The sequence below is a fragment of the Phasianus colchicus genome, chromosome 15 (assembly GCF_987193195.1).
Source record: "Phasianus colchicus chromosome 15, bPhaCol1.hap1.1, whole genome shotgun sequence".
Classification (NCBI taxonomy): domain Eukaryota; kingdom Metazoa; phylum Chordata; class Aves; order Galliformes; family Phasianidae; genus Phasianus; species Phasianus colchicus.
The window spans coordinates 7839470-8104523 of record NC_143450.1 but is presented as its reverse complement, the minus strand read 5'-3'; the positions used below and the strand labels follow the sequence as shown (position 1 = coordinate 8104523).

Sequence of the window (265054 nt, the reverse complement as noted above, 5' to 3'; positions counted from 1 at the left end):
TCCATTAAGCTGTGGTTCTTCTCCCTCTGGATATTGTTTGCTGCATCTCAACCCGTTTCTCCCTTTTCGCTATTGACACCTAGGAGACCCTATCCTCCAGCCCCTGTCCTCTCCCATTACTGGCATTTTCACTTCTCCAATGCAAAATGGTTCTCTACTGTTATAAATACCTTTCTTTCTTCTCACCAGAGACATTCAGAAGACACAGCATTACAAAGACTAAGAGCACAGAACCTGGTGCTTACTAGCAAAACCGGGCTGCTAGCATGGTATTTTCTACTTACACTGCTGTTTATTGCTCTGTGTGTTGTTCTGTATCTGAGAAAAACTGAGGGTTAGTAGGAAGCCTCTAACACACCTAAAACACTCAAAATGGTTTAAATTTTTTTTCAGACCCATAATTAGTGTACAAGTTGCTTTAGGACATAAATAAATAGGATTTTACATACATATTCTATATAAAAATCAACCCTTTGAAAGGACAGGTAATAGCAGGACAAGGGGAAATGGTTTTAAGTTGAAGGAGGGAAGATCTAGGTTAGATGTCATGGGCACAGCTGCCTAGAGAGACTGTGGATGCTCAGTCCCTGGAGGTGCTCAAGGCCAGGTTGGATGGGGCCCTGGGCAGCCTGGTGTAGTATTAAATGGGGAGGTTGGTGGCCCTTTCTTGGGGGGGCTGAGAGGGGTTGAAGCTTTAGGATCCTTGAGGTCCCTTCCAACCTGGACCATTCTGTGACTCTGTGAAAATTATAAATGCATACACACACAAGTGTCTATATAAAAGACCCAAATAATATTCTTTCACTAACCCAACTAGAACTACTCAAAGTCAGACAAGAGCCACAGCAGTTTGCATATACATCAGGAGGGATGTTCTTAAATGGTATTAAAATTTCCATAAGTGCAGGAGCATGGCCAAACCTACAGAACAAATACACGATTACACTCCCATTGCATTTCCTTCATTCTGCCAGAATCAGGTTACTGACATATTTCACATACTTGGCAAAACAAGAACAAATATTTACTGAGGCTATTTGTTTTGAAAATACGCCATACAAAAAATGTCTTTTTGGAAGCTATGGCATTTGAGAAAGATTTCCAAATAATTATTCACAGCTTTTCTGATTTGCTGTGGCCTTAATTAAAATGCTTGTTTTCCTAGCAGAGAATAGGTTTTCCAGAATTTATTCCCTGCACCATAAGAGGTGATGTTTCCTTACAGCTCTCAAATTTGAAGTTGTAAAGCAAAGTTATTAATCTACAAATGTTAATTGATCAATTTTTACAGTAACCGCATAGAAACAGAGCTGTGTCTGCTCCACAGAAGAAAACACGGTAACCTTGGCTCCAGAGAAGAACAGCAAGACCACAATTTTTTAAAGAGGAAATCGATACAATAGCAAATAGGAGTGCAAATATGCACTTTCACTAGAATATAATGATTAGAAGAGGTTTGGGGTTTTTTATTTTTTAGAATCCATAGTCTTCTGTGAGCAGAACCCTAGCTTTAACTCTCACGTAAAGAAAGTACCTTAAGCTGAACACTGACAAAAACCTGAAGTTCCTAAATTCCGCTAGCCTCTACAAGAGATGCTTTGTAAATTTGCCGTGCAAATACTGATGAATATCACCCCAAATCCACTGCAGCTCCATGGTGTAGGGCCATTGCACATAGTAGGTAATAGAGCCCAGCAGGGAAAGTTGTCTCTGACAACAACACAGACACAACACATTCTCACATTTGTACAATCTAAACTGAGCCTTGTAGTACTTGAGAGAAGGAGGATGTTACCATGGTTCTTACTCACGTTAGGAACTTACCAGAATTAAGCACTGCATAAATAAATCAGCTTCAATAATAACTTACCTGTTTATTCACTCTTAACCTATGTATCCATGTGATTTGCTTTGAGTAAGAAGATACTTAAGGCTGAAATTTTCAGTGAAACAATAGCTAGTTATCTACAGAAAATCAGAAATGTTTGACATGTCATTGCTACAGGACTTGAGCATATGCCTAAGTGTTTTGCTGGAGCAGGGCCCAAATATGAACAAAATCTTGTTAACCCTCTGATCTGTCTTGGCTGAACGTCACTGGAGTGCCTTCAGAGCATTTACTTTGCATTCTGGCATGAGGTAAAGACTGATGCTAATTTTAGCCTTACTTCTGACTTTCCTGGGGTTTTGTAGGGTTGAGTCAGAATCGCAAGGCTATTTCAGGATAGGTGATTTGTAGCAGCATTCAGCTATATTCTGATATTACATAGAAGGAAATATTTAGTGCAGAACTACTGTACTTATGTGGTGACTGGTAATCCTATTTATAAAAAGTTAAATCGCATCAAACACAAACCATGAATTTGTCTTAGGCTACAGATAAGAAAAGGGCTTCTGGGGCAGCAGTTCAAGTCCAGTGCAAGTGGAAGAGAGAGGGACTCCTTACCCAACTAATGCAGACCAACATCCATCTACACATTTTTGCTCTCAAAACAATTGTTCTCAAGAGCACAAGCTATGCTTTATGCGAGTTAAAGTCTAGGAGCAAAACTACAAATCAATTCTTGTTGCTAGACCTGTTTTTTTATACAAGGCAAACAATCTTCTATCTTTGTTTCCTGCCATCAATGTTTTTTTTTTTTTTTTTTTTTGTTTCTTTGTTTGTTTTTTTTTTTTGCTTTTCATTACCCTTCACAAACTGGGGAAAAATATCATGTAAGTCCCAAGGTCTTAACCATTGTATCTGAAACTAAAACCATGTTGCACTCGGACAGGTGCTCACCTGACTAGTCCTTTAATTAAAGCATTTTTCACAAGGTGTCGTAAGTGCAGGAGAAAAATAAGGCACAAGGATTTAATTTTATACAAGTTTTTCATTGAATTGCAAATATATACAATCAGTGTAGGAAAGGGTTTGAACCAACCAGGCTTCATTCTTGCATGTTCTGAATACCTCAGAGTAGTCTGATACCCAAGAAGAGACCATCAGAATTATATTGCTTTTATTGTTTAGAAATATTCCATGAAACAGTGTAGCACAGTGTCATTTCAGAAGAACATCTAATGCCTCAGGAAGCACAGAGGTTTATCATAGCATGCATCTTAATTAGTACTTACATAAGCAAGAACTACAGGATTGTTCCTGTAAGCCTTTAAGCCAGAAAATCTCTATTTCCTTCTGAAATATTGGCTGTGGAAGAAGGTACAGCAAAACATCAGCACAGTTCATGCATTGGACAGTTTTTCCCAGTTCTTAGAGCAAGACATCAGCATTTTATCATTAAATAATATCTTTTCAAGAAGAAAGCAAAAAAAAAAAAAAAGATTTCTTCAGTAACTCACTGCTATTCTTCTAAATTTTTAAGATGTTAATTTCAATGTTATAGCCAGAGTATAATTTCCAAACAACTCTTACATGGTTTAAAATATTTTTCACAACATTTCACACGATGGTGAGACACTGGAACAGGTTGCCTAGCAAGGTTGAGAATGTCTTTTCCCCAGAAGCATTCAAGCCATGACTTTGGGCAACGCGGTCTAGAGGGAAGTGTCCCTGGCTCTAGTGGGAGGGGAAAGGAGGGAGGTGGTGAAACTACATGATCTTCAGGGTCCCTTCCAATCCAAACCATTCTATAATTTTGCAGTATTTCCATTAAATCCACTGGGTATCTCAGATTTTTTTTTTCCAAAGACAATCTGAACTACAGCTATTCATGACAACTATTGTTGCAGTGCCATTTTTAATGCCTCATTTTTATGAGCACTGGAGCAAATGAGTAAAATCTTACATATATTATTGGTGCTGGGACAAACAAAGACTTCTGTGCTACCTAATCCAATAGAACTGGTAGCAGTTTTTTGTTTTTCTTTTTATCTACTCTGAGCCTCAGTTTGTCAGATGAGCACTGCCACAGTTAGCATAACAAAATATGTACTTCAGAATTTGTTAATCCGAATTGCACCTTTTCTACTTCAGATTTGCATTTGAACAAACTCATAGCATCTCAACTGTTTATCTGCAGAATTTCTGTAATTACCACTTAATCTTGTGGAATATGTTTTTTTTTAAAAAGTGACATCCTAGTTCTTGTTATCTCAGAGATAAAATTGTGGAACTCTGTGATTAATCATGGTTTAATAGGGGGAAATCATATTCTCAGCAAAAAAAAAAAAGAACAAGATTTTCTATGACTTTCGTGGAGCTGGAGAGTGAGGGAACATTGCTTATTAGTCTGAATGCTTATGGAAACAGATAAGAAAGGCACTATGAAAGAGTCAAGTTACATCATTTAATCAAATTATTAGAAACAAAAAAATATTTTGTAGTATACACACTGTATTTGATTTCATGCAGTGGAATCATACATTTACACAGAAAGATGTGACATAAGCATGCTAGAGGGAGCAGTTTATCTCTACTGTTCAATGGAGAAGGTAAACTCCTGAAAGACCTTTATGTACTCAACTAAGTAATCTAAACTAACTTCAGGAAAGTGTGTCTCTTAGGTCAGGACTCTCTGCCCTCTGCCAAATAGGGTTTACCTAACAAAGATCGCCTGCAATGCAGTATCTTTCTAGAATGAGCACAAAAAGACTCAGTTTAAATGCCCTTCATAGGACCCTGGCCAGTAGAGTAAGCCATAGATCTTGGTCAGGGCAATATTTTCTGCACTCTCTGCTGCCACAGCTAGATTGATGCTAATAGCTGAGCTGCCATGCTATGCCACTCTGGGATCTGCAACGTACATCTGTGTATTGCAAATCTTTTTACCTCAAACTGCTTTGTAACAAAACAATCCTTTGGAACCATGTCTGTCTTACCCTGTCTCTCCCTCCTCATTGCTCTCAATGATCCCAGACACCTGGATCAAGGATATTCAGAACTAACAAGTCTATTTTGACATTGTTTTTTGTAATAAATTATAATAATATAAGATATTGCTAATAAATATTTCTGTATGACACTTCTGGAACTGAATTTACCGGACTCAAAAGTTAATTTTCTCATCAAAATGGGATATCAACGCAGTATTTCACCCCAAAAAGAGAAGTTAAAGTCCTTTTGGACTCCACTTGCAATTTTCTTCTCCAGTACCCAAATACACACTGGAAATTCAACACCACCACCACTGAGCACTCTTGTGAAGTAGTGACAAATAAGATCTGCAATGGAAATGGCAGGGAAAATTAAAAAGACAGAATGTAATTACTTGCATTGGAATATGGCCAAGATGTTCAAATTAGCAACAGGACAGTGAGAAAAACATCTTGTAACAAAAATCTGAAACCAAATAACACCTGGAATGCTATTTTTTTCCAGGCAGATGCAATCTCAGAAGCTGGAGGATGGTAGCAGCAGCCAGAAAGCTAAACAAGACTGTGATCATAACATCAGGTGAGTTGCAAGAACATGCACAGGATATACTTGAAGAATGTGGCAGACCACGTCAAAGCATCCCTCAGGAGCAAAGTGGAAGAAAGTCAGCTTCTAGGCAAAAGGATTGGAACTCACTGGAACGTGGCTGATGGACTCTGCTCCAACAAACACAGGAAAAGAACTAAGCAAAATTGTCAAGTACATGACAATTTGAGCAGAGGTTGTACGTGCGTGTGCATGTTAGGTTCTATGTATTCCAGGGGAGAACAGTCACAGAAATTTGCTTGTTGTGTTGGCACATCCTCTTACTGAAACTCATTAGCACGACTGAAACAGCAGTTTACCTTCCTCCTCCCCACTCCCAATGTTAGCATTGCTGACGGTAGCTTGGAGACCCTAAAGTATGCATAATGTTTCACAGAGGTGGATCCTGCGAAAGGAGAACAGAAGCACAGCCTACAATAGAAGTCCTCAAATCAGAACGTGGTGATTTTGAGAGCTCTGGAAAATTCTGTAGGGGAAGGAGAGAGCAAAGAACACAGGCTATTAGAAAAGAGAGAAAACTGTCGAGCAGTTGCAACAGGAATCACAGTTGGCAGTTCTAAACAATCTCAATTGAAATTATTTCTGTGAATTTTGGGGGTAGGAATGTTGAGGATCCCTATATTAAACTGTGTATAATCACTCCAGCTGTTACAAACTTACTTTTTGGTGTTAACAGGTTATTTCTTCCATCTGTAGACAAGCAACTCCAGAATGAGTAAACAGCTACAAAACGTGCTCTGCTGCTTCTCAGAAAAGTAAGGAAAGTGCAGTAAAACTTTGAAGGGGCTTTGAATATCAGAAAAAAAATGAAGTTCATAATATTTCTGAGTTACGAGAACCTAAAGAAGTACAGAGGACCATAACAAAATATGCTTAAAAATAACCTTAAGGAATAGTGCTGCTCAGAAGTTAAAGGTAGCATGAAAACATCCCACTAGTAAACTATGCAAAAAAACCAACTTTGTGAGCATTTTCCTGATTTGCAATCAACAGGACAAGAAAAGTATTTTGTCATCTAGATAAGACAGCCTGGTTATACCCAAAAGAAATAACATATTCCTTATGAGGTACATGAAGAGTACAGATAACCCAGCAAACTGGTTTCAAGTGATTACAGTCCATATGTTTTCCTAATGCCTGGTCATATACCATATCATTGCTGTTATAGAGCCAACTGAACTCTTTATATCTCTGACTGAGGGCCAAAAACTGCAGCCAGATTCCCTTTGCAAATGGATTGTACTGGGCAAGAGCACCACAAGGTACAGAGCAAGGCAGACAGTCTCCATGAACAGGAAAGCAAGAGCTGCCTGCCAGCTACCTAATTGTGGACTTGGTGTCTGCTGGGAAGCCAGCTGCCTTCCCAGCCTTCCAGATGGAAGTGAGAATGTAAAAGAAAGCAGACAATGAAAAGTACTTGGAAATCAAATAAACACCACATACACTACAATTGTGATCTTCTTTGACTAGCCCTCTTTTAGAAAATTCATGAAGTGCTTTTCATATTTCTGCACATGGTAAAATAAATTAAGTGAGAGTATTCAAGAAAGTGGTGACACAGGAACTGAATAATCTCTTACATTTGGAGCAGCTGTCTTCAGTATCCAAGTACACAAGCACGTTTAGCAGCTCAAGGCAGAGAGTTCAGAGGTTCCTTCTCAGTTATCACAGTTTAGAGCTGTACATGGATCTTGCCTAAAACCTTCAGGTTGCAATCTGTAAAAAATAGGTTATATTTCTTCTACTACTTCCACTCAAGGCAGTAATGCTGAGACTTCCAGTTCTAATCAAGTGGAAGAAGAGAGAGGAGCTTTTTGGAGAAGCAGCAGTATGACCCCAGTATGAACAAGGAAATTTCTTGCTCATACAACACTGAGATGATGCCTGAGATAAGAACAAGCTTATCTGAACAAGCTTTCTTACGCAGAATATAGATTTTATGGATTAGATAGATTTTATTAGAATTAGATAGATTTTATGTTTTGCGGTGATGCAAAAGATTAACTACTAGCCCACAGAAGAATGAAAGTCCTCAGAAAGTCGCCATGAACTTCGCAAAAATCACACATTAATTCTCCTTAAGTATTTGCCTAACATACACGGTAGCAAAATTTAAGTTGGCTCCCTGGAATTATAATTATTCTGTAGCCTGATCAACATGGACAGTCTTGAAAAATAAATTGTACTACCTTCCTATAGCTGATTTGTGGAGCCTATCCACAGATACAGATTTCTGCTGGTAAAGTGAACTTTGAACCAGGTTCACAGCCAACACAAATAATTTAAATGTTGTTGTTCAGAGATGGTGCAAATTAATGGAGCTCAGCTGACCTTATTTTGATGTGATAGCCTCCACCACTAGAGATTTGCTTTTAGAAATTAAACTCAAAAAGTCACATTCCAAATACTTTCACATCCTCTTATGAATGCTATGACTGTAGAAATGCATGTTCTTTGGCCTTTCAAATGTAATTATTAGTCAGGAAAATGCTCAGCAAATCCCTACCTCTCACCATCCCTCTCCTTTTCTGGGTCTGTTTTGCAGAATTTTTTCTCCCCATTTTGTGTTCCAGAATTAATATTCTTCTGGTACTGTTGCTGCAACTGAATTTAATTAGATTTTTCCACTAGGTACATTTACTATGAAAATTAATCCTTTTCTTTTTTCCCCCCTTTTGCCTAGTTTTGTACATGATTCATTTCTTAAAATTATCAGGATCTATACCAAAGAGCTTTCCCTTCACTTTTAAGTGGGGATCTGACCTCACAAATTTATACAAGGAGCTTCACAAAAGCAAACAAATAGTTAAAGCAAGCCAATTAATGTTTCATAAATAACTTCTTAGCCAAAAAAACAAGATTTGCTCTGAGTAGCAATAGATGAAAAGAAAAGCTATACTTTTAAGGATGCCCACTCAATGATAAAAGACTAAACAGGCAGTCTTGTGGCTAAATTAAATGGTAGATTGACAAATCTCTTCCAAGACTATGACTGTGTCATTAATGGGCAGATGCCAAACCCAAGCCCACAAAGATTCATAGACTTGAAAATTTCAATGAACAGCTACTGGTTAGATAGCTTAGAACTCTCCGTTTATATTGTAGGAGTTAGTCTCACTTGTCAACATACATGCAGCTGTCCCTGGACCATATGAAAACCTTGTGTTCATTCTCCCTTCTTTTTCTCCAGTACTTATAGTTCATCTTAGCATTAGAGAAACTCCTTTGTTTCTCCATCCAAGCTCATATTTACCAGGAAATCAGTTTTGGCATCTAACACTTGCACAGCATCCTTGCTTTCTGTTTTTATCATATCTATGACCTTAGAAAATCTCCTGTAGCGTTTCCACCTGACGCTGTTGTAGCTAAATGCCAGATATCTCCAGGTATAACAGATGGCAGAGGAACTGTCTGTATTTTCAGTTCAGAGTCAATCTTTTCAACAGGTTATGACAGTTTATGCCATTATCTTTCTTCTTTATGCTTTTCCTGACTTTTCTTTTAAGCTGCATTCCACATTAAGTGTGGGCAGTTGGAATGGGGAAGATGTTTGGTGGTGAAAGGTTAATTACAGTTTTGAGCTGGGGGCAGATACGAAGTAGTTCATATTACCAGAAAAGAGAAGATCTATTACTTTAAGCATCTTTGTAAAAGGATCTATAAAGATGGCTGTTCATCATAATTTCTGGCCTTAAAAGCCTTCTGTCATTTCAGAGTGTAGCAGAGAGTGGATGGGGCAGAAATCCAAGTTCTATTTAGTATCGCTATTGCTTTTTAATGATCTCTTCAGCGTCTCAAATGATCATTTAATATCTTCTGTCATCATTTTTTTTCAGAGTCCCACACAATCCTCAGCGTTACTGTCTGTTTTCACAGCTCTTAGCTCTCTAGCATTGCAAGGTGTCAGCAAGCTTTTACTCTTGCCTAAACTGGCTAGGATAATAGTCATATCCATCATAGCTTAGATTCAGTGACAATTCATTGTGCTCATCCTAAACATCCTTATGCATTTCATTATTTGCAAGTCCATCAAGTCTGCTTTCCCCCTGCTCAGTTCGAATTTGTCCAGCTATATTTCCTTATATTTGGAATATCATGCATGGCATATTCCAGCTCAGTTACATCAGTACCTGAGAAATGTAACCACATCTTATTTGTGCCTTTCCATTACAATCAACTCACTTGAAAATATCCATTATTAGTTTTAATGTCTGGTATATTTTATTTTCTTTCTTTTCCTTTCCTTTGGCGGTACTGAAGAAATAGAAGTTATTTACATTTTATTCTTTTGTCAGAGTTTATATTGTCTCCCTAATACCTTGTCATCTTGAACTCACTCCTAGACTCTCAATAAAATTTTGCTATTTTATCTTGATCAGATTTTGCTTCTTTATCTTCATTAAATGCATCCATTCATGCTTTCAAATGTCTCTTTTACAGCTAGTTTTAGCATTAACATTCAATTTATCATAATTTTATTTGGCTAGAAACACCTTGAATGTAGTTTTGGTAATAACCTATATTTCTTATAAGTTTATTTGAAATAATAATCAGCGTACCTGCCCTTTTCTTCTGTTATTCCTTCTCATTCAAAGGACGGGTGCTCTTTAGAAAGCAGTAAGTTGTTTTCTTTCCAAAACAGAGTCCCAAGAATTTCTAGTGCCTAGTTAGATTTATTTTATAAATAAGCTTATGGGGAGTTTTGCAAATTCTACTGAAGTAAAAACTGACTTACAGGAAATGGTGATTTATTCCACCATTTATACTCTAAAAAAGCAAAGCATGCACTACCATTGGAAAAACAAAAACTGTTTCCTGCAAAAATAAATTTCAAGCCCCAATATATAAGACTATGAGGACTAAACAACTAATACTCAATTCAGTAGCATTCAAAATACATGAATCTATGTAACACAATGTGTACATAGATATCTCCATTAAACACTGCCAGTATAAAAATCTGAAAAATGTGAAGTTCAAACATTCCTTTGAGCTTTCCTGAAGGTGTATTGTTTGTGTGCCTGGCAGGCGACAGAACACCACACAGTCCCAGACTGCTGACTCTGTTAGTTTGAGGGAAGCATGCATTGTTCTGCATCTTTTTAGAGTTAACTTTTTCTTTCCAAACACGTTTTTCAGATTTAGAGTTAAGAGAGAAGAAAAACAACTGTACATGGATGCGTGTTCAGACTGAAGTAAATATGTGGCTATTTATTTACATTGGCATTGAGACAGGCTTCCTCAAGATACAAAAAGGTCAACACCAAACACCTGATTTTAGGCAACTTTAGAACCTCAGAAAGCATCATCATAGATAAAATAAGTGTTGACAATGCTCATTTTTCAAGTGAACAGAATAATCCAACGTTACTTTTCCTTAAGTAGTTTTGGCATAAACTACATAGAGTCATACAAACCTTAAGGTTGGAATAGACCTCTAAAACAATCAAGTACAACTACCAGTCCATCCCCACCATGACCACTAACCATACCTCTCAGTGACATATCTCCATGTTTTTTAGACACCTCCAAGAACGGTGACTTTACCACCTCCCCAACCTGTCTGTGCCAGTGCATTACAACTCTTTCTGAAAAGAATTGTTTTCCTAATATCCAACCTGAATCTCCTCAGCACAACTTAAGGCCATTACTTCTTATCCTATCACCGTTACCTAGGAGAAGAGACAAACTCCCATCTTACTACAACCTCCTTTCATGTTGTTATATAGCGATACCTCCCAGTATGTTCAGCCACTCCCCATAACACTTGTGTTTCAAACTCTTCACAGCTTCACTGCCCTCTGGGCATGCTCCAGGGTCTCAATGGCTTTGTTATAGTGAGGGACCCAAAACTGAACACAGTACTGGAGTTGCAACCTCACCACTGCTGAGTAGAGAGGGATGGTCACCTCCCTGGTCCTGCTGATTACACTATTTCTGATACAAGCCAGGATGCTGCTGACCATCTTGGCCACCTGAGTACACTGATAGCTCACATTCAGCTGACTGTTGATTAATGCCCCCAGGTCCTCCAGAAAGCTTTCCAGCCACTCTGCCCCAGCCCAGTAGCATAGCATGGGATTGTTGTGACTCAAGTACAGGATCTGGCACACGGTCTTGTTGAAGCTTGTACAATTGATCCAACTTGTCTATGTCCCTCTAAAGAGACTTCCTGTTCTCAGGCAGAACAACACTTCCTCCAAATTTGCTGTCATCTGAACAGTTATTGAATGTGCGCTCAATCTCATCATCCTGACCATCAGTGAAGACGTCAAACAGGGCTGGCCCTAATGCTGACCCCTGAAGAGCACTACCCATGACCAGCTATGTAGGAAAATAAATAACAATAGAAGAAAAGCCTCAAGCCTACCACTGTCTTCTTCAAGAAGGAGGAATCAAGTCTAACATCCCCCTCTCCTCCACCCCCAAATTCAGCAGTTGCCTGAATTTATCAGTTATTTCCAGGAAGCCTTATTCACAATGACTTTCTCCCTTCTCTCTCACTACAGGTGGGCAGAGGAGTTGACATTATAGCATAGGATGGCAATGCTAGAACCAAGAAATTAGATGATAACGAGGCTCAGAGCCACAATTTCTTAACTATTTAATTTTCTGAGGGTTTGGATTAAAACATGGGGTAGGAGTGAGGAAGGTGATTGAAAAGAGACCTTTTAGGAAGAGTCAGACAACACAGCAGGAAAAGCAGCAAGGTCAGCAGTATAGAGATTTCCAGGATCCTTTGTGTGCTCTGAATGGGAAGCTTATCAAATAGAGCATAAAGCTGCTCTGACAAGATAACAAAATCAGTGGCAACAGAAAAAAAATCTGTTAACTGAAACTTACACAAGGTATTTTCCTTTTTTGCTACATTATGAATACCCAAGCACACTTAAGTGACACATGGCACATCTCCTGATGAATGGCTGGAAGTTTAAATGGTTGGTCTCTGAGCATACAAAAAAAAAGTTCAACAAGTTGTTTACAAAAACCTAAAACTTTTCAAATTGTGAGATAATGACAGGCAATTCATTATAAGTTAAAGATATCAAAATAGTTTTCAGGAACTTATATGATAATCATTTATCTCATGTCATTATTAGCTCTATCTGCGACTCTCAGGTTTTCAGTACTTTTTATTTCTAATTCTGCCTAAGAAACAGCAAAAGAAATTTTTTTGTTCCACCTGCTCAGGATAAATAATGTTCAATAATTTTACTCCCTTGAAATAGGGCTTGTATGAAGACTAGGTTGGTTTATTGTTGTCCAGGGTTTTTAACCATGCTTAGCTTCATATAATAGAACTTCCACCATCTTCTGCTAGCACTGGATAAGGACAGGCTTGAGAATCCAGATTAGGAAAAAAGCATTATCTGTTAGGTTCTGTACATTAGCATTGATCTCCAGAAATAGGTAATGACCAATACTGCCAGATATATTTATCTTGCCGTAAATAATTCCGAAATCACTAAGGTCTCTTGGGGGGTTCTCCAAGAATTTTACAGAATTAAAAAAAGAATCTCGCCTGCATTCATTTGATTTTTGAAGTGAGAAGATAAAAGATAAAACCTTCAATAAGTCCAAACATGGTATCTGCTGTGAAAGAGAATATATGTAACAGCCAAAGGTATTGTTACTTCCAGCTTTTGTTAACATATGACCTAAAAACTGAGGAGTGACTAAGAACAGGCACACAAAGTAGAAGGTCCCTCTACTTTAGTAAGTTTTCTCCAATAGTAACAGTAAATGAAAACACAAAAAAATTAAGGACAGAGTAGGCATGAGTATTTCCAACAGTTTCCAGCTATTTTCTGCACTCTCTCTATTCTACTGCCTCATTTCTCCACCTCATCGCCCCCAATACTGCATGGATCTCTCTCCCTTCAGTATATCCAGTCCCTACATCAAGGTTAATTTAAACTGCAGCATCCACAACATCCTGTCATGGTTTTATGTTTTTTTGGTTTTCAGTATTCCACATCAAAACATCATGTACTGGAATTAAAGTGTTAATGCTCTAATTCTACGTACCTATCCCTATACATTACAGAAGTCATGGGATCTGACCCTTCCGGGTGGGGCGGTCTCTTACTGCCTGGCAGTGGGTGCTGGAGGTGCTTTCCCAGCCATTCCGAGCTTTTCAGGTTTATTCGGTCTCAGGAGCTCTCCTATCTTATTTGATTTATTAGTCTCAATTTCAATTAGATTGCATTCCGATATCATAGTTAGTAGAATAAGTTTAGCTCCATAATTGTTGCCGCTCTTTTTTTTCCTTCCTTCCTTCCCATTTTGTGGGGCTGGGGGGGGGGGGGGGGGGGTAGGAGGGGCAGGGGCCTACTGCCCCGTCACGGGCATAAATTGATCTAGTTAACTCCATGACACATCCATGGCAAGGAATTCCATGAGCCAGTTACTCATTGTCAAAGTGTTTGATTTTAAACTCAGTTCCTTTCAAATCCCTTATAATTCTTGCATCCCTAATTTCTCTTAAAATTTTTGAACACCTCAGTCCATTCTTTTCCAGTTTGAAGTACTGCACCTTACTCAGCTCTTCCACATACAAATGCCTGCCACGACATTCCATTCAACAGCAGTCCTAAGCAAGGGCTATGTGGACTGCACTGCTAAATAACTGCTTCAGCTCCTCTCCATCATGCCCATATACAAATGATTGTGAGAACTACAAGGCAACTGGTTACATCCCTGCTCCCAACCAATGGAAAAATAAAGCAAAAAAAATCCCCAAACCAAAAAGTTTAATTTAAGTCGACAGTAAATCTCAGGTGCCATTTTTAAAGATGCTTATCTGCTAACCACTGTTTCCATTACCCACACACAAGCATTACTCTCACTCTACCAGATTTAAAAAAGAAATTCATATACTAACTTGCTGTTTGAGAATTTGTGCTTTTCCTCAGTTACACCAAAGATTTGTTTATTTATCTGCTAATGCTATGAAGCTGTTCTAGCCAGCTCTTGTTATGCTGACAAGAAAGCACGTTTCATCCATTACTTTCCCTTCAAACCTCCTAAAGAGAAAATTAGGGATTGCAATTGATTGCAATTTATTAATCAGACAGACTGTTACATTTAAGCCATAACTTTGAAGATGGAAAAAAAGTTGTAGAATATCCAGCCTGGTTTCCTGAAGATTCATTCCAGACCATTCTCGTATTTTATAATCTATTATGTATTTTCCAAGGTTTTAAATAAATCATGAGAAAGCATTAAATAATATAGCTATAACACATAGCAAGCTTATTTCATATGAGAAAACAGATAGCATTTTATCCACTTAAAAATTACCACTGATTTTCTGGCTCATTAGGTCCTTGTAACCTCCAATACCAACCTATGTCGCTTAGAACTGAAAATTATCCTACATAAAATTCATGCCTGACCATTATTTCAGTCTCCCACAGCAAGTTTGAGTAAAACATTCCAGTTGTTGTTCTTCAAGTAAATGCTTTTGTGAAATTACTTAGCATCTGGCCATACACAATTTCCTAGAGGAAATACACATTTGCAAACAAATATGAATACATCCTACACTAACGTATATAAATTTATATTTATATATGTATATTTAATTCTTTTTCCTCCAGTTGATGAGTGTAGTTGCATTGCCAAAGAGTTTTCAGGATATTTTAAAGGATTACCATGGGAATAAATTACATCGTCTTCATATCTGTGGCATACAATACATATGATTCAATAAACCTCCAAACCTGAGACTATAGCAAAACAAAACAGGATCCTTCACTTACAGGGTGTATGGACTTGCCACATCCAATTTCAGAAAGGGTACAGAAATAATAAAATAAAACCAAAAAGATTTCTTTTTATCTCTGAAAGTTAACTGGCAATCATATAATGGAAACACAGTGACAACAAGATGATTTCAAGAGGCATTTCCAAAGCAATTATTTGATTTTACCTCATCCAAACTTTGTTTTTTCAACTTTTCATTTCGTTTTTCTTGCTTGATACCAGGGAGGAGTGGAAGTTTTTCACCTGTGCTAAAAATCACAGAGCTGTCAAGTGTTCTACCACCTTTATTTGATGATTTGCCTCAATATTAATTCTCTACTTTAAACTCTATCGAACCAAGATGACAACTAAAAGCACTGCTGCTTCTCTTCCTCTCATAAGGAAACACTTCTCAAGATCAAGGGATAATATGTACTGAATGGTTATCTGTTACATTGTAGAGTTACATTCTTCTCTTCAAGGTACATATCAAAGTGGTGCAACAGATTATGACAGGACCAGGTTATGTTAGTAAGAATTTGCTCTATAAAACAGTGTTATTTGTGCTCTTCATGTCTCTTGTAGCTTCCATAGAAATAAATAGAATTTAAATAGAGCTTTTCTAAGGATTGACAGCTTTGTGACAAGGCACAGATGCAGAAGAGAAGGTCAACTACAGATGAGAACACACTCAGGATGGTCATTTTCATTTTTCTATTCTTCTGCTTATTTCATGAGACTGTTGAAATTTGGAGTTTATTCATTCCTGTAAAAGTATTCTGCATCCTCTATAGAAATGAGTATCATCTGGAACTTTTGTTGTCGGTACAGTTGCTGCAAGAAACCTTGTTTAAATTTCTTGTTAAAAAATACACTTCAGATGGAAAGAGTATGCATAACAGTCATGTACAAATGCTCTCAAATTAGGTGAGGGGCATATCATCATGAGGTAAGATTGCCATTCCCTTGTAATATTCCTTTAATAGCATGAGATGGATTTCAAAGATCTAAGCAATAATCCTAGCTTGAAATTGGAAAAAAAAATAAATTTAATTTGGAAGAAAGAATGTGTCAGTAAGATCTTATTTACAGGAAAAACATTGACAAATTTTTCCAACTCTAGAAAAATAATGATGTTGGACTGGTATTCACAGCAACTGAAATGCAAATTTTGCCTGCCTGCCAGCATCTTTGCCATGAAGAGTTAGACAAGTCAGTAATTTAAATGCAGGAGCCTAGCCCCAGGGAAGCAGTGCCAGTAGTAGCAATTACTTTTAAAACTAAAAAGTAAAATAAAATTCTTAGAGTCTGCATTAGTGAGGTGTCTATGCCTGGAATATTCTATGAAGGACTAGGAGCCAAAACTGATTAGTACTCCTCGTTCAGCTAACCTTAAGTGTGCTAGCCTGACAAACGTGAGCCATTCATTGAGAAAAATCTATAACCCCTCACTTCCTAGGAGCATCTTGGACAGACTGTATTTCAGCAGCAACACCGATCTACGTTCCTTCTCTTGCCCATGCAAAAACAACTGCATTAACAGTACAGTTAAATTCTTCCAGTTCTGTCCTAATGGGCCCAAAAAGCAGTTTATACCCTACTCATGAGGAACTTTCCTTTAGAATTTGTAAACTCATTAGGCTATTTTTTGTTTAATACATTGCAGAGTGGGAAGACATTTTTTTTCACTCATTCTCCTATAGGTTACCACAATGCCAATTACGTTTAAAGGCAACAAATTTGTACAACTTAACAGTTCCTTACACAAGACTGTCCAGATTATCCTTCAGAACTGATATAAAACAGTGCTATGGAAAAAGCTCAGTTTTAAAAACACTTGTTCTTCAACTCTGGCTTATTTCAAAATTGAAGCAAAGGAGTAAAAACGAAAGCAAGGAAAACATGCAACTGAGAAACTCAAGAACTGTCATCAGCACAGAGAAGAAATTGTTACCACGTACACACTAGATTTTATCTGGTTTCCTTCCCTATCTCTCATAGCAAATGACAGTAATTACTGCACAGTATAGATTTTGGACACAGTACAAAACAACTGGAGGGAAGAGAAGAAAGACTAGAAGCTTAAATCTAGCAAATAATTCAATATCTTTAGTAGAATTTTGACATTTAATAGGATCAGGTTCATTCAAATGGATGAATTAGCAACAACTCGAAATCAAGGTGTTGTGATGACAAGGGAATATATTAATTTTATGAAGAATTCAAACAAGCTCTAGTGACCTCCCAAGAAAAACCTCACTGGTGTAACCTGGCAGAACTATTTATATAATGACATCAGACCATATGAAAACACTTAAAATGAGGCTTGATTGTTTAATCTCATTGAAATCTCCCAACATAACTCCATGGATACCTGTGTGGAACAAATAGTACTGAACCTGGTGAATAGAATCAACTCATGGTAGATTCCTTTGATGTTAGCATACATTTATGCTGTTTTGTAAAAATTCTTGTCAGTATGATGAGTCATATTTTTGCTGTTCTGTATTAACATGAAGAAATTCATAATCATTAATCATGTGGAATGCTTTGGACTTGGCTCCTTCCAGAGCTACAAGATCAAAAATCAACCTTTTCACTACATCTCAGCTGGAATTTACAAGTACCCACTGAACAACAACAAAACAAACAACAAAACCCCCACCAACCTAGCAAGAAAAGCATTATAAGTAGTTGTGTGATTCGTAAACTTATCTGTGCTTGCAGGGTTGGGTTATCTAATGAAACAGTGTTTAAATAGAGATTTGGCTGCTAACATGCAGTGACAATCTTTAATTTCCCTCCGTTCCCCAAATTTCTCATTCAAAACATTGTTTAGCTTTGCAATGCTGAGAATTTGAAAGTATTCACATATCTTGTTTATTCCCCATTTTCTGTACAATTCCTGCAACTTTTCACAATGCATTATCACCACATGGTTATTTCTTCTTGTTTTCTTTCCTATTTTTTCCTGTGTCAAACAGTTTCTTTTATATATGAAAGCAACAAATTGAAAGAAATCTTCGGTTCTGAATACGCTCTGAATATTTTCTGCACATTCAGATCTCTGCAGACTATACAAAATCTATTTATCTAGGAACACTGAATTCTGATTTGCGTTAGGATAAGCAAGTATAAACAAAAGGGATAGAACATAACCCATCACAGGAGTTCTTACCTCCCTTTCACTGCAAGATAACAATGCTATTTTACAATGGAACACACTACATTTTCTTTGTACATCACCTGAAGTACAAAAACCTAGTTTAGGATTCTCTGCTTCATGGCAATGTGGCTTAAATGTGGAAAAAATTAGGTTAAATACTGCACAAACCATAAGCACCACAGGCACTTACCAAATGACTATGGCAGGTTTAAAACCAACAGAAGCCTCTTGTACAGGGAGATTCTCCAGTACAGACACAAGTGCAGATTGTAGCAACACTGCACGCCTACCACAGCTTCCTTGCAAACTTTGGCTTTGAGGCCAAACTGCTTATTCCAAAGTTGGATTTCAGTCTGCACTCCCTCTACTCTCAACTCAACAGCCCAACTGCATATTCCAAAGGTTAAAGCGTGCAGACAAAAACATGATGCACGCACTAAAATCCAACTGATTTTCTTGGTAAATCGCCATTGTGATGGTGACAGTTAACACCTCCTTTATCTTCCCTCCCAACCTGGAACCCCTGAGCACCAGTAACCAACAGAGATCAGGCAATTTGTTCTCTACAGACATCCTTTTCCACCAGTAGCTTCACAATGTAGCAAGCACTTTGGAAACAGCAGCTCTTGTGGAGCATACTTGTCCTGTTTTTGTGCTTCATGTCATGTCTACATCAAAGAGATTGTTAAACACGCAGATCAGAGATCAGGCACTGTGCAACAACACAGTTAACTCAGTCAAGCAAAACACCAAAGACCAGCAGTGCCAAAGAAGGATAACTTGTTCGTCACATCAGGACAAAAAAATCACCAAATGCCATACTAAATGTTGCAGATGGTGAATCTATTAAAATGTATTGCTTGCTATCCAGCCAATTCCTTCCGCCCTGGGTGTAAATTGATATGATAATCAAACACTATAAACAAAATTACAGTGCCCTGAAATACTTCATAATATATTAAAATCCCCAATTAAATACCATATAATAGCTACTGCTTTACAATTTTTTTTTTAAGTTACTTGTTTTACTGTTAGAAATTACCTGACATTTTAGCTAGATAGCTTGAAAACAAAACAAGCACTCCCCCCCACAAAAAAAAAAAAAAAAAAAAAAAAAAGAAAAGAAAAAAAGGCATAAGTACTTTTTCTTTTCTTTCTTTCTTTTTTTAACAGCACGGAAATGGAAACACAAGCAGATCTGCTAATTTTTATTTTTTAATTTTGTACAATGCAAACTCAGACGTTTCCTTCATAGCACTTAATTTAATTTGGTTGAAATCTTGCAAATGCAGTCAGTGATTGTGGACTACCTGTGACCACCCAGCTGATAACACTGCTTGGAGTGCTGAGCAGTTCAGTAGGATATCAACCATGACAGCTACTAGCTTCTCTGTAATCCTTCCTCCTCAAACAAGTTTTGTGTAGAGAAAGAATAAAAGCTCCAATCAAAACATGTACATCACACTTGAAAAACTTCCGCCCTTTCCAAATTCCTATTACATTGATGTTTTAAGTATAGAACAATGACTGATAGATGTGGAATGTGTAAGTGAAGTTAAACCTGAAATATTTGTAGTAGTAAACATCATTTGGACTGATTCATATAGTGAACTCTCCTTTCTACAGTGGAAAATAATTCTAGTCATCAGAATTTAGAACATATTGATAGACTACAAAATGTGCTCTTGAAACCATTCTCTATAACATTGTGAAGGAATAATGTTTAACTGCTAAAAGAAGAAATAAAGTTCTCTTCTCCTTATTCTGGCCTATGTAAACCATCAGAAACACTGAAGCAATTTTTGATGTTAGCTTACTATTTCCAATTTCTGTCTCACCTACATAGCACCTATGTATATTCTGACCCTAACCTACACATACTAGGAAGGAGTGGAAGGGAAGAAACAATGATAATTGAACAGTGAAAAGGAGTTAAAAAGAGTTAAAAAGACTACTGGCAATCAGTTAATACATATAAAATCTATGAATCAAGGTAATAATTATGACAAAACAAAGGCTTTCTACCCATGCCAAAAGCCACTAACAAAACTCAGAATTCCTAGTTTACTCAGTTTCCTTTCCATTTATGTATTCCCCGCTGTCTCCTCCTTTCTTGAAGAAACAAGAGCAAGGCAAAAAGGACCATGACATCCACTACATCCTGTGCTGCAGGAACTTTTCAGTGTCTGATGAGCTGGAGAAATCCAAGATAGAGCAGATGAAAGTTTTATGTTCTAATACTGTTTAAATAATATCCTTACACTGCGTAACTCCTCATCTAAGCACCTGCTGACAAAGTTCAAAGTTGGAATAAATTGCTAACAGCCACAATGCCCGAAAGAACATAAACTAACAAAATAAAACAAGTAACAAAAACCCACAAACCCAGAAGCTGGCACTAGTGATTTTGACGACTATGGACTCTGCTCTCTGACAGCTATTTAAGATAATCAACATTTCTGAGCTTTATTAATGAAGCATTACAATTTATATTATAAACTCAAACAAGCTGCATTTCTCCCTTTTTCACTCCTAACAAACATGGAGAGTATAACGCCTAATAGGAAAGATAAGGCATTCAGCAACTTACAGTAAAATCCTGTTTGCTTATCAAGGAAAAACAGTCCTGGAGAACTGGCTTGCATATCCTGTTTATTGCTTACTTTTTTTTTTTTTTTTAAAGCTGCCATTCAAAATTTCAGCCATAACAGGGAGCTATATGAAGAGGTGTTTCTCTGTTTGCTTCTTTAAGCTGGTAACTAGCACAATTAAATATTTTCCACTTGCCTCTGGCTCTAGGGACTGAATTCTTTGGGCATTATTTTTATAAATCTATAAGGCTACATGGTCATCCTAGAAGAAAACAAACTAAGACAGTAAGGAAGATTTCACCTTAGACAGTATTAATAAGAAAACTTTCTAGCCCTGAAGTTCTTGATTTAGTATTTCTCAAATGGAACACGTTATCTGAAAGTCAGATAAACCTCAGTAAAAAAAACTTCAACAAAACACAACCAACCATCAGTTTAGGTAAAAGTGGTCTCTTTCCGTATGGTTCCAAGACAACTCTTCATCCAACACTTTTGCACAGCCAAGTTTCAAAGAGGTTCAGTCTCCCCCTCTCTTGATACCATTTACAAGATGTTTGATGTTGGGTAGAAAAATTCATCGAACCACCAAGGTTGGAAAGACCCCCAAGATCACTCAGTCCAACCATCCACCTATCACCAATATTTCCTCCCTAAACTACATCCTCAGTACAACATGTAAATTTTATTGAACACCTCCAAGGATAGTAACTCCACCAGCTCCCTGGTGGTGTTCCAGCCTGTCCCAGCACCTAACCAGCCACGGAGACTTGTCAAAGATCAGTACTTTTGACCCATGTCTCCCGCATTCAGCTTCTAAAAAGACTACACAAGTTTAACTACTGAATTTCAAGCAGACAAAAATATTCTTTTCAGTCTGCTTGCATAGCCTCAGGCTTCATTGCCATCTCTGTTTGTGTGAAAGCCAGTACTCAGTCAGTCAGTCTTCACTCTGATTAGGTTACTGCTTAGAATATTACTTCTGAGTAGAAAGAATTAGTGTTTGTCTTAGGAGACATGATTTTCAGGTCCCATATGAAAACAGCAGCCTGAAAAGTAACTTATCCAGACTAGAGTAGTAGAAGGTCAGTTTATCTCGTCATTTAACCAGGGTACTTCAACACACTGGAAAACTAAGAAAACAAACAAACCAATTCACAAAAAAAACGTGCTCTTCAGAGGACACTGTCACTTTTTTCTCTTACACCATTTGCATCCCTTATTGAACTACTTATCCAGATAATAACAGTATCAGTAACAGATAAGAGAATCTCAAAACTTCCTTTCCAGACAGGCTGAAAATGGTCAGTAGTTTCACTCAAATGAAGACTGTCATCCATTTCTTATGAACTAATTAAAGGCTCATTATGCTCTGTGTATTGCTGAGTGACACCAAATCAGGTATCTGTTGTAAGGCAAAATTGAAAAAACCAAAACCATTTACTAGAGTGTTGGAGATCAGTGCTGTCTAATAAAGGATTTGTGGCTATGTGGAATTGGAAGAGTTATGACATATTCTGAAGCTATTTTCGTCCCATTATCTCAAGTCAGAAGGAATAAAATAAAGTGATTAAAAGATTAGTTTAGAAATCCAATTTGTAATAAACACAGCTGGCAATCCCCATTTTCTCTCTCTCTCAAATGTTTCAGGTTGGGTTCATTCTTTTTCTCCAAAAAAACCCAAATGCACAGTTACCCTTCATTTTTGAACCCGGTGTCCAGCAGCTTATTCCTTTTAAGACAACAAACTGAATGCACTATTTCAGGAGTTTTCTCTTAGGGCAATTGCCCTTTTAATTACAGACAGGTGATGAACTCTCAGTTTCCTGGGAATGATTATGATAAACAACATAAGCCTCTTAATTATTCACTTGATTTCATCACTAACTGCTGGTTCCACACAGGACCACTCAAAAAAAAAACCCCAAAAACACCAAACAAACAAAAAATAGAAACAAAAAACAGCATTTCATCCAAATGCTCCCTGAACTCTGGCAGCTTGGTACTCTGACCACTACCCTGAGCTGCCTGTCCCATGCCCACTGCCCTTTGGTGCAAAGCCTTCTCCTGTCCTCCACCTGACACAGCTCCATGCCATTCCCTCGGGCCCTGTCACTGTCACAGAGAGCAGAGCTCACTGGTGCCCTCCGCTCCCTGTGAGGAGCTGTAAGATGTCTTGAGGCTTCCACTCAGCCTGCTCTGCGCTGAGCAAACCCAAGGACTTCAGCTGCTCTTCATATGTCTTGCCCTTTAGACCCATCACCATCTCTGTAGCCCCCCTTTGGATGCTTTCTAACACTTTACATCTTCCTGATATTACACTCCCTGAAGCTGCACCCAGTTGCATCAGGCAGAACAGAGTGGGACAATCCCTTTTTAGACCCGGCAGCAGTGCAGGACCTGAGGCAGCCCAGAGAACACTGCTGGCTCAGTGGAGGACTGCTCTGGAATAGCTGAATACGGGTATTAATTGCGTAGAGGACATGAAGGTGATGAATAATTCCAGAATTCCATGGCTTTGTAGACCACAAGTAGATAAGAAATGTAGGACAAGAACACGTAAGTCAAAATTTAACTTTCACAGTGCATTTCAAAGCATAAGGAATATTCTTTCACAGCAAGTAGATTAATAATGTTTTTAATCTGTGTTATATTTTCTTCACTGATAGCCTTGCATGCTCTTTAGCACAGAATTGATTCTCTGTTCTGGCCTTTGTTATTCAGTCACCTGAATATATTATCTTAGGAGAACAGGTAGTCATCATAGCTGAAAGGGTAAAGCTTGTATGCTTGGCATGCCTAAACACACCCCTTGTGAGTAGTGATCTCAAGCACATGCAACTTCGAAGCACTTTTTCCATGGGATAACTAGATTGTCTCAAAACTATCATTACAATGGACTTCACAATCTACTAGTAATCACTGTTTATCTATTGAAGTTTATATATCAAAGAAACAGGGATATCTAAATGAGGCTTGAGTGATTTTTTACTTTGGTTTGGATGTTTCCATACCTGTGGATTGTTTCATGTCAGCAGAACTTTTCACCATTAATTCCCAAGTTCTTTGAAGACTAATACATCATGCCTGATACTATATCAGTTCTTTAGCAAATTACTTTGTTTTCTCCCTTCAAAGTGATCGTAATCTTATGCATTAATAGAATCCATTTTAGACATCACTTTCCTAAATACTGTTTTAATCATATTCTTATCAACTGTAATCTCCTATGAATTACCATGTGTAAACATAACAATTAGCAAAGGCTGTGCATAATGCCCAGGTATTTTGGCTGCTTAAATTTGTTTCTCAGCAATTAACTCCAAACACTTGAGTTAAAATGAAGATATTCACTCTCCAATAACAATTCAATACTTGGAAGAGAATTTTGACTCCAAAAATTTGCTCCTCAACTAATTAAACTCGATATTTGAGCTTTACCAACTAGATTTACAGAATGAGTACAGAGAACATCCATCTATCAGATACTTGTCATGCTGCTCTGTGACCTCTGCAGCCAGACCATTCTGTATGGAACAACATGAGATGGCTCACAAGATCTGACAGCTCACTGACATATTGATGGGGAAGATTCACTCTCCCTGACCCTTTTAGCCATATCTGCTCCCAGCCATGCAGTCCTGCCTCATCCTTGCTTGGTCATATCTTTCAACTGAGCTGATTCAGCTCATTAACCCAGAAGAAAGTTCTCTAATTTGTTTCACTGGCTTAGTAAGCCATTTCAGATCACAGCAAGGTCCAGTGAGTACCTGAACTGATGAAACAGAGCACTCTAGGTTTTGAAAAATACCACAGTTACAATAATCTCAATCAAACAAGTACCAGAAGAGGAGAAAATAAGAAGTATTACAAAAAGCTTATTTTTCTTACTAAATTGTGACAGATTTGTCAATTGAATAAGGAAGATAAAAATCAACTGTTTTTTAATTTGGCATACACATATTCCATTTTGTTCAGTGATGTAACTGGATAACTAAAAAAAAAAATTGCTACAACTTACAGCAACAATCTGGCAAATTGCATAAAAGGATCATTATAATCATTTTGTGGAGGGACCTATGTAATAGCATTTTAGAAAAAAATATACATTCTCTACAGTACTTATTGTTAAGGAATGTATTCCAAGGGTAATCTGGCCAAAGCAGAAACTTTTTCTATATTTCTGAATTGCACAAGTGTACATACTTATCTTGATAGGATCAGCTTCAAGTTAATATACAGTAACATCCAGGCAGCAGAATCAAATCACAGCCAAAGCATAGACAAAGACATTACTACAAAGGTAAAACACTGCAGACCTTTTTCCTACACCCACAGGTGGAAACTTCAGCTGAATTTAACTTCAAAGTTTTAGAGAGCATAATAAATAATAAATAAATCATGATTCATGAAACTTCTACACTATTTGTTGGACAAACCCCTTGAAACAGCCTAATAGCCAACACAATCTGAATTAAGCCACCAATCTGAAGAACAGTTCATCTAGAAACATAGTTCTCTACCGTACAACTCCAAACTCTCACAGAAGTTCATCACTACATCCAGAGAGAAAGTTTTTTTTTTTTTTTTTTTTTTACTACTCTTACAAAACCCATAGTTAAAATGCGGTCCTTCTTAGCTTCTGAGGGGTGACAAGAACTTTGACAGGAATGGAAGCAAACTTAATCAAATGCATCTTGAAATTATGGTTCTCTCTCTGCCTGACAGATTCAAATGAGGAGAAACTCAGTCCATCAAACCATGCAGCCCTTTCCTCTACAGGTGAGTTTAGTCAGACATGATCCTAACAGTATATTTCAGAATGTTATTTAGGTTGCACATTGCACACTTAGAGAGAATAGGGCCAGCAGCAAATACAACTTGGTAAGTTGTTTCTGTCACCTAGACTAAATTATTTGGACAGGAAAGGCCTTTCAGTGTTAGTCCTCAGCATCAAAGATGCTAAAACACGTCACAGAAGTCCTTGCTGTAAAGTCTGTGCTATGAAGCCATATCACTGTACAGTTATCGTTTAGCTTTGATATTCCTGTCATGGATCATTAGCCAGGTGCTAAGGAGACAAATGACAGCATTTGCCACTTGATAGCTTGCACTGCTTTAATACAAAGATCTTATTTTATTAAACTACAAATAGTTCTACATTCTTGATGCACATTCTGCTTGTTTATGGCAATTCTGCAAAGACATTAAAGAAAGAAAAGTTTTAGTGGAGAAAGAATTACTTTCTTCCGTTCAATTATCTCCCAAGTTTAAAACCTTAATGGCCATTTATTTGCTGAATTAGCAGTTCCCAGGTGCAGCTTACTTTCATGTAACATCATATTTTCCTTTTCATTATACTAATTTGTTGCTTTCAGAAGAACATTATAGTCAATCATTTTAAGTAATAGCCACTGCCAATTTTCAGTGGCTACACCCAAGTGGTTTATGTCAAAGCACTGTATGACAGCACGCGAGTCAATGCTAAAGTCTTGTCATTGCACAGCCATAGCAAACAAGTGGAGTTAAACAGGTTTAAGAGCAAAAACTAGACTGGCTTTTAATGACCCAATGGAGCTGTGTGCACTTCCATGGGCATTATACAGTCACATTACCTTACAAGGAAATTGGGAAAATCACTAGAAAATATGGAAATTTTGCCTAAACTACTTGAAAAGCTGCACAACTGCAGAGAGCTCATCTGAACTGCTTAGGTGTGATTTACTCATGTAGATACCTCAGATCATCACAGCTTTTAGTTGTACTTTCGCTTTATATAAATTGCCTATATTTTTCTAGGAGAGAAACATCTTTCTTCTCTACAGCTGAATAAGGCAAAGTTTAAGGAACAACAAACCAAAGCCCGAATGTTTTATTATGATTAAAGTAGAGAGCAGCTAGCCAGATTAAACCAAAACATTTTTAAGCAATTAATGTAATTGATTACTCAGAAGCAGGAGACAGTAAATAATTACTCAACAGGTTCCAAAGGTGAACATAATTAGAATAATTAACTATGTCAGGCAATAAATTATTCTGCACAGTACTGGTCCAATGAAATAAAGTTTATAAAATAGTTTTTTAAAAACTGCATTTGCAACTGGGCAAAATGAATACAACATATGAAAACGTGTTCATTGAGCGATACAAATATTTGAAAAATATCTTTCCCAGAGATTACAAAGTAATTTGAGGTGCAAGTTGTTAGGGTACAGAAGAAAGACTTAATACCGAGGACATTGCTGTTAAACTTGATATCGTATGCACTTGAAAAGTTTCCTCACAAACCAGCTGATCTACCTATTCCAAGAAGGAATCTGGCCTATACTTCTCTCCCTCCTAAACCAAGTAGATTAAAAAAAAAAAACAACGATTTTGTTCTTCTACCAGAATTTCTATAGCTGCTGATGCTTAAAATACACACAGAACTAATTTGCATAAACCCAACCAACTTTTTTCTATCCATTTCCTAGACCCTATTCCTTTTCCTCTCTATGGAGCATGCAACAGATACAAAGAGCGTAATAAGAGTATTTGATAGAGCAAATCCTCAGCTAAAAGATGCTGTTTTTCAACAGTCACCACCAGTAGCTATGCATTTTCACCAGCAACACCAGTGGAGATGACATAGTGCCACTATCACCACTGCTGAAATGCACCACCCACTGTCTCACTGTGCTCACACCCATTGTTTCACCTCCATCAGCATCTACCAAGTGTCACTGAATGCCCGTGGGTGCCACTTTTTCTGAATGGAGGAATTCACTTCCATACCTTTCCTTTATACACACTTCCATGTCAGACACCATTGTATCAGACTATCCCTCTGCTGCCATCCATCGCACACCAACAAAAGAAAGTTCAACCTCCACTGCCATCCCATTAACATCCAACTCTGACATCACTGGCCAACATAATAAAGTAGAAGGCATTACTTTCAGATCACCCCAAGAATGTATAGAGACAAGGTGTTACACAGCATGTCCCTCCATTGATTTTTGGATCATGAGTAATTACTGTTATCAGGCTTTTCATTCAAGATGATCCAAGAGCCTCTGATAAGATTATTATTATCAGCCAGAACCAATCTGATAATTTGTCCGCTGGATCATTGCATATAAACAACAGAAGCCTTTTGCTGCTATCTTTCCATTCAGAGTTGAGTTCTAGAATAATTTCTCCAAACAACTGGAAAACTTATTAGCTACTAATGCACTTCAGGCAGCATCAGGTTAGTACTTTTTCAGGAACTTAAGATAATGGAATTTGGATATCCATTAGTTATGGATACTACAAGAATGGCACATGGAAAAGCTAGAGAGAATTCAGAGGGAAAGAAGTACAGGGCAGGATTATGTTTTGCTTCCAGAAGATTAAAAGGTGCAAGAAATTACATTCATATGTATACACTCAAACACCCACATAAGTTTTACGTGTGTGTAAGTGACAACTAAGTATGAATAATATATCAGACAGCATACCTTTCAGCAGCTAACTTCCAAATAGGAATGGGTGACTTACTGTGATACACAATGCATAACTAGAAACAGTACTGTAAGATCATGATGAAGAAAACGCAAGCAATGTATAAAGAAAAATGGCCAGTCAAATGTGTTAGTTCCCAGGAAAATCAACATAACTAACTATCAAAAAGTTCAAGGAGATTTTTAAGGAGACTCGGTCAGACTTTTCAGTGGTACCCAGCAACAGAATAAGAGACAACAGATACAGACTGTAACATGAGAATTTCCATTTGAATATGAGGAAAAATGTCTTTACTGCTCCAGTGCTCTGTCGTGCTCAGAGAGGCCAAAGCCTCCTTCTCTAAAGTTACTAAAAAAAACCAAACCCACCTTGATGAAATCCAGGTCAGAAACCAAACCATTTCCAACTTTCCAAAACTCAACTTGCTTAAAAATTCTAAACTTCTACCCACATCAGGACAAAAACCTCACCACTATGAAAATTAAAACATTTTTAACCAAGAGATAAAGTTTGGTTTCAAAAGTTATTTAAACAATCATTCTTCCAGAGTCCAGATACAGGAATAATCCACACAGAGATATCTTGCAGGTATTTAGCAAACTTAGAGAGGTGGCAGGAGACAGCAAGTTGGTGTGTTTTGAACTTACACTGTTGAATTTAATATTTTATCCTCTTTGAGGGCATTGGCAAGAGACATTAATTATACAGCTACCAGAAGATGCAAGAGGAGGCTAACATGGGATCTTATGGAAATACTTGCTGATTCCAATAGAGTAACATTAATCCACTAATGCAGTGACTACACAGCAATGTATTTCACAGCAATACTGGACTAAACTTATAACAGCACTAACTCTAGTACCAAAGATAGATAACCAAAATCAGTTGTCATTTTCCTGGAATTTCTTAAACCACTAGCCTCACCTTTCACACCAGAAGAACATATGCATGCATATAGATAAATACATACACAATTAATAACAAATTCCCTCCATTGTGACCAGGAGGATTTACAGGCATTTTCTGATAAGTTTTGGAGCAAAAGTAGTTTTGCTTTTAGGTTTGAAAAAGCTCAAGCTAGTATCAGTTCTTCCTGGTACTCCTGGAAGACAAACAGCGTACTTAAGATTTGTCGGAGAAGTCTCGTGCTCCTGATTGTGCAGTATGCACTACTCTTTTTCCAATGCATATATTTTAATTAGTAGGGTATGTTGTTGAACTATAGAGACAAGGAGCAGATACAGACAAAACTCATAAGAGAGTAATTTTGTTGTGCAAAATACAGATGTAGAAGAGAAGATCACTGACCATCTTGTAAAGAATGAGGATGACCCTAAAAATAGGGTCACAGAGCTGGCCTAAATGGTAACCTCTGAACAAAGAACTAGATTAAAAAATGTCAGAAATTCTACTGAATGAATAATCTGCCTTTTTCTCAAAGTCTGATAAAGCGTGATTAAACACCTAATACCAAAAACATATATTGAGAGTGAATATCTACCTAGTTGTTCAAAATAATTAAACGATACCTCTTGAGAAATTTTAAGTATATGCAACAGATTGCTTTAATTTGAAAATAGAATTTTTAGGTCATTTTGTCTGTTTTGAAGACATCATTAATCAAGTCTTAGGAAAGACACCCTTCTATTTTTCCTCCATGTTCTCGAGTACTTTGTCAATCATATTAATGGTTAGCTGGGACTCATTCTACATGCCACCTATAGACATATTAGTGTTTACTATTTCATGACATACCACTTATTTTGTGCTACTCTAATGTAAGAATACCAAGTTGGCATGCAGCAAAACATGTCACGCTTCAGCTCTCATCATGTTTCCACTGAACAATAATGTACTCATCTTTAAAGAATTGGCTTCTGCCTGATTCCTGATGGAACCTGCTGAAGTTACTTAAATGCCAAGCCTCACGACGGGTATTGAATTTGACAATCTAATTTTCAGATCAACCGGTAAGTTTCTCTAAACTTTCTTGAATTGCAATGACCTTGAACGTCAATCAGACAAACATGCTGCAAAGCTTGCCATAATCTCATCCCAATTTGAGTTTGCATAACTGGATGCCCACTCAAAATGGAGAGTATGCTTTTCTCCTAAAAATTTTTTTCACATAGCGCTTATGTATACACAAATTCATCTTTAAACAGTACTGCAATGAACAGAGGCTAAAAAAAGGTCTGGTGCAATCAAACGAAAACATATTGGTTGTCATGGTGAATAAAGCCATATTATAAGCCAAACACATTTAGTTTTATTAAAGCTCTGACTCGGGTATCCATGAAAGTCTTTTCTCATTCGGAACAAAAACAAGTAGAACACAAAAATGGACTTGGACATCATATCAAAGTACTTATAAAGTAATGTATATAGCTTCTAACTTAACATTATATTTATCACAACAGTAAAATAAACTCAGATGTTACCAATAAATACTGCTGGATTGGTAAATTAACTAAATGTAAATACAGCATGTAAGACTCCTATATGCTAGACAACAGCTATCAAGCTTGGAGCCATAGTATCTTGCCATTCAACTTGTCAGTGGACAGCATCAAATGAACCATTTGTCCGACAGACCTTTTGAAGCAACACTATTAAGAAGTGGACAGCATATTTTTTTCAATGACCTGAACTACATATTGATTTGCAGAGGATAATTTACTTGATGGCAAGCAAAACACACAACAAAACTGCATTCCATAAGCCCATAGAGACGCTAAAGCAGTTTTATGCACTCTTTGTTCTGCCAAGGTGATTCTTAACGCAATTCTCTCTATTTTACCTTTTAGTTCAGGATGCCTAATCATAAAAATATTTCTCACAATGCTAAATGCCAAGCTAATTTTTAAAGTACTTCACTGCTACAAAAATAGCTTATGTTCTGCCGTTTTGGTTCAACTTCATGCCTATATGGTCAAGAATACCAATACCATAAATTTCTTTTCTTTATTTTCCTCCAACTGCCACTGACAGATAGGAGTGTTTCAGAGGCAGAATGGCCCAATACAAAATACTTAAGTAAATCTTTATATAAGTAGTATGTGCAATATACAACCATCAGTTCCCAGTATGTGACATCCATAATCTTGTTGCTGTTTTTTTATACTGCAGCAAGGACTTGACTGTGCATTACATTAAATCACTGGAGTTCACATTTGGATAGTTTCTGTAACTATGGAGGATGCTCTACATTCTGATGAAAAGCAATACCATGGAAGTTACTGAATAGTAGTCTGTGTTTTCAGTCAAGGCTTAGGGGCAAAGTAGGAAATAATTACAAATAAATGACTGGAACCAAGAATCTGTAGAAGAAATGAAAATCTGAACCACCTTGTTTGATTATCTAGATAAGTTAATTTTCAGTCATCTTGTAGCAGGGCATTACAGTCAGAAAACAAAATCATCCAATTCCATTTCTCATCATCAATTTTCCTATTTACAGTCATGGCAAAATGTGAGTTGTCTTTTGGTAATGCCGCCCACAGCCCCGTATTTTTTTCCTCTCTGATCTCAGTGTTACAGCTCACTTTCATAATGATGATTGATAGCAAGGCTTTGCTTTTTCCCCAGCTCTTAATCCCTTTGGATTTAAAAAGCATGTGTGAAAGCATGGCGCACCACTAGCTGGGAACAAAGATGCAAAACAGACTGTTAGCAAACGCACAGGTGCCGCTCCAGTGGAAGCTGCACTGCAAATTCACAACAGGAACTTCACGGGTTGAAGCCACTTTTGACAGCAGAGCCAGATATGTAAAGCAGTCAGATGATCAAACAAAAAGGAGCAGGTAACTAATACTGCAGCAGACTTTTTTTTTTTTTTTTTTGATGAAGAGTGTATCACAAAATTAATCGCAACACAAAAAAAGAAGCAGGAATTACTTCTAAATCCAAGATCAACACCATAAGCCTCCCTCCCATCTTTTCAGTTGAAACTCAGTGACATTAAAGGCTTTCAAGTAAACTCTAATACTCTTTCTTTTGAGGAAAAGATAGATCCCATTCCTATCCCACACCTTTAAAAGAGAGGACCACTCCCAGAACAGCCTGGGATGTTTTTTTTTTTTTGTTTTGTTTTTTAAACAAATATTTTCTGGACACAAAGAAGAAATGAAATATTGTATTCTATATGATATTTACTGAGATCCTTTATATATATATATATATATATTTGAACATATATATATATTTGAACATATATATATATTTGAACATATATATATATTTGAACATATATATATATTTGAACATATATATATATTTGAACATATATATATATTTGAACATATATATATTTGAACATATATATATTTGAACATATATATATTTGAACATATATATATTTGAACATATATATATTTGAACATATATATATTTGAACATATATATATTTGAACATATATATATTTGAACATATATATATTTGAACTGCTAAAATTTTAAGAACGGCTTCAGTTTATTTTAACTTAAAACCTAAGGAAAAACAAAACCAATAACAGAAATAACAAAAAAAGACCCAAACTCTTTTAACATAGGCACATGAAGTTAACAAATCACTAAGATTTGACTAATATTCCGGATGGTTGCCAGGTAGTGTAGACTGCAGCTCACCACTGTCTTACTGGTTTCTGAACCACTGAGAGCAGAGAATGAAAAAGATCATATTCCACAATAAAAGCATATTTGACAGACACAAGTGGGTTGTAAAAATCAAGTGACAGCATGACATTTTCATGGTGGCTTTTGATCTTACATCTTTCTCAGCTCTTTGCAAACAAGTTGCTGAACAAAGAATGCAAATACTCTGCATTTCTGAGCTGTGCTAGAATAGTTCACCAAATCCTCAGATAACCTGCTTACAACGAGCAAAGGCTGTTATACACAGGTAAAAAGAAAAAAATTGCAATATAACTTGAGTCTGCCTGCTGATTTGTTACTATTCTGTTGCTACTTTAATTTCTTTTGATAGAAGGAGTGAAAGAGCAGATTCATTCTTAATATTTAAATACATGTCTGTATATTTGCATGTTATTCACTTAAGAACTATTTCAAATAATAAAGCAACAACAGAGCAATTAAAGGTGCTAAAGGAAAGGGCAGAAATTATATCAGACTAAAGCTGTCAAAATCATTGAGCTCGGTTAGGGTTTGCTCTTTAAGAAAAAATTCAAAATCACAGCTATTCATTCACATTACACTAAATGCCAAAATTTTTTTTTTTTCCTGGTCATAAGGTTAATCACTGTTTCTTGCAGGGTGAAGTTTTGACTCTATCTCATTTTCTTTCTTTTTTTTTTTTCTTTTTTTTTTTTTTAAACAAGAGTATAGCATTTAAGGCATTCATTTTATCATTAAATACTTAAAATTTAGTCTGCTAAGTTTAATATCTCCTGTTAATTATTAGCTGGTTCAGAAACATTCATATGTATGGGAACATAAATTTCTGCCCCCTTTAGCAAGCCGTGTTTCTGTCTAAGTTTTTCCTCAGCTCTGGTGAGGGAATGATCTGAGTTCTGGCTGTTTCTGAGAAATGACCATCTTTCAGTCCTATAAACCTACAGTCAGATGAGAAGACATCACTTAGCAGCTAAAAGGCAGAGATTATTGAAACAGCTTAGTCTGGCCACCGTTATTCATACCTCAGAAAATACAGTACTGACAGGTTAAAAACTAATGCACAACCTTGAAAACAAATGAGTATTAACAGATATCTACAGAGCACTTTTTAGCAATCAGTTGATGTTTTTCAGTCCCATTACACATTAATCTATCTTAAATTCCAGTAAAGACACTGAAACTTTAACAGCTTCTGCTTAGAACTATGGCGTTTTGTTACTAGTAGAATTCTGTTCTTTGTACAAGCAGCCTTCGATCTCTGTGTATACAGTGCACTTAAAGAAGAAATTAAAAAAGATAACAGGGTTAGTCACCCTGAAAGCAAAGACTACATATGACAAAATTCAAATTGCACAGCACTAGCTTATCAGGTAACTAACAATTCTCCACTGCAAGATCACCTGCTGTTTGTCTAAATTCTGCCCAAAACTATGTTTCTTTACCAGAAACAAACCATAACTCTAACCATAGGATAATTACAACCTCTGCCAGTTTTTAACTCACTGAGTTAACTGCTAGCAATAACTGAATAGCATCTTCAAGAACTGACTCCATGCAATAGAAATACAATGCAAAACAAACCAGTCTGAAAAATTTGAGACATCTAGGGGAAAGAGGGGTGCAAAAGGAACAGGGGTCCACATTCAGTCAGTCACTCAGGCTCTGAATAACTTATACAGAATTCCTACTTTGCCCAAAGCAATGAGGAAACTTCCAAACAGGAAGTATCACAGCTTCTGCAATTCTTCTAAGCATGAATCTGAATGAACATAATCCTTTCCTCTGCAGATAAACCACAGAATATGTAAGATACAGTCTTCAAAACACAATAAAAATTAAGACTGATATTTGTTCATCTTGAACTCATTCGGGTGAACTGTTTCGATTTTCCCCGCAAAGCATGCTCTCTTTTTTTTATTCAGTTCATTACGCATTTTCTAAAGCTTACATTGTTTAAGACTTGGGGCATTCATTTCATGCTCAAGGACAAAGAGAATGAACTTCTATTCTTAGGGAATCACACAGCTAGAAGGAAGGTTGAAATACTCTGGTCCTCAAGAATCTAGCATACGACCTAGAGCAAAAATATCTTAAAAAGATATTGTATGTCCACTTACCAAATGAAAACAGTTGATGTTAGGAATCAGACTGAAATTCAAAGATATAAATCTTCATTGAAATGGAAAAAAGAAAAAACTAATGTTGCCTTCAAGCAGGTAAATGATTCCAGTACATATGCAGATGCATAAAAATAGTTAAGTTTCATTGACATTTTCTCACTTCAAACAAGATAGGATAGGCAGCACCCTTACAAAGCATAGTCACCGAGGGTTGAATTTCAATAGTTTTGTGAAGTAACATCACAGTCATAACTGGAGAAACTCTTGAGATCTTACAGTAACATAACTTTTTTGTCAGTCAGTGAATAGAGTCAATTTATTTTCAGAAGATATTACTTAAGATCTTAGTTCTGTTGTTTTGGTCTTAACTTCCCATCTCACACCAGTGCACAATAACTTGCCTGCTGGGTTATTAACATAGACAGAAAACTACTAGGAGCAAGTACACGCCCTAGGACCATGTGGCACAAGACATAACATACTAGTCTTGTTCTTGTCCTGCCAAAACTAAACTCAGGTGCAGATCAAAAAAGTATGGATAACAGGCCTTGCTACATGATACACAGCTGACCCAAGAGTCTGATGATGTTAATCAGCTCCAGCTGACACCTAAGAAGACTGCCTAGTGGAAAACAAGGGAGTTGACAGTAGAACAAGCCTCTTGATGGAGCTATAGAAGCTTTCCTTGAAAGGCTTATCTTCAAGACTTGGCAGTATTCATCCTTCTTCTGGATCACTGCAGTAGCTCAACTGAGCATATACTATATCTCTATATACTTTCAATTTTCCCCTAAAAATAGAACTGTCCAAACAGACGCTGTAAGTCTGCACTATAATTCATTTAAGTGTTGCAAAGGAATGGTACTTCAAAGCTTCGTGAATAACAAACCATGCAAATAAGCTAAAACTGAGACTTCCTTCAGCAGTAAGACAGCAAGGACCTCCCTAGTCTACTATCAAGGCCTATAGGAGCAGACGCAAGTAATAAAAAAAGAAATAAGAATAGTACAGACCTACTTCTTAGCATAGTTCAAACATGGGCTAAAAATAAGTATTTGCCCTTTGCTATGAAACACAGTTCAGTTATTAAAATAAATATGAAAACAAGTTACATTTAGCTATTTCTGATACAGATACATCGTTCTCATGATAACTGATGCCTTCAGTACCATAAGATCTAAGGCTTGGAGGTAGTGAATGGTAACACAACTAATATAATTAAAGGACATATAGCAAAGAAGACAAGAACAGCACCTTCCAGTAAGATACAAGCCCTATGAAGCAGGTAAAAATAAAGGAAAAATTACTTACCCCTTTTAAAAACAGCTCAAGAGGAGCACAACCCCCATCCAGAGAAATACCGATCTCTCAGCTGCTAACCTTTAAATGAGGGCAAGGAAGGGTGGAGCTTCCAGTTGGTCAGGTGCATTGCTGGCACCTGAGCTCCCTGGGTTAGCCATACCTTCTCACCTGGTGCTTAACTATTAATTCAGGCTGTGACCCAGCAATTCCACTGCATGGGGCCTATCATTTTATGAGTTTTTCTTTCTAACAAAATGGGGGAAAAAAAAGAAAAAGAAAAGCTCAGTTTGTTCTAAGTATAAGAAGCAGGGAAGTACAATAAGCATATAAGATTCAAGAACCCACTTCCCTTCAAGTATTCATGCCTCCACTTGCAGTTTGAACAAAACATTCAAGTTAGGAAAATAATTCCTAAGATAACCAAACAAAAAAAGATATTCCCTAGGACATAACATGGTATGAACCAACAATTTATGGTAACAAAGATGCTATGAACAGTGTACCATGAATATAGCCCAGGGGAAAAAAAATTGTTTTCAAGAGCACACACCAGAATTTCTCAGAAAACTTTCCCTGAGTTGCCTTACCTCTCCAGCAGTATCAAGTATCTTCTGGGAAGACAAATCTCAGCCTGTGTGTAGATGTCATTAATCAAGACTTCACGGTACTCAAGTTTTTCTTAGTTACTTATCAAATAGATTTTTTTTCTTTAAAATACAATGCAATCTTCATCATTTTCCTTCTTTTCTGCTCTTTCTGTAGCTTTTTTTTTTCTCTGTTTAAATTTTTTGAAGAGTCCAGGACCCTCCCCCCTCCCACTAGTTGCTCAAGAACACACCTGATTGTTCAGGTGTGTGAAAATCAGTGCAATTTAGGCTAGAGTAGCCGCTGTTATTCCAGTAGCAATTATTCACTTTTGCAATAAAATAAGTGACTCACAAACTAGGAAAGACATCTCTCCAGTTTTCCAAACCAAAGGATCAAGGAAAGACTTCAGTTTAAGTACTGCTCTTCACTTACTTTCTGAGCACTCAGTTTAACAACCTGCCTGAATGAAACCTTTAGGTATGACAGGCAATGAAAAGTTAAAGCCAAGCATACATTTATCCTTCATAATAAATGACATGAAAAATTGTTTTTCTCTTTGTCCTCATTATAAACAGTTGGAAAAATAAACAACTCAAAATAAAAACAAAGCAAAAAAGTCTTTCCATGAGCACTCTCTGACAGACAGTGGAAATAGCCCAGTGTCTGAACTCTGTCTTATCAGAAGCCATATTGATGGTACAGTGTGAAATAGAGGGGTGTCACTGAGCTGCATTTTTTGAATATACTAGTAGCTATGTTGAGGATATTATTTCTGGAGTTCTTTCATATGTAACTTTTCTCCCTTTAATGCAAATGAAATAAGAAAATCTCTAGAGAAACATTATAATAAGAGATATATTCCAAATAAAGCCAAGTAAAACATCTAATTCCAAGTGGACTGTGTATAAAAATTAGTCCAAATTCACTCTGCGCTCCGTATACAGCATTCTGTTCAAAGATGTACGGCCTGAAAACATGCCAAATATAAGTAATTCAGAGCTTGGAGACAAAACATAGCATATTTCAGATTTGTTTTTCTTGTTTGTTATGTTCTCAAATGTCAGTGTAAGGACAGTTTGATAGAGATCTTGAAATCTGGTCAATTATTTGTCTATCACATCATGGAAATCATTCCAGAAAGATACATTCTGATACACGTCTGATTCCAAAATCAGACAGTATGCAAAATCTGACCTGGTTTTGTTAAATGTTTATTCATATCTTATAAATGCTTGACTCATGACAAGAAATCTTATACATGCTTTTTAAAATTGGTATTCTTTTAAGTGTTTCTATCTTAATGTTATTTCAAATTGGCAATAGGTTAAATTCTTCAATCTATAAATACGCATTCATGTTACAGAATTTCAATTGAAACGAACATTCTAAATCAATAAAACAACAAATACATTTATAATGAATCAAAATAATTTAAAATTGCCATGAGTGTGAAAATAGAATAATTAATTTCTTACCTAACAAAAATGAAGGAAGTTTCTATAAAATACAGTGAATAAAAAGTGAAAAGCTTTAGGAAAAAAAAAACAAACATTGTGCTAACTCAGAGAAAATACCGGGTTACAGTACTCTTATGAACTGTATTATTTGGCTGCAACTTTTCCATCATCAAGAAAAACAAAGCAAAAAAAAGACTAGCATGAATTTTAGACGCTTTTTGCCTAATCAAGCAATGCGAAGTCTGTTTTTCCCTTTTAGACGGAAGACTTCCCTAGTCTGGCAACAATCAGGCTGAGATAAGTGAAAATCTCTGTCCTTATTTTGAGCCAAATAAGTAATTAATTGAATTGGATCTACAGTGCCCACTGTACCTGATCCGTACTGAGTTCAAGAGCGCATTCTGTCATTGATTTGTCCAGCTATTTATATACTAACATATGTTTAACAGGTAACGTCTTCACTATGCTGTCCTCTGAGCTATGCAGCTACTCTGTGTTTAGCTCAAATCAAACTATCATCACTTGGAAGTGCTGTAGCTCACATTCCCCAAAGCACTTGGCATGTATAATCAGAACCAAATTTTCAATAGAAGTAAGCATGCTGTGAGAGAGAGGTAGTGTTGTAAAACTGCTCCCACATGTAGTCCAGCTGGGAGATGCTGGATCTCAATTCATATTCCATGTTTGATATCTAAATGGAAACTCATTTCCTTTGAAGAGTTGTTCCCAACTGGGAAATTAAGATGTCGAAAACAAAACCTAGGGCTGTCTTGAAAATCTGGTCTAACCTTTTCTTGTAGAAAGGCTTTGACTTCTTTTGTTTCTCTACTATAAAAGACACAGCCAAACCATGTTTTCAGTTCTTTGTAAGTAGGAAGAGATTAGCAATCATTAGAATTATCTGTTTCCTCCAAAAGCTAAGAGTCCCCTGAATCTATGAAAGACTTGGAAACTGAAGTTTGATGAATATATCCTTTGGTGAAATTGCCTCATTCACACTCTTTTACCTTCATCCAATTCCAATCCCCTGTTTAGGCAGTAAAGCTGCACGTAGAGCACACTGATGAACAAGAGCAGGAGAAATAACCTGTTGCCATGGTTCTGGCTGAAATAATTTTTTTCATAACAGCTTTTACAATGCCATGTTTTAGACTGTTGATGAAAATAGTAGTAGCACAGATATTGTATTTTTTGCTGAGAAATGCTCACATAGAGCCAAGGATGTTTCTGCTTCTCTTGCTGCCCCATCAAAGAGGAGAATGGTGGTACACAAGATGCTGTCCAGGACAGCTGACCCAGGGTGACCAAAGGGATAGTGTTTACCATATGATACCATGCTCAACAATGAAAGCTGGGGGAAAGAATGAGGAAAATAGGATGTCACAAGTGATGGCATTTGTTTTCCCAAGAAACTACCACAAGTATTGAGCTCTGCTCTCCTGCAGATGAACACTTGCCTCTGATGGAAAATAGTGAATAAGTTCCTTGTTTGGGTTTTTTTGCACAAGGATTTCACATATGCATATAATTACTAACCTATCACAAAAGTTACTGTATAAAATAAATGAAAAAAAAGGTGTTTTCTGTCATCAAAATGATTTGAGTAGACTCAAGTGGGGAAGGAAGGCAGAAGAGAAATTCCATTGTTGACAACAGGAAGTTGCTTTTTCTGCCCAGCTTCTGTATCTTCTCTCCAGTAGCAAAAAGTAATAGAAAAAATAGAAAGTAAGACCAATTACATCCTATTTTGCAAAGTTAGAAATAAGGAAGAAAAGTAAAGAAATACCTGGAGAGATAATTTGATTTTTCATAACAAAGTAGAAAAATTCATTGCGGCAAAACATAAAAGCCTAGTTAGCACAATACAGCAGTGTTTCCATCCATTATAAACAAAAGATAGGAAACAGAAGCTGTTATTAGTAAGAGAGTTAGAAACTAAAATTATAGACTCACAGTGGAAAAAAAAAGTTACTGGTTATTGCTTACATATAATTATTGAGCTCTTTCTCAAGAAAGGTCAGTATGGTTGGCAACATCAGCAGTTCCAGAGGGACTTACTGTCCTCAGCAGACTGATTAAGAATGAAAGAAATAGAAGAGCAGTTAACACATTCTTGTCCATCTTTTCCACACCTCAAAATTCAGAAATCAGTACATACTGAAAATAATCTAGAATGATAAGAACATTTTTTTTTATCAAATAGATTGTCGGGAGAGAGTGATCAGTGACCTGCTCTGACACGCTTTAAACATTTTATATCATTTTAGGTAGTGTGTCCTAAAAAATTTTGGATTTTTCTACTAGGTCTCAGGTTCTTGGCACCTTCATCTCCATCAAATTCCGTGTTCTTACTTTTTTTTCTCTATTTCTCTATTATTGTCTACTCTTAGTTTATTCTATGATTATTTCTAATTTAAAAATGAGCTGCTAGTTCATTAAAAAAAGAAGGAAAACATTATTGTTGTTTGGACTTGAAAAGTCCACTCTGTTAGAGTGAGGGAAATGGAATGGGGTTCTCTAATTTACAACGATGTTATCAGTGACACAAGGCAGCTATGCTTAACCTTAAAAAAAAAAAAAAAAAAAAAGCTGGGTTTTGCCCACCAGTAAGATTAGAGCGGGATTCATCGAATTAACTATAAATAATGAACAAACAAATTTTGATCTGAAACAATGCAGCAGGAAAGAATTTGATTATAAATTTACAGAGCTATTTGCAGTACATTTTAGTAGTGGCAATGTTTGTCCCAGCTGTTAAGCTCTGAAAGCCCATTTCCCAGACTAATGCTGAATGTATTATTTGCATATACAGTACATCTTAATCAATGTCAAATTCAAAACCAGCCTCCTGAATATATTTTGTACTTTATATTCTAGTGGGCTTTAAATCTTTGTTTAAAGGCTTCTGTCTGTTCTTTTTATTTGGAATTTAATTTAGTCATGGAAGGTTAATTAGTTTTCAGATTTATAATTAGAGCAGTGAGTCAGCTCTTCCTCACTACTCTTCCTGTCTTGTGGTATAGCCAGTTTTATACTAGAGTATCAAAAGAAGAGAATGCAAGTCATAATTTTATGTAAATATAGCTTTGGAGGAAATGGAGATGGAAATCTTTTCAGTTCTTATCTGCACAAGAATTCTACTCTACAAGATTTCATTAATAGGACAAGGAAGAGAGAGATCCATGTTGAAATGTTACATCTCATTTATGGGGAACGCGGACGCTGTGCTTTTTAACCAAAAGATGGGAAAGATTGATTATATGAACAGCTACATGTTCCACAAGAATACATCGATTTAATCGGCATTTGATAAAGCATCATCAGAGCTTTCCTTCAACATCAGCATTTTTATGTAACTGATAATGATGTATTTCAAGAACCTTATTTTTCAGGAAATCTTTTTGTAATTTAGATAGAAAGTAAGTTAGTCTAATGTGACAACTGTTACTGCAATTGAAATCCAAGATTTAGTCAGAGACATCTACCTAGCAACTCTAAAAGAGCAAAATCCTCACCTATGTTTATTTACTATAGCTTGGTTTGTGTAAAAACAGGTCATCTGTGTGGCCTAATCATTAACAGAGAATGAATTCCTTTGGCTACCTGTGCAACACATCAAAAGACATACATTCCTCATCCAGAATAGGCTTGTAAGTAAAATTATGGCAGTAACAAAAAAATTCCTCATCAAATGCAATGTTATGGAAGCAAAGGAGACTATTTGTGTGAAGACAGTTCAGTTAAACTCTGCATGGGGAAGAAGTCTTTGGTTATGTTATTGTTGTTAAAGGAACATCTGGGAATGCCCAAAGTAAAAAGACAGAAAATTCAAACTTAGGAAAATTTGACACACTTCAACCATTTTGTGCATTATATATGTCTTCATATTAATAATACTGTATTGAATTTTTATAATATCCTGTAATAATCTTTCTACCACATCAGTATCCTGATGAAGCAAATTTGCAGTAAAGATACTAATTACCAAGCTGATCACCATAAATGCCTTCAGCTAGTAAGAAATAAAGGTGTCTAATTTAATTCTAAGCTAATACCCAAGGACAGATCAATTATGAAGATATCTTGTTCTCTCCATAAATGGTAGTGGGAGCCAATAATAGATGCCTAATTTTTGGATGTCTAAGAGGCACATCCAGAAAAATCAAATATGTTTTAAAGAATTACCTAGGAACTGAATTTTAGCTAGTTTTAATTTATAAAGGCTAAGTGTCAAACTCCAAAGCTACATATACAGTCTTGGAGGTTATGCTATCTCAGTCTGTTCAGAATTCCTATTCTTTCCTCTACTCCTTTAACTTGAAAATACCGAGTCATTCATACAAAGGATTTGTTGAAAAGAGCAACAAACAAGGCATTGCCAGCTGGCTTTCAGATATCACATAATATTTCTGTAGATAACTCAGGAAAAAATGACATACACATACGAAAATACATTAGAAAAATATAAGACCAACCAAAAAAAGATTTTTCTGAGTTTACTAGCACAAATCCAGACAAGAAGAAAGGCCTTATGGGATTAATGTGTAAGAAGAGATACCTTTAGAATGTGTGCACTTTCATGCAATATTTCTAAAGAATTTAATAATTGTATGCACATTCTGAACAAACACATAGATAATTATTTCAGAATTGGTACTATAGATCAAGCAGAAAATGGACAGAAGATCTATCCTAAACAATTTGCCTAACCGAATTGGACATAAATACTCTAAGATTGTCCAAAATCAGAGCAAAAATGTGACAACTGAAGTCACTACTGTTGCACAAAGGTGACTGTAACACCATTGGACCCACAAAAAACATGCAGATAAAATTTCCTCATGTTATATTTCCTCATTCAGTGAAACAGTGTTGAAAATGCTGTGCCTTGCAACAACTTACACAGTGCTTGCTGACAATATTCTGTTTTAAGATAACGGAGAACATCACAAAACTTGATCCAAGCCTTCATGACATTATTGGCTGAACCTTTGTTCACAGAAGTGTGTATTCCACTTACTTTATTAGTGGTAAAAATTGTATTTTTGTATCACAGTGGTGAGCAGAGAGAAAGCCTCAAAACTTCTGTAGCAAAATTTCTGCATTCCTTTAAAATTTAACTTCCTCTAATTGCCTCAAGCTACTCCATCTTACCTCTTAACTAAATTGTTTGATCCACGGATTTAGTAGAATAGTCACTAGAAATAAATGCCCTAGGCCATTTTCAAGACCTATATAGTACATAAAAGCTGTTGGGAAGAGGAAAAAAGATTTTCAGGCCTATAATTTGTTTCATTTTTTTGCCTTTTTTTTTCTTCTTGTTTTTTTTTCTTTTTGCACATTAGTTTCACTGAAATCTGTATTTATTCACTAAGCTAAAGTGTTACCTGGGGACAAATACAACTGTTTAGGACTCTGTGAAATAAATTGCGACTTTGTGGAGAAAATCTGCACATCAGTATCAGATTTTTCAGAAAGAATAATGATTTTCCTTGGCAATCAAACCCAGTATTTTATATCACACTGAGAACGTCTTTTTTTCAGTGACTTTTTCCAGCCTGCATTGTCTCATCCATACCAACAGGTTTAAAATTACTAGCAGTGCAGTACGTGTGTGCTTTAGGGCCCAGAAGCATTTTTCTATCCCATATTACTTACAGAAAGAATTATTACTAGAAAGAGAATAGAAGAACAGAAAGAACTGTTGAAACTGTGGGCCTGTTTAAGAAGTGCACTGGTAACACCGTCTGCTAAGGTTAACAACTCACAGTGTATGTTCACTACAGAGGAAATACATTATCACAGAATCACAGAATCACAGAATTGCCAGGGTTGGAAGGGACCTCAAGGATCATGAAACTCCAACCCCCCTGCCATATGCAGGGCCACCAACCATCCCAGCTAATGCTAGACCAGGCTGCCCAGGGCCCCATCCAATCTGGCCTTGAACACCTCCAGGGACGGGGCATCCACAGCCTCTCTGGGCAGCCTGTTCCAGTACCTCACCACTCTCTCTGTAAAGAATTTCCCCCTGACGTCCAACCTAAATCTCCCTTCCCTCAACTTAAAACCATTTCCCCTTGTCCTGCTGTCACTCACCCTTTCAAAGAGTTGATTCCCCTCCTCTTTGTAGGCTCCCTTATCCTGATTAATCACTCAGACACGATTACAAACATTGAAGATACTCGTGTAGAGGGAAGTTACAGTCACACAGGGACAATGTTTAACATTGACAAGTTCTAAATCTAAATGCAGTTTTGAACAGTATTCAAATGAAAGGCTCTAAAGTCACAAGGCAGTTGACATAAGATTTGAGATGCTGATGTCAAAAGCAGTGCTGTGTTCTGCTCCAGAATACCTCAAGTTTGACTGATGCTCTTGCTTCTTCTGTCTGTTCGAGTGGGAGAAGAAAGAAGCATGTTTGAAATAGAGACCAGCAGACAATATTCACATTACTAATCCAGGCAAGTAACTCAGGTGCACGTCAACACTTTTCTAAAGGACAGTTCAAGTAACCTATTTTACAAATCAACCATTCTCCCAACTCCAGTTTCCTCTAATGTTAGCACCAAAGTGAGGTACTTAACAGGGGCAATCTGGGTTCCCAGCAGTTCCCGAGCAAAAAGGCCCTTTCTTTTACGTTTCTGCACTGTAATTGATACTCTAATATTTTCCCATTTTCCCCATTTAGAACACTAACTTACCATTTAATATTTTTGTGCTAATAATTAATAGAAATCCCTAACAATAATGTGATGTTAATTGGCAGTAAGCATTTTTAGTTTACTCTTCTGCATTTGGCTGCATTGTAACTTGTTTCAACCACTTATCCTAAATCTTAAAATGTACTGTAAATGTACTGTTTATAGATCTGCATGCACTTGAAGGTCTTGAAAAGTCAAACACGTGTTCTAATTCTGCAACTGGCAAGTATTCAGGGATCTGAATATCTGCTAGTCGGTAGAACATACACTCAAGGGCCTACAGGGAAAATTCCTTAGCCTGTCACAATATCAAACACATTTCCAACTCTCCCTTTGCAGGCGCACCTTATATTATAACAGCGGTTTCCAGGTCAGACAGATTTCAAGCCAATTTTGAAAGACAAAAAGAGAGAAACTCTGTGCAAAATTGTGGCTACCCTGACTCCCATGAACCCTGCTAAGGCTCAGTGAAAAGCAGACTGCAGACAGGATGTGTTGCTGACTATTGAAGTAGCTGTAATGAGGTGTCACTTAGAGCAGGTTAGCAAGCTCAGGCTTGTAGGCAAGGGAACAAAGCAAGTCACTGAGATAGCAAGTAATCTGGGTTATTCATTTTTCTCTCTTTTATGCTAATTTATTCTAGTCTCGTGCTTTGTATATATGACTTATGTTTTATTTTATATCTTGACAAATACATTTGCTTTTGGAATAATTTAGAAATTTCCCCACGTTAATTTTTTAATTGAGGAAGATACAGCCTGATGAATCTGTCTTTTCCAAGATTTATAAAATTTTATTTTGAATGACATTTGCATTTAAACTGTACTTCGAGGCCTGAATCTGGACCACTACAGTTCCACTGCCCTTGACTGATTTCATCTCACTACTATGGCATTGCTTATAGTTCTGGTTATCACACATTTCAAACTACCAGCTGATGTTTCTCATATACTACTCTATACTTAGCAAATAATCACTTTTTTTTTTTTCATCCAGCCTACACATGCAATATCCTCCTGGAAAGATAATGGTCAGTTTTAAAGGTTCTGACAATAGGATTTCTATGAGAACATTTCAGGTTTTATTTCCATGTCATTGATCCTTATACAGATGATCGTTTTTTTTTTTGTCTCCATGTACCCTTCAAAATTTTCCAGCTATCATCTGTCCTCAGACTCCTAATAGCTGTATTTCTCCCTCATGATCTTCACTTCGCTTAGAACCCTTTTAGTGCCATTTTCTGTCCATCTGTCTTTGTTACTCTGCACTTGTGCTCTTTTTGAATGTCTTCACCACCAGACCAGAAAACTGACAGCATCTTTTCTTAATCAGTCCCTAATGATTTTAAAACTATATCTCAAGCCTCTACTGATACGTTCAAACAATGTTGCTGATTTTCTCTCAACCTCTCTGTGAAACTGAGTCAAGAAGCAGCTTCACATTCTCAGACATTTGCTTCTGGTCTCATCAACTGACATGTGTGCAAGTCATGAACTCATTCCTCTCCTACAGTCAGAACAATCTGAGAGAGGGGGGTCCACTTCGGAATCTGAAGAGATGTGGTTGACACAGTCCAGTGTGCCTGTGGGCTGTGACAGGACCAGCTGTTTCGAGTGATTTGCTCACCTTGCCCATAGCTACTACTTTCTGAAGCAGAGTTGGCTGATTTTTTTTTCAGTTCAAATTGTCTAAAATGACAAGAGACGGCCATTGTAGCCTGAAAGAGAGGTTTTTGTAGGGTAACTCTGAGTATGAAATGCTCTGGCTTTTAGGAAGGAAGGTGTGTGAGAACCATGAGCTGCCTTCAGTAACATCTGAGGAAACCCTGGACAGCAGGAACCAAAGTAGGCAGCAAATTCAGCAGTTCTAGAAAGACACTTGAGCCTATTCTGTCAACTGTGCCCACATTCCCATAAAGGAATTTAATTGACTTGCTTCAGAAGTGGACAAATTACACTGTGAGTAGAGGCATTTTTACAGCATGTTTTTCAAAGCACTCAGGGGTAAGCAAAAGATCTTCTCATTATCACTAAGCAAAATTTGAGGAACAACAAACGAGTGTATCAAACTGGCAGCTTGTTGCTGAGAAATGACCACTTCAAGGATGCAATTTCTCTACTATTGTAAGGCTAACATCTCCCCTTCAGAAGCCGGATGATAATAGATCATCAAATAATGTGTTATAATGTACATAAGGTGGAAGGAAATATCTTCATAAAGATGGTGATTGCTTTTGGTGTTCAGAGATGTTTTTTTTCCTGTGGATTTTGAAGTAGAATTTGTTTAAATTATTTGATAATAGCATGGTTTGAACATTAAATATCATTAAAGTATTCACGGTACAAAAGGATTCATGCTATTTAGAGTTTTAATAAATGATATTATTCGCCATAAATATTCTACTAGAGGCAACAAAACCATTACCTTCAAATTTGTTTAGCTTAATATCACTCCTGTTTACTGCACACCTCACAACAGACAAGAAATCCTCCTGCTAGAAGCACTTGAATTTACAAAACAATTGTATACAGCCTAAATCATGTAATCAACCCTCTTATTATTGTTTCACCTTTAGCACTTTTTGGATCTGACATCTAAATGAATTTTAAGTAGTGTTTATAATTCCATGGTTTATTCATTGTTTTTTAAATGAAAGTAAGTTGTATATTGACCAATTCAATGACAGCTTGTAGGTGAAAATATGCAGGCATGTCAACATATACCCATGCATGCACAGCAAATGTGGCTCAGCAAGAAAAAAAAATACAGAAAATACAAAATCTCTAATGGAATACTTTGAGCATTAAGCTTTTAGTCACATTACCTAGCCAGCCTGTAAGTACGATAAATTTGCCCTGTGCTACTTCTAAGAAATGATGAATGAGCTGATCCTTTCCTAATCAGTTTGTGAAACTGACAACATCAATAGTACTCCTGCTTTCATCTCTGAGCAAACAAGAACTGAAGTTATATACTTCTTTTCTGTAACCGAAGTTACAAAACTACACCAGTATATGAACTGCAATCTTCAGAAGTGATTGTGTTCAAAAATTTCAGGAGTCAGATATGCTAAGTATCTCTTGTCTACCACAGCCTGAATACAGATTTGAAGCTTTGGTTTCAATATCAGGCCTAGGATTTTTGTTTTGGTTATATCACAAAATAGGTTCTGAGATGGAGAGCTCTTAGAGTCATGGGAAGAAGTAGCTCACTGCCTACAAATGGCAAACATCTGGTTGCACTACGAAACATTTGGTTATCTTTTATATTACAAAAAATACAATCAATGGCTTAATTGTAATCCCAGTTCTTTGTAGCTGTTGTAAAGCCCATGCAGCCCTTCTTTCACCTAAGAAGTTAACTCAGCAGATATTCTGTAACTGCTATGTTGAAATTAATCTCCTCTAATTTTGTTTCCTTCACTAGGAAAAGCCTCTGCAGTATCTCTAAGATATTTCTATTTTTATTTTTGTTTGAGAAAGACTTTTAATCTCTCCTTCATATTTAGTTTTCCTTCGTAAATGTTTGTATAATGATTTCCCTTTCAAAATACAAGTGTAAATTGTAATAAAAGAAAATAAATAGCATTTTAGTCCAAAGAAGTTTCCAGCATTGATAATTTTTCTTTAATATTCTGAGTTTTGTTTGACGTATCCTACTATTATTACAATCTCCAAAACAGCCTTCTTTTGCTGTGTCTTTTTCTTTTTTTCCCCTCAGAATTATTAGCATAGCTGGAACAAATGGGGAGGTAAACTACAGGGGCAGCGCAGTGAATTCTCAGGAGTTTGTAAACATGAGGAATCAGAAATAACTACTGTAAAAGTATGCATTCAATTCCTGCATGTATTTCAGGAAAAATAACATGAAATTTTGCTTGTTTTGATTAACTGAAAGCATTTGCCTTGTTATAGGTGATCTTCCCTGCATCACTTCCAGCCAGAGGAACTAACCTGTGCTGCTGAGTGGCTGTGGCTTGGTTCCAGTTGCCCTTGGTAACATAGAAGAGAAGGTCTTTTTCCCACATTCACACCAAGGCTTTCTCCACCTCTACATTTTGCAGCAAGGATCAAGATAGCTGAAAGTTTGGACAAAATCTTATTTTGAATGTGAAGGCAAACTGATTTGCTGTTCTCAAATCCTTCTCTGCATTTCCTCTTTTTTGCAAATAACCGCTGAAGTAGCATATCCTAAGAGGATTCTGCCTATGACATTCAGGCATCCTGACATTTGAAAAAGGACCTCTACTAAAGATACGCCAAAGCAACACAGCCTCTCACTGGAACAGTACAATCTGGTCACTTGCTTATTTATCCTTCCCTAGAAGCAGTGAAATAAAAATAACCCTAATCCGAGGAGAGGAAAAATATTGATTGTTTATAAAGATATGATTATTTCCTCTTTAACTATTTCTTCCTGCCAAGCACTTAATCTGCTCAGAATTCTACTAAGCATGGCTTTTTGCAGTCTGGGTTTCACATCACAGAGCAGGGTAGGGATAGAAACATGAGACACAGTCCAGCAGGACATGTTAGTTTTCAAGAACCCAAGGGTTGTTATATCATGTATTTGAAAGAAATTTCAAATATTTCAGCAGAAATATGGTAACTGAATGGATCATAGATGCTCAAACCAAAGACCCTTTAGAAAAAAAATGTATAGTTGAAAAAATGCCATTCCTTTCTAGAGCTCCCTTTACAATGTTGTTTTCCAACAGATGTACACGGAGTTCTATGAAGCAATGCTTAAATCTCCTGAAAATCACACTGTCTTCATTTGAAAACACTAATTCCACCAAGTATACACTCCAGTGATGTGGTGAAAGTGAATACAGCTCTATAAAATAACTCCTCATTAAGATCAGAAAGAGAAAGTGGGGAAAAAATGTAGTTTTATTTAAGAAGCCTATCATCTCCACTTAATTTAAATTTAGAATTTAGTAAAAAAGATAGACAAAGACCATTCGCATTTCTGCATCATATTCATTTTCTAAAACAATGTAAGAATGAATTTAATGATATCTGAAGATAAAAGTTTTGGACCATTTGAAATATTGGGATTCCAAAATATAAAATAAAATCACCACCGCTTAGTACAAAGATTTACAGTAGCTTTAAATTCTGTGCAAGTACATCCTTATCAGCTATGCTAGATTTCAGAATCTAGTGCTGTCATTTTACAAAGGAATAAAGCATAATCTTTTTTTCCCGCTATGAATCATCAGTTTTCATTAAAAAAAAAAAAAAAGAAGAAAGGCAGGGATGCAGTGTTGGAACCAGCAAAGAGTTTAAGGCATAGAGAGGAAGGGGGGCCGTGAGGATGGGGAGGAGAATGCTTCAAACATCTGAAAGTATCTTTGATCTCTGCTGTGAATTGATCCTGCGATTTTGGATCTCATAAGATCATTAAAAGATCTTTGGATCTTTTTTTCACTTCATTAGACCTGTATCAAACCTTTAAAGCCATGTCAGATAATTAATTCCCTACACTGCAGTTAGTAAAGATAATGATATTTTTACCTTAACTACTTTATTTTTTAGCTGAAATAAGATTGGATCACTAGCTAAATTACTGTATAAAGCAGATAGACATACATTTATGGTAGGTGTTTTACTATTTTGTTTAAAGTGACCTTTGTTTCTCATGCCAAATCTCTATAGCTGGTACTCAGTACTTTCTGCATGAAATCACACCCTCCTGCCTTGAAAAGATTCAAAGTAAAGTGGCAAAAACACGCACAGAGCCTGCTTGATCTTGTATGTGAAAATTATGTGAAACTTAGGTGGAACGGAGGCTGAATAAATGTTGTTTTTTTTTTAGTCATGGGAATTATTAATAAAATGTACTTATAAGCTTTAACAGTGTTCTCTTAATTGTATGTTACTAAATGCAACTTATTTGTAAAGTAGTTAAGAGGCTTACTGTAGTCTTTTAGTGAACATTTAAAACTAAGCAGCTCATTTGAAGTACTTAATTTTGTTATGATAAAAAAAAATGGGAAGAAAAAGTATATTTTCTGCTCTCCAGTGTTTCTAATATTTCTGACTGTTGCATGCTGAGCTAACTTTATATTTCTCTAGATAAAACTCTATTCCAAATTTGTTACTTGGCTCTTATAATATCTTGGACTCAAAGTATTTTAATACTTGTTATTTTTAAATTAACACTTACTCTGCTCTAATTCATTCTGCTTATTTCCCCTAAATTAGTATCAGTTGTGTAAATCCATGCAAATTAGTACTGGAATATATTCAGAGTTTGCAGAGAGGTAGGATGGTGCATCATCTGAGAAAAGAAAGAAATATGCTTGACCCAATATTCACAAGGAGAAGATTAAACAAGAAAAACTGTTCAATGTTACCAAATAGCCTAGAGACACTTTCATATTAAAATATTCACAACTGTATTTTCAAAGCAAGTTACTTATGTATTAAATGAATAACTGAATCCTTTACAGGGGCACATAGTGTCCAGAGTGCACCATAATCTTGTTCTCCAGGTGCACAGGTTAATAGTACCTCAACAGAAGTGTTTTCAAGAATAAAATACCTCTCTATTAGACAATAGGCTCATGTTTTTTTCTTTATGCTCACAGATGTCAGAGCACAAAGTGCATTTTCTCCTTGCAGCACACTGGGATGTACATACACATCCCAAAGCTCAGTCAGAAACCATTCAGAGGACTACTAATTTCAGTGGGAACGACTCTTAAATTCCTCATTCTGTTAAAACAAACAACTCATCTCTGTGTGAGTTTGCACTGAATGGGGACACACACCTCATGCTGTGATTAAATGCTAGGTTTACACAAACATGGGCAGGAGGAACAAAAATCTAAGTAGGTCACTGAACCAATTAGCTTATGTGCCATGATACTTGGGACAGAGATACTTGTGATAATGGTAAATTAACTCCTGGAGCAATCTTGGCAATGTCAGTGTTGCAATTTATTTTATTTTATTAACATTAAGGGACTGATATTCATGATGTAAAATTTTCAAAAGCTTGTTGGTTTCTAAGCAGTTTTAATTACTGCACTTTACAGTACTGTTCAGGTTCCCATAGCATTCTAATCGTGGCAGTGCAGGCCAGGAAACCTAGCTGGCTGTATACACTATGGCCCTTGCATCTGCACAGTGCTGTATCTGATACCTGATATTTGCCTCAGGTACTTTAAATACATTCGTGCAATACAGTCCCATTTTCAGTATAACTTAAGAGCAGCAGACAAAGATACACAAAATTCCTGTGTGCTCAAGGCAGTTCTCCATCATTTTGGTAGTTTGGTGCTGTTCTCTATTTAATTTTACAAAAAAAAAACCAAAAAAAAACCCCAAAAAACAGATTAAACACTATCAAAATGGAAACATTGAATAAGGTTCCAAAAATGTATGTTTTTAGTCCATAATTTCATATTTTCCTGGCAGATGAAATAAACATTATGTTTACAAAATTTGCAGAATAGTACTTTCCCCCCAATTAGGAAAATATTCTCAGAACTCATACTGTTCTTGTCAGAAGTCTGGAAGGAAAAGGACACTGTTCAGAAGAGCAAGATGAATTTGCTACAGATAGCAAGAACTTTAAGCTACATAGGTCACTCCAAAAGTAATGCCTGGCATTAATTTTACTTTTACTGTGGCATTAGGGAAGAAAACTCCTAAGAGATGATTAGTGCATGAGCGCTGCTTATTAACTTACAGATACGTCTTTAAATGGACACCACCATCCTTCCCTAGACTTAATCCCAGGACTTTTGGGGTAAAGTCACAAGAGATACACAGACATAAGGGCCACTTTTGAGGTAATTGCAGAAACCTGGCCGGAATGATTCACAAACATCTTATGATTCTGCATATTTTTGTAGCATTGCCATGACAACCTGATGTGATATAACAGATGCAGGGGATATAAAAGTCACAGAGATCTGACTAAAAAGATGTTGAGACTTTTTTTAAAGAGAAAAAAAGACAGTGAAAAATAAAATATAACTGCGTAAAAAGGAAAACCAGAATTTTTCATGTAGAAATGGCATTCTCACTCTCAGCGCTATTGTTAAATTAGAAATATTACATTAGGTAATGACCTAAAAAAATGAAAAGCATTTGTGGTTTTTTTGTTTGTTTTGTTTTGCTTTTTACCTATCTCATAACAGAATTTCTAAGGAAGTACATGCTTTAGAAGTCACGATGAATACTGCAAGTGCTGCTCTGTCACTCCATGTACACTGGAGTACAAGAAATAAATAGAACAAATTCTACAGATCCAGAGGCTTCAACAGGAAAAAAAAATCTTTACAGTGCAAGGTGAGAGAATTATCTTACCTCCTTGGTGCCATGGCATACAACAGAAGGACCCAAAATGGTACAAAAGACAAATGAATATGTTATTTTGAAAGAAATAATCTTGATCCGCTACCAGTGAGTGCTAATGAGCATGGAATAGGTAAATCCATAATAATGATCTTTTGATCATAATAATGATAATTAAAAGGAGACAAGATATTCACCTGTAATGTGGCAAGCATCCAAAAGAAAAGGCATACAATGCAGTTTATATAGCTATGGTTTCCTTCATTACCAACATACCTACGGAAGAGGGGACAGATGCTGAGAGAGTCTTAGGCTCCTATTAAATTAATTGCCATTGGCAACGTAGATTTAAAATCAATGAAAACGTGGGGATGAGTATGGGAATGTCTCATCTTCATAGTATTATAACTGGTTGATATGAATGGACATGAGCTTATGTAAATGCTGTTAAAAATGTACGTACCACAAGCCACCTTCCATCATCTCTCCTGCCACACCAAAGAAACACCAAAAACCCTCAAATCTCACAAATTAACAGTGTAACATAATTTTGCTTGCTGGTTTGGAAGCATGGCATCATTTCCACTTACACCTTGAGTAACTTTAAAATTATTAAAAAAAAAAACTCTAAAGGAAATGAGAATACAACTATAAACATTTGACAGAGAGACATTTTAAAACTTAGATACGTATGCAAAAGAACAACCCTCAAACACCCTTCTTCCCCCCCCCAGCAAAAGCAATGCTGCCTGACACGCATTCTTTATTACTGAAAGAGCTGGGAATTTTTGCAGAACCTGGCAAAAAATGTTTACAATTTTAGAAAACATCAGTTTTAATCCATTGAAAGCCTTGAACTGTTCATGAACAAAATGAACCTTACTTTCATGCATGTTTCCTTAAGCTATAATCCATGAATGATGTGATATTACAAATTGTGGCTTGGCATTAAAGGGGAAAAAATAAAGTCCTTCAGTCTTTCACAGTAAGTCCTGAGCCATATGTGATAAAGAATACATGGTCGAAGTTGAAATAGCAACATTTAAAGACATGTAACCTTTGAGTTAGACATTAAAACACTCTTTAAACTCTCTTCACTCAGCTGGTCATTGCCAGGAAACATGTACTCCTCATCAGCCAAAAATCCACTGGCTAAGTACCATTTTGTCTTAATGAAATAACAAGTATGGAGAAGGCTCTAACCTGAGACTTCATTATCAGCACTTCCATTTCTGTAGGGGAAATGCAGCCAGATAGAAACTGATTAAAAAAATAACAATATTAGTAACTGTTACACCACAGGTTTTAAATTCTGTGGGTTTTTTGTTGGGAGTTTTTGGTTTGTTTGGTTTTTTTTATTGTTTCTATTTTGCCTTATGCACAATCAAAAAGAAAAGTATTTTGGTAATTTATTTTGCAATAATTCTATTAAAAATATTTTTAGTTATGGATAACAAATCACAACAGCAATTTAAACAAACAACTCCTCCTTTATTTCTACTGAGGAATCCTCCTGTCTGCAGGGTTTACATTCCCTTAAGATTATGAGGACTAAAGCTTAAAATTATTCATTCATTGGAGCTTCAGTTGAATAATTTTCTATTTTTCTTACTTGAACTCCTAATTAGATAAATTAAATAAAGGATTGTGATGAATTTATTCTATATTCTTGGCAGTTTTGCATTTGCATCTCAGACAGAAATTTACTAATTTTCCAGAGCACTGAGCCTTGGTTCTGAGACAGGACTGGAAAAGAAACATTTAATGCTTGCATATTGATAATGCTCACCTATTTAAGGAAACTATGATGTAGCACTTCTGAGAGTTTTGCATTTCATTCTTACTTGTAACCTTGTTTTATGGTCAGTACGCTGCCTTTATAAAGGGTAGTCACTGGATGCTTATTGATTTCAGCAATTGCTCTTCACTATACATAACATCCACAGGAGAAATAAAAAAGTAAATAAAATAAATGTGTGGTATCTCTTGAAACCTTACTTTCCCTGCCTAAGCTTACAATCACCTTGCTTTTTCCCATTTCTAACAATGCCCCTTTTGATCAAAAAGAATAAAGAAAACTGCATAATAAAAATGTTAATATGATGTTAGCATAATTTTCACTTGTTCATTGAAAATATATTACAGTCTGGGTGTATAAACACAGGACAGATGATCAAACTGTGCTGCCTCTTTCACTTTATTGAAATCTCATACAGAAGCTGCAAAGTTTGAAATATTTGAATCTAAAAAGTGCAGATGGATATTTACCTATCTACAGATTTAGCAACAAAAGCAGCTCAAGACTAAGTCAGAGTTTATTTCTCAACATTGATATGGATGCCAATTGAGTAATAACTACTTGAACTAAACAATTAAAAGCATATTTGAAATGAAAGCTTATTGCTGTTTTCTGACCACCATTACAAGGAGTCAACCATCACTCTCCTCAGAGTCATAAAATATGGGTATCTGTTTCTGAACATTAATCCATCCTGTCCATTTTAGAACAACTTCTCCTATTTGTGCTTGATCCAGAGGATTAATTCCAGACCTAGCTTCTAAACTTCCGTAACGATTCCCTACTTTTAAACTTCACTTTTTATGAAATGTTGTCTAAGCATCTTTTCTTTCCCTTATTTTTTCACAGGAATTTATTTTGAAAGCAGATGCTACAGTAAGGTATGAGATTAAGCACATAGAACACCTTTTTTAATATCTAAATTGTCATCTTCTGAGGTTTTGTCTGTTTCATTTTGAATTCAGGCAGCCTCCAGGTAGCCACTTTGTGTATGAAAGAAGCACAGAAAGTACTACTGAATTCGATTCCAATTTCTCTAATCCTTCAGTTTCTTTTATTTCCTTATGTAAAATACTCAAGCTTATTTTCAAATAAACTTTTGGACTTTGATCTGATCAGAGCAATTACTTCATAGCTACTGTCCCTTCTAACCCCACATAATTCTGCAGTACTTTTGTAGCTGGGTACAATTGAAATTATAAACCAGCATTCATTTAGGTCAGAAGACAAAAACAGTACAGAAGGGGAGACAGGACCTTCCATTGCCTAGAGAGCACAAAGCACATTTCTGTTATTTTTCCAGTGAGAAGAGTGGTAGCTAAAGCACTTTGGCCCTCACAGCTATCCTACAGTTCCATGCTGTAATGACAGAACTATAAGGCAGATCCTGCTTCTATATTAATCACATAGCAGACAGGTAAAGTTGACTTTCCTTTTCAATGATATATTTTGTTTATATGGCAAGATTTTAGCAGCAGGGAGGCTACAGGATGGCCTCTGTCAGAAGAGGCCAGAAGCTGCCACGTATTAGATAAGAGCCAGTTGCAGCCAGCTGGTGGAGCTTAGCTACCTACTGGTGTTAAGAAACCACAAATGATCAGTGGTTTAGAAATAAGTAGTACAGTGTCAAAATGTGTTCAAGTGGCAGGATTACACGATGCTGAAAGCACTCCTCTCTGCTAGAGAGTTATCTGGGAGATTGCGGAGCTCCCTCAGGAGACAATCCCTCTCCTTTCCCAGATGGCTCCATCCATACTCTGTTATGCCTTCAGGCTGCACTGAATTAAATGCCAACATGTTATGCATGAGTTTGCTCAAGGAATTACTCTGCTGTTCATCAGTAATGGTTAATTGACCAAGAAATATCATGTCCATGTCAAAAATGCTCAAATTAAAAATACTGTACAAGAAAAGTTTTATGTAATAAAATACTGCTAAGACAGCTCTTTCTTCTGATTTATAAGGTTAGTTCATTTTTGTTGTGGAACAATCCTAATTGCTTTAAAAAAATAATTTGAAAATTCTTCAATATCATCACTAAAAGGACTATGGATATACAGAATTTGATTTCTGAGAGATTTTTTTTTTTTTTTATCAATCTATTTTTATTAGTAACAATATTACCATGTTATTACATAAACTGATGGGAGTCTTTTGCTTTGGCAGAAGGAGGATGTGATGAATCCCACTGAGTTTACGGAAGCTTTCAGGCTCACAGAGGAAGCCAAAAATGTCTTAAAGATCTGCCTACTGCTTTTGCACTCTTGGAGGATGGGTGTTTTATCATTTAACTGTTTTCTTTACTCATTTCAGAGCAGACACGCACACACACACTGCATTTTCCTGTTCCCATCTTTCCTGATAGAGGACAAACACTTTGCTCTTCCTGGCTTTCTGCCTTCCAAATCCAACCAGACTAATTGGAATCAGCATTTTGGAAGGCCTGTGGAGGGCTGTGTGCTCAGCAATGCTCCATACAGCAGCTTTACGGCAGGACTGAAAGTCCTCCTGACAGTGCCTTCACATACCTTTTCCGTTTTTGAATTCCAGCTAGGAGAAAAAATAACTAATCCAGAGTACTTCTTATATATCGTGGTTTTGGATTATGGTACAAGATTTCAGTTCTGACAATTCAACAACAGTTTATTTGATTTCCCAAAACATTATATGCTCAACATTCTCTTTCATTCGTAACGTACTACTGCAGGAAACTTACAGATTCTTGTATCACTTATATATATTTAAAGAGGAAAAGGTGGGAAGCACCTCTAGCTGCCAGTGCACACAGACAAGTACAGGCAAATGTACATATCCAGTAGCAGACATTTTTATATTCTGAACTATCCACAGTCATGAAATTTTTCCATACACTACAATGTTCCTGGAACTGCATTAATGAATTACTGGCTTTTGTGCTCTTATCACTGTATGTCTATTAGCTTCATTAATTCTGACATTGTCTCACTGTATTGTAGCTACACAGATTTGGCATCAGCTTTTCACTGTATCTTCTGCAGAACTGTGTCAATCCAAGTCTTGTCAGTATTACATAGATCAAAGCAAAGTAGCTTTAACAGGTAGATCAAAGCAAAACAGCAGAGCATATTCTGGACAAGTATTCCAGTGCTTTCAATAATGGTTGTGAAGATTTTCATGCAGACATAGGCAACTGTATTTACATTAAGGCAATTTATTTCTTCCAGGGGTCTCAGAAGAATTCTTACTTTATGAGCTCTGGTCTTGTGTTCAACCAAGAATGAATTGGATGAATATAAATGGAATGAAGCCTTTTCCCAGATTGCATGATATATTCTGTATCTAATGAACAAAGTAGCAGACCTATCAGCTGGATATTTCACTAGTACACTCTTTTTGTTATCATCTCATAAAATCATTTTTATAATAAATGAACTTATTATTATATGGTTGTGAATATGTTAAAGTAAAATGCATTCTCTACATGATCTGTGCTCAGTATCCCTCAATTCCTGTCACTTTAATTTTCAACACAATTATAATGACAATTCATAAACCTTCATTCTGAAGTGTCTGACTACACAGGTTTTTGAAGCAAAGAGCAATCAAGATTTTACCTAGAACTTCTAGAGTGCTATCAGAAGATGAAATGTTTACTACCGTCCTCACATAAGAATATACTGATTTTCATTGTTTCTACAGCAGTACATTTCCAGTCCCAGAAATCCCAAGAAGCTCATGCTTACTACTGTTTATTTTCTGTGCTTGACACCACAGGATAAATGGAAAGCCTTATTGGATGGATACCCATTCCCCCTGGCATAACATTCATTTAATGATGTTCACAATTATCTTTAAAGCAAAGATACTGGCTTATTATGAGCTATCATTTAGCCTGTGGTGCCATGCATCTCACAAGAAATTGCCAAAATTGATACAGACTGCAGTGAAAGCAAGCTGTGTAAATTAGATGTGTAGGGAGTTGCATAAAAATCACAGTGCATGTTAGGAATTAAGATGGGCACACTCAGTCTTCTGTATAGTAAATATCAGTATGCAGTCACACGGTAAAAGAGGAATATAAGGTTTTCACATGGATGTGTCCATGGCAACTGACAGATTATTTTCACTTGTCTTCAAAGATGTTTCCAGAATGAAGGGTTCCATTAAGCCTCACAAATAAAAATCACCCTCAGAAAGACAACAATGATAAACTTACATTCCCATATTTTCCATGAGAGCTAAACATTATTTTTATTTGTTCTGTACAAATCTTCCATTTGCTGTTTTTATTTTAAGAAATTTAAAAAGAACATATATATATATATTTCAATCCTTACCTTTTTTCGTAAGCTTTCTGACATCTTAAGCAGATTTCTTTGCTGATCAGTCTCTCTCTGTATTCCCTGTAGGCTCTCTGCATATTCCTAGTGTTCTCCTCTTGAGTGCCATCCGTCCAGTGGCTTTGAGGCCATTTCCTGCAAGAAAAAGAAATGTTTGATTTTTAATTCATAACAAAACAAAAAACAAAACAAAAAACAAAACAAAAAAACCCACCAACTAACCAAACAACCAAAACAACCCCACAAGCCTCATCCATACTGAAGAACTTGAGCTGAATTCACAGCTGAATTCACTGACAAGTACACTAAATTTCTCAAAGCTTTCCTTTCTGAAATAATAATGACAAAAATAATTATTAACCTATTTATATTATATTTATATGAACTTAAACTGAATTAAATCAGGGTCAATCAATCCAGAATTCTTTCCTCTGATCAGTTCTTCTCAGTAAGTTCTCTTTACCATTCAGTCTGAAAAATCATACAGACTGCTCTTGATTCAGTAACAAGAAAAATGTCTGTCACCAAGCATAGCCAGAAATTCATGGACCTATCCAATACTAATGGTATTTTTTCTTTGAGAAATAAAGAGAAAAATGAAATGTTGTGCTCTGAGCTATTTTTTATTTCTAATAATATTAAATCTATCCTCACTGTCTGGTTCTGGAATTTTATATCAGTATCCCAAAATACTGCCTATTGTCTATCTCAAAATCAGATTCTACAGCAAGATCCAGCTTTCAGACTCAGTCACACCTCATTGTATTTAGCACAAACTGAAATGGTAGAATTAAACATTCATGAATAGAACATAAAAAGCAGCATGCCAATTGTTCCCCTTCCCTTCCCTTTCTTGTTCTTTTTGGTCAATCTAGCTCATTCATAGTTAAATAGATAAAACATATTATGACATCTTAGACTGGTGTGTACCAGTTGTGTTTTCTGAATCATATACTAGAAGCAAAACATTCAACAATAATTGGTAGTCTCCAGAGAAGGAATGGGGAATCTCCCATTTACGTCAGTGATGCCATTCACTATGTTTAAGCAAACACTTATAAAAACCAAAATTTTTTCATTTGAAATTCAGTTTGAGTAAAACAAAATTCAATAGGCAAAAAAAAAAAAAAAAAAAAAAAGAAAAAAAAAGGACCTAAGGAAATATTCAAACATACACAGAGTCAGGGAAACCACTAAAAAAGCAAAGATCTGTGGCAAGATAAGATAAACATTTATCTATCTGTTCGTATGGGAGGAAGGATTACAGCTTACACCAACTTTTTCGTACCTATTGTTTAAGCACCACTTCACTCTCTGAAAATCAATCTAAAACAACCTGTTTTGTAGTTTGTCTCCTCTGCCTTATTTATAAATTAATTTGTCTGTTGGTAATTTTAACTATTTTCCATTGTATTGTCAGTATTGTACAACTCCTCTCTGCGTACCCAAGCAGGATCTAGTTAACTATTTTTACTTAATTGTAAGAACACAAATAAAGCTTAACTTTTTTTCTTAATTACACTCTGATCAGCAAATCATAACTAGTTAGACACCCTGCTGAGATTAGAGGTATGAAGCCAAACCCCAAAATCTTTTTTGTTCCCGTATTACAATATCTATAAATCTATATCAGAACACTTTATTGTTAAAGAAATAAGATTATGTTAACAAGTTACGTAAGAGTAAATACTTTATGCAGTTCTATGTTGTCTTCCCAAAGGAAAAAATTTGTCTTTCAGAAAGTACAAGAAACAACCAGAATTCTGTTGCTTAGATTACAAATTAGATCTGACCTCGAATTAACCATTCACTGAAACAAGACCTTCAGTGCTATCTGTTTTTCAGCCTGATGATAGAGATCCACCCATAGCTTGAATTACTCATTTCTTGTCTGTTCAGTTTCAAAGTACATTTAGAACTAACTGCTTAAAAACTGAGCAAATATTGAAATCCTGCTGATGTTTGGCTCACCTGTGATTAGACACATATTCAAAAAGAGAATGGGTTTCATATTTCTGTACTGACTTTACTCAGAATGGTACGAAGGGATATATCCTTCACTTCAGTACCATAGATGGCAAATCATAGATCATAGAATCTTGGAATGACCTGTATTCAAAGGGACATTAAAGCCCATTCAGTTCTAATCACCCTGTATTTGATGCCCTTCATAGATCAGGATGCCCAGGGCCCCATCCAAACAGGCCTTGAACACCTCCAGGGTTGAGGCATCCACAGCTTCTCTGGACAGCCTTCACCAGTGCCTCATCACCCACTGAGTAAAGAATGTCTTCGTAACATCTAACCTAAATTTTCCCTCTTTTAGTTTAAAATCATTCCCCCTTGTCATATCTCTATCAAATCATGTAAGAAAAAATCAGTAAAGATGAATCATAGTGTGAACATTTCAATGTGGACTAATATAACAGAAAGAAAGGAATCATAATTCACCTGGCTTAGGCTGTTGAAGATGACTCCTAGTCTCATGTAGAAGATCAGTGGGTCCTTCTTATGACTTGCCTGGACATGGACAGGTGTTTTATGCACGTTCCTAGCATGAGGTGTCCTGTTTCCACAGTTAGTTTCTGGGAAATAAAATAAAATGCATGTTAATGAATTGATATATCAGTATCATCAGTATTCACTGTGAATAATCATGAGTTGCATTCCAAAGTCTCCTGAGAATTGACTAAAGTATACTGTTCATTTGATTTTGTGTTTTGATTTCTGAGTCAGAGTCACGGATCACATTTTTAAAGGATCACTAGCAACTATGGTAGTTCATAAAGCTCTTTCTTTTCATTTAATTCTATTTATTTTTAGAAAGCTGTTACTCCTGAATAGCCAACAGGATTCATAAATCAGTTTTAAAGTAAACGATGTATTACTAGTCATTACACAAAACTGATAGCATTAAAATCAACCACATCACTAAAGTAAGAATTTGGCCTTGAAATAATACTTGTGTGGCTTCGTGGAGCAACAAAGAGGGAGACAGACAGAGACATGTGCTAAAGCTTGATCCTGCTGTGTGAAGGCAGGGAGCTCAGAAATATGTCTTGGGATTTTCCTGTGAATATTATGCTTGTAAAATGTTAGATTATCAAAATCTAACTGCCCCCAAATCAGTCATCACATTCCCTTGAGATAACAATTCATGACATAGTGACAATCACAGGTAAAGCACAGAGCAGAACTTTCATTTTTCTCTTCTGACTCTCCAGAATATGTAATTCAAAGCTAATTGAAGAACATGAAGACCTAGTGGATAAGGTCTTCCTTTGGAAGATCTTTTGCCATTATTCTTTAAGAGCTAGACCAATTGCCTTGAGTCAGTGAGGCTTTCTTCTACTTTTATTTTGCCAGCATCACACCTGCATTCTACAGCTGAGAATTTGAATCAGTTTTGTTGCTGCTGCATCCAGCACTGGTAACTATAACCTCAGTTTTTATATGATCTCTCTCACTTTGTTTCATCTGGCCTGTATTATGCAGTTTCTTTCATTCTAACATTTTCATTTATCCATCCTATCAGTTGCCTACTTAAAAGGTTACTTCAGATAACCACTTCACATTTCTGTTCCCAAAATCTGTTCTGACTGCAGGCCTGTGTCTAGGGTTACTGTAATGTACCATTCTAAGGCAAGCTGGACTGTGCAGAGGAACAAGCAGTTCCTGGCTAGGTAGATCAGTCAATAAGTGATACTCTGTTTAATTGGTTTTACTCATACTTAAGTGGTACTAGTCAAACCAACAAGGCATTTATCTTCTAATTATTCAATATAGATGTACGAGAAATAGTAAAAATATCTGTCTTTTTCAGGCTATGTGGCAGATTGAAAAAACTTCTGAAGTTTCAAGCGTTTGTCAATTTTTCCATTGAAAACTATGGAAATATTATCATAAATATGGATGAGTTAATAAGATTTATTTTTAATTTCACCAATTAACAAACTCGAAAACACCAAGTGATTTATTTAAAATCAAACCAAAAAGGTGTTTTGTTTTTTTTAGTTTTCTGAATTTTGATGCATTTGAAAAGTAAGAAAAAGTTCAACATACATGTTATTTCCAGGATATCCTGAACACCACTTTTCACTGACATCAGATCCATTTGGAAAGGAGGTGATTTTGTTCTTGGAATGTTAATTGCATTTAAAAATATTTTTGCATAGCATTTTCATAAAGAAGAAATGATCATTCACTAAGAAGTTATTTACATATGCATTTTCAAATGTTTTCTTTAAATAAATGATACTATAAATTCTGATTCTGAACTCCTTAACATTACGCACCTTTGCAAAACTCTCCTCAGAAAAATCAGTGCTGAATTATGGGAAGGAAATCTGATCTATATTAGATATGGAGGTTGGCAGCCCTGCCTGTGGCACTGGGTTGGAACTTGATGATCCTTGAGGTCCCTTCCAAACCAAGCCATTCTGTAATTCTATGAAACAAAGTTTCAGAAGAATAAATGAGACTGTAAATAAATGAGTAGAAGTACACAAGAGAAATTGTAACAACTCAAAAGTTTCATAAAATTCTCATTGTGTAGAAATGGAAAATTTCATGAAAAATTTAAGGCATAATTTTTTAGTTGCTTTTGTTTTTGTTTTATTTGCAAAGACCGTATATGGCTGTGAATTTTTAGGGAGGCAACATCTCTTACACAGCACAGTGATCTTCCTGATAGATTTTGATCGGATGATCTACTGAGAAATGCAAAAAGCTGCGGCATCTTTAACTCGGTAAGTATTCTATTTTTAAATACTGCTGTTTTGCTAAAGTGTTTAATTAAACTGAGGAGGTAATTCAACTTTTACTGACTCGAATATCCTCCAAGCTTTTAATTTTGTACAGCTAGAGGTCAGGCCTACTCAAAGGCACCCCATCACCTCATGGGATTCTAAATTCAGCTTTTTTTGGTTAGCCCTTCTTAAGATACAATGCCAATCTCAATGATGAATGATGAAAGTTCCTAGATGACACCATTCTTTAAAATCTGAAAAACACAGCAAAAGAGAGCACTTGAATAAAATGCATAAGGTTATTGGAAGTAATCTACTACAAATAAATACAAGTTTTCTGTTTTTCAACAGGCAATTTCCTCAAAACAGCTATTTGATCACAACTAAAGAAAAATCAATGTCATGCTTCTGACAGAAAGGCAAATATTGTGTAAGAAGCAAAGTAATTACTTCCTCCATGTGACACTTGTAAGATCTCCACTGGCAGACTGTGTCCAACATAAGAAACAGAGGGATCAAGTGGAGAAAATCCTAGGAATGAAATAATAAAAAGTAACCTGCAAGCACAAGATATGAAAAAGCTTTGAAGGCACTGGGTTTGATTAATCTGGGAAGGACAGTTTACAGTATGAAACTTTATGTACACTGAAAATATATGAAAAGAAGGAAGGAAAGAGAAGCTAGGTTTTTTGTTTGTTTGTTTTTGTTTGTTTTGTTTTGCCAACAAACAATGTGATGAGAAACAAAGGTCTGGACAGGGAAGAGAGCTGAGATTGAAAAGCACTGAAGCGGATTGCCCAGATAGGCTATGAAATGATCACCTCCAACAAACCTGTTTGACTTTTTAAAGTAAAACTGAGGAAATGAAGGACAGTTCTCCTTGGTATTAAGTGAAACAAAAATAACAGTAAAAGTGACGCTGTTCTAGTAAGTTATGGCAGTTGAAGATGATGCCAGTGTGTGTGTAGGTGTTATTCCACACAGAAAAATAGGACACCAGCTTCACACGTTGCCATTGTGACTTCAGAGCTTTGCAGTCTCCACCTGGTAATTCTAGAGAACATTTATTAAAAAAAAATAAAGCAACTGTATACATTTATAGCCAGGATGCAAAATACAGAATATTTTTGTTGATATTTAACAGAATGGCCAAGTTGGAAGACAGTGACTAAATGACTATATTTATGTGGTTTTCCACTGGTCTTTTTGATTGACTTTATCCCATGTGATATCCTTTAGGACCCTTTGTTTTGTGCAAAGCAAAAGTACACCAATGCAATTACTACCTTTTTTCCTATAGACATAGTATTAGCAAAGAGCTAGAGAACATATAAAGATGACATTTATAAACAAATAAATAAATAAATAATCATTTTAAATTATTTAATGTCATATATTGGATTATATTTATTTTTTTTTACAATATCTTAATGACATCTTCATGAACTACACATTTTATTTCTGCCCTATGAAACAACTCTTTACAAGTTACAGCAAGTGATTCTTACATACTCAGCTCACAAGACAAAGAATGTTCTTCAGTAAAACTTGGTTTTCCAAGTTACTGAATCTTGTTGTCCCCAAAGAGAGGAGAAAGGATCAGAACAGCTGCATTTGTCTCTCTGGGAAGTTACTTTGTTTTTAATAGATTATTAATAACGATTAAGATTACATGGAAGTACAATACTTTCTTACTGATGGGAATTTAAAAGGATTCTCTTAATCAAATTAGAGTAGTGTATGTTTCTGACTACTACAGTTCTGCAGTTGTTACATGCTTCAATATCAGTGAATCTCAAGGTGTTAGAACTGTTTATTTGGCAGAGATAAAGGAATACTATAAAGGTAACAAATAGGGATATACAGGAGAGTTGTGAACCATGTAGCTTCATTTCCAGGCCCTCATTACATGACGTGCATAGTTATAGAAAGGTCTGTATTAATTCATTTCTTGCAGCACAATTTGTATGCGGTGTCTGCAGTGCTGAGTTCTACAAGAGAGAATGGTGATTTCACAGGAAAAGCGAAAACTTCAAATCAAATGGGCAAGAAAGGACTGAAGAGCAAAGTGAAATAGAGAAAGTGTGAACAGCTTCTGGAACAGAACACTGTTTTGAAGATGGAAAAAGGTAACAATATCTGAATAGGTTAAAAAAAAGAAATAATATAGTGAGAAAAGATTGAGAGATAACTGAGAAAGCTATCTATTTGCAAAGGCTGCTTAGAAGTGAGGTCACAGCACTTATTAGACATGTACCTAGTATGACTCACATGAAGCTCCCTCAGCTGTCTTCCAGCTCCACCTTGAAGCTGTTTTGTTGCTGTTCTATCATTAATTCAATTCATAGTGCATTTAAATTTTAGCCAGTTCCCTTTAAAGTAGTCATCAGCCTCTATTAGTTCTGACTCATGTAGCACAACCTTATAAGACTAAGAGTTGGTTGTCTGAACTCTCCTTTGCTCCCAGCTAGGAAAATATTACTGTACAAACTAAACACTGAAAGTAAGTCAGGGATAATAGCTGATAGTGCTAGCATAGACCTGCTAATGAACAAGGATGAATAACAAGCATGTTTTAATGGTAGACAGTAAAACTCACTGGAGTTAAGTTTATAATGTTTTCTTTTTCATTAACTTACACCATTGAGACAGCTTTGTCAGCAACCCAAATAGGACAAATAATGAGATGTAATGAAGTACATATTATTTCTAGAACTGTAAGACAGGACAAGAAAAACAAATAAAAAGGTTACCTGTGGGCTGCCACATACACTTCCATTCCCAGACATGTGCTAAACTCCCTAGAATTGGCCTCTTGACTGCACTCAGGCCAAGTCAATCTTTTTAAGAAAAACCATAAAGAATGTGGCTTTGGTAGTGACTGTTCTACCTAACAACAAAGAAAAGGCTCACAATTTTAGGCTTTTGATGATTGGCAGGCAATAAACAATATCTTGTTCTAACATACAGCATCCTTGAGCATATTCCAGAAAATTGGAAAAAAACACTTTTGTTCTAAGGTCACTGAAGTGATGGGATTTGTCATTTTTGACCTGCCATCAGTATAGGTCAAGTTACTGTAGAATAGGTTGGTACTTAGCTCTGGGCTTCTTCTAATCTGTAACTATTCTGAACTGAAAAAGAAGCCAATAACTATTTTCCCTGTTACTTGGAAAAAGTGGGTATGATACAAAAAGAAAAAAAAATCACCTTAAAATGATTTTTGGGAACAGAAAATTTGATTCAAAGTGACAATTCTAACAACATTTTCCAATTTATTTTGAGCTTTCTTCAGACTGTAATAAAACAAAGTAGAAAGAAGAAAAAATATTTGAGCAAATGAGAGACAAGCTGTTAAACAAAAAGGCATAAAGTAGAGATTGCAGCACACAGGCAAAGCTAATGAAAAGATATTTTAGCTACATTTAGCATTTAATATCTCTAATAGGTTTTATTTTTTGTGACTGAAAAAAAACCATTGTTAAAGTTGTTGCTATCCAGTTTATAGCTAAAGTACTGACATCTGGAAGATGACCTGCAGTTTCAGATGCAAAAATACAGATGACATGCCAGCATTTTGAAAGCTTGCCCTTACTCTGTCAAATGACAATATAATTTCAGCTAACTATTGGACAAGATTTATATAATGTACATGAATAAAACAGAACAAGACAGGATTCAAAAAAGAACAGAGACAGAGAGTTAAGGATAAACTGAAAACAAGTCATAAACTGAAAACATCCTGATCCAGAACTTCTTCATGATAAGAAAAAGAATGGAATGTTACCTTTTTTATACTGCAAATCACATACATGTAAGACATTCCTTGGAATGTAAATCTGCTCAGTAGCCATCAAGTCAAAACAATTTGTTTTCTTTAAGGAGAAACTATTTTACCTGGGTAGGATAAAATTTTTGTTACGAGACTACGTAAGTACACTCAATTTAACATCCTTCTACAAGTCAAGGTGAATGCCCAAAGGTAAAAAAAAAAATAAAAATAAAGTGTATGTTGTTTTCAATCTGTAGATGTATTTTCATAGAAAGACATGGTGTTTTCAATTGTATGTATCCAGTAGAAGGAAGAGCTAAGCCTTCCAGGAATAGAAAATTCTTGGCTCCATTAGTCAGTGTGAGCTTTTCAGCTTCTATATATTTATTACTTTCATATATGATCAAAATGATTTATTACCCAATCTCCATATTTTATTATTTTGCCTTGCACATCTTTCACTCAAGTGACTGACTATAATTCCCTGCAGTCATTCCAATAATAAAAGAAGTCTGTTAATATGATTTCCTCCATAGATCATTTAATATTCATCACACCTGTATAACATAAATGATTGAAGTTAGATGAGTAAAAGAAAGAATCTTACAGCTCTGCTCAGAACTGAAAGTTTGAAGTGTTCTTTAACAGTGCTTTATTGTATCTTCGTTATGCCAACTGACCCACTTCAGTACTGATCACCCATTAGATAACAAGCTTTTAGTCAAATTCAAGAGCAAGAATTCAGTACTGAATATTGGCTGCTCATAGTGTGTTATCTTTGTGTAGGACTGATTTTATAGAAGTAACTATATACGAGTGGGGAAAAAAACCTATTCAGTCATGTCGAAACAGCAGAATGAACTCCTACTTCCACTGAATTGAATGAAGAAAAGATTTTGTCTTTGACTTTACATTTTCAAGATTAACCTCTTAGCACATATTTGAACTATTAGACCTGATGCAATTCTGGATCTGTTTTACGTACACAAAAACCTTCCAAATTATTTGAAAAGATATGGCTATGTCATGAATCCATCTTATAAGAAAGAAAATATTTACTGATAGGTTATTATTGGACTCAATGTTCCTTTTTGGATTTAATTATAAATACAGTCATAAAATGTATAGAAAAGAGGGGAAAAAAAATTAAAATAATGTGCAGGAAAAGTTGTTGCAAATATAAAATTGGAAGGTTGAATCTTTAAGTTCAGGAACATTGTCTGAAATAACAAAATATGTTGGTGAACATCAATATAAATATTACCAGAGAATGTTTTTCTTTTAGTGGTGACTACCATCTTGGTGGCTTTCTAGTAAGAGGACAAATCCTAGTGGTGGTTTTATACACATATCCATAAAAATGAAGATAAAACAACGCACATAGTCCAAGAATTCTTGGGCATAACTCTTGCTTTTTTATTCACAGATGTCTATTTTTGAAAATGAGCAGTATCAAAAGTTCCTGTATTTCCTCTTCACAGATGCTATCTCAAGATAGTAATGAAATGTTTCTTTCATTTTTTATATAAAATATTTTTCTGGCTTCTGTCTTTTTTTTTTTTTTTTCCTGTGTATAAACCATTTTGATAAGCTGTATTTCAGAATACATCTGTGATTATATGCATTATAAGCATATATAGAATGCTTCAAGTCTAAATATTAGTTTCTTACATGACATCTCAGTCATGTACAACTTCTGGAACAATACAGTAAAAAACTGACATTGCCTCTTTAAATTATTATGTTTCAGATATGATATATGCTTACTCTTTGACCAAATGTATCAGGGACAATAAGGATTACCGTTTTGTATTTTACACAGCCATAAAGGAGGCATAATCCTGAGTTAGAGAAGCTACATATATAAACTCAGGTCATATATTTGCCAAACCTATTTCTGATCAGTAATATTTTGAGAACACTGTTTCCATCATGACTACTTAAAATGATACTTCATTGTCTTGGTAATTTTCCTCTTGCAATAAAATGGGTTAATAAGGACAACTGGAAAGACAAGCGTATAGATTGAAACAGTAAATGTCAACATGATTTAAGCCTCGTAAACCATCATAAGTGGTCTTTAAAATCCTGATAAAGAAAAATGGAACAAAACACACTAAGTGTGCATGGGAGCTATGAAATGAACTTAAGCCTTATGAAACCCTGTTCAATACTTAACTACAAAACGTATGTTGATAACTAACATGGTGCTTGCTTTAAAAAGGAGCCTAACCTTTTATATGCCTATTATTTGTTCTTAAAGATAGATATGGGCAAAGATTCAGATAATACGACTGCTTTGAGTCAGAAACAGTTATATGCTATCTTGACTACCATTGCATTTGTACTAAATCAGCATGCTGGAGGACCCATGGCTGTATTCAAATGCCTTTCAACTTTTGGAGAATGCTGATTTTAAAAGCTGAAATGAAATGGACAATTTCATCAGATAGCTGGGAAGAATAGGGAAAATCCTAGCAGTTCTGGCTTTGAAGCTACATCTGAAGTGGAAAATTTTCATTTTACATTAGCCAGAAAATCACGTAGCACTGCATGTTCTTATCTTTCTCAGAGTGTTTGAAATAATTGAATGTTTGAATATTTTTGAACCATTTAGGAGAATAAAAAGAAGGCAAATCACCTCACTTTTTGTTCAATATCTTGTTCTGTATTTTTATTAGACTCAAGAACAGAATTCTGCATAAAAAGCCATCTAGCTATTTTACTACTACAAAAAAATACTCCCCTCACTGAAGTGGCTTCTTGCATTTGACATGCTGTGTGCCAAGGTTGTTGTTCAGCTATGAATTGAGCCAGTTTTCATGTACACATCTCTCAAAGCACTCATATCTCACTGTTTGTCTGCTTCAGAGGAACTACCAGGAAAAAATAGAATCTATAATAAGGAGTAAATCATTATTCACTTTGAAAAGTGATTGGCAGTGACAGCTACTTATCATCCTTAAGGAGTTTTCAAGAGCTTAAGTCAATGGAAATGAACTTTTTCTTGGGCCATACACGTCCTCCTAAAGCAGTTGTAATTGTATAGTTTTCTCCATGTCTGAAATCTTTAGAAATTAAGAAATAGCACCTGGCTTTGTGATTTTTTTTTTTTTTTTTTTTTAAATCAAAGGATCATAGACAACAAAACTTCTTATGAAGAGTAAAGCTGAGGCCAAGAACTACATTCAAATTTGTGAAAACCAGCTGTAAAATTAAAGATGATAAATGAATATGCAGTTTTATAAACATCTACTAAATATATTTGAATTATCTGGAAAACTAGAAAAAGCCATAATTCTATGTAGATACATATGGATTTTTTATTAGACAATAAGAAGGATGCATAATATTGGTATCATTTGAATTATATTTTAAAATAGCATCCAAGTAAAAGGTATAATCTTGACAGAAAAAAAATCTAGGTTTTGCCATAGATGAAGAAAAGAAGGGGGAAAAATGTCTTGCTTCAGAGTTCTCATGCATGAAAATTACTTTGTAGTAGAGGTCGTTCACTGGAACAAATTTGCATTTCTAAACAAATTTTTGTTGCATTTCCAATTAGGTTACATCATCACAACTTAGGCCTCAGTGCTCCATTGTCAACAGGTTTTTTTTCTAAGAGAAGATAGCTTACTTCAGCTTTTAGAAGGATGTGTTTGAATTACAATAGATTTATTTTCATTTTTTCAAAATAGATTTCAAAGTAACTTTTTCAATGTTTTAAAATACATATTTTTCTGTTTTTTTTAGTTGACTGTCAGAAAATGTTGAGGGGAACAATTGATTTTATCAAATCTTGAGAAACAACAACAAAACCCTAAACAAACTCCTGTTAACATAGATCAGAAAAGGGAAGTGATTTTTGGTTTGGGAACAAAAACATCCCTTTAATTATTTGCTGCACTCTTTAAAGTACTACTTTAATTTGGAGTACATTGGACAACAAAAATAGCATGTCATTGTTAATAAGTTTGAAGCCAGTGGTTGAATTAACAGAAAGTAAAATAACAGTGAAATAGAATAATGGTAAAAACAGGTGGATGGTGACATGGAAAAATGATCAATGTAAACCCATCTGTTTTACATGATATTGAGATTGGCAGGCTAATAGTAAATTCTATGAGGGATTTTGGGTAACAAAACATTGAGTGATTAAGCAAGAACAATTTCAGTTATAAACAGTAGCATCCTCTTTCTCATAGGTTAATGCCTGGAAAAACTACCAAATGCTAGTTTCAGTAGGTCTGTTAGGAATCAGGGGTACTTATGTATAACCTAAGGAATAAACACACTGCCTGAAATAGCTGGTCTTTCTAACTTTCTCCTAACTTTCAGTGTTATGTAGCCTTCACTCCTAATAACGGAATTGTCTTCCTCTAGGATGACCCCAGCTTTCCTTGGTTAACTTAAATCCTCTGCTTTTATTTTAAAGTTATGGTCTAAGCACCCAATACAGAAAATTTTAAGAATAAATCTATAATTTGTTAGGAACCTTAAAAAACATTACTCTAGTATTGTAACTGATCCTCAAGTGAGTCTATTCATGTTCAAATATACTCTTAACATCCTCATAATCAACAATGATGAGAAGAAAAACATACCTTCTAATATTCAACAGGATAACGAAGCTGCAATGGCTGAATGTCCTGTCTTTCAAGACAGATCAAGACTGGTGTAAGGAGAGATGTTGGCCATTTATTTGTATTTTATTGAAATACTAGTATGCCTGAACTGTTACTGAACCCCATTATATAAAGGGTTGCATGAGTAATGTTCCATTTGCTGTACCAAATTAACACAGCAAAGTGCTGAATGTGATATTTCCAGTGAACTGATTAACAGTATCTGATGAACTTTCTTAACCTCCCTGAGCAACTGAAGTTATCATTTATGTAGTAAGACCTGTAAAACAAACTGGAAGTAACTCTTATTTTGTAACTAATGGCAAATTACATGACACTTCTGCCAAAAAAAGCTTCCCAAGCTGCCATACCAGCTGGAAATACTTCTGTTTAGTATAAGAAATGCAACACTGATGAGCTTTTATAGACATGACTAATTCAGTTTAGCATCAATGTAAATTAATGTATTGGTACAGCCAATAGTAAAGCCATCAAATGAATGAAACAGGGCTGGAATTGTCAACATTTCTCCCCTAGCATGTATTTAAGAAGATAATTACAGCTACATGGGTCTCCAGTCAGTGGCAGAGACAGTCATACATTACATTCAAATGTGCCTGAGATTTTTTTGGGAAGGACTTGAGCAAAACAATCTGTCTTACCCGCTGAACAGTACTGTGTGCATGCAAATGAAATCTAGTTTAGTTAACATGACAAGAGGGATAACACTGCAATTAGACAAAGAATGCACCCTATCAGGCAAAAGCCTGTCCAAACAGATGGCCTTTCCAATACACTTGAAGGTCAACAGAATCTGAATTTGCCTATGCATTTTTGTCAGTAATCACAGTACTTTACAGTCTTTTTCTACTGCATCTACAGGATGCAAAAAACCCCAAACAAACAACAACAACAACAAAACCTGTGCATTTCTTGTCAATTAAAAGGTAGAGCCCATAAACCAGTTGACAAAGAAAACTAAAAAAGAAATCTGTTGCTCTTTTGTTAAAGAAATTTTGGTAGCCCTAACTGGGAGAAGGCTAATAGGGAGAGTTAGCTTTGCTGAGGGCTACTGAGATTTTGGCTGTAATCACAAAAATAAGACAAATTTAGAAACTATGGGGAGAAAGTTTCCTCAAATATTCTTCCATAGGACTCACTCAGAGAAAATGGGACCTTTAAAGTACAGAAAATTTAAGAACTGAGGAAATCTGACTTAATCATCGAAGGCTGTTTTAATTTATTTTTTTATTTGTGTATGCATGTATGGTTAATCAATTAATTAATTATTTTTGCTTTTGGAGTTCAGGTTCTGTTTTTTTTTCAGTAAATGCATCTCGTGCACATAGTTCAGTGAAATGTACAAAATGGACTTTTATGGGAAGTATTGATGTTTTAGTATTGACTGTACATATGGATCATCTAGTAAACAAAGTAGGATATTCATATTTAAGGCTATTTACATAGAGAGAGATGGAAGACGGAATGTAAAATACTGAATCTTAACCTTTGGTTAGACTGTATGGGATCTTTTAATGAAATAAATATGGATGATATACTTTAAGAGATTTCACATGAAGAAGTTCTATAAGCAAAAACTGTCAAGTGTATATGAGGCACTGAATATTTAACACCAAATAACTCTACCTTAATATAGTTTCAGTAATCAAAGCAAAATGCTGTATTTTAATGCACTGCTACAAATCTTACACAGCACTATTAAAATCAGTGACATTAAATCTATTATGGAAATTGTAAATAAAAGCAGAATTTAAGTTTTCTGCAGTCAATTTCTCCAAGGCTAAGAAAATAAAGAAGCGCAGAGTTCGATTCGAATTATTGTGTCTTATTTTTCCTCATTTCTCCCTTGAATTTATATTTTAATATTCTGTATCATCACTCAGTTTCCTTCTTCTGCTTTATTTTCTTTACCATTCTCCCCAAATTACAGAAAACTGCATTTGAATAAAAAGCAACTACAGAATGTGATAGGTAACACAAGCCTGTTGTCTTCAGTGAAGCTTTCTTATGCTTCTTATCCTGTTCTTCTCGATTACTGTCTTTACATTCAACCTATCATTCTCTTCTCTCCTTTTTCCACATTAATTTCTATAATCAATTCCTTTGTTTCAAAATAAAATTTAAAAAAGAAAAAAAAAAAAAGCCCCTCAAACCACTAAAAGGCAACCCATCTTTTTGTGATAAATCAACATCACCTAAGACATAACAAAAGTTAGAAGAAAACACTGATCAACCACAAATAATCCCTCAAGGAAATCTCTTAGCCTGTTAATCTAACCCATCCTTACGGTGTGGTCTGAAGAACATAAAACAAATTGCTTTCTATTTCTTAGTTATCTGAAAAGATAACTCTCAACATCCTGTTTTTTTCTCAACATTCTGCTTCTCTTTTTGCCATAGGAAGTTTTTGGAAATACCAAGCTTAACTTGGACACGTGTAAGGATACACTCCCACAGCCACTACCTCCCTATCATGCCTGATGAAAAATAATTGGATAATGTTGAAACATTTATGACAATAAGGCTCTTCTAGTTTTCCCAAGTTGCACAGTACTGTTCACTATACAAAACATTTTCATTATTAGATCCTTTTTCCTCATTTCTCCTAGTTCTTTTTTTGAGCAAGTGGATGAATATCATCACCTTGCTTTGTAGCACCATGTTTTGAGATTCAATTTACTGCAGTAACCCGCAGCAGTATCTCTACACTCCATTTCTTTGTAAAGAAACACTAGAGGGATTTATGTTTTAAAATAATTATGCATCTCCACATGACCACTCCAAGCTAGGGTAAGGATTGATATTCTTTAAAAGAACAAATGAAAAACTGAACTGTACCTTGCAACACAAGCTTTCGATCAAATAAAAAGCCAAATTTTTCATTAAAAAAAAAAAGGATTTGACTGTACAGAAAACACTTTTATAGCAGTGTACAGAGACAGACGAAAGTCTCAGCCCATAAACAGTATTAGCATTTTTAAGGAATTAGTAAGTGCTGGAAAAAGATGAACCATCTCAATAAAGTACATGTAGACTTCCAAACTCTTTAGACAAAGAAGGGACAAAAAAGCCATTTTTTCTTTTCATGTTCTTTTGCAAGAAAATGATTTTATCTCGAGAAAAAAAAAAAAAAAAAAAAAAAAAAGGAAGATCTTTTTCTCAAAGTGTTAAGTAAGAATACAAAGGCAGATACAAATGAGAGTTTGTACAGTACAGGAGTTTAGCACTAAAGTCTCAAAGGCTTATATCCTGGATGTGTGCTGCAAATGTACATATATACATATATATGATCTGAAAAAAATGGCTTAATACTAAACTGTCTGTGCTAACCAGTTCACAACAATCAAAAATAAAACTTACCACAAAGATCTGCAGAAAAATCTCACAATAGAACATGACTTGATAATAAAATTGCAGGTGATATCCAATATGAATACAAATTAATGCACATAAGGGGAAAAGTCCCAAGTATATATTTATAGGTACAGCTTCTAAAATACTAAAGTCAAAAATAAAACCTGGAGTCTATGAAAATATAAGCTTTTTCCTCCATAGTAGTAAAGGTGAAGTTCAGAACTTCAATGAAATGCATAAAAGGACTCAGAGCAAAATAGAAAGTATTTTTAGGTGGTTTCTCAAATCAACCTCAATTTTAAAATCAATCAAACTAAAAATTAACATAAAAATAAATTGTAAATACCAGGGTGGCATGGAGGCATAGAAAAGCTTGCATAAAATGACACACTTGGAGGCTGTATAGTGGAAGAGCTAGAAATTACTCTGGTTAGGGAAAAACAAACAAACTAAACTGGTTACAATCAATCGTAATAAATTGAATCATTTTGTTTATCAGAATCACCATATGGTCAAACAAGCATTTATGTCAAAACAAGTGATAAGACAGCACAGGGACTGGGATTAAATAACTGGGAGGATAGAGCAATCACACTTTTCAGGGACAATGATGTCTTAAAATGTCTATAAAACAACAGACTAAGTAGATCACAACACTTCACCTCAGAGAAAAAGCAAAAGAAGGGATATAAAGATGACAAAACAAACATTTTTATAACTCAGTTCCTACTTGTAATTTTTCCAACAACTTAAGTGAATGAAGTTTTGTTTCGGATCATTTTCAGAATCTCTTGGGTATCAATTTACTATTACCTGCAAATCCCTTCTGTACAACACGGGTGATTCTTTAGACATGTTATAGACATTTTACCTATAGTAATTAAAATGCCTTAGGCTACCAAACAATGTATCAAACAGAAAAAATGTTTACATACAATTGTTCAAGTCAAAGAGTTTTCCTAAAGGAAGTGTGGGGTTTTTCTGGGGAGCTCGGGGGGAAAGGAGTTGGGGTTTTTTCTGTTTTTGTTGTATTTAATTTCATGAGCTCTCTGAGAGAAAAAATGTTTTGAAGCTTTTGGTAAATGTTTGCATCTTTTGATCTACTTGTACTTCCACTGCTTTCATGACTTCCAAAATCGTGGACAGTAAAAGGAGAAATGGCAGTTGAGAAGTGAATGAAATAATAGGACTGAATACCCTGAATTTTGTGACAGATGCTATCTGTAAAATTCTTTCAAACTGAGATACAGACAGCTTTCATTTATGTCTCCTCTATGCATAGCTAACTTACAGGTAAAGCTCCATATGTAACATATTTGGAAGAATGCAGTATTAAAGCCTGAACATATACATAATGACTGTTCAAAACTTGGAAATCACTAACTGATTCTGCCTTTCATTTATTACTGTAGTTTGTTAAGTTACAACTGATACTAGAACAAAAAGAATGGAGCAGTTTTTAATATCATCCTCAGCCTAGAATAGAGCAAACCCCAAAATTCCAGTTTTCCCAATATCATTATGTCCCCAAAAGCTCAAAAGAGAAACACATCTTCTAGCAGATGCATAAAGTAGAAAGCAATCCATGATGAGTAATAATTATGGAACACTGATACTCACAAAAGCTGAAAATTGAAGAGAGTTATGAATTTACATCTGAGTTTTGAACTGAATTTTCCCTGTAGTGTTTCAAGGACACTTCTTGAGAGAAAATAAACTCATGGCCCATTTACAAGATAGAATGTAAACTTGAGGCCCTCAGAGAAAATAAAATAATGCTTACTTTTCTTCAGTTGTTGGCTGTTTTTGTTTTTTTCAATCTTGCCAAATGCATTCAAAAATTGTTTCAAGTAAAAAATGTTAATAACTGAGCTTCTTCAGCCAATGAGAAATTATGTAACAACTCTGGGAAACCCATGTAGCAAAAAAGTTTCAGAGTTGAAGGAGAGTTAAATTTGAATCATCAGAGAAATCTTTAAATAAAATTAGTGAGAGGAAGGCTATCAAGCATTCCAAAGGGCTATTTTTCTTTGGTATGAATCATACTGGAAAAGAAACTCAAACAAGGCCTAACAAAATGAGATGAATTAGGCCACCATCTTGATGAAGAAAGACTCCAGGTGGCTGATTTTGATGCACCTGTGTACTGCTAATTTCATCTATGCAGAAAATGAAGAGGGTGAGCCTATGCACACTACATGTCAGAATGAGTTCATAATAGTTCCATTGTATATTGAGGTTATATTAGCAGGAAGGATTTGTCGTGCAATTACAGAATGGCTCAGTACAAACAAATAATTCTGTTGTTTTTAGATTTGTCTGAACCTGATATAGTTCAGACATCAAGAGGCAGGGACTAGTTCATACTGAGAAATACTAGGATCAGCACGGAGGAGATCCAAAAGTAGAATGGCATGTGCAAAGCTATTACAAAAGAACAGGCTGACAGTAGTAGAATTATTTATTTCAGACTTAGAAGTCTTGAAATCCAGCATATCTGATTGACTTTCTCACCAATTGTCTTGTCCCACTCACTGGGTTTTGAGGGACATGAATCCTTTTCTATTTCCTGAGTCACACCTGCCCTAGTCAGCAATGGGTCACTACTGCAATGGAGACATCCAAGATTCACATTAATTTATTGAGAGCTTTCTTAACAACTAGCAACAACTACTTAGAGGTAAAATTGGCTAACTGGCTAATTACGATTGATAAGCGTTACAGGTAAGACAATTTTAGGCAATGTCTACTACAAAAAGTAAAAGGATAAAAGAAGATAAACAGAAAAGATAGAAAACTGAGAAAGAGAGACAGACAGATAGCAAAACAAAGCAGCTCACCATTCCTTGATCCAGCGATGTCTTGGAATCAGGTGAGGATCTTCAGTAGTGATTGGTCATTGGAGGTGGTGTTGTTCAGCTGATGACTACTGACAAAGACAGTACGAAAGTCCAAAGTGGGGGAATCAGCTCTTCCTGGAGTGACAGCTTCTGACTCTGGGGTCTCAGCAAGAACTCCTTTCTTCCCAACTTCCAGGCCTTGAGTCAGCTGATTAGAGGAAGCAGGAGACGCCAACTAGTATCCCGCCTTCAGAGGATACAACAGTATCATCTACCAGTCTGGAGTTATTTGCTCCCAGGCCAAGTCTTCAGCCCATTAACACTCCTGAGCACTCCCTTTCAAGGGAAAACAACTCCAAAGAAATGCTTTCAAATATAAAACTGTCCACAAAGTGATGCTGGTAGTCTCATATTGATTTGAGAATGTCCTTAACAGTCTCAGACACTAAGAGTCTGAGTTAGAACATCCCTAAACACACACATACAAATGTCGGATACGTCTTCCACATCCAGGGAGCGATCTACCTGAATACTTCCAGCTAAAAATTGCACTACAATGATTAAATTTCATCACGATGCAGTGTCACACTTTCAGCTCTGATAGACGAAAGGAGGGAAGGAAGGATACAGTAATACCATTGCAGAGAACTGAGCAATAGAATCAATATTCTCTTGTCATTTTAGGTGATCAGTTTTCTGCTTTCTGCAAGTTATTGAGATGCACCATATTTATTCTCCCTTCAGCTGGGAGTTTATTTCACTCCCTGATAAAAGGATAGTTCATAACAGAACATGTTATGATCGCACACATCATCTGGGCCCCCTCACTTTTTATTTCTTTTTTAACAGTTAATCATAGAATCTGCCCTTTCCTCTTATGGCCCTCCCTGCCACTCCCTCTAAAAGAAATGCCCAGACCTGAAATCAGACTCAAAAAAGCGCAGAATATATTTCCTTGCAGCAATTTGTTCCAGTTTTTTAGCCTCATTAGTCAGCCAGATTTCCAGATACCAATACTGTCTGCAGCACTAGCATTTTTACATATACAGAGCCTCATTCATATTTATATTTATATTTTTGTATAGCATTTCATATATATTCATAGAATCATTGCCTCATAGAATGGCTTGGGTTGCAAGGGACTTTAAAGGTCATTTAATTCCAATCCCCCTGCCATGGGCAGGGTTGCTCAGTGCCCCATCTAACCTGGCCTTGAATGCCTCCAGAGACAGGGCACCCTCAGCTTCTCTGCACAACCTGTGCCAGTGTCTGACCACTCTTTCAGGTAAAAACTTTCTCAACATATCTAATTTAAATCTCCCTTCTTTTAATTTAAAATCACTTCCCCTTGTCCTATCACTATTAGACTGCGTAAAAAGTTGATTTCCCCCCTGCATATTAGCTCACCTCAAGTACTGGAAGGTCATAGAGATGTCTTCTCAGAGCTTACTCTTCTCCAGACTGAACAGGTCCATCTCCCTCAACTTCTCTTCACAGCAGAGCTGCTCAGGTCCTACGATCATCTTTGTGGCCCTCCTCTGAACCTGCTCCAACAGCTCGTATTTCCTGTGAAGGGAACCCAAGCCTAGTCCTGCAGAGGGGGCAATTCTCTCTCTCTCCCTGCTGCCACTCCCAGGGCTGTTTGCCTTCTGGGCTTAAAGTGCTCCCTGCTGCCTTGCATAAAGCTTTTCATCCACCAGAACCAAGTCCTCCACATGGCTGCTCTCAACGAATTCTTTTTCCAGGTCTGTACACACATCTGGGATTTACCCAACTCAAGTGCTATACCTTGCACTTGGCCTTTTTGAATCTCATTAGGTTCTTGCAGGTCCACTTTTCAAGCTTTTCTAAGTCCCTGTGGATGGCATCCCTTCCTTCTATTGCATTAACTGCACTACTCAGTGTCATCAGCAAACTTGCTGAGGGTCCACTCAATCCTACTATCCAGGTCATTGATAAAGATGTTGAAGAGCACTGGAGCACTAGGAGGACATCACACGACTGGCCTCCACCTGGTTGAGGAGTTGCTGACAACAATACACTGGCTGTGACCATCCAACTAATTATTTATTCACCAAATAGTTCACCCAGCAAATCCATATTTTTCCAGTTTAGAGATAAGAATATGATGTGGAATCATATCAAAGGCCTTGCAAAAGTCCAGGTAAGTCAATTGGTCTTCTTTAGTCTATTGATGCCATCACTCCATCATAGAAGGCTACTATATTAGTTAGGCACAATCTGCCTTCGGTGAATATGTATTACATACATATATTATAATAACATATGAATTAAAGCAATATGCATACACAGTACATATTAAATATATATCTATGCAAACCTCTGGATTGTGGGGACAGTATGAACTACCGGTTGAACATTTACAATCCTCATCTATACCTAAAAGTATTTTATTGGTCTTATTACATCGTACATTCTTTTCTTCTTCAAATGTTGTCATGATTTATTCTCACTTAGAAGGAAGTAAAGCCCCTTTGGGACATTTTCTTCTGAACTCATTGCATATTCCAAAATGTCAATGGTTGAATCTATTATGGTGTAGTCTGCATACTTTAATCAAGCCAGAAGGTTTTAATTAAACTGCTAAAGGCATCCCATTAACAGTTATTTTCTTTTATAAGGACTCTCGGAAATTAACCAAACAATAAAATAAAAAAGGTAAAGCATGCAATTCATTAGAAGGAAAGGGGAAGGCATTCCTTGATTTCTTAAACACAGTCAAATCTGAACATTATCACTATGGAACAATATAATTTATTTTCTTTCATGGCAATGAAGAGAAAATCATATGCTCGATCCTGTTAATTGTAACAAGTTTGCACACCATGACTGTACTAACAATAGCAAGACCTTTAAATGAATTTATCTTCCCTATCCATTTCCACTTTTTCTATCTTCTGGCATTTAGTACAGAGAGTGGGTAGCCTCATGCAGTTGGGAACTGTGCATCTGAACAAATACAGCTGTAAGAACAGCATGTGTCTTGCCCTATTTAAGCTCACCTTGAACAATGTCAAGGCAGGGGATTTTAGTTTGCGAAATGGAGCATCAAATATATGGCCTCCTCAGATCTGTGCTTTTGGAAAGAAAGGGACCATTATAAAATGATCACATTTTGTTGTCCTTTTAAACAGATTAAAGAAAAAAAAAAAAAAAAAAAGCAGAAAGACTCAGCTATCATCTACCAAGTCAGATTTTGTCCTCATTTTGGAAATATAGCATAATTTTCCATACAAATTTATTTTAGATCTAAATGTTCTAGCAATGTTACTTCAGTCATGATTTCAGAGGTAGTTGAATAATATTATTTATTATTTCATTAAATATAAAGCATATATGAAATTAATGAATGATCTTCTTTTGCTTGTATGTATTTTTAGGCCAGATTTTATAATTTGTAAATGTGTTTTCTGTAAGAATGAGCTCATTAACTCCAGGATTCCTGATTTCTTTCTCCACTTATTCTCTTTAATATTTGCTTGGATACATTCTATTTCTCTTTTTGGTCTGAAGGCACTATTTATGTAGCATTGCTGCTACAAGCTTTTCCTCATTCTTTCTATATCATAGATAGCAGCACTGTAAAAGTAAGAAAAACAATCTATATGCAATCAGTAATGGCTGTAAAGTTACAGTTGAAAGATACAAGTAGGACTTACATCACACAAACAGGATAATAAACAATTTGGCTGAAGTTGCACTTAATATCAGATAAGCTCTATTTACAGGAGTGTTTGAACATGAAAATAAATACATTACATTTAAAAAGTAAAACCACCCCAAAATAGATGAGATGCATAAGTACAGCTTCAAATATGGACTGGAATTTCTAATACATCAATTAGATGAAATTTAAGCTTCCATATCCAAAGACAACATTTCAAATACGTCCTTGCATTACATGGACCATGGATTCAAGGTAGCATAAAAACTAAGGAGGGAATATTGCCACCCTCCCACAAAATTTCTGCTTCTCTAAATGACGAGATACAATTCAGTCATGAAAAGATGAAGTGTCATGTACATCAGTGCATGTGTCAAAAACTAAACATTCCACTGCTTTACTCTTCTAAAAGTCTTGAGCCAGTATGCTTTACTATTTATTTCCTCACAAGTTAAATAAATAAATAAATATAATAAAAAACGTCTCAGAAATTGTTTTCTTTTTCAAAATGGCCAGAAAAACATTTAAGGTGGTGAAGGTGCGTTTTTGTTTTTTTTTGTTTGTTTGTTTTTTTGTTGTTGTTGTTTTTGTTTTTTTTTCCTTTTTGTTTTCTTTTGTTTGTTGTGGTGGTGGTGGTGGTGTTTTTTTTTGTTTGTTTGTTTGTTTTTGTTTTGTTTTGTTTTTGCAAAAGCTGCTGAAGCTGTGACCCAGGTTTCATTCCCTTTACTATTTAAATCGACATTCAAATCTATGTATCCACTCCCTAAGAAAAACTGAGAATGCAAGGATAGACTTCCTCTATAGGCAGTGGCATTTTGCATATAAAAATCGTAAGATTAGTTGTTAGGGTAGCAGGGAATGAAGGTTACTCCTAGTCTATGAATTACAGCAGTTGATGAGGAAGATGGGGTCCTGGGTTGAACTCCAGAAAAAAAAAAAATAAAAGTAATACAAATAATAGAATAAATAAGTATAAAGAGGTAATAAAAATAATAGAAAATATGAAGGTAAAAAATGAAGGAACAGGGATCTTTTGTTAAACGTTGTATATCTCTACACTTTTTCTTTCCCTTTAAATGGAACCATTTCTCAAGTTTAAGTTGACAACAGGAAGACACACAGTACATGGGAGCAGAGCAAGTGCTTATGTAACAACATATTTACAGCTGTTTCTATCTGGAACACAGGTGTCCCCTTTTGATATTTTCTGGCTAGACAGACAGCATAATTATTTTTTGGAGTTCATCCACAACTATTTCATAAAGAGAATTGCGCACCTTCAGTGTCACTAATTACAGTAATCATCTTCCTCCATAACAAGCCAAAAGCTTGTATGAGAGCAACTAATTTTGCTTTTACTCCTGACTCAGAGTTGTCACTATACTGTCCAACACTCTTTTCCTTTGAAATTGTCTACATGTTTAATTTGATATAATGCAGACCAAGTAGCAAGATCTTTTTTAAGATGTGGCTAGGTTTCATGATGTATTTGTTCAACAAACTGTGAAACAGAAGAAAGAACTATATTTTCAGCTGTTCCTCTGGTTGTCAGGTATGTTGTAATATCATGTTTACAAAGAATCCATCTTTTGCTTTAAAAGTAGCTCAGGAAGATTCCTTTATCAGGAAGAATGTTAAAATAAGCCCTCAATATCATTTCAGTTCTAATTAATGGAAAGGGACTAAAAATGTCAGCTATGCCAGAAATGAATTTTCATATTTATCAAAAAAGGTACTAATATATTTCTAATTAAATTACAATAGGTAATTTTGGGAACCAAAGAAAAGGGAGAAAAAGGGAACTAAACCATAGGAGATATAAAAATTAAATAATGAGACAATTACATTTGACATCTGAATTCAAAATATAGAAGTGTGTCAAATGCCAGATACTATCCAGAAAATTTAAAATAATAGTAATAATTAAAAAGATAACAATTATTCTTCACACAATTTACCAAAATTTTCAGAACAGAGACATTTTTTCTGTCTTGTAGAAATCACATCCAAAGTCAATTTAAACTAATTCTGTTCTATGCTTTACCAATTCTATTTTGTGATTTTAAAATTACTTAAACCTATGCAAACAAGAAATTTCCAAATAGCATTGAAATATATTTTTGGCTATCACTAATTAGTTAGATGCACAGCATAATAATTTCACTTAGACATGTAAATATCAGTGCAAAAGTCTGAGCAAGTCACTCCCAATCCCTTTAGTAACTACAGAATAAACATTTTGAATGACTGTAATTAGAGCAGACAAATTGACACTCTCTCTATCCCCCGAACACTTCACAAATAAAGAAATTATGTTTCAAAACTACAAGTGATTGTCTTCACATTATGCCATTAAGCAGTGCTCTTTTTACAGTCCAAATTAAGAGAGTTCAGTTGAAGTGACATTTTGTTGCACCAGAGTGCGAGGTCCCCGTATCTTTTCTATATTTTTCACTGATGATACCAAAAGTCATAATGTTAAACTTACTGGCTTGTAATGGAACTTCAGTTGTTGTTCTCCATTCTCTTCGTAGCCTTAACGTTCTTAATGTTCTTGAGGATTAGGATAACCTTGAAATAAATTAATTAATTTTAAAAAGCAGAGGTAGTTTATTGTGAACAGTCTAACCACAGAAGGTATTATTTTGATAGGAGAATAGCCCTGGAACTGGCAAATGCATATTAGGTAGGCAATAACGTACAGCATGTTTAAGAACTCCTTGTATATTAGGGAAGTACTGAGGAGATGATTTCTTATCTTGTATGGCATCTTTGATATATATTTTGCAAGCACCAAAACACTGTTTTAGAGAAGAATTGCTGCTCACCAATCCTCCCCCTGCTAACACATACATATATGCATATATATGTATATATACACACACATTTGTAAAAAATGATTAATAGCAAGCAGAATCAATTCAAATAAAGTATTTTACACATTTTACAGCATGTATGCTTATGGGATGAATTTTAAGACAATCAGTCCAAAGTACATTTCAGAACAAATCACTGCCACTGTAGTTAGAACAGGACAGGATATTTATAAGGTAATTCTTCTACTTATTAGGAAGGTAATTATGAGAACAATATTAATAGAGGTAAGTAGTTTCAAACACATTCAGAAAACAACCTCCCATTAATTTTACAAAATTACAGAACTAAAAAAAGAAAAGGTGAGCAGATTGCAGTTGAACAGCTTAGGTTTTGCTTAGGGAATACCCCTTTTTCTCTCTCATAATCCTCTGACAGCATTTTGGAACCTTCAGATTGCAGCATGACAATATTAGATGTTCTGTTCATGTAACTACTGTACAAGTGGTTTTCTGGCTCATTTAAAGTAACGTTGTACAAGTAGGAATTAACACAGAGTAACCAATATTGTCATATTTTTAATTACTCAAATATCTGATTTTTTTTTTTTTTTTTTTTTTTGTCATTAGCAGACTGTTTCATTGCAGACAATTATCTTGTCAGCATGTTATGTATGATAGCCTCTGTCCTGACAAATGCCACTTTATGAAATGAAACAATATTCTCTAAAAGTCTTGGAGCTGTCATTGGTTTATCTGTTGCAAAAACTGGCAAATAACTTCCACACAGCAGTTTTTTCTTTAAACTTTTTTACATCTAAAAAGTTATCTGTTCTCCCTTGCTCATTTGGAGAGGTGTGTTGCTGCACAAAGTTTACAAGATAAAGTACTGCATTATTTTCTCTCATCTTCAGTGAGATATTTAACAAAGTGAACAAAATTTGAAAGGTAGATGATTTGGAAAAATATATTTCAAATAGCATATGAATAAACATGGAGAGTAATTAAAGCCAAACATACTAAGAAGTTTTGTCAGAACTAAAATGTTTCATTCAGGTGATAAGAAAATTCCACAGAAGCAACATAGTTCTTCTGTATTTGCATTTCTATGACTGGCAGCAATTACTTTTCATAGTGACATTCAAATATCTCAACCATATTTGTTAACTGAAATTCATGACACTAGCCCTTCAAATCCAGGAAGGGACTGAACCTGATCATTTCATAAGTAGAGGAAACAAATGGTGGATCTGGTGTTCCAAAACTGAATTGTAATTTCTTCAGTATTTTGCCTGAGCTCACAAGAGACATATCTGTCACAATTAAAAAAAAAAGTTTTCCAACAGCTTATAGAAAAAGTTCTTCTTCTTGTGTAATTATCCCACATACTTGTATTTGCAAGTCACTGTTTTATCCTTTATTATCCATGGAAACTGCCATACTCAAATCCACAGTTAAGCTACTGATGTTTTTTTCAGAAACTAAGAAAGAAACCTTTGATCTTTGGAATAGCAAAATCTTTGCTTTACTGACCAAAGATTTTATTCCTACTTCCTTAGGTACACCAATTCAGAAATATTTTTATATCTCTTCCCGTGTTGGTCAAATATCAGCTTTTCTGAATACTTTTGATTAAAGTTGTGTTTTGAAACCAAGCTTAGCTCTCCAATCAGAGTAAATCCTAACTTCTTTCCTTTAATTTTCCACTTCGTATTTGACTAGGGTTTACATAGACATTTGTCTCTTCAAATATGCACATTTTTTTCTCTGGCTAAAGTTAATGCTGCCTTGTATAGTTCATGAGGATACTGTTCTCATACGACTCCATGAGCTTTTATATTTTTATGTCAGTGGTAAGGACGTTTTCTAGTGTTACATAAATCAATAGTTTAGAGACTTCATTGCCAACAGTTGCTACAAGGAACTAAATACACAAACAATTTCAATGCATAACATACCAAAGCAGGAATTTTTCTCTCTTCTATTCTCTAATACCATTCACTACGAAAATCTTTACAGTCCAGATTTTCAAATACAAGTACACAGAATCTTTTCTTTCCTCTTAAAATAAAAATCACTTTTCCACACTTCATGAAATATTTTGGCTACAATATATGTAGTAACCTGGAGGATCTGAGACTGGAAGCCTTTTCTGTAGTTGGCTGAATAGTAAAATATTCTCTGAAACTGAAGGACTATGAAGTGCATAACATCTCAATTATGCATTCTCTCTCTGAAGCTTTATCTGTCATGATGCTGTCTGGCTTTTAGCTTTATTGCTGTTTGTTTCCCTGGACTGTTTGAGGTGAAGGTGTATGCATGTGTTTTACTTTTGATCCTTGGATCAATGGTGAAAGGGGGGGTGCAAAATCCTGGAAATTACTGCTGAAAACAAGCAAAGAAAAAAAGCTTTTTAAGTTGGCTACTTAATTCCTTGCTGTGCTGAGGTAAAAGTGCTCATACTTTTGTTAAATGATTTTTGGGTAGGTGAGCAGTTTCATAAGCAGTTTTCTTCATTCCAGTCAAGCAGCATATTTCCTTACTCTAATCTCTATAAGAAAAGATAGGTTGAATAATTTGTGGCTATTAGTATTTGTATTGCCTTCACAGTCAGAGCACCCACACTATCTAGCTCATTACTGAAAATTACTTTCAGTATGAAAGGTGTTATTATAGTATCAAATACTCCTCTAGTCTGCTTTTCAAATTCTTGATTAAAACAGTATTTTGGGCTAACAGATTCTCCATTAACAAATCATATATATGCTTTACTCTGAATAATTCTAAATAATTTGTTACAGGAAGAAAGTTTAAGGCTGCCTAGAATACCATCATTGCTTTTAATGAGAAGTTTACTGCAACATTGGATTCAGTGTTACTAAATATTATATTTAGTCAACTACTTTCAGAGATAAAAGCTTCTAAACTTCTGTGGTGAAATGGAACATATGACCATGGCTCACATTGTACACGTACTCTTAGTACATAGATTCAAAAATTTTTCATGCAGATAAGGTTAATTATTATTTCTTTTAGATTGCCATTAAAACACATGCAGACCTTGCAGTAGACATTGTATACGCTTATGTTTTCAAGAGTATGGACAAGAACAAGAAGTCTTGCTCTTACATTTTGGAATCTAATCAGATTCACAGCCTTAATGTAGGGGTCTCCAGAGAGTGAGACACAAAGACTTTCCTAGAAGAAATTAAGAAGTTCTGGGCACAGAAATCCAAGGCATGTTTAAGCATTAATTTGTTTGGTGCTGCAGTGGTGTCCCCTCACCTGCACTGGCCTTGTGCCTGGCTGACAGGACATCCTAACCTGCCCTCTTTGCAATACCTCAGCCACAGAAGATCCTCCTTCATTGACAACACAGAAACTTTTATTTAGCAGGTAAAATTAAATTGCCAATACACCTCAGGCACTGGGATTGCTTTTTACTGCTTACGTTATGTTTAAGAATGGATATTATCCGCACCAGAAAGGCCCACGACCTGGGATACAGAGGCATAAACACATTAAATCTGCTTCAGAAGTGCTTAACAACTGAGACAGGAATGAGTAGGCAGAGCTAAATGCAGCTTCAGAAGTGATATAAGAAATTAGGTCAGAATTATTTCCTATCAGGATGCCAATTCTTTAAGTAACTAAAAAATGCATGTAAAGTGCTGTTTCAACATACATCTCTGATGTCCTTATACACGGAAAGGTTTCTTTCTACTATTCATACAGTCGATTTCCAAATCAAAACAAAGGTAGATTTTAAAAATCAAGCATGAGTTTTAAGGACATTCCTTTCCTTCTTAAATAACAAGTCACTGGTTTCCAAAGTAAAAACTACCAAACCCACATCCCAATGAGCAAAATGACTTCATAACCAGGAGATTGCTGCTGTAGGCTGGATTAATGGTGGAGAGATTATGAAATTTTGTCTGCACTGGTAAATGTCAGATATCTCAGGAGTTGATCTGGAGAGAAGAAATTAAAAATCAGACATGCACGTGCCTTAACTTGGTTGAATAATCTAAGAAAATAGTGCAATTTGGAGGAATATATCTAAGACATTATCATTTTCATATGAAAAAGATTCTACCAAAACCTGAAAATTTGTAATAACTTATAGCATCTCTTAAAATTCCCAAATCAATCCTTAAATATCTTGGATGACATTTATATTTAATGACTCAATATAAACATTTTACAACCTCTAGAGAACTGCACATGTTATTATTTCATCTATGGCAAAGAGATCAATTTGGTTCACCATTAACCAAGTAGTTTACAGACAAGTGCAGAAAATTAAGCACTTACTATATTTTATAATATAAATTAACACTTATATTATTAAATGCTTAATACATGCTTACTTACATGCTTAATAAAACATCAATGTGATACCACAAAGGAAAAAGATATGTTAACAGTGGGACACACAGAACTTGTTAATCTTGCAGGTAACCATGCAAATCAGCTACAATGACCGGCCATATATTTTCTGTTAGAGTATAGGATTATCTTTGTGCAAGTCAACAGTCAGTACTGTGGCTAATAAAATCACTTTGCTACGCAGTTTACTCCTCGACCACTCTCAGGAATAAACCTCTGTAACCTGAAAGAGAGGTAACATTCTAACTCAATTCTAATTGAGTCATTTCCTGCGTTGACCTTGCAGCCCTTGCCATTCTTATTTGCTGTTGTGATCCCATCTTACATTTTATATCAGACAGATAAATCTGTAATCCCATGGTACAGGCAGCCCAGTATCACATACTACAAGAGTAAATGGTATATACCAGTAGCCTGCACTACTAGTTTAAGGTGATAATGAAAAAAATATGAAAAGAAATTGTATGAGATCTATTTCAGGTTAAATGCTTACTTCTAAGTAATCATTCAAAATCCAATCATATTAAATTTTCATACTTATTCAGTGATCTCCAACCTCTTAAAACTTCAAAATATTTGAAGAGCGTAAAGTCATACTGATCTGTCTTTTGGTCCACAGATATGATGAGGGTATAAGAAACAAAATAATTGTCAGGTATCTGTATCAACCCAATACGAACAGACTGTGCACACAGTGAACAATTGAAGAGCACACTAAACAAATGGAACTAGGCATAGATTTGTATCACTATGGACTTTTGGGACTTCAGAAATTCACACAGTATATTGCAACAAAATCACTCTTTAAGATGTTTATAGCTCAAAGGGAAAGAGGGCATTGAACGGAAAAAAAACAGTACAACATCTGTAACTATTACATGTTCATTTAGGCTGTAGGGAACCTGCTCTGAGGTTTTTCATCTGCTAAATCGAAGGTAAGAACTCTGACTACAGACTTCCTTCCAGAGGAACTACAATGGCTGTGGGTAGAGAAATCCTTTGCTTTGCCCAGAATAAGTCTTTTGTTTAATCCTAACTTATTTTTATGACAAGAAAAAGGATCTTTTTTAGGAAAAATTGTATTCAACTGGAAAGTTTCTTTTTTACTTAACTGGCATTGCACAATAAGAAGAAATCAGAAAAGTCCTAGTCATTTCTTGGAAAATGTTTTTCTTCACTCTTTTGTTTCACCTTAAAGCTTTACCACTATAATTAAGCCATTTGTTTCCAAGATAAAGTTCTTCTTGAAATTAGTATAGCATTTGCATTTCTATTAATTATTCTGATTACAGGTTATCTTGAAAACGCAGTGCTTAAATTACAATATTTATTTTTTTCCTACTGTTTATTTTGAATGCATATGGTCTTCTCCTTACAGATATCTGGAACTTTTAGTAAGTAACATTTAAACATCTTTGTTTTTTAACCTTTGATTTTCAATTCAATTTAGAATCCAACATTTGCTCATGTCTCTGACTCAGCATTCAGAATCCATTTGTTCAATGCTGATACACTGTTTATTTTAAGGCTCATCCTGGGGAGGAAAAAAAGGGTTTCTGACTACTTTATAGAATCACAGAATCACAGAATCGCTCAGGTTGGAAAAGACCTTAAAGATCACCAAGACCAACCACGACCTAATGATACTATCCTAACAACCCTCCGCTAAATCATTTCCCTGAGCAGGAGCACAGGAAACAAAAATTATAAAAACATTACCTGTAGTTAAATGCTTGCCACCTTCTGACCATCAGTTGAAAACTGATAGCTCTCAGGATCAAACACAAGCAAATGCAGGTGGCAAGGCATATACTACTTACCTTATAGCCTTCCTCAGGTTAGAATAGCAACAGAGGTAAGTACATAAGCAACAATTAAAAAAAAAAATTGTGTATATCTTCTAACATATTAAGTTGCTAAGTTTGCAAGAATCAGTTGCATGAGAAAAGTTGACTGAAATTTCAGTGAAGTTAACTGTCATGATTTCAGACGATGCTGTCTTGGTGGTATCCTCACCATCCCTCTACTACAGAGAATGTTTTCTCCCTTCAAAGTGAGAAGGACAGAGCGTACACTCTTCCTGGGGTCTTTGAATTCAACCCATATTTACCCTCAATATCAATCAAGTGTCCCGAATTTGGATCACTGAATTTTCCTAGTTTTGTTTGGAAATGTCACTTCAGACATAATGGACAACAGTGTAAGAGGAGGAACTTGAGTTGCTTTTTATATTTATCTGTTCTTGTGAAAGATAGACACTCGTTTCTTTTAAAATAAGCTAAGGTATCACATTACAACATTTTCCTATTAACAGAGTTCAAAGTATACACAATGCATGTCTTGCAGACTGCATTTCACAAAACATTTATATTTCAAAATCTGAGCAGAGAACAAAGCCTAATGAGACCGCTGCCTAGAAATGTGGTAACAGATCAAGAAACACTTGATTACTCAATTCAGAATTCAAGACACATTATAGGCAATAAAGGAATTCAAGAATGTAATGGAAACTGAAGAAAATAAAATAGGTTTATTAGTTCTCTGCATTGGAACAGTAAGTACAGAAATGCAAGAAAGACACAAACACCTAACAACTTTTGTTTAGATAAGAACATTATCTCCTGTTTTTTCTTAATATGTTCTTCATGTTATTTAATAATGTAGACCCTGAATATCCAGTGTGAGTCTAGAAGAGCAATTTCTAAAAAATGGAGTCTTTACTTGATTTGTCCGAATCAGATGACTATACTGATTTTAAATTCTTCTAAATTTAGAACTTAATTTCATTCCATTTTTGCTTCTTTCTCTCAGTGAGTTGTGGCAGGTTTTGAAGGATTGAAGAAGCCATCATTTCCTAGCTTCTGGACATGTGCTCTGTGAGAATGTAAGTTCTCATTCCTAATACAATTGAAATCAAGTCTTATCAACCAGGATGGTATGTAAACAAATTTCTTTTCCTGGCCCCTTCTTGCTCATTGGCTATTTACTCGAAACTATTAGTTTTGCAAAAAAAAGCTTGGTGAATCTTGTGTACTAATAGTACATATTGTTTGTTTCCTGTGGGTTAAACTCTGGATTTAGTTGTTATTTCTTCAACTAAGTAATGTGGCAGTGAAAAAGTTCTGTAGTTTTGTTATGGCCAACAAGGATTACATAGTTTTCTCTTAAATTTATGACTTCACGAGAGAGAATTCCTCTGTGCAACAGAATGTGCTCTATTAGTATCCTCACTGATTTTCATTCTTTTGTTTTTCTTCTTCTCTGTAAAGGAAAAACCTTCTGAAAATGTATTGAATCTTTATGACCAGGTATGGTCAAAAGCTCCTAAAAGGAAATACTCATAATTGCTAATTTACTTGGCATGCTGCATTTAAAATAAATGCATTAAATATAGGACAAGTTCTGTACTTTATTGAACTGCAGGGCCACCCGTCTTAGGAAAATAAATTATACTTGCTCTTCCTGCAATAATACTAAACTACTGGTGTAATAAAATACCCCAGTTTAAAATATCTCAGTTTAATGTACAGAAACAGACAAGATAATTATTAATAAGTGTAAACAAACTGGGCTTATATATACCTCTCTCTAAATCTGTTTTTTTCCCTTTAGATTTAAAGACTGTGTCATTTCTCAGTATAAAACAGCTTTGTGTTCACTGGAGTAATTTTTTCCTTTATTGTCAGTTTAAGTGAGATCTTAGTGCTCCACAAATCCTCCTAAGTCTCCAGGTGAACATTATCATAACTGCCAAAAGCTTTTCCTGTGATTTTAGAAGCAGCAATAATATCACTAGCAAATCAAAAGTAATCTGAGAAATTCTTCTCAATGATCTGTTCTTCCTTGAAGATTTTGGACAAAAGGTGAAATTGTAACTGGGACAGCATCTTCCTATCCAATAAATCACTTTAATTTGCAATCTTAACTTCTCTTGTTGAGTTTAAAATTTGAGATTCTAGTCAGAATCTAGTTCAGCTGAATTGTTTCATTTTACTTGGCTCAATCTAATGTCGTCTATACACAGAATCTTAAAGAGGTTTATAGTTGAACAAAGGCAATGAAAATGGAGCACTGTAATAAATTGAGTACACTTACCCTCAAACGAACAGGTGATTTTTGAAGATTGACCAGTTGGAAGAATGTGAATAATAATTGGACACATAAATTATTAAAAGATGAAGATTTGAGGAAAAAGAAGAAAAAAATAGGAAAAAAAAAAAAAGACATTGAAAACACACAGCTCAGCTATACTAACTGGTCATCATTTACTCTTCATAGTGGTACTGGAAAGTAAGTAACAAAATGCTAGGTAAAAAAAACGGTAATGTATGCACTTTTTCAATCTATGCACATTTTTGGATTTTTTTTTCTCAATAGAATTTATAAGAATGCAGTAGAAGCAAAGCTGAGTGATCAAAATTGTAACTTCTATAGAACTGACATACACAATTCACTCTACTATTGGTATCCTATCATGCAACAGAGTCATCAAACTCTTAGAAATTTTTTCAAGACAGAAACTCAATCAGGAAAAAAAAGAAAAAGTAAGAAATTTCAACAACTATGGAAGAAAAATGACTCCTATTTTTAAGATCCAAAGGTAAATACTAAAATAACATAAGATAATAAGAACATCCACAGGAAAAAATGTATGGAAACACAATTTGGAAACTGGGCTATGAATGGAGAAAAAAAAATGGGAGAAAGAAATGAGATCCTATAATATATTCAGAGAGTGAAAGATTCCTCTCAGTATTCTGAGAAAGATCAGAAGATCAGAGAGGAGTGATCTGTAATTTCTATAATGGATTCTGCAATCAGTAAATAAAGATTAGCAAAGGATCTAAATATGTACTTCTATGTGACACTCACTAAAAATTAATTCATTCTCCTATTGCTATTCATATTTGATAAATTACTTCCAAATGCTTTTATGTATTATTAAAACCTTCTAGGAGATTGTAGGCTAGACTAGAAGTCACTGGTAATTCCTTTCTTACCGGTATCCAGGAATAAGCCAAAGCTTATTAAGAGTCTCAGGATTTGGCCCTTCATTTTTTAAAAAAATAACTCATCAGGGAGACAATTTTGAATCAAAGTCCCAGCTCTATGCTGCTCTAAGGCTTCTAAATATTAACTTGAATTTTGCCACCGGACTCACTATAATTGTTTCTAAATTCTTAATATAGTATTGGATATTAGTTGAATCTTTAACAGCTCAGTTTTTTGCTTCACCTTATCATGTAAGAAAAAATACAAGACCCAGCAAGATGTGGTAACATGGAGATATCTGACTTGCACATGGAATGAGTGTACTAGCTAACAACACTGCTGTCATTTTCTACATCCTTTACCACAATGTCTGAATTTACTAGTCACCTACTTTAACTTTGAAATATGAGTTTCTGCTAAAGAGAAATAAACCTCTGATATCTCAGCCAAGTGAAATATTGTGCTCTCTTAGTCAAAACTGAAGACCTCGAAAAAAACCACTATTTGATTTTTCTGAGAGGAAAGGTCTTACCCACACACGATGAAAGAAATGAAACTATATAAAGAAAATGTTTTATTGTTTAAAGACTTGCTGAAATAGTTATTCCTGGATATTGTATTTATTACCACATCGACTTTTATTTGTTTATTTAATGAAATGCATCTTAACCAAATCTGTTTCCAGTGGTTCTATTGATTTTTCTCTTTTAAAAAGATTAGCAGTAAGTGCAGTAAACATAAGTGTTTGTACTGGAAGCACTTATATTCATTATAGTGAGCAACACTAAGAGATATAAGTGTGAAATATAATGCAGACAGCTCAAAGAATGAAACATAGGGAAGTCTTCTAGAAAATACACTAAATAGAAACCAAAGGTAACTCACGTGCCCATCAATCCTTGGATGCATTACAAACTACATAGAACGTAACAAACATAACTCAGTAGAAAAGAGCCAGTAAAAATAGTGACATGAAATTCCAATGCCAAATAAATGTATAATTTATACTTCAGAAATAATCTTACTGAGATATTATGCACTAAAACAATTGCTGTTGCTAGAAACTGTCTCTATTATTACTTGGATCCTCAACATAAAAGCTCCATTCATAAATTATTGTTTGAGCAATTCTTGAATGAATGTACTTTGAAGTGGATTAATTTGTCAGAAAGAAAACATGGAATTAACAAGCTAATACTATTTAAAGAACATAAGTTAGCACTATTTGAAAGCAGTCATCCCTCATATACACAGAAGGGCATTTCTTCATTATAGATTCCATTTTGAATCAAGAAAAGATCAGGAACTGAAAGAAGGAAAACAGCTGTGATTTTAACTGCTCCTTGGATTTTGAAATTACACTATTTAAAAATTAAGCCATAACATTCTATAATACAAGAACTGCACCAAAATAAAAAAATGGAACAAAGATTCTGCTAGGAAATTATGTCAAAATCCTTATTCAATTATCAAGTAGCTCTAACTTTTAAAAGAAGAGGAAAAGGGAAATGATTTTGCTTCCAATGGGTTGTAAGTGAGCATGATCACAAGCCATTATTACCATTAATGCATGTCTAAAAAGAAATTGTATAAGCATATTTTAACCTTACAGTAACCATGGTTCAAGTAAATGATGAAAAACATTCTAGGAAAGATTTTCCTTTAAATTCCTTCTTGTTTTCAGAGATTACAAAAGGTTACCTTCCTTGAACAATATCCCTAAAGCACCTATAAAATGTTTCTTTTAATCACAGCATTTCCTATAACTGCCTCTTAGAGTTCACAAGTGTTAAAAAAAAAGTGGGAAAAGTGTTAAAAAAAAGGGGGGGGTGGGAAAGAAGAAGGAGAAAGAGAAGAAAAAGAAAAGGGAAAAGGATAAAAAAGGAAAAGAACAAAGGGAAGGTTTTCCCCTTCCCCCTGTTGTTCCATTGAAATATTTACATATATGCAAATGTTTGCACTGCGACCTTCACTGTGATCTCCATAACCCAGACAGCAGCATCATGTTAGAAAGCATATAAGAATGCCTGAAGAAAGAGTTGCAGAAAATATTTAATGGTCACCATTTGCTGCAGGCTAGCACTTGCTGTAGCCTCGGAGTAGTCACAAAGTTAATGTGAACAAACAAAACTATTGAAAAAAATGATATGTTTTTTGTAGGTAGTTCACTAGTTGTTTATTATACTTGGCATTTAGAAACACTTTGACAATATATTAGAATGCCCAGAACAAAAAAAGGCTAAGGCTGGCAAAATAGTCTTTTCTTACAGAACAGTAAGTGTCAGGGATACCAGCACACTGCAGATCTGAATAAATGTTTACTACCTATTTACTAAAGAGAAAAGCTCTTCAGTCTCCTGATTTTAACTACAGTAAGGGGAAAATAAACAAAAGGTATTTGCATATTATAAAATTCTAGATGCAAATTCTGGACAAGCCTTTGCAAACTTGAAGAATTTTTAGCTGATTTTAGGATTTTTGGATGTGAAAGCTGATTAAGTCTGATTACTGTTATAAAATATTTGCAGAAATTGTGATTTTCCATATTTTCTTCTGTGTTTTTAACTGTGCAGCTTGAATGGGTTGCATCACGAAAATGCAGCCACTAATGTGAAAACTGAGACATTTTCTCTCAGTATCTTTTAAAAAACATATTAAAAGAGCTAAACCAAGAAGCAAGAAGTAAAAACCTGTACTTCTTCACCTTATATACACCAGGTTAGTCTACTGCCTCCAGTGTGGATACCTCTATGTTCAAGAGCTGGCTTGCTGTGACTCCAAATAACCCAGAAAGATCACAAGTTACAGCTGTAAGTGCTCAGACATGATAAAGTGAAGACTGGGTAAGTGACTGTATGAAACTCTTATTCCAGTAGAAATAGCAACGTCATAATTCCTACAAGAAAACATAAGACATTTGTTATTGCATTAAATAAACAAAACCAAAGACTTAAAATCTCCTTAACAATTTTTCTTTCTGGCTTCAGTAAAAATTTTGGTTCTAAGTCCCGAAATCTCTGATTATTTTTTTTTTAAATCAGATGCAATCAAAGAATAAAAATGTTATAGATTATGTATGAATTATTATAGCTTCATTATCCCACTATAACTTCAAAAAAATGGGATTTAATATGTAAAGACATTTTCGGCAGTCTCCTTTCAGTACCTCATCATTTGAGAACAAAATTGATTTAATGGGATCAATGAAAGAGAGTTTCCAATTAGGGAGGAGGGAGTCATTGAAAAGTGGGCTGGTGAAATTTAGACTCTTCTGAAATAACAGCGTTCAGCAAACAATGTTACGTTTAAATCCAATATGAAATAAAAGAAACAGATGGATGTAGTAATTGAGGTCAATATGCATATAGAAGCGGTACAACATTTTGGCAAATGTGTAAAATTTTCAACTGTTCTGGCTGCAGAGAAATGATAGAAAGCAAGGTCCATCCCCAGTAATGAATCATCCACAGCCACAAAAATTTCCATCGGTAGTTAGTTGCACCTCTAAATATTAGGAAAACATTGAAACATGTCTCAGATATTCCCTGAAAAACAAAAGAAAATTTCTAAATTACCTCATGAAGAGGTAATATGGAATGTGATGTTCTAAAACATGGGTTTGACTCTGAATGTAGCTACAGACCTCTGAATCAGCTGATTATAGTAAGGAGCCACAGGTTCCACCTTTTGGCTGTTTCTGCTTTCCGGTTGCATCCACCTTTTGGATGTTTCCATCATCAGAACTGCCATGTCTGGTAAAGCACACTCTATCTCAGCATCCACCAAAATACTGGGGGCAGATGAAGGGACTAAAAAAAAGAACACAATCCTCCAGAAACATAATTATTAATCACTCCATGGCAGAAGCTTGAGATACCCAGGGCCTTAAGGTGTCTCTGCCCCATATTTCCTTAAAATAAATACACAGTCTGTCTTGAGTAATGGTCTCTGAAGGAACATGATAAACCAGAATAAAACAGTTCTTCAAAAAATGCTCTCTTAAGGTTAGCTGTGTGAGACAGACCTTGGGAAAGCCAATCTGCCCATTTCCCTGTATCCTTATAGAGCAGCTCCTTTCCCCTAGGTTTTCAAGACACATAGAGATAAATCCATCTCAAACATTTGCTGGTCCCTCTCACTTTGGTGGCTTGACTGTGTGTTAAATCCCTCCTGCCACCAAAACTCTCCTGTCAGCTCCCTTGCACAATTCTCTTACAGTTTGTTTTGTTGGTTTTTTTTTTTAGCCCTGAAAATTACTAGATTTTGTTGGCTTTGTTGTTTTTTTTGTCAGTGGGATTTTGCTTCTTGGCAATTTTTTAACGACATAAAATAAGTCATGTGGAAGGAAATCAAACAGATTAAATTATAGACTAATTATATAAATAAAACTCCATTTAATAACAAAAGCAAAAAGGAAACATAAATGACTTTAAATCAAATCTGTCAGTCTTTCACTACAAGTGCCACTTGACTCTGTGATATTTTACCACCATATTTGATTCCTTAACTGTGCTTGCAATTATCTTTCCCAAGAGGCAGCACATAGTTTCCCTGTTCTCAGCAAAACTAGCTAAATCAGTGCTCTTGTAGCATATCCAATGCAAAAAATGCTTATCTACTTGGGCTGTTCCAAAAGCAATGTCACCTATTTTATTATGTTTGCGTTATGGCAGTAGAGATTGAACCCTCTCAACAACATTCCATTCCATTCCACAGCATTTTGTTGCTGTGCAACAGATGGCAGCAGACAAAATTGTACCTGACGTGGAAGTGTGTATGAAGCAAAGGTATGGAACTACAGGAAATATTGCACCCATGGACATTCATTGATGCTCGCTAATAGCTTATGGAGACCAAACAGTGGATGTGAACACAGTGAGGCAGCGAGTGACACTGGGTCACCTACACTGCTACAGATTTTTACAAGTGCAGCATGCAGGCTCTTGTTCATCATTGGTAAAAAAGCATAGCTACTGGTGGTGACAATATTGAAAAACATGGTTTTGTAACTGAGAATTTGCTCTATCAAATAGTATTATTGTGTTCTTTGTATCTATTTTAGTTTCCATGGAAATAAATAGGAGGCTTTCCTTTTGGAGCAACCTACATTTAAGAAGGGAAGAATTTGAAAAAGAAGAGAGTTTAAAATGAATTCTGGCCTTTGTTCAGGATTTGCTCCCCAGCCAAACAACCATTTTTTTAATACTCTGTTAAAGGCTTCCTACTGCTGCCTATGCTTGGACCACCTGTTCCCATAATGCAGTCAGATCAGCAGGTTTTGGCACAGCAGGAAATAGTTCATAAAAATACTAGTTCAACATCAAGCATTCAGGGTGAGCATTCTAAATCATGTGATCCAAATGCTATTTCATTTGCATGAAAAAAAATCCCAACCGAATAATTATAACTAGGAAGGAAAAGAGGAAAATTTTTGATTAAATTTGTATGTGAAGCTGGTAAAAGTGAGGGAAAAGGTAGTTGAAAGAAGAGTCTGAAGTGAAAATAAATATTGGGTGGGGATGAGGTGAGAGGAATATGGATCATAATTTGGGGAGTTAAGGCGTATGAATGATTTTGAATAAAGAGAGATAAGAGGCAACTTGTTGATTGATAGATAAGAATAGAAAGAACATGTGATAAATGAATGAATGTGATAAATCCCTATGAAGCAAGGGATCAATGGCTAGCAGGTTGAATGGGCAGGTTACTTAGATTAATAATTCCTGAGTGTCAGTTTTTAAAGTGCATTGAATTATAAATTTCAAATCAATTCTTGCATCTAGCCTCTGATAAAACTTTGTTATCTGTAACTATATATTGATATCTGGAAGAAAATATCTTAAAAGACAGCAACAAATCTTTTATATTTAGCTCATAAGAAACTATTCTAGGTGCAGAGTTGGAGATTTCTGGCCCTTCTTAAACTTCTTATGTCTCTAAACATTATACATTAGGCAGTAAGAAAGTATTGTCATTGCAGTAGTCAAGGACAAAGACGATCTTCCTCTTTTTGGAAGGAAGAGCTCTTAATTCACTCCAGCCATAGCAGCAGGCTTGGACCTCTGTCACTTAGCCTTTTCATGAATTTCTTGGCACTGTGATACAGGGACGTTATCCCACAAAAACACCATACTGTAAGTGAATTCCAACCTTTTAAATAAACGATATAAAATCCCAACCATTTCTTCCACAAAATCTGAAAATATAACGTATTTTCATGTACTTTCACAATTTGAAATAGAATGTAAACCTTATCAGGTCTGAGTCCACTGCATTCTTTCTGGTAAATTGAGAGGCCCTTCAGGGTGGAGGCAGATTTTTCTGGGAAAAAAAAAAAAAAGTGATACACAAAACATTGTGGCTGGAGATGATCTGGACCTCTTCTAGTCCAAGCCTTGTTAAAACAAGTTCCCTACAGTAAGTCATTAGAGGAAGGCGTCCAGGCAGATATGAATACCTCCAGAGAAGAAGACACCAAAATCTCTCCAGGAAGCTTATTCCAGTGCTCTGTCACCCTCAAAGACATTTTTCCTCATGTTCACGTGGAAGTTCTGGTGTTCCAGTTTCTGCCCTTTGCCACTTGTCCTGTTGCTGGGCATCATTGAAAAGAGCCTGCCCCATCCACCTTACTCCTGCACTTTAGATATCCAGAGGCATTGATAAGATCCCTTCTCAGCCTCCTCCAGGCTGAACAGTCCCAGGTCTCTCAGCCTTTCCTCAGAGAGGAGATGCTCCAGGCCCCTCATCATCTCTATGGCCCTTTGTTGGACTCTCTCTGTCTTTCTTGATCTGAGGAGTCTAGAACTGGACAGACTACTCTAGATGTGGCCTCACCAGGGCAGAGTAGAAACGGAGGATAACATCCCTCATTTAATGCGCCCCAGCTCTATTAAAATGATAACTATTAGATGCAACTGCTTAAAATGCAAGCACACACAAAAGCTGCAGACATTTGATTTAGATGGGCTCTGTGCATGAATACAAACAAACTTTATTTATATAAATTCAATTCCTACATTATAGGGCATCTACTGTATTTTTAAAAGAAACAGATGACTTTATTTGGAGTCTCAATTTGCTTTTTTCTAATTATAACATTTACCTGCCTACAAACAGTTTTCTTTGAGAAATCTTAATGCATCACAGAAATACAAACACATTAGTATGTCTACAGAGGATGCATTGAAAGGAAGCCTTCTGAAGGACTTACAAATTTTCTAACCACTTACTTAACTAAGAGGAATATTTGCTAGCTAAGAAAACATTACTTCTGCAGCTTGAAGAGGGTTTGAGAAATGGTATAAAAAGGCAGTTCTTTGTATGAAGCATTTCACAAAAGTAGAAATAAGTGAAAGGGTAATAAGTGAAATAAGATTAAAACTTTTAATGAGCCAGTTTGTTTCTGGCACTGCTGATACAGATTCAGAGCCAGTAAAGCCCCCAAATCCCCTCAGTCATTCACTTCAGTTCTGTGCTTGGAGACTTACAATTATGTCCGTTACAACTGGGAATGCACAGAGCTGGCTCCAATCCATACTGCTGAGCAGTTTCATAATACACATAATTGTTTCTTCATATTCTTTAAAAGGTTTCATAGATCAAATGTTTCATTATGCATGGTGACCTGCAATCCAGTAGATAAGCAGGAGTCTGTACAAATGTAAAAAAAAATCTTACTCGAGTCAAAGCAGAAATTTAAGTTTTCAGAAAAGATGTAAGTATACCTACATGACATGAACATGAATAATCTATGGAAACACACCTCCTTCAATGCATACCTTCCATTGGGATTTGGCTCACATTTCCTTTTTGAATTTCACCATAAACATGAAGTAGATATAAGAGATCACTTCTTAAAGACAAATTTTTGAAAGAAATTTTGATTTCCTTAGTACCTGAAAATCAAATGAAAAATGACTCATCTCTTTCTTTGTCTTGCAGGATTGTGCCTTACCACTCAATAAACCTCAGCACATAGAAGCAGGTAGAAATTATTCACAATTTCTATTGAGAAAACATATTAAATTGCACTGCTTGTTAACCCATAGAACCTGTTATTTTCAATTCCCTTCTAAGAACAAGGATTAAATTAGTTTTCAGAGAGCAGCATCTACTGTGTTATTTTCATTTCTTGATCAAAACAGAATAGCAATGACACTGCATTCTTTGATTGATGCTCAACTGAATCCTAATCATTTTGTTTGCACCACTGCAGAGGAGTTAGAACAATGCAACTTCATTAACTTTGGTTCTGATCCTTCTATTAATATCAAACAAGTGCAAATTTCCTACACTTTTTGACATCATCAAGCTGGCAAATGTCTCTTCCAGTTTCTGGAGCAAACCAAAGTGTTAGCATGGCTTTCCTGAATGGTAAATATCATCACTGAGTATGTAACAACTGAGAATGTTGCCTCTAGCATCTGCCCACATGCTGCAGGACTATTTGGCACATCGACATTTTTTCTGCTACCAGGAAAATTGTAATTTTCTGAATTTAACCCTTTCTTCAGCAAGAACAAGAATATTACCATATCTGCTTCTGTTTAACAAGGACAAACTCACTTATGCTACCCACACCCTGAGTCTTTGAAATCTTCAAGCATGATATAGTAGCAAAGGAAGAAATTCTGTCAAATTTCGTGTGGTTACTGTTGCTTTGGAAACCACTTCCTTAGTAACTACAATACATTCTTAGCACGTCTTGATACCAATTTCTCTCTGGCTCTGAGAGACTCAAGCCTGCAGTATGTTGTGAAGACAGAAAAAGAAAAACAAACAAACAAACAAGCAAAACAATAACAAAATCAACCTGAAGTAAAAGGAAGGGAACAAGTTAAAGATTTGTGGTTGCTTAAGTTTCAGACATGTCTAAGTGAAAAATAACATAACTGAAAATACAAGTGGAAGTTGTTTTTAACATTGTATGGGGAGAAACCATTGATACACGTCATTAAGTGTGTCTTGAATTATAAGCACAAATGTGAGGTTGGAGAAAGGTGTTGTGTGGCTCTGGAGTACTGCCACTGCGTCTGGCACAAAGGTAGATGTCACAGCCATTTTCTATCCGCTGCCTGTTCCACTCTTTCTCGAGACATTTCTTGCTGAATCCACACCATGTTGTAGAATGCAGATTCAGAAAGCTTCTATCAAAAATAACTTATTCGTATCTTAAAAATGATTTCTAAGTAAATTAATTACAAAATGAAAAGATTGTAAACCAGAGAATCCTTTTACACCTGTGTCTGGATCGGTGAAGGAAGCATGACAGGAAGCTGAGAAATTCTCTGTCTCGGCAAATATGGAAAAATAAATAAAGATATCAAACAAATAATTCAAATCACCCCTGCTATCGCTGTAACGAAGCATTCTTTTTATGTGACTGTACATAGATGCACAAACACATGAACACCCACACTCCTGCCGTATTAAGTCCTTTTGTTACTTTTTGCAGATAAAATAATTAACTGGCTGAAGTTCTTTTTTTCTCCTAAGGACAACATCATCCAAAACCATTAATAGTGTAATTTTAACACCTTTAGTTCAAGCATGCCTTCCACCCACACTCCAGATGGCACTGGATATATGTAAACCATGGCTTTTCCAGGAATTCAGTAACTTACCAAGTCGATGGGAACACTGCTACTAAACTGCAGCAATATACTCATCTCCTTCCTCATTCTGTTCCCTGGATTAAACATGAGGACAGATTAACAAAACCAAAAACTGAATATCAGACTTCAAAGCCTGTTCTTGGGAAATATAACAGTTCATACAGTATCTGCTGTGTGACGCAGTGGGGAAAGGGCTGGAGGATTGTTTGTCTTATTCTGATTACTAAAAAAGAGATGATGGAGAAATACAGTACATCTGTGCAACAGTAATGAGAAGGATAATAATTCCTTCTGTAATAGCTAGTTTCTAACGATGCCTTCATTTAGCAAAATAAATAAGAATGTCCAGAAGAGTTGAGTTGATAGTGTATTGGGCTACTCTTCTCAGGTACTTGAAATGTTTTCTTCAGTATATGTTTATAGCACTTTGAGTATGAAAAATGACAGTGGGAAATGCCAAGTCTTTTGCATTGCTGAGATAGCACTTGAAATGCTTTGGCACTATGCCTCTCTATCCCTGTGGATGTATAATTACTCAGTCCAAAACCACCAAGTAGCCATCAGTATCAAAATTATTCAACTATGGATGTCATGAAAGCTCTTGAATGCGAAGCAGAAATAAATCTTCTAATGGATAATTACTGCTACCAAACTATTCTTTGAGAAAAAGCATAAAGTTGCATATATGAAGAAGAGTCATAGAAGAGGGACCAAATTGAGACTGTATCATGGAATTCTCTACACGCTGATATTTAACCTTTCCTTTCTCCAAACATGAGCTAAATGAAATACTGCCAATTTCATTAGATCTACATTCTGATTTTGTCACAGCACAGTGGGTAACATCTTACTGCTAGAGTGGCCCATCTAGTCTGAGTGAATGGACTTATTCGAAACATTTGATAAAAAGAATAATTTAGAAAAAAAATTGAGAAACCTGACTGAAAAGGTCACTCTTGTATTATCTCATTTCTGTGGATTGGATTCTCTCTCTAGACTCTTCCTTTAAATAATAGATACTGCTGTTTTTTATGTGTTGCTCTCCTGATTCAAGCAAATCTGTCTAGCTTTTTAAAAGTCAGTGTTTGTATACTTAATTTCTCAGAGGATTCAATTATGTCTACAGAGTATAAGAGTGAACTGATATCATCATTCTTACCTTCCAAACATTTGCTTGCAGGCACAACAGGTTTCTATGCGTTTGCAAAGTCACGCAGTGTCTCTTGCGCACTGAGGTAAAATAACTTCAGTTCTTAATTTGTAGCACGTTAAAAGATACATGGTAGTTCAATCTTCATTCCATCTTAAATGAACTCCCCCCTCCTTATATGCTCTGCAGTGAGGGGCAGGGAAATAGTGAATGAAATCCTTGTTTGGCTTTGCCTGCTCACATGGTTTTTGCTTCACCTAGTAGGCAGCTGTTATCTCAACCCACGAGTTCTCCTGCTTTCCGATTTCCAATACTGTCTCCCATCTCATCTGGGGAGAGTGAGATGCATGGTGCTGAGCTGCCTGCTTGGGTTAAACGATAACAATCCTCTGAAGCATTTGTGTTTAGAAGCATAGAATGTTGTACAGGGCAAAACTGCACTGGAATGATGGAGACACCCAGCCACAGCAAATATTTACACAGAAAAGGGACAAAAATATCTGTCTCCCATGCCTTTGGTGGAAATCCTAATCACTAGGACATCGGTATTTTTTCCATTTACAATACTTGAAATATCAATCAAACAAATGAAAAGTGATTTGGAACAGTTCTCAAGACGTTAATGAATCAGGAAGCACAGCATCTCAAACCTCGAGCTCCCAGCAGCTACACCATTGTTGCTTTTCCTGATATTTTCACAAACATAACTTGCACCGTCTTAATTTGTCTCATTGCAGAATAAAGAACAAATGTCAAAGGCTGGCAATTTTAACAGAGCTTCCAGTTTTCAGGTCAGCATTCCCTACCAATTGAGAAGACTTTTTCTATGGCCCAGAGGAGTCACATTCTCATAGAAAAAAATGCAGTCCCATGGAGAACAGTTTTTCTCTGAACTGGGATGGGACAAATAAGTAATTTGTCCACAGCTAGCTAAAAATTTTTCTTGTAGTTGCAGAGAATTCAAGCAAAATAATCTGTAGGCAAAGTTGATTTTGCAAAGGAGCACAATAGACTGTTCGAGCCAAATCAAGATTCTGTCTTTCCAAACAGTTACCTAGACTTCAACCAAAGAGACAAAGGTGGCAATTTTAAGGCACTAAGAAAGACAACAAACAAAGCCCAGAGAATATCTGGCAGTGAGAGCAACTACTGCTCTGGCAAAGCAAGGATCTTCCAATAAAAATCTACAGAATTTTAATAAGACTTTCATTATGTTTCACCCATAACCTCCTCTCTTTTGGCACTTATCACTCACCACCATGATTTCTGCAAGAACCTCTATTAAAAGTGCACTTTCTATAGTGCCCCTTCTCTTTGCTGCCTGTGCTGAAAGTTTGAGCAGCTTTTTATAAAGCAGGAAATCACGATCAGTAGCATAGAGAATACAGCAATCATCACCTATTCTTATGTCTATAGGTAGTTAAATACATATATTTCTCCAAAGTTTCTCAAAATTTTGTAGTTCTATAGCTAAGGACCTCAGACTGTATTAGTGCTTTTTAGGATTGAGTACTGAGAAAAGTCAATAATATCCTGTTCTATTGTCTTCTCCCGATTCTTCATCTCTCACACCCAAACTTCATTATCCAGCTTTACCATATGAATATCCATGATCATCTGCACAATTCTATGCTGTTTCTTTGGTAACAAATCAACACATTTATTGATGTGCACTTTAAAAGTTCTAAGAAGTTGAGTAAAAACACAAATGAAATAGCTGCTGGTGTGCTTATCGGCCTTTTTCCTGCCATCCTAAAATCATTGGGATTAGAAGGAAAGTAGGGAGTTCTACAGTATTTCCTTTACTTTCCTTAAAAAGTGACAATTGTGTGATATTATTTGGGTGGACAAGGGAGTAGGGGGGTATTAGGATATGGAACAGCAGCTGCCTGACAAAACAAGAAAAACTGATTCTTGCATGCAGCCTTTGTAAAAACAATGGCAAAACACGTGGCAGTGTGTCCTTTGTACAAGAAGGTGACTAAACTTGAAATTTAAAACCTTTACAAAAGCAGAGAATGTTCAGTAAGTGAAGGCTCTGAATCATGCTTCTGGTTCAGTGTAACAGAACTAAATGATGAAATCTGAAGAAAACTTTTCCTTAAACTTGGCTCATCACTTCAAATAATATTAAGTACACATATGATTTAGATACTTAATTTTCTTAACATTAAGATTACATTCATCTTAGATTTCAACAAACATGAGTAAGGGTGCAGCACAGAAAAAAATAATACTTCTCCTACTTAATTATTTCTCCAAAGACACCACGTGTGTACACCACAGTAATGTGACGCTATATGGAACATACTTTTGATTTTGAAAAGTACTTGCATGAACAGTGAAGTTCATAAAGATGTACTCAGTTGCACTGAATTTTCTGTATTATTATCAACTAAAAGAAAATGGGAAATCAGTCACAGAATCACAGAATGGCCAGAGTTGGAAGGGACCTCAAGGATCATGAATCTTCAACCCCCTGCCACATGCAAGGCCACCAACCTCCCAATTTAATGCTAGGCTCCCAGTTTAATGCCAGGCTGCCCAGGGCCCCGTCCAATCTGGCCTTGAACACCTCCAGGGACGGGGCATCCACAGCCTCTCTGGGCAGCCTGTTCCAGTACCTCACCACTCTCTCTGTAAAGAATTTCCCCCTGACATCCAACCTAAATCTCCCCTCCCTCAACTTAAAACCTTTTCCCCTCGTCCTGCAGTTATCTACCTTTTCAAAGAGTTGATTCCCCTCCTGTTTGTAGGCTCCCTTTAGGTACTGAAAGGCTGCAATGAGGTCACCTTGCAGCCTTCTCTTCTCCAGGCTGAACAAGCCCAGCTCCCTCAGCCCATCTTCATAGGGCAGGTGCTCCAGTCAACAATTATTTTGCTACTGGATCAATACTCTACGGACAGATCACTACACTTTTAAGAAGACTTGTTGATCAGTACATTATATTTAAGTACAGCCATCATCCATCAAGAAAGATTTTCTCTTTAGCTGCTTGCTATGCTCCTTATAATACTGCTGAAGTAAAACTGACCTCATTGCTACAAGGGCACACTACAGACTTGATGTCAGCTGATTGTCCCCAGGATCTCTCAGGGCCTTTTCTACAAAGCTGACACTTTCTGAAGGTAGAAATCTACCACTTGCAGCAAAGAATTGCATTAAACAAAATTTCCATATTTGTAACCCTTTTACAGTGCTGACATTTATGAAGAATGGAAAAAGCCCTTTTCACCATTCTTCTAGATTAAGTGCCTCCTTACATAATCACCAGACCTAGCAAACACATTTGTGTTTCTCAGTATTGCAGTGATTCCACAAAGTGTTGATTTATTTTCCTACATAGAAGTAGCCCAAATAAGCCTTCAGAATAGTACAGTATTTCCAGCACTATTCACAGATCAGTAATTACTGTCTACATTAACCTTTTCCCATTCAAAGTCTAACCTATGAAAGCGCGTGTTCTTCATTAAAATCAGCTTAAGAAAACATCTTTTATAATTTATGAACCTCCAGGTTATGCATGAACTTTTCTGATGTCCAGATGATCAAAACACATTTATTATACTCTATATGGTATATATTATATTAGTATATTCCCAGACTCACACAGCCTGCAAGGAGAGGTTCAGATTTTCAGTCCTCAAACTTTATTTTCTTTCCTTGCCCTAGACTCTAATGTCACCTAAAATAGTATTACTTTCTCAGTGCAACACTCTAAAGAGAAAGGGAAGTTTCATACACATATAAGTGAATAGGTAGACATGCAGTACCTACCTTTGACTTCTTTTAAATGATGAGAATGGCCATTCAGACATAGTGAGGAATCCTTCCTGTTAGTTTCTTCAGAAACATCTCAGACCTCCCTCGTTATAGAGAGAGGAGAAAAAAATTTTTAGAAGGGTTCCAAAGGAGAATAATGGGATAGCATCTGGGACAATGAAGACCATCACAAAATAATTCTAGCCCAACATTCATCTGATGTAATATGGTGTCAAGACATCCGGAGATCTGGAGAACTTACTTTCACCCCTCTCTGTCTTTCCAGGAGGTGAAAGAATTTATGAACCCAACGTATCCGTTATCATTGCACACAACTTCATTTCCAGTAGCCACACGTTCTCCAGACAAAAATCACGTAGAATCACTTACAACTGTGTTGTTTCCTGCCTGAAAGGATGTAATTTGTTACCATCTAAAGAAGATTTAGTGAAAAAAAACCACACCAGAATAATCCTTTCAATTTAACTTACTTCTTTTTCTATTTACTCTTGTAAACATCTCCTCAGTGGAAGAAATTATTGACTATTTAACCATGTCAAGAAGCCATATCAAGTAGTAACATAATAGTCCTGTCATATATTTTTCTTATTATACACTAAGGAGGCGTTATGGCAGAATTCCTATGAAGGTACTTTTTGCAGATGGTGATTTATAGAATATAGGATCCCAAGGACATTAAAAGCCATTCTCCCCTCTACAGAAGGTGAAACGGTAAAGCAGAATCAGAAAGTTTTGCTTTGCTTTTTCATTTTGTGAAAACAGGCCACAGTAGACTCTACTTCAAAGTAGAATAATAAATAAATAAATAAATGCAACTTTTGAAATGACATCGTAGGGCATGCTTTGAAACTGTGCAACTAAGCTGTCATCATCTATATGTTAGCACAGCTTTCACTTCACAACCTGTTCTATTTGTTGTGCTGCTCAGTAACAGAAGAAACCATAAGCTCCTGGAGCCAATCTGCCACTGTTGTCTTTTTATACGGTCTGAGAGAATTTACATGGGCTGGCATCAAAATTGCCCTTTACATGCTTTGTCTCTGGGGGAATTTGAGAGAATGTTCAAGTTTTATAAAATAATGATAATCACACTGTACACCAAGCACAAAAAAAAACAGATTTTCCATGAACAGTTTCTGAGAAAGATAAAACTGGTCAAACAGAAAATAACAGATGATACTTAAAGTGGGTCGTTTTGCAATAAAAAGCACGTTTTTAGTGGATATAAATTTAGCAGCTCTCTTCAGCATTATGCACGATAGCAGTCTTGTGATATTTGAAGTTCAGAATGGGTCCCTGGAGACATCATGTAATTCATAATGGACTAACCATAATGAACTACAGCAGTCAAAAAGGGATCTAGTTCCAAGGAAATAAGATGTATTGGATCATTTGTCTTAAAGGAATGTCCTGTTGAAGATCTATCTGAGGTCAGCTAGAAGCAATGGGGAGGTTGGGCTGGTTGTTTAAAATGTTCCAGAATTGAAGCTCTCTTTCTTTGTGTTTCAGAGAACAAATAATTGAGATGGAAAGAAATACAAAGGATCACAATACACGTCTTCAGTCAACTAATAACATCCCTTTCCTCTAAGCACATAGAAAATGTTTCAGTTTTTAATGCTGGCAGTGCTCTATTTTAATTGGTACAGTAACAAAATTCAGCAATTCTTATTAACCATATATTAACTATATTAACCATAGGCACTGCCTATCTGCTGTGCTGTGTAATTAGGTGCCAGCTATATACAAATACTGCCTTTATTTCTGACATAACTGTAACTTCACTGTTTCACACAGTCCTTGCAGGTATGTGTTGGGTGTCTGTTTGCTCTGCTCGTAGCTATGTGGAGTCAATACCTAACAGATCACATGGCAGTATGAGGAGTGATAAGTAGCACAACAATAATTAACATTTAATTTAACAACAGTTGCGAGGTAGATCTTGTAGGACTGTCCTTTTGCAAGCTGTTAGTACACACTAATGACCTAAGCACTACCATGTGCTCAAGGTTTCTCTACAGGCTCTTTGCTGCCTTTGTTCTCTCACATAACACCAAACATTTGGGGACAGCAGAGAGGCATTTTTCTCTTCAAGGAGAGAAAAAAAGGAATGTCATCTTGTGGGATGCAAACCTCGGGCTAACTCCCATCTGCTAGCAGGCTTATTGTCTAGCTGACAAATGTGTTTAGAAATCCGTAAATATTCTTCTAAATTCACAGTATGAAAAACCTATGGCAAACTTAATTTAATTCCTCAAATCAAATTGACCTGGGTGCAACAAACAGATCAAAATAATTGATTGCATTTCATCGACATGCATATTTATGGGTCCTACCTTTGAAGCAAGCAGAGGGATTGAAGAGGCCAAGACTGCAGGGGGATCACTGTGTAGGAACCTACTTCTCACACTTTGGTAGGTCTCAGAGCTGTACTTTCACATTATCTCATATATGAATGACATCTTGTTAATGAAACAAAATCAAAAGTCATCTATTATTTTAAGAATTAATGACAAAGATGTGGTTACCACGTGCTTTAAAGCTAGAAAACTACTGGCACAACTCTTACTCTCTTTCAGATTGCTCATAAAAACTAGCAAGAGGCATTCTGCATCTCTTCTGTGCTAAAGAAGAATGGTGCAGGGTTGTTACATAATAAAGCTTTTGCCATTACTGCTTTACATTTCTTCCTTCTGTAAATTTTTGTTTAGAACTCTTATAAAGGCTTTTTCTCTCTTTCACTTATCCTTAATTAGTTTGAATGCCAAACCTGTTCAGAAATCACATAGCTTTGGATAGTAATGAAGGCAAATAAATAATGCTTAACCTTTTCTAGAGAGATCTGAAGACCCTTCCAAAACCAATTAAGGCTTGTATGATTCACAGGAATTAACCGAGGTCGGCATGCTAGGTTTCCAAAGTTGTGTAAAAAAAGATAATATTAAAATAAGGAGGTGGGGTGTGAATAGTCTGTCCTTCCCACAGTCTTAAACCCTTCTAATTTGAAAACATTTGTTGTGAGTGGGAAAAAAGAAATTAGGCAATGCTGATTAGATTCTGCTGTTGCTTGGGAGGATTGCCCCATGCTGTGATTCGCGTGCTTTTTCCTTTTTATATTTTTTTCAGTGTATTTTTCTGCTACATGTTTGGCACATACTTCTACTTTAGACATATTCTGAACCTCTTTTGTAATGTAAAATACAGAAAAACAGCAGAAACAATTAATGTCTGCAAATACCACAGACTGATCTTGCTGCTCTGGCATGGAGTTTTGGCATCTATGTTATCCACATTCCTTCTCCTGAAAATGTCCTCTCACCTGAAGGAACAATTTGTTCACCTGTCATGAAAGGGGGAATATCATCCACAATATCAGAGCAACAATTATCCCTATATTACTACTACCTTCACCTTTGAGCTGTGGGTTTATGGCCCTTTTTGCTACTGTTGAATAGCACACAAAAGGACTTTGATCCCTGTAACCTGTGTGACATTGTACTCCTGTGCCTGCCTGTGCTTTCTCTTCACATTATCTTAACAAGCATCAATACTGTAAAATTTCAATAATATCTTTAAGACTGAAGGCAGAGTTGTTCAATCACATTCTTCAGACAAGTTTTTTGGAAACACTTAATGAGAAGATCCTAAAGCTTAAAAAGCATCAGTCTTGAGACATATCAGCCAAGCTTAGAATTGCACGTATGCGTGGCAATGTACCTCAATATATATATTGTAAATATGTCAAGGACCATTTGAAAAATAACTAGGACCAAAACTGATAATGTGTCCTATTTACATGACAGTTTTGAAAGCATTTGAAAGGGAACCTGACTGAGTCAAGCCAAGACCCAGAACTTCAAGAAGATTTTGTTTCTTCCTAAAAAAGGGGGAAGTTTAAAAATGGTCACAGCTGGAAGCATTCTGTTAGCCATTAAAGTGCCAAAATGAATGCAGTAAATCAGCTCTGACAACCCATCAGAAAGAAGGAAAAATACTTTTCTTCCAAGAATTCAGAAGGTTTGCCCTGACAGTAAAAATGAAACAAACCCACCAAACAAAACGAAACAAACAACACCAAACAAAACAAAAAAATCCTTTTGTCCTGGTAGAAGTCTGTCAGGGTATATCTATATACATAAGCAATTTACATCACTGGAATACCTAACCCTATTTCTGCATATCCTTTTTGAATTTTTGATTGCCTGTACTCATATTAACATTGTGATAACATAGTCTAAATATCCTTCAAGTATAACATAGATTACAAATTAATACTGTCATTAATTTTGATAACCAAAGAATTTGCATTAGTGAATGTACTTACTATTTAGTTATTAATGTTACATTTATATGTGACAGTTTCAATGTGTTAGAAGCCAGTTTTCATTACCTGATTCTTTCACAGCTGTTCACAGGTGGTGCATTTCTACCATTAAATATTGATCTTCCTTTTTTAAGTTGAAAATCGAGATTTGTTAGATAATTTCTGATAGCACTTTGTTAGTCTTGGATTATCGGTAAACATTCAACAGTACAATTTACCAATAAGAAGTCAATACTAATATTTCATTAAAAGAGGGTATGATACACAAGGCATGAAATAAGCATAAAGCTCAAAAAAAGGAAGAAAAAATATGTTTAAATACTCTGCAGCTTAAGACTTATTTTTTGTGCCAGTGTATTGGTTACAATCAGATAGTATTAAATGTACTTATAAACACAATAGGGAAAAGGGTTGCTCTATTTGAGTTTGGAAATACTTGTGAATGAATATAAGCATTTTTAGAGACAAAAATCATGAAACAGTGTTAAAATCAAAATACATTTCTTTCAAGCATATAATAATATCTGAAAATAATAGACAACTGTACATCATGCACTTGTAGCAAAGCAATCATGCTAACATTTTAGTCTTTCCTCAGAGCTCAGATCTACCATTCAAAGAAGAGGCAAATCTATTTTCTGGAGTGAAGAGATGGAATAATGCTAGAGTTTTCCATAAATTTGGAAGATTTTACTTCTTAGCTGTGTTTCCTAATACAGAACCAGCATCCTGCCACAAGCAGCTCCTCACCTCGGTACCAGGTGCAGGACTCCCAGGCCTTTCCATCTTCTTCTCCGGTCCTTCTCTAAAGAAAAGGTGTTCAATGTCCACAAAAAAGTGTGACAGAACACATCAGCCATTGAAGCAGTGATGTTGTGAGACTGGGAACACAGGGAAGCCAGGAGGATAACTTCACATGGAATTACCTGCTACTGCCTGCGTTTCCAGACAAAGATGAGGATTTGGCAGTTTTAGCCTTTGGCAGGCAGCCTTTTCTTCTCTGTTCTGGTTCTCCATCTGCCTCCCTTGGTTGGGCCAGATGAAGGAGAATCAAGTTGTGGCCGGAGCTGTGGGTGTGTATACATAAGGCTACCAATAATACCCTGCCATCTCCCCCATGTAGCAGTATTTAGGGTTTGGAAACACAAATATGAAATCCCTTTTATTAGAGCTTCTGGCCAGGCTGACATGTTATGAGAAGAACTAAAAGGCATGATCTATTACCTCAGCAGAGCAAATAGGCACATTAATTTTGAATTCTACTTAATGATCAAGACCTGCCAGAAGAAGCAACAAAACAGTAGCATCAGTGGACACTGAATCTTGCAAGCACAAGAAGAGACCCAAGTTCTGGTCCCCAGTAATGCTACTAAAATTTTGTAAAAAACAAGCAGAAGATATAGAACAGCTTTATGACTGCCACTCATGGGCATGCCTGACAGCACTCTGTTCCTGGTTTGTTAATCCTGAGACATTTTTTTTTTTATGCAATAGAACAATTCCAACAGCAAAACGTGCTATTTTCACTGTCTCAAAAGAAGCAATAGTTTGGTCATCCAGACCCTCTCCTGTTAGGTATTAAGTAAAAAGAGGAAGGAACAGAGCTTGAGTTTTCCTTATATTAATACCACATAGACAGACATAAGACTTGTTAGACCTTTATAAGGAAATACCATCCCACCAAAAACAGACACACTGCCATATTTCTGCAACCAGGACACCAAGTAATCAGCAATAGATTCAGAACACTTGACTCAAACGAGTTACCAAACTTCCGAGGAAAGATTTTCAGTGTTCCTCTCTGAAACTAGTGGTCAGCATCTCACTCTACACTGCTGATGTTCCTGAGATGACCAGTTCCCCAATCACTGCTTAGGCAAATCTACACTATGTGTTATGGGATCCCCTTTACATATTAAACCTGTATGCCTCAATACCCAGATTCCTCGAGTCCCTTTCCGACCCAAAATTTCATAGGCACTCACTTCAGATGGGAGCTGTGACCCTTAAGTGATCTCCTGCTTTGAGAAGAGAACCTGCTCAACATAACACAACTACATATCCATCATTTAGGTTTTCTTTATTTATATTTTTTTTAGTTCAAGAATTACACACTAGCCAACATTATTATATATTTACATGCTGAAACTGGCTGCAATAATTTTAAATTCAAGAAAATATCTCTTATGTGCTACTCATTTACAATCATCATTTTACTACCTCGTGTATCCCAGAGGTTAGCAGTCCTTTTGAGAAAGACATGAAGATCTGATGCGATGATATCCACTAGTATTTTGCATTTTCTAGCCATTGGAAAATGTGCATTATGTGCATATAAGAAAGGCTACAAGGTCATTAGTAAGGCTGATGATTACTACATTATGAAGTAAATAGTACTAAGTAAAAAAGATAAATCAGAACTGTGCAAAGACAGTACTAACAGAACCATTTAAACACCCATGCAAATAAAAACGTGATAGAAGTCAAATCATAGTCAGCTTGTAAGAATTAATCATGTTTCAGATGTTCTTTTTGTCTTCAACTGAAAGTAACAGGACAGACCATGAACAATACAGCCTGGTGAATATTTGTCAAATGACTGTTAACAGTGAAAACATACAAAACATTATCAAATTGGAATAGATGACCTTATGTCTGAAAAAACATTAAAAAAATACAACCCTTAGTATGAAAGTATAGGTGAGACTTTTCATCTTTTAATTTTCTTTTTCTTTTTTTTTTTTTTTTGTCAAAGCACTTACAAAGAAAATAGTTTTATACTTACGAAATGTCCGCGTTGCATATTCTTGTAGAGGTGATCTATTTCAATTTAATATTAATGGATATTTAAATTATTACTATTTTTACAAAGTAGAATAGGGCAGTATTTTTGATCAACAATCCACTTGCTTCTTAAAAATTTAGACAAAATTCCTAGTGCATTTTATTAAGCTTTACCTTTGGTGTTAAGCAGTGACTTACGAGATTTTCTTTAAACAATTTCTGGAGTGAAGATTCTTTGGCTTTGGGGGACTATGCTATCTAATGACAGTCAAATATATATTTTTTTTCTAAAGAAAAACTGTAAATCTACTATTAGATACCATAAGGGATACAAATTGCAGAAAGAGATGCAGTATGCAGACTTTCTGTAATGAGATCACCAGCAGCTGAATTCTCACCTACCCTGGATTCCTTCACATCGCCACTCGCAGGAGCAACATAAAGGTACCTTACTGTATGTGAAAATCAGGCCCTATTTGTTTATGCTGAGTACTGAGTGCCAAACTACAATCTTCCACTGCTTGAACGGTTTAACCATACAAAAGAACCGATTGTGCTAGCAGTAATACAGCTGAAATGCTTATTTTGCACCTCAGTACTTTCTGTATTTTTTTTTAAATATCTGGTATCCAAATCTGTTTATGCAAAAGGGTGTTTAAATTACTCTGCTAGAGCACTGCAATTATTGTACTTAGTAAAAAAAAGTCACTAAACAATTACTGTATCTATTGACTGCTCATTTACAGCTTATTTAATTATTTACATAATTTTAGGACACATTAACCTAAACCATAGAATTAGCTTTTTGCCTTACCATAAAGTACAAATTAGAAGTTAAAAATGTTTAAGAAATCTGATAATATTTACACACGCTCAGCTTAAGTTATGATTGCTCACATTGTATGTTCTATGTACACATAGCAAAATGTTATGATCACTACCGATATAGTATTGTACCCTGGCCATCCCACTCTAGATTATTTTCTAGAAATAGTTAATAATTTTGCCTTTTTGCCTTGGTTCCCTTAGAACTGTTGTTTTTGAAAACTTACTAGTGGACAATGCTGTTATAAAAAGAGAGAGAAGAAATAGGCAAGCAATGTGAGGACTAGTCTAATTTCAGATGCTAGGAGGTACAGTACTACCATCATGTCAAATGGTGCAATGTTCCATACGAATTATATGCATTGATCTGCTGATATAGAAATGCCCAGTTACCCTGTATAGTAAGTTGTTTTTTTAAATACATTAATCTTTTTTTCTCAAAAATATAATCATACACTGGTTGATGGTAGAAACAAAAGTATTATTAGCTTATTCCTTTAACACACCAACATATGAATGTCTGTGCATATGTACACAGCATGTGTATATATACACACATATGTCCATACAGACACGTGTCCATATGCACATATAGTTGGATAATGTTGAACATTTGTTCACTTATGTTCTGTGTTAATTATAGAATTGTAACACAGACTAATAATTATAATGAAAAATAATCAAACCTTAATTTTAATGCATATTTTGTCTGAAATAAGGATTTGCTCCGCAGGTGCAAGACCACCACTCACTTTCTCTATGCATTGTGCTTTTTTACCTTACAGATTTTATATCCTTGTATTAGAATGTAAAAACTCTGTGAAGAACTCTGTGACATACTGTTATCTGCTTTCCTCCCCAGGAGCAAGAAAAGAAATGTTCACAATGGCATTGCTTGAGTCTTTCTTCCCAGTCATTAAATTGCAATAGGATAGAAACATAACATTCCTTATGCAAACATGGAAATATGTTGCATGGATTTTCAGTTCTGAAAATGTGTATCATACTTACTAGCAGTCATATACAGTAGATATTTACAGATAGATCTCAAAGATTTCATTAAAACTGTGCCATGTTATAGTCATAATTTGCCAATGCATTTCAATAAGATGAAAAACACCTTAATTGCTGGCTATCATGTCTAGAACAATAAAATGGTAACTATAATTGCATTACAAGATTCATCTAAAATTAAATTTTATATTTTGCTTATTGAAACAATCAATAATCAACAGAATTAGTAGGATCTAGAATATTTTCTGTCAGTTCTAAAGTAAAAGCAAATTTATTCTAGTTTACCTGGAGGGTAGCACACACATTAGTTAGTACCCATGCCTCATGTATATTGGCATAATTTCTCACTTTCACTCAAGTATCTCAGAAAGAGTAAGTGCTCACCATGGGCTCTTGAGTTCTACCCTTCCCTTGACAGTGCCTTGCCAGTCTTTCTTACCCGCATCTTTTTGTATCACAGTGTTTAGCCTTAAGTACAAAATGATAACCATTTAATTTCTGGAAGAAACCTTCCCTTTCACTTATTATATCTACCAGAAGGACATTGTAAAAGCAAAAGATCTCCTTCCTCCCAGGTAATACATCTTTTCTAGTGACACCTGAGCAAAAACCAAACATTTTCTTTCACACTCTGAACAGTGACATCAGAGAGTATTATGGCTTATACTATAACTTCAGATAAACTAATGTGCAGTTCAAAGTTTCAGCCTCTGTGGTTTTCATAATTGCTTCATGCAGTAAATGCTGACAAACACCATATTCTTTGTTAAGTTTCATATTTGAGGCGTATCGACCACAAAGCTGTGAGCTCCCTGTGTTCACACTATGATTCTGTGAAACAAACAAACGTAAGAGCAAAACAAACCCAACCCTATACAAAGAATGGATAGCAATTTGCGAAATGAAAGAAAAACTTTTACAGTAGAATACTATAAGACGGCTTTTATTTATGATAACGGGTATCATTGTTAATGAACAGACTTAGAAGAGAAATTCTGCATTTAGATGTGGCACTTCTGAAGTTTTCTGCGAATTGGGAAAAATTGCAGCACGATTCATACTTGAAATTCCATACTCATCTGCAAAGCTTATTGCACTGTGCATGAAATGCAGCCTCAAAACAGTAATCTCTCATTTGAAAAATGAATACATGTGTTATGCTGAAAACAAAGTCAAAAAGCCTCCTATCCTATGTTTCCCACAACTGTTTTCCTCCTATCTGTTAAAGGGGATAGGAAAGCACAGTAACTTTTTGGAAAATTACTCTTTTAAAGCAAGAACAAAATTTTCAAATAAAATATTTTATGAAAAATATTCTTATATGCTATTTTAAAGTACTGCCAAAGTTATATGGGGAAAAAAGTATCTACATATGAAAACATTTTTCCTATGATATCTGGAAGGTACTGAAATTTGAGTTCATTTCAGAAATTTGTACACGTGAGAGGTAGCATAGATACAGTAGCATGTGGCTTTTGCTTCATGAAATATTTTCTTTTAAACAAGATTGGGAATTTAATTTTATAGAAGCCATCAGAAATTTATACTTTTTATGCAGTTCCTGAAAAGTTTTAGTTTTTCATTACAGAAAACTTTTCCACAGTGGTCTAAATGGGAAAATCTACTTTGCCTAAAATCTACCTCGCCTAAAAAAATTAAAGCTATATGGAATGAAAAAATAAGTAAATAAATAATTAAAAAAAAAAAAAAAATTGAACAATTTTCCAAAAGCAAAATTGAATTTTTGTACTTTTTCCAATGGAAAACACCTTAGAAGAGACTTCCAAGAGTGTGGCGAGGCACTGGAATGAGCTGCCCAGAGAAGCTGTGGATGCTCTATCCTTGGACATGTTCAGGACCAGGTTAGATGAGTCCCCAGGCAATCTGATTTCATGGGTCACAACCCTGCCCCAAAGCAGGCAGTTAGAACTAGATGGTCTTTTCCAACCCAAACCATTCTATGATGCTATAGTGTAAGCTACCAATTTATTCCCTTTAAAATAGTCCACTAAGCAAAACAAAACAAAAATTGAAATGGTATTGCCTAATCCAGACTGAGAAAAAACTCGTCAGCATTGTTGTACTGAAATACAAATGCTCAGTTCTTTGCTTTAAAAAGAGGAATGATACCTTCAATCAATCTGGATGTTTGGCGTTAAGCATAATGACAGTGGTAAGCATAACACTAGAAAGATAACAAATTGTAAAAAAAATCACACAAATCTACATGAATATTTCAGACTAAGGTATGTGCTATGGCTGACAACATTCATTTGCACAGTATGCGTTTATATATATATGTATATATACTTTTACAAATATGTAGCCTTCACTTTCCCTGGTGCTTTATTTTTAATTGTTCTCTACCTTTCAGTAGAACGGCAGAGCACCATTGGTTTCCTTCAACCACCAAGAGAACTACTAATTGGCCAACCAACTTTTGGCACATTGGACAAACAATTCCCCTTCCCCCACACAAAAAAACAGCACGTCTACCCACTCAGGACATGATTGTTTAACTTGTCTTATACCATTGCTACATTCCTCTACTCATCACAGCTACAGTCATAGGGACTGTGAGCATATGCTATCTCTTAAAAACCCAAACAAAACTAGTGCTTTTTGCTTCAGTATCTGTGCAAACACCCAACCCAAATATTATCAGTCAAAGGTTTAGCTCTTTCAATAAATAACAGGAAATACCTGAATGCGGTTGGGAAACCTCTGACCATCATCATCTTGGAAAGATGATAGGCACTATTTGTTTTCAAGTTTACACCTTTAAAAGGTAAAGTGTGTGTTTCATAAGCATGATAATACCTTAGTACACTAATATGTGTACATGCATGTCTTGGATACGCAGTTTCAGGGAATTAGTGGTTTATACTGCTGTTGAAACAAAAATTCTTTTCTCAAATGCCTCTCTAATTTGTGTCACTACACTCACATGAGCATTAAAAAAAAAAGAAGCTGTGAGAGACAGCGAGACAGAGATGATTGTCAGAATCTAATTTGCCTTCACATTTGAAATACACTTATATTTTCATAAAGGGGATATGTCCATACTGCAAATTTACATATTTATGATTTAGCAGAAACAACCAAAATGTTACAGAAACAAACCATAGAGTGGGCCAGCAACTAAGGTGTTTTAAAATAACTTTTTGTCCTGAATAGAATTTTTCTAAGTCCCACTTTTGGCTGTACAACTGATTTGAAGAGAAATCCAGTTCTTGCTTCCTGTGTGGCTTTGTTTCTTAGTTCACATAGTAAAGCCAATAGACAATATTGAAGAAGGAAAAAACAACAGGGAAGAATATGCGCGACCATCTATCTATGGCATTTACATCAGTCAAGTCAGGGATAGTAATTTTCAGTTGAGATGCACGTCTCCGTAGCCTACTTTTCTTCTGTGCCACATGCCTCTCCAGGGCATTGCGACCAAAGCTGTGTCTGGGTAAGCCAGCTTTCCGGTATTGGATGCTTGAAGTGTCATAGGCCAGCATCGTGCTCCTAGGGTCCCCAAGCCCCATCACAGCCTCAGAGGCAGCCATCTCATTTTTAATTTCAAGAGTGCTCAACAAAATGTTTTCATGCGGGTCCATCTGTAAGAAACAAGAAGGCAGATTTAACAAAGTAAGAAAGGAAGCCCAGTCAGTTGCAAACTGAAGCCATGCTGATAAAGGCTAGATCCAAAACTACCGATTCTTTGGATGCCAGCCTATCTGAAAGGCTTTAAGCAAAGCTGTGACTAATCATTGTTGTTTATCTATAAACTCAAGGAGCAGTAAGGCTGAAAATGCATAACAGAATAAATGGTGCCTCCCTAGATAGCATGTTTAGTGAATAGAAACAATAGTTGGAAATGGTGTATATTATCAGCTTCTGAATGTGGAATTCTGCTATTGGTTATGATATCTGGAGCTATTATTGTGCTTTTCGGGGATTCTGGAAGGAAATCAAATGGAAAAGGCTCTGCTTTTTACTTTGGTTTGTTCAGTTTCTCTCTAAATGAAAGCTTCTGACAAAAGCTTTGTGCATTCACAAAGTCCCTCTGCCTCAATATAAAGAACTCCTGAGCAATTCATGGGAGAATAGCCAGCCCCCATATTCCAAACAGGACTGTTGGTTGCTTGGGAAAGATGCTGACATAGTATAATCATACCTATGCGGAATCCCTATTCCCCAGTGCTAATGTGCTACAGAAGTGCAGCGTGCATGCTCTGGAGACCAAAACATTGGAAGCCTACAATTTCGAGCAAGGAAAAATATAGACATATAATGTTCAGACTGTAATCACATCAAATGTACTTCAAACAGCTGTTTCAATGGGTAGCTTTGATTACTATATATATTTTTAAGGCAGTTCAGAGAGAAGAAAATAATGCAGACTTGTAAATAAAACTTAGAAAGTTAAGAGGACTTCAAAGATGAACTAAATTCTATTCCTTCCTAAGCAGTCTAGAATTAGATCTAAAGTATGATTGGAGAACTTCAAATTAATCCATTTAGTTATCTTGGAAATTCTAATTCACCTCAGCTTCTCTTCTATGTATATATTTTAAATTTTGTGAGAATAGAATCATAGAATCATAGAGCATAACAGAATGTTTTGAAAAGCAATAAAGGGCAATTAGCATCTAAATAACTACAAAGACTTGAATTATGTCAGTGCAGATACATTCAGCATCTAATATGAAATGGAACTGTCCCTGAGCTCCTTTAAGAATAAAGGATCTACATTAACCATTTATTGTGTATTCAATATATACGATTATTACTAAAAGTGCATAAATGGTGACTTTTGTGGATTTCTATCCAATAACATGGCATTAATCTCTTCTGTAATATTTCACATGGCATGATGAGTTGAAAACATTAACTTTTTAAGAGGATCTATTGCACACCATTACGGATTGGGAATACAGGAACTCATAAAAGCACATTGGACCTACTGAAACACTGCCATTTGAGTGATTACATCTGCTCAAGTGATGCATTCTGAATTGCCATCATTAAGATGCCAGATTTCCCCCCCACACACACTTTTTTCTCAATATGCAAGTTTGCACACCTCTAAATTTCTTTCAATTTTAATTTTAGATCAAATGTAGTGATTCACTGTGAGACAGCCAACATCACCTATTTTTGTTTGCTTCCAATTAAAACCATATAAAATCTTTGAAATCTCAAGCTTGCTGGGGAAATAAACTTTTTTTTGAGAAACTCTATGAAAATTGAAAAGTTAGGCTGAAACTCAAGACAAACTCCTTTAAGGACTTTGCAGCACAATTTTAAACATGGTGAGGAAAAACTGCATTCTAGCCAGGAAAGACATCAAATCAATTTTCATCTGCATTAAGTTAAAAAAATGTGTTATGTTACTATAGTACAAATAAAATGAAGCAAATGGAAAAGTCATCAAATAGATATCTAAAACTTCTCAAGAGAGCTTGCGGTTGTTATTTATTTATTTTTGTACTGAGTGCAGTTACTTAGAAAATTCTGAAGAGATTTCTGGGGTAAATCAATATTGGCTGTCATTTTTGTCATAAGATCTCAAAAAAATAAGACTTCCAGTATCCCAAACTTAAGAATGTTCAAAAGAAAGCAGTTAAATTATCTTACAAGAGGAGTGCAAAGCCATTTAGGAACTACATTGTCCATATGGTTTCACATTTTCATAATAAGAGAAGAGAAATTTTAGTCCCAATAACACAAGGGGAAATTTGACATAATATCTAGTGCAGTGGTTTCAACTGAAAGCCTAGAGATTGGGTTATATACATCTCAGTGTTGTGCACTGTAAGATACTGTGTTTGGAAAAACTTTGGCATCAGCGTATTTGCTCACATCTTAAATGTTCTTGGGCTGAATCTATTCTAAACATTTTATTCTTTTGATCCATAATATCAGAAATTCGAGTGCTCTTTACACACTCATACTGTTTCTGTGTAACACAAGAAAAGTTCAGTCTGACAGAGTTTGATATAGACATGTTTTAGTGTACCGGTTGTATCATTCCTTCAGTTGACTTTTTAGTTTGATTCATTTGACATTGGATTTTACATTAAAATCACTGAAGTAAGAAATGTACTGAATATATGTTCCTAACAGAGAAAATTGCTGCAGCTATCTAGTAATTTTGGCAGCAGTTAGTACTACTAGTGATGCTGGGCAGAAAGAACATTCAGCAATATTCTAAGACTATCTTCTAGGGCAAAGTGTCTTTTGCACATATCACATTAATATAAGAGTTGGAACAAAGCATTCCTCAATATTTCAAGATTTTTTCATGAGAAATAATTCAAAATGCAGCAAAAATTAGGGATGGGCGAACCATCAAGTGTTAGAACAGCTGCGTAAACACCGCAAACTTCAGGTGCTTCTCTAGCCCTAATCTGACCTTTCTGAACCTAAAACAGTAGATCGAGAGCTACAAGAATTGCATTTTTCATGGTATTTTGAATTCCCAATCAGAAGAACTCCCATTTCCAATCCAGAAGTACAAGTGAGTGTGAAAATAAAAGAAACAATACCAATAACAAGAAAAATTAACCTAAATTCTCAACCTCTGACAACAGGTTCCTTGTCAGATTAGAGAGCTGGGAGTGTTGCTTGCACCAAGCAGGTTCGCCCAACTCTAAATAAAACATGCTTTTGTGACTAACAGAAGCTTGAGATAGAATGGTAATGGCTTACATTTATAGTACACAGCACCGCCCATTCTAAAGGATCCCAAAGCGCTTTACAAGCATTAGAAAGAAGAACCACTTCACTTCCCAGTGAAGCGCAATCACCTCTGAGGTAAAAGGTTGGGTCTGACAGTGCAGAATCATACACTACATTTTAGTTGAGGAAATGGAGAATGCCATAGCCAATTGAAACTATGGGGTGGGTGAGTGGTGGTGGGGAATGTTAGGTAAACAGAACAGTTACAAAAATTGATATTTGGCCACATGCTTGGTGTTGAGATGACCACTCTATAAAAAAAAGTGCCATGGGATCTTTAATGACCATTAAGTGGTAAGGACCTGAATCTTAAGTCTCTGAGGATAAAAACATTAGAAAACAATGAAAGATACCTTTGTTGAAAACATTTCTGGACAATGATATGTGCCAATTATTCTTCTGTCCTGTAAGTTAATAAAATCAAGACCAGTTTCCTTAGAGATAAGGCAGCTATTATCTTTCATTTAAAATTAAAGCACTCTAGGGTATTAATAGGACAACTAATTAAAAGATACAGGGACCTCTAAGCCAACAATTATTATAAGTACATTCTGGCTTCAGAGGTGCTATTACTGCCTTGCCCTGCTACTCAAGGTAACATAACTTTGCGATGTAAATGTACTTTTTCCAACTGGTCAGTGTGACCAAGGAAGATATGATGATATGAAAATAATTGTTAAAATTATTCTGGGGGAAAAGTAAGTGTAAAAAGTGATTTCAAAAGGAGGTGGAAGAAGGTTAGAAAGATCTCCTGGTGCTGAAAGATTGTTCAACCATAGAATTGGACTCTTTATGGTGAACAGGAGAGTTCAAAATTAAAGGACAAATTCCCAAGGGCAAGGAAGAAAGGGAAGATGCAAAGATGAAGAAAAAGCAGAAGCAAGGGCTATGGAGATAAAAAGAAAAAAAGGTGAACACAGAAGTGGAGAAGAAATGACCAAAGCTCAGCAACCATGCAAGAGGATGTGTTTTTGTTTAAAAAATAAAAGTAAAAATAATCTTAAAGTTGGATGGAAAAATATATGATATAAATGATATTCAATTATAGGTTCAGGTCAACCAGTGGAAAAGTTGATTCCAGAACCTTGGAAGTGGCCATGAACATTTTTATGGCCTCATAGGGAATACAGAGGAAAATGTAGAAATGTTACCATTATGTATTATTTTTGCTATCTAGAAACTCCAAAATGATGGCTATCTTGAGGAATTCCTCTTATGCTAATATATCAGCAACTATAAAATACAAGGAAATTGCAACTCGCAATTATACATGCAGATAAACAGATGTACATTAGGAATCCTCCAAGTATGATCACATTTCTGAGACCATTAGCATATAGTAAACCAGCACCTGGATGATAAAATTGTGTTGATATGCCAAACAGTTTACCAGTAGGAGATAAATGTGTATTGATAAATAGAGAATATATAGCATTTACTCATTTGCTTTCTCATATTCTGGTAATCAGACAGAATTTCCAAATTGAAAAACCTTCAGAATCAAAGCTATTGTAAATTCTATAGAAATATCCTTTTGCTAGGTAAAGCTGCCATTAATCAGAAGAAAATTATAAGTTGAATTAGTGAAGGAGAACAAAAGTAGCTAATCCATTATGAAACTTAACACTGAAGGTTAAGGTTCAGTATTTATAGATCCTGTGAACAAATATTCTTGAGAAATGAAAACACAAATAAGTACCCCTTTAGCACTGAAAGCCTAACAGACAAGAAAATATACAGATCTAGATATATAATTTAATTTGGCAGAGATAAAAATCTTAGTATTACACATAGGATAGCTTTCCACCTCTTGGAATCAGAGCTTTTCTTTGAAAACCACTAGCATCCCATTCCTGACTAGTCTCAATAGCTCTGACAATATTTGGTGCAAGTACAAAATGCACTGTATAGAAAATTCACTGAGGTAATGCTGACTGAACCAAGACAGCAGAAATGCCTAATAATTCAAAACATCCATATATGAAAAAATGCCCTTAAGAATGTAACAAACACTTTTCCATTGTCTGTACAAGATGTAAAACTATTGCCAGGACTGTAGTAGCTGTTTATGAAACCACACTAGCATGCATTCACTCAATTTATGTTATGCACCTAGGATATGAGTCAGGTTGTAAAGTATGCAGTTAGAGGACAGTAAAATTAGGTTGACCCATAATTTCAGGTTACTTTGGTTTCAGATAAAAAAATACAGATAAATTCTGCAAATTCAACTGTGAATTTCTTTTGGTTCTCAAACTTTAAGCCTAAAACTTTAAGCAAGAAATAAGGCCAATTAGAATTTAGGGGGAAAAAAAACTCAGTGAACATGTAAAATCTGGACACAGAGCTTTAAATAATTCTCTAATGACTTATAATTCAGTTTCTAAGCATCTAGTGTTACTCCCTAACATATGTAATCTCTTGATCATTATCATTAGTAACACATCAGTAAATTAGTTGTAAGTACTGTAGAACTCTGGAGAAATGGCTGAAAACATATGGTTCCTTTTGGCATCCATCCATTCAAGATTCTATACTTGAGATATTCCAGAATAGGAGCTCAAATAAAATGAAAGAATTATCTGTGATTTGGCATTTGGATCAAAATTGTGAAACAGAACTTGTGCAAACTACTGCACGGACTGACACATTCTGAACCAAAATCCAGCAAGACAAATAGGCAGAAGCAGGAGGAAGATAGCAAGAAATGGGAAAACAGCCTGCTGCTGTCCTGTCCTGAACTCAAAGCTCATGCTAAGATCTTGTACAACACTGCAAAAGCTTCTTTGGTTTTATTATTACTATATTTTATCTATTTATTTTTCAGTAAAGCACCTTAGCAAAAGCAAGAAAGATAAACCAAGACTACAATATGATTCTGTAGAAAAGTTTCTTCCTCTATCCCAGTTTTGGCCAAGGTAATTCATGCCAATGCAATTTTTAGTGGAAGGAACGCATTACATAAGGTCTGGATGTTGCACATATGAGTAAAGTTTATAGAGATGATATTTAAAAGTAGTTGCCATCACCCCTTTGAGAAACTTCAGGTTCAGATTTCATTCTTTTCCCCTCCCTGGGCTGCAAAACCATCATTTAGATCAATTTCTTGATTCTTTCAGATTGCATCTTAAAAATGAAACTGTTCTACAAAACAACAACAAAACCCTACTCTATAGTAAAGACAGACTTCTGAGGAAAAGATATTTTTGAAATACTGGGTGAAAAATCTTTAGGAGGTGCTTTAAATGTTCTAACGCAGCATTTTTTTTTTTTTTTTAATTATTTTTACTATTGTTGAAAAAATTGTTTCAGTCTAAGTTGATCTTACAGCCTAAACAATCACAAGAATAGGTAAAGCTTCATAATAAACACCTACAAATAGTCTATATAGATGGGCAGCAATTACAGAAGAGGAATTTGAAATGTCTTTCAGTTCATGGTACTATCATTCTGCTTATAAATATTTCTGATACGACTTCTACATTGTTTGAAATTTGTTTCCCCTAAAATAGTCATAATGCAATCTATTTGTAGAAAGAAATCAGATGATTATTTCATCATCAATTAAGTAAAAGCAGCAGGAGCTGACAAACACCCACCATCTTCACTACAGTAAGATTTTTACCACTTGCCATCCTTATATAACATAATTCAGTGATGTCAAAATTCATGAGCACAACTAGGTAACATCTCCTAGCACATAACATTTAGTATACCCATCATAAACAGTTATTTTTTTTTCTTTTTTTCTCATCATCATCCTGTATTACCATTTGCCCCTTTTATAAAGTTCTTATTTGCCTGCAATCTGAATTATTAATTATTATTATATTAATGGATAAATGGATTCTTTTTTTCCCAATCAAAAGTGCATTTAATTCAGGATTGCTGTTGGATGATAGAGTTACAGATGTATTATAAAAGGAGGCAACTTGCTTTAAACAAATGGAAAACACAAGCGCCATTCTTATGTTAATTAACCATGGCATTCAAAGGAGATTGGCTGTAGAAAGCAACCTTCATGCAGTCGACTTGACCTTTATTCAGATGTCATGTTGAATATCACTACAGATCACGGAAATGTATCACCTTCTGACTGCTTCTGCAAAGTACTGCAGGCTAAAACTGGGACTGCCTCAAATTTCACTGCTGTCATGACCCCCAGCTTCAACCACACAAGGAGAGACTGGCTGAGCACCCTGCACGTTGCTGGTTGTTTGATTTGCAGTTATTCCTTGATAATGCTAGAATCTAAAATGAGGACAAAGTCTGAGCTTCTATAGTCCATTCCCAATTTTATTGCATGCCTTTCAGTAAACCAGGTAAGGAATATCTTCTCAAGAGTCAGCCCTCATGCAGCTTTATGTGTACTTTAAGTAGAAGGAGAACTCCTTGGAGGAGAAAGAAGAATACTTTCACTGAAATCTGGACAGTGGTAGCACTAGCTCCAGTGATACACAGAAGCGAGGATGTCAGATTTTGAACTGAAATTTTCAGGGCTTCGTGTTGCCATGGCATTTTAACATCCTGTTCAGTTCAATAACTGAGTGTGCACAGTGGTGTTTTAAAATACCTCTTTCTTAAAAAAAAAATAATAATAATAAAAAAAGCTTTTACTGTATTATCTTCTTACTCTCATACACCAGAAGCACCCTATTGATTTGGGTACAAGGTATAGTTCTGTGTGATAAAACCTGATCCTTTCAGGTATCTTGTAATAGTTATTCCTGACCAGATGTGTATTTACTTGATACCTTCAGCCAGGAATGAACAAATATTGCTGTAAACTGAGAAGGCTGGAGGGATTCCCGCATTAAATCAAAGGGGAAATAAAAGCATCGGCCAAGTCTAATCTAATGAGCATTGCTCTGAAGATCTATTATCTCAGGCTTACAGCCATATTAGAGCATCTTTACACCTTAGTCCAAAAACTGAGAAGAGTTTGTAATGTACCAAACACTATCAAAAGTTGGCCTTGCAAAGGCCCATCTGTAGATATCTGTGGATTTACACCGGCTGATGCATGATTTTGTTGTTCTTAAACTATGATAATACAGTGGAGTCCTCTGAAAATGAAAAACCTGATAATAATTCAGTTATTCTGACTAAACTTGGTCAGATTTTGTTGATCAAAGAGATGCGGGGAAAATCTCAATTAGTAGCTGATGCAAATTGGAGGGGAAGGAAGTTGCCACCTTAAGTGCAGTTGAGGGCCAGGCTAAGCTTTCATTTGCTCTGCTTTTGCTAGTTCCTTTAGCAATTATGCTAATTTGGATATAAAAAACTGGGTCAGGAGAGCAATGAATAGCAAAGATACCTGTTTGTTTAAATACACAAATCCCTAAACCCCACATTCATTCTTCTAGAGAATACTTTTATTCTGATTCAAATCTATATTGTTATTCAAACCTGTTAATATTCTGTTTAAAATAATTTGAAAATCATATTTAAGTTCCATGTTTTCTACTCGGTACCCTTTTTCTGACAGAAAATGGTCATTAGTCCAATGATTTCTGTTGGCTGTGACTTGACAATGGATAACAGCAACACAGTGCAACTTTCAGGCATGCTGACCTAGAATATCTTACGTAACAAAGACTTCTGTGTAAAGCATCTTTGTTTTAAAAATACAAGCAGTATATTGTGTCATTGTGTCCACAATAAAAATATACAAATTTACCTAAATATGCAGAAGTTAATGTCAGCTGACATTTAAGACAACTGACAAAATAACTCTATGTAGGTTGCTCTGAAAGTAATGCCCTGTTTATTTTCATGGAAACTACAAGGGAAACAAAGCATAACAACACCATTTGATAGAGCAAATTCCTAGCTGCAACACATTATTTTTTCAACAGAGTCACCAGCACTAGCTGCACATTTTCACCAGAGATGAACAAGAGCCTGCATGCCACGCTCGCAAAACTCTGCACCAATGGAGGTGACCAACTGTTTCACAGCTGCTACGATGGCATTGTTGCTAGGAGCATGTTGCCTACACAGTCTATCATTCATCAGCCCAAACAGATGGAAGTCAGAAGGCACCAAATCCAGACTATACAGAGAGTGAATGTGCTCCAAGGTCTTCAAACTGGTATGAGGCCAGGCATTAACATGTTGCAAGAGAAAGGTTGTCGTCTTCTCTGGCCTGACTCTTAGAAGTTTGAGTCTTCAGCTTAGTCAGCATGGTGATGCAGTGGTCAGAGTTGATGGTCTGTCCGAGTTCTCGGAAATGCAGATGAATCAACCCTTTCCTACCGCAAAAGACAGCACACATCACTTATCTGCTGAGGGATGTATTTTGAACTTTTTCTTTGATGAGGAATTCACACATTGCCTCTCCATGGACTGCCATGTTGACTCCCGCTCACAGTGCTGATACCATGTTCTGACACCACGAACGATGTGACCCACGAAACTGTCATCTTTGGGCTCATACTCGTTCAATAAGTCCTGGCAAATTTGCACCTGTTTCCAACATGTTGAAGCTGATCTTCAACTCTGAAAACAGTTCCCTGGTTGTAATCTGTCGATTCCTGTCATTGAGCTGATTGAGATACACTTCATTTTGTGGTGCCATTTTGTGGCTGTCCAGAACTTGGCTTTCACATTGCTGTTGCCACTGCTAAAATGCACCACCTACCACCTCACTGTGCTTACATCCACTGTATGGTTTCCATAACATTCAGCAAGTGTCAGTGAATGTCAACACGTGCCATTTTTTCCACACAGAGGAAACACATCTTTGCTTCACACATACTTCCATGGCAGACACCATTTTGTTAGACTGCCCCTCTGCTGCTATCTGTAGCACAGCAACAAAAAGTAACTGATTATTTGTGGGAACGTTCAAATTCTACTGCCACCCCACTAGCATCTGTCTCTGACATCATGGGCCAACATAATAACATAGGCATTACTTTCAGAGCAGCCCTTCTATATGAACAGTTTATCTGAAGCGTTGCATAATTCACTGTCATATTTCCCTTCTTTTCCAGAGGGAAATTTCGTGTATTAACGCTCACAACAACATGATTGCAGCGTCAGAGGCAGAATTTTATTTATGTGAATTTTGCCACCATGTATTTCAGGTATATAGCCTGTACACACTTGTAGCAACTCAACCTTGCTTCAAGCTAGGTTGAAAACTTCAAAGTTTGAATTATTACTGCAATGTAAACATTGCTAAGCTGCATTCAATGATGTACTTACATTATGCAGAACTCTTCTGTGAAGCAGTGAATTGAATTACTTTGAATAAATATAATAAATTTTATATAAGAAATGCTAATTTACATTAACCACTTAACTTTTCTAAACATAGCTAACCTAACTATAAAGAAAAATATGAATATAATTTAGAAATACTCTAAACACAGCATGTGTAACACAGGTACAAATGAGGAAGATAGGACTTGAAATGGAAGGCAAGATGCAACAAATCATTACTTGATTATGCCTCTGTTAGGTTATCTATCTGGAGTAAAACAATCCAAGTCCTATAGCCTGTTTCTAGTTAACATTCTGATATCCTGGATATTTTGGAAACCAATGTCCAAAAAAAGATTCATAAGGTGTTCTACACAGAGATGAAAGCCCTTCTTTAAAAACAAGATCCCTGATGAAGCAACTGACATCAGTACTTACAACCAGTATGATCCCTCTGATTCCTGACACTCTTCCAGTGTCTGCTGCTTTGGAAGAGGATGGTATACAGCTGCTATTCCATTATAATAAACCCTTGTCAAATGTACAGCTGGCAAGACTTTAAGTGTACTTCTTTACAGTGGAAGAGGACAGAAATCAGCTTTGCATTCAGCCAAGTAGGTTTATCGTGTTTTTTACAATGATAGTTCTGGATTAAATTACTAGATAACCACAACGGAGGTTTTCTGATCTTTCCAGAATAATGGGTACACAGATTTCACTGATATCAAAAAGCATTTTCACCTTACATCTCTACAGAAGTTGATTAATGTATATAGTAGTCTGGATTAAATGGGTTGGATGAACAACAACAGACAACAAATCCAAAAGATATAACAGTAGCAGGTTAGATGGGAATTTAGTAATGCAGAAAAATATACTTGAGACACCAAGACTTGATCAAACCGTTAAGTCTAAGCAACACACAGAAGAGAAGATGCATCCAACACATAAGCGTGATCACCAAGGCTATCCAAGCCACAGTTTCAAGATGGAAACCGATAAGCTGAAATTACTGGAAACGAAAGAGAAAAATACAAAAAAAAAAAAAAGAACAAAACTTTGACTTGGATTCTTAAAGAAACTTACAGGGAATAAATCAGATTTGAGAGAGTTTACCAAGAAGCTTTTTCCTTTATCTATAATAGCAGAAATTAGATATATTAAAATGGCTGTTGTGCAGGCTGTACATTTTGATCTTGGCTAAACTAATCATATCACTGAAGATGAAATCAATCTTCAAAAAGGAAAAAACAAGAAGGGTTGTATCATACTAACTTGTATAGCAGTTTAGCAGATGGAACCCTCACTATCACCTCTGACACACTGTCATAAAATAAAACAAGACACAGGTGTTTGTACAATCACCAGAAAGAATACATCCCGCTGAGTGATATTTAGGAAGACTGATTATAATTTGGCCCTGCATTTTTAAAAACATATCTGTTCAACATCTGGAAGTACCACAGAGAATGTACCAGATTAGTGCACTGAGCTTGAAGTAGACTTGGCATGAAATGTGCCTACAAAAGATCAAAAGAATGCCAATTACTGTTGACATTTCTACCAAAACCAGAAAAGTCTACTGAAAAGAAATTGTGAATAGAATATCTCAGAATATAACAAAATAAAATACTCATGGATTACACTATGCATATTCTGCACTATATTTATTATACATATTACTCATCCTTTTATGTCCACTTACAGTGCTATGTCTTTCAGAACAGAAAAGATACATAAAGACTATAAAGAGACTGTAATACAGACTTTTGAAGAAATAAGGATGGGCTTATGAAAGAGGTGAGGAAATTATGAGAATGATAGTTTCAACAACAGAAAGATGTCTAGAGTAAGAAAAAAGCCAGTGTAAGATAAATTTACCTTCAAGCAACAGGTAACTGCCTGTTTATAGAGAGAACAATTAGTCTTGACTAAAGCAAAAGATGATGAGAGTTAGAGTAAAGGAATAAACTTCTGAATGTAGCTTGAGAAGTTTCAAGAGTGGAATGACTATACACAGAGCCATTTTATCCTGAAGTCACAGCAAAGAAAACTGAACGTGTGCAATATGATTTAATGAGTCTCTGATAGCAGGTATGCTGGTATTTGAGTCTGAGTTTTCTTTGATTTTATTTCCTCCATTATTTGAGTTTCAGAATGCAAGCGGTAAATCAAGATCTATGCTTAACCATAGAATCATAAAACAACTTGTGTTGGAAGGACCTCAATGATGTCCCAGCTGCAATCCCTCCCTACCTCAGGCAGGGCTGGCAACCAATAAATCAGGTACTAGACCAGGCTGCCCAGCACCCCATCCGACCTGGCCTTGAACACTACCAGGGATGGCGCGTTCACAGCCCCTATGGGCAGCCTGTATAGATTTGCTGTTGTATAATGTATACACAGAGATGCTGCATTGCATGTTCCAACAACTATTCATCTCTTGTTTTTACAAAGTCTATGGTGAAGGTAGTAACAGAGCTGTATAAAAGTTTTCCTTCTATTTGAAGGTTTCTTACTGTTTTCTCACATTGTCCCTGAAGCCACAACCACTATTTCATAATATTCCATCTACTGATACATGAAGAATCTAGTAATATCACAAAAGAATACTCAAACTTCATAAAATTAGTCCTTTGATGTTGCATCCTAATTAGATACGGAGCGTTCATTTGCTTCTATTCCTAAATACTTGAGTTTTCATGGAAACTTCCATCTGAACAAATTTCTACAGTTAAGACAGTTCCTGTGCACAAAAATTATTATACAATATCTGGTCCCCTTTCAGAAAGAAGATATTCAGATCCATTAAATATAAATCTTTTTATTGCTGATGGTCAAAAAAGAGCAACTATCAGCTCCTCTCCTCCTCCCCAAAACAGTCTATGTTCAGTAGGACAAATTTCTACTCCTTTCTCCTCTCCTATTTAATCTATTACTTAAAGGATTGCAAAATTGATTAGCAGATCAGTGTTACCTGCATGCTAAAGTAAAACTGCCACAGATTATGAACCATAATGGCCTGGTAAATTAACCCAAAGGCTCAATTTCGATAATACAACTAGTATGAAGTTTTTCCCAGTATATTCCCTATTAACTTTGTAGAACTCCTGCAGTGGACATCCAAATTATTTTACCCAGCTTAGTGGATTGGATTAGTACTAGTTAGTGTCTTCCAATCCTAGTTTGTGATAAGTAACTTGCCAATAGACTTTGGTATTCTCTTATATCACATGAATAAGTATGAAGAGACTATCACGAAAAAAAACCACTACAAAAACTGCATAAAAACACACTTCAGCTAGGGGCTCTGTGACATGCTGGCACATATGAACCTTAAATTTCCATATACATTAGAGGAAAGGTCTAGGTAATACAGATCTACTCTTACAAAATTACCTACTGGGTTTTCTTAGTTATTAGTTTTGATTGTTTAAAGGGAAACTGATCGCTAAAAATTACATTTGAAAAATGAAATAATTATTATTTGTAATAGGAATGATTACTTATAAAATGAAATAATAATGAAAGAAAAAGACTACTTGGGGTTTAAAACACTCTTCAAAAACATTGTAATGTTAAAATAAGAATGAATTATTTATGGTATTAGACCATCAAAATTAATCTAATCATTACGCATGTCTTAATTCATTAAAATATTTATTCCAAATTAAAAGAAAAATTATTGAACAGGTGAGATCTCACACATGAAAATATAATCTTTTCTCTTAAAGGCAATGAAATTATATACACTAAAAAAACTATAGCTGTTTTACATTATCAGCATGTGTTTTGTACTTTCATCCTCTGTCCACGGACATGTTATGACAGTGCAGAAATTCTGAACAAACATGAGAAATTCCGTCACCAAAGCTGTATGAAACTTATGTTTCCACTTACAAATAATCATTTTCTGATTTAGATTATTATTTTTTTTTTAATTCTTATTTTGTTTATTTTTCTTTGGAGTATAATGTTGAACAAAGAACACAAAGTTCTCCAATTAAAAAAAAAAATGAAGAGGGAGAATTTATCTTTAATTAACTTTCTAATTTTGCCTGTGTGTGAAAGTTTATACATTTCACACTGAGTACATTTTAGCATTCAACCCAGATCTGCCACAGTGTGAAACTCATCCAAAATTGCCACAGTGAAAAATGACAAGTGCTTTATGGTAAGTGCTTCATTTTCATTAAGTATAATGGACACGTTTTCTAAAAGTGTGCATCTTGGCAAATGTCTTTTCTGCCTCAATTCCCCCTCCCCAGGGGACCATTTTCAGATTCAGAATTAAGTGCACAGCAAGTTGATACTTTATTTCTGAGCAGTTTCTCATTTAGTCAACAACATTCTGCGCCACTTTATTTTGAAAATATGCAAACTTTCCAAGCTTTAAGCACTTCTGTAGAAAATATTTCTTATCCAGGTCATTTGAAAGATTTATTCAAGTAGGTTAAATTTAAGTTTTATTTCTCACGTTCCATACAGCTCTTACTAGAATATTAGCTATAGCCATCATTTTGGTTTTGTTCCTTTGCAAACAGATCAGAAATATTTAACTGTACATTCCACTGAGAAAACATCTCACAGTAAAACATATCTGAGAACATGCTTTAGGAAACAAACATTCAGTTTTCCAGACTAGAGGGCAGTATTCAATGCTGAAGTGGCTAAGTTCGTGACCCTGCAGAAAGCTAAGGTCATAATAACCCCACTTTGCTTTCTAGCAGAAATTACATTTAAAAGCTCTATCTGGCAGAAGTGCAAGCCTACTTTAGTCATGGGGCAATGCTAAAACATATATCTATTTAAATTTACCTTATTGACATCCATTCGCAACTTCTCGTTGTTGGCACTGGCAGCTTTTTCTGCTGCTTTCTTTTGACGCTGAGGTCCCCTGCCAAAGAAGATGTAGTTGACCAAAGCATACTCTAGCAGAGCCATGAAAACGAAGACAAAACATCCCATAAGATACATGTCAATGGCTTTCACATATGGAATTTTGGGAAGAGTCTCTCGAAGATGAGTGTTAATTGTTGTCATGGTGAGGACAGTTGTGATTCCTGAAAAAAAAAAAAAGAAAGAAAAAAATTAGAAGTCTGCTGACTGAACTTATTTTAAATGTTCCAGCATTGTAGCTCAGAATAATCAACTGCTAGTGCTAGAAAGAATTCTAGGGTTTTTTTTGGTTTTTTTTTTTTTCCTCGTAGAAAAACAATCAGAAAACCTTGGTCTTCCTTAGTCTTAAATTTTTTTGTACAGCAAAGAAAATTACTGGTAGCAAACAGTAGTTGGACTGTACAAGTATGCTTTTAACCAGCTGAACCATAACGTACTGGAGCAGCCTCAGTTACAAATCACCAGCCTAGGGTCAGTGTATCTTGCTTTCCTCCAGCATTTTCAATGCTGTCTGTAGACTACAATTCTTACCATAAAATACTACACAAAAAGGCCTGGCAAAACTCAGACAGCATTCCATAATGTTAAAATGACAAATTCTCAATTGTCCTTTACAGCAATTTACTTATCTGTAGCAGAACAAAATTGGAAAGAATTGATCTGATTTATACAAAATTTGGCAATAGATATTCATTATCTCTACAACCCAAGTAAAACTTTATTTAATTTATACTCAAAAGAAAAAGCAATTTATACTCTACAATACAGAGCTCCGAACTGCCATGAGCAAAAGCAAACTGAATGCATTCTCTTAAAAGAAGAACAAGCAGTAAAACAACAACAGAGAACACAGACAATTAGGCTAATTCTGGTTACAATGATTATACAGTTAGCTAATCTAGACATGAAATCACTTCAATTTATATTTAAATTGGGATGACTTAAACACTGATTCAAATAATACAAAGTTTGCAAGCCAGATCTAACAGATTTGTTTTTCCAACCATGCACTATCCCCCATGCCAGAAGCAAGAAAAACACTTCAACTAATGCACACTACGAGAGGTGTAAAAATGCCTACCTAAAGCAACTCTCGCAGCTGAAGCATCATAATTAATCCAGAAGGAAACCCAGGACAGAATAGTGATCAGAATAGAAGGCATGTAGGTCTGCAGAATGAAGTAACCAATGTTTCTCTTAAGTTTAAAGCTGAGAGACAGCCTTGGGTAGGCACCTAAAAGAGAATATTTGGTATGGCCATAATTTACTCATATAAAGCCCGAAAACATTTTCCTGTCATTTTGGTTTTATTGCTTCCTGCAGCAAAGACTACACAGAGAGCCAAAAGACCCTGAATAATCAGCTGTGAGGTTTCTAGCAAGAATTGAGATTAACTAATCTTTTACTTCAAGGGTACAAGGAAGCTACTGGGTTCATTTCTGCTGGTAATCATAATATTCAAAAATCAACAGCCAAAACACATTTCACAGCATCAAAATATAACAGTTTTTCTTTGCTGACAAGCTGCAGTATGCTTCCTTCAGTGTAACCTTTATTCTAACCTTCTCTCCAGGCATCGCAACGCTTCCCCTTTGTCACCACAGCAGAAAAATTGTGGTGTGTGAAGCGCTCATTGAAATGGGTTCCTGGAGATCATCATGTATTCAAGTCCCATTTCCGCTTTGCTTTTGAAGAATCTGGAATACACAGTGCCTCTATATTCTCTCCCAAGATGATTTCTGTTTATCCCTAAAAAATGATTAAGTGTTCTTTTGTTTGTCTGTTTTGCTTTTTTTTTTTTCCTTCTTTTTTTTTTCTTCCCTTCCTAATCTAATATCTATCAGCTTTCTTGAGTAGGCAGAGAACACCAAATAGAAATAATTCAACTCATTTGAATGACTTAATGTCATTTCAATTTGTTATACAGCACCTTTTCAGCCTTCAGAAAGTTTTATGTTTGCTAGCATAGTATAAACTACAGATCTTGTGGAAGGACGATATGAAGGGTTTTATGGTGAAGACAAAATAATTAGCCTAAAGCATCTGGAAATAGAGAGAAAAGTTCCTACAAGCTGAGCTATTTCTTGTTGGGAGTTAAGGTGCTGAGGTGCGTGTGTCTTGGTCAGTTTTACAGAAAACCAGAAAATCTGACTGAATCTTAACATAACAGCCTGTTGAATTCTTTTCATAGATTAATGAGGAACACATTGTGAAGCTGTAATAAAATTCGCTTGATTTAAAATTTAGTTGCTGCTCTAATTTACTTCTGTATCTAAAATTTTCAGATCCTGAACTCCACACTGAGAATTAGACTATTTTTAGTGTTCCCAGTTAATTCCCCTTTTAGTTTCCCATCCACAAACCTGTAGAGAAAACAACGTTCTTGGTGATAAGCTTGTAGTCTACAATGGAGAACTGTGGCAGTTCAATCTTTGTGACTCCTGTGACTGCATTATCACCACCACGCCAGTAAAATTCAATGTCGTCTGTCGTATAGCCATCTATAAAACAGGAGCAAAGTGTTAAAATACACATCAAGTCTCATGTAATGGAGAACGGTCTCCATTTTCATTCAGAAAATATGTCAAATATATTTCTGAAACTAAAATATTAATGATAGAACAGATACATATGCAGAGACAGGCACAGGTAATTCTAAGTTTCATTTTGTTGTGGTTGAACCCAGCAGGCAGCTAAGCACCACACAGCTGTTAGCTCACTCCCTTCAAAACAGGACTCACGGGTTGAGATAAAAGCTATTTACTAAGACAGAAAAGGAAAACAGAAGCAAAAATGTGATGATAATTCTCTTTCTAAATAGATATACGTACACCTGTAATGCAAATGATCATCATCTGCCAAGTAATGGCCAGTCAACCCTCAAACAGTGGTCAAGAGAGAAACTCAGCGCAGAGTAGCTCATGATATTTGCTGTGTACACAATGCAGTTTACAGCTTCACTGGTTGTATTTCGATGGCTTTAAACTGGAAGAGGGCAGATTTAGATTAGGTATTAGAAAGAAATTATTAACTGTGATGGTGGTGAGACACTGGAACAGGTTGTCCAGAGAGGCTGTGGATGTCCCCACTCCGGAGGTGCTCAAGGCCAGGCTGGATGGAGCTGTGAGCAACCTGGTCTAGAGGGAGGCATCCCTGCCTATAGCAGGGGGGTTGGAACCAGATGATCTTAAAGGTCCCTTTCAACCCAAACCATTCTATCAGTCAATAATTTTTTTTGGCTGATGCTGAACTGTTGTTCAAATCCATTTAGATTTACTTGTAAAACAAGGTTATTCTTTTTTCCCAAGGAGGCTTAAATACATTTGAAGAAAGCCACAATTAGTGTGGCACTCAGAAGACACAACAATAATAGATTCAGAAGCTATTGCTCTTCATGGCAAAAAAACCAAATAATAACAACAACAAACACCACGGAAAAAAAAGAAACAAAAAAGAAACATAAAACACTATTAGTTTTCCCAGTCATAAAGCACATGCACGAAATCTGAATCTAAGTTCTTTATACAGCAGTTGAGCTAACTTACATACTTCAGAGTTGGTAGAGTACTGATCAGTGGAGAACATAAATTCACACACACACACAAAAAAAAAAACAGAAAAAGTTTTAACCTATTAAAGGTTTTTGTTGTTGAAAATTGAAAAAAGAAAGATGAGCTCTGAACAATTAATGAGTATTTTCCTCTGCAAAAGTCAGATAAAATGATATACAGATTTGAGTTAATTTCACATTCCTATCTATAGACAAAAATCAAAATTACACTAAGCACCATTCAAGAGTATGACTTGATTTCAAGCAGTTTTGCAGATTATGCATTCTGTGATAACTCAGAATTCATAAAACTTGTACCACATAGTATTAGCTTTTGATAATCCACGCAAAATACAGGTGCACAGCAGTAGCAGAAGGCCTGCAAGTTTGAAGATGCAAACACAATATTCTGTGAAAACACTGAAACAACCATATAAATCTTTTCCAAATACAGCAAGTTTTGAAGTATTTTGGTAGTTGTATTCTTACAGAAGTTTAAAGGCAATTCCAGTTTTGTGTATGTCACTCCTTCCTTCTGTTTTTCATGGGTCTAGCAGCAAACCTAAAGCAGTCTGATGGCAGAAAACTGAAAACTGAATTCTGTAACCAGAGCTGTCTCATTCATAGGGGACAGACTTTGAACATATAATCAGCATTAAGGATTCAAGAGGCAACCCTGCTCTTCTTTCAAAATTGCTGAAATTGACAGAAAATAAACTAATGAAAACAGATTTTAAAAACTTTTTTGTGAAACACGTTTTCTAAACCTTTCCATTTACAAAAAAAATTACCTCTGATAGGCAACACCAACCAAATTAAAACAAGGACAGCATCTTCTAAATAAGATTCAACAGTGAAGGGAGAAAAAGACCTGCAATGCAAAACACGATATGCCTTTGATGTATCCAGAGCTTCTTAAGAAATGGAGCTTAAATTCACAACAACAAATAGCTTACATCAGTGGTTACTGATTTGTTGCCAGTTATACTTGCTTTTTTGCTTCACCAAGAAGAAAATAAAAACATAATTTGAACTAACAGCTTCAGATAATATCTAGTTTCCCTCATCTGTTTGGACAGCATCATAAACAAAATCATCTACATTCTTCTATACTGATTTTTTGTGAAATGAAGTATCTCATAGATGTCAATCTTTGTATTGATTGCACATTACTTGTTCAGAGTCTAAAACATGAGAGGTCTGAAAAGGAGCCAAGATTAATGCTATCTGTCAGCAAGCCTATCCTCTGTAATTAAACAAACAGTAACCATGATTCCACAGTCATACTGATGACACTTTGTGATACAAAAAAGTATGCTCAGTCATACATTTTTTATTATAAGGACCTACGAGCTTTGAGTAATCTCATGAAGAAAACTACAGCGTAAATTGTTGCGTTGACCAACTGATGCTGTACTTAGAGATAACTTAGAGATAAGGATAGCATAATGACTTCCAATGACCATGCAGTGCATTCTTAGTTCAGCACTAAGAACAGTTAGAACCTATTTGTTCTATAGTATCAGCTCTTTAAAAAATATATAATAAAAAAATCAAATTAAAGAGTTGCCCAGGAAATGAGAATTGTTTTGTTCTCAGGAGAAAATAATGTATTTTGATGCTTAGTAATGATTTTCTGAAACTGCCTAATTGCATGGGTGCCTTCCTCCCTATCTTTCATTTCTTCAATTAGCCTTGTCCTGCTTCCTCCACAGTCTAAAGACAGCTAAAGACAGTAAATGTTACACGATAGAAAAGTGCAACGCTTTAAAATGTCTTTCCCTTCCACAGTGGCCTGAAATACTGAGGCTCTTCTCGTTATTGAACATGTCAAGAAACAAATAATTAGTTTAAGCTAACAGACTATTCCATCCTGCACACAGCTTGAAAAACTTCATACTTATTCACCTTTAATTTAAGTTGTTCTGTTTTTTATTATTATTTCAATATTTTTGTTGCAAGTTTATATCAAGTTCTGTCTCTATTACCCTTGGTACAACTTTGGTCCTTCCATTCCCTGGATTGAAGCTACAAATGCCTTATCCTGCCAGAGCCAGTCCTCTGGTTCTCAGTGGATACCTATAAAAGATGTTTTCCAGCGAATTTATTACATTAAATTTGTAGTTGTTATTTACCACCTGAATCTGCCAATAACAAAAGCTGCGCATTTTCCCAAATACTGCGTGGAAAAGACTCTGCCCTTTTCAGTGACACACGTAGGGCCAATGCAAAAGCTGTTGCATGACAGGAAGTTAGCACTGGGGCACTACTTGTTGAATAGCTGTTTCTACTCACAACACGATCCTAGATTTTAAGTACTACTAGATCTACTTCATTTGCTTTAAAAAGGTATTTTCCAGGAAGATTAGTGGTACATGGATGGAGTTCATTACTAATAGTGTTCACAGAAAAACAGGCCCAATTCAATGAGTAATTTTAAAATCCTTAACTCTTGTGAATTTGTTGGTCATTTTTTTCCAAGGCTTACATGGCATGACCAACACATGCAGAATCTGCAGACTTGAAATATATCAGGTTGTCATGATATCTTTTACTCTTCTTGTCACGATTCCGTCTTCAGAAAAATGGCAGATAGCTTTTTGTTTCCTTGTGTACTGTTACTTCCTATCTGACAGCTCATTCTCGGCCTTCAGTGAAGTAACATAAGAAAACATAACATATAAAAAGCAATAATAAACTGGATGGTGCTGAGCTATTAAAGCAGGTACGTATTAGGAAAAATATATACTGAGTTTAGAAATGACATTACATACATTGCATACTGTTTTGATACTGCTGAGTTCTGCTTCTATTATATCTTAAACTACTAATTCCAATGGATAAAAGACCATTTACTGAATTTGGAAGGATTTATCAGGAAAACATTTTGAGGCAATTTAATTGTTAAGCTTTACAACTAATAAATCAATCTTTTGTTTTCCTTTCTGACCAAATAGAAGTGATAAAATGAGTTACAGCAAGGAAAAAAACCTGCTGTGTTCATTAAAAAAAACCTCAATGGTCCTTTATTCTGTTCATTTCTGAACATCTCTTTGTAGATCTTTTCTGCCCAACTGCTTACACACAGTTCGGTCCTGAATCATATAATCATACCAGGGGTGATGCAGGAAGGAACGCCAGGACTGAATTTCCAGCATGTAGCCAAAACTTCCAGCTCTCCCTCTCTACCAATAAGGATGAGAGATGTGGTTAGGGTGCTCCCTGTATTCTCATAGCATTCGTACTAGGTAAATATTGACAATTCCGTCTTGAGGAGAGCTGAATTCCTTTGAAAATTCTCACCAAAATATTCAAGTTGATGATTCCAATCTAAGCATCTCTGCACTCCTCTGGGAAATACGTGCAGAACTCCCTACTGCTTAATTTTGCGCTGAGGAAAATGTTAAGCTAAGGCTTTGATGCTGAATAACAAGACTGGCTAGCGGGCATCAGTAAGAACAGTTTTAGGAAGTCTCTTCAAACTTTCATTAAAATACCTCTCTGTCCTTCCAAGAAGGATACGTTATGTCTTTCATTTCATAACATGGGGAAGGAGAGAAAAGAATAATATAGTCATCTTCAAATGAATGCTATTGTGAACTGCTGAAGTACTCAAAGATAATTGGATATGAGTCTAGTATCTGCAAAACATCTGCCAGAAAAGAAAAAAGGCCTATTCATGTCTCTAGCGGATGTTTTACAGGTATTAAGGTCCAATTATCTCTGGTTATAATAAACTCCATCTGCAGGTATTTGGAACTCAAAACAGCTCTACATACGAGCTAAAATTATTTAAAGACCAACCAATTTTAAAAAATAATAGTCTAGGAAAAATAATCTATGGACCTTGACAAGAAAAGCAGAATAAATGAATTTAATATTTCTAAATTGTCAGATAACATCAGTAATGAAGGAAGTAAAGCATACTAAAAACAAAGTTCTGCAAGTCATTCTTTGCAAGAGTCTGATTTTAGCAAAAAGCACTGCCTGTTTGATTTTGATTGCAGAAGAGTTGTTGTTTTACCATATATTAAATTGTAGATAGCACTGCTACCAGGACAGAGAAACTGATTGATTGCTTTTTCCTAAATCACTTATATATCATCAGCAGCACAATTTACTTCACATTCAGAAAGTTCAATTTCTCATTTCTGTCATGCATCACACATCAGCAGCCAACCAAATCAATACATTGCCCTGGAAATATGGCACCAATCCTGCGAGAAGCAAAGCATTCTCAACTCCCATTAACGTGGACAGGGTGTTTATCATTGCCTGTACTTCAGAGCTTTATCATCTGTCATTCCTGGTAGGAGGAAAACAAACAACTAGAAGAAAGCAGAATAAAAACCTTTTCACATAGAAACTACAAATCACCTATTTTTTTCAGTCACCTTATGAGAAATCAAAATTCAGGAATTTTTTTTTTTTTTTTTACAAACAAACAACCTAAAATGGGAGCTATAAAATTACTAGCTGAACATGAGATTATTTACACTCAAGGCAGTTATCAGACACACTGCACAATGTAAAAAAAAAAAACAAAAACAAAACCAACTTTTCTAAAAAAATCTCAGAATATATCAGTTGGATTCATTGCCTCACGATGCTTTTGTTTGTATGCAGCACAGCAGGACTGTATTTTAGATATGATATAGAGATTCACAACCATATCTACAAGCAGTGTGCACTCTATATAGGGTTTTGAGTGGCCCACATATCAGTATTAATGCTGCAGTAACATATACAGATTAGAGATATTTGTTGATTTCAGGGAAAAAAATAATGGCAAACATGTGAAATGGTGTAAACATATCCAGAATGTAGATAGGATTCTGAAGCCATGAATTCATCTCATTCGGTTCTGACCATCAGCAAATGGTCTGAGCGTGATTGGAACAGCACTGGGGAACAGGAATATTCTTACAGCATAGGTCCAAGCTACAGGAAACCATTTCATCATTAACAATGAGACAAAAGGATCCTGTTGGGAACTCTCCTAATCCTAACACCCTTCTCTCAGCCATTCTGGGCATTGTCAGCATTCAAAGACGATGAAGGAGAACTTGGTCAGTCCTGTGAGATTTCTGCCCAGCAGGTTTGGAGGCTCAACAAAAGCTGGCATTGCACAACCTTTCTGATCACCTAAGGTATTTTGGTCAACAACACAAAACATGTTAAAACTAAGCTTATAGCAGGACCTGAAAATAAATATTTTTATAAAGCAACCACTAACAAGAACAGCATATACATTATGGAAGATAAAACAACTGCATTATAAGTATCTTTATTATAATTGTCTTTAAAACACACCAAAAACCTATGGACTTAAGGGGAGGGGAAGAGGAAGGGAATCTTTGCTGTCAACAATTAGATTTTCTTTCCCTAGCCTCTCATAACATCACAGCTTCTCAAGTAAAATGAAACAACTGATGGATTACATTATCTGTACCCAACTAAACGTTTTGATTAAGAATAAAAAAAATACTCTAAGCTGACAGTCTTAGGTCGTAGTAACCTATTTAAAAGCAGACTCTGAACTGCCTGATTGAGAAACTTGACATCTACAGACCCTGAAGCATGAGATGAATGCTATATAGAAAGGTTAAATAGATGGTTAATCCTGTTTGTATAATGGATCAATGGAAGACATTTAATATCGGTGTATGTGCATTTTATTTATTTTTAAACCGTGAATCACCAAATTCTTTCTAAAGCAATTTCTTCAGCAGCTTTTCATTTCCACAGAGCAAATAGCTAAGATTTCATCGCAAAATCGTAACTCCCATGCAAAACACATTCTGAAACCCTGAAATCCTTCGGAGCACTCATACTTGCTTCACTGCACCACTTCATTCTTCACTACCCACTGGTTCATTCAAAAATGCAGTCAGAAAGAATAAGAAGTATTTCTTTGAGTTTGTAGAACTCTTCAGAGCTGAGGGGAATACAAGTCACTGCACATTGAAGTCAGTAGGATGATATGAAGAGAAGGTAAGGCAGATTTTATGTATAGCTGAACACACCTGGCATTGGAACAACTGGAAAAAGCACATTATTCTTCCTTCCTTCTCCTTTTTCTGACCTGCCTTCCCCCCATTCTGTCTTTCTGTATAAAAAATTAACATTCTTTTTACATTTCACTTCAAAGAGTTCTTCCCCTGAGGCTCTGAGGATTTGGATACAAAGAGGATGCACCATTTTCTGACTGCAATGAAATACAATTGATTTTTCAATTAAATTGGTAACATTCTCAAAAAAAAAAAAGGATTATATTCAAGGTATTCAAATGGTTTGTTATTAGATAAGAATGGACTAGGGAAAAGAAAGAAACTTAGAGGGAAATGTGACCAACATAGGACTGCAAACTGCTATTAAAAATAGTTCTTCTGTTGGACGAGTAATATTATACAATTGATTCTCACAGAGTGGACTTCTTACGGCATTATCAGAACCAGGGATCATTTATTGTAAGCACTTCTGGCCTGATTCTTGGCCACAGTTTGCCCTGCAACCTTACAGAACAGGTGTCCTGTGTTGGTAAAACACAAACCTCCTTGCTCTTGTTTTTTTTCCCCTAATGAATTCATGGTAATCATTCATGCCTTAAGGCATTTGCTACGAAGTGCTTTTGAAAGTAAATTTCTACTGTGAAAATATTTTTAGGAAAATAAATATATCAGGAGAAAGAACAACATCAGTGAGGCAATGCTATAAAAGCTTCCAGCATCTGGAAATTAGCAATTTCTTGTAATCCTTCTTCTAAAAGGTGATTTACTTCCTCTAGTATGAATGATCGAAGGCAGTGGTTTCAACACCATGGAGATCCTCAAATCTTAGAGTTCCTCAAGTGACAGAGATGAGTATTTGCAGCACAGTCATGCACAGTGATATGAAGTTAACCATGACTAATTAGGTCAAACCAGGTGCCACATTGTCAGAACTCTTGTTTCTCAGACTCCATCAACAACTGAACACACCACTGTCTAGCAGCTACATCTACAAAGATATTTATTGACACAATTTGGTCCTATTTTAGTTAAATTTCTGAAATTTAGGGATCTCCATCTAGGTTTTTTTGTTTTGGTTTGGTTTTGTTTACCTATAGTTTCTAATTTTTAAGAACCAATGTAATACAACCGCACACAAGCATAGAACTTAGAAACATCCTAGCCCAAATCTGAGTTCTTCTAAGCCATTTATTTTACTTAGCAGAGGACCAAATTTTCACATCTTCTGAATATGTTGATGATATGTCAGTTTTTGCACTGATTAACACTACATTGTCTCTGAAGGGGATTTTAGCATGGCATGGGTGACATTAAGAAAGTGTTATTTGAACAAAACATGGTAGTGACTTTGGTGATAGAAGAAAAATGGATTATTAATACATTATAATTCCACAGTAAAGTTTCAGATTAATTTGGTCCCTATTGAACATATCACATCAAAAAATGAGTTCCGAAACACACAATTAACTATATTAAATACCTTATATGTCAAAGAAAACAAGCAAACAAAACCAGTTGTTTTTGACTTTTGGCTACACTAAGGGCTATTTTCATAAGTTTGTAATAAAAAGTTGACTTGCAGAACACTAAGAATCTCAATATTAAGAAGCCCAAAATAATGTTCTATTTTCTTGAAGCTTGACTTGATTATCAGCTATGTGGAAGAAGCAAGAAACAGACATCCACTTTTCATTAGATTAGATTTTCAAAGACACAATAGGAAATTGCAACTTGTAACTGTATGGATATGTATCATTGCTGAGGAAAGCAACATTCAGGCAGAAGTAACAAACTTCTATTTAAATATGAACTGCAGCTGCTGTAAATTTGATCAAAATGAATACATCAATTCTTAAGTGATCTATTTCAGCTCTATTAAATCATAAAGTGAACAGAACTCATGAGAAAATACCCATTTTCAAAAAACAAGTGCAATCAGATTTAAGCAGACAATGGGCTTTTTTTTTTTCTCCAGAGTACTCTTCAGTGTGAAAGTATGAAGTACTCACTGTTTTCTAAGACACGGGAAAATGGTACTTCTTCATTCACAACTATTTTTCCCCTGAATTGTCAATGAAATCAAGATAAAGTTAAATGAAAAGAAATAAATATCATGCTTTGGAATAGAAAACTACAGACAAACAATGTTTGTTTCACCTAGATTCTTCACAAGATTTAAGCTTAATAAGAAACTCAAGCAATTGTGAAGGCCTTCCAGTATCTGGAACCCAGACAGCCTCTTTTCAACTGCTGCTCAGTCTACACTTAACAATTTTACTCTGCTATGCATGAATACAGATGAACAAATAATTTGGCAGAATCTAACTAGCAGATCTTACAATTAATTGAAGGACATTCTTGCTAAGTAGTTAAATTATTGGGTAGATTTTACATGGATGGTGTTTTCAGCTGAAGAAACAAATTTTGAACTCTCTCCTATGTAGTTTTAATGATTAGATATCAGGAAGAAATTCTTTACTATGAGGGTGATGAGACATCGGCACAGGTTGGCCAGAAAAGCTGTGGATGTCCTCACCCTGGAGGCATTCAAGGCCAGGCTGGACAGGACTCTGAGCAACCTGGTCTACAAAGAGGTGCCCCTGCCTATAGCAATCCAAACCATTCCATGATTCCATGAAATGAAGAATACGTATAACTGGTGCTTAATTTGAAAGTAATTATCTTCTTGTATAATATTAAAGATATTAAGATGGGTGCAAAGAGAACAGTGTTTTATATTTTGATAGAAATATATACTGAATCTTTCGATACTGCATTCCAATTGCATTCCAAAGAGATAGCTTTGAAGATTGAAAGGTCTTAAACCCCAATTTTTTTGCATGTATCTGAAGACTGTTTCAGAAATTTGAGAACGACTAATAGCAGTGGTGTTCTGGACATGAGTAGGAGGCCATGTTTTCCTTAACAGAACTCTTATAATAACAGGTGCCTACCCACTGGGTGAGTAAAAGTAACATTTTTTTCCTTCTCCCTATCCTTATTATAGATAAAGGTCACATCAGGAAAACAAATACCTACATTTTCATCTTCTATAGAAGTCATCATTATAACCTGTATTCATCCTCTTTTTTTTGTGCTTATTACTACATTTTTATTTCATTTGACTCCATTGGCCTCAAACATATGCAGTAAAAATTTTGTATAGAAAACATCTACATGTGTTCTGGAAGTGATGAAGGGGCTAATATACTTTTCTGATAAAATAAATCTCAGTTTTCTTACTTAAGATTTTGATGAAAGACTATGTAAATTAGAATTTTCCAATCAATAAATCAGATTAGATCTTCTCAAAACTGTTAAGTAAAAGAGATGGGTATATCAAAATAAAAGAATCTTACTGATTCTACACAAGCCTCTTCTTTTTGTTCTTAATACCTTACAATGTTTGGTCTTCGTACCTAAGTTCTGCACAACCCATTATCAGCCTGCTATTTGAATGCTGATGTACATTAAAAATGAGAGAAAAAAAAAGAACATCTGGCAACCTTATTATTAATAAAATTGCATTAATACTCCACTTTGCTTAATTATTCCATAGCTGTATTAAATATCCAAGGCCGCAAGGAGAAAAATGCAATTTGTAGAAGAAAGCCCTGCTGTCAATGCCCATGTCATTTGCTCAATTTAGGAAAATATTTATTCATCAAGAGGACAGTTTGCAGTATTGTGTGAGGCAATGTTCTGGAATATTATTCTATCCTTACCTGCAGTTACTCAGGACATCATAGTAATTAAAACATAATAAGTAAAGATTTGTTATAAAGAATAGAAACACTGCTCACTTGTACTTGTCCAATAGCAATATGCTAAGAGCTCTTATCAGTAACAGCTAGGCACCATTAGAACATCAAAAAAAAAAACCAAGCTGTATTTGTCCACACATAACTGAGGTTGGTTCTGAGCACTTAACTGAGTTTGCAAAAATTAATTTTCTTTTACTAATGAATAAATCTTAATGACCACTTTTTTGTTGTCGTTGTTGTTTTGTTTTCGAAGTAATTCATACACAGATTTGGAAACTTTTTCTTAATATTGATTCCTATCTCAGTAAAGTTCTCTGTCTCCTAATAGCTTTATCAAGAATAATTCCATGTACTCTTGCTGCAGAGAACTGTTCACACAGAATCATGTAAATTAAGCTTATTAGAACGTTAATTACAGGCTCTGATCTTGTTAGAATTACATCATTATTCCCTTAAAACTGTAACAGACATGTAACATTCCTATATGACCTTCATACAGCCAGGTGGTACAGGAAACCACATGGCTGTGTTCTCAAAATATTTCAGTGGGAGCTGCGTGCCTCAAGGCTCGGAGGACTTTTCTGTAGGATACTCTGTTGTGACACCTATATCAGAAAAGACAGAAAAGGTTGGCTGGCAGTACCCCAGCTACTTTCCTAGGATACTGAAAGAGGTGAGAATAAATGCTTTTGACACCCCAAGCCTCCAGGTTTTAAAAACAGCAAACAAAGAAAAGTTATTTGGCTGGTAACTAGATGCTAGTATTTGTGGATAGTTATGCACAAGGTAGGAGGAAGTGTTTTTATAGAGATAGGACAAGGCCATAGAAGGAGAAAAATCTTCATCTGCATTCAAGCAGTGCAGAAACTGTAAGGCTGCAAGGCCCCAAATTCTCTGCTAAGGAGATGGCTACAGCAAAATCCACAGCAGAGACAACGTCCCTTCACATTTTCTTCTCTCTAGTCTAAAGTTTTGTCCTTCTACATGACATAAAACCATGTGAAATCCTAGTCTACAAGTAACGTCCTACTTTACTTTGTATCTCCTGTTCCTCTCTGTGATTTTCCGTGAGGTTCACAGATACTACACCACTGAATTTAACATTTCAGAAGTTAAAAAAAAAAAAAAGGCCTATAGTTTAGCATTCACTTTTCTTTTGACTAGCAACTCCAGGCATAGCTTCAGGCTATGCTTATTTTGTGAAGTAGATGCAACAGAAAATATAATGCCAAACCTTAAAGGAGTTTCTCTCTGCAAGTAGGTTTTAACACAGGCTCTTGACTTTTATTCTATTTTCCACTAGATCTAGTATTGCAACTGTGTCAGTATGCAAATACGTATTACATAAGGTTGCCTCTTGGGCTGGAAAAGCAGGATATCTGCATGTAAATGTTCATTAAAAAGAATCCAGTACAATATTTTAACATACATAAAAGGAAATCAGCCTCAGATACAAAAGTGAAAGGACCACATCTTTATGCTGAGAGGCCCATATGGACTGCACCTCTCTTGTGCCTTTGAAATAAATAACCACCTTCAAAAAAGCTGAAGTCATTTACTAAGAGAAAAACACATGAATAATACAATAACATATAATACACAATGCAGCAATGGAAAGTGCTGGTTTAGTACTTTCTGATCACTATTTCTTCTTAAACTCACAACTGCCCACTTCATTCTTGAAGGAATTATGACTCAAATTCTGTCCCAAAATATCGAGCTGTTTGACAACGTATTCACATGAGATTCTACAGCGTTTCATACCTTTACTTCAGAAAGTGTTATCCTGTATGTATCCTGTGGCACTCAAAGTTCTTATGTGCAGGAAATGTATTGCTTCTGCACAGAAGGAAGAGACTGAAGTTATGGTGAGCTCTGTTACTGAATGAAAACTGTCTTCCCAGTAGCATTCTGTGCCTGCATAAGGCTGTCACAGCTCAGCAGCACATAACCACTGCAGGTATCTAACAGCCACTGTGTCAATGTGTTTATTAAGCCACTGTCATACCTGTGGTGCTCTCAGCTTTATATAATATTTGAATTACTGCTGCAATCCACTCTAAGTACAAATACACTATAGTATTTATTAGGATAGATTTTATTACTAGTATTGTATGAAATAACTATTTGTCCAAAGCTTAGACTGAAAGGCCTCTTACATAGCAAAGTATAAATGAGAATATGCAACACGTATCTTTGAAAGGCACTGAGAGGAAGATACTGATCTCATTATGGTTTTATCATGTCATTTTGTCACTAGTTAGAAGTGGAAACACTGAAGAGCTGAGCTGCCCCAAGTGGCTTTAAACAGCCATGTTAACTTGAAACATCTCCTGGAACTGTAATTAGGCAAATGTAATTAGGCTGCACAATGTTTTTGTGGAAACGAAGTCTGTCATTACACCCAGCTAGTGTGTAAAGTGCTGAAATGGCTATGAAACTTCACTGCTTTCCCAGCACCAAGCACTCACAGAAAAAAACCACAGACTAAAACTGCTTCTTGCTTTACAAAGCACTATGTATTACTGAAACTAAGAGGGTATGCTGAGTGCTATGCCAGATTGCAAAAGTGGAAGAAACGTTGTTACCTTTCTTTAGGGAAATCAAAAATTAAGGTCTGCAAATTCATCAAAGCAGTGCTATGGAAAATTTGTCAGAAAAGATGCGTGTAAAAACTATGCATAGAGAAGTGAACTAAAACTGCTCTTACTGCAGTCTGTTAACACAGGCTAGACTATTCATCTTGAAGACACCATGGGGCTATTAACAACGGTATATTTTATACTAACAAGTGCCATAAACATAAATGGAAGAGGGTTTCCCCCTCTTTATTCTTTACACACAACACCAAAGGCAAAGCACCCATATTCCTCTGGTCATGAGCACAGTAACTACCAGCAGCCCAGCAGCAGAAAGGAGAAGCTCAGAGCAGCTTCCTGAGAGGATGCACCCTCAGGCTCTATGCTACCTGCTCACTTCTGCCCCTCCTCAGACACACCACAATTCCTCCTGCAGCCTTACTGTACGTACAGCTGGAGATTAGCAATAGAAACCTTTCAGCATCAGAAACACAGCTAGAGAATGGAGCACTATCTGTAGAACACAGCATAAATGGGGGAAAAAGGACTAATAATATTCAATGCTAAGTGGAAGGCAATTTAACCATAAATTTCCTTGCAAAGTTTATTAATTCATTTACTTTTAATGAAATCATACACATAGGAAGCAGTGTAGCTACATTAGAATAAATAAAATGAAAATCTATGGTGCACTGATCAAACTGCGTTCCTATTCACTGAACCAAATTATTCATGACCCTAATCATTATAGCTATTTGATGCCTCATTAAATAAGGAAAATGGCACTACATTGTTATCATTTTCTGTTCGATTATCAGAACATTTGGAATAAGGTCAATAGTTGAAGACATGGAATTAGCATAATGCCAACATTTAAAATGCCTACTGCCAAACCAGCAAGTAATCCATTGAATATGGGGGGGGGAGGGGGGAGAAAAACTAGCTTTTTTTTTTTTTTTCTGAAAGTATACATAAAAAAATATGCAGAAATGTTTTTTGAATATCAGATTTTGAAATATTTTTAATCTCTGTAGCACCAAAGTAGGAATACATGGTCTAATGCATAAAGTAGTATATAAACAAGCACCTAGGTGCAGACATTCTATGCATAACCTGAATATCAATTATACCAAAATATACCACAGATAAATAACAATGAATATCAGGGGAAAAAAAAAAATCACCATGCAGTCATATTTGTTGTACATGATGACAAAGCACTTCAGAACCAAACACTCATGAAATGATGCCTTCTTTGAAAAAGAACTTCCAATGATTTTGTTGAGAATAATCTTAAAAGTGTTATTTTTCCATTAGCAGAGATATCATCATCTGCATTCCACAGTTATCATATGTCAATATTTCAGTCATTGATAATTCTGTATTTGCATAAGAAATTGCTTCCGAGAAGAGTGATACAGTGGCAAATGGTGGTGTTATCAATAGAGTTATGAGCTTACATCGTTGAGGATCTGCCAATAAACTTTCTTCAGCTTGAAAATAAGATCTGAAACAATGCTCACCTAATATTGGATACCTACCTTTGGTTGCTTTTATTATCATGAGAATCCTAGACAACATTAGAAACCAGACCATCAGAAAATCAGCTTAATTTTCCCTCAAATTAATTTCTATTTACAAACATTAAATGTATTTTAGCACTGGAGGACAAAATAAAAAAAATTTTTTGAAAAGCAAAAATAGAATAGGCACAATTTAAAAAAAACTTCTTTAAACAGATAATGAATTAAAAACATGTCAGAAAAGATGCATAGGAAGAATTTGGCTACAAGCTAACTTACTTCAGCTCTGGTAGACTATGAAGTGTTCACGACTCATACCTAAATTCAGTTCAAGTACATACTCAGGATACGTGCAAGTTCACGCACAGTGCTTTATGAAGTGCTAACTTACAGTCTAAAGCACAGAGAATAACAACTCTGTGCAGTGTACTTCCAAAATATGTCTTCCTAATGAGAACACAAAATGCTTCGGCTTCGTTAATTTCATAGTCTGCATACTACACATTGTTTCTAAATCAGTGTGGGGAAAGGTGTGGGGGGTGGAAGGTGGGGGGGAAGGGAGCTGTCTGTGATTGTTTCTAAGAATGGAATGGTTTACTGTTACTTGCACAGTCCATTTGGACAATTTTCCAATAGTTTTTAGCCAATTAATGTCACTTGAGAAGACTGGGGGAACAAAGAATGAATTTTGTGTGATGAAGATTTCATGAGCTGTAGCCACCAGCATTAATAAATTTGAAATCGCTTTACAAATGATAAGACATTTTGTTATCTTGTATTTAAGGATAAGCACTATGTCACCTACCAATTAAATGCAGTCATTTAACTGCAAAAAGCAGCACCATACAGCAATTTATGACATACAACGAGGAATAAAAAATCCAATTAAAATTTCAGGGGGAATTTAGCAGGGCAGAATTTAATCAGCAAAGATATAATTTTGCCAGGAGAAGACTGTGGCTAACACCTGTTCTGAAGCGTAAAGCAACATGGAAAATGCAGTAACAAATGCGTGGGTCAACATTTGTTATGTTTGCTGGAGAGCTCTGCTGGTCTCATTTAGATCTTTCTTTCCCTTAGACTGAGAAACGTATTGCTTCCCCAGCACAGTTTTCAGATGTCTCTGACTCATTCCAAAATCCTCACCCAACCCAAGCAATACTGTCTGAATACTGAATTATGCCTATTTTCCCATTTCTGCACACAGTCTATACGAAGAACTACAAGGCTTTCTGCAGACTGCTGAGTGGCCAGAGGGATGAAGTGGCTGTGCCAGCACCACACGGCCAGGGGACACGGAGGAGCTGCAGCCTCTACTGTAAACCTTGTTCCCTTTGGGAGAAAACAACTGGATACAGTTGTGATGCTCCATCTGCCAGGATGGTTGAGAATACCTTCTCAGCAATGTATGCAGTTCCATTACATTTTTAAAGCTGACTCAGTTTGAAACTTCTCTAATTTCCACACAGCACCTTTTGCATGACCAAACTAGCAATGACCACATTCATTTACTTATTGGAAGGACCTAATGAAGAATGGATTGATAAATTTTGTAATTGTTCCCAATATTTGAAGTCTTAAAAATGAACTGAAATCACAAACTCAATCATTACCATTTTCTGTTACATTATTTCATTCATTCTTACTAACTTTGGAGTAAGTTAATAGTTATGTATGCAAAACTTCAAGAGAAACACATTTCATCTACAATTCTAGTAGTGATATCTTATGGAATGTATTGTATTTTCTACATCTGTTGTTACAATATCTAACTTCGTCAATTAAAATCCATTTTTACTATCTGAAATGAACGTAGTTAATGTTTTTCACCAGATTCACTGAAAACATCATTAGAATTAATGGCAGGTCACTGGACTACCTCAGCAATGAAAAGATGAAGTCACTAAGCTGCTCATTATATCCATCCGCATTATACTTATGAGTTAAAATCCAATGCTATTAATGATGAAAGGAACAGATATTAGAAACTCAGCATTAATGAACCCTCCTGTTAGTAAATCCACATATATTTGCAGTGTGCAACAAATAAAGCATCAAGAATAAAGCTTTGAGCTTTGATAATTACACAAATAATGAGAGAGGAAATTATTTTGAAAACCTCACTTTAAAAGGCCTTTCCAGAGTCTCTAAGTGGAAATGCTGTGTTTCAAAAATGTTCATTTTTGCCTCAAGGCTGTCCTTTCAACAAAAGAAATCTGGAGCACCATTACACTTTAATTGTCAATTAGCACTCTGAATTCAGGAATTTTTCATCATAAAATGAAATTGTTTGCTCTGCATTTCTTAAAATTACTGTAAGTAACAGGAAAATAATACCTCGTGATTTGAAGCACGGTGAACTAAATCCATATTTTATCGATTCCTCAAATCAAATGCTACAACTTAGGGTTTTCATATCAAATACTAAAAAAAGGTGACCTGTTCAGCTGTGTGCAGTTGAACTACATTGCTGAACTACTAAGCTGGCTTTTTTCAAAAACAGGAAACGGAGAAATATTCAGTTCTGGACAATCTGCTGTTGTAACCAACACATTCTCACTCCACAGAACAACATGGCTGAAACTGAAGGGCATGATGACACGGTGTATCACGGGGAAGTGCAGGACCAGTGAAACCTCCAGCTCAGATGTACAAAGTTCCATGCGTTATTTATGGTAGTGAAAACTCAGCGAACATCTGTTTTAAAATAAAACAAAACAAAACGCCTTATAATTACTTAGTGCTGTGAGAAAGCCAGGCTCTCTTCAATGCACTCAGTGCCAGGACAGGAGGTGAGCTCCAGAGATCACTCCCAGCCTCAAACACCCCACGATCCTTTGAAAACCTGAGACATCTTGTATTCTTCTAGCAAACAAGAAGATTCTGAAGATGTGTAGAACTACCTGGCTTTCACCCAGATAAATCTATGCAAAATGTATCATGGCCTACCATTTCATGAGAAACACGGGTGTGATGTCAAAGGGGAGTAGGAATGACTCCAACCAAGCTGCTCCAGAGCAAATCTTTGCCCTACCATATACAGTATGACACTAATTAATGATACTCTTCCTCTCCCCCAGCTGAAGCATTAATGAAGATACAGAAGGGATCCATTTTCCACCCTGATGCAAACAGCTGATTGCAGCTGGATGGTGCTGTGCCCTTCACAGAAAACGTGAGGAAGCATTCTGAATGTTAGAGCTGTTGTAGCTCAGCTGTTAAGAATTCCTTTCTGGAATGCAAACATCTTATAAGTATTCCTGCAAACTGGTGTCATGGCAATGGTTAAGAATTCAGTGCTAATTCTTCTTCACAAGTTTGTTTGTTTGTTTGTTTGTTTGGTGGCGCAAATAAGAGAATTAAAGCTGTAGATTCGTGTAGAGGGGAAAAGCCACGAACAAGCAGGAAATAAAGGAAAAAATCATTTGGAGTAGTGCATCTTATTTGTCTGGAATACAAACAGTCACTTTTATAGATGGTCTTGAGGGGAAAAAAGTATGTATATTGGAAATCCACCTCACAAAATCATCAAAACCATAGAAATTACTGGATCCTCTCTATAGTGTGTTCATTAAATACACACTAGCTTATAAACCCTACTTACTTTGTAGGCAGTTTCAAAGCAAAATTGTTTTTACAATGGCAAGAAAATCCTCAGGGCATTATGTGCACTGTGCAAATGTTTCCTGTTAGTGCACTGTGAGTTTCCTTCCCAGCTTCTCACCCAGAGCATTTGGCACCCCAGCTCAGCACTCACACAGCAAGTGACATTAATTATCCTCTGTGAAGTGACTTCGAGCTGCTGTTTAAAAACAATGTCTCAATTCCTGTGCCTGTACCTAGCACAGTCAGTTACAGCCTGCATCTACAAAATCAGGTATTTAAACTCTTTACTCTTAACTTTAAACTCTGCCTCAGCTTCTAAATCTCTGCAACATGTAGGAATCAACATTTTTTAAAAAAGGAGACTAAAATGTGACATAATATACCTCCTAGGATGCTTCTGAGAAACACGTGCTGCCTGCAGTGGCATCTCAAATCTGTGGATTTGTAACCTGTGAACCATAGTCCTTAACATCTCTGTCCTGGAACCTTCGCACTTCTACATCTCACCGTTAGCAAACCACAACAGCAGTTACAGTGAGAGCGTATCTTCCGTGTCTCAGAGATGAGAAATTGCAGCACACGCAGCACACCAGTTTGTTCTGGGAATTAACGCAACTCGGAAATATTGCAGGTGCCAAGGAAAGTAACGATGCTTAGGCTGGGACACAGTCACATGAAATCATTCGTACACTTCACTGTGTAATAACTGACGCATTTCTACAGACTGACATATGAGGGCTGCTCCGAAAGTAATGCCTCCTATTTTATTATGTTGGCCCACAACGTCAGAGGTGGATGTCGATCATCTCATCTGTGTGAATTGGTGGATTAAGACCAGGGAACCGTGTATGGAGCTGGCCATCCACTTTAATGCATTGAAAATCATGGTGGCAACACCGGAGTATTGCATTAGGATGCAAGCTTTTCAAGACCTATTGAACCAATAAGTGCCTGAAGGTGACATTTCCCTGGATCACATCATTAGTGGTGATGAGATGTGGTGTCACCACCACAAGCCAGAATCAAAACAGCATTCTGTGAAGTGGTGACACGAGCTCCCTAACTAAGAAGTTCAAGATGCAGCCATCAGTGGGTAAAGCGATGTGTGCTGTCTTTTAGATAGGAAAAGGATGATCCTTCTGGATTTCCTGGAACCAGAAAATCATCAACTCTGACTGCTGCACTGGAATGCCAAGCTGAAGGCTTGAACTTCCAGAGTCAGCACAGAGAACAAGACGACCTTTCTCTTGCAACCAGGTCCCATACCAGTTTGAAGACCATGGAGCATATTGCCAATCTTGGCTGGATTGTCCTACCAAACCCAGTGTATAATCCAGATTTGGAATATTCCAGCTTCTACCTGTTCAGGCTGATGAACGATGGGATTGCATGGGCAACATTTTTCTAGTAACAATGTCATCATAGCAGCTATAAAACTGTGGGGTACCTCCACTGGTTCAAATTTGCCTGAGCACAGCATGCAGATTCTTGTTCATCAGTTGTGAAAACGAATAGCTAACAGTGAAAATGTTTAAAAATGCTGTTTTGTAGCTGATAATTTTCTCTAACAAATAGCAATATTGCACTCTTTGAATCCGTTGCAGTTTCCATGTAATAAATAAAAAGGAGACATTACTTTCAAAGTAGTCTATGTATAACCAGATTTATCAGCATACATACCAAGTGTTTATATATATATATAAATATGAATAAATATAAATATGAATAAATATATTTTTATATGAAAGGGAAAAAGATAAGGACACAGAAATACTACAACATTATTTTCATCTAAGGTCTCATCTGATTCACCTTTCTATCTTACAGTAATAAATTCCATATTTCTTACTTCCTTTGCGGAAAATAGCCAGTGTTGATACTACACTATAGTGAAATCTTTATAGCTTTAATTGCATGTAACAACCGTAGCAAAAAGATAAAACAATCCAACAAAAGTTCCTTGGCTGGTCAAAAGTTCAAACAGCAAATTATTTGTAATAAATACTGCTGTGGGAACACAAAGAACATTGTGAGTATCTTAAATATATAGATCACCCAACCTGATACAAATGCAACTAACTACCTTATAATCGAGCTCTGAAAGAGAGCCATTCCACTTTCTCCACTGATTTTTTGTACACTGACTTTCATAAGTAATAACTAGATGTATGCATTAATACAAATAACATTCACCTAGTACTTGAAATAGGCAACTGGTGCTTCAGAAGAAATAAAAAAGCTACCTCATGCTGGTTTATATATGTGTGAATATGTATACATTATATATATATATATATATATATATATATATATATATATATACACTCTGCTTATCTTTAACAGAAATCAATTTCAAGGCTCTCAACATATATACAGATTTTTTCCCATTGAATAGTTATGAATTCCTAGTATTCTTAAGACATATAATGAAGTACAGGAAAACATTTAAGAATTTGCAATACCTAAGGAGTGTATAGTCCCCTCCTACTCACCCCTCAATATCCTACTGATGTGAAAAACCCCACAAAATTAACATAAAAGCATACTCATTCCAATTGCTTATTTCTATCTAAGAATAACACCACAAAGCTGGATCAACTATTATTGAAAATCAGGTCAGTCTCACCTCACTGGCACTTACAACAGGTTTGCTCAACATACAATGCTGAGAAGAAGCTAGAGACTTTGACACGCTATTTTGTCATCTAATATCATTCATTCCTCCTCCTAATAATGAATTCCCTTAATAAGAAAAGGTTTATAGCTAAGCAGCTGTAAGAAATTTGAAGAATGTGCAAAGAATATGCTTGCACACATCACTCTGGCTTTATCCATTACATACTCATCAAAACTATCAGTTATAAGTAGTGAAAATTGGATAGCTTCACGATGCAACTGTGCTGATCATTACTCTATTCCTTTTGGCTTCACTCTTGTGGCTTTTAATGTCTGTGGCTTTTACACATCGATGAAGCCATTTATATCTGGAATCATGGTTAACTATCAGCGATCTCAAGAAATATGGTTTGTACATTTCGTATTACTTTTATACTGCACTCAGTAAAAAAAAAGTGGGTAATAGCATAATCTCATCATTTAGATGTGTAACCCAGCCTTGAACAGAAAACATCACATTGTACCTTATTACGGCTAAGTAAATTGCAAGTCATGTGCCTCATTCCTTCAATCTTGTGCTGTTTGAAAGTCGAGACTGTTTTCTTTATACTTCAGTAAATTAGCAGACCTTTTTCAATAATACTACCCTTATCAGGATATTCCAACAGAATACCCTGTCTCATTGGATTATCATATCACAGGTTATTGTCCAAAATAATTAAAGAATCTCAGTTATACTCTACTGCTTTTATCATAGGTGAGAAGTATTTACAAATGTGTCAGACCTAATCCTTAGAAAAGTGCACAGCTGTACCCACTTCCACATGTAGGTTAAGATCCATCCCTTAAGTTTAAGAAAGATCATTTTTTAGCATGAGAAAAATTGATCAAACAGACTTAAATTCCACATCACTGCACATTAAGTAATCACATACCCCTACATTTATTTCAGTGAGAGCTGGATTCACACGAAGAATGCCCAAATAACACCCCATTGCTGAACAGTCATCTGTAAAATTAATTGCCATTTTCAGAGGAAAATGGGATTTTCTTGATGTAAAGGTCATGGATTTTTGCTTCCGTTCCTAACAGCAGCGAGGAGCATCAAACCTCTGACTTTGCCTCCTGATCCAACTCCTCTATATCTTCATTCCTGAATTGGCATGAACTTTGAACTATCCTGTCAAGGTTCACAAAACAAGAGGAGAAAAAAAAGGGAAATGAAAACCCAGAGTCCTGTCCCAGTCTACGGACCAGATGAAAGCTCTGGCTGGTTGCCAAGAGAACAAAATTGAAGCATGCTAGCTACTCTGATATTGTTGCTGAAGTTTTGCTGAAAACTCTGACCTGAGATCTCCCCTAGAAACATTTCAGATCTTCATGTCTTTGCAAGCTTGCTACTATTAATAACACATACAACATGGCTCCTTCTTATCTTGTTTTGTTCATTTTTTAAAATTCTGCATGTCTATTTTCTGTAACATTCCTTCTCACATTTGATACACCATAGTTTTAAAAGGAAATAGTAATTCCATTCCCTGTTGAAGACTATGTTGCACAAAAGCAACTTTTTTTTCTCTTCACTGCACACACGTGTCTTATGTGCCAATGTCTTCAATATTCAACATGATTATTTTAGCCAACCTCAACTTCCTCTACAGTCAAACGTGAAGTGCACCTCTTGAAAAATTTCTAATGCAAAAAGAAGCTGGTTCTGAAAATTACATACAAAGCATTTTTCTGTTCTGTAAAAGAGAAAAAAAAAGTATACAGGGCAAAGAAATAGAGAAAGGGGACAGAATCAGAAATTCATGCATATGTTACATAAATGCAATCAGGTGAAGTGCATTTAATCCTGTGGATTTCAAGATACTTGCTCTATTTTTCAAATCTTACTGATACTGTAAATCTCTTGATTACCTGAAATAATTTACTTCCCTTGAAAATATACAGATAATACTGAATTAATGTCTAACATTATACATGAGTTTCAATGGGTATGAAGTCACTTCAAAGTTATCAGAAATAAAATATAAAACTGTTAATTGTACTTAAGCAGGAGAAACCACATACAGTCAGTAATCTTCAGGGAGAGACAAAACATATTAGAGTACTCTAATATATGACCTAACGGTATCAATTTCAGCTTGGAATCTATAATAAAAGAAAGCAATAATGGGAAAATTAATGTGGAAGAGTGTGGTATTAACTTATTACATGGTTTACAGTAATGGGGCCAATCTCTATACAGTATGTTTTCTCCTGGGAATCATTCAGCGCCTGAATCATAAAACATTGTGTGGAAACAGAGGAAAAAGGTTTAAGAAAACAGCTTTACTTAAAGAGGTAATTAGATGTAATGGGCATAATGCTGATATTGCTGATAACTTGGAAATACAATGAGCTATTCAATAGTTACTTTACATTACCATCCTCAGTTTGAAACTATGCTGTATTTCACTTCTATCTATACTACTATGAACAGCTTCTTCCTAATATTCCGTACTACTAACAACCAAACTATTCCAGATTACACAGTTTCAATTTTTACAGTGTGTTTGTTAGCCAGAGGAGTATTAATATATTAGAATATATGTGTAATAAGCACCAATATACACCATGACATGTCACTGAAGTGACCAAACTAATAGTAAATGTAGAATCAGAATTCAAATTTGTTTCCCACCTGATGCTCACTCTTACTGAAACCAAAATCTCAGAAATGAGTTCTCTTTGAGCACATTTTGACAACTCATAGCACTATGGCACGATGTCACCTGGTTGGCTTTTAATTTATTCCATTGATAAATGTGAACCACAGAGATGAGAGCTGTTCTCAGTTAGTGCGTATATAGCCTAGAAATAAAAAAAAAAGTCAAGGAAAATACATGCACAACTGCAAGACAATAAGCCTTCCTTCCAATGTTATGGCAGAGTTTACCAGCCTGGAAACTCCATCTTCCTAAATGTATCTTTGAAATAAATATATTTTTGTTGGTGATGGTTTCTTTTGCTATTTTCCCCCCCACCCCCTGGACTACGAGATGGCTGAAGAAGCACAGTCCTTCAAATCATGGTCACACCTCACCTGAAACCATTCTTATTTGGAATAAAATATCATGATTACATTCTCTTAGGGTTAAAATATATTGATACAAAGACAGGTACTCATGCACAAACATTAAGACGCTCAGCCAAGCACTCAGATCATAGTGTTGCTTACATCTAAACCACATGCTCCATAAACAAAAGAAATGAGGAAATTTCTAGCTTCATTAGAAGAAAGAAAACAGGATATACCTTAAATGTGCAAAAGCATAAAAATTAGGATATCGGGAATTCTGAGATACCATCAGTGCAATTTGGGCTGGAGAGAGATTTAGCTCCTCTAAGCGCTGACACCTGATCTTGAGATTTTCATCCCCAGGTGCACTCAGCCCTAACTCACAAGACACATCATACCCCAAGATTGTGTTTTGTTATCTAACTGTGCACTTCGAAGAACTCTACAGAATCATGAAGCAAAATAACAGACTCCTGAACGGAAGGATATAACTTCTTTTAAGACTGGTCTCATACTATAGGAAAAAAATTGAATCCAACTTCAAACAAACCCTGTTTGTGGGACGGTATGTTTACTTTGCCTGTGAAACCATGACATTTTTATATCTACTGTAAATCACATACACAAACATCTTCAAAACACATAAAGCATCACAGATGCATGAGGAATAGAGCTGGCACACACTTGAGCTATGGAACGTGAAAAGAACTAACACCTTCAAATATCTCTGTTCTCCAACATTTAGGAAGACGATAACACAGAGTATCCTAAATCCAGCAATAGATCCCTGTAGTCTGCCTTCATCACCTTAATTTGCTGAGTTGTGCACTTGCATTATGATATAACTCTTAGGAAAGCAGTCACATGGTGTTTTTCCTACATAACTTTGTCTATCACACAAAAGCCAACCATGACTTATACAAATGGTTCTCTCAGATACAGAAAATATTCCAGCAACTATAAATAATTTTAACCATAGATATCTTGTTGCAACCTTGTTCCTTGATACTAAAGAATCCACAAAATTAAACATGAATTTTTCTCCCTTCATCCCTAGTTAGAGGAAGAAAAGGAAAAAATAGGAGAGAGATAAGTAAGAATTTATGAAAGTATATTGAGATGCACACAACTTCTCCCCAGGTAACTAGGAAAAGCACACAAAAATATTTACAGTGTTATAACTTATATCCCTATTTGAAAGCACTGTTCTTCTACAGCAGCGTATCAGATGTGACTTGTTCAGCCCATCTTAACGTACTTAAAACAACTACTAAACAGAAAAGACAGATTTTTAAAAAAGGCTGGAACATGTCTACGTAGGCAGCTGTAGAAGTGGTGAGAAATAAGAGTGCCTGAGCTTTTGCAGAGTCGAGCCCTTCCAGCTCCAGGCCCTGCCAGCATTAGGGGCTGATGACAGCTTTACCTCCCATGTACCAATGCTTCCTGGGTGTTCTGGAGAGCACGCTGCAGTGACATGGCTGTCACACCTCCCTGGGAAGCAGCAAGACATGCTGTGCCACTATGTCTCCCAGCTGGGCACCTGGGGCACCTGCAGGGAAATACCTCCTCACTGCCACGTGCCAACACTGGAGGCTGTAACCTCAGGAGCAATACTTAACACAGGATTACCTTCTGACAAAAAAAAATCATGAAAAGCCAATGAAAAGATTTCTGAGCTCCCATCCCAGTATTTGATTAATCAGTGTAACAGTGACAACTGACATAAAATATACCAGAAACGACTCAAACATGCTCACGTGTGAAATTTTAACAAAATCAGGCACATTTTTATGGGGCATTAGTGCTATATTACAGCTCGTTATCTAACAAATAATCTTCAGAAAGATGACAGTTGAATTGAAAACAAACAAACAAAAAAATCCAACCCCTACTTAGGGGCAATACAAATAGCTAAAACTCACTGCAACTCAAACACTTTTTCCTATAGTTAACATTTCTACAAACCAAGCAGCACAGTAGCCAGAAACACAGTTTATAAATTGCACATCAAAATAATTGAGGATTTTTCTTCAGGGTTATAAACAGATTTTCAGAACTCCAGTTTCACTAGAAAAGTTCTTTACTTGATTCCTCCTCTATGAGATTCTTTCCCCCACAGCTTCCTCTGAATTAAGTTTCGTCTTCCACTTTGGCAAGTCAGTTTGTGCTGTTTTTACACTATATTTCTTTGCTACATACACTGATGCTCAGAGCAGCGATTCACTACAGCAGAAGACAGCACCACCACAGATCTCTGCACAGCAGGCTGCCTGTCTTCAGCACACTCCACAATGGATGCATAATTTCTCTTTTCTTAAACGTATATAAGAAGAAAAAAATATTTTGATTCCAGCGACAAACTGTTCTTGAGTAAAACTTGCTCCTTGCATTGTTCTAAAAACGCTGTAACTTTCATCATCCTAATAAATTAACAAGAAAAGACATCTCTGTTGCAATCATGTTATATAAACATCTCACCGATATAGATATATCATTAGATTATATTTTAAGCTCCCATATGTCACTAGAATTCATGCTGAAACAACCTTACAATGCAATCTTTATGACAGATTTCTGTGGATTAACCAGTTTCCAGTTTTCTCTGACGTTTTGTTAAAACTTTAATACTCTAAGCATTGCTGTTTGACATGCTTTCTTCCATTACTTTTGCCAAGCACGAGCATATGTTACAAAACAGTAAATGCTGCTCTTTGATTTAGGACTTTTAACTAGAAAAATACTTCACACCGATACTGTCTATCAATTTCCAACTACAAAGTGGAAGAATTCTTTATTTTATTCACGTGACTTTTCTTCCACATGTTCTGTTGGTTTGTCAAAACTAACAAGGACCTGCTACTGTTAATCAAATGGAAGTCAATTCCTAACAATTAAGGAACAAGACAGAGCACAGTTCATAAAGGAGAGAAATAAAGTCATGATGTTTGAGGACAGAAGGCAGACACAGCCTCTTCCCACTACCCGGGTGCAGACTACAGATCATATGCTGCACAACTGCACTTGCAGGGGAGGTTCCTGGCACATCCATTTTTGACAAAATTGTACAGTTCTGCCATATTTAAAGTGAAATATTTTTCTTGCCAAATGTTTGGTGAGGAGACACAATTCTTGGATGTGAAACAGTGAATGAAGAGAAATCACAACGTGCAAAGAATCCAAACTTTCATTTCTATATATTCATCTGAAAAATCCTGGAAAGACTTTCTATCTTTCTTTAAGATGCAGATTGCTATCCTTTCTCCTCCTTACCTTGTTTTGTAAAGAGAAGAGGAACCACGTCACCATTTCTTTTTCACACGACTCTCCTTTGGAACATTAGGACCAGCTACAACGGATACCTGATTAGAATACCCTCAAAGAATTATGCATGTTAAGTAGTAACAGGAAAAGAGGCTAAATTAAAAAGAGGACATTAAAAAGAAAAATCTAATTACTTCCGAAGCAAAATACTGGAAGCAAATCAAGTTCAACAGTAATGTATTAGAAACTGTTATTGTTTTAACACAGAATGTCGCCAACTTCTTGAACAAGTAAGAGCAGGAATACTGAGAAACTGAAGTTGTTCAAAACCTAGCGATGCCAATGTTAGTTCCAGAGGACATTAAACAAAAGCCTTCCATCAAGTATATATTTCCTTGATTATAATATCGTAAGTCTAAATGAGCTTTTCATTTTACTGTCAAAAGCAAAAGAAACAATGAATAAAACACACAATGTAATGGAGCCAGATCATGTCTACAGTTGATTATTTTTCACCAGGAAAATTTCAGTAGTACTCGTCCCCTCTTAAACTGTTTTCTGAGCACAGAAATCACATACATGAGGTAAATCAGACATAATACTTATTTTCCAGGGCTATTTTAGAGGAAAACTCAAAACAAATTTACAAAGTCTGATTCTATAAACCTCAATGTATACAAGTCCCAAAAAATTTATGCATACTTCAGTATTGCCCAACACAATAGCTAAACACTTTTTCTTACTTATCTTTGGATCTCAGGAGGAAATCTGTGTCATCACATGTAGAAAGCGCAAAAGACCTTCTACTGGAAGAAGAACAAAACTACCTTTACAGTTTGTAAGAGATCTCTGCTTATATAGAATCACTACTATCTACAATATCCTCCCAGGGTTACTTTACCCATTTTGATTTTTTTTTTTTTCCTTTTGTTATGTTCACCCCTCATCCCAACAAGGGGTTGCCATCTAGCTAGTCCTTTCCCAGTTCTGAGGTGCCACTGTTACGTGTAAAATTTGGAATTTCATATCTGCAGGCCACCTCTCCAGCTAGCTGAGATCCTTTAAAACCTAATTCTGTCCTTCAAGCTGCTTAAAGGTTTAGGCATGTTTCATTATTTTCAGATCATTAATGAAAACACTGAAGATGGACTTGATTCAAAATTGTTTCCCTCCAGTAAACTCCATAATCATGTTCTTTGTGCTGTTTTCCAAATGTGGTTCTGTCTGATCTGTGTTTTCCCACATTGTTTATAAGAAAGTCATTTGAGTCAATGTCGGCAACCTTATTAATGTCAAAATATAGGACATCTACTGCCTCCAGCAAACTACTCTGCTGTTCAGAAGTGGTCTAGGCACCACCACATGGGATCCACTCATGAAAAGGAATGCTAGGTTCAAAAATGAAAAGACGGTCACATAAACAGGAAATATTTGTGCTACAGGGAGATGTAGAGGAAAAAAGGATACACCTGACCCTTTTGCAGACTTCAGTTCAAAAAATAATAATTGAACAAATCATTCTGTTGCTCATTTAAAATCATCAGTATTTCCAGCTCTTACTGTGAGCACCAGGAGGTGATTTTTCTCTGGAGGCTGTGCCTCTAACGGTGCCATTGTGCTGGAAGAAGCCTCCAAGTCTCCTCAGATGGCAGAAGAGGGTGCAAGGTCTCACTGTGTTGCCAGCTTTGCAACTACTCTGGTGCATGCTTTGTTAAACATGGCTCGGAAAAAGGTGAACAATCCCATTTCAACTAAGAATTTAGAAAACAAATAATCATAAGTTCAGCAGGAAACCATCAGCAGTCAGATCGCTTGTATTCCCCATGACATGGCAAAGTAGAGACAGAGAGTGCACAGCTCTTCATATTTGCACCAGTGTTGAGTCAAGATACATCATTAAATGTAGTAAGGAAGAATCTAGAAATATCCTGAGTGGAGTGTATCTTACTAATGCATTTAAGAGATACATACAGAAAAGAAAAGCGTATTATATATACATGTGTGTGTGTGTGTGTGTTTATTCCTACAAAAGAAAATTGTGATAGAAAACAAGGACAGTCAGAAATCCAGACAGCCTAGAATAACTTTTACAGCAAATCCTATGAGTAAAACACCCAAGAAAATGTTTCAGATTTGTTTAAATGTGGATGTTGGCCACACTTCACAAAACATTTAACACGCTTCAAGTTATGGTACAGATCTTAAGGAATTAAAGTAACAAACAGGTCTAGGAATAACAAGGTAACATGAGAAAATCAACTTGCTTTACAATAGATGGACAAAAGCAGCATGGCAAGTGCTATTCTGCCATCCTGACATTGTAGGAGTTACTACCAAATTCACTGGCTGTGAGTCCATAAGAACTTCATAGAAGCTTGCAAGAATCCATATGTTTTAAGTGGCTGGAATTTTACAGATATGTGGCAAGATGTTTTTTGTTCCTGACGAGGCTTGTGATTATTCCAGTTTTCTCTTATACTTGAGAAAGCTGGTCAAGTCACCTGTTCCTCTGCATGCAGTAGGTTGGGGATTAAATCATCACAAACAGATTTTCTGGATAAGTTTGAGGTTATAAAACTAGAACTTTAGAAGTTCTTTAATAAAAGAGATTGAGAAATTAACACCAGCCATGTAAAAAGAAAGAGAATGAAAACTGAATTTAAAAAGTAAACCTGGAATCAAAGAAAAAAAAAGTAACAAAACAATGGAAGGGAAACATGCAGGGCACCGAAGCAGAGAATTTGCAGTAAGATCCTAAAAAAGCACTTTTTGAGTGTTAGAAATACAGCAAGGCAAATGAAGGAAAATTCCTGCTTGTTAAAAGGAAGTATGACAGTGGGTGATAAAACCACAGGTTTAATACTTTATTTTACATATAAATTATCTGTTTATACTTGTTTCTGGCAATCTCAAATCATATATCACCTTTAAACTGATTGGGCTAGTCTTTTGAGATGCTTGCTTTTATTCATGTTGAAGAGGGAGTACTCTCTGAGGCATGTATGGCCTCCTATTCCAATAGGACTGCTTTTCTTTCTTAAAATAGCCTAGAACACTTTTTCCCCACTCTTTAGTACCAGAAGTTTTCAGATAAGTTCTGCAGTGCATAAGGATAGGTAAAAATGGATGAGAAATGAACCTATGTCCTACAGCTGAGATACTAAACCATTACTAAGATTTATGGAAGTGCATTCATTCTTTCTAACCGGTATATCTATCCTTGCAAAACAAGTATCTTGGAAATTTCACATATCCCAAGATCTCTCTACACTCGCCTCAACAAGTGGAAATGCAACAGTACATAACTGAGCTGCAGACACCCAGTAAATAACATACAATAATTTCCTCATCCAAAAGAAAGTTACTGGAAAAGAGAAGTGAAATTATATTTTTGTTCAACCAAACTGCTACATTTATTCTGAAAAGCAGACAAAATTGTTTTATAAATTATTATTTATTTTTGCTTTACTTCCCCTAACTGTAATGCTGTATTTTCAAATGTGGTTATGTTGATCTATTTGGAAATGCTGGGAAGAACTTCATTCATTTAGGCACTGATGCTAAAAGCTGGGAACCTACTTATATAGCCAGTGTAGATGTATCCCTTTGAGGATGATACTTAGCACCAAGAAGTGTTTTCTCCAGCAGGAAGTTCAAAGTTCAACTTTGACTCTAATGTTAAATATTTGGAAGAGATCGCACAAATTCCTCTGAATGGACAGTGCAAGAAAAACATCATTTACACACTATACCACACTGAAGACAGCAGAATGTATCTACAGGAAAACCTTAATACCCTGATTTAGATATCAGTATTTTCCCATTCTCATACAAGTGTTTGGAATAGAACAGTATTTGTGAAAGGCTGTAGCTGTCACCACATACAAACAATAACACATATTACAAGCAACATTCAACTCATGAAAGGTACTTTCAGACCATTTGTTCCAGTTGCAATAATGTCTTTAGATAGGGACATCTTCTATATAAACACAGTAAAAGCTTGCTCTTAATTACTGTTAATTTGAGTCAGATTTTCATGACTTTTGGACCTTATTGGACTGCGTCTCTATACCATTCACTTCTTCATCCATATTGAATGGAAAACTACACTAGTATGAGTCATTTCTATCACAAGTAAAATCAGAACCTTAAAGTTCCATGTACACTGTAGAAAATAACACTGAATTACACTGTCAGATTCTCCTTTTTGCAGAGAGTCGCAATGCAGTGGACAGATACTGATTACCAAAGGGCCGAAAATAGTCCAGGTTAAAGATTGCAGAGCTCCAGATCAGTTCATCTGCCCTTCTTCTTTGACTGTGTAAGAAGTGATGTGCGCTATCTGCTAATTATCTTTCTCTGTGCAACCGATTCTGATATTTTGCTCAGATATTTTTAATGTATACTTTGATATTTTTATCACAATTGGAAAAATAATTTAGATAAGGAAAGCTCAAACTAAGAGGCTTGCCTACTCATCATCTTCATAATTATTTCAGGCTTACATTTATCCTTTCTTTGGAAACAGTGAGAATTACTCACCAGGGATGATAGCACTTGAGCTGATAGCTGAGCTTACTTCCTCGAAGGTCAGACACCTTCTGAAATAGCCAATATTCATGAGAAAATTAGAAAATTTGGAGATATATTTCCCATAACTGCAAGATAGGCCTTTAAGAACAACACTTAAAAGAAGGTATTATCTCCTTTCTAACAGACTGAGCTCATTTTTGGCTGGTCAAGTGGCCTCATGTTAACTCACGATCATGTGGAACCAACAGTGCTGTGTTTTCAGTCCCAGCTGGAGTCTCCCCAGTGAGCTTTACTCTACCTTCTGGCTTAAATACTTTCTACAATCATCCAAATCCCTGAAGGGAAAAGGGGATTTAAAAAAAGAAAAACAAAACACATAAACAAGCAGCTGCTCTAGGTTGCCTAAATCCCTGTATTTAAAGAAAACATGCTACATTCAAAAGGACTGTATTTTCTCTATAAGAGCAAATCATTTCACAAAATCACAGTTTCTATATAACCTGGTATCATGCAAGTATCCAAAACACATCTGTCTTAATACCACCGTATTAATTGAAGAAGATGCTTTTCTATTCTTCAGAGTTTGGTTTTTCCATGCTCAGAATAGCTCAACTCTTTTGAAGGTGTTGGCTTATACTCTAGCAGGAGCAACTGCTCTTGCCTTTTCAAGAGAGATCTTTCCTCTGACAACAGCATATTTCATACCCAGAAAAAAAAAAAAAGAAATTCCAGCATGACTCCAGGCATCAAATCTTACTTAAATGTATCATTAATATCACTTCATAATAAAGACAATCAATCAGATACTAACACTCAGAAATTCTGCCCTGTTTGCAACTGGGTTTGAAGAAACACTAAACTAGAATCACCTAAGGGACATCCAGCCATCAAACCCCTGATAAGATTACAGAGAGCTACTGTACAGTGAAAATGGCTACATTTTGCTAATCTCAATCTCAAACTTCCAGAGAAGTGGAATTATATGATCATTTTCACTATTCTGGAGCCTATGACAAAATATATCTCCATCACGTCCAGATCTTCTGTTTTGTCTCAGCAAACGTTTGTCTCAACACCATATTTTTCCATTAAACATACTGACATGGAAAGGTATTATATAGCTGATTTCATCCACTTCTAAGACAAAATACCAAATTGGTTATACATTTCATAGGCAGTGTCTGAAACATTCCTTGGCTTAGTATACCACCTTGCAAACCAGTAATTCCCAGACCTCTCCACAGCTCCCAACTTTAGTTCACCTTCAGAGTTAGTTTGTGACCCAAATCTGTTTTTGTTATGTGCCAGCTGTAAAAAAGGCAAGATTAATACTGTTCCCACACGTGCTTTTGTAAAAAGCAATCAATTTTAAGATATTTTTTAAGTATGAGACCGTTGTTAAGATGCCTGTTCATATATGGCTATTAAAACAATGAAAACCATCTTTAAGTGATAGTTACATGCATGTATCTATTACTTAATGTTCAGTAAAAAAGAATGGACATGACATCTACAACAGACATAATGACCTAATTTATCAAGCATATTCTTGGTATCCCTTAAGACGAAAAGCAAACTGGCATCAAGCCACAGAACAATGTGGCCCTGAATACAGTCTCAAGGCCAAATAAGAGCAAGTACATATGCCAATGTGTACAAAAAGGAGCATACTGCTCATTTACACAAAGGTAGATCTTCAAAGAAGAAAGATGACTAAAACTCAGTAAATGCATCACTCCATAGCACAAATTGATAATGATGTGCACAACAGATATTTGTAAAATATTCAACTTCTCTCTTCCAAAATAAAAAGAGGAATTTTTGAGTTGGAATATAAATAAATAGAAAAACAGCTGAGAGGGATTCCAGTCTTAGCAGACTTAAAAGTTTCCCATGTTTTACTATGTTCAGAATTCTTTCACACACATAGTGAAACACACAGACATCAGGTAAAATCTCAGTTTTATTATTTTTTTTTTTTAAGGAAATTAAAATATTTATCAAGTAATTTTATCATAAAAGTAAGCTTTCCATACCCATAGTATTACCAGCAGTACAGGAAATGCCATTGTAAAGAACAAATGCAAGGCTATAGTAACAAATTTTAGGGTACAAAAAGAATTTTAGATATACAGCAACTTGTACATTTTTCTGTCCTCAGAGAAAACTGTAAAACCCTCTTTAATCCTTTCCACAACTGAAAGAAAAACAACAAACAAAACAGAGATGAGCAGAAGCTCATCTTGGCAAGCAAGAGAACGAACTTTGATAAGAACCTAGCTACGTTTTGCAGGAGAAAAGTATCATGTGTTTACCTAATAAGATTGTAGGTCTCTCTAGACTTGCAGAAGGTTGTTCCTGAAACCTGAAAGGAAAAGAACACTCATTAGTAGATGCACATGGGACCACTAACACCAAGTAAGCCATAGCAAAGTGAGAAACTTACCATGTAAAAGCATTACGCTTATGGCGTTATCCATTGCTTTGATGCTTATCTGCTGCACACATACTGTGTTAGTTGTATAAGAAGAAAGAGAAGGCTCTTGGCATTGATGACATCTCTAGGACCATTCTGACTTACTTACTGATATTACTGATGATAACATTCATTTTGGCTCTGCATAGAAAAGAAGATAGAGAGGAACGATAGGTAAACAGAAAAAAAAATAATAAAAAAAGAATCTACTGTTGTGTTCTTTGAGCCTTTACAGAATTTCCCCGAAACAGTTACAGAAAACCTCTCAGCTAACAGGTTACAGAGGTTCAAATACTACTACTAATAATAAATAGAAACTAAATTCACAAGCAAAACGTAACTTACCAGCATTTCAGTCTCAGGTTGTCTGTATAACACTTTGATAAACGCCAGTCTTCCAGAAGTGAGTTCTTCAAAAGACATGGTCATTCCAGGCTGTAGTGAGGAAGAAAATTCCTGCTTTCTTGGAGAGCACCGGATGTGTACAGATGAGCTTCTGTACAATAAAATGTGTATCTACTGTGCTTTAATGAAGCTAGTTCTTGTAGCAGCCCACAAGTCTTAGCCTTGAAGCTGTGCCTGCTATTGAACAAATATACATTTCCAATACGTGCTATCAGTTAACCACTTCAGAGAAAAGAATAAGATCCATAATTTTACCAGGAAATAATTTCATTGGGTTATTCAGAAACCATCAAATCCTTGGATAATCATCCTTCACAAATCAATAAAATAGAACGGATGCAGCAAGGTATTTAATTCCATTTGTGACAACTGCAGATTACTACTGAAAGATATTTCCAATATTGTGTAATCTTATCCAGAGCACAGTACCTTCACACACAGTGTTAAAGTGGAAAAGTACATTTTTATGTCTTAAAAATGACTTGCCTCAATTCCTTGTTTCTTTCTTTTTGTTTTTCCTGCTATGTGGCCCTGTTACCATATAAGATTTTTGGCCAGGCTCACAAAACTTCTCAAATTCTTCTTACATCAACCACAAGATGAGCCAAAATCATATGATATTGAATATAGGTAGCCAATTGTTCTGCTGCTGAAGAGTATATGACAAAGCTGTAAATTTATTTGCAATACATTCCTGCAGAAGAGACTATCCATACCTGTACTCCATGCACAATAAAGATGACTTATACACTGTGTGGCTGCAAAACACAAAAAATTGCCTTTTAAATGTACATACAAATAGAAACTTTTTACCCAGTCAGATGTTCTCCTGAAATTTCTCATTATTCCAGAGTAAAAGTACCCTTATTTTGAGAGCTTTTAAATCATAACTAGATTCAGATATTCCCACATTAAGGAAGAGGAAGTGATGTCATGCACCTGGACTTGTGCAAGGCCTTTTACATGGTCCTGCATCACATCCTCATCTCTACACTGGAAAAATACAAATTTGATGGGGGTGAACTCTTCAGTGGATAAAGATTTTGTTGGATGGTTTTAGCCAGGGAATTGTTGTCAACAGCTCTGTGTGCAGATGAAGACCAGTTACGAATACAGTGATCTGTCCTAAAAACAGTGCTCCTTTACCAATGACATAATCAGAGGGATTAAGCGTACCCTCAGAAGTTTGCTGATGACACTAAGCCGAGTGGTGGAGTTGACACAGTAGAAGGGAGAAATGCCACCCAGAGGAATCTGGACACACTCAAAAAGTGGCACATGAGAGTCTAATGAGGTTTAACAGAACCAAGTGCAAGATGTTACACATGGGTTGACACAATCCCAGATACAAATACAGACCGAGAAAAAAAACTCCTTGAGAACAGCCCTGCAAAGAAGAACTTGCAGGATGTGAACCAGCACTGTGTGCTCACAGCCCAGAAGGCCAACAGTATCCTGGTCTGCATTAACAGGGGGGTGTCAGCAGGGTGAGAGAAGGGACTGACCCCCCTACTCTGCCCTCGTGAGGCCCCATCTGGAGTACTGCATCCAGGACTGGGGCTCCCAGCACAAGAATGATGTGGAGCTGTTGGAGCACGTCTGGAGCAGGGTAATGAAGATGACCACATGGCTACAGCACCTGTCCTATAGGTTGAGAGAGGTGGGTTTGTTTAGCTTGGAGAAGAGAAAGTTCTGGAGAGACCTCAATGGGGTCTTCTAGTACTTAAAGGGAGCTTACCAGCAGGAAGAGAACCAATTTTTTACACAGTCTGATAGTGATAGGACAAGGGGGAATGGCTTTAAACTAAAATAGGAGAGATTTAAGTTAGATGCTAGGAAGAAATTTTTACTCAGAGGATGGTGAGATGCTGGAACAGGCTGCTCAGAGAGTTGTAGATGCCTAATCACTGGATTCAGGGCCATGTTGGACGGGATCCTGGGCAGCCTTATCTAGTGGTTGGCACTTACTACAGTTGCAATTTAACATCTTCGCTTTTAAAAAGGTCAGACACTGGAACAGGTTGTGTAGAGAGATTTTCCATTCTCCATCTTCCAAGATTTTCAAGACTAGACTAAACAGAATACTGAGCAACATAGTCTGATCTCAAACTTGACCCTGTCTTGAGCAGAATATAGACTAGAGACCCCTTTTGCCCCTTCCAACTTGAATAATTCCAGAAATATATCTTTAAATATGAGCATATACTAATAACTTTCTTAATTACGTCTCTTTTCCCCTATTAAAAATGACATTGAAAACAACAGACCTAAATTATGAGCCTAAACAAGCAAACAAAAAAAATCCCAACAAATAACCCATCCTTTGATAAACAAAACATAAATGATTGAAACTATGTTTTTCATGATTCTCTCAACTACTAAGATATTCATCCCTTGATAAATATATATGTTTGCAAAACATATTTTTTGATGAAACTTCCAGTAATAAAAACAGTCTTTGCATTTAATTTTGACACATATCATGACTAGGTATGAAGTACTTCTAACACAGCTTTTTTCTTATATTTACTTTTTTCAAACAAATCGCCGGTTAACAAAAAATATCTATCTGAAATATGTGATGGTATAACAGAGATTCTACTATTCACTTCAGAAAAAAAGCAAACATTTACCTTGAAAAATTCATACCTTCTGGATACAGGGCTGTAAAAGTGTCACATCCATCATCTCTGAATTCTTCTAGATTATTTACTGTATACAGGATTATCAGAGAAGATGCCAGAATGACATTCTACAGATGGTTTCATAGACATTAGACATTTTCCAGATCCTTTAGCAAATGAAATTGGGTTTTCTCAAAATGGGTCCTTTTCGTTTCCAGTATCCCTTGATAAAACGCACTTTTAAGTGCAATAGGAAAAATATATCACAGCTCAGACTAGTTAGGAAAGGCAAAATGCTTTAGAAGTTTAGAACCATTTGCATTTTGTCTCTTAATTTTTATGATTCTATATATTTTCTACATTTATCTGTGGAATGATATAAAAATGAACTTCAAGCTATGAATTTCTTCTTGGAAAATTACATTGCCTATATTGTCCTTGCTGATAAGTATAGGTTGGATATTAGATTGCTTTTTTCATTTGACTCCAGATTGCTTCATAGCATTAAGAAGTTGGTACAGAATTTCTGTATCATTCTTTGCTCATTTGGAAACTGTACAGCCTCTCATTTTTGATATGAGAGCTTCCACGATGTAGACTGCTGTAAGGATGTACTTAGGAATAAAGAAAATAAGATATAGTACTTCCTTATAGAGTAACCATCATGTAATAGGAAAAATACACCTGTGATGTTACTTTATAATTCCTACCTGAAAAGCCTGACCAAAGTTTCCAATGGTTGTTATTCACACTCAGTTATCAAAACGCTGCAAATGTGGTTCACCTGCATAGAACCTGCCCCAGTCATATGCACTGAATGTTAGTCTAAACTTTCTTCCCCTTCTCATACTAGTCAGAAGAATCATGTGCTGGCTTTGTTGGTACTTTTTTAGCCCTTACTGAATCACTCCAGCTACACAAAGAAGTCAGAGATTACCTTATCATTGCCAGTATGCATCACACCATTAAAATTAAACCTCTTTTATTCTCTCCTTGATATCTTGAAATGAAATTATTGTGGACAAATATAGTCTGTAGTACCTGTCCCAAGGAATCCACATTACAATCCAAATTAAGACATGAAGACATCTCAACATGTAGATGATAATCAAGAAGGAAAAAAGGTGCACTTCGATAATGAGGTCAACTTCTACTCATGGAGGCATCTGATCCTGTACAATGCCTGCTATGCAAAAAATTACTTAACTGAAGGAACAGAGGGGACATGCTAGATTTGATAAATGACAAGAATAATAAATGAACAACTATTTAGATTCTGATATTCAGTGGCCCAAACATCATGCATTCAGCTTTCCACTTGTCATGTAAATACTGGAAGTGATGTGCTCCCTTGGTAGCATCTCCTTCTGAACATCCTGTTCCCTCAGGAACAGCAGAGCCTCTTGCTCAGCATCAGGCACATCCACATCTAACCCAAAACCTGGTCGGCTCATGGAGTTGTACCCTTTGTCCCATGTGACCTAATCACAGCTTTGACTGATGGCTCAATTTCTTTTCAGTGCTTCGAACGTGCTTATAAGCTGTGTGCCGTCAGCACGCAAAAATGAGTTCTGTTTTTTGGGGGTTTTATTTGTCTGTTTGCTTGTTTGTTTTCTTTTGAGATGAGCATTCAGAAAGTCTGATTAGAAAGTGTTTGATACTGGGCTATCCAGCCATTGGGAGGAATGATATTCTTTCACCATGGTTCTTCCTGTCTTTTCCTAGATTGTTACCCAACGGAAGTTTTTAACCAATCTTATTCAGCATGCTTCTGTGGCATTTCTGCCATTGTACTGAAAAAAAAATATTCAATCTGTAAGGTATTTCTGATCAAAACATCCCTGGCTGTTAAGTAAATGCCTCCAAAAATAATTCTTCATTCATCACCAAAGCAGTCCTTCTTCCCCTCCTGTACATGTTGTTCTAATGCTGCCACTTTTCCTGGTTTCAAGTGCCCCGTTTGCTTTGGCTTCAAACAGTAGAATATGTTTCTATTAATGCCAAAACTTTAGCACACAGTGGAAAATGTTTCTGAGAATACAATTCTAGAAAGAAACTCAGTGTGTTCTTGTTTATTCAAAAGCAATAAAGAAACGTAAAATATCATTGTCACACAGCAGGCATATTCTGAATTATACTCCAATATAACATAAATATAGCTGTGCCAAAGACATTATGAAATGAGAGAAAAAAACTAAAGTGAACTTTAACGTCGCTGTATGTCACTATGTAATTAAAACTGATAGAAGTCCAAATTTACCAGATGAATCTAAAATAATTACATTTGAAAACATTCAAATCACAATCATTTCTCTCTGTAACGCTAGAGAACGTGCAACATGATATTTTATTTACGTTTACAAATAGAAGCCAACGTTCTGCCAACTTCCTAGTACTACTTTTTGCTTTTTAGCTCCATCTAGTCTTTTAACTGATTTGCTAAGGAATTCCTTTTTCCTTCAGAAAAGCAGGAGATAGCAGAGAAAAATTTTCCAAGAGCATCATCAGAAACTCAACTAACCTTCAAACTACAATGGCTGAGATAGGAAGCAAAAAAGAGAGTATTTTACTGAGTAAAGTGAATACACAAGTAATAAAGAACAAGATCTCTGCTGTCTCCAAGATGGGAATCTAAGAAATGAATGCAGAGAAAAATTGATTTCCTCCTGGTATTATAACCCTGCAACTTAGCGTGTTGGGAAATAAGAAAAGAAAGGGAGGGTGGACAGATTACATCACTATAGAAAAGACACTGTAAAAGTTTAGAAGTGTAATAGGAAAACCAAACATTCTACGTATTTTGGCTCCCTTTACATCTGAGCAAAGCAAAAAACGATCACAGAGAAACAAACTACCTATATATTAAAAAAAAAAAAAAAAAAAAAGCTCTCAGAGCTGATACTCTGAACCAACAAAGAATACCCTCTCTTATGTTTTCAACATTCAGTCTCAATACTACAGCAGGTAAGTGCTGTCTCTTGTACCTTAACAGATTATAAAGCCTCTCTCATGTTTTTGCTTTAACATAAAACCCTGTTCTACCTTAATTCCTAACTTGAAAATTAGTCTAGACCTATGGAAATCTACATTAACAAAAATTGATACTGTCCCCATATTTCAGTAACTACTATTACACATAGAAAAAAGTAATCCAGGCATCTAAAAAGAAGACAGACAACTGGCATCAATAATAGGAGTAGTGATAAAGGAAGAAGGGAAAGAATGGAAGGGCACTGGAGACATTAATAAGCATGGAAACGGTATAAAAATATATCATGGCTAACCTCCAAAGGGTTTTGAGCCAGATCTTTCTAGCCAGATCCTTACTGCATTTCCAATCAAAGTACAGTTAACCTGTACTTTATATGTTTGATATGGGTCTATCTGCGAGAAGACAATTAGTAAAGACTGATAAATAAAGTGTAAAAAGTACTGCTCTGAAAGAATAGCTAATGCTCAGTATAGAGAATGATTACAAGGTAAGTTTTTGTTATCATTAATATTTGTTAGTGTTTCTGTGTGAATAAATTTTGAATAAAACAAGACCTGAAAGCACTGCACAGACAAAAAACAGGAAGAGCTGGATAATTTTGAGGTCTGTAGTTAAATTAAGAATGCTGATTTATGTGAAGAGTGTTATAAAATATTAAGTTGTGCATCCTTTGGATATGCAAAAATATTTCTACCAAGAGCTAGATCCCACTGCTGGAAGATGGGCAAGGAAGGGAAAACTTACTATAATGTTCCAGGAAAGGCTAGCATCTGAAGAAGTTATGCAGTTGTGAATAAAGGTAAAGGTGGTTCTTGGACCACATTGATGACAAAGGGCAGGGTAAATGCCATAATGCAACAGAGACTTAATTTAGAGTATGGTTTGTGGTACCCGTTATTCCTAAAGAAGAATGATAAACTACAGCATCTGCAGAAACTAGTATTTGCTAATTCTGCATTTCTTTTAACATAAAATAACGGAAAGCTCTTATATGAGAAAGCTAAAACGAACTGGCATATGCACATTTTATGATATGAAGCTTATGAGGTACCACATCCTTTACATATATTGCAATAATTACAGCGGGGCTGAGGAAAACATTAACTTTAAAATAAAATAATAATTTTTTTTAAAAAAGGACAGCTGACACAAGCAGTGAATACAATTTTATGCCCTCCTGACATGGAATTTAGAGTCCTTCTAACCATCACAAGAAAGCAATGGTGCAAGAAGTGTCCAACAGAACCAGCAGGCCAACAAAATAAGCTACTTTCAGCATGGAGATTATGGAGATTAATTAGTGATTATGACTTGAGTATCTGCATAAAATGACTCAAAGTCACTTTCAGTCTTATTTACTCTACCTACCTACTACCGTTTTCTCTGAAGCAATTTATAAAGATTATACAGATTTTTACCTGGACAGAGTGACATATATAAAGAGTAATAATTTTCTAAAGCAGCATGAAATTCTTTCAAAGTGCAGTTCAAGCACTACTTCTATCCATGTTCTTTAATGACCTTTATTACTGCAATGAAAGGCAGGCCAGCTAAACACAGCATCCTGTTTTAAATCCACTTTACTGCTGTAATGCTACAACTGAGCTAAGAGATAGAGCCACGGAGGAGCTTTCCTATAAGCATCCTAATGGCTATGGGAAATTAAGCATCCTCCTTTTCAATGCTATAATGAATACTGTATATTTCATACCAAGCACAACAAATCCAAGAATCTCTCTGAACATAAATACAGTTGTATGAACACAAAACTCTCACACACTATCAGCGTGAAAGGCTGATTTTTAAAGGCTGCAGGTATAAAATTCCAAATCAAATGCTATCAATATAAATGATATAATCAACTGCAAAAAAACCCCAAAGATTTTATCCCTTCTCAAAAGAGCAAAGTCCATCACATTTTATGTTTGTGTAGTTCAGTCTAGAAAAGGGGTGAACTTTAATGATAAAGACTTATTTTGCTTACTACATGAATATAAATGAGACAGCAGTGTCACAAGTGCAATCCAGAAAGAGACTGATATATCTTTAAATTACATTAAATGAATGAAAAGTAGACCCGAGTTTAAATCATACGCTTAAATGCTTTCTAGATCAGAAAAAAGAAGTTCAACCATACCAAGCTCTTATCAGACTGCTACACAAGCTGCAGTCACTTTGCTCACACATGCACACAAAAGTCCCATACAATCTCTTAAAATATATATGGTATTTTTTAAATACAGTTTTGTGGACTGTATCTTAATGCCATTACTTTTCATTTGCGTGCCCCATTCAACTTACTAATAGACTCCATCTGTTACATACAGTTCCCTTGAAAAAGGACATGTATCTTGAAACTGCTGATCCGATCTTACTTAGCATCAAGTATTGCACATTTACAACGCTGTCTTTACATAAATGAACATGAATTGTTTTGATTTGATGTACTTAAGAGTCTGCTAAAGATTCAGTGAAAAGAGGTTTGAAATTCTATTTCACAGCACAAGTTTTATCTACGTAGATATCTTGATAGAGACATCAGCTATTAAATTGGGATATATAAGAAGTTGCACTGAATGCACTGAAAGCTTAAGCACAGAGAGAGGTTAGAAAATCAAACAAATCTTAACACACCTATTGAAAAGACAGTCCTAACCTTTTGCCATCATTTATAAATGGAAACAAGCTGCAACATAGTTCAGCTGTAAGGGAGGATAAAGAACTGATAATAATCCTCATGCTCCTCACATGAACTCCAACAAGGCATTTGAATGAGACTTTTAAAGCCGAAAACTGTCTGTCAAAGCAGAATAACTTTTGCTAATCCTTGTGCCACAAATTACTAATCCATCTGGAAAGCTATTTTTTTGCATGTGTTTACAAGGATCTAAATGTCATCAGACAGAGAGACAACTAGGTTAGTAGCATATAAAACAAATAAATATATAAATAAACGGAAATAAAAATGTCTGAAGCAGTTGACCACAGAATAAGTAGGATTTGCAGAAGTACTTACAGCTCTCAATCTCCAGCGTGCAGTTCTGCTCATCCAGCGGATATCTCCGTAGGTCCATCATACAAGCAGCTGTTGTTGTAATTCTAGGAAGGAAAAAGAAGAGCTTGTTAATGCGTCTCATTCCAATCTTTCTTTGACGGCACACAGTTGAAAGAACAAAATATATTTCTACAGACACTTGCCTAATTTTACTAAAACACTGTGTATGCTGGTTACTTGTAACTAATGCTGTTCCAAAAAGGTTATGCCACTTTGGTGGGCAAGCAGACAGTCCCCTTCATTCACATTATCACAGTACTGCAAGTGTTAATAATCAGCAATCAGTTTATCCTGGAAAAAAAATCACCACGAATTAGGATAGCATTACTGCTTCCATTTTATACTGAAGAAGCCCAAAAGAGGAAGTCTTAAAGAAAGATGGCAAAAGAAAAGCTGAAGATGAACAAAAAAAGATGTGTACTTCATATCCTGAGTTAATACTCAAATCCCTTCATATGAAACTTAATTATTCTTTCCTTTGTTCCACAGTGCTTTGCGAATGAACCAATATTTTAGTTTCACATTAACAAGCAAACATTGTCAGGAACGTTTTCAAAGGTTTTGACCACATTTATGTCTCAACAACAAACCTTAACATGGGTCACGCATCTCCCTTAGATGTGCAGACAAACATCTGTACCATCAGTAAATCAGATAGATCTAACACAGGAATAATCCTAAGCATAATAACATGAACCAAACCACAGCGCTCGGCAGCATCTCATTAACTGTGTACCTGGAAAACTTCCTAGTGTGTACACAAAAAACCTTTTTTTTTTTTTTCTCTCCTGAGAACATGTAATACCTGTAACAATTAAAAAAAGGCTACTGTTCGGCATCAGCCAATATTCGAACTGTATCCCATACATACTCTGAGTGGAGCCAAGTGGATATTTGGAGCATAAACAAAAATGTTTCTAGCCTTTCTTCTTTCCCCCTCCATCTGGTAAGAGCCCTTTTCCTACACAGATTCTAAAGCCTGGCAATTTATACAGCCCTTTCAGAGAAACAAAGATTTTCTATGTTAGATACTTAGATTGTTCAGTAACTGTTCAAAAACTTCTTTTACACTCTTCAATTTGACCAAAAGAGACCTTTCACTCGATGGACCTCAGTCTTCCTCAAATATCTACTCTTCCCTAGAAACAAGAAGTTACAACTGTTTCAGACAGACTCAAAATTCACTCCACATGGAACTTCAGCAATCCTTTCCAGGAGGCACCTGAACAGTGTTAAAACAGTAAGTACTTCTTGTTAGTATCCTTACTGCTGAACCTGACAACATTTCGCTGGAAAAAAGAAAAAAAGAAAAAAGAATAAAAGCAGCCCTGTAATTTCTGCAATGGAAAGAACAAGTATCCTTTGTCTCTTCCTGAATGGAAGTCTGCCAGCATTTAACAAAAGCAAACTACTGAAGAATATATCTGAGTGCTTAAGTAAGCTCTAAGCACACGAAATATTCACGAGAAACACCAGCCTGGCTGACTAGTAAGTTCTCTAATACCTCTCTGCAATTAACACATACTTTCCACTTGAATCTACAAAACCAAGGCCTTCCAAATGAAGGCAAAAACACAACTAGTGCTGTCCCCATGCTTTGAAAACAAACAAAAACAAAATAAGCACAGCAATAAAAATCATCAGTAGGGCAGAGTTTCAATCAAAGCAAAAGAGTAGTTTACAATGTCTTTAATTGAACTCACTTGCTTATTCTTATCCGTAATGCAAATCCACTGGAAAAAAATAAGAAATCCGTCCTTTCCTCTCTTCACACCTCCTTTAATTTTTTACCCTGACTTTTCTTACCTTTGGAAAATAGAAATAGTTACCTTTCATCTTCAAAATTATTTAAGCAACAAAACTGCCTTCTGATAATTATTAATGGCTTGCAATTCATGGTGAATAGCTAAACAATATTACTAATAAAAGAGCACAGAAGAATTACCACCTTTTGAAAGATCTTAAATTCATGACTCACAATCCATACCTTTTTCAGGGGAAAAAACAGCAGTTCGTTATAGTTAGGAATGCTTGAAGCAGGAGTACCACCTCCTACTTAAAGCAGAGCTGTTTTAATGTTCATAAAAAGATTACAAATATTTTTTACACAGCCTGGACTAGTGAAAAAAATCTATATTTTATTTTCCGTATAATGTAACCTTGAGAACAAACAATGGAGAAAGCAAAAGCTTTATAAAAACAACACTGTGACTCAACGCACTGCAGTCATTAGGAATGATGAGAGAGTAACAGCGCTCTCATGGAAACACTGTGTGAAATGAAACACGGTACAGAACTGTCTCATACACTAACTTTTTATCTGCTGTCAGGGAACATCAGTAAGATAGTCCATTCCGTGATCCTTAATGATGTAAACCAATCTTCAGTGCAAAGAAATCTGCACCCCAAATATCTTGTAGGGAAAGTGAAGTTGGTGTCAGTAATTCACAATAATTCAGATAACTGTTACTTCAGAGAAAACTGAAAATCAGCCCTTGTTTCAAACCTTGAGGAGGTTCCATGCACCATATAAGACTCAGAAAGTGGTCCCTCCTTTCTCAGACCAAAGTGAAGATCATAAGAAACTCTTAAAACAAAATTTAAGAGATGAAAAAAAAAATTATACTGTCCTGGTAGTGTTAATAACTCTTTTTTCAATACTACCTAGGGACTATTTTTTCAAAATCTAATACATTTTGTCCTTTCTATACGTTCAAGTGTGATTTGAAAATCAGAATAGCAACTTAAAACAGTTTTGACATCACTGCAGAATAAAGAACATCACTGAGAGACAGGACAGCCCTACTGCTGATACGTGGAGACGGACAGAACCCAAACTCCTGTTGGAGCTGCAGTGGTTCTGCAAAGCTATGGGGAATAAGAAGTAGCAGAAACCTATCGTTGCCCTGGAAGGAAGCAGCACTGACCTACTACAGGCAGAGCAGAAATGATGAGTAAGGAGGTGACAATTTCAGGTAGCTCCTCTGAGCAGAGCGGTAGTACGAGAACTGCTCCAGCACTGACAGATTGTGACCCTACTGAGTAAAAGACAAAGCTGAAGACAAGGAAAATACAAGGATTAATACTTTCTTCAAATGTATGTGCACACATTCTGTCATTGTGAGATTCCACTTCAGATCTTAAGGCAGAATCTGATTCTCAATTAACAGGACCAATCCAAGCTTGCAAGGAAACCACGCTCCTTAACAGACTGTGGCTCTTTATCTTGGTCTTCATCAGAGAGTTCTGTGCACACTGACTGGGAATTGCTATCTGTTTCTCTCAGAATCAGTTACTGCAGCAACTCCCACTGATCACCTCTGCTTCTCGGAAGCAGCCCTGCTGTGTGACAGTTGGAAGCACTGGCAGCAGCAGCAAGCACAGCCCGTTTCAACTATGCAGCAATCTGGGAAAAAATGTAATTCAATAAATCACTCTCCTGAGCAGTAATATTGGATTTAAACATTTTTCAAGGTTGTTAAAAACACTAATTTTAAATTAAAATACATTTATTGCTTGTTAAAGAGTTTGCAGATTTTTCTTTTGCCTATTCACATGAAATATAATATGCACACAGATTAAGCGTTGGCTTTCACAACAGATAAACAAGCCATATTTCTATATGTCCATCGTTAGAGCCAAACATTCAGCTACTCACTGCTATGATCTTTCAATTTCAAACTGTTCACAGAGTTTCTCAATGTGCTTTAATGTAAAAAAAAGAAAATAATAAAATGTAGAAACAGTTTCATTGCTTAGTTCGAAAAGAAATTATATACTGTTTACACAGAATCTGTAATATACTAATACCTCTTCTCAAAATGTCACATTTCAACCTAACCTCCAACTTTCCTTGCATTTCTTTCTCATTTTGGGACTACTAAAATGACATTTAAATGTTCTCTCACTAAGAGTGCTTATTAAAGCTAGAAGGCACAACTCTAAATATATGATGCTAAAACTTTTTCTAAAGGTAATACAAGATAGGGAAGAATTCTTGGAGCTGACCATACACAGGGAGTTGGAAAACATACAGAACTTTTGACATCTACACTCTGTTTTTCAGACTGTTGATTAAAAAAGCACACAAGATTTCTCAGAGCAAATTAAATATATATGGCTGTGATCCTTCCTTCTCAGTCTAATTTTCTCTGGTGAAGGGTGGGCTGTTCTATCTGAATGCCAGCTCAAAAGACTCATGGAAAGATGGAGAATTTGGCTGTTATTTTGTAGTAAAAGAATTGTCATTCTGAAGGATCAAATTTTTGCTGAAGATTCATGTGTAGTGATGCCTAGTTTTCTTCTCTCTCTCTTTTCCCACACAGCTTTCTAAATGTTTTTTAAATTAGATAGCATTGCTTGCTATCCTATCACTAAATCCAAAACTGAGCCACAACATTATGTTCATAATTCAAATCCCTGTGAAAAGCACACAGCAGAAAAATCTTCTGGTACAATAACCTCAACCTTTTCCTGAAACACTACAAGCTCCTCGAGAAGATAACATCAAAGGAACAGAATGAAAGAGATATAACAGAAGAACTAGGAGGTGCACTTCAGAATTTCAATATTTTATCACTGGGAAATGTATCTTTGTCTTTCAGCATTCACTTCATTTCTCCCTTTAAAAAGAAATACTGAATAAATAAAAGAAAGATCCCTAAAAAAAACATAGGACTTACAGAACATTGAAGCAACATGAGCATGGTGATTGAGTCAGCCCATGAAAGAAACAGCCTTGGAAGGAAGAGCTGGTCCATCTCCTCTACTTTTCCAGTTTATAACGTTTTTGCTATATGCCTAAGACTAGAAAACTGAAAGTTTCACTTCCAAACATTTTGCAAAATATGTTTCTTATTCCAGTAGGAACGACAACATATGCACTTCACTGAGACAATGCCAGCACTGCAATAAAAACTGCATAATTGCAGCTATTTTTTTCTTTAAAAATTACACTGCTTCCACGCAAGTTATCCTGCATACAACAAATACATCACATATACAAAACACCTCTGAACAAGTTGTGTCATATTCAAAAGGAAAAAAATTATTATTCTTCAAGTTCTAAGAGAAAAATGTTTAATGTGTTTAAGGCTGTAGGGAACACCTTCACCACAAACTTTCCTAATTCTTGCTTTTCATTTTTTCTTAAAAAAATTCAACTTCATATAAGGGCATGAAAAGAAAAAAAATGTATTACAGTCTCTTTAAAAATAGTGTTACTGTTTTAAAATTATGAATTGGAAATGAGCTAGAGCTTTCTCATGAGCAACAAGGATTTGGTGTCTAATTCTCACTGTCCAACTCACAGTTTGTTCTAACCAGTATGCTGAACTTTATACATACCCAGTACTATCATTTTTTCTTCTTGGATGATAAAAATGCAGTAGTTAATTAAATAATTGAAAAGTTAAAGGAAAAAGAAAAAGGAAGTATTGTCTTCACAAAATACGTACTACCACAGTGCACAGATCCTGCAGATAATAGTGCTACTAAAATGTAGAAGAAACAACACATTGTAACAGCTTATCTAGTATGAAATTGCCCACAGACTACTTCTTCAGTGGGTCTTCAGAGAGCAACAACTAGAGTAGCACTCCCATTCTATACCACAACACTGGTACCTGCATGAAAGTCTTGCTTCCCTCAGGAACTGTATCCAAATGTAGAATCGTGTGCTTCTTATTAACAAGTGTGCTTGTTAATAAACTTCTCCTTTCCATCCCAAAAATGTTGGCAGAAGCCAATCTCCAACAAGAGCTGGGCACAGCTGCTGATGAAACCTTCCTGCAAGGCGGATGGCGCTGGTGCTGATCTACAGCTCCTTCCCTCAGCTAGTGATGAACTCGTGCCCAGGACAATGATCTTACAAAGAAATTGTATTTATTTATTCTTCTTTTTCTTAATTTATGTTTTGGGACATAATTAATTCAGCACAACACAAAATATCACTAATGGTATTACTAACTACTTGCCTATTCAGGAAAACATTTAAGTGGATGATCTGACAATAAGGCGTTTTCAGAACTGTGGAGAAGGAAATTTTTACCCAACTTAAAAATTAATGTGAAAGTCAAAACAACCTTCAGCAAAAAAGGCAAAAGCTGAATTATGATTTCAGCTTATTTAGTAATTCTTACAGAAGAAGCAAGATAAGAGCCCACAGTGCCTTATTCCTCTGGCTTTTGTGAGTCAGAATAAGACAACTCATTTTCCACAGGGAAATGTCAATAGAAATATTAAATTTATGTGGATTCTTCATAAGCAGAATTACCCTCAGATCCAAAAAGGGAAAAATAAGTCAGTTAAAAAAAAAAAAAAAAGCTATAATGAAGACTTGAAATTATCATGTTTCTTTCAAGAACCTTTAAAGACAAGCAGTGACCTGTAAAATTCTAACCCTCAGAAAATTTGAAGACAAAAGTAAAACGAAGTCTCCCTGAGCTGAAGTGGGTCTGGTACTTCAAAAGCAATCAAACCAGAAGACAGTTAACTGTCAGAATTAAGGCAAACTCTGAAAAGTGCTACAGAATAACAGACACAGGTTAATCCTTATTAAATCAATTATGATTAGAAAATTTCAACCACACAACTGGAACAAGAGGATAGTTGCACCACCTCCCTACGCGGCTGTAGGATTTCAGATAGACCAGTTCTTTCCACGTTTTTCCCCCAGTAAATAACCCACTAGGTATCTTTATTTTTCTAGATTAAAAAAAAAAAAAAACACTCCCAAACATACCATTTTTTCTACAGCATTGTTATGAACGAAGCCTTAAATCACCTTCTCTTTATTTACTTTTCTCTCTATAATCAACCCAACTTCCCTAAAACAGACAATTCAATCCATTACAATGCAGTTGCCTCTTCTCCTACTGCAGCTCTAACAACTGCATGCCCACAGTTTGCTCATAGAGCCCCTTACCTCTCTTAGTACAGCATCTTCTCTATTTGTGAAAAGCTGCTCACTATCAAAAGTTCCTACACAATCTGAAACAGAATTTTTTTCTTTGCAGTCAACGTTGAAAGCATAAGCAGCAGCTAAGCACATCAGAAAGACTTCCACGGCAATGTAAATAAATTCTCAGCTGTCTTCACCTCCCTCCTAAATCTTAACCCAATGCAGCCAACAAAAATTTGGAATGAAAAATCAAGCTGATTAAACCTACTGTATTCATTCAATAGAACAACCCAAATGTAATTGACTATTATCATTAGATCAATATCTCTTGCTTTGCAAATAAACATTTCAATTTTGCTCTGGTATTTAGGGAACAATAAGAGGCACTTGTCCTCTACTGACATCCTTTCAAATATCACTATAACATTAACTGTCAATAAAGAGAAAGAAAGAATGCAAGCAAGTAACAGGATGATAAAGTCTCAAAATATCCTATATATTGCACTCAGACTTAAGGCCCATAACGCTAGGAGATATTAACAACACTGTTATCTAGATAGAGCACAGTGATACTAAGATATCATTTCACTTTCAATTTGACCAAGTGACGAATATTTGTAATCAGCAGATGGTAAAATTTCACCACCACCACTGCTGCAATAAGATATTTGGCACCAAACTACTTGATTGTATTTACTTATTTTTGAAAGCTGTGATGTCAGCAATCATGAACACTTCAAAGAACCGTATCGCTGGCCGCATTCCACAGCCAGTTTTCAAAACCATTAACGCATGCACTGAAAGTATATAAAGCAGTATTGATGGCCTACTTTGAGGCATCAGAATGGTATAACTGCTATAATACAAAGCAAACTGGACTGTCACGTAGAATTAAAAGGGGCACTGTGAAACTACAAGCTTGAGGGGAGGATTTTATGGCTCTTTCTGAGGCCATCGTCATGTCCATAGAACAGATTGAGTTTATCATTTTGAGTTTCCATGTGAAAAAGCTGTTCCCTATAAAAGGCAGTAATTTAATGTATTAGAATCACTTGGTTTTTTTTAACGAAAAAATGGGAAAACAAACCCAAACCATACTTCTATATTAAAATTTGGTTTTAATACCGATGTTAATTATGCACTATATAGCAATTACATCACATACATCTACTTGGAGAAATATAGATCGGAAAGATTTCTAGACCAAGGCATATTAAAACACTTTATAGACATCAGTTACTGAATCTCTCAGAACTGCAAAGGGATGGGGCTAAGGACACTTCTAAAGCAAAATGAATTCTTGGGAGTGACACAACTCCATTAATATTCAACAGTCACATTCTTCAGGCCAATGCAGTTATTCACAGGACACTTCCAGCTATTTCACTTGCTCTTAATATTCCACAGGAACCACTGATCACCTAATGTGCTTGCCACTGTCTAAAGTAAGAGGCTGATACTGCACTACTAAGTGCATGGGAGGCATTATTATCAAATAAAGAAAGTCAAGAAGCTATCCCTGTTAATTGGGCTGGAAGTGCTTGGTTTTAATTCAGTGTTGTTTAATCTTAGAAGAAATGTTTTGGTTGTATTAATAAAGACAGGTCATTTATTATGTAGAACATAGATCTATTTAATATTCTTAAACCATGGATTATTTAACAATTGGTGATTTAGTAGTCATATTTATTCTTCCAATTTACTTCAGCAGACATTTATATATAGGGTATGATATTCTGCTTGGCATACATGCCTAATTGCATCATTTAGTGGTTAACGGATGTGAGAGAGGACTGCAAATAAAGTTAGTTTTCTTTTTCTTCTTAAAAGAGAACTAGCATGTGAAGAAAGCAGAAATCCATTCTGAAGTACTGAGTAAATGAGATGCTGTCTGGCAAAGAAGTAAAATGCAATTAAAAATTGTTGGTAACTACAAAAAGTATTATATTTTTTCCATTCTAAAAAAGTATTTTGAAATTATATAAAAACACTAGGAAAATGCTTCACTTAAAATGACAACCAAAATTCTTAAGATTAGCAACAGCTTATTCTGGTTAACGCAAATAACAGCTAGCAAAAAAAGCAGCAGCTGTAAATTACAGGGAAACATTGCGTAAAATATTCTATACGTATGGACAAACAACTAACCCCCAGAAATATCAAGTTACAGAATTTCAGCCTTCTCCTGTGCCCGGTGTTCACCAAGCAGCAATGGAGATCCCCCACCAGAATTAACAGCCAGATCTGGCACATTCAAGCTGTCTTTAATGCATCTCCTGTTTGTATGGTAGCCATGTACCACATCTAAACAATTATTTCCATCTGAACACTATTTAATTGAGGACAGCTAAAATTTAAGGGATAATTTTCAGCCTAATTCACAGTATAAAGTCATCAAATGACACATTCCCATTAGCACAAACTGATCTTGGTAAAGACACCTATAAAGGAAAAAAAGAAAAATGTATACACAACTGTTTTGGAGGATCTGCTGTGATAGGACAAGAGGCAAAGGCTTCAGATGGAAAGAGGGGAGATTTAGATTGGATGGAAGGAGAAAGTTTTTCATGATAAGAGTGGTGAGACACTGGCACAGGTTGCCCAGAGTGATGGTGGATGCCCTGTCCTTGGACATCTGCAAGGTCATGCTGGAGGGGCTCTGATGGAACACTGGGTGCTCCTGTTCACTCAGAGAGTTGGACCAGATGGCCTTTAAGGGTCATTTCTGACTCAAACCTTTTTATGATTCCATGAAAATGCTACAATGGAAAGAGCAATCCTTATTCAAATGAATGCTTTAAGATAGGTCTGACTTACACAAACCATGAGCAGTTTATTCTGCACATTTTATCTTGTACGCTACTCATGTTCCTCCTCAGGTTATTCTGCAGATAGACAACTGTAGAGAAAGCTCATTCATTTTACCAAGATCCCTTTTTCTCATTTTCAACTTTAATGCTAGTCAGATCCATAGGTTTCTGCAGTTACTTACCGGCATTTATGATCAACAAAACTAATCAGATTTGGAAGATATGTGACTCTGATCTTCCCATCAGGCTGGGATGATTCCGTACACAAGAGTCCAATCAACTCTAATCAGTTTTATTCAGATCTCTGTTTTCCACATACTCCTGCATACAGTATTGCTTTGTATATTCAAATCTGGAACTTTAACACTTCATGTATTACCAATGTATTAATACAACTTCCCCTGAATTTTATTTTCTACACTGTGTGCTTTTATAATTTAGTTTGGAGAACATGTTCCTTACTACTTTTCATGTACGTTCTTGTAGCTTGACTGTTCATAAGACCTTTTCACCAAAGCAAACATACAATTACAACATATCTTAGGTACATGAGCAGTCAATTGAAAAAAATCTGTTATGCCTGAGTATACTAAATATATGGGGAAAAAAGGCTCATCTCAGATAAGTTGGACCTATTCTGGAGCCATTCGTTTTATATATATCCAATGACCTTTTAAAAGTGGACATTGTGCTGTAGGAAGTGCCTTTTTTTTTTTTTAATACAGTGTCTAAAATAACTTCTGATCTTTGCTTAAAGTCTTTTGTTCATAAATAGGACAACGCTTTTTGAAACTCAGTAAATCAAATTCACAGCTATGACCATTATCTCAGGAAAACATTTAGTTGATTAAATACACAGGTGCTTTTAGGTGAATGAAAGCACTGGCATAAGCCTGCAAGGTGAAAGCATCATTTGCACAGCACGTTCAGCAGACTCGGAGGCACAGCAGTGTGTCCGAGTCTCTCATGTCCAATTTCACAAAGTTTTACTCATTTCTGAGGCCAGACATGGAACTAATGGCCATCCAGACACACCCTTTGGAATGATGCAGGTGTCTTTTCACAAACTCAGTATGTTTGACAGGCTTTAAAGTAGGACATTTCCGGCAACAAAATAAATACGTTCCAGGATTCACATTTATGAAGCAGGAATTTCAAAACTCAAGAATTTAAGTTTGTTTTCCAGTGTCAAATGTAGTGTTTATCAGAGGACTCTCCACTGTGCGTGGTTTTCAGATGTTATTTTTCAATTCATTTTGAATGCCAGCATGTCAACACTGGTGTTTGATATCATATGATAGTAATAGGACATGACAGTTTCCATCAACAACTGGGATAGAACATTTTAATTTTCTTAGCGTACAAGGATAATAATAGTTCACATCAATCCCAGTGTGGAGCATAACACTTACTGGGAAGATGTCTGGAGAGATTTTTTTTTTTTTTTTAAATAATAGCTCAACAGAAAGCCATGGCATGGAAATGGACTTCAGGTCAGCACTGCTTGCAGTATGGGGACAGTAAGAGACAATTGCTACACAATGAACCAACAAGCGCGTTTCTCCACTGAGAAAAGTGGTAATGCACATGAAAATTATCTTTGCCACGTCTTGAGCAGGTGAGATAGATCCGTATAGGCCAGCCCCAGCATTCTTCTCAAACTTATTCATTTCACAATACATACTCCCATCTAACTAAATGTTGCATAGGGTGAAATAGTCAGAAATATCCAGAAGCTTTTTGTTTGTTCTACTACAAGAATTCAGTATTTCACTTAGAAATTTGCTTTCAGATATTTCAGACGTGGACTAGAATTCATCACTAATTCACACATTACTTATGATCATTTAAGTTAAACTACAGCTACTGACTCAGCAAAAATGTCTCTTATAGGTGGTAAATCTCATTTCTAAACACAGATCAGAGATTTAGCAAATAATACCAACAGTTTAATAAGTTTATTGTTAAGGTTAAATGCCTTTTCCCAGTGTTCTTTCAAGCTGAAAAATTATGTCTAATCATAGGCATCCTTAACGCAGTATTGATGCTCATGTCCTTAGAAATTATATGGAGCTTACTTACACTATAACTCATGTTATACAGGACGGAGATGATAGTTATCTCACTCAAATCAGATCTGCTACATTTTTCTGAACTTTCAAATCCTCAATGATCTTAAATGTACAACACTGAAAGCATGCAAGTATATCTGTGATACAGACGATCTCTCTCAGCTTTTCATTTACCCCAATAAAGCTATTTTCTAGTTAGTCAACTTGTTTAATAACAACTGCAGTGCCTTAACAAGATCCCAGTAACTTTTCTTCACTTGGAACAGCAGTATGACTCCTAAATCCAGAATACCAGCAACTCAATCACAAGACAAAGTAGATGTTACTTAAAGCCTTTGCTATTGCATCAGTACTTGGTAACAGAAACCACGCGCTGGGTGCAAGCCTGCAATTCTCTGAAGAGATAAGTTCCTTCTAGTTTCACCTCCCTCGAGTATTTCTCTACTCAAATTCTGTGACCGTCTCTTTCAGGAATCTTGACACTTACCTCCTTCAGTGTAGCACCTCTCTCTGACTCAAAAGTTAACCAGCTCCTGTCCCCCTCACAAGCAGCTTCAAGTACAGAGGTATTAATCCCCATATCACCACAGACAGTATACACACTTGATAAGGAACCATCAGAGGTAAAACTCAGTGACAGGAATGGAACCGTTTTCTCTGATTACACAAATCCATTCTAAAAAGTAATTCTGTACACTTCCTTTGAATGTTCCTACATAAATGAACGGCAAAATAAAGTAGGAAGACCAAAATAAATTGTCCTTCAATTTGCAAATAACAGCCTAGGAGTGATACTTCAAAGTAAACAAGACTTAAAATTAAGAACACTAAAATAGATAAAACCAGTGAAGAACAAACCCAACAACAAATGTTTGAACACAGGAAAGCCTACTTTTCTGTGAAAGAAGTAGCAACTGGATGTGCAACGTGGTCATGATAGATATGACATCAATGAAGAAATTAAGTTTTAAGGAATTATTCTATCAGTTGTGCCTTAGTTGTTATTTTTCCTACTGTTTCTAACAAACCAGAAGAATTAATAAATATGAGTAAGAAAGAAAACCAGAACAACATGTCAGTAGTTATTTTCTATCATCTGCCACATACAAGCCATGCTTGATGTCTAGTAGTTCAAGGAAGTCCCTAAAGTGAAACTGAAATATCTATAAATCTTGGGTTGTTTAGCTAGAGATGTCTGTGAGTCTTTGGAACACATAAAGAATGACACAGTTACCCAAATAAAACAGGCACTGCAAGTTTCACATGAAGGAATGAAGATGAAAATCCAGTGCTCATGGCTGTTATTTCCTTGAAGGTTTCAGGCTAAGCTTGGCACAGGTGTGATTAAAACAAGAAAGCATACATCCAAATTCTGCCTCTTAGCAACAGAATATAATCTTAGTACTTGATTTAAAAGACAGGTGATGAATCACAAGTCTTCATAAATAAGGAGATGGCAATACACCCTCTTTGCATGGTGTAAATGTCGTGAGAGACGGAGATGGAAAGCAAACACATAGCTGAGCCACTACCATCTGCACAATTAATATATGTTCTCAGCAGCAAGAGCGTAGGAGGAAAATGCATCATCACTTATGACTATGCAGTCATTAGCCAAGATCCTAATCTTCATAAGGAAAACGAATTAAAAACTCACCACTTACTGTGGCTGTCACAGTAGCTCCATAAACAAAAGAAACAATGGCCCCACTGGATTTGGGTGAAAACCGTGCATTTTGAAGTGGTTGTTAGTAAGCAGAAGCATGACATCAAGATAAATTGGTAATTTAATGCTGCTAATCTAAGGCAATAACTGCTCCCTCCCCCTACTTCAAGCAGTTTTTACTATGAGGAAAAAAGAAAACAGAGCACATGGCAAATTTCAGAGGAAAACAATGACTAAGGAATAAGATAGGTCTCTAACTGGAAGAAAAATTGACCATGAAAATACTACTGGCTTTCCTAAAGGTTTATAGATTGTACAGACTTGACAATAGGAAATTACTGAACAGAAAGTTTGGCGAAGCATGCATAGATGGGGCAAATAGCAAAGCACGTTAAGGAAAGTCAAGGGGAGAGGATAATGCTTTTCTTTAAGAAAAGAAAAGGGACAAGAGCTTTGCTAGTGGTAATATGATCAATTAGAAATGGGGCAGAACCACTCACGTTGCCACGCTGCTATCAGCCACCGATGTATATTTAGCCATCATGTTTATTTTCATTTGAATACAATATTAAAAATGATATAAAAGAACAGCTCAGACAACCTACAGGGACAAAAGGGAGGCCCTTCCCCATTCCCCTTCAGGCTCTTTGCTAACACAGACAATTCTGCCTACACTGAGAGGTACTTGTTTATCTAAATGGGAACTTTGCCAGGTTTCTGGCTACAAGATGACTTCAAGACAGACCTCTTTTTTGGTAAATAAAGGCTACAACGCAGAGTTGGCACCTTAATCTCTTAACTGATATCATACTTTTGAGAAGGAGTACAAAAGATCATTTGTTAAACTAAATCCAAGCTATCAGCTTATTTTAAACGACACTTTGAACATCGTATTTTCCATGGCCAGTGAGAACTGCTGAGCAACAAAAAACTATAATGAATAAAACCTTCCACTTATTCCTTTCTGTCAAAACTAACAAATATAAATGTTAGTTTATATTTCCAGAACTTTTCTGTCAATTGAAGTTGAATTAAAAGTCTGGAATTATCAGGGTATCTCTTTATTCACCTTATTTCTATTGATATTTGTGTTTTTCTGCCATGGATGGAACATTTAAGGTTGGCATATTTCCACCCCATTTTGCAGACTTCAGAAATTCAGCAATACGGGAATGATATTTTGAGATATTTGCTCAGGCCAAACCAAGTTTTCTAGGTTTACCATCTCAGCAATCAATAATGTATTTAGCATAACTCAAAGCGCAATATGTAACAGTTCCATTACCTTATGAAACAAAACTAAAAGCCATTCCTGTTATTTAACAGTGCTAGCAAACCTAACAAGAAGAAGAAACAAGGAAAAAAACAAGATCTATGTGAGAAAAATTGTTTTATCAATGCTTTCTTTTCAATCATAAGGTTAAGTCATATTCACCTTTCCCTTTCTGAATTTACATAATTCAGGCATCCCATCTATTAGTCATGTACTTCCTAATTGCCTTTTATTCATCTAATTTCTATTCATTCCTCTGAAATAATTTCCAAGATTCTGTAATCACTATAATGAATAATAAAAGTAACAATATTTACTTTCATTCTTGACACCGAACATTACTCTTCAGTTCAGTAGGTTGTATTTTCTTGTGGGGGTTGTATTCCCCCACATTAGTTCTACGACCAGTACAAAGCATATTTTCCTAGCAATGTCATAAATCATAGATACAGATTATATAGAAATTAAAATTGCATTAAAATAAAACGAACAGATTAAGCTTAAAGAAACTTAAAAGAGGCAAGGACCAGACAAGATGTGACAGATGGAGTTAGAGTCTATCTCCTTCAATATATGCAAAATGCAGTACTTATGGATACAGAATACTAACACAAAAGGATCAAAAAAAGGTACCATATCACCACAATAACCAATTCACCCTTATGTAATGTTTTTGGACAGTTTTGGAAATCACATTATGTGTTAAATATAGCAATATAAATAGTACCATTATATTTAAACTCCTTGTAGACTTTGAGTCCATCCAACTAAGTCAAAGGAGATGGTGACAGGAAGTTTGGCTTCAACATCATGTGCATCTAAGTGGGTACCTAGAGAACAACGTGCAGAGGCAAGATTTCTTTCTAATCCTTGTGTATACAAAGATGTTTTTAGTTTCAAATAATGGGGTTTTCATCCCCCCTCTTGGTTGTTTTAAATGTATAGCAAAGACCCTAGAGAGGCGTGATTTTTTTTATAGATAAACATTTCCACAACGAAACTACTTCTGTTGAAGATCTACTGAAGTTACACGAAAATAACAAATGACATCTCTGTCTTACGGCTATTCCATTACTCCTTTAAAAATCCAACAGTAAAAAATGTATAGCAGTCAGAGAGGCGATGACACGACATTTCTGCAGTAACGCTAACACTATGCAAGCATATTTAAACGTAATTAAGGATAACTGTAACAGAATATTTGTAAGCATTATGTGATTTGGAGATCCTCTTCTAGAAAATGCCAACAGACTAAAGATGCACGACACTAGTGAATGTTAGCTGAGATAAAAATGTAATGATCTGTCATGCGGTTATGAAATAAACTTTAGTGCATATAATTTAATATATGTAAAAAGCAGAGGAATGAACTTTTATGTTTCAGTAAGTGCCTCCTTGCCTGGGTCCTATTTCCCAGATTGTGCACTCATTGCCATCTCTGTTTTTTTGCATACAGAACCAGATGGAGTAGATAGAGAGATAATGAGAGACGATGATGAAATGAAAGAAAAATACAGTCTATCCCTGAAAGAAGGGAGCTTAGCAGCAAGGTCTATCAATTATTTACATCCTTGGCTGACTATATAAAACACTCTGTAGTCATCATAATGTTGGCAGTTTATAAGCTCTCTTCATTGAAATTTGTAATATCTTGATAAAAAAAATCTACAAAGTAGATTGTGATAAACCTTATGCTCATGGTAAATTAATATTATGTTACTTTCCCATATAAGCAGAAGCATTTAGAACTTCGGAGTCTTTCTTTCTTTGCAGTAACAGATACCCCGGCTTGTTAAGATAAATGGCTAACATTAATTTAAAAATAAGAAATGATTTTAAAAAAATGAAGATAAAATATTATCAGTAATGGTGTCTCTCACACACCAAAACACACGGTGGTTCTTAATCAACATTCTGACCCATGAAAAGGAAATCATCTTGTCCTAAGTCAAAGTGAGTAAGGAGTCAGAGAAGACTCCACCATTTATCACCTCAGTCCTAACATCCCTTATATATCTATCTACAATACACTTCAATGCAATAGATTTTAAAACAATTAAAAACTATTTTGCAACAGTAAATTACTTTCTTAAATTCTTTATTTAGAAAGATAAAACACCATAACAGACCCTAATGGTTTACAGACTAACTATATTTATTAGAGTACATTTGAACCCCCAAAATCCAAAAGGCAAACGGCTGTAATTCCCTGTGATCTTGTACCAAGAATGCTTGCTACTGATTTTTACAGTTTAAGAGTCCTAAGAAAGCCCACGGGAGGGAAGACTGCAAACCAGAACATTTTGGTCCTAGCCATATTGCATCAGTTTCGGGTAATGTACATGAAACATATCTCAAAAGCACTTCCCCAGCAGCTATTCAACCCTGTGTTGTTTTTCTGTTCTGATGCTGAAGAGAAAGCACTGTAACATTTTTCAATAACTTCTGAACACATTTTCAATAAATGCGTTAAATAGGCAACACACAGTCAAGCAACACCTTCTCCAGTACAACTGACAGTCTAGCAGTGGTTGTTACCCTGCAGAAGCCTTTGAGAGAAGTAGTTGATTTTTTGCATTAAGTCTTTTAAAAGGCCATATGCCTCTAAATACCTTTCACTTTTCAAGACAAAATTTGGAACAAATATTTTGAAGTGTCCGATTTTTAAAAGCAGTCTCAACGCAGACTGTCTTGTTGGTATATTCTATAGTCTATAACGTAACGATCACCCAATTAAGAAATTAGCTGGGAGAATGACACGCTCTGGCAAACCATCCCCATGAAGTGCTAAATCTGGGTTTACAGTTCACATGTGAGAAGAATTTAGGGACACGAACATTTGTTCTTTTCCGTTTCAGAACTGAGAGCGTTTGCAGACTACAAGTCATGGGGATCTATAGGATACAGATGATGCCCCCTTGAAGCATCACCCACTACAAAGACAGCAATTCGCGAGGGGCCAGGCTGCAGGCCAGGTCACTGCAGTAACTGCTAAGGTCCTTTCAGTTCTGACACTGAGCATGCTTGTTTCTAAGTTCTCTGTGATTTGATCTTGTAGTCTCCCTCCAGCCCTGAGACATTTTTTCCCATCTGCTCGTACAGATGGCACAATCAAGTGAATTTAAAACAATGTTTTTCCAAACTTTTTTGTTTTCTCTCTCCTTAAATTACATGGTTCTAGGCTAATAGAAGCAGGGACTATTCCAGGGATGCCTACTCAGAAGGAAATGTGTGCAAACTAAACAGCTACAGCAAATGCCTGCATTGTAGCCTAAACAGTTAACATAACAACCAAGGATAAGCATGGCTTAAAAACACTCTTCTTCAATGTCTACACATATCCCTCGAATCTGGAGAACTTATCTGGAAATACCACAAGAGCAGAATGTCTTGCAATATCCTATTTGTCCATGTCTAAGCAGTACTGCATATTGTTCCAGGAAAAGCTTCCCAAGTACTCTGCACATTGAGGGCCAAATGAAATTTACATTTATGGAAGAATCTAAAAATATGTATCCAGTCCCAAGAGATACAGAAACCACCTGGACTTTTCAATTAAAAAATAACAGCCAGATTTCAGGAGTTTAGAAAATGATTTCTCAAAAGCTATATTCACTGTTCTGTAAAGCTCTGTGACAAAACAAGTTGAAACAGCAGGTAGACAAACGAGCTGTTCTCTTCAAAGAAAAACATTTTGGAAAAAATAAAAAAAAACCTGGACATATAACTGGAACGAGAACCTCCAGTACTTGCAGCTTCTTAAAACACTTCTCAGAAAAATAAAAAATCCATTCATTTAAGAAGCACTTTCCAAAATTTTATTGTAATGTTCATCAAAATGTAAAAGAAAAATTATCTTTAGAATCACAAGAACAAATCTGTGTAAGAAAGAGAAACGGGAAATAAGTTTTTTCTAATTCTAAACAAGAGACTCATCTTCCTTCCACACGCAAGGCCTTAAAACTTCACTCTTAATGCTTTATGATCCAGTCCCAACATCCATCTCAAAATTCAGATTTTAGACTTCTAAAAATATGCCAATGGAAATTTATATAATATATACCCACATACAGTCTACGTATACATTACATAAACATACATCTAAATCTATGTATAGCAACTCTAAGTACACATTTAGCATCCATCTCATTAGCTGAGGCTCTATCAGAGCATTCTGCAATAAAATTTTATGAATATCTTTCCTAAATAAAAATTTCCTTTTTCGGAATCTTCAAGTATCAGCAAAAACAATTCGATAGAATACGTTACAGAAGAAAAATCAGTTAGATTTATGTTGCTGTGATTCTCAATTATTTTAGAAGTTAAATTTCAATTTAAGATTAAGTGTTTGATGACCCTTATTTGTTTTTGGAATGCATCTATGCAATATCCTTGGAGCAACTTAAACTATTACACGGTTCTTTAGCTGATAGAGATTTTCTTGCTAATAGAGTAAATGCCACAGTTTGCCTGTTAGCAATAAAACTCTGATTTTTTTTCACTTGATTGCAATGTAATAATCTTGGATAATAGGGCTTTTAGTGGAAGAGATTCCTGTGACTTAAAGCCTTTTTCCTATTAAGCTTAATTGAATTAATTATTCACATACTAATGATTTAACAGCTATTCATATAAAATAGAAGCAAAAGATCCTCTTGAATACTTATCCTATACTTAAGATCTAATAAAGGATCTGAAGTAAAAGATATCTTTGTTTTCTTTCGGATAGGGGAGGTATTTAAAATCCAACTACCCGCTCTCCTGCTGTGGATGGAGGTGTTCTGAAGAAAAATTCATCTCCAATCTTTGAGTCCTACATAGAAGAAAGATCCTTAAGACAGTCAGCGGTCTCCCTTTTTATTCCAAAAATTGCATCTTTCCCAAAATTGGCTCATTTTGTCAATGTGTTACCACATAGGAAAAGTGCAACAGCGATTCTAAGGACAGCGGAGCAGATTTGTATCTATAAAACAGCTACCATCCCAAAGTGCATATCAAGGCTGGCATTTTATAATTCTTCATAATAATGCTTGGCACTTACACCGTGTTTTATGAGATCAAAGCACTTCACAAACTAATTACTCTTCACAACACCCTTGTGAGAAGGTAGGTTTTACTATTTGAATTTAATAAATGGAACAACTGAGGCAGAGGAATTGTACAGTTTGTTTCATGCCACAAAGGGAGTCCTGGTCTTCAGTCCACAGATTAGAAGTAACAGCAGCACCAGTTCTGTGGTGAATTCCCTGGGACTGTCAACTGAACTATTTGCATGAGTAAAGAAAATGGAATCTGGCCCATACCTTGTTTAGTTAAAGTTACAGACAATTCACTTAAGGAATTTACAAGGGAATCAAGAAGCCCAGGTTCCTTTCCTCATGTAGGATCAAATTCACTGTACAAGTGACAGAAATAAATACATATGACTGCGTGCTGCTCTCCTTTACATCTGGGAAAAAATAATCAAGATAAAAGCGCCTCTTCCTTGACTTGAGTTACAGGCAGAGTAGAAAAATCTCCCAAGAAATAAGATAAATGTAGTAAAGAAAGCGTTTAGAATTCATGTCCCCCCAAATTCATATTGTATCTTTTCCTCAACATGAAAATATCAGACCTTCTAGACTGAAGTTCTGCAGGGTTTTTTTGTTTTGTTTTGTTTTTAACCCAGTCAACATTTTCTGCTTTGGTTACGCACTACATCACGTTAAGTCTGTCATCTTTTGCAGGAATATATAAATCTCTCAAAGGAATTATTTTCTTTTTTCTATGAATGCTACAAAAGAGATTCCATTTTTCAAACCTTCAAAAGTTCTTTTGTTTCCGCAGTCATTAACAATTTATTTAATGAGTATATAGCCATTCACTCACAAAACTAGGCTCAAAGACACTTCAGGTCAAACCTTCTATCAGCAAAAATGAGAAAGCTGATTTTCATGACAGTTACACACAAACCAATTAAATGTTTAATTAACATTGTTTATAAAATATATCGTTTAATTAAAGAACCAATTCAGACATACACATTTTCCTTTTTCCCCAGCAATCCTCACTTTATAATTGTTATTTCAATTCCTTTGAGGATGCAGTTCTAAAAACAGCTTTTAATCCAGAACATGTATTTACAATAGTATTTATAGTCTTATCTGTTCTTAAAGCAAGTATTTTGAAACTATACTAAAAATGGAAGTTTATCTCCAAATTTTATTAAAAAAATCTTCATCCATTCTTTAAATACTTAAGTTAAAATTGTTTCTGGAATATCAGCAGTTTTACAGAACATAGCAGTACAAAGAATAGCAATAAAGAAGGCGAAAAAATAGGCATTAATTTGAAGCCACGATTAAAAGACTAAAAATAAGGAGTCAGAAATGGTTCACACTGACCTTAGTCCATACAAGACCGTCCCATCTGGATGCAAGCGGATCATTCTGTTCTTCACAGTGACACCATGTACAAATGACTTCTTGTCATTCAGGAAATAGGTATCAGGAACCCATAGCTGATCAGCTACTCTATTGTCCAGAGTAAGGTTTAGAGGTATTACATTATATGACAGCCTCTTATCTCTCCACGCTTGCTGAAAGTACATTGTCAAGGTATAGTCCTGTAGTTATAAAAACAAGAAAAAGATGATTTACATTAAAATAGAGAGCATACATTTATAAATATGCAAATTTAGCCGTTGTGATTTTGTTTGTTTCAGTTTAGAATTTCCATAAGTAAACTGCTTATTGTTTCTGTGCTGAAGAGTTTATACGTACTTAACAGAAATGAGAAAATAGAAAAGACTGATTTTTTTGTGACTGACACGGTGTTTCAATATTTAAAAAAAGAAAGAATAACAGAGAAAAAAAATACTTTCGGATGATTAACAACCTGCAATTTCCATGGCACTTAACAAGTCTACAAATTCTAGGAAGAGAACATTCACAGACCTAAATTTTAGCTCATGGCCTCCACTGTTCAGCGAGGTAAGATCTCTGGATAAGCCCTTGCATCTTTAAAATTGCAGCTACCCATTCAAATGCTTTTCTAAATTAAAATCTCTTCAGTCTGTTAACTTTCCCCTGGGCACTGAAATCAATGGGAAGTCCCCAGTGTTTCTGTGCTACAGAGTCTTATGCTTAATTTTACAGATGAAGTGACTCTGCTTACTTCAATGGGACAATTCAGAGAACACAATTAAGCATCTAGCTAAATATTTGCAGTATTAGGAGACTGCTGGCTTTCTTTTTCTCATACAGGCCACTAACAAACAGTACTTGGGAGATATTTTCATTTTTAGTGTATTGTGATGATATCTTAAACTAATTTCTAGCATTGGATAACAGAAAATCATGTAAGATCTGAATATTTTATTGCAAAAATTGCAATACTGGCTCTCAATTGTTACTTTATATTTCACTGTTCCTTTAGCATATTTTAAAGGATGTGACAAGGACTGAAAATGTATTTTTATTTTAGCTGGCAAATAAACATCCAAAGGCACCTGTCATAACTGTATTTTATGAACATTTTCATCTAAAAAAAAATAAAGATGGGATAAGCTGTACACAGAATTTCTTACAAAACCAAAAAGTTTAATTATTTTATTTTCCCACGTCGCAGTTTTGCAACCCAAATTTTCAGAAGACCTCCAAAAATGCCTACCTACAAAATCACTGAAATATACTTACTGAATAAAAGTTTCACATTTCCAGAAGTTACCTTTTCACAGTACAGCCAAGCACTTGATAAGTAACAAACCAAGAAAAAGTTGCTTTCCTTGGTGAATGAGCACATGCTGTAATGCAGAAATCGGCCTCAACCCATCCTCAAGCACTCAGATGCATCTCTCCCTCCTCTGCTTTTAGAGCACCCAGTCCTAAACTCACCTCAGCAAAGCGCCAGCAATGAAGTGAATGAAAGCCACTGTCAGTGGCAAATTGAAAATCAGATTTCTTAATTTATAATATCAATGCCTGAATAACCAGAAACCTGTTTCTCCTCTCTGCACTGATAAAACATTTTAGACCTAAACCAGTTTGGTATAATTATTCCCTTTAAAATATACACAGCGAATCCTTAGAAACGCATACTAGGTAAGGCCTTTGAAAACTGCACACAAATAGCTCTTTATTCCAGTAGAATTCTCTAAGCAGTGACACAGTACCCAGGAACTACTTAACCCTGCCTCTTCTGCAGAACACTGCGCTCTGAGATGAATCAGTATACACTTTTTCTGTTGAGATATCTATTTCCATTGCAGAAACACTCTTTTTAATGCATCTTTCCTCACAGAAGAGACCAAGTACATGAGCTTCAAAATATCTCTTCAGCTTTCATGGAAGTGAGCAGAAACACACATTCCTGTTGGGAATAGTTTTGGTATTTCTTCCTTTCCAATATAAAACCAGAGTTTGATCTTCTCCCTGTTTTAATACCAAATGTGTTTACCTATTTAATATTATAATTTAATCAGTTTTAATGATCTGAAGACTGCTCCTTTTTTTGTTTGCTTTTTGTTTTTCTTCCCCCCCCCCCAACCCCTTCAGAATTAGGATTAGAGTCCACTTGCAAGAGCATTCCACCTACATCAGAAGAATTTTTCTGTTGTGCTCTACTGTACTGCAGTATTTGCTTCATAACTAGATACAAGAAAACATTCAGTCATATATTGTCAGTAAGAAAATGTATTAGACTTCATTATTATAACATATCACAACATAAAATGGATGGACTGTAACAATCACTTCCCTATCATCCTTGAGATATCACATTTTATTCTTATTCTAAACTATAATCTACATGTGTTAACATAAGTCATAAGAGACTCTTCCCTTTTACATCTCAGTAAAAGAAGAAGAAAGGAGGAGAAGGAAAACTAAACATGTGCATAAAAATGAATTACATAAATCTGCATATCTGGGGCACTGGAATAGCTGAAAGAAACACCAATACATCATGCTGGAGTTCAGGGACCATATCCCAGAAAAGATCTGGTGGACCAACTAAAAACTATTCGGCATCAAATGGCCCTAGTTTTCTGATATGGCTGCAGTGTTTGATGGTCAAATTAAGATATCTTAAATAATTTTTATGAAAATTTTCAATTAAAAAAAAAAATCAAGTTACATATCTTGATACATACATACATAAGCTACAAAAAGATGAAAACTGTGCACACAAGGTTCAATTCATTCCCTAGTAAAGAAAGAAACATCTGTTCTCAAAAATCCAACAAATTCAAAAAGATTTTTAGGCAAAATATTCCTGCACTGTCTCATGGCTCTTTGACATTAAGACCATCCTCACCCTGCAGAAATACTACTAAGAATAAACGTCAGCTAATTTCACATTAAATATGGGAATTCCCCTTGGCTGTTAAGGTAAATATCGAAACAAATACATATCAAAAAGTATCTTGCCTTTTTAGGAAGACAGCCACACTGTGAAGAAGTGGAAGAGTGGAAGTGGCTAGTAGAAAACAACAGTAGTTTGGTAAGTAGGATCTTAGCATGCTATTAAATTCACAGAGTGAGATTATTGGTAGCTTACTGTAAGTGTAAAGATGAAACAGAAGCCAACTCATGTAAACAGTCTGGTACAAGACACTAATTGCAACAGGATGAAAGAGTAATGAAACCAAACCTCACGATGACTATGCTAACTAAGCTCTGTAAAACAGGATACAGACCAACTATGGATGCACAGGTTGTTTATAATACATGAATACAGAAATACAGTTCACACATATAAATAAATAGGTTCACCAGTTTTCCAGAACACAAGGTTTAAAATGCACTGTACAAGTTTCTATTACTACAGTAAACTTAAAAAAATTAACAAATTTTGTTTAGTGTATTTATGAATACTTCTTTTTATCCTGAGTTCACAAGTTACCTTGGTGTGAAAGTTGCCTGAAAATGCATTTACTGCAAACAAACATACACAGGGAGATTTAAACTTAAAAGAATACAACTGCTATAAGCAGCCAAGTTGTCAATGACCTCCAATGATCATGGGGAAGTTAATGCACAGGAAAGCATTACATCTGAGAGAACTGGCACTCTTACTTATATTTTCTAGCACTATCTTTTTTTTTTTTAAATATATACATATACATACATATATATTCTTTCATCATTAACACTCAAAAAGTTTTCTTAAGCCAGAAAAAAAAAAAAGAACGAAAGGAAAGAAAAGAAATAAAAATGTCTGTTTGGGACTACTGCAAGCCAAAAAGATCAGAACAGCAGTATTAACTAGATCCATCCCTGGTCAATAATTTTCAAATGTATATTTTTGGTCCTCTTTTTATGCTAGAAGAAGGATCAAGGCAGCAAAGGAAATAAACTTCATAAATATTCACTGTGACTGTGGGAGTCTAATGCAAAAGATGGAGGCAAACATACATTTTTTTCCATGCATTTCAAAGGATACTCCAATTTGAGAATAACAACATTAAAAATACAGCTCTTTTTCTTCTCCATTTCAGAAAATGAGACTGATTCACAGAATAGCTTGAAAATGTATACCTGCACTTGTATTAACAAGGATATAAAGCAGCTGCTGTAACACTTTAGAAGTAATAAAATCAGGACACTTAGGAGGAGAAAAATAAATAAGTCTAAGGAACATTTTGTGTATTATAAATACAACGTACAGCAGCAGGGAGTTGAATAAGCTATTTATTTCAACTCATTAGTATTGAATGGAGAACTCATTTGCAATTTGGCTTAAGTCCCTTCTTCTTCACTTCCCTGGTTATTTCTAACTTGCATTTAAAAAAAATGCTTTACTGCATTTCCCAGTACGGCATTCTTAAAACCAGCTAATTTTCTTTGAAAATACTTGAAGCTGAAGATTTTGCCTGAATGCTTTATTTATTTACTACACGTATTTAAATAGCTGGCTGCTTGCAACATATTTAAGTACTGCTCAAGTAAATTATGAAGAGTATAGATCCGTGCTGAAAAAAAAAAGTGTATCTTAACATATTAGCTATTTAGTCAAGAAGAAAGTAAGAAGTGTAAAATCTACCCCCTCCTCAGACTTAAATGAAGTTACCAACAAAGAGTGCAGTTTCTACACTGGGAAGCATGTTTCAGTGCTTGAGCAGTCCAGAAAACGATCCAAAGCAAAGCGCTTCAAGCAAAAGAAGCATCAGTGGATTTACTTCAAAAGCAATGGCTTTCCCTGAGAGCGAGTCATTGAAAAACCCCTCAGTTCTCATTTTCTTTACATCTAACCATTGCAACATGTTCTATTCTTAACTACCTATCTCACACAGGTCAAGAATATCAACATGACAAGTCTGCTCTGTTGGCGCTGACGACACCAGTAAGTGGCTTAGTTTTGCCACTTGGATTGAAAGCAGAATGAACTGTTGAAAAAGTGGGCATTTAGGAATGGATAATGAAAAAGAAATATCACAATAAATTGCCAACTATTAAAAAAAAAAGACAAAAAACCAAAAACATTTACATGTTCCCTAAGTATTTTCTTCAAAAACAACAATAAATAACCCACTGACATAAAGAACCCAACAAAGACTCAAAGTTAACTCCCTCAGCCCATCAAATCTCACTTCCTAAGGTGGCTCCACATCCTTTTAAATTCCTTGAGTTATTTGCGTCTCCTAAACGTTTGCAGGTAATTTTTCTTGATGGAAATTGTATGATCTGAAGTCTATGATATTTCCACAACATGAAAAGATCCCCATATCAAAGCTCACCATTTATTCCGCTGCAATTATCTCCAAATAATTTATCAACAATTCTCATTCTTCAGCTGAACAATGAAACAGAGATGGGTTGTTTACCTCCTGCAACGTGGTTCTTGGAAAAACACAGTGCTATGAAATCAAGCTAGGGACTTGTGCATGGAAGGCAAACTACTGGAGTCCGAAATATAAAGCTTATTTCTACTGATACTATGGAACTCGGAGTAACAGACTGATCATCATTCCAGCACTGAAATCATGAATGCTTGTTTCCTCAGCTACTACTGAGGTTTCTTTGCAGTGATTTGCAGATTTCGTTCAGCGTTTACTTAACAGTTCTTTCTGTTTCTGATTATGTTCCAAAGGACTCGTTTATATATGAGTATCCCTGGAAATTTCTCCAAAAGTAATGCATCCTATTTATTTCTAAGGAAACTGTAACAGATGCAAAGAACAAAGCAGTTCTATCTATATCTATCTGCTATTTTAGCAAATCCACTGCACTGTGATACAGCACCACCATATTTCACACGCTTTAAGGAAATAAAGCCGTTATGGCTAATGTGTTTCCCATCAGTTCAATTACTTCAGCAAGACACTGAGATACTTGGTTTTCATTTCTAACAACTCATCCAGACTGAACAATAATACTGCACTTTTACTGATCCAGCAATCTGCATGCCATTCCAATCAAAGAACAGATGCCATATGTCTTTTAGCTATCTGACTTGCAATCTCTTGATAACAAGACAAAGATTTAAAAAGTGAACTTGGAATGAAAGCAGAAAGATACTAGCTCTGGAGTCACACATCTTGATATCTTCCCGTTTTTCTCTTTTGAAAGGATCTACTCCTCTCTTTATGAAGCTTCGCGGGATTCTCAACTGAGCAATACAAATGCAAATTGAAGTGAATAAATCTAAACTATACTCACCTTAAACAAAAATATACATACTCTATTTTTCTGTCTCATACATAAAATTATGTGATATTGTTATTTAGTCAGATCTTAGAAGTAGAATAAATTATTTTGAACCACAAGAAACATCCAAAAAGTTAGTTTACATTTGTTTTTCAAATGTCATGTACTTCCCAGAGAGACCAATTCATGTGCAATTGAACAATACTACACATCTGCAGAAAGGTAAATACCTCCAACAGTAATCACTTCTATTGCTATCTTTACGAAGATTCCCTTACTCTAGCTCATTATTAGCAGTATTTCAAGTAAGAAAAATAATCATAACTGCTTAAATAGTGGAAATAAACTGGTGATTAAGCAGAAGCAGAGATGTAACTGGAAACTTTGATGAGAGTAGGTGATGGCCTGAATTATTTGGAAGAAGGGACTGCCACCAGAAAAACATATGTCTTAGTGGCCGTTTTGAAGAATAATAAAATAATAATAAGAAGAATATTTTTACAAGATAGGAATACAGTAATAGAGTGTGAGATTGATTCTAGGTAAAACACAGGAAGTCAGTTTGTACTTAGGTGCAGACCTGAACTGACATAACATTTGAGCAAGTGCTCTTTTCCCTAATACTTCACATGAGGGCGGCTATGAAAAGTGCCTCCTATTTTACTATGTTGGCAGGATGGCAGCATAGTTTGAATCCTCCCACCATTATTCCATTACATTTTGTTGCTGCACAACAGATGGCAGCAGAGGGGCAGTCTGACACAACCGCATCTGACATGGAGGTGTGTATGAACAAGGTGGTGTCACTGAACTCCTCCATGTGGAAAAAATGGATGGCCATGCCCAGCTGCCACACAACAAAATTAGAAGTGTCTTTAACACAAAAATCAGTGGATTGCAACCAGAGAACGGTGTGTGAAACTGAACATTGTCTTCAAAGCATTGGAAACAATGGTAGCAATGTTGCAATACTGCAAAGTTTGTGCCAGATAAGTCCCACAAATGCTTACAGAGGAACAGAAAGAACACCATATACAAACTTGTCGGGACCTACTGAAACAATTGGAGCAGAAGGTGACATTTTCCGGGACCAAATCATTAGTGGGGAAGAGACATGGTGTCACCACTACAAGCTGGTGTCAAAACGGCAGTCTGTGGAGTCACGACATGAATTCCTCATCTAAGAAAAAGTTCAAGACACAGCCCTCAGTGGGTAAAATGATGTCTGCTGTCTTTTGGGGAAAGAAAGGGATGATGCTCCTGGATTTCCTGGAACCCAGACAAACCATCAACTCTTACTGCTGCACCGTGATGCTAAGCTGAAGGCCTGAACTTCCAGAGACAGCTCAGAGAAAAAGTCAGCATTTCTCTTGCAATACCAGGCCCCAGACCAGTTTGAAGCACATTGAAGCACAGTGCTAATCCTGGCTGGACTTTCCTACTACACCCACTGCATAGTCCAGATTTGGCACATTCTTACTTCCATGTATTTGGGCAAATGAATGATGGACTGCATAGGCAACATTTTCCTAGCAATGCTGCTGTAATAGCTGCTGTGAAACCATGGGTTACCTCCGCTAGTTCAGATGTTTATGAGTGTGGCATACAGGCTCTTGCTCTTTTTTCTTGGTGAAAATGCACAGCTAATGGTAGCTGAGAATTGGCTCTATCAAATAGAGCTGCTGTGTTCTTTGCATCCTTTACAGTTTCCTTAGAAATAAATAGGATTCACTACTTTTGGAGCAGAGTTTCCAGAGATACTCATATATAACATATATGGAACATATTCAGAAACAGAAAGAATTGTTAAGTAAATGCTGCACCAGATGATCATGAATAACTTCTGAACAACTTATAAAATTAATAATTAGATGAATGCACATTCATTTAAAGAATATGGTATTCATTTCTGATTTTTTCGCAATAACTTCAAGAACATAAAAAAGATATATTTTATGAAAAGAAAATAAATATATCAACAAATATATACACACATGCAGTCATATTTTAAGTATAGCCTTGCTGATAAACAAGCTTTCTTTTAAACAAAGATCACTCCATGATGGCAAGGAGACTCCAATGACAGAAGATTTATTAATGTGCCTGCTATTGCATAAACTAGCTAGTCTGCCTTTTTTTTTTTTTTTTTACATCTTAAAGGATGTATAGTTCCTAAATTCCCAACTGCAGACTTTGGTCCAATAGAAATTAAGACTTAATGAGAACTGAGATACACTCAGTGTTTTACTACTAGAACAGGCTGTCTTTTGACCAACTACAGAGGATGTAAATAAACAAGGCAGATAGGGAAACTGGCCGCCTGTTGCAAAATCTGTTAAACATACGTCAACAGTTACAGTCCATCCCTTTAACAGACAGCCTCCTGACATTTTAAGGAGCTTTGCATCACCTCACTTAACCTGACAACCAGAGTATTTGTTCTTTCTGAACCCAGGGTCTACCTGCTATTATCGCCATGTAAGAAAATGCATATGTGGAGTCTTCAGGTTGGGAGTGCCTACAAAGTTCAGATGAGTGGCTGTTATCTTCTCCCTTTTCAGAATTACAAATGAAAGAATGAATCTTTAAGAATTAGTGTTTTAAAGTAGAACACTCTACTACTAATCCTGCTACATTTCTATGTTGCCTTTCTTGATCAAGTTTCTTAGTGTAAATAAGAAATCAGAAAGTATGGTTAGGTAAAATCCCAGATATCCACCGTGCTCTTAGTACATGCACCCACTTAGGAAGCACAAATGGAAATAACTCCAGACAACTGGAATGTGCCAGCTATTTTTAAAGCTATTTTGCACTCACATATGAAGCACCAGAAGCAATTGGTTTCTCTTAAACACTTTCACAGATTCTGTTACTCTTCTTTCTGGCCTGCTGATTCCAAGTTCTCTAAAATGGCTCATTAATCTGTTAGTGACAAACTGATGTCTCTAAAGAAGCAGTGTACTCTGGAGAGTACAAATCTCCCACAGATACATTCCTATAAGCATTTATATATCATGGTCTAATACACTGGAGGCTACAACACTGCACTTTAGACTAATGTGTTTCCTTACTGTTTACACATAAATCTTGTGGGAATAGACGAATCACCGTTATTTAGTTGCCTTACTTGAGCAATGCTCTTGAATTCTCTAACCTTATGTACAGATTTCATAAGGTTGAACAGTGAAGAGTGTGAAAATAAATAAAAAAGAACAAAAACACAGATAGTGCCATGTCATGTAGGCCTTTTTGCTATTTTAAATGCTTTCCCCATAACCCAAGATGTGACAGGTTTCTACTCTCAAAAATGTCAGGCATCGCAGAGTGCTGGCAGCACTGAAGTAAAAAGGACAATTTTAAATAACCGCACATCATTTCTTTCATAGTGATGACAAGCGTGTGGAAATTGATAGAAAGTCCAATTTGCATGACAGCCAAACGCTTCAGCAAAGAGAATACACTTAGTAGAAACGCTTCCAAGAGAATCAGTGATGTATTCAGATGAAAAAGAGATGATTATTATGTTCTAAGGAGACAATTTTTTTTTTTTTAATCTGCAAAAATATTGCATTTTTAACAGTCAGTGCACCTGCATTAATTATACTTTAAACTGTTTATGGTTCAGCAAAGCCAAAGCCTGTTGGAATATCCCACAGGGAAGAATTTTCATTTTGGGTGTCTCTATTACAAGGGTCCATTTTTCCTTGGCAGATAAAGAAGCCTTCTTAACTGCAATACCCACAAAAACAAACAAACAAAATATAAAGATACCATCTAGCTTTCATACTTAACCTGCATATTTAATCTACAAGAACTCAACTCTGAGCCATGGGACTCAACAGGTGGACACGTTTGAATAGGTGTGTCGAACTCTACATTCAATGCAGTAAATAGTCACGTGTGCCTTGCCATTTTGATTCTTGTTAGGATTCTGCCTTATTCACAATTAAGCTGTATTAAATCACTGTTTTCCATAAATAAATACATTGCTATTTCTCTCTCATGAGAGACTTAGATGATTCTATTCATGACAAATGTACTCCCATAATTTTTAATGTTCATAAGCTTAATGCGGAAAAATAAATGTTAATCAACAAATCTGTTTTCTTTCTCCTATTGAAAATTCATCATATAATAGATGCATTTAATCACTTTAACCTTGAATTCTCTAAAAGGCAATTCTTCTCAAACAATATATCAACATACTAGTGAATTCATCTTATACTTTTGTTCAGAGGTTTTATGGATCAAACTCATAACACAAAGTATTTCTTAAAACTCAAAAATTAGATTTACAAGTTGAATTTTTCATGCTAGTATTTTCTTCTTTTGAATGGAAAAAAAAAAAAGCCAAGAGGAAAGCAGATGTGAATGCTTTGGAAACACCTCCCTTCCACTCCCATCACACAATTATTTAGCACTCAATACATAACTTTTTCAAGGTGGTATGTTAGAGAGAGCATGCTCTGAATGCTATATGGAATTGTGTGATTCATGCACACCCTGCAAAAAGAGCTGAGAAAAAAAGTAAGGTGGAAAGAACACCAGAAGGACAACAGGAAAGATCAGAAAGAATACAGCAGGGATGCTTTTCATCATCTGTACTTCAATGACCAAATGGAAATAAGTGCTTTGACAGCTGGAAACATCAAGAGCAAGACAGAAGTTTGCCTCTTTTCAAGACATGAAAGGTAAATGGTTAACTGGAAATGACACAGAAAGTATTTCTTCGACATTAAAATCACTGAAGCATAAAAATTCTCCATTGTCCCAGCAAAAAAAATATATATATATAACCATATTAGAATCGACTTCTTTAACCTCTGCTGGTGTGCCTGCCTACCCCCCTTCATTTAAAACCATGCTAAAAAACAAAACAAAACACACAAACCAACTGGCACTAAAGCCCATATGGATGTTCACTTTTACTTCCTGACAAATAAACTGCCATTGCACCGTACAAGTTACAGATCCAGAACATATTAAATTCCAATTATACAGTATCCATAGTTGTGCAGTTCCATGTCACATACTAAGAAAATCCATTTTTAAACAATTAAACACAGAAGTAATAAATAAAATACAATAAAATATTAATTAAAATTCAAGAAGCCCTGTTATCATTCCTCTGAGACCATCTTGAAAATAATGGCCCTCTTTGGGTCTCTGCTGGCAAATTGGTCAATCTTGATGAATTTTTAACACAAGGTTTCTGCACTTGTTTTCCAACTCCACAATAAAGACTTGGTTTAATATTTTAATCTCAACAGCTTGAAAAAGACATTAGCTCAAGTGTTTTGTTTACTCTCTCAAATGATTAGACTTGAAGCCATTGCAGTAAGTGCACAGCTTCAGCAGGTGTTGAACAAGCAAAATCTCAAATAGCACATACATTTCGAGCTGTTACCTCATATGTGCTTAATACAGTAATTCTGCTTGAGAACCCTATGTTATATTTGGCAAGCAGAACACATCAGTTTGAAATCCACTAGTTTGTAGATGGTTAATTCATGCATGAAATGCATGCATTTACATATCAGTTCACTGGCTTGATCTACAACAAATCTATTTATTTTTAAATAACATCATTGTTTCCTGTTCAGAAGCCACCAAAATGCTTTGCAATGTATTGCTGCGTTGCTATATGTAAGTTAGTTGAAGCTTAAAGAGAGGCCTTGTTTGTTTAGGAAATTCTATTTTGAGACACATTCTTTCTCAGTCACATCAAAATGTTGCAGAACTTCCCCAAGATTTTCCTTTTACTAATGTCAGTATTATGCCTTATCTGAAAAAAAAAAAAAAAAATCTGAAGTACTGCACTTGTCAAAGAGGATGTTTCATCAAAGCGATCTCTCATTCTCCTCCTCATTTTCTTCCCTTCCATTATAAAAAAAAAAAAAGCCAGCACAAAATCTCCAATACTACTTACACTTTAGAAATCTTCGTCTGTAGACTCAACACCCTATTCTTGAATTCTGATCACCACCTTTTCCATGGAAGTTCCAGAAAAAATGGCACTTTTAAAAGGAAGCACTACAGTACGCACTTTTGATACCAGCACCACCTGAGAGGGGTCTTGAGCTCCATTACAGTATTACAGACAAGTGAAGTATTTTTGGTTTTCCTTTTTGTTTTATTTCCAGCCAGTCCATAAACAATCATTATACATCCTTTACTGCAGAAGTAGTACAGGAAGAAGGAATTAAACATGAGAAGAAAATAAATTCAATACATGAGTAGAAACTCATATGCACTGTCTCATTTTTGACGAGATATTGGCAGCACAACTATTTTGAGAAAAAAGTAATGCTAAATGTAAGGTTCAAATTTAATTGGTAGTTAGATTGACAAATTAAATAATATTGACATTTTTAATACACAGTAGCTCTACTTTTATAGCATTTTCATGTGAGAATCACTACATCTAAGATCATTAAAAGAAAAAACATCCACAGCATATCAGGAAAAGAAAGAAGGCTTGAAAAAAGAAGGCAAGAATAGCTCCTTACAAATGTCTAAAACAGTTTGAGTAAGGATAGACAACAGACAGACGTATCAACAAATTGACTAAAATCCATTAGCACAGAGTAAAACAGAAACATTTTTCTTTTGACCTAAAATCTAAAATATATGATGAGAATATACCAAATGTTTTGGAATTGTAAACAGGCAGAGGATCTTGAAAATCCTGCCAATAAGCCTTGCCGTAAAGACATTTGTACTGACTCATGCCATTAGTATCCCAATGCTTCAGTCAATTCTAATATGTTAAATTAAAGTCTTCCAAAAAATAAACAAACAGTTACCATTAATTTCAAATAGCATTTCAGAACCACTATTTATTTGCTCTTCTTGGAAATGTCACTATTGATTTTACTTCATGTCTGCTGTGTCATCACTTACCAATTATATGCCAAAATGGCTTGAAATTTTGATTGATAACTCTACTACAAATACTTTATTGCTTGGTGATATTTCTTTACCTGTACCAAAGCTCTGTTCCCATTTGCTAAAGTATGCATAGAACATATTGTTATGGCACCAGTATCCCTAATAAAAACATTGTGACTGCTAGCCTAGGCGCTGATTCTTATTCTAATTCACACTCTTAACTAACAGAACTGCTGCAAGATTGTAAGGCTTTTTTCAGCAAGAGATGAAGAGGAAGAAGAGAGAAGGTATGTAAGAATGTTGGGCTTACTGAACACTGAGAAGAGTATACCATAAATTAATTGCTTTATTTCTTGCATTAGACAACTTGTTATTAATGTCACCAAATATAACAATTAAGCACTCCTCTTAAATTATCTCCACATCTGTACAGTGTTCAAAAAAAGTCAAGCCAGACCTCAGCTGGCCTATGGCATAATGCAATTATCTGTAGCAGTTTATAATTAACAAATAATGCTACACGTACCCTCAAACACACTTATTTAGAAACTTACTGAAATACTAATCTTAGTATCTGCTTGTTTGAGATGTCTGGCCAGGAAAACAAAGCACTGAAGATGCTCGCAGGACCTGTGAGATTTAAAGAGTCTTTAAATGAAATAACAAAAAAGAATTTATCTAAAATTATAGCAGATTTTCCACAAAGGGAAGGTAAAAATGTACTTAATGCTTCTCGAAAGCAGTTCTCCTGAGGAAAGTGTTTAGAAACTAAAACAAAGCATATCCTTCAAAGCATTCCAAAGATTCTCTGACCATTTTCCAAAATCAATATTGAGAAGGTTAAAAAAGAAAAAAAAAAAAGAAAAAGAGGTAAACACACACAGGGGAAAAAAATAATATAATATTTCTGTTTTGCATTTACATTGAACTTCAGAATTTGAGGTACAAACATCACATAAGCCAAAGTCCAATACTGGTCTCTGCATTTTATGGACTGCTTATACAGACAATTGCAATTCTGATCTTCCCTAAATTGATGACGGGCCATTTTATAAGAGAAGTCTTGAGATTCTATTTGATTTTAAAATTATATTTAGACTCTTTCTCCAGATCTGGGTCCATGGAAAGTTCCTAAATATCTGATACCATTTCCAGTAACTTTATTTCACTTGCATTTTATGTTCTTGTCATGTTGTGTCAGAAAATTAACTATTAAGCAGTTTAACAAACAGTAAATATCTTTTTTATTCCCTACTATAAATTTATTCCAACTTCCTACATGATTCACAGTGAGTTTGATTTAGAGACCACACTGCCATAAATATCTCAAAATCATTTTTTTCTTAACAAGAGAAATATTTATTTCTGTATTTAGCTGTATGAAGATGTGCACACGCAAATATTTGGATGATTTCTTCAGATATGTAGAACTCCATACCACAGAGTTTACTTCTATGATTACACTACACTAAGAGTTGCTAAGTTTTACCTTTATCTTTTACTCTGATGAAGTTGAACAAAACAGAAGTAGTGAATTACATTCTTTAACATTGTGATGCTTCAGTACTGCAACTTATTGCACTGGAAATCAGCGACACAAAAACTGTCAGTTCAGTAAGTTAATCTGTTAGTCAGAACAAAATTTTTATATGTTCTGCAATCTTAGAGGATGCTCTATTTCTTCTAGTAGATTGACCATCAACACGCATTTGGAAATTAGAAAAGGACTCCTCCATCATTTCGTCACTCGATCTGCACTACAAGGGAAATCTGGCAGCCCATCGTATTACAACGCGACCAGCACTTCAAAATGAAAGCACCTTAAATCAACAACTATTCAGACACCTGCTAATCACTTCAAAGATATTTCTTAACTCTTTTAGGTTATCAAACTGAATTTTATGAGAAGAAATGTTTCTGCTGTCATCACTGGCAGATCTAGTTTTTGTTTGTTTTTACTTTCTGTGTTTAAGAAAAGGCTCTCAGGAACTTTCTAGTGAATAAATAAATCTCAGAGTATTCAGCAGTCCATACTTAAACTTTCCACGTTTGTCTCAGCTCAATTAAATCAGCCACTCTGCTTAGAGCAAAGCATTGCAATGGAAGAGCAAAATCCACCAGGAAGGGATTCAGATTTCAATCACTGGATAATTTACACAGTACTCATATATACTACCCGTTATTAACAGTAAAACTCACATTTAAAAAAAAAAATGGATGTGGAAATCTAGAATTCCTGGCTGACAGCCACGCACAGAGAACCAACAGCTAACACTAAAGAAAACAAATTTTTATTCATTTACCTTCTGTGTGAAATGAACTGTGCAGTGAATTATTTAGAAGAGGGAAATTGTAATTGCATGTGTAATAACGCTGAAAATTAAGGAGAAGCAGATGGAAGACTAGAAGTTCTCTTCTGTAAGTGATAAGAGGATGATTCATAAGTATTTGACATTAGTTAAAATTACTTATGGAACGAATGTTTATGGAAAAATGTTCTTCTTAAGACAATATGCCATCACACAGGCAGCAGAGAATCATCTCAATTGAGACCTCGAATCAAAAGGAGGACAGGAAACAGACTGAGAAATAAGGGCAAAAAGATGTTCACTTCTCCTACACTGCTGAGATTTGAGTTCTAGCATCCTGAATTCTTGAGGTAGGAAGCTATCTGAGGTGTCACAGATCACAGTAAATCAATTAATTTATAGTTTTAAAGGTATTTGATATTGCAGTAAAGTGGTAATTCACTTTCTAAAGAAGCTGGGAAAGAATAGACACAAGTGGGATGTAACTGCATGAAATAGGTGAAGGTATATCTCTTACAAATAACCCTTAGAAAAGGCTTCCTTTTCCCCTCCCCTAAGTCTCCACCAGAATTGTTGAAATGAAAGACAATGATTTAATCTTCATTGTTGCATATATATTAAGTATATAAAAATATTTCTATGTGTACTACATACTTAAAGTGTAAGGAAAATAAATGAGATAATATGGGAACTTTTTCTTAATGTTATTTATCCCCCAATGTCACGTCATTAAAAATGTAGCAGCTCCCTTAAAAACAATCCCTCTGAACTTCTGTTCATAGTAAATAAGCCAGTACCTTCATTACCCAGTTACGGTTTTCACTCCAACATTACCACACCTTATTTCCATGCAGTGCAGCCTTGCTGCAGTAACAAAGGATGGTGCAGAATATGACTTCAGCAGTTTGTTGCCATCATTCAGCAGCAGAGAATGGGTGCCTTTTCATCCTAGTGTCAGGAGTACTCGTGCTTTAACCCAAATCTTTTGACACAGCAGACTATTCAAGTTGAAAGCATCATTTTACTTGTGCTACAGTTGTAGGCATAGATATGAGAAAGTGTGTGTAGCTAATAATTCAGTTAAGCAATATCTTAATTTCCCTGTGAAGCTTTTGGCTTAAAACACACAGCTAAGCATTAATGTCTGTTTGTAGCTCATACTCTTGTATCCCATATTCTGAATCACTCTGTTATATATTACTACGCATAGGTAGTTATTAAACATACTAATCACATCACATAGGGAAGGATTTACTGAGAATTACAATAAATTAATTGGGCTTCCTCTTCTATTTTAGCCATTTAAACAGATTACTGATAATACAGTAGGACATATTTGCTCTTCGGTATTGTTTGGAGATAGAAAACAAATGGTAAAATGATGTCTGACAACATTTTGATTCAAAATAACCAGCCACTTCAATTGTACTTTGGATTAAAAACTCTCAGGCAGAATCCCGAGGAAAAAAAAGTATTTTCTGTAGTACTTCAATATTTCCTTATGTTCTATTATAGAAATTTAGTCCCACGACAGGAAACTGTATCAACCAGTACAAGTGAGTACAGAGGTCTTATTTTGGTCACAGAAGTTTCTCAGTTTATTCTCAAAGAAAAGAATTGTTCTTCGCTGCTTCTACAACCTTAGATCCAGAAAGTCTTCCTAAATGTGAAAAAGAAACCACTGATTATACAGGTTAGAAAGCAAATGGCCTATCCATAAAAGCATCCTAATATTATGTATCTGGTTCTGCAAAGCAACATTTTATATCTACTTCACAAGGCAAAGAACAGCATTATTATGTACTGATAAAGATATTTAACTACAGCATGCATGTTGTATCAATGATGTTGAAGTTTTCTTCTGATAAAGTTACTGTAATGAATGGTTTTTAATACGTTGAGAAATCAAACCCTAGAGAAGTCAAGGACATGCAGCAGTTCCTCCCCACATATCAATGCTAGGATGCTTTAACATTCATTTTAATTAGCTGCATGCATGATTTTTATTTGTTCTTCCTATGATTTATTACTGTGTGTAACAGCATGGTGGTATCACATAACACATGGCAAAATCCAGAACCCTGTGTAGTGACTTCTGTCACATTCAGCAAGCTGCCTTCCTCAAAAGTAAAAGGTTAGTTTGTGTGTTTTTCTAATTAAAGTTCTACAATATCTATTTTCCTAAATGACTCCCCTCACCTCCCTCCCCCCCAAAAAAGTCTTTCATGTTTTTCAAATTAAATGAAAACTTTGTTTCCTGACAAAACAAAAAATCCACACCCCCTCTTGCTCACCATCCTATCTCCACAGAAGGAAAATACAAAAGACCACCAGATATTTGCTGCGTAAACAATAAGTATCGGTTTTTTATGTGTGAAGGAAACACTCCTGCCTAGAAAATGTCTTTGTGTAATATTGTGTTAACTTAAGAGATAATGTCAGTGAAATAGTGCATTGTTAGAAGATAATGGCCTCCTGCTGCTGTTAAATGCCAAGGCACAGCTAAGCCATTTATTTGCAAAGTAGGAGACATTAATCCTATGATAATGTTCTACTATAAATGGCACTGCTACTACACAGAGAAGGGTAGTTGATTCAGTCATGAGATCCGGTATCTGTAACAGAGCAGCAGTTGCTCAAATATGTTGTTCTGAACTTGTAGTATTTGAACTGATCATCCGAATACGCTGCATTTACCACCTTTCATCCAAGGTTGTAATCTCAGCCAAGTCTCAAATAACGTTACATAAATATTTCTAAGGCCACTTTGTAGACAGAGAAACTAAAATTTCTCACATCTTACAGCACAGCTTAGTAGGATGATCAGAAGCAGAAACAGAGAAATATCTACCTTGAAGGAGAGAGAAGCTGTTCTATGTACTTGGTTTCACAGCCCTTTGCTATCAGCACAGAAAAGCCTGCATCTGTGTTATACCTTCAGCATGAAGGGTTGGTTCCCTTTCAGCCTTCAGTATGCTGTGCAAGCATAGAGGGCATATGGACGTGATATTCTGAAGAGTTCTAGGAATCTGGAGAGACTACTTTTTCCCACTGACTCTGATCACACACCAGTCCTGCAAGGTGGGGGCCTCACATCAGAAATAACTCAGATTAATTCAGACTCAAAGAAGCATGACCCAGCCAGCATCTTAGTAGCATTTATTTTCTCAATTTCTGTGCTAAGATGAACAAGCAAATTCCTGAAAAAGCCCTGCAATCCTTCATTCTCTGAAAGGAAGTCTGAGCAAGACTTCACACGTTTGTGGAAGGTTTGTGGCTTTGGACAGGTTTTCAATTTTTAGATACATGGAGATAATTTAATGGCCTGTGGGACAAAGCCCAGCGTAAAACAAAACTGTGATGTCAGGGCCTGCTGTTGAGTGCCTTGCTGAATATCTATAGCACTTAGGAAGACAGTACAACAGCAGTAGATAGAACTACCAACCAAAATGCTGGCTTAGCAACAGTCAACACAAAATTTATAAAGGAGGAAGGAAGCTGCCCTAACTGCTGGATAGTGCTGTTGAAGAAATGGAAATGCTTACATATCCTAAGACAAAACCAGAACTATTCCTATTAAAATGAAATCCCATCAGGGAATCCAAAGCCATATGGTCTAAGATCCTTAGCACCAACAGTGGGAATTTTTAGTCCAGCATCACAAATAAATGCTAGCAAATAAGGCTTGCTCTATACTGTTTGCTGGTTCGTGGCCCACAAGTATAAGGGCAAAACTGTCTACACTGGAACATGCATAGACTGGCACACTGCTGATGTGCCTGTGACAAAGAAGCTGTTCAGAGTTTTCAGTATTAGAGAGAGAAGCTGAAGAATCTCAATATTCTAACGCATCAATTTGTAGCCTAGTATTTCACAGCTTAATAAGCATTCCTCGATTTAAGCAAATACTGCCCACTGGCTGGTTTCTTTTCTTCTCAGCAGGTGAGCTGGTGTCCTAATGCAATAGCTGACAGAACGGACAAGCACAACTGTGCAATACAAATTCAACATTATTAGTGTATGGAAAGATATAACTGAAAAATAATATACTAATTTAAGCACTGAAAATAGTAAAAAAAAATATTTAAACTTATCTGTAATTCAGACAATGAACATGTGAGAACAACAGTACGCCAGATCCATTCCACTCTGTAACTAGCTGAAGTTTGGGAGCTTGAAACACACTCATATCCACAATAACACAAGTACACAATCCACGGAAAGAAAAGACTATTCTGATGATCACCATGCTCATCTCAGCAAAGTGTAGAGAAGCTCTGCAGTAAAAACCTAACGAAATCTTTCATTCTGTAAGCTTGCTCTTTTGTTTTGCTTCATTAGTGCAATTCGCATCCAAGTACCTCTAGTTACCTATCAGAGATGTCACGTTTAAAACTAGATGGTACCATATAACTTACATTTCTCCTTTTAGAAATTTCAAGCTTTGTTGTATCCCACAGAATGATTTATTGTGTTATTTCTTCTTTCAATTTATATCTGTATGAGTCATTTCTCAGACAGGTTTCACAATTGATAACAGCACTGGATCTATCACAAGAAAAAAAATACACCCATAAAAAGCAGTAATTCAGAGGTAACTTATGTCATTAAATGCCCATCCAGGTCAGACAAGGAAACCATATGCATATAGAGCCAACATGACATAAAAGCTTAAACAGCCCTCTCAGAGAACTCCACAGCACACAGCTGTAAGCTTGCTTTTTCCTTTTTCTTTTTTCCTTTTCAATATTTATCATTTTTCTTTCAGCTTTAAACTGGCCAACTAGACACAGGACATTTTTCTATCCTCTCTCTTACTCGGTTCCACTTCCTCATATGGTGGCCTAATGGCACTAAACTTCAGATAAGCTCCTCTGCCTTCTATGAACTTCTATAATCCGTAACAAATCACTGAAGACAGAAGTTGTATTCTCCTGCCTTCGTAGAGTGGGGAGTAAATATATTGCTAACAGACCTGGACTTGCCCAAGTTTACTACAGCTCCAACAGAAATCTATAGATCCTTAAATGCATCACAGCAGACAGTAAGAAACTGTTAAATGCTCTAGAGGTAGGCTGAAATGGCAGGCTCTGCACATTTGTGTTTACGTATGTCTGAATAAAGAATTGTTATTTGCTTCCTTATACTCCCTTTGGCATAAGGTAATGCAGTAGCAAAAGTAAACAGCACCAGGCAGACTTAAAAATTGATCCTGCAGTTCATTCTGCGTTTTCCTAAGGGGCCTTTCATTAGCAGTACCCAAAGGGTGAAGCATAATTTACCTTATGTAAGGTAGAGTTAATTAGCTCACATTAGAGCCCCGGTGACCAATCCATAAAACAGCCGGTAACATCTTTTTGAATTGCAAAAGCGTTGTCTGTCTGCCTTTCTCTTTCCAGAATGCTATGTGCAATTATTATTGGTAATTTTTGCCTGCCTCATAATAAAACTCTGACCTGATTATTTTCAGATGAACATTGCATTAACAATTTCATAACCTAACAGATGCTAAGGAAGTATAAACTACTCTTTCCAGTTCTGTGAAATATAATTTATCTTAATGTAACAGCATACAGAAAAAGTAAAAATTCCCACTTTTACATAACATTCTCCACAAATGCACGAACAGGAAATTTCAGCAATAAGTTCCCAAGTTGATAATGATTTTTATCCACGATGGATAAAGGCTACCCTGGATAGCCCTGAGAGCCCCTGCCAGAAGCTTCTGGCTGCACAAATAGCACAAAGATGTTCCTAAACTGCCCCTACAAAAAAAAAAAAGGCAAAACCGCCCATCAATAGATAAGAGTTTTAAGAAGAAATTACTTCTGCAGTGAGAATTGCATACCTGTAATTAATACATTATCATAATTAAACTTTAAAAAGTGGTTATCAACAGACACCATTAGCCAACAACAAAACAAATGCCACAAAAACAATAAGACAGCTGTTAAACCTAATCAGGACTAATCAGCAACTTGCATATAACATTAATAATCATCTCTGGGCAAGACAATGAATAAAGCCATTATATTTCAAGGATATATGTTCATTTTAGTTCCTCAGTATTTAATGGAAGTGTTTTCAATATAGCTACGAGTGACATCCTCATATAAGCAATATGACTGGATTTGAAAATATAAATGTACTTTGAAATACTTCGTAAAATGAAGATAAAAAAATATGGATCTCTCTCCATTACACATTGCAAAATTATGCAGTAGCAAGGACCCCAAGGCATAACCGTGCTTCTCACAGCTAGGAGGAATTACACACACAAAAAATAAAAATATGCAAAATATGCATACAACATACTTTATCATCATTTGGTATACTGCCTCCAAACTCAAGTTGCTTTAAGCAAGACCAAAAGTAGTCTCCTTTAGTGAGAGAATATCATGATCCTCTAAGCAAGCAAAAACGTGCACAGTACAGTGCAGAAGCATCCACAGCCTACACGTAATATTGCTGGGTTTGTTTTATTTTCCCATTATTTCAACTTGCCTAGCATCCTGCAACTTCACTATTTTTGGATATTAATGGAATAAAACACAAGAAATTAAATTAAACAGCTGCATTATAGTACAATAGAAGTCTCTGTAAGAACGTGGGACGAAGCAGAAGGGAGGCAAAAAACATCTTTTGCCCTGATGATTCCACTCTTCTCCAATTTTTCATTCTCACTCTAAGGTCATCACAGTGGCCAGAACCAACTGATAATATTGCTAAAGAACAAATCATCATCATGAGGCTGTTACAGAACTATTTCACGTTTCAGGCCATAATCTATAAAGCACTCTATAACTCCTTGCAGGTCTTTGAAACAACTGTGTGCATTACACCAAAGCAGAGAGAAATCTTTGTTCATAACAAATGGAGGAATATTAATGGAGAGAAAAAAAATTATAGTGTTCAGAAACACACATACTTTTAATCGTTTCTGATAATTTCCCCAAACTCACATTGTGATTCAGATGCAAAACACTATTCAAGTTCTTCCTGCTTTACATTATGGATGAAATTAATATACAGCTATTATATGATAATTTGGCCACCTTCTGCAGGCAAATAAAAAAACAGCGCTGTTGTAGGTCCACAGAAATGTGAGAATTACTCCTACTTAAAGCCCATCTTCAAAAACCAATTCTCTCTTAAAGAACTGCACGAGCAAAACTTCCAGAAACAAGTCTATTCCAAAGTATCTATAGAAAATATCTATAGAAAATTCTGGTCCAAAGTTTTTTTTTACCAATTACAGTAGCAGTCTTTCAGTTAAAGGTTCCTTCTAATAGAGGTCCTGCAGAATGATGATGATCTCTCAGAATTGCATGTTTCTGTTCTTTCTAAAACTAGATGCTAATAGGGTTACTGTCTTAAAGCACCTTATTTTCACCCTAGTTAGCATAACTGCAAGCATACTGTGAAATTAATCAAAGCACTCAGCATACACCTACTAAAAACAACTATCAAGACAGTGCAGAAGTTGCCCTTGAGTTCCAAACTTGTCTATCCTGATCATTCCTGTATGGCTAATGGGTCTTGCTTTGGCTTGACAGGACATTTGTCTTTCTGAATCTATTTCTGCCCTGTGAACAAGGCGTCCCATAAGAGATCTCATGGCATCTATTGCCAAAACTAATCTTGTAAAAGAGATTATACATATGTACATATAAAAATCTGAGTGGAATGAAACTGATTTTCAAACTGTAATTATTTCTACCATAGAGCTTTCACAGGGATGCAGGTATAAACCACAAGTTTCTCACCCTGTTGATTGTGTGAGATAAGGAGGGTAGCACAGAAAGGAGATAAGCAAAAGCAAAATGCATCTTTCTTACTACTGAGGTGAAAAATTGGTTTTTACTTTTATCTGGGGCCTTGGATTTGTAACTATTGCTATTCAATGATTCTTAATACCTCCAACATCATAGAAGCAGCTTATTGATTCCCCTTAAATTTGTAACACAAACATTCCACCAGACAAGCAGTGACTCAGTCTACCTGCAGATCTGACATGAAAGAAGAATCATACAGTGAGAAGAATATAAACAGTAGCACAAAAATGCATTGCTTTTTCAGTTAGTACAGACAGACCAGAAGTAACTGCTGTTATCTAGTTGTGGACTAGGCAAGGAAACATCACTACCTCATATCCAAAAAAAAACCTATTATGAAATGTAGATCTAGACATCAACAAAACTTAAAAGCTGTAGATAAACTGGTATGAATCATCCATCATAGATTTCACTTGTATCATAGACTTCTTTTGGTTGGTGACATGAAAGTATCAGTCAAAAAAAAAATCACAAATCTGACAGTAAGTTGCATTCTTTCCCTGTCTCAGAAACTGTGAAAAGTACCATGCTATTTCTCCATAGCAGTCTTGTTCTCTTCTTCAGAAGACTCCTCAATTTTTTTTTTTTTTTTTTTTGTTCAGTCAGCGTAAGTTCATAAAAGGCAGGTCAGATCCTTCTTGACTAACCCTATCTCCTATAAGCTTACAAGCTCTGTGGACAAGGAAAACGCTGCGGATGTTAATTACTTGGATTTCAGTAAAGCTTTTTGTCACTGTTTCCCATAGCATCCTCCTGGCGGCAAATCTGGCTGCTCGTGGCTTGGACAGAGGTACTGTTCACTGGGTAAGAAGTGGCTGGATGGTCAACAAGAATGGAGATAAATCTGTTTGGCAGCTGGTCTTAAGTGGTGGTCTCCAGAGCTCAATACTAGGGCCAATTTTGTTTAATTTTATTATGAATGATCTTAATGATTAGATTGAATGCAAGTTCGTAGATGAAACCAAGTTGGGCAGGAACATCAAGCTGCTTAACAGTAGGAAGGCTCTGCAGAGGGATCTGGACAAGCTAGATCAATGGACTGCATCCAACTGCATGGCATTCAACAAGGTTAAATGCCAGGTGCTGCATTTGGGTCATAACAGCCCCATGCAGCAGTACAGGCTTCTGGAAGAGTGGCTGGAAGGCTGCCTGGGAGAAGGGAAGCCAAGGTTGTTAGGAGTGTACCCAAGTGGCCAGGAAAGCCAACAGCATCCTGGCCTGCATCATAGTGTGGCTTATGAGACTAGGGAAACAACTGTCCCTGTGTATGAGGCACTGGTGAGAATCTGTCTTGAGTACTGGGGCTCAGTTTTGTGCCCTTTACTACAAGAAGGATGTAAAGTCACCAGAATGCAGTCAGATAAGAACAGTGAGGCTGGAAAATGGTTTAGAAAACAAAATATACAAGGAGCAACTGAGGGAATCGGGTCTGTTTAGTTTAAGGAGGCTAAAAGGAGACCACATCGCTCTTTATACCTATGTGACAAGGTTGAAGCGAGGAGGCTGGTGGTCTTTTTTCTCAGGTGACAAGTGATAGGAATCAAAGAAATGGCCTCAAGTTACGTTGTGCCAAGGGATGTTTAGATTGAGTATCAAGAGGAATTTCTTCACAGAAAGAGTGGGAAGCACTGGAACAGGCTGCCCAGAACGGAGGTGCTGTCCTCGCTCCTGGAGGTGGTACTGATGAGATGCGTGGATGTGGCATTTAAGGAGATGGTTTAGCAGTGGAGTTGGTAGTATTAGGTTGATAGGACTTAATGATCTTACAGGTCTTTTCCAACCTAGATGTACCTTTGATTCAGTTTCTCTTCTTCTGTTTTGTATTTCCTGAAGTGTCTCCCCGTACAGATCCATTCATTTCCACAGTCACTTAAAAACAAGGTGCAAGGTGTCTTGCACTCATTACCTCCTAGCTTCCAATAACTCAATGGCCCTTCATGTCTCAGCTGCTATTACTGACTTTTCTGCATTTAAACGCTTGTGTGGATTTAAGCACCTATAAGACACAAATTAAACTGAGCTGTATAAGAATAGCTCTCAACATAACTCTTCTGGCAGCAATTAGCTATTTTGTTGATACAGATACACAGCTATGGCCCTTCCTGAAGACCACCTAAGATTCTTAGCTTGACAGCAATAACAAACATTTCTGCCTATGTTAATCACTTCAAAGCTCTGATAATAGATTAAAGCCCCGACAGGTTTGGCACCAGTCAAACGTAGCAAAAGAATGATCTCTGCCTCCAAAAACTTGGCTGAAAATGACTCAGTCCAACATGTGCCCAACTGTGCCTATAAAGCAAAGCTGGCAAAACTGTATCTTCACAAAGACTTTCATCTCAAACACCACAAACGCTGCTCTTTTCACAGCTGGCTTTCTCCACAGCACAAAACTATCCATTTTGGTTGCCTCATATACCATCCATTTATCTTCCATCTCTTGTGTCATGGCCCTCCGCTGAAAAGCTGTCTGTAACTGAATAGATGCCAACTTAGACCCATTTCCTCTTTAGACTGGCACCCTCACAGCTGTTTTACATTTTTTGGCATTGGCCAGATAAATTTCTACTCTAGTACATCTGATTTAAAATGTAAACTCACAGGACAGAAGCACGTGTAGTTGTTATCACAAAGAATTCTCCAGAAATACCTGTTTCCCTCAGCAGGAAGTAGAGATGCTTCACATTTTAAAAATCAACGTTTTGTTTTCTGTCTCAACATGTAGTTTATGCAGCAAGGTTCAGAACATGGCAAGTGTATAAACAAATAAATGAAGACCACAGGGACTGCAGTTCTGATCCCTAAACATCAAAGGTTCTTCAAACTCATCTGCTTGCAAGAAGAAAATTGAGATAGAACACGCCTGTGAAATCACAGCTCTAAATTCCCATCAGAAAATTTTTAGGGATCTATCTATGCATAAGCATGAGGAGCCTTGATTAAGATATGGGAAAGATTCAAGAAAGCAAACCAAAGCACCTGCTACTGGGAGGAGGCAGTCAGCAGGTAGCAAAAAAGGCAGCACAGCAAAAGTAGGAGAGTTAAAGCAAAATCCTCAGAAAGCAACAAGTGAAGACTTAGAAACCCATTTTAGGGTACACTCAAATGAGACATTCTTCATAGCCTGCTAGAGGACTTGAGAGGAAAGACTTAATTTTTTTTTTTATAGGCCCCACAGCCTCCCATCCCCCTCACTTTATAAACAGCCATGTAAATGCTTTGAAGGAAAAAAGTGGAATTTCCCAAATAAGCAAGACCTCCACATTTAACAATTCAGGAAGAATTACTAACTAACTGATGTGGTCAGTAAGACCTATTCTACAGTTATTAAGACACAGAACAAATACATCACAAACTGAAAACTGAGCTTTGTCTCTTGACACTCAACATGAATCAACTGTATATTGCTCACAGCAAGAAAGCACTGTTACTAATTTTAGTCTTTTATGTTCAACTTCATTCACTTCTTTAGTTCTCGGTTCATTTGACTTAACGTCACAAAAAGTAAGAGCAAAATTAAGAAACAAAGCACTGTCCTGACTACTAAACACTAGCTAAGTAACACTGGTGATTGACCAGCAAATATAATGGCTGCTGCTCTAAAAATTAATATTTCTTAGGTCTGGGAATCATCTGTTTACATTCTATTTTTTTTCTTTTTTAATTTATTTCAGGTCAGACGCTATGAAAGTTAACTGTGAAATAAAATATAAAGTTTTCTACCCTAAAGATTATTCATGAAATGGAATTAGTCAATACCAGTGCTGAGAAATGAATTATGGCGTACAGCTGTGCTCTAGAATAACTGTTTGTTACTAACATTCTACCATTTCTGTATGAGACATAAGTTACTATATATCTATATCTATGTCTGTCTATCTATATATATAAAAATAAAGGCTTTAAATCCAAGAGGCAATTACTGTGATACTGGAGCTTTCTTAAATCTTTCTTTTTCCTATATAATCAATGTCCTTGGAAATTCCAGTCATTTTTAATTGCATCACACATGTTAGTTAGAGCTGTCCCCCCAAAAAACTGAGCTTTTCAGGTGAAGCATTAGATCATGCTAGCGCTTCTGTAAGTGATCTGTAATCGCAGCCTTGGCTTCAGTCCCGAGAGGTGAGAAGCAACTTCTGGAGAGCTCCATTCCAGTCATCTCCAGCACGTGCCATAAAGGTGCCACAAAGCTTTCGGTCCCTGAAAACACAGGGCTTAGAGAGCAGACTGACAAAAAACAGTCAGTTCCCAGTGAGCATGACAGCATCGCTGGGAATTCACATTTGGAATTAGCTTAAAATTAAAGACTCAGAAGATTTTTCGAATGTGAGCACTCTTCCAAAGATAACACAATGTATTTTATAGTGAGGCTTCCACAATACAAAAGTCAAATAACATTTTCCTTGAGTTCCGACCTTCTGTGGACTAATAATAGAAATTTTCTGCTGTCTGTCATCACATCACTTGTCAGCTGCAAACTGCCTTAAGCAATGAGCAGACCAGTAGCTGCTTACTAATTTTAGCCTTTATTCATCTTACCTCTTGTTTATTTATCCTTGTTTACAGTGACAGAAGTAAGTTCTTCAGGATGCTTCTTTGTAACAATTCATGAACGCTTAAAGAACAAGATATTCTGTTGTTAGGTGGAGCATGGCTCCACTGCTAACTTAATTTAATATGTAGAAAGGTCTGCAGGAAATGTTCTCATGTGGACGTACTGTCATATTTACCTTCCTGTTAATGAAGGTAATCAGTTTGCAAGAAAACATTCAAGAAAATGCATTCACTTTCAGTGAAAATGCTATGAATTATTAATACAGAAAGGCATATGTTCTTATTCAGATACTTTAGTGAAAATTAAAAAAAAAAAAACTCTTCTCTAGAGAAATATCATTCAAGCAAAGGCACATCATCCTTTATTGCGAGTATTCCTCAAGAAATATTGTCTCACATGATACTTTCTGATGCACACTAACAACATCAATAAAACCAGTTGATCTATAGAATAATAGCATGTGAAAAGCTGCTGAAGCTGAAAATTGTGTTCTCACAGTAACTTGAAGAATAAATCACTGAACAACAAAGTAAGAAATTGAGATAATCCTGCAGAAGTGAGGCTCAACCACTATCCTTAGCTTGTACTATCCCGTACCGTCTTTAAGCAACAACTTAACCATCAGTGGCTGACCTACATACTTGCACTCCAGATGTTCACAGTCTTCTCTGCTGGATTTCCTTTCTTACAGGCAGCATCCCTGAGTAAAATTCTCAAAGCACCAGTTAAGCAGAGGAATACAGAAACATTATTCAGTCTCTTATTATACATTTCTGTTTCGCTGTGAGTTTAGTAATCAAAGTTTCAGAAAGTGTTAAAAAAATGAAGAAAAATTTTAGAAGCCTTTAAGCAGATGGCTTAACAGCATCCAACGAAAGTTAACAAATGGTTAAATATTACTACTACTTAGTACATCATTCCTTCTTCTCTAAACACAGAATACTCAGTAGCCTCTGACCTGAGCGCTGCTGTCACTGCTTTTTGAGGCAACAAAACAAGCATTCTGTTATTGATTCCCTTCGTGACACAAACAGCCTGAAGCCAGACATTTAAATTCAACTAGACCACTCATTTAATTTGCCTAACTACACAGGATTTACAGCAAGAACATGGCTGAAGGAACGCATGCACATACACAATTAAAAGACTTTGATGATGTCCGAAAATTATTATAGCTGTCACTTTGACTCCTGAATGAAAATACAAGTTTATACAAGATGAAAGGTCATGCACATCCAGACTGCACAGGCTTCAGAGAAACATGCCAAGTGCCAAAACTGGAAGAGATTTGTAGTCTAGAGCCATAAATCCAACTATCTCTACTGTAACACTGTTTATCATAAAGAACAAATAGGTTCATCAGGGTTTCCCATCATTGTAAATGCAACAGCTTATTACCTCCAGAAAAAAATTTACTAGGTTAAAATAAATACAAAACCAATAACAACAAATGCTCAGTCATAAAACACCTTAAGTCACCTGCTGGTATTGCCTCACTTTGCCTCAGAAAAGGCGAGGAAGTTAGATAAACCAAAAAAACTGAACAAAAAGCCGTACAGAAATATAAAGGAATGCAGAGTAACAGTTTCAACACTGGGCCAAAAAAAAAACAAACAAACAAAAAAAACACCACTGAGGATTTGTAGTGTGTTGATGCCTGGCAGATGGACCCCTCAAAGAACAGCAGATCCCCAGTTTTGGTTTGCAGTGTAAGAACAGCATAGCCCTTCCTAGTAGGAAAGAGAAATAATGGATAAAATGCCTCAAGGTATATCACTCTTAAATGATCGATCTTCGTGAAAATCTTTGCAGGTCTGAATGAGGAAGGTTTGATCATGGTGTATGACCATAAGCGAATGCACAAAACACACCAAGGAAAAGAAACATGCAAACACACAAAAGGAAAAAATTTAAGGAAGAGGTCAGAAACCAAGCAACATTACTGAGAAAAATGAAATCCTGGTTATTTTATTTAGCCTCTGTCCCCCTAAATATTATTTTCATAAGTACAATAATTATGGAAAATAGATGCTACTGTTGTGCTGGGACCACAGGCTTACCTGAGTCCCATCTGTTCACTTAAAACCTCCTGCCCTTCTGCTACTCCAGTTCACATCATCCTTGTGCAAAATAAGGCTTAAAAGAAAGCACCCTCATCCTAATAAATAATGCTTTTGGCTGAGAACAGAGGAAATGAAAACCTCATAGGAAAGTGAATAATGAGCACACGTTCAAAACTAAGTCCCAAATGTTCTGAAAGCAACTCCACGGTTGGGTGTCTATAAACAGGAGATGAGTGAAACCATTAGTCTCACAACTCTCCTCTTTGTGTTAAGAGCTCTGCTTAAAAGGGTAGCTCCTTATGAAGCATTATTTTCATTTTTGCCAAGTTGTGTTCACTTACAAATTAAGTGACGTGATATTTTCTTCTATCTAGACACACTAATGCAGAAGGCTTCAGAAACTAGACTGCAGTTGAGCTGTACTTAGAAAACATGACGGGAAACAGCCCAACATAGCAATTTTTATTATTATTATTATTATTATTTTGTTGTTGTTGAAGACTTGCAAGACAAGAAGAAGAAGAGACAGGGCAACTGTTTATTCATGAAGTTCTATGTAAATTCCACCTGTGAATTAGCAACAAGTATCCATTCAAAAAAGAATACTTGTTATTTTTATAGAAAGGGTCTAGAACCAGTAATTATTTCCTATCTTGTAAGGAGAAAGAAAAGTAAACTGCATGGAAACAAAAACCTTCTGCTTTCTCCTACATTAGCCCGGTGTCAGCTAGCAGTTACTAGCTCGGATTTGAAATAAACAAGGTTAAAAGTTTTCTAACAGCAAATGACAACAATTTTGGTCCACCTTAACTGAGAGTTCCAAGTTTTAACCCCACAATCTAGTTCATGCAGAAAGCACTTTGATTCCTTCTACCTGAATATCTCAAACAAACAAACAAACATTGATTTGCTACCATCATTGCATTCCATATTCACTCATTTAAAGTCTCAGTTTCTTTAATATCAAAAGCACAATTATGTAAAGTGAGAATAAAAGAAAAATCTAATTAACATCCATAAAATTAACTTCAGACATTCTACCTTAGAAGTCATAGACTTAATTGTGTTCTAGGAATACTGGAAAAAGAAAAGTGTTTTGTCTAGCCTTGTGGTTGTTGGGTTGCTTTTATTTTGTTTGGCTTTAAATAAAGAAACATAATCTAAGCAGGATAAAACCTGGCCTCTCTAGTAGCAGATGTTTCTGCACTGGATATTTTGCAAGTTTACACTATAATACTCTGTATTTGGTACCATTTTCTTCACCCGTGAGCTTCAGAAGTAAGGTGTGTTGGAAAACGCTATGTTCAGTGACAGCTACACAATGCTTCTGTTGCAATGCCTAGATGCTTTTATGTGTTTTGCTAAATGAATCTTTTGGGGCATCCTTTGGATAGACAGGGAGCTACTGTTGGTTACCACTGAGACAAAGAAAAAAATAAAAATAGTCTTGTAAGGAAACGATCTTGCCCTTATCACAAGGTCATTACGAGGGCTTGCAGCTGCTATTGCAAAAGCAGCAGCAACAGTAGTTCTACACACCACACCATTTGGAAGCTACTGTGGAAAAGAAAATCATGAGACTATCAAGCAAAACTTATAAGCTGAATTAGATCTTGATTCAAATTTAAAAAAAAAAAACTTTTGTCCAATAAGTCATAGAGGATTTGAGTACAAATATCTCAAGACCAGCACAGGTAAATTAACCCAATCACACTTCTCAATAGCCATTAAAAAAAATGGAGATAAGTATTTTTCTTGCCCAGTGTATAATAAATAATATCAAATTTAAACATAGTTTGATTTTAGTCTGTAAATGTACAGGAGAGATATAGGAAAGTATTTGTTCTACTGATAGTATGCATTACTGTTAATATAAATGCTTATTCTCCTAGTGCTATTCATATACAAGTGACTTTCTATTGACAAGTGACTTACTGTTCATGACTAGAACAGTTCTTTTTTTCTACTTTTCTTTAAAACATTTGTTATGCTGTACCATCAACAAGAACAAGTTCCCATCCTAATACCAACATCTTCCTCCCTTTCCCCTGGAAGCAAATTACTTAAACCTCTTGATCTTTCAAAAAATAGTTTATGCCGCCCTGCAGTTCCAAGAGACCATTCACCATAAGTTCAGTAACCACTTATGTTTGGGTCAAAAATGAACACTTTCTGTAATGGTACCAGATATATATTCCTACTTCCATTAGGAACTCCCTATAGCAGGCTATCAGAAAATCACTGAATGATGGGAGTTGGCTAACACTTCCCATGCCACGCTATGCCACAGCTGTACTTCCAGAGAAAGGTTGTTTTCCATCTTCTTACCTGGCCATCAGTTTACCTGCTTACTGTTCAACTACACACAGAGTTATTTCAAGTATGAGTTATACATCCAGCATCACAAATTGCTATACTGTTAAATATTTTCAATGTAATACTTTCCAGCAAGGTAAGCTTTCTAAAAATTATACTAATCATTTATTAAAAAAAAAAAAAAAAGCCTGTAAAACCTCATGACCATAACCAAAGTACTTCTTAAATCCTTAACTCAGGAACTGTGCATTTTAAATACACCAATTACTTCATTTCATATTTGCTACTCATATGAGTCAGTTTTGATCTGCCAGAATAACATACAGAAGACATTCTTTCCCCTCTCAAGATTTTTTATTTCTGCACGGTAAACAAAGAGATCCTTTTGTTAGTATTTAAAAATGACATTAAGATGACACAGCAAAGTAGTGGGGGTGAGAACGAGTGGGAAGCTGATCAGAAGCACAGCGTGCTTCTTGGCTGTTCACAGAACAGCTGAGGCCTCAAGGGAAACTGGGAAAAAAAGAATTGTGCATAGAGACCATTTTACCTATATATTATTTCATTTTTGCCTCTAAAGGTTTTTTTTTTATTATTTTTTTATTTTTTTTTTTTAAGTCTCTGAGAATAACTGCTGGGAAACATTTTCTTTCTTGATGGTTGTCTAATCTGCCACACGTAACTCACAATGTAATCCTGTTTATGACAATACCATTCGTTACAATGGAAATTCCTCACCTCCCAGCTGTGTGCAATTATCCAGGCTGAAGCTAGGATGATCAAAAGGACTCTGTTCAGCAAAACACTTACAAGCTTAACCTCCAGCACATGCTTATGTCTTAAAGGATATGCATCTTCAGCAAAATAAAGACAAAATGCACAAAATGTCTTTTTCTAGCTCGGTAAGCACCCTGTTGCTATTATTGCTGCAGTAAAGATACCACAGTGCAGTACCATGATGCAACCACAGCTGTTCCACCTAGATGAAGGCTGACTTGTCAGACATTCACATTTTTTGCTCCAAAATGTGCTTACATTTGCTGAACCATTAATGCTCAATCATTTCATTATTACCAGCCAGATAAAACACAACGGATCCTGCAACTGAAAGAATGGGAAGCGCTACATGTGAGTACAAGGAGGAAAAATATACTGCAGTCAGGCCTAACATGACAGAAACCAATGAAGTTTTACATACAGCAAGCATGAGGAACAAGATAAAACACTGGTGAAAAAGGATAGCTATGATGAAGGCAATTTCATACTTCAGCTGACAATCAGTATTAACAAGTCTACGAAGTAATTTCAACATTTGTACATGCACTGTTTGTGTGCCTGTGTTAACCCAAACTGTTGAAGTCAAACACCAACTAAAGAACATGACAGGAAAACTCATGAAAATCATGCAGGTCACCAGGGCTGACTTCACCCCAGTAGACCCTTCCCTACATTCTATTTGCAATCAGCAAGATGTCTGCAGCAACCTGAATCCAAAATAAAATAGAGATTAAGAGGATAATAATAATAATAATAATAATAATAATAATAAGCAATGACTTGTGTCTACCAGTTTACAGTAAAAGCAGAGTAGCATCTGAAACCTGTCACTTTGTGGTAAAAAAAAGAAAACCCACAACCTTTTAAAACTGGACAAGAAAAAATAACTACATTCTTAAAGGCCAAGACTCTCAAGAAAATGTCACGTCATTGCATGCAAAAGGAGGGCACAATGAAAGAGTGGCATATACCAGCAGAAAGAAAATCTCAGATATACCTCTTTAGTCAAATTTCACTAATCCCCACAATGAAATGAAATTGATATTTAAAATTCAAAGCCTACTACGTGCTTCATAGATTTGATATAACTGACAATTCAAGAGCAGATTGATGTTTCTGTTGAGGATACTTTAACACAAGATGGAGGCTGCGAGTCAGAAGTGCTACATTTAAAATGAAACCATATATTTTCCTCTTAAAAGATCCACGAGACCTATATCAACTAAAACTGTATTAAAATGCAGAAACACTGATTTACAAAACCAAGCCCCCAACCATAACCTATCAACACCTATCTTTCTCACACAAGCTTTTGCTTATGTCTTACATTTAAGAACAAGAAAATTTAAGCACAAAGAAAATTCAATAAGATATTACATAAACAGCTTTCTTGAAGACAACAGACAGGCACCCTTTTCCACTGGCTCTCTCCACAGCCTACAAAATATACATATGCGCCATTTTTACTTTCTTCTTTCTTATTCTGAGTTCGGAAGATGCATTGATATACATTCAACTGAATATCCTCCTGAAACACAGGAAGATGAGGTACAACACCTTTAACACACCTTTGTGTGAGCCACCACTAACGGTCTAATTGCCTGGAAGAGCAACAAAGCAGCTCTTCTGTCCTCAGTGATGACAGAATTGTTATTAATGACAAGACCTTGTGTCATTAATAGAAACCAGATCTCCAATTCCACAGCCATAAACTTCCCTCACAGACTGCTTCTCCTTAAACTGATAATTAAAAAATACACACCCACCTACCAGAATAATCATCTCAGTGCACTCAGTGCTTGTCATACAGTATTTTTTAGATAATTGCTTACACTGACAACGGTACACTGACACACCTGCTAAAGGAATAACAAATGGTCCTAGAAAGTCCAGCCACAAATGCTAATCAACGTTAAAAAGAAACAAAAACATTTCAAGGCAGAAAGTCTCCCTTCCCCAGAAAAACATATATGCTATAAATACTAACTCAAAAATAACTTTACATCTTGGTGGATTAAACTCATAGGACATCAGCTAGAACCACTTGGGTTGAAAGTCATCTTATTATTTTGAAAAATATGGAGCAATATACTGCTGCTTCCAAATAATCACAGCGTATTTATCTCAAAAACTTTATTGGAAATTAACATTCATTCAGTAGGTTATTGGTAAAATCAGTAGGAACTTAATAATGCAAACACTGCATTCATTATATGTGTTCAATAAGTGCCAGAACTGCTGGACTAGCACAGATATGCTGAAAATAAATGTGCTACAGGCCTTCCATACTGAAGTAAGGCTACATTTGTTATTGTTATGTAAACTGCATCCTACATGTGCAAAATTCTCAGTGTCATATTTTTGTCATCTTCCAGACCTGAACACAGGGGCTGGCAAAGGTCCTGAGGTGAAACAACATTCATCTCACTAGAATTCGTAATTTAAACAAAAAAAATGTTAAAAAAGAATCTAGACTACATCCTGAAAGAAAAGAAAAGAATGGCCCTTAGGAGTAAAACTACCACCTCTCCCATTTCAGACCCCAGCACAGGCTTTCTATTGTCTCGATTACCTCCACTCAGTCTCAAACAGTCTAATTTAATCACACAGAAATACAGCTAAACACTATGACTTTGACAATGCCACACACACAAAACTGACTTCAATTCTTCTAGGTTTAAGAATGCAGGAAATTTTAAACAAAATAATTTCTTATGATATGTTATCACGTGACTAAATTCCACCACAACTAAATCAACCTTAAACACGTAAATACTACTACAGCTGCTGGAATTACTTTTTCTATGTTTGGTACTACTAATACCCAAATATCACAAACATTAGAAACGTAAGACAGTCTGCTTTAAAAAAACTGGCATAGAATGTCACACTGCTGTGTTACAGGACCTGACATTTCTATTTCTGTCTGTTCCTCTGAAGTCTTCTTGAAATTTTACCTTACACCTTTTCCAGCCAAACTCTACTCCTGATCACCATCTATCTAACTAGGCCTAACCAAGTTAAAAAAAATTAATAATAATAAATCAATATATGAATGACAGTGCATTAATAGTATTCATCTATAAAACTCATTTAACATTCAGCTCCCCATTACCTATTACAACGAAGTGCAAATATTGTCCTATCCCTTTATTTCTGAATTCAAGCCATCCAAACACAGTTCATTCCCTTTTAAGTTATCATTCAAAGTAAATAAATAAGTAAATGCAAATCTTTGTCCAGAATGCTGAGTGCAATGAAGTCATGCGTTTATGACATACAACTCATCTCGTGCATTTCTCACTCTTAACTCTCACCCACTTCTCCACACGCTGGTTTCTATGCACAGCTTGAAGGACAGTTTGTAATGCTGACGTTCTTTCCTCTCTGAATTCAGTTGTGTTACTTTCAAAATGGTGCATTTATTTTTTTCTTCCTGACAAAGAGAATACGTTTAAAAACCCCAAAGTTCTTCCTAGCTTCCGTGAAGGACTCCAGTCATATTTCACAAGCAGGCATGCAGAACTCTTGTAAGCGTAAGGCAACAGTTCTACAGTTGAACACAAAGGTGACAAATAAACGTACTTTATTCACATTGGAAGCTCTAATGACAAATACCTGCTACTGATGTATATCAGCTTTCAGAACAGATGCAAAAATAGATCAGCTAGAAACAGGTGAGCCATTATGCAAGGCTCAGGTACAAAGCAAAACAAACACAATGGTCTGAATGCACGTCCTCACAGCTCTCCCTGGTCTCCGAGGGATTTTCAAAAGGTAGCGCCCATTTTGGATTCAAATACATGCAAAGATCCACAGCCAGAATAGATGCCCTCAGCCTAACAAAACCTCTTCTGTTGATCATGACACAAGAGGAAAAACTCAGCTGAGACAGACCTTGAAGCATCAGCTAGCCCTGTTCTTTCTCCTATGGTAGAATCAACCATAGCTGTGATCTCTTGCAACAAAACCACGGCAATTCTTTAATAATATAAATGATCAATTTCAGCACTTTTGGATTTGTACTCCTAAAAGCTTTCGCTAATATCTGACCTGAATCACTCTGCTGTGGTTTTAACACATTACTTCTGACGTTGCGTCCCGCAATTCTCAACACTCATTTCAAAGAGGCAGAAGTGGATCCCAGCTCCACAGCAGCCAAACAATGCACCCACACAGTTCTTTAGACAGCAAGTGCTCCTCAAGTGCAGAGCCCTGAAAAGATTTTCCCAAGTCAGACAGCACTTTCACCCTGAGTCACAGCCAGGCACAAACATGCAGGGATTCACCTTTAAAATGGGGAAGGCACAGCAGAATAAAGATGTGCAAGGGAGAGAGGAAGAAATTTATGGTATTTTCCTAGGTAGAAAGTAAGTGGAAATATTAATCTCTCCAGCTACATATTTCGGTGCCAAATGCTTACAAAGATAAAAAGGCTGTGTATGTTCTAGTCAATACATTATTTCACTAAAGTAACACAATATCCACTTAAACAATATATATGCTTCTTCAAACACAATAAGGGATAAAAGTAAACTATTTAAAATTACAAAAGAAACATGAATAAGAGCTTTACCAGTCACCAGTACTACATGTTCCATTTGAACATTTTCTTTGCAAGTATATTTAATAAAGAAAATGCATACACGCATCCTTTCACTAAAAAAAATAGTAACTATAGTAATTATATCAAAAGATATAATTAAAGTCACATGCAATATGTAACACTACCTTAAAAAGCAATTTTTCCACATGTAACCAATTACAGCAAAACCCTTTTCTATGCAGGAGCAAGAATTTTGAATGAAACCTCTCACTCTAAATCTTTACCAAATAATTGTTGTCTCTATGCCATTACAAAACTCTTACCCAGTCAGCATGTTACTACAGCATAGATGCCAATTTCTAAAATGTCAAATGACATCTCAAACGTTCATGTGTAATTTTGTTTTCAAAAAGAAAATCAATGCAAGTACAACGTTGATCAAAATTAAAATGTACACTTAAGTCTTCTCATTACCTTCTGCATTCCCAAGTATGATTTTATGGCTTGGAGTAAAGAGGTGAATTTTTATTCATTTAATCAGAAGTTAAAGAAGGTGCCAGAAACATACAGATGTAAACTTATGTTTTCCACTCATTAACAGTAGAAGTTTGACCCTGGTAGGAACCACACGGGCCTCCTTAACGCTGCCTTGCCAACACATTTACTTAAGGCACCTTACAGACTCAAGTCTAACAGGGAAAAATTGCATTTTTCCTATGATTGGACTCTTCAGCTTTTAAAAATCCTTAAATCAAATACATCTATGAAGCGTTATGACTTTCTGGCCAATAAGAACAGCTAAGTACTTCCATTCATTTCAGAAGCACACCTGTCACACAGCAATAATATGAGATGAGTACCTGACCACATTCACACACAACATCTCAGAAAATACAGAAGACATATTTCAGTGCATTTCCAGTCATTTAAGTACCCACAAATCTTCAGTGAAAACAAGGCAGAAATAGCATCAATGGAAAAATCAGCATCAGGTTCACACATTAAGGCTTCCAAACAAGACTTGTCTGGGATTTGAGCTCATACAAGAATTCTGCAAAGCATACATGTGGGTCTGGGTACTTCTAACTCCAGTTTCGAATGCAGCCAGTTAACTACATTTATGGATTTCTCTCTCAGTGGTCACTTGAATACCGTTTTCATTGATCTACCATTATGTAACACATTTCTATGCATCACACTAACCAGAACGATTATAGTTAAGGGTCTCTTGGCATTTCCATTAGAAATGTGTTTTCAGGGACTCACATATCAACTATATTAATCTACTTTTGCCTGAAACTTGCTATGAACCTGTGCCTAAATCGGCAAAAACTTCTACCTTTGAAAAGGCTTCTATCAAAATTGGGAGGAAAAAAAGGCCATTTTTCCATCTACTTAGGTTGCTAAGTATTTTATCCTGAACAACCTAAAGAGGCAAATGCTACCAGATATGAATAGCATATTTGTAATTGTATTAGAGATGGGTTTTCTAAATACATCTCACATTGCCAAGTGTCAATGAAAAAGAGCAGCAGGACAGAATAATGGATTGAGCACGGATATAAATTTCAACAAGATTTCAGACTGAGTAAAAGGTCTCCCTAGACATTTCTGGGCTTTCACAATTAGTGAAATAATGTTGCAATATGAAGCTTTTCATATGTACATATGACGTGTGTATTTATTTAACCATACTTCCCTCCTCCCTGTACTTTATCTGAAAGAATGTCACTGCATAATAAGGAATGATAAGACTTACATTCCTAAATTTAGAAACACAGCCTAATGGATCTTCAAACTAATTTCATTTCACTTAAATTTCATGACTCCTTCAGTGCACATCTTGTCAAACACAGATTAACACTGTTACTCCGATGCCCCGAAGGGACCCAACAGAGGTCAGCAGTCCTTGAAAGAAGAGAGGAATTCAACAATGCTCTACAACTCCCCTGGAGCTGCAGGGTCTATTAACTCAAAATACACATTATAAAGCAAATATAAATATAGATTTGCAAAATGGACCGTAATGCCTTCTGGACTATTGGGTAATAACTGTTATGCAAATGGCAACACATGTTTACACTTTCAGATCATAGCAAATTCAACTTATTTCACTACTTTTGTTAAATGGATGCAATAAAATGGATGCATACAATTAAAAAAAAAAAACCTATACTGAGAATAAACGCAAGCACCAACTTTACTTCATTAAGCAGAACGAATCTCTGTTACAACTATTAAAAAAGTTTAGAATTCCACATAAAATAAATTTACAATAGAAATTAGGAACAGATTTGCAAGATGACTGCACCTGTAGGAGTGAATCGTTTTTCTCAGAACTCCTCAGCACTTGTTCACATTAATTAATTATTAAATGTTTTTAATTATGTTGCTCTCACTAAGGAAAAAATCTTCAGCTGCTTAAAAGCAACAGGAATGTCTGGCTATTTCACTTAGGTACCCATTATAAGAATCTGGATGACAAACACTTCTAAAAAAAATCAAAACCACAGGACTTGATTTCTCAGACGTCCCACAGATCATGTGATATATATTACAAATTATATATGAAAACCCACTCGTTTTTCTCATCTTGAATAGGTTTACCCTGACCTTTACCCAATTCTATGCTTTTCAGTTCCATTTTTCTCCAAAGACCATAACTAAAAACCAACAGACCACAACCAGCACATGTAAGCAGACACGAGGATCTTTGCACTCTAACAATCCAAACCAACTTTTCAAGAAAATTATCTGATGATTAATATCTGGAAAAAAATTACATCAACAAGCTAGCGCCAGCTTGACTAGTTCCCTAGTTTCTCAAGGCTGGTATTCTGCTTCTACATTCAACTGAGTTTGTTTAGTTGAGCAAGCAGCTTGCTCCTACTTACGGACATTCAGACAGGCTTACAGGTTCTCAGTCTCATGAAATACCCGATAAAGCTGGTATGCTCAAATCATATCTAACACAATAACCAGTCAAAGCTACTGTCATTCAGAAAAACATTTCCAGTGGTGGAGGATAAGGCAAGGAATGTGTCCTGGCAGCCTTTCACAGGTTCATTCAATGGCATGAATGACCTGGGGGTTCTTGTCCTTCGGCAGTCTGAATACTGCTAGGCACAACCATCAGAAGCTACTAATCCTACAGAATAGAGAAGGGTTCACTGCACCCTGGCTACCATGCAGCAAAGAGTTCCAAACTCATGACAACAGAAAGGAAGGAAACATCCAAGAGCAGCAATCAGGACAGTCAACTTTGAAGGAAAAATCTGGTGGTTTTTTTTTTTTTTTTTCTTTTTCTTTTCAATCCATTTTCACAGAGTTGCTTAGTTAATGAAAATGCCTATTCATTAAATTAGAAAAGAAAGAAGAAACAGTCCCCAGAGAGCAAGGGCTGGAACAAGGACTTTGCACTTCAAGCAGCTGGTTTTCAATACGCATACATTAGGAGAATTTAATATACTTCCCCTGTCCAATCCTGAACTTCTTACAGATTTTTTTTGTACTTCTTGTTCAACACAGAAAGCTGAGTTTGTCTTTCAGCACAACCACAATGAAACCAGGACTATTCACTGATTTTCTTATACATAAATCACCAAACTGCTATATCTTCTGGAACAGTCCTCACCTGAAGTACAAAATGCATCTCTCAGAAGGGTTGTTGCCTCCCCTTCCTGTCCCCCAACACTAAATTCTTACTATTCTAGGCCTAATAAATGAATTTCTTAGTATTTACAGAATAAAAATCAATAGGATTTAACTTCGATGAAGATATGGAAAAAGCTGTCCAAGACAGACAGAAATAGCAGTTCCCTTGTAGAACAAGTCTGGGATCACAGGAAGATCACTGACTCAAAATGCTTTTTCTGGCCTATAATAGCCTACATTCAGTATGACTTAGGAACTGTACATTGTTACACATATTTAATATTCACAGGTTGCTGCATCTTCTCATATTTAGGATGCAAGTTTTGGTTCTGATTGACAAATGCACACGTAATTGCTTGCAAAACTCATCCAAAAGGACTCGTGCAGTAGATGTACTCGCAAGTCTGAGAGAATCTTTGCACTGATTAGTTAATTTGAAAATACTTAGCTAGACAATATACATGCAAAGACAAAGCCTATGAACTGAGCACATACTTCACAACCTGGCCATCAGACAAGTAAGACTAACCACATATATGCCCATTATATTGCTATTCCTACACAGCTCGCATTATGCTAGCCATTACAAATCCAATGTAGATAGTACTGCTGTCAAGAAACGTGAGTAGGGAGGGAATCCACATAGAAGTATAGCAAAATAAATTATCATAAAGCACAAATGCTGCTTCTGTCACATTTATCTTTCTGTAAACCCACCGCTTGCCTATAAATTCAATGTAATTTGCCATATTCATTTATTTTTAAATTACAGATTGCATCCATCAGTAGTAGCCTATTTTTCCACTGTTAAGAACTCAATACATAAGACAAAGCTCTTCAATCCAAAGACTTTTTTTTTATTATTATTTTTAAGTGGTATTTAAGAACAAACCAACCAACCTCATGGAAGAATACCCTCCTTTGAAATGCAGGGGCCAAATCCTGCTTCCTGAATTCATACAAGCACTTGCAGAGACCTATGGTACTAACCACTAAGAGCCTATGAGGGATTTGGCTTACTTTTAGAAAAAAAAAATAAAGGAGTTATTACTATATAAGACTGTATTTTAACATGGTTGAGTCTAAAGGCTGTAATATAAATCTTAGAGAGGGCTGCACAGAGTATGAGGAGAAAAAAGGGAGGGAGGAATAATAAGGATTTAGTCATGGTGCACTGACAGACTTTTAGAGTCACTAAGAAGCATGAACACTGCTATGGGAATAGCTTAAACTTGTAACAAATTTATAGAGCACAAAATAAAATCTTTCATTCTACTACACAGCTCGTCCATAAAGATTTTATGTGATTTTCAATAGAGAAGTTATGAAAAAGCAGCCCTGTACCAGGAGCTTACAAAGTACACTGCATGTTCATTCCCACACGTTAGCACAAAGATACTGACCATAAAATGTATTACAGACAAATCTATCTTATTATATGGCAGATGTCAAATTACTTAGATATTTATAGGTCGAGGCTTTCTAAAAAACAAGGCAGCAATAATCATTATTTCAATTGTGCAAATCATCTCCAAAGCAATCTCGTTAAATTTCTGACAGCCATACCCCAGCCTTCAGGAAACATTCAGAGCAATCACTTGGAGAAATCACCAGCACCAGTGAACCAAGAAGATATCCTACGGACCGAAGTTTTGCAAGGCTAACACACAAAGTGCAATCCAATTAACAAGCTATTTATATTGGCCATAAAAAGAAATAGAAGAATTATGTCATGCTTCCTGAAGAAGAGAAGCAAAAAAGTAAAAAAAATAAAAATAAAAATGGAGATTCTTCATTACACAGACTTACTAACAGATCTGCCCTGGTTTCCTTAGGTCCTGGAGCTGCTTATTCATAGGTCAAACTGCTCTGTACAGATTGAGCTCCAATGGCTCAGCAAAGACCAGTGGTTGATCTCTGTAGAGAGCAAGCTACCAGCACTAAAACAGCTGATCAACACTGCTGTTCAAAATACATTTGTAATACCCACTAGTTTTTGCTGGTACTTGCAGGGTAACTGGGCACCCCACTGTATTCAAATGTGAAAATAAAAGGATATATCTTCAGTAAAGAAAGAAGAAAAATGGAGTTCTTGTTACTGCAAAAAGGACAATGCCTACAGGACCAACAGCTGTAAGCAAGCAGTTTGCTTTTCACCTCTGTGGAATTAAAATTTGTGCCTGGGTCTACTGAGACTCCACGGTGCAACTCACCTTACAAAACAAGTAAATAAACAAATGAAACCAGGAACGTATGCTGCTGTAAGAGTCCAAGGTGCTTCCCAGGAGCTCCTTTTTCAAAACAAATTAGACGAGGCTACAAAACTAAACAGACGATGACTACAAAGATGACTACAAACAGAATATCTATGTAATCTCTTTTCCCCCCTTCTTGTGTAAAAACGTCATGAGTCTGAATCTACAGCTACCATGAGTTCTGACAGTGCTGAAGAGAAGTTTTCACCTGGGAAACACTAAAAAGAAAAAGAAGAAAAGCAAATATCCAAGAGTTCCCTGTTTGCCAGGCATTTGAAGACCTCAGAAATGTTCCACATGAACTACAGTTACACAAAGGTTAGTACCATCCTAAGAGCAATTCCCCAAGCATAAAATAAAACAAGGAGTCAGCTTTCACAGCTGAAATCTGTAAGTAGAAGCTAGGACACATCAAGTAAATACTCTGAAATTAAAATGCCTTTTCCTCCTTTAATTTCTTATAAAATATACATATTTCCAGATATTGCCTGATGTTACTATTTATGGTAATAGCACATAACGTTAATCGTGTATCTTAAGATATATAATATATAATCACCTCTGAACAAGCCTAAAAGTTAGGTCCCAACTTGCTACACTCTAGTATGTGTCCTAAATAAGTAATTACAGACTGTGGTATTCTATCAAAACCAGCATGAAGATTTCAATCCACGTGCAACGTACCACAGAAATATTTGCTTAGATCCCCAAGGATGAATGTTTCACCTGAAATTGGGAGCTCTTATTTTTCGTTATCTTAAAGCTAAGAAAGAAAAATGCATGAAATAGCGGTATAGGACAAGAGATGCTAAGTGGAAATCCACGTTAACGCAGTTGGAAGTTAAGGTACTGTGAAGCCATCCCAGATAATAATTAAAGCAGAAGGTTAAACAACCTCTCAGTCAAAAAAAATATATGCATAATAGTATAAAGGAGAGAGGTGTCCTGGGAGGCACTTTAGTACAAGCCTGTTGTGTACAATAACTTGGCAAGAGCCAAACTCGAGCTATCTGCCAAAAAATACTATTTTATATGAAGAAGCATATACCTATGATATAGGAAATGTAATAAAACCATCTCTAGCAGCAGGAGGTGCTTAGGATTAGAGAAGCAACACCCTTCCAGCATTTCCAATGTTTCTTTTTCAGTGCATCTCCAGTCCTGTTCTCTCCCTGATCTCTGTATGTATCACAACAGAAAACAGCAACATCTGCAACAATGGATCAACAAAAGAAGATATTGCTGACAGGAAGCATTTTCCTCACTTCTTCCCATACCAGTGTACCTGAGACACTTTTCCCTATTTTGATATTTTCTTTTCCTCTTTCTCTCTTTTTCTTTACCTGACTTTATCTTCATGTTCTACCCCAAACTTTCCGATTTGGAACAGCTCCACACTACTTCCTTACCACTGATCCCCCATTTCTTTCCGGATCACAAGCCATCTCTTCCTTCTTACACACCTAAGCTGAATGCTGCCACTTGAGAAGCTGCAACACAAATCCTGTTCTCATGATATACAAACCAGTCTTTTGAGCTTCATTAATGAAACCACCTCAAGGAGCCACAGAAGACTTTAAGAAAGCCAGGAGTGTGTCTCTGTTACCATAAGCAACAAAAAGCCAGATGTCTGTTAGCAAAGCACTGCTGCGCTCATACTTCTCTGGACTGACATTATTCAGATCTCTGAGTATTGTACTTCTTCTTTGCAACTTCGATAAATTCTGAATACAGAAGTCAGAATATGCTCCAAGATGTATATACATGTTTCTAAGAGCACTGAAGTTACTACGTCCCTTTGTGTAAAGCTTGGCATACATAAATAAGCAAATCTCACCCTTATAGATGGCTACAGCTGCTTTGTTTCTGCAACTCCCACTCCATGTAGGGATTACACAATCAATCCAAGTGGATCCTTCTAAGACAAACCAGTCTACTAACTCTGCAAACACACGTTAAAGCAATGTGCCAAAATCTGAACAATGATAAGGAAGCAAATATTTAAATGTAAACTGTTCTGATTCTTCCCCACAGAACCCCAATATGAATAGTAAGCTATATTTCATTAAACATACAAACCATTGCCTAAAATCATATATATTTACTGGGTAAAAATATAACTGTGGAACATCTCTTCTTCAAGACATCCTGTACTAGAATCCCAAAACAGCCACAGTCCAAGGGGAAAACAAAACAAATTGACCTATTTAATAGGAAAAAAGCCGAGACACTGACAACCACCACGTAACCAACATTATCCACAAAAATATTCATGTCTTATTTGAATTGGACCAAGTGCACAACATTCTGTGCAATACTCAAGCACTTCTGAATAAAATCATCTCTGTAATACTTAATGAACTTTTACCAATTTTTTTTTTTTTCCTTGGTTGCAGTATTGTCAAGGGGTCTGCTCAATAATTAACCATGGAAATGCAGATGGGGAAATGTAGCATCTCAGCTAGCACTGGTTATTAGAAAAAAAAAAAAAAAGGAAAAAAGAAAAAAAGATACGTTTTGTTTGTTTGTTGTTTTTTGTTTTATTTTAAATGAGTTTCTATTAAGGAATAGGAAGCCAAGAAGTAAAGTCAAGTACAACAACAAACACATGGAAAATCTCCAGGGTATATTGCATGTTGTGTTAGACTTACTGCTAATCTTGTGTAAAATCAAATTCATTAACAAGAGAAAACCCTTCCAGTTTAAGTAGCATTCACATTTCTCCACGTTTGCTTCCCATAATTAAGGTAAGCTTCAAAAAAATCTGCAGCATAACCAGCACTCAACTGCAAGGCCTGCTCCAAAGAGGTGAGTGGAATTAGCAGTAGTGGTTACTGCACTGCATAAAAACATTACTCAATGGATATTATTTCTTCCCCAAAATACCAGGATTGAGTACAAATAGCCATGATACCTATTAACCACTAAATACGTCTGAAGCTCTTATTTTTCTCATGTTAATTCAGCACATTCCCTTGGGCTGGAAAGAATTGTGTTCAGAAGTACCAGCACTCAACCCTTTTTTAAGAGGATATTTGGTAGTTGAGGTTTCTGTCTACAGAGGTTAAGCAAGAAAGCAGGCTACACATTAAGTCTGTTGCATACAAAATGTTTTTGCAAGGCAGCAGTAAAGCCCATTATACTAGGAGTTGGTTATGAGATGTATTCATCACCTCTATAAGAACTCAAAGTCAACAACCACCCCAAACATACATTTCATTTTTATAAGCAGATGTAAATTCTCCTGTCTAATAAAGAAGAAACGCGATGATTAACTCCCTATTACTGAAGATAATGCTTCTGCCTGCAGAAGGGCATGGAATTAGTATGGGCCATGAAATGTGTGGGAAAGGAAGGCTGATCATTTTGCCAGGACTGCAGAGTAAGCAAGAGAACACCCATTGCTTAGAACACAGGTCCATAAATCCAGGAGATTCTTCTTTCTCTCATTAGTTCAGATTTTACATCTAAAACATACATCTGGTACTCTGTGGTATTCCTCCTGGTGCCTTGCAAAAATCTAAAGCCAAAATTCAAGTGACGTGGCAATGAACAAGTTAAGGCCTTGTACACCAAGTGCTTTGTTCTGTGCCGTAACATCCCTCTTCTCATTTACTTCAGGCTGATCAAGATGCATTAATATTTGTTGAGGTGTACACTTCATTGTGAAATGAACTGTTACAGGATACATTCAAGCAGATTAAGAAAATAATCTTGGCTTGGAATCTCTGAAGTTGTAAAATGAAAAAAAGAAAAAACAAATCTGGAAAACGGAAGTCGGGTTTTAAGAAATAGGTATTATCTTAGAGTAATTTAAGCCCAGAGCTTAAATGCTTCAGACATACTTATGTGACAAAATTAACCATGTATAACCTCCCCCAGCAGTTTTACAGGTAGTCTGAAACGTCTCCCAAAAGTCAAGCATTTCATTGTAGAGACATAATCAACTGACTTCAGAATACTAAAAATAATACGCAGCTTTATAGCCAGTCTGAGTGCCAAATCACAGTATTCTGATATGGTATTTAGTCAGAGACCAAATTTCTGGAAGTCATTGAAACGTTCTTCCTTTTTCTAAGCAAGGAGAAAGGAAACTGCACTATCTTCCACCTTGGAAGAGCTGAGATGTGTAACGCTGACCTGCAAATAACAGTTCAACCAAGAAAAACCCCATAATTCCCACACCACCTAGAAAACACCACCATACATCTCCTATCCAGACTAGCTTTAACGATAAGCGTTTTAAAATACAATGCAGTTTTCATGCTTTGCTCTTAAAACTCCTGAAAGGACGCTCGCCTGCAATAGGTCCTGATCTACGAGTTGAGCACATGCAAAGCTGAGAAGCCCTCACTTCACAGGTGATGCTGCTCAAGGAGAGATTATTCAGCATTTTCCTGCTGACTTGGAAGAACTGCACCAAGCTCTCTGCCACCAGGCCGTGGCACAGCACAGCTCCCAGGACAACCAGCAGTAACCTCACACCCAAGTTAGGCCCAGGGCTACACGTTATTAAGAAAAAAATGTCCTGACTGAGAACAGATGTTGACCATTTCTTCAGCGCAACACTTCTGAGAAACCAAGCATACCTCTGGGACAGCACAAAACCATTTCAGTACCAGAACGATCACACCAACACAACGGATAACTTCCAAGATATTATCTCCAAATTACAGGCACAGAACACAGGAGGATGTTTCTTTGCAACTCTTTTTCAAGAGCAATGGAAGGTTTGTTTCAAACAGACTTCTACAACTGCCTGAAAACATCTCCCAGCACATTCATTTTGTGCCAGGTGCTGCTATCTGCTTCAATGTCTCCATCTTGTCATCCTCACAAGACTACAGGGCCAACTGTATCCTACACCATAAAAACTTGGACCTCATTATTTCCAAATAATGACAGTAAATGAGGGAAAAGTTCTGCCTAAACCACAGACAGCCACTTCTGCAACACGTATCTGAGCCTTCTCTCGTTTCCCCCACGCTTGCTCAGTCTCCCAGGTAACACGAGCACTTCACACAAACTACCCAGTTATTATCCTAAAGCAATTTCAGCATTCGAGCACAGTCAGTTCCAACTGCTCAAACAGGAGACAAACGTCTGGAGAAACAAATAGGTCAACTTTGACTCAGTCATGACCACGAACAGAGTGCCAAGGTACAAAAAATAAAAATAAACGGTGAGCCTTTCGTCACACACAAATTAACCAGCTTGGTTTTTCTCCTCTTTTTTTTTTTTTTCCTATTTTTTTTGATTACAAGCGACCTGCTAAGACAAAACAAACAGCAAACTATTCTTTAATGTTAAAAAAAAAAAAAAAGGCTGAGAAGTGAAAGGGCACCTAAGAAAGGCATAAAACAAGCTAACGATTAAAAGCTCACCCTCTTTTTCCCGCGGACGCGAGCAGAGTTTGCACCGAGCAGCCCAAAGAGCCTCGGGGGCTGCGCGGGAGCGGCCTCTCCGCCCGGCGGCCAGGCGGTGGCGGGGTGCAGTGCGGCCGTGCGGCCGGCAGGGGGCGCCGTTGCTCGCGGGAAGCGCTGGGGAACTGCTGCAACCGGCGGCGGCGCGGCCGGTGCTGCTGGGCCGGTGCTTCCCGGGTTCTTCCACGCGAAGAAGTAGACGGGACGGGACAGGACGGGATGGGGCGCGGCAACCCTCCGGACGCCCCCCAGCTCCGCCCCGGGGAAGGAGGCCTCGCCGCTTCCCCGGCCGGCAATGAGCGCCGCTCCTCCTCGGTGGAGGTGGGGGAAGGGACAGCCCCCCTCCCCCAGCAGAAAGCTCCCAATCCCAAACCATAAATACTCACCATATTGACTTCTGAGACCATATCTATACTGGCAATGTCTATGTTCATGCCAACAGCCACTGGGGGACCTGCAAACCAACAAGATGGTCCGCAATGTGATCGCTAAGAACTTAACTCATTCTTATCAGAGTTACAAGGACTAAGACATAGCAAAAAAAGAAGAAGAAAAAGAAAGGATTAATAAACAAATAAATAAAAAGCCGGGAAGGTGACAAACAGCGTCCCCCAGCCCGTCCCTCCCCCGCCCCCCCGAGCGTGCAAAGCTGCCATCGATCCGCGAGGAACGCGTTAGCGCCGGATTCACCCTTTACGCCCCGCCAGCTGGAGCGCCGCTTTATATAACGCGCACACGTGTCGGCTCCGGCGCCGGCTGCTCCCTGGGGAGCCCGCAGCACGCAGCCCGGGGCGGGCAGGGGGCTGTAGGGACCCCCCCCTTCCTCCCTCCCTCCCTCCCCGGCCCCCCACCCGGCTCAGCCCCGCGGGTACCGGACGGGGGACCCCGGTGAGCGCGTCCGACGCCGATTGATAAACACACGAAGTTGTTGGGAGTGGGAGCGCGCAGGGGGTTAAATGACATTTTTTGTATCGGTTAACAGCGCATCTCGTACTCGAAAATAGTAACTGTGTGATCACGGGAACGAACGTTGGGTAAACTTCAGAGATTTGCATCTCGATAAAGCCAGTTAAACGAAGGGTTAATTACAGGTTAATAAATTATCGGCACGCACACAATGAGGGACCGATTCCAGATATGCAGGAGATTTAAATGATGGCATTAAGAGCGCCTTGTGCTAAGAAAATAGAGTAACAATTAGCTTAACTTTGGATCATCTTGAGAAAATGGCAACACGCACACCGAGAGCAACAGCACCCACCACACGTCTAAAAAGCACGCACGGAGAAGGTCCAACAGCCCGGATACATAACATCTCTGATTGAAAAGCTGTCGAATTACCTCCAAAATCTGGCCTCAAGCGAATGTCATAGCCCTTCAGCAGTCTATCCACGGTCTCTTTTACCAGTGACATATTACTAGGGTCATTGACACTAAGGAAGAAAAATAATAATACGTTATTTCTCATTTCTCGGACCCAAGCTGTACATTTCCCTTAGCTGTAACATGCAGAGCAATTCAAAGTAAAGCAACGCCTTCGTCACTTACCTCTGTGCACACACCACTGCTATTATTAAAGGGAATGACCAAATCCCAAAGTAACCCTTTTTCCGGACTCTCAGCATCCCTTTGGCTTCTGATATGATTTAGGGTTTCAGTGAAGAGAAGAAGAGATCCAACTTATTCTGGCCAGTGCAGTAATTCTAATGTGAAGCGCATGCGCACGGCGTACCACAACATCAAAAGGAGCAGTGGTTGCTGCTGGAGATGGAGCAAATTTCCTTGCAAAAAAAAAAAAAAAAAAAAAAAAATTAAAGGGGAAGAAGGAAATGCATTATTAAAAAAAAAAATAAAAAAAAAAGTCATCCACAGGAGGATCGAGTATATTTTTGTTGTCCTTTTTGTTAGTGTGGAATATAAATCACAGCAAGCGGAGAACTTTAAGGAGTTGTGCAGGGCACGGCGGCTTTGTAACCCAGTTTAAATGCGAGGGGGGGGGGAGCTGAACGGATTCGGATTGACACGGAGGGGGGAGGTTGGCAGGAACTTGTGTGGCGCCGGGGGCAGGTGGGCAGCTGAACTTTTTGGTCCCTGAAAGGAACCGCCCGAAGCGATGCGAGGTGCGGACAAAGGAGCCGGAGCTCGCAACGAGGGCGGGCGGTGGGGGAGGAGAGGAGATGGGAGCTTACAGTGTTTCTCACGAAGAAAAAAAAAAAAAAAGAAAAAAAAAAAAAAAAAAGGAAAAAAGGAAAAGAAGAAGGGAAAAAAAAAAAAAAAAAAAAAAAAAAGACGAGGAATAGTTTATTGAAAAAGGGGATTAAGCTGCTTCCTGCCTTCCAGCGCTGGCGGGCTGCTCCCGGGGCACAGGGTTGGGAGGTGGCCGGCTGCCGCCGCCGGCTCCCACGGGTCATCCGCCACCCCCCCGGCGCGTCCCCCGCACTCAGCCCGGGGAGGGGAGCTCCGCAGGTAGAGCTCGATCTGCTGCGAGGCTGGGAAGGGGAAACCGCCGCCCCGAAGGTAACGGTGCTCGTAGTGACCGCAGCCACCCGGTGCAGCCCCCTTACCTCCTCGGGTAAAGCACGCGAGCTCCTCAAACGCAGCGTATGATCCAATTAATGCCTCAGAAGGAACCAGAGACGAGTAGAGAGCTGATTAAGGGATGCTTTGAGTGACATTTAAATCCTGAGCAGGAAAAAAAAAAAAAAAAAAAAGAGAGAGAGGAATAAAAAGGAGAGAGAGAAACAGGGAGAAAAAAGCCTACCTCCCCCCCAGACCGACCAAACAACAACAACAAAAAAAATCAGATGGCTTAAATGATTCCACGCAAATCTGCCTTGTGTTCGTCGCTCCTTCTACACCTCCTCCACCCGCACATCCCTGCGCTGCTCACCGCGCGGATCTGTTCGTGCTCGCGGTGCCGGCCGGCCCGGGCTGCGCGGGGCTGGGAACACCCGGGGCGCCAATTAACAAAAGCAATATTTAACTAGCTGCGGGAGGCCGGAGGAAGAAGAAAACGAGGGGTGGAGGGGGTGGGGGAGGGACGCGGTAAGGTGAGGGTGTTGCACTGAACGAGGCGGGCTGCGTAACCCGCTTGCTCTTCAGCACGGCTCGGCTCGGTCCCGCACGCACACGGCGCTCCGGAGCCCCCGCACCGCGGCCACGCGTGAGCTCAGCGGGAGGCGCTGCCACGTGGCCCCGGAGCAGCCGGGAGGGATGCAGGGCCGGGGGGTGCCCGGAGAGGAGGATGAGGAGGAGGAAGATGAGGAGGAGGCGGCGGTGGACCTGAATGGGAAGGGGTGGGCTGGATGCGGAGGCGGTGGGACGAAGTCTCACCTGGGGAAGCCGCGGGTGCCGCCCCTGGGAACTGGAGGGGCCGCTAAAAAAATGAACAGCAGCTGCGTGAAGCAGGCGGCAGCCCCGAATAGCAGGCAGCCATTTCACGCGGCCCGGCAGCTCCCGCGGCCGGCTACGAGCAGCCCCGCAGCAGCACCTGCCGTGGGAGCTGGGCTGGGCAGCCCCGAGTATAGCACAGCCCAGCCCGTCCCGTCCCGTCCCGTCCCGCCGCTCCCCACACGCCGAACGCACGGATGCGGCTCCGAGAGCACGGCTTGATCGCGCCCCTTCTGCCCCCACCCGCTGTCTCTTCCTTAAAACATCACATCGTACCCTGGAGAGCAAGGAAATACCCGGGCTTTCTCGGGGGGTGGGGTGATGCTGGGGGTTATCCCCCTTCACTTTCTTCTCTCATTCGTAAGTAATTAATTAAAATTACACTGGGAGAAAAGACGCTTTTCCGGATAAAACAGACAATTTTTTTTTTTAGGTGCTAAATATCACAGTTCTCATTCGCGTTTTTTCATACAGCCCAGCCCCAGCCAACCTCAGCACAAGAGCAGCCCCGATCCCCTCCGCCCCCCAACCTCCCCCCGCTCCGGCAGCGGAGCCGCCCGGCCCGGCACCAGCACAGCTCCCCCTTCTCACCCTGCTGCTCTGCTTCGCTCTCAAACCTCTTGAAATACGGCCCTGAAAGGAAGATGGTGGACACAGTGCAGTGAATCATGCTACCTTAGGTGCATAATATGCACTTTTTTTTTTTTTTCCCTTCTGCAATCATATGACAGAGCAGGAGGGAAAACACTTCGATCCTGCACTGTGAAACTCACCTGCAAGTGCAAACTTGGGACCACATCCGGCACTCCCAATTCTGTGCTCTGACTCTCTGCTATTAGCTGTCATTATCCCCAGAAGCATTCCACATACCGTGTCTGAATGTGAAACAGATAAGAACCTGAGGCCGAAGGCTGCTAATATTCAGCGCTAGACTGACAGGAATTCTTTATTTAGATATTAGCATGATATTAGCATAGGATTAGGGCTGGAAGAGTACTCTCTTTCCATTGGACTGCTGGATTAGTACACCCAGAGAATTCAAGCCATGTCAGTATATCCAGCAGTTGTTCCCTGCTGTGGTGCATGCGCTGACAATGAGGGCACGTTGGTTCTGTGCCTAGGACACACTGTGCAGCAAAGCCCACTTCAGGCCGGCTCTTCCAGTAAATGAATGAAACATCTCTCAAATAAAATCACTACATACAGATATAATGGTGCCTTCCATGTGGAAGATTAACGTATACCCCCACACTTTCAAAATAAAAATGAGTGCATAAAGCCTCTCCTGAGCCATGCTTGGATGATCTGTATAGCTTAGGATTTTTGCTAGATGTGACTCCTCCATCATTTAAGTGGGTCAACAACAGTAACACTTCCTTACCTCTACTCCTGGCTCTGTGTGCCCTGTGTGATAGGGGTATCATTATATATTGACACAGAGCATGAAGTCATACAGTACTTTTCCTTTTGCAAATGCTTTGCTGTACTCTTTCGATAGTAGCACTTTTTGTCCGAACACAAGTTCTGGTCTATCTCTGTCATTCAGAACTTCTCAGTGCCTTAAAAATCTCTCACTTATCAAAGAAATCGTTCCCCTTTCCCTCTTGTGTCTGTGTGTGTTTGAAAAGGAAATTAAATAACCACTACAAAGAGCAGCATTGGCAAGATGGAGAACCATTCATGTCATACTCTTGAGGATTGTTATCCAAGTTTTTGGATGTATTATGATGGGGAAACAACCCAGTTGCTAGTTGGATGATAATTACTTGCAGCTTAAAAATACCTCAGATTATAAATTACTATAATCTTTCATAGAAATCAGCAAAGATGGTCACATTTTACATGCTAGTTGCAAATCATTCTTATTCTTAGCTTTCAACGTTGACGAGTACAAAAGAATACACAAATAAAATTGAAATACTCTGAAGTGATGTCCCACTATCCTTGTTGGCCTGTGTGTGACACTGCAAGAACTGGGCTATAAATAATGTCATACTTCACTTGTCTTGTCAGCCCTTGCCTATGGCAGTATATTCCTGTCACCATGAGCAACAGCCCAGGCTATGTATGGAGAACTGCTGTAAAGCAATTATAAAATAGTTTGCTGTAAATATATAGATTAAGTTAAATATGTTTTCGTATGGGATAAGACAGGTATGTATTACTGCCACTGGAGCCCAAGGCACAGAACAGATACTGATTTATGCCATTCCAAGAACTCCACCTCCACCACTGGGGCTGTGAATAACAAGGGCAAAAACCCCCTGACAAAGAAATCCTTTCACTACGCATCAATGGCTTGATCTGCTACTGTTCTTTGGATGTGGCATTTCCTGAGCTCTTGAACATCTGATAAGATGCAGTAATATCAGAAACACTCTGCTAAGAGTTGTTTCCATAAATCAGATCAATTTTTAGTCTATAATTTTCAGAAGAATGTCTGTGATTATTTATTTTCATATGTTTTCTGTTTCCAACTTCTAAGTCCTGAGTCCACAAAACTCCATCTTGATTTCACTGTCATTTCAGGCCTTCAGATGTAACATGGCACAGTCCATGCACCATGCCATGGTGGTAGCAAGCAGCCTATCAGCACACACTGCCATTACAGTGCACACACAGTCAAAATGGCTCATGAGGGTGTACGTTGATTCTGCTCTTCTTAGGCAACAGAACTTGGTTTTGCATGGCAAAAACTTTCTAGGATTTTCAGATTTGCGTAGGTTTGGAACATTGCACATTTAGACATTTCCAAAGCAGTAAAGCAAACAACAAAGGCAATAGTGCACGATCTGCCTCTTATACTGCTTTTGGCCCTCAAAAACAGATGAAATCATCAGCACTGTACAGTAACTGAGTGTGATAAGTTGCTTAGGAAACAAGTATCACTTGATACAGTGTAAATTTTGCTTAATTGTAGCAGAAGAGCAAATGGGAAAGGCAACTATTTGGTTTGTGTTGGCTGGTTTATATATATTTATATGTAGAATTTTACCTACTGAAGTTGAGATGTGCTCATTCTGTGACTCACTGCATGGTGCCCCACCAGATGAAAGATACTATGGATAAGAACTTGCTCTTAGCAAAGATATATTGATCCCAAGATTAAAAACAAACAAGCAAACAAACAAACAAACTGTATCTTAGATGCACATTGAAGTAAGTCTTTTAATGTGATATCAAATTACAGATTAAAACCTGGAGTACAAACGTTGTATGAGACAAATGTTTTGATTGGAGGCAATTGGCAGCAACTCATTGGGGACTGGAGTGAAATAGAAAATGTCTGGCACTTGGAATTATGATGGAATGAAATCCTGTTATCATATCATGAAAGCACCACTGAAAGCTCAGTTTCCTTCAAAGTGGTGCAATACATTAGTTTAATAGTTATGTAGACAAAAAGTTCTAAATTCCTTAATTTAAGCTACACTGGCACTCCACTAGCTCCCAGATATCTACAGTATACACATCCTTTGACAAGAAGGCTGGGCACAAGGAGAGACTGCATGAAATTAGGATAGTAAAACATTTGAAAGGCAGCATAAAATGTATACCAAGATTATGTCACTGTGTCTAAATCTCCTCCATGCTGTTTGTGTAAGATTCAGCCCTGAAAGCAGATTGCAGAAACCTGTTATTAAATTAATGGAGTGGCATTTGTCTGCATCAATTGATTGCAGGATTTGGTCATCATTTCTAAGCTCTCTTGGACAGAGTTTAAGTCCACATTTTTTTTGCTGTTGTTGGGTAATGTTGGGTAATTCCAGAATACTGTTAAAAATGTTATTTGAGGGTTCTAGAACTTTTAGGTTAGAAGGTTTTGATAAAAAATGAAAATACTTTTATAAGAAAAGTGATTTAAGTTTCTAAAATCACCTTGGGCCTGTTAAAAATGTTTTTAAGACTAAACAGAAATCTACATAGCGTTAGCTGGATTTTTCTTGTCTGGGAGGACTTGACTAGCTCACAGAATTTCTCCCTATTATGGCTACCACCTGGACCAGTTAAGGGGCTGACACTGGAAAAGGAAAGCAGGAACTGAGACAGAAAAAGTAGGTGAAGAGAAAGAAGAGTTAGAATAGTGGGGGCAAGGCTCCAACACAAAGAAATAAGAAGAAAGAAGAGTCATTTATTTAACAGGAAAGAAAAAAAAATTAGTGCTCACTTAAAATAACATATACAACATGAAACAGTCTTTCTATCTCGGAAATCAAACAGTTCCTACATGAATTCTTTATTCTCTGGACAAAAGATTATTGAAAAACGATCATTGAGACTCCTGGGCTCTGTGATACCAACTATCAAACATGTTTTGATTCAGATTAAATATTTTGAGATTTAACAACTTATTTATTTTTCTTGTAAACAAGGAACCTTCACAGGATGCTTTTTATCTAATTTGACGTTTGTAGTTGTAAGAGATTTCATATGAAAAAGTATTTTAATGAAAGTAAACAAAGCCCAAAGAAACTGTGACTTGCATTTAACAGCCAAAGTACAATCAATTGCTAAATTTTAAAAATGGCAAATATTTTACACATTGGATTAAAAAGACAGTCGTATTATTTAATACATTTTCCAACTAAAAGAAGTTCTTTGTATCGTCTGGTAAAATACAACCCGCATTAACAAAACAGAAACAATAGAGTTCAAAGAGAAGTACTAGAAGTAATAGAAGCTATTAATATTCTAGCTGCTCTTTAAGCAGTTTTTGTTTATTTGTTTGTTTAGTAACTAAGAGAATACAGGTTTGAATCTGGCTGCACAGTGCTCAACAGTGTCCTTTTACCAGTGTGCTAGAAGGAGAGAGCAATCTGCCTTCTGCAGTCATATACAGATCTATTACTTCCAGCAAACGGGGAACACACAGCGCTCTTACCATCTCTAAGCCACTCTAACTGATATTAGAAAAGTCAGTCTGTCAGGTGAGGCCCCTGATGACTGGAAAAAGGCAACACTGCACCCACTTTTAAGAAAGGTGGAAAGGATGACCCAAGGAACTATTGCTTTGTCAGCCTTGCCTGTGTCTGGAGAAGATCATAGGGCACATCCTCCTTGAAATTATGCTAAGGCATATGGAAGAGAGGGAGGTGATATGGGTAACCAGCCCTTCACCAAGGGCGAGTCCTGCCCAACCAACTTAGCGGCCTTCTGTGACAGCGTAACTGCATCAGTGAACAAGGGATATCATTTATCTGGACTTTGACACAACATTCTTCTCTCCAGACTGGAAAGACCTGGATTGGATGGATGGACTGTTCAGTGGACAATGAAGTGGTTACAAGATTGTACCCAGAGAGTGGTGGTCAATGGCTCAATGTTTGGATTGAGATCAGTGACAAGTGCTGTTCCTCAGGGGAACAGTACTGTGACTGACTCTCATTAATATCTTCATCAATGACATTGACAGTGGCATCGAGCATAGCCTGCAAGGACACTGTGAGAGCTGGGGCTGCTCAGCCTGGAAAAGAGAAGGCTCTGGGGAGAGCTGAGAGCAGCCTGTCAGTATCTAAAGGGGTGCTGTAAGAAGGAAGGGGACAGACTCTTTAGCAGGGTCTGTTGTGAGAGGACAAGAGGCAGTGGTTTGAAACTAAGAGAGGGAGAGCTAGATAGGATATAAGAAAAAAAAAATATATGAAAAGGGTAGTGAAGCACTTGAACAGGTTGCTCAGAGAGATGGTGGAAGCCCTGTTATTGGAGACGTTCAGTGGTCAGGCTGGACCAAGCTCTAAGTAATACGATAGAGCTGCAGGTGTCCTTGTTCACTGCAAGGGAGTTGGACAAGATGACCTTTAAAGATCCCATCCAACACAAACAATTCTGTGACTTAATGATTGCTTTTGTTGTTGTTGTTGTTGTTTTCTTGCATTCCCACCCTAAATGAGCTCATGCCAATATTCCATTTCTTTCACAGCTACCCTAAAATTTCAGCCAGTCCTGGGGAGGAGCATGTGTCCCACAGTGCTGCAATAAGCATAAATACACATCTTGCCACACAGTTTGCCCCAACTGATGATTTCTGATTTTGTGCACACAGGTTCTGTGGAATCAATACTTGGTTTGCAAGTGATCTTTTTAAAATATTGGAAGGTAGAAGCATCATATGCAGATATTACTGTTCAGCAGAAACTACTAAGACTGGATGGAACAGTTCTGTTGAATTGATAGTGTTTTTCAGAACTTTACCGCTTTCCTACAGAAAGGACATTACTACCTGAAGAACATACCATGGAGATAGACTTAATGCCAGTCAAAATGGTAAGGCACTGGCTGGCAAATGCAAATACACTATTTTGACTTATGAGAAAGAACACTAAACAGCCATTTACACTTACAGGCATGTATGCAAAGTACATCTAAAGCAGTGCAAATTAGGTGAGACCAGATGAGTGAATGAAGCACAAAGGAAGAAGCTAAAAACAGAAAATAAAACAAACTTAGCATGCAATATAAAGGTGTTATGAAGTAGTCCTAGAAGAAATACTAATAATCTTGGGAAAACAATTCAAAATGCCAGGACAAAACAAACAAACAGCAAACCAATCCCAAATCAAACTTCTGTAGAATCATCTCTCTCGTTACGCTACATACTGAGTTTAGTAATACATCCTAGAATGTCTCTAAAATACCTCTATGTTTCTGTACATAGTTATCATTCATTCTCCCACCAGATTTTGTACTCAGACTTGGTAATTTACAAACAACCATAAGCCAAAGAAGGTCTCATTAATGCAAATAAGTAACCTATCATATTATTATGTCAAATCCAAAGATGATGTAGATTAAGCACATCATGGGCAAGTGCCCAGGCCAATTCCTGCTGAGAATAATAGCAAAACCCACATTGAGCTCAGGAATAGCAACATGAAGGCCCATCTTACAAGGCATCAAGCAGCAGAAACCTGGAAGAGTGCCCAGGTCGTGATTACCCAATAACTTGTGAATATGGTCTATACTACACTTTCAGGGAAATTAAAATAAAAGCATTATAATTTTATCTAACAAAGTACTACATAGAAATGAAGACATCCCCGGCTTCTTACAGGTTTCTGATGCTTGATTTTCCAAAATGGAGGGTGTCTCTTACTGTAGAAAGGTCTGAGATCAGTCCTCAGGCGATGGTAGAGGGAGAATAATAGAGATTTGAAACAACTGTTTGTAGATTACCATTCCCTATTTGATTTTGGTGAACTATTGTCTATGAACATATCGTATCTATTCCCCTGTATACCAGCATAAGGCCATTTTAACAACTAGTGTTATTATTTTACTGTTGCAGATATGGACAGGACAGTAGAATTCGTAGGCAGTAAAACTGTCTTCAGAGCTACTTTGAAGGACTGCAAATTAACCAGTCAGACCAACGGTCAGTCACTGTCACTGGAAATAGAACAGCTCTGGGCTGTAATACTAATCACAGTATTAGCTTTTAATTTATTCTTACAGGTGAAAAAGGAGTTGAATAATACTGATATTTGATGTTACACAGCAAACTCAAAGTAGTGCTCTACATTTTAAAAATGTTTGGGTCTTGAAGTGGCAATTTTGGACATTTTTGTCAAAGTAAATCAGGAGTATCTCCACAAAGTTCACAACGTTACAAAAAAAAAAGTAGAATTCAGAGTAATACACCCCTCACTATAGTAAAATAATTATTCATCTTTGTGTCTTTAGCTCAGCTTTGGTCACAGCCAGCTGCTTTATGTAACTTCCACAACAAAGCTTGATAATCTTTCCTCTATACAAGTTAAAAGCTTGTACATCTATCACATCTCAGATTTCAAGTCCAGAAAGAACTGGATATATATTTTAAACATCTTTTCATTTCTCTAGCTACACTCCATAAATACTGATAATTTTATATCATCATAAAGCATTGAGTCATTTGAACATATCACAGAATGAAGGGCTAAACACTAATTACAAGAAACAAAGGAACAGTCCCCATTAAAACAAATAAAAAAACCATGAATAACTAACTGTTCTGAGTTTGATCAGCTTCTGCTTCTCAGCATTAGTTCCCTATTGTGACTTTTAACACAAAATAAAAGATACTGTTAACACGGTCAAAACCTATTGTTGAGGTTACAGATAAGAGTTCTCTTCTCAGGGCAAATCTGATGGATGTTGCTGTCATACACCCTTGTAATTTTTTTTTTCTGAACCTATCAATATTCAGGCAATGTTGTATGAGTCCATAGCCCCACAGGGGAACATGCTATATGCACAGAAGATTTGACACATATAATTTGACACATATAATTCTGTGTGAATGACTTCTTTTTTTTTTCCTCTTAGGGTTATTAAATATAAAATTTTATTATGCCATCTACATAACAGACTTTTATTTTAATTTATACTACCTTTGCAATAAAAGAGATTCCTTCACCATTCAGTTTTTGACGTTGGTTTG

The 265054-nt window shown here is 36.3% G+C and overlaps 1 protein-coding gene across 5 annotated transcripts; it reads right to left on the bottom strand.

Moving 5' to 3' along the window:
* Positions 1 to 119720: 119720 nt before the first annotated feature.
* Positions 119721 to 257522, bottom strand: GABRB2 (gamma-aminobutyric acid type A receptor subunit beta2). 5 transcript variants are annotated; one of them, XM_090150875.1, is made up of 13 exons: positions 257412 to 257522; positions 257230 to 257271; positions 255813 to 255930; positions 254797 to 255029; positions 254590 to 254681; positions 253635 to 253702; positions 204382 to 204602; positions 183238 to 183320; positions 139578 to 139715; positions 138296 to 138448; positions 137134 to 137378; positions 125460 to 125510; positions 119721 to 121979 (listed from the first exon to the last, which is right to left on the bottom strand). In XM_090150875.1, the coding sequence occupies exons 4-13, from the start codon at positions 254871 to 254873 to the stop codon at positions 121632 to 121634; spliced, it is 1476 nt and encodes a 491-aa protein (XP_090007001.1). In that variant the 5' UTR covers positions 254874 to 255029; positions 255813 to 255930; positions 257230 to 257271; positions 257412 to 257522; the 3' UTR covers positions 119721 to 121631. The 5 variants fall into 5 exon arrangements, with proteins under 5 accessions (XP_090007001.1, XP_090007000.1, XP_090006999.1 ...); XM_090150874.1 differs by lacking the exons at positions 257230 to 257271; positions 257412 to 257522 and adding an exon at positions 256582 to 256894; XM_090150873.1 differs by lacking the exons at positions 257230 to 257271; positions 257412 to 257522 and adding an exon at positions 256139 to 256520.
* Between the last annotated feature and the right edge of the window lie 7532 nt (positions 257523 to 265054).

Bases quoted from the DNA above. Each gene is read 5' to 3' on its own strand.
- GABRB2 (XM_090150875.1), bottom strand. From the start codon at position 254,873: ATGCTGAGAGTCCGGAAAAAGGGTTACTTTGGGATTTGGTCATTCCCT. The intron at 253,703-254,589 runs GTAATTCGACAG...GTTGGTTTGCAG, and splicing joins CTTGAGGCCAGATTTTGGAG to GTCCCCCAGTGGCTGTTGGC. The intron at 138,449-139,577 runs GTTTGTGGATGG...ATTCTCTTTTAG, and splicing joins GAACGTTGTTTTCTCTACAG to GTGCCTACCCAAGGCTGTCT.